We start from the raw sequence: 288,358 nt of genomic DNA, 5'->3' as shown, positions 1-288,358 counted from the left end.
CTTAGAACTTTACGGTCGCGCGCCGTCGACTTAAGAACTTGGGCTTAAAAGCCTGCCAAAGGGTTAACCCTGACCTTCTCTCAATCCCCAGAGCTTTATATATACGAGTATATCTATGTATATACTTGCATGCTCCTTACACAGCAGATCCTAAATATTTTAATAACTATTTCGTCCAATTATATTCCTTTTGTCGTTCCGAGATCCGAGGATAATTAACTTGTGTTATTGAGTAGAAAAATCTTCTCAGCAACTTTCTGTTTGAGAAGTTTTCGCCAGTCCCAAACGGCGTGAAAGTAAGGAGAATTCCAGATAAAATTTAATTAATTCCAAAGCTCAATTGTGTAATTTAGCATCCTTCTACCTATTTTATATTCACCAATTAGTAACCAATTAAGAGGTAACGTTTATTTAAGAAATAACATGGAAATTGTTAATATTTTTATACTACAAACAGATTATTACGTTTACCATGCATTGTATTGGTGACATGAGCGCACTTTTTATTATTATCTGAAAAACTTGATTACAATTCATATATTTAATTCAATATAGAAAATTATATATACAAAATGTACGTTTGTATATAAAATATCAAAATTCGCTTTGCAACTCATTAACGTACTGAATGCTAACTAAATATTTAAGAATTTCCGACTTTAATACTACATAGAAGATTTTGTTACTATTTACTTGCATGTGAAATATTTCTAAAAATATTTAAATAAAAAACAAAAAATACAAAGCACTTGACAGGTATCATGTAGTGAATATCTGATTGTAAGCTTCAAACAAATTTGTGTTTACAAAATAAAATAGTTCTTAATATTGTATTTTATTTGTAAATACGGTCAGATTCATTCACGCCTTTGTTCAATATTTGGTTACATCACTGGTTATATTTAATTATTAATTGGTTTTTAAAAACAAGCAATTTATTTGTTTTTTTTATGGATTTTAATATTACTTCGAGGTCACTTTGCTCATTAATAACATTGTTTGTTTTAATTAATCCAATTTAAACTGGAATATATTATCAAAATGTTATTAATTGAAAGACTATTCATTAACTATCTATAGATTGTATGGTAATTCAATTTGTATTGTTCTACATTTATAAAGCACAATTTTGCTTGAATAATTTATTATATATACAGGTAATTCAAGTGTAAAATTTATTTATATGCATTTCATTTAGAAATTCTTAATTATTGATTTTTTCGATGAAAACATGTCTAATTAGTTCATGCTTTATGAATAATTCATGATTCAGAATTAAAAATAATATAATTCGTTCAAGGTCAAATTGTCCATGTTTACGACTTTTTATAGGAGAAATAATTGGAATACTAATACAGTGGAACCTCGCTTAACGAACACCTCGCATAACGAGCATTCCGCTTAACGAGCAAAATGAATTGTAAGAAAATGACTCGCTAACGAGTGACGTTTCGCATAACAAATGACGATGAGAAGAGAAGGATTGAAGGCGTGCAATCCAAGACTTCTCTTCATTTTTAAAACTTGTGTACACATATTATGTGTATTTTTAAATATGTTTAACTATATTAGTAAAAATCCGGACATTTTGGAACGGATTAAATTCGTTAAGCGAGGTTCCACTGTATTCGGATTCTTTATTTATATGATATTTTTGAAATATAGAATGTACGTTTCTATAAACAATGAGTATGTTCGTACGTTACATATGAAACTATGTAAAATATCGCAATTCGTGCTCATTATGTGCGTTAACTGAATATTTAACAATTTTCAACTCAGAAATATATTTTTTTTTTAGTATTTACTAGCATCTGAAATATTTCCAAAAATATACAAATAAATAAAAAAAAATCGTTACAAGTCAAATTGCACATGTTTACGACTTTTTATAGGAGAAATAATTGGAATAATAATAATATCTTTATTTATATGATATTTTAGAATATTGATTTCTCTGTAGTTTCAAATACTACTTGCTGTTTTCATATGTATAACTTAGCAATACTGACAACGTGGCACATGTCAAGTAATTTATGAGGTATCATCTTGTTTGTATATAATGTTTGTAAAGTTACATGATTAACAAACGAGGAGTACTTGTAACAGTTACTATTGTTAAAACAAGTTACTTGTTAAATATTCCATATTAAATGGACCTTTTATACAACCGAATGTATTATATTCCAGACACTAGAATTATTCGGGCTATCTCAAAGCGAACGTATAAATCTCAAACAAAAGTAAATGAAGAAATGAAACCCGTTCATTATTTTTTTTGTGCGTTCTTGAATGCCAGACTTTTGTGTTATATTCATTGGGAATTTGTTATGGTGGTAAATCTGGGGTGGTAAAATTGGCGTTGCGGTGGTAATGAAATGCAAATTGGAATACATTCTTTATGATTGGTGCGAATGGATGGAGAACGGGTGGCGGCGTTGGATGTGGAGGCGGCGGCGGTGTTTTGCGACGGCGGCCAGTAAATCAGACTGACACTAAACCACATCCACACATGTATCTGAACACGTAAATCCGATATAATATACAATCTCCGGCAGATCTGATATCAATACAGCAAGACGCCGCCAAAATATCGATTCGATGGGCGGCGGCAAGCAGGAGGAAGGTGACGCGTACAATCAGCATCCCCTACGATCTCTTACTCACCCCTCACATATACACACACATACATATATAGATCTATGGATGTGATGGGATGTACACATCCAAACATACGCACCAAAATCCACCCCCATCCTCCATCAAACAGCTCAGCTCGCACGATGGATGCACGTACGCAACCACCAAACATGTCGACTAATATTATTCACACCCTCATAGAAAACCCAATCTCACTAAATTACAATCACTATTCCTGCCTCTCTTGACAAATTAGTTAAATTAGAATATTAGCTTTAGAAATAAAGCAACGTTTTTATCTATGCGTAGCAAATTTTACATTTTTTTGCATTATTCAAATTAATTTACTGGATAATCCTCTTAATTTTTTTCAATGAAATCAATATTCCTTATATTCATGAATTAATTTCCTCTTAAAATTACACTGTTATCAAAACCATAAAATAATTAGTTTCGTACCATAAGACGCACTCCTAATTTATTGGACATTTTTTAGAAAATAAAGTTTTATTACGTTCGTACCATAAGACGCAAAGTTTAAGTAGTCTTTTCTATGTATTATGGTCTGAAAAATACGGTAATTGTGTCAATTTTCATAACAATAATATTTAAACATCATAAGATACGGTGCATATGATTTTGGCAAAATTATTCTGATAGTTTTTGTGATCATCTATTATCTTATTTTTTTTATTTAAAGAACATTTAAAATGGAATTTTTGAACAATTTATTTATCTATCATTGGAATATCCTTTTATCATTTAGACAAACTACTTGGTAATTCACATATAGTAAGTACATAGCTTAATATAAACACAATTATAAAAGTGCTAATCACTTAAATAAGTAAAATTTCATACATTATGTTTAAATGTTTTTATTATAATATATAACAACTATTTAAAATAAGTAATTTACCTTCTATAGTTAAATCTTCAGAAAAGATGTAAAGAGTAATTTAAATGATTGTATATAATATATTTTATGTAATAATTTTTATAAAAATTATGCAATGGATTTTATACTTTAACTAGATACGTATATACTTTTTGAAATTGGTTTCAATAAATTAAATCGGAGAAAAAAATCAATATTAAAGGTCAAACATTATTGATGTTGATTTAGCTCAAGTCAAGTTACATGGAGTTGTTCAGTCCCAAAGACGTAGAAATAAAATGTATTCAATAATGGCTTTAGTAAAAGTTATAACAATTATTTTTTTCTGTCATTGTTTAAAGCAAACGACTGATGCTTTCAAATGCTTTTTTTTAATTAAATTAGAATATTGTATAAATAAGCGTTCGAAAATTAGGAGGAATTAATTTTATTTGCAAAATAAACTTAGTATTTAGTATAAATTATGTAATTAGTTTGACAGTTAATTGGAGAGAGCGAAACGTCCGAAGCTTAAATAGATTCTGCAGCACATCAGGGCCGATTAGGAATGCTCCGTCGACCGAACTGTGACTGAGTTACATGACAAACGACCAATGCTGTTTGATCGGTATCACCAATAATCATCAATTAGCTTCTGATGTAACTGCTAGATTATTTACAATAGGTTTTAGGCAAAAAGTCGAATTACACAACAATTGTGTTAAAACAATCCTGTAATCTATAATTAACGTGTTATGTAAAATTATATTAATTTTTTTATTACATTTGATTAAAATTTTATTGTTGAAAAATGATATTATAGAGAAATTATAATTATAAATACTTTGTGTCAATTCATAATTATTCAGAAACGGCAATGAAAAACGATTATATTTTATGTTAAAAAAATAGATATGAAATAAAAAGTGAATTGAATAAACGATGGATTTCCATTATATGAAGATGCGATTCGATGCAAAGTGTACGTTCGTATGTACGTTTGTGCGAACTTATTACGTGCGGTTATGTAGTTGTACCAAAAAATACTTAAAAACATGCAGTTATATAAGTATTGACGTACATTATCTGAACGTAAGACAAATTAGTGTACGCATAACGTACGTTAACTGAGCGCTGTCTAATTTGAGCTAATAAAATTTTGTATTTTTGCTGTAACATATATGGACAGACTCTTGGAAAGAAATAGAAATAAAGAAACGGAAAAGAAAAATCGGACTTTTCATATAAATTAATCTCCGTAATTTTAATTTAAAATAATGTTCCGCAGCGAAGGAAAACATTTTCTCTTCTGTTTCGTGCTTTCTCCTCGTAACTTTTTTCGCTTCGTAGTTTTTTTTTTGTTCTTCTGCGTTGTGTTTTGCCGTCTCCTTGGTTATTTAATATACCAAACGCGACATCGTTTCTTTATGGTTTTACGTAATTTTTCTTTTCTCGTTCTTGGTGTCTCTGATGCTCTCCCGCTTTAGTTTCTGCCCTAATTCCATGTATAAACGTAGGAACACAAACCACTGAGGCGGATGTATTAATGAATTAGCATAGTCCGAATATTTAATTACTTGCATTAAAAGCCACCAGTGCACGGCTAATGATTGCATTATTAATTATACACGGATGTGTACATGGCCCAAGCATAAGGGTGGAAAAATTTGAACTTTAATTATTCATGGGCGTTGCGTAAATCACGTTTCACATAATTTCTTTTTTCGCACGGTCAGCTCAATTTATTTCGCTGCAGGGCGCTGAAAGAAGGAACCCATTAAATATGCAGAATATCCAAATTTATATATATAACTCGTTTCCGGTTTGCGTGAATATATTTTTTTTGTATTCTGAACTTATAATACGCTATGTTTTCATTAGCCGCGGGTTAATAAAATATGTATGGCTTCACACAGTTCAACTCTTCAGAGATCGATCCATACCTCCCACACCAATTACAATCAACGACAAATTGACTCTGCGTGCATTAAAAAAAGGTTCGGTTTCATTTCGTCAGCATAAAGAAAATACTAATCTATATCGATCACGTATCGGCTGCAACCTTTTGTAGCTTGTATCGAAGGGAATGGAATAATATTGAGGGTGATGTGGAAGGAGAGGATGAAGAAGAAGAAGGTATAAGCGGCCCAGGAATATCTATACCTATATACACAGAAAGTTGCCGATACAAATTGAAACGGTTTATCGCGCTAAAGTTAGCCAAGCGCGAATTTACACAAATATGTTATTCCCTGGCTTCGCGCAGATTTCTTTCAAAAACCCAATATCTGACCACAAATTGGATATTTATGACAAGGCGAAATCCACTTCACCGGCGTTCTTCCAATCATAAGTTTAGCTTATATATAAAAATATACTTTTTTTGGTCTCTTTCACTCTCGTCCGTGTTATACAGATGTAAGTAGCACTTCCTTACCTACGTGAAACTTATTCCAAAACGAAAGCCGACAAAAGATAATTGAGAATATGGGAGCAGCAGAAAAGGAAACATCAATATGGGAAAATACATCCTATACAAATCTTGGTATATGTACATACCGGAACAAATTCCCATTCTATCCGTTTCCCTGATTTCCTTTCGCATTTCTAGTTATCTCCTACCCATCTCCCTAAGGACATCTTTCGCTTCACATTCATCCTTATATTTCTTCCATATTGGTGATTTCGACATCAAAGGTAATTATCACCTACCTTCCTCTATGAATTTCTCATATCACATGTATTTTTGCTTCGTTATAATTATTTTGTAAGTAAAATATGTTTATACTACACTGATCACTTACATTATCTAAGTTTTCTTAGTATTTTGACTATTATTTACAAAAAAAAATATTTTTTTTATCAATACTTTAAAGATAAATTAATTAACACAATATCGGTATATAGAGATCTAACCATTGACATTTTTGTAGGAGAGGAACCCCATCTTTGGAAATATAATAATATATACTAGTACAAAGTTGTTGTTACTTCCTAGAATGTTTAAGAGGAATTAACTAATTATTTTTTTATTAAATTACATTTTAATTAAATTGATGTAATAGAGGTTTAATACTTTTGTTTTATAGTAAGAAGTATGTTAATATTAAATTTTGTACTAAATTGATTAGTTGCAATCTAATTAATTAAGAAATTAATTAATTAAATGAAGTTTGTCTGTAAGCAAGGTGAGGAGACGCAATACAATTTATACAGGAAATATTTCGCACATTTGCTCGCATCCTCCTTACACATTAATAACAAGTTTGTATGACTTCTAAGCTACGACGTGACATAATTCTGTTTTCCTGTGCGCTGCAGGTGGATGAGGTGTTGTTTTGGGTGGTGGTGGTGTGTGTGTATTTTCACGTGCGGCATAATATTATTACGGGCGTCGCTCGACAGAGTTACAAAAATTTCAAAAGTTATATGAGAATAGTTGTGCGCTTCCTCGCAAAATTAAGTTTATTATTTTCCCGAGCGCGTTTAACTGAATTATGATAATACGCCGTCCCATCTTTTTTTTTTTTGGTTGGTATGTTCATCATCCTCGTCCTCTTCTTCCTTCCCTTATTTTATATTTGTCCCCGAAAACGAGCAAAAAAAAAGGATGATGAAGAAGATGAAGTAGAAGAAACAGCAGCACTGGTAAATATACAGAGCGCTGTAGACATTATCGTTGCCATTCCCAATTCCCAGTCCTCTTATCCGGCACTTGGCAAGCAGTCCCAGAGGCCCTTCAATTCAATCCAGAACTGAATTATTCCAAATCAAGGTTTCGGAATAACAAGTCTCCGCCGTGACATAAGGGTAGCAGGGGGGTCGGGGGGAATCCATGATGGGAGTCCGGGTCAAGCGACTCTTTATTTACAGTCGAGTCCATTGTTTTGCACGTCCCTCGATACCAATCTTACATGTATAAATCCCTCCACGAGGAAATTTAATTTGGCCCAATAAAACATGCATAAAGGTTGCGCGTATCACGTGCAGGAATCCTTGTAATAACTGGAGTAATATCTCCTGAAAGAGACAGGTCATACTCCTGCCAAGCTCCATTCCTCCCCCCGAGGCAATGCCATAGCATATTGATTAACCTCCTCCTCCTAGGTCACTGAATCCGATCTAATCATCATCACCTTCGCATTTTCCCCTCCGCCCAAAAGTTTTTTTTTAAATAGAACCGATCGCCCGTCGCTTAACCTCTTTATTTCAAGAACAGAATTGCTACATTAACGCTGCTTTATTAACCGATCGAGCTGACTTGATGAAATCCCGCGTCACTCCAATTTCTCCAATAATACCAAATGACTGCTGCGTTTAACGCTTCTTAATTAAATTGTGGGTCTTACACGTCACGTAGTCTTCATCCGTTTATATCAAATGCCTTCCTAATACTCCACACATATCAACAATTTGCAATTTCACAAATTATATTAAGAACTATGAAATAAGTTACTTTTGGTAATATTCATTTATTTAACAATTTTGTGTAACATAAGATTTGTTAAATTGTATTCGGAATTATCAAAATATACTTTAAATTAAAAGAAATATGAGAAATTATCTATATCGAAATCCCGACAGTACCAAAAAAATCACAACAACCACAATCTCCACTGTATCAAAATCCCGACTGTATAAAAATCCCGACTAGATCAAAATCCGGACTATATCAAAATTCCCACTGTATCAAAATATCTTTTATTATTAAAATTTCTACAATAAAATTTTTAAATTATTCCATAAAATGTTTGGAAACAATTTTGTTTCTTTAATTTTGGTTTCTTTACTACACGCCATCTATTATATATATTTCAAATAAAATTTTAAAAAAAAGTTAATTTATGTTACAAATGAAGATTGCATTGAGCTAATAAATTAGGTTAGGTTAAATTGTACAAAGTTTACATAATTGACGATAAATTTGTTGGGTTAGGTTGCGCTGAATTTACATAATTGACAGGTAATGTGTTAGGTTAGTTGGCGTTGACGTTTCATAATTGATAATGAAGTTGTTAGATTATGTTACCCTACATTTTGATCATTTATAAAGAATTTCTTTGGTTAGATATGTGTGTTTATGTTCTTTTAGTATTAACAAAATAAAACATAAAACGTAACAATAATAACTGAAAATTTCAAATTATACAGAAGAAAAGTGCATAACATAACTACGATTAAATTAAATATAAAAATAAAATTATACAAAAATAATCAAATAAAATTGAAGTAACAAATTCGATACTATTTAAGTAACCAATCAATTTCTACTGTTTTCTCTTTCTATTATAAACCAGTTTACATTTTAAGGATTAAAATTTACATATATTTTTTCATTCTATTGCTCTAGCGATTTACGGTCACTGGGTTTTAATGATTTTATCTGCAGGATATTCGCGATGGTGAGTGTAATCAATCATTTTTCACACCGTAATATTTTATTTAAAAGGCAACCAATGCAATTTCGCTGCATTGACCGAAAGCCCTAAAAAAAATAAATGTTCCATTGACGTGCGCTCACAGGGATTGCCACCCATTCCCCAATTGATCACTTACATTTACACGCGCTCCCGCAATCCAATAAAAAATAGCCTGGACGACGAGGAAGACGAAAAGGAGAGGAGTAATGGATTTCCTTTTATACATCAATTACTTACTTATTGACCTGCTGGCGACGTCCGCATTGTCCCCAACTTCCTTTTAGCCCTCACCCCGACCGTGAATAGTGTCCTGTCTCTTTTTATTTTCGTCTATTTGTGTGACCTTTTTTTCTTTTGTTTATCTCCTAATTACATACCTGAAACAAGAAGAACAAAGTGGTAATTATCATGTGCAGAATTTGCTTTTGCCGGTTTTCACTGGCGTTGACACACATTATGATAATGCTTAAATCTCTTTCATGTTATCGCGATATTATATCACAGTTTCGTTAACAATACGCTCGCGCTTACACGATCTGCGTAATAAATTTCCATCATATCACGCATGGTATCATAACACGGATTAAAACCGGTAAAAATGTCGTTTTATAGTTATAATATATTGGTTACTGGTATTTCAAATACATTGGTAATATGTAATTACATACTAAACACTTTCATAAATCGGAATGGAAACGTCAAATAAATATTGATTCGTATTTATTTCTCACAACACATCAAAATAAAATTGCAAAAAAAAAATATAAACAAACTTCATAAAAACTACTAGTACTACTATTTTGGTAACTCGATTCCATAGGAAATTCCATTAAAATTTGTATTTAAATATTTATAGCATAAAAATAATAGCAAATTCGTTGCAAGAAACCTGAACAATTTTAAATCAAACATTATGTAGTTAAAAACAAAAAAATATTTTGTTCCTTCAAAATATTTTTATTAATAATATTTTTAAATATTGATTTGCAAGGAAGAATCATATTATTTTTTACTTATTTAACTTCAAAGCTGCTGTTGTGTTATTCAGATGGAAATGATGATGAGACTTAATTTGTGAATAGAGTTGTTTCCATATGCAGAGTTGTTTTTTTTTTTTTGTTGTCTGTGTTCTTGTTTTATTATTATTTGGACCTGATCCAAATTAAGTGGTTCCTAGCATGAAACCCCATCTCCCTATGCCCGAGGCTGAAGTCCGCTCCGAAGTGGCGGCTGATTATATAGGTTATACTTTGATCATGAATAAATTGCAACTCTGCTCTGCAGTTCGTTTAGATGCCCGTTAATTGGAACCGCTTTGCTTTTCAATATAAATTAATCGAACATTTCCATTTCACTATACGGTTTCTATATAACAAGAATTAATAACGAAAATGTCGATAAAACCGGACATTTGATCGTAATTCAAATGTAAAGGGAAATAAAAATTCATCATTTTTAACTAATAAAAATTTCATTCAACAAAATTGAAATAAAATTCAAGAAGTTAACAAAAAATACAATAATTAATAATTCAATAGACTATTGACCAAAAGCCTTTCCATTCAAAGTCAAATTTTATCACAATATCAATAAAAAAGTGAATCATATAGATAAGTAATAATTGATATATTTCTTATTTTTAATTGTTAACATTTGTTAATTAATATATTGTAGAAAATAGTTTTAAAGATTTTAATAGCGCAGCAATGACAATAAATGTCATTGCTGCGCCATCTATCGGCCAAAATATATGTCTAGTAAAGTTTTAACTAAATATTATTTTTAAAACATGTAAACTTTAATTTGTATAGTACTAATTTTTATTTTATCTTACATTTTATTTCATAGTATTTATGTTAAGTGAAATTAATATTAACATCTATAATTTATTAACAATTAAAATACAAAATGTATAATTAATATGTAAATTTGATTGAGAATAAAACTACGAATATAAACTGAAAATATATTCTAACTAATTAACATTCCATGTTTGTAAAAGTACTTGATTAATCTAAAAGCAATTATAATTTATGTTTATATGTATTTAGTTTAATAACTTTGTATACCCACAAATTGTAAGTATGCATGGAATATCTTTATTATCAATTCTCTCTTGGCTGGAAAGTTTAGAAAATCTAATTTCGCATTCAATTCGTACCCATCACAACACAGTTTGTTATTATATAATTACAAGATTATAATGAAAAACGAACTTATTTAGTTATAAGATTGTTTTAAATAATTTATTAAAACGGCATTAATATTTATCGCAGAGGAATGGCTGAGCACACACACACGCTACGATAATCGAATTTGCATACGGTGAAAGCCCCATTTTCTGCAATTCCTTTTGTTAAATCCTAGTTCGTTAGTTGCAATTTACTATATAAAGTGAACCCGATAACGGGCTTTGTTTTCCTGTTAGTGCACTCGAAAAGCTCAGCGAAATTAACTTCAAGCTTTGTCAATGTTAAGGAGCCATAACGTCAACGTGATCAAACAAATCCTAGCTTCCAATTTTTTTTTTATTTAAACACGAATTCCATTGTCCCTTTTGGAACTTTTAATGTTTCATCAGTTAGATATTAATTATTTTACAAGATAAAACTTATAATCCTTAAGCTGTCTTATAGTCAGAAGCAAATGTCAATCTAGATAGAAATTTAAATATTTTTAATTATTTATCAAAGTTGTCTAATCTTATTTTTACCGAACCGGAAAAATTGAAGGAAGATCCAAAAGTAAATGTAAAGTAAAAATATAAAAAGTAATATCATAAATTTTTGAAGAAATCATGAAATTTTACTATTTTTTACGAGAAACAAAAACAAATACTATTTGATTTAGTATTACATGTCAAAAACATCTTTTATGATAGGAAAGTACTTTTTCTTAAATTATATTTAACAAAACTAAAAAAAATAAAAATATTGGTCCATTCTACTGAATTAGTTGCTTTGATTGGACCAATTGATGTAAGTTTTATTTCCTAATTCTATCATTCCCAATTGTGAATTTGAAAATATAAATAGAAATATGACTTTTCTTTACTTGATTATTTTTTAATATTCCCTATTTTTTTTTAATGTTCAGGTGGTTCAAATTCGGTTCCCCTGTATACGTTTCGAAGGTAGTTGAATATGATCCTACCCATGGATTCTTAAAGGTGGTAATACGATATATTTTTGGATATTAGGTTGAGCCGAGGTATATGGTTGTGGAGGTTAATGAGGGCTGTCCCATTAAGAAATTGTGAAGATGCGCTGGGCGGACCGCGGAACGGAAATAAATGGGTCACAGAGTTGAGCCGCAAAATGAGATATCTGCATTGGTGTGCGTTCAAATATGTATGTACGTATATGTATATGATGGTGTGTTAGAGTGGATGCCTGTTTGCAAGTTTCCCCTAATTGAACGGTTTTGACTTTAATTATATTTCAGTGATCCGAGCCTCATTTAGGGCTCATAAACTCGAGCATTTATTAAATCTATTGTGATGGTTCTCGGAGTTAATAGCAGGCGGCGTAACAAAACTGGATTCTCACTTGATTAAACGTTTTGTTAGTGAGGAGAAGTTTAATCACCGAAACTTTGATGGTAGGGTTATTGTAGTGCAAACAAATAAAAAAAAGAAGGAATTGTATATCGAGGTGAGTCGGAGAGAAGAATTCCTCGACGTAGCCATGATACGTATATAGATCATGGGAAGTTTACGCTGTAATATGCGCAGGAATCATACGAAATATGATATAAATTCACGGCGATTTATTTGGTTTATGAATAAATGAAATTTCCAGGGGGAGGGTAAGGTATTAAATAAATTGCGAGAGCTCTGCAAGAAGTACTTTTAAGCGGAAAGCTCTAAAGTTTCGATTTATTTAAATGCAGATGTACTTTTCTCGAAAGTGCAAAAGTTCCGGCTGCGAAAGTTCTAAAGCTAAGTGCAATTGTCCTGAAAATACTTGTACATAACGAGGGGATGCACCTGCATATAAAATTTCGTGCACCAGGGGGGATGGTCGGATAACAAAAAGAGTGGAAACCCTCAGAGGCTTACTAACAATTAGAGGACACAACAGATGCGAAAGTTCTTAATTCAATTTTTCTCCGTTTCGACCATTTTTCCACCCCCTTGGATCCCAATCAAAGCAACGAAATGTACTTAAAAAGTTAGCCCAGACGCGAAAGAACTAATCACATATACTTAAATTAACTTTAATCATTAATTGCATCAACTACTATAGATTTTCTACGCCCATCCAACAACTCAACTGCAAATATCATCATACTTGCACAATCCATTCAGAATTTCCATAACTCGAAGATAATTCTATAAAAATAATAATAATTTTAGTTATTTTTTCTTCGAATAAAATATTACATTTTTAAAAGTATGGAAAAATATATTATATAATTTTAAAGAATAGTAAACTTTATGTAAGGTGAATACATTTTTCTAAGTGAAAACGTATATATTAAAATAGTCAAGGTGAAAGCTATTATAATCTATATAGTAGACATTTTGAGAAAACTCTTTATCCAGATTATTTTTTGGACGGGATATTTTATTTACATCACAAATACAAAATCGATAAGTAAATAACATAGATTCCAGCAAAAGTATTAGAACTTATAAAATAATTATGTCAATAGTACGAAATTAACTTCATTTTAACTTCACTTAACTTCATTTTAAATTAGATACTAAAGTATGTAGATTTGTATCACATTTAGTATAATTTTTATATTGCATAATGCATTTACAAAATATATACAATTTAAAAACTTTTATATAATATATTGAATACAAAATTCCAAATATAGTTTGGCTGAAGTATAATTATATAACACAACTCTATTTAAAACAAAACAACTTTTTTTAGAGTCTTTTATTTGGGATAAAAATTAAGTTTTCAACCCAAATAAAAGCCTGTAAATTATATAGACTTGTAGTCTATAATCATTTTCTAAAACATCTGCATATATTATAAGATCAAACCGGTAACTTATTTAAAAATATCTCAATTCCAAGATATATACAAAGTAACTAATTTTATAATTCAAATTAAATTGAAAAAAGTAAAATAAATAGTTTGAAAATGCATATCTTCAGAAACAATTTATCATAAAATTATTAACATTTGATTTAACTTTTTAGTTAAAGTAGTACATAATTTGGAAATAAAGAATAATATATAATAATACGACCTTGTAAACAAATATTCAATTAATCGCGAGTTTTTGCTGTGGTACTGTTTCCTTTGTAGGATAATACTTAATTAAAATGTTGGGTAAATCGGAATTGCGAAAATATGAAAAGCATCGGGTTAATTAAAATCCAATCTAGATAAAGAACAAGGGAAAAAAATGTAAATCGAGGGTTATATACTTTTGGGCTTTCATTAACTCCCTTAATCAGGCTCGATTTTAATTAAATTCTTCAAGAAAGCAAAAACAATGCACCCGCAAAAGATATACAGAATAAGAAAGAAAAAAACATACTTGAACGCACTTTAAAATGGAAATATAATTCCGGCACTTCTGTTTCTGTCCATGAAGTTTTACTCTTGAAAAATAACGCAAAAATTTGGTGACTGTTCCAAAAATACATTTATGCAAATTCGAGTTATTTGTTGAAATGTATGCGTATTTGTATAAATATAAACGTCCTAAGAGCTCCCTCATTGGTATGAAATGAAATACAAGTGCACATAAATCATACGAGAGAAGCGAACACACACAAAAAAAGAGAAAGAAGAGGAGGAAAATAAAATAAAAAAGAAATAGAAGAGAGAAAATTATTCAAACGCGTTCAGTCGGCTTTTATCTCGCGGATGAAACGAAAGCAACTTGCTTATTTTTCATCCCGTTTTTGTACGTTCCTTTCTTTCGTTTCGTTTCCTACTACTACCCAGTTTCATCGGGTCCTCCGTCGCCCTCGCTCTGTTCGTTTCGCCCTTTGTGAACTTTATTACTAAAATGACATGTGAATTTCCGCGTCTACGCATCCCACTGGTGGAGGATGTCAGACTGTCGAGAAGAGATGATGATAAAAGCAGACATAAAGGGGATATAAATAGCTCGATTATGTATGGCAAATCAGATTTGTAGAAGTTGCTTCCATGCACGTAAACATCGAGAATTGAATTGTTATTACCATTAATAACGAGAAGGGCGAACGCGTCTTTTGATGGAGTAGCAATTTATTGCTCTATTGTTGGAGGATCCAATATGTTTTGGTGTATACACTTTAAAATGATGCCCCATCAAAGAAAACTAGATGGATAATGCTGTTATGTAGTTGTAATCTTCAGGAAATCGGTTATTATTATTATATAACGATATTTTACAGCAGTAGTAGTAGTAGAACCTCTTTTATGCGAATTCAAATCCAACCAATTCCAACGGCATTGGTTTTCTATTAGTGTGCATATGTAAAGCCTGCTCAAACGATTCTGTTAGTCGATTTTCAACCAATTCATAACAATAAGATGAATTAACAAGAGTTTGGATGCACTTTCTCATGTATTTCCTAAATCTTTGACTACAGCATAAAAAAGTTTCTGTAATTTATTATACAAAGTTATTTGTTATTTGTAAAAATTTATGAAAATTTCGAATATTTTTTTTGTGTGATTTTTTACACTATATATAAAAATCCATATATTTTATACAATTTTTCACTAATTTTTACCAATTATTTCGATTTATAATTATGACACTATTTATATTTCCAAAATTATGAAATTTTGATTAATCAATATAGTTTATTTCATATTTTTAATATTAAAATCATTAAATGTAATTTTATTCTATTCAAACTTGACTTACTAGTTTTAAACTTTATGCAAATAAAAATATTTTTCAATATCTTATACTGTAAATGGTAAATATACATTCAGAACTGAAAGTAACTTGAAGTAAAAATCCCAAACGTATATATGACCCAGTTTATAGGTCTGGCATATACATTTATCAATTTTCTAACATCGTCTTTTCGCTAGTGCAATAAGCAATTTCAAAATTATTATATTTTAATATATAAAATTATTCATTTCAAAGAAATGTTTTTCTTTAATTTCAAGTTAATTTCAATTATTAATAATTTACATTAAATATAAATACAATATTAATTGTTTACTTATTGATTTAACCATAATGGAATTTGTTGTGTAATAAATATTTTTTATTTGCAGATTTTAAATAAATATAAAATAAGAGTTTTAATATTTTGTTACACACATTTTTACTCTATTATAATGATTGATTGTTTTGTTGTTATTCATTCCTGAAAAACGTATTTTTCACGTAAAATAATTCGGAATATTGGAAAAAAAAGTTTTGTTTGTTGAAGTACATTTAATTAAATTTCAACAATTGTTAATTTTCACAAATTGGAATTTATCATGAACATTTGTGCAAAAATAAATTAAATACTTTATATGGGTTAATCATGTCAAGTTTGCTTTATGTACACCTTTTTTTTAAACTCTTTATGGAGTTGCTCGTTTTTTTTTTGGTATTCCAGATGAAGGATTTTTCATTAATTTCACCACTTTGTTCTGAAGCTCTCGTCCACAAAACATATACTGCATGCTCAAATAAACCGAGCTCGCATTTTTCGTGGATGTAATAATCAAGTTGAGGAAAAACGGGGCGAATGCGGGGAAAGTAATGTTCGTACTTACGTACGAGGAATGTAATAGTATTGTCGGATGGTTTCGAATGAAATTTGCGCTATAATTAGAAGGAAAGTAGAAGTTCGCGCAAAACCGCTGCACTGCACCGCGCAATAATGAAAACCGACTTTGAATCATAATTTTAATAAAAGTAAGGCATCCCGTGCGGTGGGAGGCGGCGACGACAGTCGGAGGCGGCGCCGCTACGTGAGCTTAACACGGACGAAAGGATTCCCCAGAATTAACTTACATACGTGTTCTATTTATTGTTTACTGCAAAGTGACGGAATTCCATGGAAACGAGTCTCTTAACCCCTGGAAACGGTCCAAATGTCTGTCCGACGATATAGAGAAAACTTCGAGGGCAACTATCGAATGATATTAATTCTCCACAGTATCCTGAACTTGCCGCAACTCTCGTTGAAACCTCAATCTCGGAGTGCCATCGAAAATATCTTCATTCCGTTATACTTGAGAGTTCATGTGGCAATTCGATTGTGCCCATACATCACTGGCTCACAAATAGTTGTCATCAAACATTAATATAACTTTAATATTACTAAAATATCTTATGAACAAAATTCTAAAAGCTCTAACTTGTTACAAGGTCATATATAATAATAAAAAAATTAACTATCCAAACAAAAATTGATAATTTCTTTAATAAAACAGAATATTTTTAGAAGATGTACTATCTGTTTTGTTGCATTTGTTTCTTTTGTCATTTTTTATTAAATAATTGTGATATCTACATTGAAAACTTTTAAAATTCCTCGACTTACGAACAACCCTTTGTAACCCCTTTCGTAAGTCAGGGGATGTAAATTGAAAGCTATACTACAGGTTCTTGTAATAAAAATGTAACTTAATACAGAAAATAGCTAATAGATGGCGTACCAATAAATGGATATATATCGTTAACTCAGCAACAAATCGATAATTATTTTTACATATATAGCAATATTTTCCATTGTGCGGTTTTGATCAGTCTGAATTTACTATATTCCGGGTTGAATATAGTATAAACTAACAAAATTTTATTAGTACACTAAATTTATTTCATCAATTTTCCCTATATACATCAACTCTCTTCTTGACATTTCTTTTTGTATGTAATTAGTCCGATTTCAAACATTCCGAGATTTTTGTGGCGATATCTTCATACTTGGAAAAAAAATCATATAAAATGTAATAATATTACTATCATATTCTTCTTTATCTTTACTAAATTACTGAAACATTTAAATACATTACTTTAAATAATTGTTTTTAATATGAGTTTAAGATTTGAACATCTTTAATAAATGATAATTAGAATTAGAACGTCAATGATTTGTTGTTGACAAGCTTATTTCAGTATTTGAATAAGATATGCATCAATAGTAAAATGCAGAATTTAGAACGCAGAAGCGAAAAATATTTTTGCAGCAATTCCGATGGTCGAAAATAACTTTACAAAATATGTTCAAAGGTTAGAAACAACGAGATCGCTGCCAAACACCGTCTTCTTAAATACACCAACGTTAATTACTATGAAACATCCATCAACACGAACAGAAAATAAACATAACAGAGAAACTGTACATTTTATATTTAAATAAAGCTTATAAAATATTTGATGTAAAGTATGTATTTCTTTGAAAATGTGACAATTTACTATATTTTAATATAATTTACAGTCGTAATGTCATATTTTATAGCATTTTTGTAACAATTCTTTATATTTAAAATATATAGTTTTTTGAGATAAAAATAATATTTCATTATTTTAAGAAAGTTTACTTCTGCGACAAAGATGTTTTCAGTATATGTGAATCAGTAAATACTTCTATTTTAACAGCCTTTTTTATTATTTCCCAATTACAGCTTTTTATTTAAGATAACTGTTAAAAATGTAATACACTTTTGTAAAGGTTACATTAATTTAATTTGTAATTAAAAACATTGTAAACTATCGTGTGTGTTAATTAATGTTAATTTTAGCGATAACATTACTGTGACAATACAATATTGAGTTTGCTCTTGGGTAATACATCAAATATAATCTATTTATTGCGAGCAATGATAAGCTGCATTGTGGTAATGTAATTTCTCTTGACTATTGAAATATTGATCCAGCGCTGTTCCTCATCCAGCTAAGGCTTAATTTATCCACGTTAGCATTGTGTAAGATGTTCCCCACATTGTGTGATTGTAGTGCGTGCCAAATTATCCTGCTTGCATGCGATATGATGACAGTTCTAATCACGTTACATAATATAAATTTACTATGTTATTTCAGCAATTTCGCTGATGCGTTTTAACAATATCAAATAGTCTAAAAAGAAGAAGAGTTTAATTAGTTACACCTAGAAAATGCGATGTTGCCTCCTCTCTGTGGTCCTAAGATTATCCTTATTTTGAGATCAAAGCCGTGGCGCCTCCAGTCTTCCTTTTGTTATGTATCTTTACACGCCGTCGAGACCACCGCACGAACGTTTTTCAATTTCAAAAGATGTTTGTTATCCTATTGAGAAAGAAGACTTTCTCTGTAATTATTATAATGATTTGATTATTTGGGATAAAAAAATCTTATAGTGTACATGATTGTTCCTGGTAAAAAGCCAATTATATAATATAGTAGACGACGTTGGGTGCTTTTGTTCCTTAGTTAATTGTTAAACCAGGCGTCTTATTTTGCTTTATACTATAGAAAAGCAATTATGAAGTTGATTAAGGAAATATTGTTTGTACATTAAAGCCGAATAAGAGCTTACTTCTAAGTACCGTATAATAAGTTTACATACAAATTTATTAACTAACATTATGTTCATAAAACCACTATTCGAAATCAAACAATACGTTTATTAATTTATTACTTCATTTATTAAATTAAAGACACATGACAACTGTCAGATGTGTAATGTATATATTTGTTTATAAAAAAATAATATATAGTGTCGGACAAAAAAAAAATAAGATCAGTCTATTACAATTGATTGTCCTATAACAACTTTTAAGTAAAATATATTTATTGGTGAATAATATGACATGGTTAACGCAAAAAAATGTAAATTCAACGCTACAGATAAATACATTTTGGGGATTTCCCTGGTTAATGTTAAAGTGAAGTTTGTGAATAAACTAAGAACAGCGAAAGAAAAATAGTAATTGATATCAAAATTTAAAAAAAAATAAATTGATATCAAATTTATATATTATTTGTACTAGTAAATATTAAAATAATTAAACTAATTAGATAAATTTAATGTAAAAAAATCCACAATTTAGCAATGCAATGTGAAGGAAGAACGTAAATTAGTAATAAAACTACGAAATGAGGGACAAAGTATGTACCAAATAGCAAAAACTATTGGAAGATCTTCTACATTTGTTTATCAAGTCTTATTACCCCTTGGGATTCCAATGTATCTATTTAAGTCAGCTGCCACAATTAGGGACGACACAGGGGTTCAAATATGTGCTGGATAAGTAAGAATATGTTTGGTTGAACATAGGCTTATAGAAGAACATTGCAAAAAGTACAAATCTTGACACAGACACAATGTTGTAAAAACTCATATTGAGTGGAATGGTCCAATAAATATTAAAAAATGGCGTAACGTCCTATGGACAAATGAAAACAAAATGAATTTAATTGGAATATATGGGTTCCGAAAAATGCAGATTTCATCCCTAAATACACTACAAAGACATTTAAACAAGGAAGGGGAAGGACTATGGTATGAGGATGGATTTGGAGAAAAGAAACGATGGATAGATTTATTTACGTCAACATACTTGAAGAGGTTAGGATTCATTTTGCAGAGTAGTAGATGCCTCTAAAATGGCAACTGTCGCAGGACAATGATCCGAAACTTACATCGGTCTTTGCGCAGAGATGGCTTTTAAACAATAATCGACGATCGACGTTTTAGCCTCCCCTTACTTGAATCCAATCGAGAATTGTCAAAGAGAATATTGTAAGCGTTAGATCCAAAAACAAGGAAGAATTATGGCAAAATATTCAGATATTCCATACCGCAGGCTGCATGAGGGTCCCTGGTGAACTCAATGACAAGATGGTGCCAAACTGTGTTAAAAACAATGGATATTCAACCTACTCTTAATAAGTATTTTTATTTTATTATTTTTTTTAATTTTGTTGTTTCAATAAATTAAACCTACTGAATAAACAATTAAACGTATATAACATTTCTATTTTTCGTTAGCTTACTTAAGACAACTTTTCCATGGTTTTGTTTTAACCAATGGCTGTTCTTATTTTTTTGTCAGACATTGTATATATATAAAGTTGCTAGTTATTTCGTTCAATTTTATAGGTCATATTTACATGATCGAAATTGCTCAGTTTAATTTTTCGAATCTCGATATTGGAATTATATTATTCATGTCGCTGATTTCCATGTTCTTAATTTGCTTCAATATAATATAAAATACAGTAAAATTTATTATATATATATAAAAATACATGTACAAATTTCTATTGGCTATAGAAAACTGTTAAATTTCATATCAATGGACTAAAGGATACTTGTTGTAAATTCTGAAATTAATGGATAACTTTTATTGTTAAAAAAATATAACTTTATTCTTACTATAAAATGTATATGTTTTGTTTAGAAATTTCTAATTACCAATATTAAATAGGATCGAATTGCAAATTAAGTTAAACAGCCAAAAGGTATATATAAACTTGAATACCTATTACCACATAACGAGTTGTTTAATATCAATTAAGTGGCATATGCAAATACCTGATTGTCCTTAATTTAAATATTATCAGATTGATCCGAACGGGTTGAACAGTCTTGAGCAACAATGACGAAAGTATGGATGTAATAACTTATTCTCGGTTGTTTTTTTGGTTTTGTAGATGGTATCTGTATATTCCCGTGGGCATTTGATATGCGACATTGTGCGAAGTTATAAAAGGTGATGACTTATTGAGTGATCGTTAGTTTGCAAATCCGCGTATGTGCAACTCCCCGATGAATGTGCAGAGATACATAAATAAATACAATGCGAGTGGCGAACCTTGAACTTGGGCTGGGGGACCCGTTTAAGGTCCGGACATTGCCTGACGCTCGGCAACGACCTCACTTTTCCACTCCCATTTACAAGGACATAGACAAACACACACACATAAATATATATGTATGTGTACACATATATAAATGCAGACCATCAATACAAAGTCAGCTCTGATCGATTGATTTTAATTATATACCTAGTGCTTGAGGACGACACAATCGTAATACCCGCGCACCGCCTCTATTGATTCTTACCGCAGAATTTTTATTCATCGAAATGGGATTCAGGTCGTTGGCGAGAATTCCCAATTAACAGCTGATGTCATTCTCGCTATCATTAGCGAAATGGAAATCCCAGTTTTGTGCTGAAAACAAAGTTAACTTTTCGTTGTTTTACCGATTCCGCTTACTATTTGTTGTTCAGTATTCAACTGAAAGAAAACCTTTTGCATGAAAAATATTTTAGCCTTTGTTACCTTTTTCTTTGGATTTCTTTTAAAACACTTTAAAATTAAGTTGCCTGCAAATTTGTATTAAATTTCAACAATATTTTCAATGAAAAAAATGAAAAATTCAGGAAATTTTAAGCTTAAATCGTATAAGTGAATTATAGATTTAGATTACAAAACGAATCAATTTTCATATTGTAAAAATATTATTTTATAAACTTATTTCATGCTATTCGATTTTTCTTTTCGGTACAACATAAAAAAATAACCTATACGGAAGTGACATGCATTATTTGAAAACAAATCATTTTTATATACAATATAAAGATTATTTCAAAGTACCAAGTATTTATGTCTGTTTCAAGTCTCTTTATAAATTAAATACTAACATAAATGTGCCGGTAGTTAAACGTACATTCAGACGACAAAGGGTTAAAAAAGATGTGACAATCATGGATTTTTGCAAAGAATTATAAAAAATATTATAATATAATGACAAGTGTATAAAAGTAGAGTATTTTTCATAAACATGACCAAATAATGAAATATAATAACTAAAATTTATTTCCTGCAAAAAAAAATAAAAATGGTATAGTAATAAACATTAATGAAAATGTTTAATTTTGTTTTGACTTTTACAATTATTAATTTAAAAAATTGAGCAGTTTTTTTATTCACCTTCGAGCAATATTTTATTTGTAATTATTTTTTCGTAAATGTTAAGATTTTTAAAACTTTTGACATATTTTATAATTAAGAAATTATATTAAACTTCTATTAAGTAATATTAATTAAAGTGTCTATTGTTTTTTTTACTTCTTTACCTTTAATTTAATAGCTCGACACACATAGATGCAAATTCGATCATAAATAAATGTGTAAATTAACGTTTATTGAATATAAATATTTAAATAAATTAATAAATAATTTTGTAGAAAATAATAACTCATTGCATCATTTAACCTAATAATTACAAAAATGTAAATAAAGAGTTGCGAAAATTAGGATTTGAAAGGATTAAAATACCGAAAACTTTTGCATAATCAATGATAATTTATGAAGTAGCTTACAAGAACGCAGCGAACATTAAAATCTTTTAAGTAGTCGTCGGAAATCTCTCCGGAGTTTTTAAAGTTTCTCCTCAGCAAATCTCGATGCGTCAATGTTGTATAACTCACTAACGGTAGTCGAGGGCTTAAGACTTCTTAATAAAAACAGTTTGGTACTTGTATTATTTTCTTAATATATTTTCTTAATATCAAAGAAACTAAAATATAAATGTATATGATCAATATTGGTTTATTTTGATTCCAAAGTTTAATAAATCAATTAATCAATAGTTTTTAGTTTGATACTTGTAACGTTTAGGTTAAATTAATCAAATATTTGAATTGGAATGTATATAATAATTGTAGAGCATTTGTTTAATTGTATTAGTTCATATTTATTAATTTTTTTATAGACATTGTTTATTGCAAATGTGCGACATTTGCAAAAATGTCTAAAATAAGATAGAGAAAAAATGTGTAACATATGTAATGAAAAGAATGTATCTTTTCTTTAATACTTCGTGTGTACATAAATGCACATAAATCCATTTAAGTGCATGTTTTATGTTGAAAGCTATCTCTTTAGCTAGTTTGTAGCTTTCCATGTAACGAAGATTTGCGAGAACTTGTATATGGAGAATGCTATAAAATTTGCTTCTGAAAAATATATGACCGATTCATGAAATATCCTTTACAATTTTATAAAGTGAATTTCTATATTAAAAAGTATATAATTAAATATAATTAATATCAATAAATAACAAATCAAATATGTACCAGACACATAAACAAATAATTGTTAAACATTCCGTTAAACCTTTATTTATTACTTTTAAAATATTTTTTATTACATAATTTGAATGAATAATTTCTTAATTCTTTCATTCATACAAAATTAACCAAAATTTTATAATAAATATATACACATATGCACTTCAAAGACAGTTTGAGATATTGTGTGTATAATTAATTTAACTTATAATCTAATTAATAAATATTATATGTCGAGGTACAAATTTAATATAACATAGAAGATCCAAAGCCAATCACTTGTCCATTAATCAATTGAGGTCGTAGTGTATATTGTGGTTGGTTGACTCCTATAACTTCGAGGGAAGACATCTTATGATCTCTTAGCCTATTAGGGTAGAGTATACTCATTTACTTGGGGATCTTAAGATTATTATAACTTTTATTTATAATAGATACATTAAATGTAATTGTGTAATTTTATTCACAATCTGTTCATCAATGTGAACATTGAATAAATTTAAGATAGCGGTTTACATTATGTAACTAATCTTTCCCGGTGGATTGTTACCATTATGATGATTTTTAATTTTTAATTTGTATATTGTAGTAGTAGTAGTATATTGATGCTCTACGATTCCACTATTTCCTTTCACTGTGAATCTGCTGCTATCCTTAACACTGAACCTCATTCATTTCACTGTCCATCTGTGATGAACGATAACCCTATTGCTGCAAGCACCGAGAGGGCTCACAAAGGGCCTGGCTTGACCAGGATTTGAAGCTGCATCCACTAGCTCGTGCTTTGGGCGACTTAAACATTCGGCTATTAGTTGCCCTATTAAATTATATAAAAATAGAATACATTAAAAACATAGTAACATAGTGAAACATCGGTTCCCGAACAATTATATTCTCTAATTTAAATCAGAAAAGAACTTATTCGGTTACAAAAGAAAACATTTTTCTTATGATATTTTATATCAGGTTAATAATTAAAACATATTTTGTATCGAGATTTTATATCTGATAATATTGTATATGTTAGCCGTTAAAACTTATCTCTCTATTAGATATTTCATGAAATATCTTACATTAACTAATTTACATATTATTTATATTATTGATTGATGAAATACCTACCAATTTTTGGTAGTTAATTTATAAAATTTCTATATTATTTTAGTCTTTAACTAGTTCTAAGTATTACCTACGTATTATATAAAAAAAATATTATTTCACAATCAAAGTATGAAACTAAATACAGTCAAAACATTATAACTTCAGATTAATATAATCCTAACCTGTTATTATATGGAATAACTAGATAAAGTATAGAATAATAACTCATTTTATCCATTAGGTACATTAGTCACAAAACCTATGGTCCATGAAGTTTTTGTCCACAATAAATAGTTGAAATCGGAATTCACCGGTTAGACATTGCAATTTACTTAACTAATGTCTAAAGACCACAACTAGCTTAATGTAGCCCTAATTATAACAAGAGACATAATGTAACGTTGTATATTATGGGAATGCCTAATGAATAAACTTTGTGTTTTTGTAAGTATGATATAATTGTTAAATATACAATTACAATTAATATATTAAATAAATAATCTAAACGACTTTGGATAATTTTTTGTTTAGTATATTTTGTTACATAAATATATCATCTATTAATATTAAATAACTCGTTTTTTAAAATATTAATAATAGCTGTATTAATAATTAATAAACTATTTAGTTACTTTTTTATGATGTCGTATAACATTTATTTCTTTTACAATCTATACCTGTGAGAATTAAATAAATCTTGTAGCAATAAACATTAATTTGTTGGTTGCTATGTAGGTTAACGTCAATATACTACTGAAATAGTTATTTATTATTTACATTAACGGATTTAATGGTAATATTTTTTTTTCTAACATCTATTTTTATTTAAAATCTATCTATAGAAGAAGAAGAATAAAAAAAAATGTTGGTAATGAAAAATGTAATGAAGATATGGAAGTTAACAGTATCTAACTCATGGTAATATATAGACTTTAAAAGAATTTATGAGATTTGTTATGAAAATCAAGAATGGGTTCATTCCACCTAGGTGTAGTTCATTTGAAAACCGCAAAGATGGAGGCAGTGGAAAAGCAAGGGGACGGCACACTGATTAGCATTAGCAACTAAACAAACATTTATTAACTATTTGTAGTATCAGAATAAATGTGAGCAATTTTGCATAATGACTCCGGCAACGTAAACTATGCTAATGAAGACAGGTAACGAACGTGAGGCAACTGGCGTGGAGTGCAGGAGGCATCCTTGTACATATCAGCCCCGCATCGCGCTAATCAGAAGCAAACATTTATAAAGCAGCACTTGCTGCTTGCTGGGAGGCCACGATTATTCCATTTGATAAATGCGATTTGCATTTGCATTCCATGCGCAATTTACGATAATTGAGATATGGCCACTGCTCCCATCCTTCGGATCCTACTCCCAATAATTGCTCGGTATCCATCCGACGGCGGAAAGAAAATTGCGAAGGTGGAGGAATCACGGCAGCAATGACTTAATGGCATTTCCTTTTCTCTCCTTCACGTTATTTCCCTCGCAACTTCCACTTCCTCTTCCGGTTTTAATTAAAAGAAAATTGTGTGTGTATGTGAGTGTGATCGCGTGCTTTTTTTTATTATTATTTTCGTGCCGTTGCTCTCACTCTCTACATCTTCCAGACACTTTTATTATTTTCATTTCTGTTTTTTTTTCTTTTTGTTCGAGGGACAAGGGAGATTTTTATGAAGAGCAATTAAAATAATTTAACGGAACGTTGGGCATTTAACGGGCGGCGATAAAACAAAATGAAATTTGCGAGCGCGTCAAAGGACACGAGATTAAGCGACCCAAGAGTCCCGGGACTCTCGGATCGTGTGCGAAACGGCCAGAATGCAGAATTATTATAATAATCATTATCTGAACTGAAAGGCTGCAAGACTAATTATGGCAGCTTTCGTATAATCCTTTTAAAAGAAAAGGGTAAATTCTTAAGAAGCTTCATCTTTTCCGACAAATCCGTTAGTTTACAATTAAGTGAGAGAGTAGGATTTACTTGGAAACATGAAAACAAAAATAAAATAGCGTTAAAATACCGATAAAATATATACAAGATAGTAGCTTTAGAATAGAAACAAACCATTCTCTAAATCGAAAACAATAAAAAAAACAAATTAGAAAATATTGTTGCTGCATTGTTTCTACTTTGTCCTGATTTCATTTCTGTTTGAAATAAGAACAGAGATAAATAGAAACAAATTGTTAATATTACATAATCAAAATAGCAAAATGGTCTAAGTTAAGTTGCAATTTGTTATTTCTCGTTTTTCAGTGTTTTGTTTCTGACTTATTGCTTTGTTTAATTCATAGTTAGTCGTTATTTTCTTTATCGCTGTTCTGTATCATGTTTGATCATATCTTAAGCAAGTTAGACAAATTATCAAACAAATCTGACTGAACTACCGGGAAAATAGTCAATATTTATTATCTCAAATTAATTAAAGACAATTTGTATAAAGAATGAATATATCTAATATTGATTTATAGATATTTAGTAAGAGCTATATAGAATTTCAAAATATTTACAACAGTAATTGAAATTTTTTGGATCAAACTAAATTATTCGTTATATCGTTAATAATAAAATGGTTAGAACAAAAATCTGTTCTGTTGCTTGAGTTTGTCAAATTTATAACGCATCTAACATGTTTAGGACATGATGAAGATGAAGGTGGCCCATAGTATCCTTCTGAAAACCTAAACGACTTTCGGCACAGGAATAAAGCAAGTTAGGAAGAAATACCCCAGGAGGATACTAATCACCTCGTTAAAAGCATGCCTCGGCCAGTAAATGCCTTTATTAAAGCCCAAGAGTATACCACCACTCATTATTGATTTTCTTTTTGTTCTCAAACTTTAAAAATCAGATCTTTAATACAAAAAAAGAACTGAATTTATGATCTGGTAATGAATAGTACACCTTATTTTATGATATATTCAAATTTGTACATATTTAACATTAAATTTACTTCAAGGATAATATTCAATACACATATAAAATAATAATAATAATATAAAATACATGTTTCAAACAAATGTAATACTAAAATTACGAGGTTAATGGCGTTTCCTCATTTAACGCTGATTCGTTATAACGTCGTCTATTCAAAGCCTAAAATTCTGTAAATGTACTTATTATATGCTAAAGTGACTTCGATTAACGTTGCTTCATTTAGTAGCTCAAAAGCTCTAAACAAGATATTACTGTACATTTGTTATATTTCATTACTTGTTAATACAAATATTTGTGATAGATTTGGTATAAAAATACCATAATAATAAATTTGCTAAATATAAATGCAGTGTTAAATGTGTAAGGTAAAAAAATAAACATTGATTTTTATTTAGGGGTAACTAATAAAATAAATTCCGGAAGGTATGAGAGTAAGTGGCATGAGAAATGGTTGTAAGAGGAGAAAGGACGCGCTATTATGTAGGGAAAATCGAGTGTTTAATTCTTTCTCGTTAAAGTCTAATGGAGCGTGATCAGTTTTGTACTTATATAACACAGATCCTCACACCCCACCCGAGCCGGTAATATAATGGATGCTCCGCGAAACTGCAAAGAAAGAGCGCCGCAGAAAGTTGGATTCCTGTTACGCAACTCATTTTTTTTCTCGGAATACTGGCGGCGTTGCCGGTTTGCTGGCATTTGGCACGATGTGCAGGGATAAATATTTTAGTGCTAATTAACAACTTATCCTATCGGCAACGCAATAACGAATTAACGACGTACCGACGCACCGCGATATTAATAATAAAATGCTTTTACATTTGACCTTACCCGAATATAAAATAGCCTCGTAAACAGAAAGCAATATTCATTCGCATAACCCCGCAGAAAATAAAACAAGTATGCAATGGATGTGAATATACAGGGTGATCAAATTTGTAACATATTTGTTACATGTAAAATATGATTGTAATACTTGACGTTTGGTATATGTTAGTTAAGCAACAAAGAAATGTTTTCTAGATTGAAAAGTATAAACGTTATTAAAAACTATTTCTGACTTGAATCATGAAAAGGTAGTAGGATATCCAGTATATCCTTTGGATTTAAGAAAGCTAAGAATCGTTTTGTGCGTATTAACTCAATTACTTAAAAAACTAATAGTAATTGTGTAGATGAAAAATGATTTTCTTGATGTTATTATGCAAAAATCTTTCAAACGTTAAGCACAGTGTGATTTGGATAAAACTTGAATGGGTGAATAATAAATACGATTGTCTAAAGTGGAAAATCTTAACCCAATTACATAAAAACGTAAAGTGGTTGATGGACAGTTAAATATATTCTAATAAATACAATTACTAAACAAATTAATTAGTCGTTCTCTGTGTTTTATTTCTTTGTTAGGTAATTTGGAATAAAACCTTTGGTAACGTCTTCTTCATAATTGCACCTATTATCTGGTATCTTTACACGAAGAAAATTAAGGATACTTAAAGATGACGGTTTTAGTGTCCGGTTGATTTGTAACGTCGTATTTCCAGTCTATGAAACCGTCGAAGGTAGTGAACGGTTTTTGTTTTCTTAATTAGGCCAAGATCAAATGTCGTCATACTTATCTCTGTACCAAAACTATTTTTTTGTATATTCTTGCAATTAAAACTGTGTACAAATCGATGTAAATAAATTGTTTTTGGGCAATAGTTCGTTGCAGCAGTTAATATTTTTAAGTAAAATCGTTTCAAATCTACTAAATAAATGTGCAGATGAAAGTCATCATATTTTATGATACTATTCGAGCATTAGAATTATGACAATTTATGGGAATGCAAATCAATATACCTATACAATTTACAATAAATAAATGAATAAATAAGGTAAGTAAATGATACATATTACTTCAAGGACAAAAATCAGCGAGTCATAAAATATAATTAAAAAGACCTTTAAAAGTGAAGTATACATAAATAACAATATTTAATTAAATTATTTATATAAATATGTATAAATAAAACTAGTGAAATTTCATTTTTCTATCAACAACTGGACAAAAACCATAATTCAACGCCATATGAAAACATTAAAGATAACTTGAAGGCAAAAGCAAATTAAGAACAACAAAATTTATTTAAAAAATAATTTTCTGGACAACTAGAACCAAAAAGTCATAAAAATGTTGCATAACGTGTAAGTTTCATACAATTGAAAAGAGAGTTGATAACATTAACCTTATTTAAATTTAATATATACAAAATATTTTAAATAAATATTTGAAAAACAGATACATAAATAATTTAATTAATAATACAAATATTGCTTAAAATTTGAAAGAACAACAGCGAAGTTAATTTACATTATTACGAAAGATGCGAAGCAAAATAAAATAAAAAAAATAGGAATCATGTTGAAGAGTTGCTGTTGCTGTATAAACTACAAAACCGCCACTCGCTGTTTTAGTACTTTTTCAAAGAAGTTTGTATGATAGTCTCATGTCGTGTAGTCAAAGTTGTTTTATGACTACCATGTAACACGTCCAAAGTAATTAAAGTCCCCAGCTCGCTTGTTTTCCGCCATTTATTTGTCATTATTCTATTTCAGAAATCATCTGAAAGCGTTTAATTGCAGCGCCGTTGTGCCATTTCGCAAATTGCAAATCCAATGCGCTTTTCCCTGCGTCAATTACGAACTCACAAACAAAAAAATGTACGGTTTGTCGAAGCTTTACAACAATAATGGATAATTAATAAATCAATGTGTGGATATAGTCGGGGCTTTCCCAATTTTTGTCGCTGCAATTATTGCGCGTTCCAACCACCCCATTTTATTTATTTACCACTTTTTTGCGTCGATTATTCGCCGAGGGCAGCGAATAATTTCAATAGTTTTATTTATGGATTTTTGAATGGGAAATATAAATTAACAAATGCGTAAGCTGTCGGAGCCACATGACGCATTGCGGTTAATTTGAAAAAATGTATTAGTGCCGAATGAAAAATATGGCGATGGATGGATGAGGAAGGGATGAGAGAGCACGAGAGAGAGAGAAAGGGTGGAATTGTGCGGGGGAGAGTGAAAAATGAATGCATGTTTGTTGGGGAGTCGAACAGCAACAGCCTAGGCGGCAAGTAATTCCATTAGCGGTGGTGATTCCTATATATACAACTTCTTTTTTTCCTTTTGCTTTCGTTGTCGTTCGCTAATAACTTCGCACGCAAACCAGGAAGGAAAGAGGACGTGGGAATGGGGGAAAAGAGAAAAATGGATCTTTCGGTTGTTGAGCAAAAAAATCTGTGACTCTTGTATTATATTTGAGAAAAAAAATCGAATATTTAATTATTTGACTCCACTTTGGTGATATAATGAGTTTTGTCGTACAAAAAAAAATTCCTTCAAAAAACTGGTTGATTGATTTTGTACCATACAAATAACGTCATGTCAAGGTCATGTTGTAATACGTAAATTTTCCTTAAACTGTGACACAATTTTTCATAAAATTAAAATTCTTATGTAATATGCAGCCATAACTTACTTGAAAATCATGCTTATTTTTTATTTAACTTAATTTAACTTAATTAATATTATGATAGTACTTATGTTGTGCTACATTCTTAATGTTCATAGCAATGTATACCATAAGCGTTCAGTTTACGTATATATTCCGTGAATTCATATACGCATAACATCCTTGATGTTCATACATACGTACAATTTACCGTTGAAATAGATTTTAGAAATTTTTAGTTGTTTATAACTTGGTAGATGAGCTTTATAACTATTGGATTAATTGAACTGTAAAAAAGAACAGAAATTAATGATGAAATTAATTACAAAAGTTTATTTTATATTAAACTGAACAAAAAAAAAAGTAAATCGATGATGTTATTCAAATTCAGTCCCAGATATTAAAAGAAATGTATATGTTATTTTCAAAAAACATGACTTACTACAAAGTCCTGGATAATTAAAAGAAAAATGTTAATGGAGTATACAAAACTGTTTTTATAACACATTTTGTCAATATTTTTTAAAATTTGAATTAGAAGTTTTCCTCAATATACTTTGAACATAAGTCAAGTATAAAATATAAATGATATGTATACTTAAAAATATTTTATTATGAATATGAACCTATGTACGTACGTATTATCGAAAGCCTTTACAAGGTACGCTGACTACTATGAAAATGCCAAGAAGAAACTTGTAATACAACTTGTATAAATTACTATAAGATTTCAATATCCTTATATATAAAAAACTATCTTCCTTTACCATAAAATAATAGACTTTCATTGAGATATAATGTATTTGGCCATCAAAGTATTGAATCATTCCGACTTCATTTAGTATACTCTACAAATAAGTCTTGTTGGCAATGAGTTTCTTCCAAATACGTTTCTCAGCAAACACGCACCGAGCGTAGAACAAAAAATGTACATTCCTTTGCGCACAAAAGATTTCACATTTTATTAATACGATTTAGCAGAGAGAAGGGAAATAAACAATTTATTTCTCTTTTTCATCGAGAATTCGTCTGGACTTTGTAACATCTTAATGAATTACCTTACAATTTTTTGTCATCACAAAAAAAAAACATTTACTTTGATCTTGTGTAATAATATTTATTATGAACGTAAATTAAAAAAAAAACTGAGTTTTATTTAATAAGAATTTATTACTAACAAACATTTAATGAAAAACTCATCTTTACATTGATTTTTTTTTCATAAACTACATGATACATATTATTTAATAAATTGAAGCTTATTAATTTATATACATGATATTAATTAATCTAAAATTTTCGATTAACATCTGAATGGAAATTATGAGATTTATTAAAAATTATTCCTCATACACTTTCAAGACATGTCTTTTTTTGTAGTATAATTACAACGCCGGATTTCCATGTGGCTGGGTATATTCTACAGTGCATACAGATGTTGCACAGTTTAATTATAAAATTGTACAATCTATCTTCTAATTGTTTAATTAACTTATTTTTATTTTTTGAAATAATTATATTTTTCATATATTACTTCAAAACAAAAAACTAATTATAACTACTAAATAATTTAATTAAAAATAAAAAACAAAACATAAAATTTTATTTTTGCTTCAATTATTTGCACTAAATTTGTGCAGTGGTTAAAAATAATTGACTGATTATTATCAAATTACTTTTTAATTGATGTTTCATAAAATTTCATATTATTAAATTATTTTCAACAACATTCAATTTACTTAATCCATGCACATTTTGAGAGCAATATAATTTTAAAATACAAATTTTTAACAATGTTAATTATAATTGCACAACCAAATCCTTGCATTGTACGGTTCCGATAATTCCGGATTCATTATAGTCCGATTTTAATACATACATGATCATTTTCATTCTGTATACACGCATGTCTCTTTATATGCGATTTATTTTTATGTGGTTTTAAAACAGTCTGAGATATTGGCGGAAACGATTTCTTAGACTTTGCAAGGTATTGTTGTATCTATTTGTAAATTCTATACAATTTAATTCAATGATTTGGAAAACCATAGTTGCAAGGGTAAGAAGATATTACTTTTAAAGTAAATATGCATCAACGGAGTGCAAGTTTCAGATAAATTCAAGGTAAGGAAGTATCAATTTCGCAAAGTTTCTTAATGAGAACTGCTTCCTGCTCGTCCAATAATAGTGGCATACGATCCTCAGAAAGACCGATGTAATCTGATGCCAAAGCTACTATGCTACAATGTACGAACAGCACTTACAATTTGAGCTTGAAATACTTCAACTTCAAACAATGTTCATTTGATAATATTTATATTATTTCATGGTTCAATATATTGAATTTAATACAACTGAATAAAACAAGTTAAGTTTCTACATAAATAATCATTTTTCCTATACAGTTAGGTCTCTTTCTATGGAATTTTAAAGTAATCGATTAGTCCAGTTTCAAACAGTCCTGGATATTAGCGAAAGTACAATTCTTTTGAAAATTACAAAAGTAGCGTCACTGATGATATTAATTAATCTAAAACCACTGTAACTTATGAAATAAACGTCAGATTGCCATGAAATTTTGACAAGCGTCGTCTGAAGGTTGGTACTTCCCAAAAATCATATGAATTTGTCGATCTATACGTCATCCTACAAACTTATTGAGTGAGGTGTTAGAATGTTGACAAATTTACTCAATATAAAATTATGGAAAACTTCTTAGTACACCCAAATAGATTAATAGCAAATATTGGAACATGTAACATAAATACTATACACCCTTTCAATATAATTATAATTGAATTATTGAATATGGAAGAGGGGAGTTACTAGTTACTCAAACTAAAACAGTTAGAAGAAAATTAAATTATTTTCTTCTTGGAAATAACATTGTTATAAGTACTTAAACAAAAATGTATTTCCTATTTACTAGCAACATTTTATTTATGAAAATATTCACGTTGAAAGATTTTAATCACTCGAATTTCTATATATTAGTGTAGTGAACACATGTTATATTTTAGAAAATTGTTATAAAATATAATATCATAGGGCAGAAAAACTATGATCAATAGCACTTATTAGTTTCTTTTGAAATTTTAAAACTGGATAGTATATATAGTGAATGCTGTATTTAAAATAGCGATGCGTGAGATGTAAGAAAATATTGACAAAATAAATTAATTACATTAATTTTGTATTAGCTAAAAGCAGTAGAATTATATGAAAGTATTCGACTTGATTATTAAATTCAGCACGTATTAATGTTAAAAGCCCGAACATTTTCATCGGAGCTGTACAAATAGCAACTGCATTTGCTTGCATTTTGGTCCACGATCCTGCTTTTAATTAATTTCATTTAATTTAATTTAACCAATTTCGTGCTCTATTCTGCACATTATGTTCACTATGAGATATATACAGAGATATGCATATACATATTTGGTCGTTCCGGTGCGAGAGTGCAAATGCGTTCCATACATATGATACACACAACGGGCCTTCTTCGTTTATCCTCTCACTCTTTACCAACAAAAAAAATATGTTGTTTTCGTTAGCAAAAAGCCCCTCTCGGTCTGCGGTTTTTCCTCCTTCACCTCGTAATTTGCCATTCCGGCTCCATAAACCGCGCCAAGCCTTGCTTTCTCGGAATAAATTTTGACATAATAATGGGGGCTCTCTTGAGATCATTTCTCCAGATGCCAAGTATACGGAATAAAAGTGTAGAGAGACGGAGGAGCAGGAAAATAAAATGTATTCAAGGAGGCGGAGGATGAAGCGCCTCGAAAATAATAATGATGATAATGATAACAATAATGAATTTACTCTTATTCTCAGAAGCAGACAGAACTCAATTCTTTTATTTTGAAATTATAGCTTTGCGATGATCACAAAACCCAAATTTTCATTTTTTTAAAATAGTTTTATAAAAACCAGTTTTTATTTATAAGTTTGTAAATTTTATAATATATATACTTTTATTTAACTATATTTAAATATAAACCTATTAAAATAAATATACTCTGATTATATTTCTAATGTTTTATAAATAAATCTGATGTTAAATTACTTTTGTAAAAACGTTTATAAATACCGGTTTATAAAATTAAAAAAAAAAATAAATAATAGGATAATGCAGTATGCAAAAATTAATTCAAATTTTAACTTGAAGTTACTCTGAAATATACGTATTTTTTTTTATAAATATTTTATATTATTTTATTTATGTAAAAAATTTAAAATGTTGAAAATTCTAATACAGTACTTCAAAAGTAGTTTTTTCTATAAACTCGTAATCACAAAGCTTTACTTCAGAACGTTTCTTCTAGCTTGAATTAAATCTCCCGCGACAAATCCTCGCGACAGCTTAATTAATACATGTGCTCGTCCTTGGACAGATCCGCTCATTAGGAAATAACGAAATTAATTCCGTAACAATAACAAAGCTTCCTGAAACTTTGTGAAACTTAATTAAGTAACACTGCGAAATATTTCCCCCGAATGGTCTACAGCAAAAAAAAAAAAGGGAGCTACGTGGAACGAAAGAAGCTTTCTTCTGTTTTTTTCGCTTCCCCTGTCGTCCGCCAACTTGGATTTGATAAGGAGAAAGAGCAGCAGGAGGGAGGACCTCATCCAGCCGCAAGGATCGATCTTTGTAGTACAAATATTTAAATTGGAACCTCTTGTACGTGCGCTATCTAAGAAATGTCTCAATTATTTCAAAAGCCATGTGCCTGGAATATGTAGATGTATCTACATATCTAGAACATAAAATGAATTGGAATAACGCTACGCTATTTAATATTAATGCAAGAATTGAAGTGATGAACCTGAATAAAAAAAGGGAAGTATGTGACATGAGCTTGTATCAAACATTCATTACGGCAGTGACTCCGGAGCGGTCGTAAAGACCATCGCGAGGTCGCACGTGGTGCTAAACTATATCGATGCATTTACGATCTGGTACAGCATAAAACATTTTCTTTCAGCCCCTTTCTCTCTTTTTTCTCATCTCAAAAACATGTGTTCTTTGAAAGCAAGGAACGATTACACTTTTCTCTATACTCTCTCTTATACGACTAACGAATTGTTTTTAATAGCCTCGTCCCACTCGAAGAATTATTTTTAAATCACGCATATTTTTGTATTTGTAGCCATACAAATTGCAGCTGATTACTACCATTATTCCTCATCTAGACGTATTCAGTCTTCAATGCAGCAGCAACCGACGAAATTGCATGGTGACTGTGTTTGTATGTATGTGACTCATCGCGATTTTAATCATTTATCGATTCTCTATATCCTCGTCCTCTCGTCCATCTGTGGTGAATGCTAACCATTTTGTTTCACCTGTCCTTCATTTACCTCTCTGTTTTGGGCAAGTTTTTCGATCGGATGAAATAATGCAAAACCACATTTAGCCATGAAAACATATCCAAGTCACCGCTTGTAATTTAAATCCATTACAAGAAGAATATCCTTCATAACTTTGCAACAATAAAATATATTTTTTTATTCTCATTACAATTAATTGAGTAGATGTAATATAATTAACTAGTGAAACTGCGCATAAAATAAATGGATAAATCAGGTAAATTTGTTCTTCAAGTTTAAGTATTTATATTCGATAACTTGTAGATGGGATCATAATAAAACATTCAATATTTTATACTAATTAAACTAAATATAATTAAAGGATGAATAATTTTGAAATGTATTATACATCAAAGGTTTGCATTTCCGTTAGTTCATTAACTGTATTTGTCAATATTTAAAAATTGTTGAAAGTGCGAATTGCAAATTAACAATGTCGCTAACGAATTCATAAATAGAATGCGCAATTTATTTTAATGAATAGTTATAAAGGACAAAAGGCTAATGATGCCATAACTTTTTGTTCTATTTTGTATAAATATTGATGAATTATATGAAAATAACAGACATTAACATTTCCTTGTTACATTTAATTAAATTATTTAAAACAGGGTATGTATCTACTAGAAACCAAATTCTTAATCTAATCTGCAATATTCTGACTTTGCTAAATTAATATTCCCATAGCGGCAGGGCTCTCGTTTTCTCCGAGGAATTTTTACATTTATAGAGCATAAATTCAAGGGCACGGATGTAATTAATTATCCGAACTTTTAGCGGCAATTATCCCACGTAAATTACTTGGAAAGATATCTCAGAATGTGTATATGATGCCATTAAAATATTATTACTACAGACAATTAATTACTGTTGAAAACTCACGAAAATTATTTTTATTTTAAATTTTTTGTTAGAAAACTTTGAAAGAATTATTTACAATGTATCAAAGCATATCGTTTTCGTTGTTTATTATTTCCAGTCCGTTCATTAAAACTTTTATTTGTTCGTTTTTTTATAAGTTAAAAGTCAACTTGTTTTACCCGAAACAGTAAATATTTTCCATGGCTTTGACAACAACACTGTAAATTACATAAAAATAGATGAAATATTGAAAATATTGTTTAAAATAAAAATAGATTTTTTGGCTATTTTTCCAATAATTATGTTTTGACTAGCAAAAAGATCAATATTTACAATCAAGATACTTTTGTGCGGTATATTTTTTTTATATATGTCGTTCGGTTTCAAACAGTACGGGTAATCGATTTTGTCAATATCCCGGATTGCTGCCTAATTTTCTTATGAGCTGAAACCAAGCATGTTTTATTACAGATGACTTACATGTTAAATTAAAACTAAATTGAATTTCAACATGTTTGATATAAAAAAATAAATAAAATATAAAAGAAAATGAAAGCTGTAGGTGAACGTATAGGGTTTCTCCGGTTCAGGAAATTCTACCCTATTTTTAAGTCAAGGCATCACATTTTACGAACCACTCAGATATAGGACATCCGGGATAAATAATATACTCAGGAAGGCTATCTTTCTCATATAAAAGACTTTCATTTCTATATAAATATTTTCATATCCGCAATTGTGAATTACAATAATTTTACATACGTTTTATTTTCTAAATTGGTAGAATTATATTAAATCGTAACTTATTTATTACAGTTCATTTTTTGATAATTTTATATTATAATTACTATTATGTATTATTGTGATTTTAATTACTAAACTTATCAGCTTTTTTATATTAGTTTGTGTATTTATTTGTAGTGCATATTGATTATTGCAATTATATAATAATTGAAATTCATTTACATATTTACAATTGACGTTTATCACTAAATTAGCAGTGAAACTCTATAAGTAATTAATTATTATTGATGAAATTAACGCGCAATAATGATGGATTTATCTCATTTATAACGAACTGTAGATACTAAAGCTATTTAATGTTTATAGGTAATTAGTAATATACAATCAATTAACGTATAATTAATGAAAATAAATGAAATAATTTTATTCGTTTACTTTACGAAATGGTATTTATGCAAATGGGACTTAATTAGTTAATGATGTTTGCGTAAGGAAATAACTCGATTACAACTAGGATTTATACAAAAAACAACTTTTTTAAAACAGGTTTTCCAATTTCAACTTTTTTACAAAACCGGTTTTCGAAGTTTCACAAAAAGCTGGGTTTTGTCGACTTTAAAGCATTAAACAATCAACTAAATTATTCGTTTTTCTCTGTGTACTAAAGGTTCCTGTTTTAGTAGGTTGAGGCAGGACAAAGCCATATATTCAGTTTCTTGAAAATATTTATGAATTGATTTTTTCAAAGCAAAACTATGATTTCTTTTTGTTTTTAACAATCTTGGTAACATTTGTCTAAAAAATTTACTGATCTCACTAGTGAAAGAAATAAGCTAGTCATCTTTGTCTAAACGTTCTGTGGATTTTGTAAATTAACTAAAAACCTTACTAAACTAGAGTACTTAGAACGAATTTCCGTTTACATTTTTTTTAATTAACGTAACAGACATGACTTTGTGTCATCTTTTTTATGTTTTTAAGGTAATAATTCATTAATTTTTATATTTTAAGTCTAGTCTCAAAAAATGAAATTACTTAAATTTTCTCAAAAACCACCAAAACCTAATTACAACTATTCAATGTATATTTTTAAACAATAGGATTTTTATTTATTTACTGTTTTATAATAATTTATTGTCTACACTTGTATAATAAACAAAATAATTAATAACACTTTTATATGATATAATAATTTTGATAAAACATGAATTATAAAATAAATATGTTTTGGGATTATATAAACTAAATGAAATTTTTTTTTTTGTATAATGGAAGATGCTTATGTGTCTTAGTATTATTACTATTATAGTCATTACTTTTAAGATCCACAATATCCCTACTTGAGCTTCTACGGCTTTATTGTTCGTAATTCCTATGGGAATTAATATTTGGATGAAGTCCCTTTTTATAGCTCAAAGTACATATATATCCACGCATTCTCTTGTACATAGCCGAAGTAGCTGTACAATAAAAAAGGAAATACACAAACAAACGGGAAGGAATATGTTAGAGATCGTGAAAAAGTAAAAGGAGAAAATATAAAAAAAAATAAAGTAAAAAAAGGGGGAAAAGGCTCACAAAGCAACTAAACAAAGGAGAGAAGCTGTACCAGTTTCTCACAACATATAACTTGCGTTTCTGGTGCGGACGTGCAGCGAACCTTTGCTCACCTGTAGACTGCTTTTTATTACTACAGAGAAATTTTTATACATGTAAATATATATGTATGTGTGCTCTTTTCGTCTCGCTCTCTGGAATTCCTTTATTTTTTTTTTGTAACGGCATATTTGAATATTGAAGATAATAAAAGGGAAAAAATGAGGGAATTTGTATGCGAGAGGTATCGCAGTCAACTGGGTCGAATCCCGGCCGACTCCAGTTTCATTCCCTCGCGGGATTAAAATGAAGTCATGATTACTGTGTTTAATTCGTTTGCGATTTACGACATTCTTTCAAATGCGATTGCAGACACGCCATTTGCATACTGAAACGTGCAAATAAAACGCACGCAAATAGTTTCTACTTTGCTAATGACTCGCTTAAGTGACTTTCATATGGATCGGAAGAAACTTAATTTATATAAAACGTAATGAACTAAGGCATGCGATATTAGGTGTTTATTCTCATATCATCATTCATTTCTTAAGTTTTAGTTGTAGAACCGTATAAAATAGTAATAGTAATGAGTATTATTATGTAGTGTACGTAGTAGGAATTAATAGTATATTGATATATGTAGTGATTATTAGTACAGATTAGTAAGTGCTAATGTAAATCAGTAATAAATAGTGTACCATTTTATAGAATTGAGTAGAATTAGTAATTATTCGTGAATAGTAGTGAGTAGTAGTGAGAGCAGTATTTTGTAGACGTGAATATCAATAGTATACATTTTTATAATCAACATGTAATACCTTTTTTTACATCGAATCCTAAATCTTAAAATCTATGTCTAACGCAAGTATCAAAATTTGAAATGTAAATGCAAAAATATTATTGATAGAAAAGTATAATAATTTATTTCAATAGTATAATAAAAATAACACATGTTTTATGTTTTGTATGATAAAAGGTAACTAATAAAATCTAATTATATCTGAAATTAACAAAATTCGAAAGGAAATTATTCGCATGCATATTTTGAATATATTTAAATATTTAAAAAAAATTAAATTTATATTGTACAAAGCTGAATTTTCATACAATATACCAATGTATTCCTAATATCAAAAATAGTGAAAGAAATCATCTCAAAAGTATAATTATAAAAAAATAGACACATTAAGTAAAATGATTAATAAATAAAAACAAATGTTTAAAAAATATTGTTACAGTTTCCTATTTGTAAATGAATTAAATTTTCATATATTGTTAAGTATAGCAATATCATATTTATAAAAACATTGAAGAAAATAAATTTTATAGAAGACTATTAGAAAGATTATTACAAAACATTTAATTAACATTAAAGATCATATGTAGTACCTAACTATAATTGAGCGAAAAAAACCTACTAAGTTTGTAATAGTAGATATATTGCATTTTATTATAATAATTTCGTAAATTTGTTTATATGATTGTTATAATGAATATTATTATTTAATTATAATATATTAAAATGATGAAAATCATGATTGATTTATTAATTCAATTGGTGATAATTTCAAATTGCTTTTGTTATTGTTATCATTCAATTTTGAATCAATTATTTTTTACAGTTGACCTATAAAATGTAACAAAATAACAACAGATGGTAGATTTGCATACATATAAATTTATTACATTAGTTATCAATAAATTTAGAGATTTAAAAAAAAATCTAACAGAAGATTTTATTTAACCATGATCACGTATATCCTGCCCTTTACGTCGGTTGGCGATAATAATAAATTCAGACTGCACGTGCCGGTGTTCGTTTAATTAATTCTGGGTTTCCATTAAAATTTCAATATGTACAAAGAAGGGATTACATTCAATTTGCTTTTACTTTTATCGGTAGAGCCCCTATGTTTTAAGCGTATAGGTAAGTTGATAAAATGATAAGATTCGAGGATCCGGCGGATTATCGTGCAGGGTTGTATGTGTTTTTTTTTTGTGTGAGTGAGTTTGTGTGAAAGGGAGGAAGAAGGGTTCCGATATTGATTTTGGTTGACCGGAAACCGGTGGATTCGGTTCCGAATTTCCGGCGGATTGTGTATGTATGTACGAAAAGAGGGGAGGTGTTGGGTCAAATACTCGGAACTTGTTCCTTCTAATTCGGAACACATGTTCCAAGTTTAAGTTTTGATTTTAATTAAGAACTCCCTAATGAAACGCTTCCCCTCAAAACTTGTTTGTTTACTGCGCTTATTATATGCACGCTTCGCGCCGAAGATGATGAGAAAAAAAAATGAAAAATAAAATTTTATTTATAAAACTCGACCTTCCGGAAACAAAATTCGGATTAATAATTCAGTATTCTAAGTAATCAGTGCAAGTGCATGTCCCAACAGTTTGCCGCGCGCCCTTTTAAGTATAAGGAATCCGCAGCTTACGGCTGGCTCTTAGGATTATTAGGGCTTTACTGCGGCTGACCACTCGTCGAGGGTGAAACTTGTCCTAACGCTACTTCCTTCTCCCTTCGACCACTGATTCACTCACATCCCTTTTCCTGGAGAGGACTTGGCCCTACGAGGACTGGTGCGATGTTGAATAAATGATGCATCGCCAAAGGGACCTTACTACCTTACTATGAAATCTCTATAGCGCATATAGGGCATGATATAAAGGACTACAGCTAAACCGGAAACCTTGATTCCTCGCAAATGTTACGTCGTACGTGAGAAAAATCTGATTTCAAATCAGCTGCAGCGTCGTACAGATCACTAACGAAACACCAAATTTAAGATTTAATTTTCTTCTATATTTTGTTTGCAATAATATGCAATTCTGTCCGGAATTTGATGCTGATGGAATAGAGTGTATAAAAGCATAAAATAAATAAAACTTGTTGAGCTCACAATGTCTGGAGTAAAACACTCTCTAGAAAATATGTACTTTTATACGCAACAAAAGCAACTTGAATATTTAATTTTATAAAATATAATTATTTCTCTATTTTTCAAACTAGTTTTATTTAATCAATCATTATTAAAATAAAATTCTATTCATTTATTATAAAGCTATATATAAATATGTATAAGCAACAATAGTCTTCAAAATCCTGACTTTGATATACACAATTAAATCTTAATTATGATTATATTTTTAATATATATTTAAACAGTTTATTAATATTATTCATTATTGTTCATTTCTGGAGTCAGTGCACAATGTGAAATTTTAATTAATAGGATTGAAATAAATGTTTTTTTTTGACTAATTATATGAGTTATTGTATGAATTTTTCAAAAAGTGATTTATATAAATATATAATATAATAATCCACATAATAGCCGAAATTGTAAACGCACATATACTATTTGAAATAGTAAGTGTTTCGAAGGATCAAGGGCCGACAAAGCTTTATAATCGTGCGAGCCCGAAGCAAAGTCGGAGCCTACGCTAAAACCCGTAATTGATTCAAACATAAACCGATATAGTGAAATATGGGTCAACTTCGCAACCCTCACTAATCTTCATAAATCTAACATTAACCAGTAACAACATAATCAAATAGATTCAACTTAAACTAGTTTAAATTAGTTTACGCGATCAGAAATCGGTTATTACAAATTCCGTAAATCACACAGTTTAGTACAACAAACTTTGTTGGAGGCACCAAACATCGTCATAATATTCTTACAACCTTCAAATTTAAAATCAAATAATTAAATTGCAAAAACTATTTATAATCAATATTAAAATTTATAATACATTTTTTTAGTACATTTTTTGGTTACAATCTATTTATTTTTTTTATAAACGACTGAAAGATTCTTAATTTTGTAGCATATGAAAGTATATTTTTTACCAAGTTCATTTAATCATATTGTCCTTTTTATACGTAGTAACTACAGATATCAATTTATCAGACATGTAAGCAATATATATTATATAGCAGAAGATTTAGCACGTACTAAAGACATAAATAAAAAATCCTGAAGACATATGAAAAACTTGAATAAAATTAAGGAAACAGGAACCAGTCCAGACGACTTGTATTAATGCACGAAGATAGTCATAATTAAGTACCCAGACAATAATACAACAACTTACTATCGTCATTGATAACTCATTCATTCGCTGTTATGTTCTTGATTTATAGTCGTATTTACTGTTCATCATCATTTACTTGGACATCATCTAAAGTCCGCACATCCTTTTTTTTGTTTTTGCAAAGATGTTATTTTTTAATGAAACTCAATAGCAAAGTCGCAGAAATCATATGTTTACTTGGAAACATATGTCTCTGCACGAAACGATGACAGAGCATAATCAATACCAATTCCGGAAAGGAAGTAAGTCTTGCATTTAAGTTGGTTAATGTGTTATTAATGTGTTGCTTGGAGATGTTTTTCCCATGTCGTGAAATTATTGACAGTTCAATGTACTCAGTCAGCTCCACACACTCGACGACCGACTGACTGGTTTCCTTGAAAACTTAATTTAGTTAGTACAAGGATACGCATACTTTTATTTGTACGAATAAAGTGAAACTTTTGTTTACCACTTGTGTGTAATATACAAACAAAGACAGAGTTGTATGTATTTGTTAATAATTAAAATATTAAAAAAAACATAATTATATATTTTGAAACAAAAAGACATTACTTCATTTCATAATTAATAATGATTAATTATATATAATGATAATATTGATAAATAAATCAATATGTACAAAAGAGATATTATTAAAAAAAATAGTTCTTACACATTTTCAACAATTTTTATTAATTTATCTCATTCTTAAAAATAAATCTTCTTCAAAAAAGAACAAAAAATATGATATAAATTACTTTTACCAATAGTAATTTGAACACAAATGATTGTTCAAAATAACACAAAATCGAAATAAGTTATAAGAAAGAGTCTATTTTAATTTATAGATCAGTTAAATGCTCTTCTGAGAACACTAGTAAAGTCATACAATTTATATAGTTGAAACATTTTAATTACCTAATTTTATTACTTTCATGGCATGTCTTGTAAACACTTTGATTTTAAGACCACATAAGAAATTTTGCTTATTTACGATATAAACATTTTATAGAACTACACTGTACTTACGTAACTATCCATACATTGTAATACATAAAATATTGATAAAAATGCTGTTCTAAAACTATTTTTTAAGTATTCATCGTATTGCTTTGTAATAGCAGTTATTTTGTAACCTGTAGACGCGCCCACAAAACTAAACCATCTATAACGAAAGTCCAAGGTTTCGTCGAACAGAACAAACAAAAAGAAGGAATAATGTATCCTCAGTTCACAGCTGAGCCTTATCTAGCAATAGCAGACAACAAAATAGTTATAGCCTTGCACTCTTTGACGGCAACACGCAGCAGATAAGCCTTGAATTACCTGATGTAGTATTCAAGCAAAGAACTCAAACATTTTTAGAAAATGAAACTACAATACACGAAATTCGTTTATATAATAATTATGAATATCAAACCATATAACGTAGACCAGATCATCTTATATATAATAGAGGCCACAGTATTTTTTTTTTCATAATGTGGACAGAACCATTTTTTTTAATAAAGTATACCAGACTATTTTTTAACAAAATGTAGACTATCAACACTGGCACATGTAAATGTAATCGTCACAAAATAGTTCATTATTTTATTAAAACGAAGATCAAACCATTTTTTTTAAACTTAGACCATATTATTTTATTTATAACACAGAACAAAATATATTTTTTTTATAATGTGTACTGAACCATTTTTTTTATATAAAATACACCAGACTATTTTTGTAATATAACGTAGACCATCAATACCGGCGCGTGTAAATGTAATCGTCAGGAAGTTGCGTAATTCGAGACCGCTTTAATGGGAGTGTGTATGATGCACTTAAAGCGATTCATGTTCCAATCAAGTGCAGCAAAGTAATTTCCTCGTTTTCTCTATTTTCTTTTGTTGTTGTCGTCTTCGTAGACCATCCGGAATTTGAAACATATTTTCAACTGGAGGGTGGGTGTTACGATAACGAGACTAACAATATTGATGCCCAGCTTTGCGCTGTTTATCTACGTAATACCCATTCGGTCACCCCAAACATGCGTACAGCTGAACAACCCCCAATGTTTACACTGAAAATATACCAAAAAGGAATTCTTTAAAATCTGATCAATACCCACTTCCCCGTCAACCGAACTTGAACTGGCTTTGCCAATGGAATCCAAAACACTGGCTGGGGAAATATATCACAGTTTTTCTTTTTTTCCTTTTTATCTAGAGGAACTTTCTTCGTTTTTTTTTTTGAAAACCCACTGATAATAAATCTCGCGCGTACGTCATTATTATTATCCTGGCCTTTATACTCCTTCCAGTTCAAATCAAAGTCAATACGAATTGAATTTCAAATCAACATTTGATTTATCACAGCAGTATTTCTTCTGGTATTTTCTCAACGATAGCAGAATTTAATTGAGTCAAAATAAAGAGAGGCTAAAATAGATTCGTTCTGCAAATTTTTTTAGTAACTTATTCAGTTCATCCATTCACAATATCATATCATTCACAAAATATCATTATTCAATAAAATTATATAGAATTTTTTTAATTTGTACAAAATACTATATTGTTTCCCTTTGCAGCAAATAAATTTTGTTTCAATTGTATTATTATGTTATTTTGTTGAGTTTGTATTATGATAATTAATGAAATAATTGTTATTATTATTATATATATTTAACGGACGAAATATTTTTAAGTTTCTTAGGCTCAAATGGTAAATAAAACTATAGTAAATAAATTATGATATATCTTTAAAAAAAATTATCGTTAAAAACAATATTTTTCTTAAATATTATCAAAACTGTAATATTATAAACAACTTTAAAAATTGAACGAAAAGAAATAATGTTAGATATGAAAAAATACAGTAGCAAAATCAAACAAAACTTTACTTAAGTTCCAAATATTTAATTGTTTCGTATATTCTCTCTTCTTTATAAATTCGTATTTGTATTTACAATGATAAATATTATCAATTATTTCATTAAATAGTAAATCAATTGAAAATATGAATATTTTGATCAAAATTATACTAATTTGTGATTATTTGAAAATTCCATAGTGGATCAATAAATATTGAATAAACGTTTATTTTAAATAAATAAAATGTAGTGTATCCCGTTGTATGTTTTTATACAATACATTGTATTTAAAATTGTAATAATGGAATCTATTGAAAATATTGCACTCAAATCAATTATATTTTGGGATATGGACACTTTTGACTATGTACTGTACGTTTGACCTTATTCTAAGAAAGAAAACCTATGAAGGATAAGTGAATTTATAAAGGGAACACCGTAATAACACCTCTCAGTCGCAATTCCCAAAGGACCATTTGGACATCGACCGACATCAAAAGACGACATAACAAGTATTGTAGTAATGAAAATTTTAGAAGTCCAAGTAAATAAAGTATATAGACTTATCAAGTAGTCATGATTAAGTAATTTATAAACTTTATCCTATAAGTGTATTCATATAAACACATTTGTATCGTTGAAAATAAATGCCATCACGGTATTAAATCAATATAGTAATATGATTATTTTTTTCGCTCTTTTTTGATAAAACAAACAAAAAAATTGAATTAGCAATAGACATTGTCATTGTCCTGTGTAGAATTGTTACTGTTTGAGCGCAACAGTGGTTGTGAAAGGTGGCAACAATGTTCATCAAGAAGTTGGCGATGAAGCTTGGCTCGAGAGAGTTACACCTATATATCTAATATGTCCCATGTTATATGTAGTGTGTACGCACCGTTAGATATGTAATAAACAATAAAAATATTTAGTTACATGCATATTTACATTGTAGTAAGTAAATATTTAATATATAATAAAATCATATATTTATATTATTTTAATATTTATATTCAATATGATTCCGAGTTGAGGTGGGTATGCGTTACAATTTCAAAACTGATTTATATTAAATTATTATTAAAAACATGTTCTCGTTTTCATTCAAATATGCAATGCAACCAACGAGCATCGAAACACCCCCGTCATATCGAGGCAACGCCATAGGAAAATAACTGAAAGAAAATGTGTATTTCAGACGGGAATGCTTCAGTATTTCGCTCCTCCTGCAAAAGCGGAAACTAGAAAACAATTTGTTTTCGCCGCAGAAAGTCTCCCAGATTTGTAAATAAAATCTAAGCATCTAAAATGAATGGAATCCATTTCGCGATCGGCCCCTCGTTCCTCCGATATTTTATATCGCGTGCTATTTATTTATTTATACCGAGGCAACGATTTCACACTAAATCTATTGAATGTCCGGTTGTCCGTTATAAATGATCGAATCTAGTATAGAATGTGCAGCAATACGTATAGATTTTTATGGATTACGGCCGACCGCAAATTTATTGCTCGGGCTCAGAACTTCTGGCCTGGCGTTATTATTTTGTTTCCGGACTGCAGACGATATTTTCCTTACATTATTTTTCATCACAAAATTCATGGTAACCAATTAAATATCAACAAATACAGCATGAAAATAAATATATACTGCAGGCAAAATACGTTTGTTTTTTTATTATTTTCTCATCGGATTTTACTGGTAAATAAATATATTCTTTTATATAGTCTACAATTTTATTAATTCATTATAAGTATTTCAAACAACAATAAGTCGTTTTGCGCCGGTTCGATTTACGACGATTCACAATTACGCCACCGTGAAATAACGCTTATTAATTACTGATTTTACACTAATATAGAACTAAACCCTATAATTACCTCACTGTAAATATGGGTTCATTTTACGCCGATTCAATTTGCGACGGTTTTATATATATAAATATTTTGGTCAGTTTATAGCTATGTTTATAGCTTTCGTTAAGTTAATTTCGTTTTTTTATTATTTTCATCCCAAATTTTATGATAAATATATAAAAATTCAGCACGGAAAAAGAATATTAGTGGTAAGTATTTTATTAATTAATGATAACTATTTTACAATTATAAACAAGCAGTCTTTATTAATAACTTTGTATAGAAGTTCTCATTATATTTTTTACGTAGTACAAACTACATTCATTTCATAATTACGTGGCACCTGATTGTTTTTAGGTTAAGTTGTTGGGCTCTTGCTTTAGGTTAGGTTGACCTGATCTCGAATTAGGTTATATTCTAACCAATTAAAAGATTTTCGGTTTATGTTTGGTTCGTATAGAACACATTTTCCTTAAATTATTTATATCACAAAATTCGTAGATCTTATTAAAACACTAACAAAATTTTTTATAAAACTTACTACTTACTACAAACATATTGGTTTAGTTTAATATAATTTTAAAAAAATCAAAGACAAATAAAACATTTTCAAATTGCCATAAACATACTAAATACATATGTATATATTTTCTTAAAATAATTTTCACAATAAAACAATCACTATTCGCATGTAGCTACAGGTTTTATCAATACGAAACGTCTCATTTTGCACATCTTTTGTCCGGGCATTCCAAAAAAAGGAAATCTTTGCAACACCCTTTACAAATATTACATCGAGCTCCGATGGTTGGAAGAAAAGAGATACTATTGCTGTTTGTGATTTGGGCCCCTTTTGTTTGTGTGCAAAACAAGGAGAACGAAATTGGTTTTCTTGTTTACACTTTGCTACCGAATTATTAACCTTCCCTAATTTATTGTTTTCTCCCTCCCCTCTTCTCGCAACTATTAATGTTTGTGTTACTGTTCGCAGTTCACTTCTGTTTGCATCCCGGATTCATCTGCAAATTAGTACATTTGAAACGATTACTCTGATATTCAATCTCAATGACCTCTGATGTAGGCGAAAACCCGATGTGTTTACCAGTTTCAACTTTCTCATGCAATCTTATTTTTATTTACTACCTTACTTGACTTGAAAAGTTTAAATTCCTATATTTTTGTACGGAAAATAAATATAATTTCTTCAAAAATTACATTATATAAACTATTACTATTACTGATTTGTAACTTTAAATAACAAAGAATGTAAAATTTATTTCATATTTAAACAAATATGCAGTAATATACAAGAAATAAATCAATTTAAAGTAGTTTTTGGATCTCTCACGAACATTGAAGTACATTTTTCGAATACAAAAACTCTGATGTAATAAATAATACTTTATAAAAATGTACTTTAAACTCTTCAAAAAAAGATAATTTATTGCGATGAAGTACAGAACTGTATCTATTGCGAATTTCGAAATATTAATTTCGCGAATATTTCAAGTCACGTTTTTATGTGAAGTCATCAACAGTTGTACATTTCATATGAAAATGATATATGAAATTTCTGAAGCCTCTGAAAAAACAGGGCTCTGAGAGGAGGGCAGGGTGAAATCGCGCAAACGCGTGTAAAAAAACGGAGGGCTGAAAGTAATGTTTATTGTCATGATGAGAACCGCAATTATTTTTGGAAAAGAGTGAGAGAGATTGCGAAAATAAAAACGTACCACAAACAGGGGAGAACCGGACGGCGCATTTGATATGTAAAAGGTATTTATTTTATTTGCTTTCGCTTTGTGCGTAGAAATGAACCTCGACCCATTGATCATGACTATAATGTTTCAATTTTGCATTTTCAATTTATTCGAACGTATAGTTAGTTATGTTACTGCAAATAATTGTGTCGTTCATATATTCCATTGGGTGCAATATATAGTAATAATATTATGGAAGTTATAATTACTTATAGCATATCGTACAATAATTTCACTGAAAATTGATTGTTTTACAACGTGTTTACTCAATAAAAATATCTAACAGTATCTAAAGAAACAAACAAACATAGTCCCTACAAACAATGTGCATGTACTAAATCTTTACGAATTGACCGGCGGATATATTCGCCCAATCCGAATATGGCGCAATAATATCACTGAAAATTGATTATTTTACAACTTGTTTACTCAATAAATATATTGTTTCTAATTTCTAAACAAAAACATAGTCCCTACAAACAATGTGTATGTCCTAACTCTTTACGAAATGACCGGCGGATATATTCGCCCAATCCTTTACAGAAGAGACTTCGCTTATACAAAATTACATGTAATTTTAGTTCTAAGTTACTACTTTTTTTATAAACGGAACCATAAAAGCTTTGACGTTAATTATGTAGAGGTATTTTATCAAAATACGCCACAGCAATTTTGCAAAATATATGAAAATGTGAACTTGATATTCGCCGCAAAGGGTAAAATATTATTTATGATACAATTATAAAAAAAATAAAATTGTATTTAATAAATTATTATTTTATCACCAGTATTCAGTTATCATATATTTCTTTCTTAAATTGTATACAATGATCTTTAGAAAATGTCTGAAAAATGATTTATTCGGTTGTATATTTGTTTTTTTTTATTTCAAAGCTTCTAATTCATTTTCGTACAAGTTTACAAATGTTTTAGATTTATGCAGAATGCGAATGGAAGTGCGTATACAAAGGATAATGCCTGCAATATATCCAGGGGATTAGCGGAAAATGCGCAACTTAGCTCTGTGTATACTCCCCCCTGAGGGTTTTAAATTGGCCGGGAGGTAAGTAACGAGCAATCTTTCACAAAGTTCGGTGAAACCCGCCAACCTAACGCCCGCAATTCCTTTTAACTAGTTCCACCCTCTTATTAAACTTTATTACTATTTTTCCAATACACCTCCAGTGTGCATCGACATTTCAGCCCCACGAGCGAAACTAATGCCATCAATTTATATTTTTTTTTTCCTACTTGACGAAGAAAACCGATAAGTCATCAAATATTGAACGAAATTTAATTTGAAATCCATCTACATTATTCATCTCATTCGACCAAAATGGTATTTTTTTTTTCGTAATGCGAGTTTATACTTTTGCATTACTCGTCTAATTTTGCAGATTCCATCAGGGTTTCCCCAGGAGACTTCATAAAACGGGGGAAGCCGGTCGCTCGGTCGGATGGAGGGGACTGAGCGTATAGAGAAATGGAAACGTATTGTATTAATATTTTAACGCAGTGGTTCCAAACCATTTGACGTTGGAATCGTCCCCAAGGCTAAAGTTTTGTTCCAAGGTTGCTCATCCCAAAGGCAACCTCAAACTGTACGAATATCATGTGTTTTTTACACCGCATTTCCTGTCCTTAGGCATTAAACCTTTCGTAAAATGAAATTCGTAAAGTGAAAACTTCATACTGTGTATAAAACAAAACACATATTGTTCATAAATTGAAAATTCGTAATGAAAGAACTATCTTAAACAACACATCATATCAAATACTTTTAATCATATTTATCTTCGTATTTAAATAAAATTTCATTACTTAATTAATTCATTAATTTAATTTGAATTCATTATTCAAACGTAAAATATATAATACTCCAAATATATATCTTGCAAAATTCAACTCCGTTCTCAACTTATTCAAGATTGTATCCTCACATATATCAATATTGAAATCGGAAACCTTCTATCCCCCACATGAAAATGTAATTCCAAAATATAAATTCCCTTCCAATACCTTATACTTTCACCAGATCAGTCTCTGTAGTATTATTACCGAAATCATTTTTTTTCTCGTTTCTTCTTTCTATTTTCTATGGCAAAAAATAAATCGATATATTTTGGATTAATGTTGTTATATATTAATTTTATACTAAAAGACATAATATATTTCATGATATTTACTCTTTAATATAATGAATATACAGTGCATAGTGCGGCTTCGATGAGTCCGGAATATTGGCAGAAACAAATACTCGCACTATGCGAGGTGTTGCTACAAAATGATTAATTGGGATTTAATATAAAGTAAGTGTTATTCTCATATGATTTTGATAATCATTTATTATATATGAGTAGTCACTTGTCTGTTCTTGCTTAATGTATATTTATTCCCTAATTATTCTCAAGTAACGGAAGTACGGAATACTCCAAATTTCTTTATATGGTTATCCCGTTGATGATGCTTATTACCATGTTCTTCATTACCACTGAAATCTATTTATTTACTATGATGGTTATCTCTGTTATCACATAGTACGTATTAAATTTATCTAGCTTGACTTGACAACAAGTGTTGTAATTAATTTCTAAATATGAACATGTGAAATGAATAACAAGTATTTTCTTAACTTAAAATTATTATATTTTTCATATTGCATATATGCTTAAAATATTTATAAATTTCTATCTAATATTTTTTTGACTTATACTGAAATTTCATTATTAATAGATAATAAATCATTATATAACTTGGAAAAAATAAAACGTTATTATTTAATTTACATATTTTCTGATTGTATTCTATAATAATAATAATCGTATTAAAATAACATTTATAAATAAGAAATAACAAAAATAAATTAAATATAACTGTATAAATCACAAATTTCACATTAAAGAATGATAGTTCCCTAGTTTTCTTAATTTCTGTTAAAAAAAAACCTGTTTAAGGAAAGAATGTCAGAAATTAATTAATTCTTAAAGGCGGGAAATACCTGAGCATTCTTCGACATTTTTTTAATAACATTTTGAAGCCTACATCTTTTATAATTAATCCTAATCAATAAAAAGAATAATCTTTACTTTAAAATACTTTCAAGTTTCAGAATTTGCAACAATCCAAATTACATGTCATTGATGTCTTTCACGTTAAAAATATTGTTATTTTCTTGTTTTGAATATATTATAACTGAATATAACTCACTTTAAAACATTTAATTGAAGTAACAATTTTGTCAAATGTTATAACGATTCTTCTCGTGTAATTACGTTAAAAGCATATAGCGGTTGTTGTACTAATTAAAAGTGTGTAGCCTGCTTGCAAGAATTCAAAGCAAAGTGAAACGATTCGTTGGTGGAAATGAAATGGTCCATAGTCAATTATCATTTAGACAACTTACGATTCGACAAAGGCTAATTAGATTCTGCAGAATGTTTGTGGAAGTTAGCCGCAAAATTAATCACCCAACATAGTAACGGATAACAAAAAAAGGCTGAAGTTGTATGATTACATTTGATTTTACATGTTGTTATGCAATAGTAAAATAATAATTATATTTATGGATATAAAATACTCTTAGTTGTTTATGAAAAATCTTCGTTATATTGGAAGTTCAATAATGTTAATTATCAGATAGTTTGTAAATTGCAAAGATTGTAAAATTTTGTGGTTTATGCTTTTACTTTGTTGCAGTTTTTATAAAGAAAGTATTTAATAATTAAAGCAATTCTTAATTACGTTCTTCTACTTTATTATCAATTTGCTTGAAAACGAATAAAGGAATTATTACCTAATTATAGGAGTTTATTTTTAAGTATATTCGTTAAATGCGTTAATTGATAATAATAATTATTAATATAGGTAATATATGAAGATATAATAAATTATTCTACAACTTCATTATAACTTTGTTGGAAAATGAATAAATAAGTAAATTAATACTTAATTATAGAAGTTCAATTTAGTTGGAGGATGTTCATTAAGTATGCCAATTAGAAGATAGTTTAAATTGTAAGGATTATAAATCTTGTAGTCTATACTTCTACTTTGTTGGATACATTTAGCGATGAGAAAAAAAGAAAGTATTTTTTTTAATAGAAAGTATTTATTAATTAAAATAATTCGTAATTACAGAAGTTCGATTCAATTGAACGCTATTATAAAAATTGCGAAGATTCGGTAAGTGAGCTAATTAGTAAATAGTTTATACAATGTAAGTTCGTTGTAATGTGGAAACTTTCGGTTGCCGACCTTTAGTTAACCGCCTGATCAACGAGGAAGATAAAGTTGTTATTATCTCGTTGCTTAAAACTGTTATTGTTGTTCTGCAACAAGCACGGCTAATTGTACATAATAACAACAAGCGTTGCCCAAGTAGCAGCAATAATAAGCCGTTTTTTTTGCGCTCTGTTATGGGTTTATTGCATTGGATGGGCGATGGGCGTTGGTCGCTTTGTATGGTGCAACTGGTTGATGGGGTGAGGATGTTTGCTGTATGGTCAGGAGGAGTCGTGACTCACCTGTGTGCGTTCGCAGGTGAGCTTTCAGATGGGAGCTTTTGCCGTACACTTTGTGGCATCCATCGTACTGACACTTGTGAGTCTTCCGGAGTTGCGGACCAAGCCTAGGTTGACCCTTAGCGGGCACCGACTTCTTGGCGGCGGCTACCACCGGCTCCACTTTGCTCGAGGTTGTCGCGGCACTAGTATCCATTAAACTGTTATATCCTTCGTCCTGTTCCTCTTTGATCGTGAGGCTGCCCTCGTCGTCGTCGGAGGGCACTTCCGGTACCGGTTCCTGTTTGATGCGGGTGAGATCTGTAAGGATGCGGGCTACCATGTAGGAGGAGGACTCGGTGTTTGGGCTGGTGGACACTTGTTCTTCTTTGATGAAGCTACCGGCGGCCGGCACCGGCTCAACAATAACAGCAGGACCCATGTTCTGGAAGATGGAATGGGACAGAGGCCTGGAGAGGTCCAATGGTCGGCAATGGTATTTGCTATGGGACATCTCCAGCAGGCACTGGGCCGCGAAGTTAACTTCATCCATCTCTAATTATGGTCGTGGTTACGGAGGGGGTGTAACTGGTGCGGAGAGATAGGTAGCAGTCGTGGTACACTTGCGGATTTTTTTTGTTGGATAAACAACAATGCGATTTAGTACGAACAGCACAGTAAATAACACGAAAACTGTATATTTAAAAAAAAAAGTGGTTCTCAATTTTTATTAAGTGATGATGATGGTGGTATAAGAGGTGGTGGAGATATGCTCATCTCTGTGGGGAAGGCGTGGAGAACACGTCGGTCGATCTATTTGGAGACCAGCCGCGACCATATAGCACCCACTGCGCTGACACACTGCGGGTAGAACTACTGAGGCTACTCACTTCCCCCACCTTTGCTGCTCTTGATGCTATTCCCTTCCATCCTCAATATGCGCAGCCCCAAGACTTCATGCTCATATTTTAAACGAACCCTCATCGCTCTTCTTCCTCTCCCCCAACCACCATTATATTTATTTATCTACACCTGTACAAATCCCAAATTCAACCATCCCAACCCCTGGCACCAACGCAAACAATTAGCGACCTTCAAAGATACAAACCACGTGCAGAATGCAACTCACCTTTTACTAATTGGAATGTTAAAAAGCGAACGTTGTTAGTTTGCATGCGTATCTTGTCCGGAGTGCATCCATCGAGTACATCAAAAAGCGACGTTTAGTTCACACTAAAAATGTAGACATTGCGTTTTATGTCACATGCCACGCAGTTCTTTCCATACGTTAGTCTTATCTAAATTATTTATGGCACTGCGTTCTTCTTATCGCTAAGCTGAATATTCAAATTGCTTTAAAAGCCTTAATCGGCGAAGTGAACTCACGTATTTAATTTTTCTTCAAAACTTGAAAAGAACGCTTCGTGTAGCACCCACTTTAAATTTCATATCTCCAGTATTATTTATTTCAGTTTTATAAATCTAATACATATTTCAATTATATATCATTTTAACTTAATTTATTTAACATCAACAAAAAAAAATGGTATTGTCACTAATATTTATTTGAATATTTCTCAATTTCTCTATTTCAAGTTTAATACAATAATCCATCACTGTAACTTTCATTTTATTCTCTATAAATTCTAAGAAATTATTTAGGAACTATTGGAAATATTTTTAGATTTACGCTGTTTAAAAGTTATATCAATGTATAACTTTAACTCCTGATATAAATAAATGTTATCTTTATTTATTAATTGTTTATCAAATTATTCTATTATTATGATTTTTTTTTCTCTGAATGATATAATCATAAATATGAAAGATTTTTTTTATAGAAAAATTTTAGCTTATTAATAATGAAAATAATCCGATGATTTGTCTGAACATTTTAATTTATTGAATAAAGGGTTTATATATTATTTAAACGGATTTGAAATATTAATAATTTCATAATTACTTATCAGTACCTATAAAGTAGTACCTAGTATTATTTACAGTTATAATTTGTTATCAGACAAAGTGAATAGTGGCATTGTAGAGCATAAAATCTTCAATTGGAGAGTTTACCAAAAATAAAAGTAATAAGATTTACTTAATGTTCACAGGAATAGATTGTAAAATAAATATATTATATGACATAATAAAAACAACTTGTTAACAATTAACTTTATTTCAATTGGAAAAAAAATGATAATTTTACTTACAAATAATTTTCTCAAAACCTAAATTTATTCGAAAACTGTTCAATTAAAATAATTTCTTATAGTATTTCCAAACAGGTAGAACAAAATGCAAAATAAGTAAATCTAACGGCTTATCAACATAATATCCAATAAGTTCTCACTTTTTACATAATAAAAGTTTTACTTTTTAAGCTTTGTCTGTATTCCATTTAAATATAATTTAATTTTTATATCACAACCAAAAATATTTAAACTTCATCCACATTTTTTCGCATTTTAAATTTGATTTATATTTACAATCATTTATGCTGTACATTTGGTAAATAATTTCTGAGAATATTAGTTATCCGATACGCATTTTAAATTGTGGGAAATAGTTTAATTTATGTAAATACACTAATTATTATAATACCATTAAATATTTAAACAAGTTTAAAAAAAATACAATTAAAAATTAAAATGACACATTTAAGTCTGTCGCATTGAGCCCAACTCAAATATCCATAAACTACTTGTTATCATATATATATTTTGTTCTCATGGAAACAGGCTAACAAGTACCGTATTTTTCGGATTATAAGACATACCGGACAATAAGACGCACCTCAAATTAAGAGTCGATTAATTGAAAAAAAATATTTTAAAGTTACCTTCGGACCATAAGACGCACACATAATTTGAGTCCATTTTTATAAGTGCGAACGGAATGTTTTCTTGTCTTTACTTAACAGTTTTAATTGTTCCTCTTGTTTTCTCTATTCTAGAGCCATTTTCTTTATTGGTGGTGTACCAAAATGTCTTTCTGCTTTTCTGTTTACCATAAGTGATCATATTTACGTTATATGAAAGTCTATTTAATTTAATTTTCAAATTTAGAGACGATTTATTGAAAAAAACCATAAGACGCACCCAAAATTTGACTCTATTTTTCTATGTAAAAAGGTGCATCTTATAGTCCGAAAAATACGGTATATTATAATTTATGTATAAACTTTGAATTGTTTAAATTTTTTTATGTAAATTATAGTCAAATGTACTTAATATATTATAATTAAAATTCTATTATTTTATATTATTTAAACATATTTATTGTCCACATTGTGTGTTAATTTTTCTGTAGATAATATTAATATTTCCTAACTAGTCAATCTTGGTAATGCACTAATTATTATAAAATTTATAGAATATTTATAAAATAATATCAGCAAATAAGTATATTATAGTAATTACTTTTGTTATGAATTTATAGATTTATGTTGATATGAAACGAAAATGCTTTTGTTATAATATAAAATCTATTAATTAGTACACTAATTAATATAATATCATATTAATATTAAAATATACAATCATTATACAACAAAATGAACGTTAATAAATTATTACATTTTGTAATGCTGCCAATTTCTCAAGCATAATAAAATGGACATATTCTGAACTCTGAATCGATCGTAATCGTAGAATTTAATCATTCCAAATAATCTATCCACTAAAAGATTCCACTTTTTATAATAATCACATGTATTGAAACCCTATTAATATAAATTTTCAAACATCCTGTTTATTTTACACGCATTACGGCCAAAATTCGCATTACACTATTCGCATGTTTTGTTCCATTATTTTTTCGTTTCCTCTCTCGTTTAATATATCAAATAATGCTGGACTAGCATTTATTCAAATCAAATTTCCGTCCAATTTATTTGATACACATGGAATTTTACAATTTCAACGTAGACACATGTTTATTTTACATTTTTATATTATTTTTAGTTTTATTTATATTTCGGGCGCGCTGTGCACTTTTTTATTAAATTAGGTTTTGTTTACATTCCGTTTGTATTTGATGGACAGTTAAACCCATTACATTTTATTAATTGTATTAAAAATATGTTTATGGCATAATAATTATATTCAAAAGGTTGGCAGATTTGACAAAGTATTCATCATATAAATCTGGTGCATCTGATAAAAAAAAATATTTTAAACATTTGCAGCAGATTTGCGTTTTTATCAAAAAACAATAGATGTGTATGATCCAAATTATTACTTTATAAAATGCAATGTATTTTATACATACAATTGTCTACTGATTGCAGACTTTCCGTCCTTTTTTTAAATTAATTATATTATTATAAATCAATTTTTTAGAAAAAGGTGGAGACAGAAGTGTTAAACTATTGTCTTATAGAAATGAAATACAAATATTTTACTCGAATTTCAAATATTACACTTCTCACGTGAAATATAAAATAAATTAAAATAATAAATTTATAAAAAACGCGTAAACGAGATATAATAGCTCTTTGTCTAATATAACTGTTGTTTGCCGATGCAAAAGACGAAAGAAATCTAATGAAATATATGTTCAAATCATATTTTCTTAGAAAAATTAAAAATAAAATTTTAAAAGTCGGTTTTTGTATAAACACTAGTAATAATATATTGTTTACTAGAAAATCTATTATCTTTTTTTAAATATTTATATAAATTGATGGAAAAGGCCGAATGGTTAAGTCGTCCTACTCACAATTTAGTGGGCGCTGGTTCAAATACTGGTCAAGCCATTCCCTTTGTGAGCCCTTTCGGTGCTTGCAGTAAGGATCATCGTTCATCATAGATGGACAGTCAAATAAATGAGGTTCAGCATATGAACCTTCAACCAAGTCGATGGACAATGACAGTGTTAAGGATAGCATCAGATTCACAGTGAAAGTAAATAGTGGAATCGCAGAGCATCAATGTACTACTGAAGTTAACCTGCAAGACGAGAGCCAACCAACAAATCTTCATAATCCACCGGGAAAGATTATCCAATTAATGTCAACCGCAATCTTAAATTTACTCTATGTTCACTGATGAACAGTTTGTAAATAGGACATAAAAAAAATAATGGAAAAATATGAGTTTGAATTTCCCAACCTATTTTGCAAATTAAAATTAATTCAATTTTATACAAATAATTTATTACACTTTTCTCAATGATGTTCAATAGCTACGATATCCTGTTTATAGTGAGAACCGTCTATTTTGTAGATAATAGCCAGCAACTGCAGACTCTTCATTATTGGCAAACCTTTTACAATCGAGCCATTTTTTTAAGTTTAGAAAGAGTAAATCCGAGCGAGCTAAATCAGGCGATTTGCTTCCTTACGCACCCTGAGCAATTCGAACTTTAACTCATTGATTTTGGCCATCGCGTGTATTGTCTGGATTGTGACCAAACGCTGCTCCCATCTTGCACAGCTTCCTCATGTCAAAATTTACGTTATACAGCACTTTTAGAAATGCCTACCATGTCTGCTAGATTTGAATCGACGGTCATCCAATACTATTTTGTTGATTTTTCTTCACTCGTACGACCTCGTTTAAACTCTGCCAACCAATATTTTTTTATTGTAAACAAAGAAGCAAACTCCCCCAGAGTAGAATCTAGCACGACTTTGATATTGGTTGGACTGAGACCATTTAAATTGCATCGTATAATGATGACCATTTTTTCCAATGTTTACAAATTGACTGACAGCGTTCACTCTCCATGGCTGTCCAACAAATAGTAAACAACGTAGCGTCTTCAAACTAGAAAATAATAGAATGAAACAAATTGATCGATAGTCCGCAATTAAAGTCAATAGCCTTTGTATCTAATTATTTAATACATTCTAAGACTTCACAGAAAAATAATAATTAAGATATATAATTACATACCAAATTTATATTTATATATTAATTATTCTAATTAAAATAACTTCCCAATTAATATTAATTTGTATTTACTGAATAACATGACTATACAAATGGATAGCGGTGATTCAGTCCTAAAAATAATCGTGAATTTCATCATTATTTTTAATTATTTATACTTCTATAAATAATTTACATTCATGTTTTTATCCCATATTTCATATAATTGGGAAAGAAAAAAAATAATTAAAATATATTTAATTCTATATTATTTATGTATAATTGTTTCGTTCTTCAATCTATATACAATTTTGTTTTTCTTATTTTTGTTATATAATATAATTGAAATGTATAAGGTTATAAATAAAAATGTTGATTTCACGGATAACGAGCATTTCGCTTAACGAGCAAAATTAATTGTAAGAAAAATAACTCACTTAACGAGCGACGTTTCGTATAACGAGTGACTATGAGAAGAGAAAACTTATGTGTATTTTTGAAAATGTTTCACTATACGAGTAAAAATCTAGAAATTTTGGAAAGGATTAAACTCGTTAAGCAAGGTTAATCCGGACTGATCGAAGCCGCACAATGCGAGGTATTGTTGTACTTACAAATTAGATAAAACTAAAATAAATTTGAATAAACCTGATTCAATTTGAAGACTTAAAAGCATTAATTCAATTTATTATCTATCCGACGTAAAGATAGCGTTACACTAAATGCATAATCCGTCGCAAATATTTACAACTGCAAAATGAACGAAGTGCACTCGTGTCGCGATTTTTTTCCACTTTAATTATTTGTTAATTTTGCAAAAGCGAGTTTGTGTGTATATGTATGTATATATGTGTGAGTGTTCAAAGTGTCCCCTTAATAAGATTGAGCTTTATACGGCGATAGTTGTAAACGGTTTTTTTAAAAGTGCTGAAATTGCACGTTGTATAAATTGCAGGTTTATAACGGGAAAACGTCGAGCTCTCGGCGAGAAAAACAATTTTTAAGATTAGGACGAAACTTTTTTAAAAGGGCCCCCATTAAATTAGGACTATATGCATTTGCCATTAAGAGAATTAAAAACTTTTTACCCGTCTGATACGGCGCCAAAATTAATTTATTAATTATTCCCGAGTTCCCTCCTTAATTATTGACCTTCCGCTTCACGGATTTCGGGTAGTAAGAAGAAAATTCAAATCTATGAACGATTTTCCGTTTTATTACTTCAAATCATTGTTTTATTGCTTTCCGATTTACGCAAAAGAACAAATGAAGAGATCGTTAAACCACTATCATTTTTTTCGTTGAACTTTAAGTTGCGTGAAAGTTTTTCCAAACTCAGTTCGTGACCGTCAGTGCTTAAAGAACAAGGTTCCAAAAGTATAAGTTACAACTAACTAATTATAAGAAAATTATGCTTTTCAAAATTAATATGTGCTTATTACCTCGTAGATATTTGTGTAAATTTTGTTAGCCACTTTACGGATTCAGCAGTATGAAGAAGATTTACGATGAACGAAAAGTTGGAATCAATAACCAATTTATTGTTGAGTTTTAAATTGTGTGAAAGTTACTTAATCATCAGTGCTTAGAGAACAATGTTCCAAAAGTTATAACTAATTATAATTATAGGGACATTATGTTTTTGAAAATTATCCTGTAATTAGTTTGTGAATACCTGGTGGACATTTGTGAACATTTTCATTACTAGAGAAGTCTCTGGGTATGCAACATGTACTTGCATTTGTTTACTCTTTTATTAGTGAGTAAGTGTTACATCTGTAATGTATTGATATGTAAGAAGACTCCAGATGAGGTGCTCAAACAATCGTTGGATGGCGTTTTCAACGAAAGGTATATGCGAACGGAACTTCCGAATGACACTTTTGCTCTCGACATGGTGGATGGACCAAAAAGAAATGCAGACCCTGCATTATCCTTCTACGTGGATGAAGACTATTCCCGTGAGATCCAAGACGTGAAGCCCGATTCTTTGTTAGGTCGCTTCTTGTACGGAACCAGCAAAAACCTAGTAAAACGTAATGCTAATAGAAAGAAGAAGTGGGAATGCGATAAGGAAATCTCGTGGCTCGACCTAGGACCTGATTATTACCCAAGGTTCTTGAGATCGATGAAGTGCTTCGGAACATGTTGGTTCTCTAACATCTGCAAACCACGCTCGGTCACAGTGAAATTGTTGCGACGAAAGATTGGAGATTGTGTTGTTATCAAACGTGGTAACAAAGTTGGGATGGAAGGATTACCGGTAGAGTTACGTGAAAAATGGGTCTGGGAGGAGAAAAATATTAATTATTGCTGCGATTGCGTGGCACCATCTACCTAAATGTATTTATATTTATATTGTTTGTGTATTTTAAATATAGTTAGCCCAGTTAAGAAAAATAAAAATATAAACTATGAAATACTTGTTTTTATTTACGAAATGCATAAAAATCTTAAAATTTGTTTAGATGTAGAAAAAAATACAGTTTTTCTACAGTTTATCGTTTTCATGTCATTCGATGAATCAAGGTTTCTAGTGGAAACAAAAATAATAATACTCTTTTGAAAATAAAATCGTTGTGATATTTTTTTAATTATTAGTATGATTTGTTCGAATTAATGATGACTTAACATGGAACTTGTAGTATTCTTAGTTGTGTTATTATTATTGTGCGAGAGCGCGTTTGGGAAGCCTCAGGAATGCAGTGAAATACCAGAAGAACTATTGGGCCACATGCTGGGATCTTCCTACAACACGCGTTACATGAGTATAAGAAAGCCTATTAATAGTAGCCAAGTGCAGGTGGGCTGCGGGAAAAGGGAATCACCGTATGCACCGGCTTTTTATGTGAACGAGACTTACGCTGAAGAGTTAAGCAATAAACCAGCTTGGACTGTAGACCACATTGCTGATGGTCATCTGTATTTGAAGAGAGAAAAACGAGCGTTCGTGAGGAGACAACGTCAGTGGACTTGCAAATCAAAAATCGTATGGTTCGATTTAGGAGTCGACTACTTTCCGCGCTTTCTGAGATCAGTGCATTGCATGGGTACGCCCTGCTGGTACGGTCATCGAACCTGTAAACCTAAACCATTTGTCGTAAAACTGTTGAAGAGGAGACGAAATAATTGCAAGTATATTAAACCTGGCGTTAATATAGGCCCCATCCGCGTGACGGGTGGCCTTTTCGATCTGTGGATCTGGGAGGAAAGATACGTGAACTTCTGCTGTTTCTGCAACTAAATCAATCATCACAAGATGCCCGATCCTGTAGCTTTTCTTACGCTAATGGCTATGGCGTCGGTGGTTTCGTCGGTTGAGCAGAATTGCAAGGAAATGCCGAAGGAAATCTTGGGGAAAATATTGGGGCCGGCGTTCAATGCGCGCTACATGAGCATTGAAGCACCAGAAATACTAATCAAAAATAATGAGGGCGACAGGAGGAGAAAAACGGTTTTTGACCCTTCGTTCTACGTGGATAGCGATTTCGAGCAGGAATTGAGCGACGAGCCGGCATGGAATGTCGACCACATCGAAGTCAATCTCCGGCGAGGGCATCTCGCAAAGGGCAGAACGCGGCGCGAAGGACCTGAAGCTTTGGCGTGGCATTGCAAGTCAAAGGTGCACTGGTCTGATTTAGGGATTGATTACTTCCCTCGGTACATGAGATCGGTGGAGTGCTTGAAAGACAAGTGTTGGTACAACAGATTCGAGTGTCAACCGAGATCGTTCACTGTTAAAGTGCTGAGGAGGAAACCGGGAAATTGCACTTTAATTCCGCCCGGCGTCAGAGTTGGAACCATCGGCCTTCCGACGGATCTTCGTGAACTCTGGGTGTGGGAGGAGAGGGCTCTCAACTTCTGTTGCGATTGCATTAGCAATTTTAAACAATTAATTTCGAATGATTGAATAATACACAACAAGTACATAAAACGGTACACACAATTCATATTAATTTATCATAATATGCCTTTTAAATTACCTCTTAATTGTTCTCTTCAAATTGACTAATATATATTTAAAAGCTTTGTAAATAATAATATACGCTTTTACTTTATAATTTTTAGACTTCAATAATATTTATTAATTACTAATTACCTTAATAATTAATACATTATTGATTTTAAATTATCCATTGGATATTGATTATAATTATTTATAATAGATTATTAAATAGAAATATGTATATATTAAATAATTTCACTTATAATTTCTATATTTTAATTCTTGTTAATAAATAAAGATTTATTTCTGGAATATTTGTTGTTTTTTTAAATTTTCCAATCATTTTTGCGGATAATTACAGACCACAAATAATATATTTTTATTTACATTTACTTTATTGGACACTTCATATGGAGTGATTGTGATTATCAGTTCATTATGAATTAATTTAATTAATGTATTAATGTAATTATAACGTTAATTAAGTATTTTGAAGTATTTAAAATTATTTTCTTCTTGTTTTTTTTGGTTGGCTGTCGTCTTGTAGGTTGACGTCAGTAGTATAATGATACTCTGCGATTCCACTATTCCCTTTGTCTGTGTATCTGCTGCTATCCCTAACACTTTCATTGTCCATTGACTTAGCTGGAAATCCATATGCTGAACCTCATTTATGTGACTGTACCTTCATGATGAACTTAACCATTTGTCTATTAGTCGCCCAAAATCGTTTATAAAAACCCTTATTTAAATTATTTTAAATGCTTTTCCACTTGTTGAATGTATGTGCAAATATAATAAAATAAAGAGAACAAAAATCTATTAAAATTTAAATAAACTGATTTGAATCTGTAAACCGCGTAAGAGTTTCCATCATAAGAATTTATACGGACAATTTCGTAATGTAATTTCAGGGAATAATATATTTAATATAGTTAGTGCCCTGGCGTTGCTCTTATTATGAAAATGTATGCTAACGAAATTAAAAATTGTAAACCTTACTTTATGGCCGGCAGGAAGGAGGGGGAAGAGGATCATTCTACACGGCTTAATAAACATTTCCTCGCACTGCAAAAATCGAAACACCGAGCGCCCACAAAAAAAGAAGAGGATGTAAAATAAATCTTGTTTTTAAAATTATTTTTAGCAGGATAACGGAGTTAAAAAAAATGAATAAAGGTGGGAAAGGCGAGGAAGCTTCACCGATAAAATCGGAACTTGACGTTCGTTGCGTTGGGTTTAAACGACTTGCTCCGGAAGGAAAGAACGCATCCCCTCTTTTCAGGTAGACTCTACCTGTGCCTTGCCTCAGGTAATTAATTACGAAGCTCTAGAAATTTCCACAAAAATTCGCACTGATTTAATGAATCCAATCTCGATATATCACTTGTTACTTTATTCTTGTTTGTTTAGTGTTTTTTTTTTGTAGAAAAAAAATCGGTTATTACAATAGAGGAAAGCACTAAATTTACACAGCAATACTAGTTTTAAACATATTCCATTGCAGCTTAAAATTCTAACTATACATTACATAAATATTATATGCAAACATAATGGACTATGATATAGAAAAAAAAAGGAGAAAATAAAAGAAACTCGCTTAGTTCATCAATAAAACAAAATAAAAACAAAAAAAGGTCTTTTCTATATAATACTTTATAGCTAGAACTTTATGATTCGATTAATAAAAAATAAAATTATTAATAAAAAAAATAGTTAACAAGCGGCTGTAAATTATGAACACCGGATATAATAATATAATAAAAATATTTGCAATATTTCTTCTTCTGAAACACATAATTATGGCAGTGTGTCGATTTCTTTATAAATCACAATTAGTAAATAGATCTGTTGGATTAGAAAGCTGTGCGCGTTTTAAAATCTCACAGCCGAATATTTTTTTGCGTATTTTGATTTTTATAATTTTTGTAGCTTAATTATAAGGCACTTTAAAAATTGGGAGGGTACATATACATAAATAGAATATTTTCATTATTTCTTGGTTTCGTTTCGTTTCAATTAAATAATTTAACTAAGATTGGGGGTGGGCTGTGTTACTCGACGACGTTCAACCTGACTCGCAAAGTTAGTGGCTTCTCGTATAGATCGTTCTCAAAGTGTCTCTTGGCTTGGAGATCGGCGGGTCGGCCGTGAATTACGATGTCAAACTTTCCGGGATGTTTCAATCTGCGCCTGAAGTGCAGCCCCCAAACGCCGTTCTTCTTCAGGAGCTCGAACTTCTTCGTGTCGGTTCCTTCGACAATCTTATAATCCATTTCGCGCTGCAAAGCGTACAAGTTATAATTTTAGAGTTTTACTGTGTTTTGGATAATATTAGAGTGGGCACGTACCGTGACTGCGGGTTGTACTTTCACAATTCTCATTCTGTGCTTGGTCTGGCTAAGATTGATGGTGATGTCGATCTCCTGTCCGTGGCCGTGCCTCTTGTTCCTCCTCACGCTCCTTCTCATGGTCCTCAATGATCGAGGAGCCAAGTCGAAGAGTGTAGAATTAGCAACCTGTCGATTCCTGCGCGACTCCCTCCTGTGTCTGCCATTAATCTGTGGGATTAACTCATAAATTACGTGCTCTTGGAAATGTGAGTAATATATTAATAGGATTTGTAAATTTTTAAAACCAGATATACATTTGTAAAAACATAATAATACGTTATGTTCTTTTACTAATTTCAGTTGTTATAGTTTTTTATATGATTTTTTTTTTTTGTATTTGTAGTTTCGAAATTAATGTTCTAGAAATAATTTCGATAAACTTTTTAAATACTAAAAATTAGAAACCAGTTTTTCATTTTATACACTTTATATTTTACCTTGCACGAGAAGCACCCTTCGGTGGAAATCAATTTATCGTCGGCGACTGGGTCACCTATGGGGTAGGTAGGAACGTTGCCGATGTCCTGGCCGTAAGGAGTGATTGTAGCGAGACAATGTCCTTGCCCGATGCGCTGATATCCTTGAGGACATCCGCATGAGAAGCTCTGCGGGCCGAGGGCGGTGCATCCGAATGCGCAAGGGGCGCCCATGCAAGAAGAGCTCATCTGGAAACATAGGTAAGATGATCACCTGTGAAACTCGATGCTACCGAATCCGGCTTACCTGTATGCAATTGTTTAATTTGCTGTCGAATTGGAATCCATCCGGGCAACCGCATCTGTAGCTGCCTGGAGTATTGAAGCAAGTTCCGGTCGCTCCGCAGGGACTGTTGTTACACTCGTTCTTGTCGACGCAATGGTTGTAGTAATGATGCAAGTAGTAGCCCTCGGGGCATCCGCATTTGAAGCCGCCGATCAAGTTCTGGCATCCTGCAGTCAAGAGAAAACTTGCTCGATTAATTTACCCGTGGACGCAGCTTGCTCCAAACTCTTTCGAACCTTCGGAGCACTTGGTGTCATCCAAGCATTCGTCGGCATCCACGCAGTATGTTCCAGTAGAGTCGAGCTTGAAACCACGAGGACAGATGCACTTGAAGCTGCCCAAGATGTTCACGCATTTTCCGGGTCGAGGACAGACGCCCTCCTGCAGACATTCGTTGATATCTATCGAGCGGAAACAAAAACAAAAGCGATGTAATTGAATTGAAACCACAAAAGTGAAGATTGCTTCATTCATCTTATTTCAATCTGTTATCCCATACCGATGCAATCGTCGCCGTCTTGTGTGTATCCGCTATGACAGGAACAAGTGTAGCTTCCCTGCGTGTTGATGCAATTGTGTTGACATAAGTGTTGGCCTGAGGCGCATTCGTCCTGGTCCCTGCAGGACGAGCCGTCGGGATTTAGCAGGAAGCCCGGTGGACATGAGCACGTGTAGCTGCCCTCCGTGTTTTGGCAGTTGTATTGGCACGGGGCCGGATTAAGCTCGCATTCGTTTACGTCTGGAATCAAATCGAAATCGGATGAGGTGCTTTAAATTGTTCGGAGTTAAGGGAATTGCCTTACCGTAGCACTGTAATCCCAGCCCATCTGGTTTAAAACCTTTATCGCAGATGCATCTGTACGAGCCCAAGGTGTTAATGCACTTGCCGTTCCTGCACAAATCCGGAATTGTTGCGCATTCATCTACATCTACAACATTAAAATCTCATTAGACACATAATATTTCGCTTATTTATATTGTGAGTCAACATTATTTTTGTATTCAATAGGGAAAAACATTATCGACTTGATTTAACAGAAAAATATACGCTAATCATCAAAAACAATTACAATATTCAGAAAGATCTACGCTATAACACGTTGCAATGATTCATGTCTTATTTCTATCTATATAATTATTTGTATAATTATTGCAATGATATTTTATGTTGATATTTGACAGTTTAAACTTAGTAAAAATTATTTGATTTTAAACATTATTCAACAGGAGATTGAAAGCTTTCAAATGTAAGAGTTTTTAAATTATTGACTATTGTTTAATAATAAATTTAAAGAAAAAAATATTATTGTGAAAGTGATACTGAAAAACCATTATTATCTATATAGAACGTGTCTATTCGTTCGAACGTACATACATTGTATAACGTAAACATTATTATTCATTTTTTCATACGTTTTTTTCTATTTTAAAAGTAAATTAAGAATGTTGTCAATAGCTAGAAACATTTTCGTAATATATTTTATATTATTTATCGCAAAAAATAGTTTTCTTTCTTTGAATTGTTATTACAGAAACGTTTCCAATTAATCGCAATTTCTTCTTCGCAATGTTTTATGTAACAATTACTTTTATTTAAATTAGGGTATTTAATATACGCATTGCGTGGCATCAAGTCAGTTCGTCCATTTTCTCTCCAACGCTTTACGTACAATTGGAAAGGCCATTAGAATTTTAATTACGCGCCCCACGTACATCGTGGCGAATACCGGATAGCCATTTGAATATTTTAGCAATGAAAAGTTATTTGCACCGACGGCAAATCCATTCCTAATTTTGAGCGATCCGACACGACGTTAGAGGATTTAGCAAAAGTAAACGGCTCCAAAGGTGTTTACCTTGTCCATCAACGGTGAAACCGCTTTCCAGGCACAATTCCTGGTACTGTGGCGAGTATTTGGATGGACAGATTTCGCAATTGGATCCCCAGGCCTCCCCCATAGAGCAACAACAGTCGGCCTTTGTTACCCGTCTCATTTCCCTGTTGTGGGTCGTGCAGCGACCGTGTATAAGTTGCCTGAAGCAGAACCCTTGTCTCCTATCTGTAGAGAAAAAAGTGAGTATAAAAGAAGTTACACAAGAGAAGAAGAAAATAAAAGCGTGTAGTGTGTGCATGACGGTAAATAAGGATGTCTCCGATGTATAAGCATATTCCATCTGTAGGATATTTGAAGAGGTGAGAGTTGGGCTGCGCGCTACAGAGGACGCCACTTACCGACGCAAGACTTCTGGTCTTGACTGGATTCAAAGCCGTCGATGCAATCGCATCTGTACGAGCCTTGAGTATTGATGCAATTGCCGTTTGAGCATAAGCTTGGATTCATGCTGCATTCATTAACGTCCACGCAGTTATCCGTCATTCCAACTTGGGTATATCCTTCGGGACATATGCACATGAAGGAACCGATGAGATTCTTGCATTGGAATTTGCAATTGTTGGCAGGAGTATTGCATTCATCCACATCTACAAGGACGTACAATTAATTTTATATAATTACTTTTTTCAAGTTACTTCTAAATTATTTACCTTGGCAATGTCTGCCATCTGGGGCGAGGGCGTATCCATAAGGGCAAATGCACCTGAATGAACCAGGTACATTGTGGCACCTGAACGCACATTGGTTTCCAATTTCATGGCATTCGTTAACATCCTCGCATACCTAGACAATGAAACAAGGAATTTAATTTTCTCATTTGAGAGCCCCTAAGGGATAATAACCTGAAGAGGACCAGGTGCAAACCCGTCATTGCAGGAGCACTCAAAGCCTCCGACGACGTTGGAGCAAGTTCCATTCCCGCAAATATTTTGACCGATAATACATTCATTATCGTCGATGCACTTCTTTCCGGTATTATCGAGAACGTATCCGGAAGGACAATCGCATCGGAAGGAGCCATCCGTATTGATGCAATCACCACCCTCGCACACGTTCGGCATTAATTCGCATTCGTTAATATCGCTTCCCGTATCCATCCTGCCAGGTCCTTCTGGGCACAATCGAAGATACTCGGCTGAAACAATTATTATTTTTAAGTTCAAATCCTTTTTGTACTTTGCTGCAGCATACGTGATCCTTCGCTCGGACATTCTTCGCAGCTTCTACCCCAAGCAGCACCTCTCGAACAGCAGCATTCGCGCTCCGTCATGCTCATACCCCTAGGTTCAGAACAGAAACGGCTGAAGAAATGATCATAACATTGCTCCTTCCTAACATCGATGCATTTCATCTGGTGACTATTCAATATGAATCCATCTGGACAAGTGCAGTACGCACCTCCTTCGGTATTAACGCATATGCCATTATCGCAAATACCGGGATTGTTACATTCATCGATATCTTCGCACCTGTTTGTTACTGAACTTATTTCATAACCATCTGGACAATTGCATATGTGGGAACCCATAATGTTTTGGCATTTTCCAGGAGGTGGACATGTACCAGCAGACTGAAATGAGAGCATTATATTTAATATAACTTAATCAAATGAATTTTTAATATTTAACCTCGTGACACTCATCAATATCTCTACAGTGAGTTCCATCTACAGAAAGTGTGTATCCATGAGCGCAATCACACACAAATGAGCCAATATTATTCCTACATCTTCCGTTCCTACATAAGTAAGGTTTCATGTGACATTCATCTTCATCCACGCAATCATTGTTAGGACTCAATTTAAAACCAGGGTTGCAATGACATTTATAAGAACCAATAGTATTAACGCAAGTGCCATCATTACATATATTCGGATGTCTGGCACATTCATCAATATCGATGCAATTATCTCGTGCGGTTGTCAGAATGAATCCGGGATTGCATATGCACTGGAAAGATCCTTGCAAGTTCTTGCATTCGCCGTTTGCGCAAATTCTATGTCGATCGGAACATTCGTTAACGTCGACGCAATCCATAAAACTGGTGCCGTGTTTGTATCCTTCGGGACATTTGCATTCGAAACTTCCCGGAAGATTTATACATTGGGCATTGCCTTCGCAAGGATTTGGAACTCTCAGGCATTCGTTCTCATCGATGCAGTAGTGCGAATTAATATCGTAAGTGTAACCTCTATTGCAGTTGCATTCGAAACTTCCAGGTGTATTCATGCAATCGCCGTTCTTGCACAAAGTCGGAATCATTTCACATTCGTCGATCTCTTCTGATCGATTCGTCATCGGATTGATAATCTGTCCGGGAACTGACTTTCCGCACAAACCATTAAATTCATCTACAAATATCAATTATTTTAAAGTAAGAAGACCATTGATTCAATGACAGTAAGTAATTAAAGTAATTAATTTAATTTGAACTAGATAGTTACATATTGTAACTTGTACCTACTGGTGCCTGGTATAGGACATGGTTCGCAAGGTGAACCCCAACCTTCTCCCATAGAGCAACAGCAAATCTTCTTCGTTTGGTTCTGCGACATCGGTAAGCTACACGTCCACCGCTCGTAATTCATATAGCAAAAATCCTTGCGCATATCAACGCATTGTTCTACAACACATCCAATGTTAACACTTAATAAAACAATTAGATAAACTTACTCTTTCCAGGTAGAGACATATAACCTTCCGGACATTGACAGTAATATTTTCCTAATTCGTTTACACATTTACCGATGCTACAAATATCGGGATGTTCTTCGCATTCGTTAATATCATCGCAAACAGCTCCAGTTTCGTCCAGTCTGAATCCTTCATTGCAAGAGCACATAAAGCTGCCAAAGGTGTTGGTGCAGTGTCCGTTCTTACATATATTGTTGTGTTCCTCGCATTCATTTATGTCCTCAAGGACCACCTTAAAAAGACAACGTTAACTAACTTAATTTATGGAAGTGCGAAAGTTTACGGTTATTATGTTCGGTGTGTAACCCATTCCGCCTGGACATAGCTCCTGGTACTCTTTACTGTTTTCGGATGGACATAGTTCGCAATTCGGGCCCCAAGCTTTACCCACGGAACAGCAACAAGTGGGCTTTGATATGTAATCGGCTGTTGGATTTGAGCAATGTCTATTATGATCAGCGTTTAAGTAACACCTGGATACTCTCTTATCTGCAAATAAATTTAATGATTAGCATCTCAATAATTAAAATTAAAAAAGAACGTACCAATACAAGCATTGCCTTCGTCAACTAAATCATAATTTGCTGGACACTGACAATCGAATGAACCATCGGTGTTAGTACATTTGCCATAGAGACAGGATTGTGGACTTTCACATTCATCAATATCCGTGCAATTTCCGCCGGATCCATCTAATTTATAGCCGTCGTTACATTCGCATCGGAACATGCCGAAAGTGTTTTCGCATTTACCGAAAACGCACAGATTGTTAAACATTTTGCACTCGTTTATGTCTGCAAAGAATAAAAAATAACTTCAAATACTATACAAAAAGCTGTATTCAATGGACATACCGATGCAAGCCTGATCGTTCTTCTCGTTGGGATGCATAAATCCCATCTCACACTCGCATCTGAAAGCTCCCGGTGTATTCAAGCATTGTCCATTCTCGCACAAGGATGGATTGTTGGAGCATTCGTCGATGTCGATACAACTGTATCCGTCTCCTTTAAAGCCAGCATCGCAAATACATTTGAATGAACCATCAGAGTTTACGCACTGCGCGTTCTGGTCGCAACCTCCGTTGTTTGTAAGGCACTCGTTTATGTCCCTGCAGCTGACACCATTGCCCGTGAAGCCATCCTGACATCTGCATTGATACGATCCCTGCAATTGTCATTAACGTTTTACTAACCATTGATTGATTGCAAAGGGTCGAGCTTACGGGATTATTGATGCAATCTGCGTTAACATGGCAATTGTAGCTTCCCAAATAACACTCGTCATCATCTGAACAAGAAGCTCCTGCATCTGGTTTTACCGAATAACCATCCTCACATCGGCACTGGAATGATCCAAGAGTGTTCACGCAATCGCCGTTCCCGCATATATTTGGATTCTGCTTACACTCATCGATATCTGCAATGTTTCAAGATATTTATACAAGACTTGAGACAAGATGTTTTTTTATTAATACCTAAGCAAGAAGTGCCCCCAACACCAGGTATCAACCCGTCGGTACAGTGACAGATGTATCCTCCTTCAGTGTTTACGCATTTACCGCCGCTACATATCCTCGTGTTCTCTTTGCATTCATCTATATCTTTACAAGATTTTCCATCAAGTTGTAATGCATAACCATTTCTAAAAATATTTGTAAAAAAATCATTAAAATTTTGGTTTCTAACAAATTAGTAATAAAAAATAGATAAAGCACCAAATTGATGTTCATATGAACGTACACAGTTTAAAGTACGCAAAGATATTGCTATCTATTTTTTTCTAAATCAATAATTAAATTAATGTGTTTTTTACCCGCAAGAACATGAATAACTTCCTAAGGTATTCGTGCAAATGTCATCACATGGTTCATCTTCGCATTCATCAAAGTCTTCGCAATGGGTCTTTTGTCCATTTTGTTCGTAGCCTTCATCGCAAACGCACTGATATGTACCCATCATATTCTCGCAAACACCATTCGAGCAAATCCCACTTGTCCTTGAGCATTCATCGATGTCCTTGCAGTACTGCTTATCCGAAGACAATTCATGTCCAGGAGGACACTCGCACTTGTAAGATCCTTCGGTATTGATGCATCTACCACCCCTGCACAAGCCAATAATCTCCTCGCACTCGTTAATATCCATACAAATCTGCATAGGAGCCATCGTCCTGAAGCCTTCGTTGCACTCGCACACGAAGTCTCCGGGTGTGTTCTTGCACACGCCATTTCCGCAAACGTTATTAGTGGTAATGCTACACTCGTCGATATCTGCAAAACGGCGCTCGTAATAAATTCTCCAACGTAATAAATTATTTAAATACCTATGCATTTGATCCTGTTTTCATCGAAATCATAGCCTTTGTTGCACCTGCAGCTATAGCCACCAATGGTGTTCTTGCAGCGTCCGTTCTGACAGATCCCAGGAAACTCGGTGCACTCATTAATGTCTTTTCGCTCTAAAAATCCTGATCCTCTGGGGCACAATTCTGTGAATGCGGGTGTACCTAGCCTCGGACACAGCTCGCATTTCTCGCCCCACGCCCTTCCAATCGACGAACAGCAGCACAGGTTCTTATTGAAGATGCCGTCTACGAAATGCGTACATTTGCCATGCTTGTAACGTGTGTAGCATTTTTCCTGTCTTATATCCAAACATTGCGTCCCTATAGCAATAATAAACACAAGACAATTAAAACATTACATTGACGTATATTAATAACATTTAGTTTATTTCTTTTGTTCTACTTATTAAATAATTCGTTTTTTTAAATATATTATAATATTATATAACGGTATATTCATTTTATATTTTAAAACAATTAGAGAAATTTGTAAATAATTGTAAATTAACAAATAACGTTTACTTTCAATATAATTGTTTAAGTTTCTTACTATATGTTAAATGAGAAGAATTTAAGTTTGCATTTCTTACTTGTATTGTCTAAAGTTAATCCAGATGGACAAGTACAGGTAAAACTTCCTTCTGTATTTATACAGGTACCACCTCCTCGACAAATGTCAGGATTTAATTCACATTCGTTTATATCGGAGCAAGCTTTTCCATCGACTTTGGCATACCCTCTGGGACACTCGCACTCATTGCGATTACACCTTTCGCAAGGTGATCCCCATGCAAGACCAACAGAGCAACAGCATTCCTGTCTACGGCTTAATAGAGGCAGATTATTTTCGCATTTCCCGTGATTCATACGTGTCCAACATGAACCTTTTCTATTATCTGGAATAGAATATTAATTGAGGAATTTGTTTCCTTTGAAGATATTGCACGTTCGTACCAATGCAAATCCTTCCGGTATTATCCAAGATTGACCCCGGATCGCATTCGCATTTATAAGATCCTGCTGTGTTCACACACTCCCCATTGAAGCAGGCTTCCGGTCCCAGTTCTCTGCACTCGTCGATGTCATCACATGTGAACGAATTGGGATTTAATTGAGTACCTGTTGGGCAAATGCATTGGAAACTGCCAGGGGTATTACGACATTGACCTCCAGAGCACACCTAAAATATCTGATAATTCATAACTACATGACATTGTGCTGATAACTCACCAGTTCCTCTTCTTCACATTCGTTGATGTCTGTACAGAACTTTCCGCCATCGTCCACTTTATATCCGGGATTGCAGATACAGCGATACGTGCCTATCATGTTTTCGCAAGCGCCGTTTAGGCAGATGTTGGGATTTTGCGCGCATTCGTTAATGTCGTTTCCATCAAAGGTTTGACCAGGTCCGTGAGGGCAAAGGGAATCAAATTCTGAAGTTCCAAATGTTGGACAAGCTTGGCATGAAGTACCCCAGCCCATAGGTTGTCCAGTGACTACTGTGCAGCAACAACAACTGGATTTGGTTACTGCTATGCTCGATGGATTCAAACAAACTCCGTCTTTATACTGTTGATAGCATAAATCTCTTCTAGTATCTAGACAAGAACGGCCGTCAGCGCCTAAACTAAAACCTGAATGACATTCGCAACGGAAACTTCCAGGAGAATTGTAGCACGTTCCATGTTTGCAAGGATCCTGAATGCATTCATCGATGTCCATGCAGTGATGTCCATCTGGACCTAATTTATATCCAGAATCACAGACGCACTTGAAAGAACCCTCCATGTTGACACACCTTCCATGGATGCACATCCCAGTATTCGCGCACTCATCCAAATCGCTGCAGAAAGTCCTATCAGATGATACTACAAACCCTGTTAAGCAGACGCAGTTGTAAGATCCTGGAGTATTCTCGCAACGACCGTTCAAACAAATCCTGGGATTCTCGTAACACTCATCAATATCTAAATTGAAAATGAATTAGTTTTTAAATTTCAAATACATTTTCGTACAGATATTACCAATGCAAGCATGTCCTGATGGAGATAGTTTATACCCGCTCTTACACTGGCATTTGAAGCTGCCATCCATATTGATACAAATACCATTGGTGCACATTCCAATTTCGCTGCACTCGTCATGATCAGTGCAAAGAGATCCATCAGGAGAAATGTCGAATCCGGATGGGCAAAGGCAATTGAAACTGCCGGGAGTGTTGGTACAAACTCCGTTTTGACATTTTCCCGAACGACATTCATCAATATCTAACAGAACAAACCAATGTTAAAGCAATCAACAATTATAACAAAAAACAAATAGAACCTTCGCATTTTCCCGACTCTGCCATGTAGAAACCAGGGTAACAATTACACTGGTATCCTTCCCTGGTATCGATGCACTCGCCCTTTCCGCATATGCCCGGTCGAAGTACGCATTCATTCACTGTTAGTAATCCTATGTCCAATGAAGATTTATTGCCGCTACTATGATAGTCTTTTGGCATCGTGTGCATTCCGCCGAAGCATAAAGACCTGTGTTCACCTAAATGTATGAAATTGATTGATATGAATAATATAATACAAAGTTAAAAGAATAAACCTTCTCCATGTTCTGGACACCTATCGCAATTATCGCCCCAGCCTTTTCCCATATTAACACCACAGCAACAGTCTTTTTTTGATAGCTTGTGCGGTAAATGGTAATGGCATTGGTTGTTTTCGCGCATCGTGTAGCAATATCCTTGCCTTCCATCTAAAATAATTCAAATAAATACTTTTCGTTTCGTTATTGCGTTTCAAACAACTATACCAATGCAATAAGTTCTATCTTGGCTTTGGATGAAACCTGGGTTACATAAGCAATAGTAGCCACCAACGGTATTCACACATCTTCCATCTTCGCAGATACCTTCTTCCAAGCATTCATCCCTATCGTCGCACTGATTCGTTTCAACATTTCTAGATTGCCCTACGGGACATTCGCATTCGAAAGAACCAATCGTGTTCACGCATTTACCACCTCTACACAAATGCGGTATAGTGTCGCATTCATTGATATCTAAGAAGTACAGTATAATTATATTTGCTTAATATTATAATTCATTAATACCAATGCATTCTCCAGTTTTTTGCTTCTTGAGGAATCCAGTGTTGCAGTCCAATCTCGAAGGGCAGTGCTGACATGGGTGTCCCCAAGCTTTACCAACGGTGGCGCAACATAAGGTTTTCGTGCATACGACTCCTTCCAATTGATTCAGACAAAGATTTCCTCTGTAACCTGTATAGCAAGGACCAGTTCTAAAGTCGATTTCGCAATGATTCCCAGTGAATCCGTAAATGCAAGCGCATCTATTAGGGCCGACGCAGCGACCTCCGTTTTCACAAGATCTGGTGCAGATGGCTGCAATCAAATAGTTTAAATAATTGTGGATAAGATTAATTAATACTGATATTACGTTCAGTGCAAAATTCGCCGGTGTATCCTGCGTTACATTCGCATTTTCCATCTTTGCAAGTTCCACCATTCATACAGACAGCTCTGCAATTGCCCCCTTCGCTTCCTGAACATAAAAAGATTACGTAAGATCATTGGATTATAGAATTTTATGGATTTCAAACCGTATTTGGCGAGGCAGCTGGTAGCCCTTCGTCCGTCTTCGCACATGCAGAGGTTCGGTTGGTAGCATCTTCCAGGAGAGCAGGGTCTCGTGCATACCGCTGCACATTGAAACAAATCATTTAAATTAGGTACCTTCTGATTTATTCAGGTAGTATTAATTAGACTCACGTATGACGCAGAGGCCTAGGCTGTGGTGCCTTGCCCAACCTGGGCAGCAGTACGTCCTGCTTTTGGATCTGCACACGTTCGGGCTGTAACAAATATGAATAATACATTTTAATAGAGAGTCTCTTTTGGTAGGCGCCCGGGATTTATTAGGTCTGTACACGCGTGGCCCGTCCACGTTTATCAAATTTTAAATTGCTTCCTTTGGTTTGTTGAGATCAAAATTAATCAGTTCGCTCTGGTTAAACAATGTACAAAAGAATGTATCAAAGGCGGCCTTTGATCTTGCGGTATTGGGATTTGGGATGATGCTGTGATGCGGCCGGAGAACGAGTGAAATCTCTTTGCACCAGGAATATAACAGTGCTGAGATTGCGTGTCAACTGAGATGCGTTCCTTTTTGGATGTTAATTAACACTCTTCGACGGTCCGTTTTATATTTCCTCTGCCCTCAAATTGAGATTTAATGTGCAGGTAAATGTTATTTATAATAGCAGACACCTCCCTCAAAGATTTCGTATATGAATTTAAATTGATTGTGCAACGCATTCTTCACGTATAATTTCAACTAATACCATTCCTTATTCGTTGGTCTAAATCTAAATCAATTTAATTCATACCAGACAATAGAGATGAAAGTGTCCCCTTGCAAATCAACGCATTCGAGAAAGCTGCTTACTATTGCGCAACTTTATAAAATTTCTAGGTGTAGTCTTACCTTCAAATTTCTAAGCTTTTGCTAATTTTGTAATCTTTTATCATTGAATAAATGTAGAAAAAAAATGTGAAAATTAAATAAAGTAATTTCTTCGTTTTTAAATTTGCAAAACATTCCACATATTGAAGAAAAATATATAAATATGAATTTAAAAATCATTTTTAGTGAAAAAGTTGTATATTTATTATCTAAAATATGTACAAAGTTATTAATAAACTAACTATTACAATTATTTAAAAAAATAAAATTACTTCGTTCAATAATTATTTTTCTTAAGATATATAATATAAGTTAATGAAGTTTGGTAAGCTTTAATACGTAATTTCCTGAGCTAATGTTCCGGATTAATACAAGATGAAATTATAGTTGTGTCATCTGCAAATTTAGCAACGAAAACAGTAACTTGATGTTTCATTTCTCAGATATAAATTCATTGCCTTAAATAATTTAAAAGATTAAAGCTTTTGTCTTGGAATTCTAAATATATCAAATATTTAAGTAGTTTCAATAAAATTGTAATTATCTAATTGTAATTATTGTATATTTGTTATCTAAACGATATACAAAGTAATTAATAATATAATGGAATAGAATTATTTAAAAAAAAATTACTTTGGTTAATAATATTTATACAAAATTTAAAAAATAAATGTATTTTATATAAAAATATTAAAAGACTTTTTGTCATAATCAAAGAAAAGTATTATTTTTTATTTTAATTTAAAAAAATTGTAAAACTAAAGAAAAATGTAATTAATTATACCTTTTTTAAGGATTAGAATAATTAAGTTAATATCAATACATAAGTTGGCGTTGCTGTTGAAAAAAAATAATTTAAAAAATGAATGATTCTTTTTACAACCTGTATTTTTACAATATGTAATGTCATGTTGTGTCATAATACTTCAAATTATATGCTATTCATTTCAGAGCCTGTAATATAAATATAATAAGGATATGTTTCAAGGAAAATGATGGAAAGAATGGTTGCGTAATATCCAATGAGGTCGAAAAATGAACTTTTGTGGTCTACCGGTATAAGTTACGTCCTCATGCAACTGAATTTGATCTATTGGGGGTACAAACGGTAGAAATGCACGTAGCCTGTTTAAAGTGTACGTTGTATGAAAATTGCTAATAAAAAGGCGGATCGCTTTTTACATTTACGCTGCGCGTATCGAATTTTCGAAAAAAATGAAAGATAATGAGTATATGTTGTAACTCATATGGGCACACCATTTTTTTTATGGCTTTGACCCATATAGAAAAAAAACTCAATTTTCCCACACTTGACACTTGAAAAGCACAGAACTTTAAAAAAAAAGTGCCCACTTGTGCTGATTGTTATTACGCAGAGAGCATTACAATATTTTCTTCATTAAGTTCAATAAACTTTTTGCTTTTTAACTCGGCGCTCCGCTCAGCGCAATATTAGTCATCTATGTGTGAAAGTAATTAATGCGGAAGAGCAAAACGAAGAGAAAGAGAACTTCAGTTGTTTTTCCGCGCAAACACGAAGGAAATCCAAAATAAAAAGAAAGTGAAAAAAAGAGGAGACGAACATTTTGATTGATTGACGGTATTAATAGAGCGATCATATGATATATGTGTGAGAAGCAAATGAGAAGTTGAAAACTTCAAGCGCAGACGAGCAGATATGCATCTTGTTGCGGTCTTTGCCACTTCACATCATCCGCGAAGACAGATTTAAAAAGAACTTCGAGCAAATCAGAACCAGCTAACAAGCATAATGATATGTTCAAGTGATTGCTAAGTGGTTTGTTTACATTTATCCTTAAGGAAAAGAAGAAAATGAGAAGAAGGAAGAAAGAACGAATGGTTTTGATGCGCAACAAATGCCGGTCTCAATTATTTGCCTGCCGCAATTAACTCCCATTCGCACAATTCTGACCTAATAATTAGCTGCAGGACCTTTGGACTAATTCCAGCGCCTCCTATTATGCAATTGACGGCGCGCTCTTCGGGGAAGATTAGTGCGGAACGAACTTTTATCGCATCCTGGCGATGCCTTCGAAGGAAGTACAATTAGATTCTAGGCCATCTAGCACCTACATGGCTTTACGTAATCGCGTGTAAACGGTCCGTAATTAGAGTGCATTTTGCGAAAGTCCATGTGGATTAGGCTCAATTCAAGGTTGACGTACGCCCCCGTTGTTTGTTAAGCTCAATTATATCCAGCACAACAGGAACGATTCCAAATAACGTGATGTAATGTTTGTAGTTTTTTTTGTTTGTTCTTGTTCGTCTTTACTTCTTCGCCATTGATAAGAGAATAAGTAGAATCTAATAAACCCTAAACAGACTGTATTTAATAGATTTGTAAGAAAACGGTTATTTGTTAATATGTAAAATGTATTTATTTATAGAATTATAACTTAAGTTAATATTTTTCTTAAAAAAGTTGCCAATATTTAAACAAAATTGTAAAACTAAATAATAATTAACAAACAAAAACCAAATTAACCAAAAAAAACAAGATTCGGAATTTTACAATATCAGGTTTTAAGAACAAAGAGGCTTCAAAAATTAAATTGCGATTGGGGATTGGATGTGATTGTTTTTGGAGATTACTAAGGACTTCTTCCCCCGAGGAACGTTTTAAGCGATTTTGACAGGTTGAAGGCGGCTCGCCATTGTACGGATCCAACTTACTGAGCACATTAACATATCTAGTGTCATCGATATTCATTGTGCGCACAGAACTGATTCGAGAAGATAAATCACATTGTCGCTTCCAATGGGTTCACCCGAAAACATTCTTCGTATCCTTCGACAACTGACAGGATCAGATCGGAGAAGTGTACGTACAAACGGAGGTTCTTCGCACGATAAGGTCGGCACGCATTTAAATATTCCGCCTTATAATATAGTCATCTTAATACATCTTATACAGTCTCTGGCAACTGGTAGCTAGACATCAAGCTGCGTCTTCCTGGTCTAATATTCTCTCTTTGGTATATACTACATTTCTCTCGTCTCTCTCTCTACACTTCGAGCTTTTCTTCCTTTTATGGAGGTCCGAGCCACTCAAACGCGCATAATTATAACATGCATTCACGTCGCATGTTTTCTTTTTGTCCTTCTTGTTCTTTTTTTATTTCTTAATAATTTTTATTCTAAATAAAGATGCTACAAACATAAACAAATAAAGAGAGAGCGGAGAAAAGAAAAAAGCGCGCGGCTTACATCTTATTTGATGTCAGTTTAACATTACGTACATGATGTAAGAATAATAAAGGGGATTACCGTGACATCCAAATTACGTTTTGAATTTAAACTAATACTTATTAAATGATTACTATAAATTCAAGGATCTCACGAAATTACATGTTGTAAATTATCAAATGATTATAGAAATCCTTCTTTCGAATGCAATACAAAATTTGTAAAGCCAGAATGATGTACATTTAATAACAAACCTTATATTGAATGAATGGAATTTACTACTTGGTTGTAGTTTATAGTTCTCTTTTGAAATTCAATATATTGGATGTTCATCTAGAATTGAAACTTTCTCATAAAATATTTCTAAATGTTCAAACAAACATTTATATCAAACTCATTTTACAGCACATATTTTTACAGTTCTATAATTTAAATCATTAATAATTTTCTAAGTATTATTTTTTAGAGACGTTACAACTTTTTTTTTGTATTAAAATAATAATCATAATAATACATTAAAAGAAATTTACAAAGTATTATCGCTGAATCACGAGTTCAGCCTTTTTTTCTGGTAATCTCTTGACCTTATTGATTCACGCATTAAAGATTTATTTTCACACAAAAACTTTATAATTTAATTAAATTATATAATAAACGAATTAATATTATTACATTTTCTTATTGGGTAAAATTAGCGCAATATTAAAAAATAATTTGTTAATATAATTAACATATAGTGAAAACATCTATACTCTACAAAAAATACTGAAACGCTCTATAAATTTGTATTTCGATTGAAACGTTTAGTTTTAAACTACAAATATTATTGATTCATAAAATTGATCTAAGTTGCTTAACTTTAGTAAGATGTGAATCATCAACTCAATGATTGACGCTTTTTTATGCAAATTTTATGAATGCAATTCACTCTAATAGTTAATAAGTATTTTGATTATTTTTTTATAGAAAAAATGTGGTCCTTTGATGACGAGTAATTTAATTACATTAGAATAGTACTTAGACTATATTTATTGAATAATAGTTATATTATAATTTTGTTTGTGAATTACATAAGAAAATGTGAAATTTATGGTATAATTGCATTAAAATATTTTTGTACTCATTTCATAATGAGCAATTTAATTAATGTTTACTAATAGTTTATGATTATTTTAAATTGTAGCACTAAATGTGAAAAATAGCAAAAAAAAGAAAAATTAGTTTGCAGAACAAATTGTGAAAACCGAAATAAAGAATGTGTATTATTTTAAATTGAATTTAAAATAATGTTTGTTTTGTGTTCGTATGAAAGTGGAACGAACTTGTTAGAACACCAAGATCCGATACGAAACATAATAAATAAATCTATGTTTGACATGAAGACACATAAAGCGTTATCAGTCATTAAGATCATATCAAATTATATCCACGTGACGTGGGGGACTTGAATTATGGCCGGGCCAGTTAAAAGTTTCAAATGCCACAATCAATAATCAGAAAATAATAAATGATTTGAATCGCGTGAACTGCTCTCCCATACTTCGAAGATATTTTAAGTGCGCCCAGTTGGATATCGGGCCCAATCAAAATATATCACGCGTATCGAACGGAAAAGGGAATAAATGCGTGTAAGAATGGAGAAGAAGAAGAAGAAGATGACCACGAGGAAGAACAATGGATTGCATCCACCCATGCAACTAATCACATATGATACTCTTCGGCTTTTGATCGATCGCTGCGAGACATGCTCGACAACATTGTTTCGGGAACCATCCTAATTGAGAAGAAAAATTGCATTTGAAGCCGATAGAAAGCAGCATTACAGACGTATATCAATTACCGGAATGACGTTTAAACTTGTGGCACGCTCGGAGGTTCCGAATATTCCTAATCTATTAATCAAGCAACCCCTCTTTTATTTATATTATAATTCATTCTCTTTCCTTCTCAATGGACATCAATCAAGAGATGTGATTAGAGTGCTTCGAAGCAACATTGTTGGAGCAGACGTTTAACCGTTACGTGACTAGGCGGGGTGATAACTATTAAAAAAAAGGATAATTAAAATTGAGCGTCCCATAAAACTAGGAGGTCCTATAATTCAACGGCACGTCAATAGAGTAATTAACAGAAGAAGAAAAATATCAATGGATTTATTTAAAACGCACACATAAAATAACGAGAGGATGGAAACGCCTGTTAAATAATAACAAACATTTAATACCGCCGATTACTGTTTTATCGGATCTCGAGCTGTCCTCGCTATTAAAGTCAACAGTTAAAACGTACTTAAGCTTAAAGAGGATGAAGGAAGATCCGCCATCCTCTACTTGTAGTGGTTGTGAATATTAACGGTGTTGGCCACGATCTTGATGTACCTCCGAGGTTTCTTTTCGGTCGCTTCGTTCTCCGAGACGTCGTTTTCGTCGGAAGCCCTGAATTCCTCGTACATGAAACGTACGCTTTTCGGAACGTTCCCAGCGACGTTCCCAGCGACGTTCCCCACGTTCAATTCATTCTCGACCGCTTCTGATGCGCTGATATCTGGACTGGGCGGCATCGGCGGTGTTTTATTCTGAGGTAGGTTGATCGGGGATTCCGGAGGTGTATCGGCCACATCTGCAGGTACTGATTCTTCGCGGATTGCATCGATTTCGGTCTTCGAACATTTCGGTCCTGGTTTGTACCTCTTCGTCAGCCTTGTTGATTGATGATTGCCTGGCTTATCGATGCCGTCTTGGAACGTGCTGTAATCCTCCACTTGCTTGTTCATATTTTTGGTTACACGCTTTATAATCGAATTCGTTAATGGCTCGATCAATACTTTGGGGGACCAAGTGTTCTTTCTTACTTTCTCAAAATCGACTATCTCCGTTTGAGTACCGGTCTGGCTGTAACGTGCCTGTCTTGGTCTTCTTTTGGCAACCATCACAATTTTATTGTAAATGTCAACTATCAGACAACTTTGATATATTTTTAATCTAATTTTTGTCATTCTTGTCAAATTTGTATATTTCTCGCTAAATCACGACATCCTCATCACGTGACGTGTGTATACATTTTGTATCATTTTATTAAAAGTTTAGAATACGCGAGTGCGCATTATACAGAAATGTGTATCATGAATAGAAGTTAAGGAATCTGTCAAGAATGGTTACTTTTACAGCTTTATTTTAGACGATACGAGATCGTGCGTTTGGTTTGAATTAAATTGATGGATTTTATACAAATCGTGACAGCCGCTTTTGTGTTTAACTATAATCAACGATTCCCGAACGATTTGTAAAATTAATTGATTAAACGTAATTATCTATCATTACCAGTTACATAATTCACCATCATTATGTAAACAGTTTAATGCACGGGGAGAAATAAAAATAACGGCAACCCTAATAACTAGAGATTTCTGTAATCATACAATCTGATTATCAGTTGCTCACGACCGAATGGCAGCACTAGGCATTGCCTTATTCTTAATATTAACATAGATATATTGGATTATTTTATGTTTACTAATTCAAAAATAATTATAAAATAATAATATTATTTAAAACTGTTAAATAATTATAAATAAAAAGTATAAAACATTTTTATATAGCCAATTGATCTTTTTGCCCGATTTATAACGATTTTGTTAGACTGAAATAATGTTACTATGTTAAATTACTTCAATTACAAAATAGCTATGATTTAAAATTTAAAAAAATAATTATTATTCATTAGCTATTTTATAATTAATCTATATTTCTTTCTATCTACAATTCTTTATACATTAGTTACTTTCAGTCTATATATTCACTAAAACTTCAAACATTTCTGACGTTCGGTAATTCTAAAGATAAGATATATCAATGTACTGTAATAGTCATGTTATTTATTTTACATATTATTTTATGTTCTTCTCTGACTCAATTACATAATAAATATAGAGTGCTGTTTTAAGAAGATCGTATTGAAAATGAAAGAAACAAAAATTGTCTGATCATTATGATCGCCGCTGTTTCAAAGTATGCAACAACGTGGAGGAAGAATAAGAAGAAGAGCAACAACAACAGCAAGATAAAAAGCAAGAGCCTTTCTTGTCGGATAATTGATAATTGTGTATTTTATCTATTATAACCGCAGGAACTTATTGTTTACAAAAGGCCTTTCTGTGTTGCTCATCGCGAACTTCGTGATATTGACATTACCGGCTACAAGCAGCGCAACCATCGAGCAAGGAAAGCGGATGAAGAGCGAAAGAGAAAAAAAAAAGAAAAGGAGAGATAGAGAGAAAGGAGCAAAAAGACACAAGCAAACAAACAGCAATTCGAAAGGTAACGAGCTTTGCTGCACTTAACATTAGGGTCATTAAGTACTAATAGCCTCGCTTAATAGAAAATTAAAGACCGCAATTACCGCTAATTGAAATATTTTATTAATTCGTGACGAAATCACCGCAAAGATAGACCGCATAGATTTCGTCTCATGCGATGCGAGTTAGAGCAATAGATAGACCGAAAGTCGATCCGCAAAATGCTGTCTCGGTGGTCTCGTCTAAATCGAGGATCTCCCATCGTCATCATCAGCACACAGGCCTCCACTACTCTACTCAATCGATTCCATTTAGTGTCACTAAGCCTACTACAATTTAATTGGACGAGCTGCAAGAAATTGGAACACCCATATTATTATTATTAATTAAAAACGCATTTTAATCATAGCTCGGCCATCTGCAGCTGCGGCGATCCTCGTTTTGTTTCTTCTTGTCCTCTTGCATTATTTCACTTAGTCCATTATGCACGTCAGATGCATAGGAGATTATAACAATAACGAACAAAAATATTAATAATAGTTGCTGTACAATCAAGCATGTGATCTATGGTCTCAAGAATACCATTGTACCACCGTTGGATCCGTCAGGTTCCTTCTGTTACACTAACTAGGAGGCACAAACAGAAGGAGCACGCCCGCGGTTCTTTATTGGCACGATGGGAACACAATACCAACGTGGTCGTTTATACATACATATTCTTCTTTTTTATTTTTATTTTTTCGTTCTGTTCTCTTTCTCTCCACCATTTTCAACGTCGTTTTCCGGAAAAAAAGAGCAACAGACGTTTGGTCTACGACAGGAAGAATAATATGATGTCGCCATGCACGAATATTTCTTTTCCCGCTGTCAAGCACGGAAATTTGTTCCTTTTGTATTTAAATCCCGGACGAGGAAAACAATGCGCAAGGGAATACACACAAAAAGCGTCGTATTACGTTTCCACAAATTGATTAATAAACTAGATTTTTGAAAGAGCGAATGCACGTGGCGACGATTGCATCACGTTTTAAGAAGAAAATTACACGTCTGTCTTCGCGCGTCGTGGAATGAGGGAATTAGCTTTTATTGTTTTCGAAATTAATATAAATAGTTAAATTACAGACGTGCATGCCCCAATTTCGAAAACAAACATTTATTACCCATAAAACAATCCGAAATAATTCTTCCTACAATTTAACGTAACAAGATAACGATCCGGGTTAAGCAACGTTTTACTTATTAATATTTCAACATCAATGTTTTCATTTTCAAATATGTTCTTAACAGTTTTACGTAATAAATTGCATAACATTGTCTAACATATTAATTGTTTCAGTTGTTTCAAGTATTATTACGTAGCAAAAAGTGTAGTTATTAGTAATAATAAATAAATTGTTTTAATAAATCAATTTTAATGTATAAACTATTTACACTATTCAAATTAAAAGTTTGTTGAGATAAAGGAGAGAAAGAAATTGATTGTATTTTGCTTCACTAAAAATACATTGTATGTTTATCTTTTTCCCTGAAAACTTCGACCCCAGCTAACTTAATTACTCGTTCATTTCCTGGTCTATTAGCATTTGGGTTCTTTGCTTCGGGTTTATAATTGGTTTCGGGGAGTAATTAAATTTGTTTATTTTCGGGTTTTCAAATAAGCTGAAAAAATTCTGAAAGAGTTTCTCTTAAACACGATCACAATTTACTTAACAACTTCTTACTGTGTATGACAATATTTATTTATTTTTATACTGTGATAGAAGCTAGAACTATCTGAAAGCAAAATTTTCAATATACAAATATAAAAATATGATTATTAAGTTGTAACTATAAATGTATATGCTTATATGAATAATGTAATTAGTACTGTTATTAGTTATCAAATTAACTTATCTAAATATTTTTAGAAAACAAAATATATTATATAAATTTAAACTACAAACTATTCTAAAAATAAATATATCTAAATAATATAATAATAATAATAATAATATATTATACATAAATAAATTCTAACATAAAATTAAAAAAAAATATATTAATAGGCTGGCCAAAGGGCTAACGAGATCTAAAATATATATCAATAAAATAATGAAAATGTTTTGAATTTTTATTGATTAATGCTGAAAATAAATTTAAATATTCGATTTGTATTATTTTTTCTTTTGTGAGTGAATATTTAATATACTATACTTTAAATAATCTCTGTTAGTTTTGCTTTTTTTATTGTCCAAATATAAATTGGTATGTATGAATTTTCAAAGCGTGTTGCACGAAAATCGTGTTCAAAAAGTATGCATTAAGGATGATTACTCCTTATTATATTTAAATGTATTGATGAATAAATATTGTATTGTATTTTCAAACAGTCCGGTATATTTACGGAACCGATTACGCTGACAATGCGGTATATTACTATATAATTATGTTTTATTAACAATTCTATTAAATTATTGAACTATTTGGTTATAATATAAAATATATAATCCAATTATAAAAGTATGAAATATAATCCAGAGACCGTTAACACTTTATTTATTCCTATACAGTTTTGTTCTGCAAATAGCCAACGGCCAAAAATGTCGTACCATTTTATAAAATCTTCGAACAATCGTTTTCAATCGATTCAGTTTTTCTTTGAAGAAAATAACGTTGAAATGCAATATTGTACGATAGTAGCAAGCAATGATTTACGGTGATTTTACACGTAATATGCATCATAAGAGAACCGTGGTTCCAAAGCTAAGCAAAGCAAAGAAGCCTCGAGCGTCCGATAACTCGGAAATGGCAAATGCAGGGGACCATTGTAAAAATTGCAGAATGCAAATATTTAGGCCGTCGGGCGATTTCGTTATTTTAAAGCGAGCTTAAATAGCTGAATAAACTCTTTGAAATCATCGCTTTGTATATATCTCCATTCGCAAACTAGAAAGGAGCCATCGCTATATGCTATGTATATATGAGGCATCAATGCATCCACAATGAGGATTTGTAAATGCACGTACGCACGCACCTTGCGTTGATGGAAAGCTCAGCAACAGTGAAAATTTCAACGGAGACTATTGATGCTTGTCTATCTATTCTTAGTAAAGTAAGGGATTCTCCTAGACACGACTATCTTTCTTTTCCTTCTTCCATTCTTTTTGTTTTTATTTTACTCTTGTTTTGTTTTCTCTTCTCTTCCTTCGTTTTGTTTTTATTTCTTTCTCCTCCGTTCGCGTCCACAATAAATACGTTGCGCTCCGAGCGCGTTACTAAATATAGCTTTTGTAGCTTTTTAATCTACGAGGTGTTAATTACATGTTTACATTTGTTAAGATTTATTATCTTGATCTATTAGGCCTCTCTCGGTTCCGTCCCGTTCTTCAATCATAAATCATGCATCCGCACTCTGTAATTTATTATTGCTTTTTGGTGTCGATCAATTAAACAACTCGGTAATTATTGCTTCTCATGCGATCCCAATATAAATCAATCCATTAACGCTCGATACTAACGATAAATCCGAATCGCCTCAGACTTATGACGTTAAACGCACTTTTAATTAATTCCACCGGTGCCGTTTCGCATTTCTCATCTTTTCCACAGTATTTTGTAAACGATCATCATCTTCATCCTTATTATTATTACGAGAGTTTTGTGGAATTTTAAAATAGATTACAGCGATTGCGGGGTTATCGCCATATTTATAGATTCTTGACACATCCATGTGAACGTACTTTTTTCTTCTTAAGCAAACAGTCGAATCTCTTACATGAACATGACTGTTTGAAACCGGACTAATCGAAGAACTAATTAAAATAGAAATAAATAATAATTTTGTCTACTACTAGTTTTAGTTTGCTTTGAAATCTTTCAAACGGACTATAGTTAATCTCGACTGATCGATGCCGGACTACGCGAGACATTGCATTTATTATAAATAAAATGTACTTGTAAAAGAATATTGATAATATTTAACTTACTTATTTATATGAATTAATTAAATGTAATAAATTATTATAATTTATATAATTAATGTATTACATTGAAATATAATCGTTCCTGCATTAGCTAAACTTATACTAAAGGTAAGTAGAAAATAACAGGAATAGGTACAGTAGAGGCACAAATAATAATCCACTCCGAATGCTCAATTTGAAGCAATAAAGTACTAATCTCATCTTACTCTGCGTAATCTCTCTACAATCTGCCAAGTTAGATGGCAAAAGCCCTTTTTATTTATGTAATTTGAAGGCGCCACTCGATCATTACGCGAATTGCACTTATAGTCCAGCAATTCGCTTAAAACGTACAAAATAGAATTATCTGAAATTTTCTTTAACACGTTTTATGTTCATGTCTTACAAAAAATAATTCTTTAAGAATATTTTGATTTGAATTAAGAATTAATTAGTAAAAAAATGTTTATTTATTAGAAGATTTAATATAACACGAAAAAGTATTAGCAACTATATAAAAATATATATCGCGAAAATTTATACATTCATAAAATTAAAATTTGATAATAATAATTGTCCTTGAAAATAATATAATCAATTTAGATTATTAAAAGTTAGTATACATAAAATTTAATTACCTAGTCTAATGAATCTCCTTTATATATAATATTATGTTTATCTTCAAGGTTTTTTTGTTACCATTCTCAGAAATATCATTTTTATTAAATTATATTTCTAACAAACAACATAACTGCATCTAATAATTAAACTTTTATAGATTATATAGTAATTATAATAGTATTTTACTATTTATTTATTTGCTAATTTTTCTTCGCGTTTTTTCTGAATATTCTATAGAAACTATAAAAATATTAGATGGATTTATTTCCTAGTAAACTATAAACTGTTGAGTAACTTATCAAATAACGTTTACTTAAGTACTTAAGGAAGTTTTAGAGGAAGATTTGTTGCTTCTTGATTTTATAACTACTGTATCTTCGCTAGTACCTATCTTTGTTTACTTTCCAAATCTATTGTCATTTATACCATTTATTATTGATCAATAAACCATTATTATTAAATTACTTGGTTGTGTATAAAATATATATCCTCACACTAATAATAGTAAAATCTTAAACATTGTATAGCCAAAGTATTATGGTAGATAATAAACAACTATGACCATCAAATTAATCATCCATTACAGAAGGATGCAATTGCTATATAACAAACTGCGGAATTTAATTACAGAAAATGATGCGAACAATTAGCGTTCATAGTGCTCGAATGGGGATGGAGGTATATAGCTATGCACTGGTACAGCCATACCATTACTTAGCACCTTTGGTGCAGACCGCGTATCTGCTTAACTCGTTACATTAACTCCGAGAGGCCGTAAATCACGCTCATATCTATTATCGCCGTTGTTTTAACGAGGACAAGATGCGGAGGCCTCGTTTAGCGCCATCCAATTGTTCTCCGGAGCAGATGGAGATGGCGAGTAGAGAGAGGTACAACCACACGGTGCATCCAAGTACCATTCGAGAACAGCAATATCGCGTCCAGTCGTGCATCAATTATTTACTTCCTTAAAGAATATCTCAAATATTGTTCGCAGGTAGAACGGATGGAAAGGACTACCATAAGCATAATACGACCTCGAAATAAACAGACAACAATGATCAGTGCGTAATGAAATTATTTCATTTAATATTTGTATAATCTAACCTCAAAAATAATACTGAAATCTTAACTCGTAGTTAAGTTAGGTTAGTATTATTCTATATAATCATCAAGTTACAATCTACTAGTTATCTATTTATTGCATATTGTACGATATATAATAACTAGATAATGTATAGAATAATTATATAAAGTGTTAAATAATACAAATATACTACAAATTAATTACTAATAATAGTAATATTCCAATATTCCAATGTAGTTTGCAGGACTAACTTAATAATAATCCGACTTGAAAATAATGAAATAATAATCTGCACTCGAGGGAGCCTCATCTGCATTACGATTTTACTCAGTTGGGATCGCTCGTCGCTTTAATGTTGCAATCAATTAGGAACGAACAGTTTTTGATTGAATTCGCTCAGATTGATTTTCTTTGCATCATTATAGATTAACCACAAATAATTCATCAATTTTGGAGCGTCTCGAGAAACGAATGCATTCCATTTCCGATTTATCACTAATTGCAGAGCAAATTTCCTTTTCCTCCGATGCGGTATTTCGTTTTCCTTACTACTTCTATAACATATTTTTTTTGTTACGTTCATCTCGCTCGTATCGCATAAGTTCAAAGCCATTGGGTTGGGTTATCGCATCCATTAATCGCCCGTACATTTTTCAGTACATCCGCAAAATATATTTCATATGTTTTCATTACATTTCATTCATAAGCCCCGTTGATAAATAATTCATGGTGCAGTGCATGGAATCAATTGTGGAAACCTTGAATATTGACCGGCGAATAACTCTTCGATGATTTGCATGCAAGCTCTTTCTCCTACGCAACGACAAAAGAGAACCAAAAAAACAATAATAGAACTAGGAGGAATACATTTATATATTCCAAGCTAAACCAAAGCGTTATATAATTCCAACGAAGGTTGAATTAGGTAGACCGATTCAGAATTCAAAATTCGGCCACGTAGGCAGCTGCGGCCTGTTATCAGGTATGAATGAATGAATGGATCTTGCAGTCCGTTGGATATTCGGGCCTTAAATGAAAGAAATTACAGCCTTGAGTGGCTCCGGCGCCTCATCCCACAACAAACAGAACACAATTTTTCTTTGATGCTTGCGTACAAACATCCTTCAAGTCTCGGTGGTATGGTAATAATGTTATTTAGCATAAATAAACATTGCATACAAATACACATAAAATAGCGAAACTAGTTTTCTTTATTAGCGGGAGACCCTTACATATTTCTCCTCAACTTCTTATTTCTTTCCTTCGGCTTCTTTTCCATCATCCTCATTGTTCGTTCGTTCGCTCGTTCTCGCACTTACTTTGTTTGCCGACTCAAAAGAGAGTAAGTAGCAAGTGCAAGCTGCTTCACTATTTCGTTCAAACACTGCAAGAAAGTCAATATTATTGACTTGATTTATGGCAGTAGAGTCAAATGGTTTTACGCTGTTTGCATTGCGTATTTAAAGTCAATCGAGAGTTGTATACAAAGGAATACAATCATACAACTAATAAAAGAAGTATCTGTCTGGGACAGTTCAAAGCTTTCCTCTACAAACAACGACAAGTCTCAAGAGACATTTTTATAGCAGATTATTAATTTAATTACTTTCTTTTAGAAAAAAATAAGCATTTGAACTTCAAGAAGATTTATAAAAAAATAATTATATCTATTATTTATTAATAAAATATCAACTGTAAATTGAAATAATTATTTAAAAACTATTTTTATATTTCATAATATTTCAATTGCTCACAATTCTCATTGAACTTATTAGGTCTATATATTTTTTTAAATTTATTATATTTAATTGAATAATGTATTGTGTTTGATTTGTACGAAAATATTTTGATATTTGTTAATGAAAATAACTTAATACACATCTAATTTCTAAATACAAAATATTTTACACTTTCTACAATGTTAGAAGAAAAAAGGTAATGTGATTTTGCTTAAAAATTAAATTATATATCTAAATTGACATCAGGTTAATTTCATATCAAAGGTAGTAACTTTTTAATTTTCGTCTTATTTATTTGATTTAATTATCCAAATATTTAATTTTTTCTTCTCGGCAAGCCGTATTTAAAATATTTTGCTTATATATAATTATAACATTTGAATAAAATTACGTTTTATACAATATTACTATTTTTTTATATCACAAATAAAAAATTAATTGAATAATATCGAAGTTTCTATAATTAATTAATTTCTTATTTAATAAATATGATTTTGTATCATTAACAATTGTAATAAATATAATAGAATTTTATGTCAATAAAATTAAGTAAAGTGAAAGGTATGTTTATTTATGTTTCGTGTGAATAATATCAATTTTATTGGAAGTAAAGTAGGATTACAAATAGGATTCCAATACTTTATGTTTATGCTTTAGTGTGGAGACATTGAACGTGAATTTATTGTTAATAAATGTACAAATTGAATAAAAAAAATAGTAGTAGGCTTTTAGTTCCTCTCGATTGTAACGAACATCACGTATCTATTGAAAAGTAAAATACATGCATTCTCAAGATATATTAATTCAACCTTATTTTTCCTCTTTGCATTACTATATATACTCTTTTTTTCTTTTTCTAAAACTGTTATTGTTTGTAAATGGAAATGATATCTTTGTGTGTAATCGTTCGAGGGATTATTTATTCCGGTGTCGATGCATTCGACACACCCACCGGAGGAAACCGAGTTTATAAACATGCTAATAACACCATGGGATATGCTCGATGGAGCATCGTGCACAATGCTCACACAATATTACTACGTTTTCACCACTTCATTTACATTTTCATTCAGTCTTTAGAAACGTCCTCGAAGCCACGACTTCCGGACCCAAAATCAAATCAAATCCTATTCTTCTTTCATTCTTTACTTGATATAGCTTTGACTTACCCTCCTGGTGTGACGGGCTGCAATTGATCATCCCTGGGTGCTGCCGGTGGTTCAGCCGAGCTGATCACAATCAACGCAGAAGCCACGAACCATCGGACTGCCCAGGACATCAGTCCTTTCCGGGCGATGGGCATCATTTCCCGCTGAAAACAAGACAAGATCACCTGTTAATTACAATGATCACTTAATTAATGGAGCGTCCGCTCGTTTATTTTTCAGATTCGATTCAGGTTGAAACTTTGTTATTACAGACTTACATTATTTTACATGAATTAATGATGAAGCTTGTCAAGGCTAGGATGTAAATGGCGTATGAGATGGATGCAAATGAAAAAAAAGCGCTATAAAATACACATACGAAAACAAAACACACTCATGTGCGTGATGTATAATTATGACTTTAAAGTATTAATTCATTCGTATTCGAAATGTTCGATTTGTAGAAGAGGAAACGCATTCGCAGTATACACACGACCGTTTTTGTTTGTTTCTTATTCACTTCATATGCTTCTTACTATATTTCTTTTATCCTTCTGAATGGATTCACTAAATTGACTTGTTTCTGTAGTACGGCAATCAACTGCATGTGCTGTTGATTCCAATGTACCGAGGCTTAATGGATTAATGGACGGACGCTACGGACTCTCGAATTAACCGAAGAATTTATGGCATTTTAATTCACTCAATTAATGAGAAAAATGCTTATTAATAGTACCTCTTTTTACGCACTAATTGCCGCCTCGCGATGCATTGTCTTATTTAGGAATGCTTTTAAACGTTTGTGTACCAATTATTCATCATCTCGTTACTTACTTAATTCTATAAACTACTTTTATTAATTTACCAATAAGCGGATTTTTATCATCAGATACAATTAAAAATGAGAACAATAAAAAATAATTAATGAAAAATTATCCTATAAGTTTCAATTATCCAATCTTTTTACTAACATTTAAGAATAAAAACAAATATTTTAGTGAATATCAACTTTTAAACGTTTTAATAATTTATTTTTAAACGCATTTTTTTGGGTTATCATCATTATTCACATATAACATAATTATCTAATTTGCTTAATTATTATCGATAATTTAATACTTAACATTATTTCTTAGATTTAAATTAATTTAAAATATTGAGAATAACTTGAATAATTTAAGAATTTATTCTCTCGTTAACTTATAAATAAGATTATTAAATAACTAAGAAGTTATTTACTTATAATATTAAAAAAAACTTAAAGTACAAATAATTTGACATTCTTTCTATTAAATTTAATGGAAATAAATAAAGATGTAACAATTTTTTCCTAAAAACAATCAAATTTATTTTAAATAAATAAATACAAACTTTATTATTGCAAATTTTATTAATAATTTGTTGTTTTTACATAAAATGTATGTTTTATAACACGTTAATTTTATTTAATACATTCAGTCATACATTTGTATAAAATAATTTCTCAATTTATGAAATACATTTCTCATCTTTTTAATTTCTTCAATTTTAAGACAAATTCAGATGATAAATAATGTTCTATACACATAATCACGTTTGTTATTAAATTTACTATTAAACGGCATCGATGAGTCCGTTTAGAAATTTTCAAAACAAACAAAATTTTTCGTTTTTCGTTCCTTTTTGTGCAGTATTTACTTCTTCGAATATTTCATATTTAGAATCTAGCAAGAAGTTGTAGCATTTATAAGGTCTCACTTTACTTTTTAATTTCCTTCGTAAATAATCGTAAATAATTAATTCTGAAACAACTAAAATTTTGATATTTTTATATCATATTTATAATACAAACAACTAAATTTATTTTTAATAAGGAAATACGTTTTTTTTTTAATTTCAAATTTTATGAATAATTTATTGTTTTTACATAAAATGTATAAATTCGGTTAAAATAATTTCTCACTTTACGAAATAATTTTCTCATTTTATTAATTTATTCATTTTTAAAACAAATCAAGTTTGTTTTTAAATTTTCTGTTAAACAACCATGATCAATCCATTTAGAAATTGTCAAAACAAATTAAATTTTAAGTCTTTTTCGTAATTTTTTCATTCCTTTTTATGCAGTATTTAGTTCTTCGTTCAATCCGGTTTCAACAGTCCGGGATATTGTATGTTTTCTACATAATCAATAAAAAAACATATAATTTTGTGAATTTTTGAAAATGTTCTTATAATTTTGCTCATGATATGAAATTTCTATTAAATAATCATTCTATCAAGAAAACCTAATTTTAACTAATTAACTCAATTTATTTTTGAAATTTCTAAGATTTCCACTGATTAATTACTACTTAAAACTTGCGATTACTTCTTTTTTTTAAATTTTTTGTGATATTAAAATTAAAAATGTAAGCATCAATTTTACAATATTGTCTCAATATCTTACTTACTTACTTTAATCTTAATATCAAATCTGTTTTGAAAAATCACAAAACAATATGTTTTCTAATTAATTAACATATTTAATTACATCAAGTTTAATCAAATATTCAATATTTCTTAAATAAGATCAGATATTGCCGATTATTAAATATTAACTCTTGCTAATATACACAGTATATAGAATAAATGTTTCCTTAAGATTTATTACACTTGTGGCGTTTTCAATCTCATATAACCACTTCATATTTTCAATTAAAAAAAAAACCGCAACGGACTAATAAATTATATATAATAGCGCTTCTCAATATGAGGTCTGAAAAGCAGCCGGGGGTCCGCAAAATTAATATTTAAAAACAATTATCCACTTTTTGTTACATTAAAAAAAAGATTAATAAACACTATTTATATACGACAAATTGTACATTAATATATTGAACTTACTTGATAAACAATTAATGAAAATAATTTCATTAACATTTCTATTTTTAAGTTGAATATTTGATATATAGTTGTATAATTTAACGAGTAGCATTATTTGAGAATAATTCTTACATAATATTTGTATTAATTCTTTATGACTTAATTAAATTAGCAGCAATAAACATTCTAAGTATAGTTTCATATGTGTGTCAATAATATTTTTTGACACTCAAATATTGACGTAGCGCAGATAAGCACGTGCAAATTGTATTTCCCTGAAATTAGGAATCAAATGTGGCGCATGCAAAGTGCACGTTATGCATAGAAATAATTTTTTTGTCGGTAGCTGAAGCACAAAAGAAGATAGCAAGCTCTAAATTATGTAATTCAGCTTATCGCAGAACTAATATTACGATTCATTTTTTAAAGAGCGAAATGGGTTCATGCGATAATTCCCTTTGTCTGTTTTTCCTTTCTGCTTGCAGATTTATCAACGAGCATTTTAGTTAATTGTGTTATATGTATATGTTTGTTTGCTGCATTTCAAATTTCTATTTAATATAAACCTATTTGTATAAGTTATCATTCCTACATATTTACGGTATTACTGTCTTTAGAATTATACATTTATTTCAATCTAATAATTATGAAATATACAGAAAAAAAATAGTAAAGCAAAAATATGTTTTGTACCAAGAATATATGTCTTACCAAGAAGTAATGTATTTTATAGTAATTACAAGAAATTACGGTATTTACAAATTGATTTATTACAATCATACTTTTGTTATATCAAAATTTGTAAGGTAGAAATTTATGAAAATTTATAAGAGTAATACGCATCTTATTTCAGTAATTGAAATCTGTATTACTTAAAAATATAATAAATATACTTTACATTTATTACAGATTGGAATAAGTTAGTAATTAATTAATTAAAAAAGTTTTTATTCAAAAATTTATTGAATTTTCTTCATTAAGAAAAAAAAGTACAGAAGTCCTAAAAATAATATTATTTACAGTGAATATTTTTGTCTTAATTCATATTTCTTAACAAGAAGTAATGTATTTTATAGTAATTACAAGGAATTACGGCATTAACAAGTTTGTTAATACAAATTATACTTTTGTTATACCAAAATATGTAACGTAGAAATCTTATTACATTAATTGAAACCTGTATTATTTTAAAATTTAAAATATAATAAAAATACTTTACATTTATTACAGATTAGAATAAGTTAGTAATTAATGAATTAAAAAAGTTTTAATTAATTAATTATATCATTGTTTAAATTTTTACTACAAAGTATTTATATATTTTATTTTTCATTAAAATCTTCACCAAATCTCCTACATTTATATAATAAATCATTAAAAAATTAATTATAATAATCTTATAACAAAAATGAGTAACATAAAAGTCCATCAAAGATATTTACGTTAATTAGTAAATATAAAATTGAACCAATTATATAATTAAATTATATATTTATTAATTGAGAGATTAATCAACAAATAATTAGTAAAAAGTTCAATATTACACACATTATATAATTATATAATCAAGAGTTTTTGGGAATATATCGATATAACTCTTAAAATTGGTTGGAAACAAGCGATAAACTCAAAATTAAAATTTTGCAAACTTTTACATACGCATAATATTTTTATTTTTCGATGGATTTTATCAAAATTTTTAAATGCTATCAGATGTTTATTAACAAAGTTCAAGTTTCGTTAAACACCAAAAAACGCGAATCTGAATCCACGCTCTTAATTATTAAATTAATGAAGATGAAGTAATTAAAACGATCGCTTGAAGAGAAATGAATGTGAAACGAAGATAGAGATAGATGAAGAAAGAAAAAACGGAAGTTGATAACAACTGCGAAATATCCGGAAATTATGATTATCTTCACACGAGTCTTCACACGTTCCATAAATATTTTGTTGTAGTATTACATTATTACTCAGTGAATATCATAGAACATCCATAGGTCAAATTCGCTAATTACACAAACAGATCAATTAAAATTTTAAATCGTAGATGAATGAAAAGGAAATAAAATAAAACCGTTGGTTTTATCAATAATTAAAAATTATTTTAATAAATTTGAATAAAATTTTATTTCAAATGTATCACATCTGTTATAATAAATTGCAGAAGATAGAAAAAGAAAACAAATTTAAACCGTTTGTTTTAATATTTTAAGAAATGCTACAAAATTTGGATTCATTTCAATGAAATTACAAAAATATAAAGAAAAATCAAATGTATGTTGTTTTCTTCATAAATATGATTTATTTTAGGTAACAAATGAAGAAAATATGTTTGTTTTAATTAAAATATTAATTTGTTAATTATTTTATATATTTTTGTGTTTACCTTATTCAAGTAGTCCCAATGCTCGGATGTTTTCGCGAGGTATAAAAGTCACTAGAACAAAATAAAATAATAGAAGAACTGAAGGATCACCACATAGTGTCAAGCTATCATCAGTCGCGTGTGTAGTATATATATGTGCGTGTGCGTGTGTATGAGTTCGATGTTTACTAGAACAACGCCGAGATACGACTGAACTTACGCTCTTTGGTACAGAGGCTGCCTCCAGTTAACAAGTGTATGTATGTGGTCGAGTGTGTGTGTATGTGTGTGCATTTAGAACTGCTTTGAGACAACGAAGAAAAGAAGAAGAAGAGGATGAAAAAAAAGAGAAGAAATTTGATAAATGCCCTGTGACATAAGCCCAGTTGGAAAATGGGCGGTGGGATTGTGTAGATTTCGGAAATACCAGCCCGGATGATGATCATACAATTAAGATTAGGTCTGCTACTTGAAGCGTCTGTGCAAAACAGAGTGGTGAATAGAGTACGAATAGACTGAAAAAAAAGAAAACTTAATAAATAAACGCGAAGAAGAAGCACCACTTGAAGGAGAAAAGAATCGTGAAGAAATAAGGCCAAACACTCGTAATTTCGTCCGTTTATCCCATAAAACATAACAATTTAGGTTGTAAAATTAAGATGATGTTGAAGGAGAAAAAATAGTGCACTTAACATTCCTTCAAACTAAATGACTAATAAAGCTAGCAGACCGATTTCATTGACTTATCAGTGTTGGTTTTTACTCTTATTTTGTTAATTATATTTTTCGTTTTCGTGTCCAATCTGAAAACGCTTTTCGGTAGTTTTTGGTAGATTTACATAATCAAATAATCTAGAAATTGAATTTAGGAGAAGCTTCAATTAATGCAAATAGTTTAATGAAAATTTATTTAATTTTTACATTTTTATATACCAAATTATTCATAAATGAATTTGTGATATTCGCAAACAAAATGAACTAATACAAATTCTATTAAAAAGTATTAAAAATAATAATTATATTTATTGTAACAGTATTTTTTTTATTTATTTACAAATTTTCATTATAAATTTAACAAATAAATACTAGGAAAGTTTGAAATAAAAATATAAAGATTTCTGTTTTTAGGAGAAAAAAAGATTAAAAAACGCATCAATATATATATATTTTAGAATAAACTAAGTTACAAAATAATTGTAGCTAAAACTAATAACAAACTAAGCACATAAACATTAATATTTGTAAATAACATTATTGAGTACAAACTTGTAAGGTAATTAGGAAATTTAGAGTAAATTTAATGAGAGTAATATGTTTATAGAAAAATATAAAAGTCATTCATAAATCATTCAATATGGTTTATTCATCGTATGTTATTAAATTAAACTCACTAGGCAATACATTCCAAATAGTTTATGCAAATCCCAGAAAAACTGCTACAAGTATTAATAATACAGGTATCCCCCGACATACGAACTCCCGGACATAAGAACAAAATTCTAAAAGGAGACAAGGTTACAAGGAGATAATCAGAAAGAAAACTATCACAACAAAAATTGATAATTTCTTTAATAAAATATAATATTTTTGAAAGATGTACTATCTGTTGTATTGCATTTGTTTCTTTGATGTTTTTTATTAAATAATTGTATTCGTAAAAGTATTTTGTTTATTTTAATCTATTTTTTCAAATGTATGCAGTCAGTAATACGGAATTTAACATATATAAAAGTAAAAACAATGATAAAGTGGTGAAAGATCAGTATATTTTGATTTTTTTTATTCCCCCGTCTTACGAACAAATTCGACTTACAAACAACCCTTTGGAACAGAACTAGTTTGTAAGTCGGGGGACTAATTAAATCTGCAATAAATATGAAAATGATGTCTAACAAGATAAAAATAATATAAACATTATAATTTTCTAGCGGAATGACCAAAATTGTTCTAATTTTTGTATTATTATTTTAATTTAAAATCTTCATTTTTATTGTAAATCTTATACAATAAAAAGAAACATCATCATTTTAAATAAAAGATTAATTTAATACATGATACAGTTATTAATAATAAATAAGTTAAATGTAATTAATAAATTACTACATTCTTTGAATGGTATAAGCGATATTTCAAACTTATGAATACTTATAAAGAGTTAATCAGATTTGCTTAATTAAAATTGCTATTCATATTGAAATCGACTTGAAATCTCTTTGAAAATTCTTTTTTATTTTTTTTATTTTCAAATAAGGCGTACAAGGTGTTCCAGATAAGTCAGACATCCTGCTTACGGTGAATTCCGAAGTAAATATTAAAAAAATATATATTAGCACCGGAAATGCTTGTTTGCATTAACATTTTTCAGCTTCATTTAATTTTATTTCATATTCTGAATTGTCTACAAAAAAAAATGTTGAAAATATTAGTAAAGTCACAATACAAATAATAATTTTAATATATTTATTAATTTATACAAATACATTTTATTTGACTGATACAATACGTCAATTGCTTGAACAGCTTGAAATAACTATATTTTTCATCAACTTGAAATAATTTTAATTGCTTGTGATTCTAGTAATTATAACAAAAAAGATGTATTTAATTTTTGTATACAATGATTTCATTCATTGAACGAAAACTTCTCTTAGACGAAGAATTCACTTTTATGGTCAAATTTTGTAGAAAAATTAATTTTCCTATCATATTTACACATAAAGTAATAACATCGTATCTACAGCTACATATGCTAAGTTTACATCATTAGAATAAATTTAATTAAAATAAATATAGTACAAAATTCATTTATTTTGATGGACATGACATAAAAAGTATATATTTATAAATTTTAGAATTATTTGAGAACTAATGAGTTCGTATAGGAAACAAAGCAAAGTAAGTTTATAGAAATGTACAATTTTAATTAATGTACGTCCAAAACTTTAAGGGAGCCCCGGGCGAGAATAAATTTCGTTTTGTTCGGGCACAAACTAAAACACCCCAATTAAAAATTATAATAATTTATTCAATTTCCAACTTCATTTTTTACTTTTCATAATACCGAATGTTGTAACTAATCAGTACGTAAATGATACCAATATTTTAACAATTCATAGTGCAAAATTAATGAAATAAAGCCTCAGTTTATTACTATAAAATGTATACACAAAACATTGAAAGTTTTTGTTTTATATTATGAATTTTTACAACATTTCAATTGAATTTAATGAAGTATTTCAATATAAAATTTGGTTGCTTTATTTTATAAATATATTCTATATAACAAGTTCAGTTTCACAAATATGTTATACATTTTTTAAGTTACAAGTTAGAAATAATTATTTAACAACTAATATAGTGTTTAATTTATGTTTTCGTTTTTTTTTTAATTGATAATCACTGCTCACTAATGTAGCATATACAAAAGTATATGGCTTTATATGACTTTGATCGAACTACAAGTGTTCGCATGAGCGTACAATGATGTAAGGCGACTATGAAGTGACTTCTATTTAAGATATAGATATTATTTATTTTTTTATAAAGTTCGATCTTGTAAAAAATAAGTACAGCAATTGATAGTATAGTGCAGTTTCAATCAGTGCGGATTTACTATAGTACGGTTTGAAATATTCAAGGTAAACTAAATTTAAATTGAGCAAAATAAAGTTTCGTATATATAATACACACAAAATGTATACATAAATTTATCGTTTTAAAGACTTCGATTAGTCTGGTTAATATTGTCTGTAAATCCTGTGATATGATTGGACTTTAATAGAATTGATAAGGAAAAAGGTACGTTTGTTTGAAAATTGAGTACGTTCATGCGAAAGAAAAGTTTTTCTTAAATAAGCAGTACAAATTCTTTCTTATAAAAAATGATTGTAGGAATTCATTTTCTTCATAATTTTGATGATAGAACTGATTTATTTTTAATGTTTCTTTGTTCTATAAAAAAGATTGATGCTTTTCAGTTATTTACAGTGATTGTCATCTATTTATAGCCGAGGCCCTACAAGACAGTTTTTTTCTAATATAAAATTACATATATATGTTCAATAAAGGGTGAATAAGGTTTGAGTGTTCATAATGTGGGGAAAAGGTTGGTAAAGATTAATATTTAAAAAAAAACCTCTTCGACAATGATATAATTCCATGCAATTTGATTGGTTGATTCAAGTATATTTTCATGTTTGCGTCATCACTAGATCATGAGGTGAAATAAGAATCACGTCATCTGCAAATTGTCATCTGACTATTTAATGATGTTATTTTTTTTGTTTATTTAGCAGCTTCAATTTATTATTATTAAAATTAATTACATTTTCATATTTTAACTAAAATTAGATTACTTTGTATGGAAAATTTCTCAGAAAATTTGTAAAATAATGGAAAATAAATGGATATGCAATAATGAAATTCCGAGACGCGTAATTATTTCATATGCTTTAAAAGCGTAATATTTCATGCAACGCAGCAGCATTTGTGCGAAAGCATCAATTTGTTAAGCCAATTCATGGGACGTAATTCAGTTCCCTTTGCATCAGACCGATATTAGTAACGCGAATTAAGTACGACTTTTGTGCAAAAATAAACAAAAAAATAAAATGATGCAGACAAAGGATTGACAAATTGCGGTCCGCCAACTGCGTAACTCTGCGATCGTCGCTGTAACAGTTTTGAATTCACCGGGAGACATGTGTCACCACAAATTCAGATCCGATTCGAAAAATTCGCGCCACAATTCTTTTTTTTTTGCTCCCGTTTCCTCTTGTGGTGGACACGAGTTCACCTTTTCTATTTCGCCTAGAAAAGATAAGCTTCGCAATAGCGCAACTAATATTACGGTTGATCCGAGTGTGGAAATCGATTCGAGCTTCCCGCAAAAATCATATTTTACCATAAATGTATATGCCAACGTTGATACTATGAAAAAAAGCAACAACAACAACATCGATTGCAAAATCCACGATAAACCTATGATTGGATTTCATTATTACAATGGACTGTAACATTCGATAACCTCTGTACGATTTACCTTCACATTTTCCACCGACTAAGATGGGACGCATGAATATTCATTAATAACAGCGTTACATGTTTCCACCCCATTCAAAAGCCTTTACCGTTTTAGGTAAGTGAATGAGTTTGAATGATCTTTGGATATGGAAGAATTCACGAGCAGGTAGATAGCGGTACGGCTCATCTTCGTCTGCTCAAAGGGATCCGGTACATCTCAATTCATCCCCAAACAGATAAAACGACAGCATGATAAATATCGATCAAGATATAAAAGCACTGATAAAAGAATTGAGTTATATAAATTAAGACATTTTTTGTAGATTAAATATAGATTAATACTCGATGAAATCATATAAAATATATAAAATAATCAAATTTTATTTTTATATCAACTTTACTTATTTAAAAATAATTAATCCCAGTAAATATTTTTTACAAAAAAATATGTAAATAAAAACATTGACATTTCTATGTATTACTCGCGCGGTGTATTTTATACACCACATGTATTATTGCTAGACGGAGTGCAAAAATGATTGTATTACAACAAGAAAAACGTTTTCATGTTAACTAATGCTTTTTTTATAGAAATTTATTGTAGCTCATGCAAACACGAAATATTTCAGAACCTGTGCTATCGTTTGTCCATAGTTAAAAAAAACGATATGCAGTTAAAATCCCTGCTATAGAATTTTGTACACAATATGATTAAATAATCTAAAAAATGGGGTAATACCAGTAAAATACAGCTTACTGTATTTTTCGGACTGTAAGACACACCGGACGATTAGATACACCTCAAATTTAGAGACGACTTATTGAAAAAAAAAAAGTTACCTTCGGACGCACCCAAATTTGAGTCCATTTTTCTATGTAAAATGGCCCGAAAAATACTAATATATGAAACAAAATATTTAATGATTTTTTAATTGGCATATCTGAAGTATTTTATTTGTGATTTTACTCGTAATTATATTATATGTGTAAGATTTATATAATACCTTTATAATATTCAAATTAGTTAAATAATATTAATTGCTTTGGTGTTTTGATTTTATGATACAACTATCTAAATACTAGCCTACATGTAATGTATTTAATATACATTAACCATTTGTGGTAATTCTGTACAATATGGTAGTTTTCATTTTGCTCATCATATAGACATGTGTTGATTTGGTTTTGTTGGCTCTAATACGTTATTTCCTGAGATACTTTTTTACATGGTTTAAGTAAGTTTGTAGGTTTTACAATGATTAAAAAATGACATAAGTGTTGTGTCATCTACCTTTCAACAAATTATTATCTTGTTGAAACATATTAACAAAAACAGCCCAAAAATTCAAATACAAATGGGTTAAACGAAACTATTTTTCCAATGTAAATTAATGTAAAATACGATAATCGTTTCATGCCAAAGAAAATTCTCAAGAAAAATTATGTATAACGTTAAGGAGCGTGTATCATCTTCATCGTTTCTTCTATCGTGGAATGATTTAACCTAGAATGAGAATTCAATTTGCAAAAACTTAAAGCAATTAAAGAATTACTAAAATTTCTTACATATTAAGAGCATGTTTATCTGTATTTCAAAATATATTTTTTCAGGTTTCTATATTTATTTTTAAAAAGCTGATGTATCTCGAATAGTCCGGATTCACTATAGTCCCACAAAACAAACTAAAGTTTAATTGTGCAAAATAAAAATTAATTAAAATTTTCGTGTAGTTTTGTATACTTAAATTTTCAACAGCTCGATTAGTCCGATTTTAAACAATACATGATATTCGCGGAACCGAATATCCGGATTATACCATCAAAGTTTTGTAACGCAATTTATTTTCTTATTATAATCGTAGAAAATAGTCAATATTATTAAATAAAATTTCAATTGTGTCTAAGTTATTTTTATTATGTTTTAATGTATCAACATTTATGGTCATTAGGCTTAATCTAATAGATATAAGTATAGTAAATAGTCAACGGCTTGTACCTTTATTAATTAAATAAATAATTACATCCAGACTTTAAGAGTTATATTTTAATACATTAATATATATAAAGATTCTTCATTGTAAGAAATGTATCAATATTTCTTTAAAAATCGCACACATCTTCCAGCATTCCATGTTGATTGCTGTTTTCTATGCAAATTACTTGCATCTTAATCTATTCCGTACAAGTCAATTAATAGTTCGTTGATCACTATCAACGCTATAACTAAAGCACTAGCAGCGAAATCCAAAGAATTCCGTCATCATCAGTAAACTGTTTTGAAACATATGTTGTTATCCTCTGATTATTATTATCTACCACTATTTGCATAATGAATTCCAAATGCATTCTTCACATTTGTTCAGATTTTTATCCTACTACTTGTCAAGTATATCATAAACAATCCATATCAATTTCTTAGCTATTTCTCTTGCAAAATAATGAAACCTTTATATATAATAATTTTATTCCATTTTATTTTTATCGCCGAGATCGTAATCCGTTTATTTAACTTCCTTAACCAATCTTCAATTAATTAATTAACTAATTTAATTAATTAAGTAATTATTATGATATTTATTACATTAGCGTATTGTAATGATCAAATTATAGGAAATTAATAAAAAAAACTTGAATTCAGCAAAATAACAATATATTTCAATATTACACAATATTGTTTTTATATATATAAATGGATGATTATCAAGTATCTTTTTGTGCAGTTTATAATCTCTATTAGTCCGGTTTTAAAATATCTGATATATTGGCAAAACTGATTATCAGGACTATGCGAGGTATAAAATTGCAATAGTCGCAATTTAACGAAAATAACCAATTTAATATTAATTACTGTTGTTTCTGTTATTAATGGTCGTTGCACAATAATTAAGGAAATCATATAACATTTGCATTAACTGTAAAAACAATTGTTGGTTTAATGTAGTATTATTTTCTTTTTTCATAATTAAATTATTTTCTAAATTAATAATTATGAATGTGTAATGTATCTTAAAACAAATAAATTATAAATTAAAGCTTGTATTAGGCGTATTAATTAGTTAATTAATAGAAGCAATTATGTTTATATGTATACATGTGCTCTAGGATAGAGGGGTGTATCTAATCTATGTCGGGAAATATGTTTTAATTATCAACCGGAAGAAAGTCGGAATCCATTAGAGTAATTAAATGGTCTTCAGATGCATAAATCACTTTTTTTTTATTATTGTGTTTATGTACGGTCGCCGGTGTGGGGAAAACCAACAAGTGCAACAGTGTGAAGTGTCCCCCCGAAGTTACATTATCTCCACTAACTTTACTATCTCATACAACACAACTTTATAGTTTCAGTTTGTTTACTCTCCAAAGTGCTGTAAACTCGCAACGAGCATCAAGCGAGACGCTTCTTTTTATTCTTATTAAAGAGTATGTGCGTAAGTGACAACGTTAGTCCATAAATCAACCGATAATGCGGACATGCGTTTGCAATTGGTAATCTTTTTCATACGATTATTATCAGCGTGGAACTTCGTAAATATAAAATAATTCTATTTAGAATATTTCAAATTGGCACATCGACGATCATTTATGTAGCCAACTTATAAATTACATTTTCTTATGTAAACTGTACATTTTCTGCGTAATCAAAGTATGTTAAAGGGATAAATAATATGTATATATGGGAAATGTATATAAAATGTAAAATGTTCTTAAAATAAGATTATTTAAATTAACTTTTTGAAGCACATAAAAATTAAGATTATCAGTATATAACATTCCAAAAGGCTATACGTGAAAGTATTGTTAACTTTTTTTCTTTTAACTTTATTGTTAGAAGGTGGAACTGTAGTTGTCTAATTATACAGGAAAGACAGTTAACTGAAATAAAGTAGAAAAAATATTGCCTAATTGTTTATAAATTATATCAGAATTGACTAAACATGCATCCAAAAAATTCACGCGACGATCAAATTTATTATTTTAGTTCTATACTATTTTTTCTTTGAACAGTTGAACATTGATCTGAATCATGAAAATTGGAAAACGCGTTCTCTTCTTCTCTATTTTCAGTCCAATTTGTTACATTGATTCCTGCATTGCTTACAAATCGTGTCCATTCGAAAAAATAGTTATTTCGATCAAAATTACTTTCGAACAAATTATTTTGGAAAATTTTTCTGACCATTCTTTTCTTGTTTTCTTTACTATACTACTGGTATTAAATTCTCTTGTTTATAAATACTAGGTAAGATATAAAGATTTAAAAAACAAATTAAATTCTAAAACTTTTAATAATTTTATTATTTTTTATTAACATTATGTAAATAGAAAGAAATTTCCCTTTTGTTTCCCATTTCATGTTTATTTACCGTTGTTCGATGTTTCAGTAACGTGATTTTAATATTAACGACGTTTTTGTCTATTTTTGAAAATGCAGAAAAGTTTTTGCCTTCACTGCAGTCCCACCATGCAGAAATTGTCAAAATAATAGGTGGGATTTTAGTAATCCCAATGCTTCAAAGAGTTAAAAAATAATAAAACTAAAAATAGATTTAATTATTGTCATTAATCAATAAAATAAATATAATAAACATAATGTATACAAAAAATGCCAATGGGCATTAATTGGATGATGAACTCTTATAAATATTTACAATAAAAATATATTGGTTCTTTTCACTTTCTGTCCATTCTTATATAAATAAAGTTTATCACTGGGTTAAACGTAGTCACATAAGCATATATATAAACATAGATGTAATTTTAGTGTCTTTGTATGTTTCAAGTAGACCACGTTATATCGAACGAGCTTTAATCGAGGAATCGCTAAACCAAGTCTTACTGTATGTGCATTTCGGTATTTTTAGAGACACGATTTTCTTACATACAACGCAAAGTGTGCATACGAATGTACACACGTTGGACCTTGGAATCATATTTCAATTTTATTTAAGTCAAAACACATTATAGATAATGCTTGAAAATAATTAGAACTGAATTGAAATACATAGTAAGCGTTCTCAAATTACAAGTGTTGTAAGTAGTATAAATATTTTTACTTCTGTCAAAAGATTGTAACTAAACATTATTGTAAATTTTAAAATATTGTACATTGCATTAAGTGACCTGTTTACCAGCGTTTTCCATTATTGTGTCGCACATCAAACAATATTATATTTGCTTGTAATTGCAAAAAAATTGAAGCTTTGTCATTACAACCCATAGGCTAAGACCGTTTTTGTGATAATTATAAACAATAGTTGATAACACTAACCAAAATGTATATCTAATGTCACGTATAATCATTTTTATATTAAGATAATCATATTTTTATAATTACTTATGTGAAAAGTTTTATTAGTTAATAATAATCTATTACCTTTTACCTTTACATTCTATTATATATTATTATATGTGGTATATTCACATTGCCATTTAGACTCTTGCAACAGATTCTAGCAACAAATAAAATATCAAAAATAAATCATCGTTGTGTAATTAATTTAAGTTTAAATATATTATGTTTTTTTTATCATCCAAACATGGAATTAAAGCTATTAACAAATTCTCATCTATGAAGATAAAATAAGAGCATAACGTTCACATTATGACTAAATTATGTAAAAGTAAAACCATATTAAGTCATGATACGAAAACAAAAGGAGTTCTTTCGGCACTTCGTGCCATGATTACAGGTCCACTTGTAATCTGTGGCCGGGCAGCAATATATAATCTTTTTCGCCGTAGACTCTTTCGAAAGATGTAGCGATGAAATGGAAGGGGATAACACGAAATGAAGAGAAGAACAAAAAAAAAGTAAACATCGAAAACAGCATCATCGCGTTTACACGAATCGTGGGCGTAAGTATGAGACCTTAAAGAGTTTAGATACATATCATCATTGCACACGTAATTCTGATAATCAGATTACATATGTTTCTCGTGCGTTTTTCAGTACGTCTTTGTATCCTCTACACTCATTCAATTGTTTCTGTGTTTCTTTACATTTTATTTTTTTTTAATATTTTGTATACTACATTAAGTTCGATCAAAATACGTACAATTAAATACTATTAAATATAGTTTTTTTTTTTCAAAAAATAATTTTTCAATCAAAATAAACGTTTGTATGAATAATCATAAAAATCGCACAATAAATAAATGGATAATTTTAATTCCAATTGTTAAAAAAAATCGCTACTAAGAACAATTGAATATACGACTTTTTACCTATTTAATCATATTCAATTAAAATTCACTTAACAATATTCTTTTATTCATTACTTTTTCATTTTAAAAATTAAACAAATAAAAGAAGAATTCTTGTTTCACTTGTAAATAGAATACATAGACATAAATATACGTTCAATTTCGATATTAAAAACTTACTATTAGGAATATTCCTTGCAATTTTCAGTTATTGTGTCTTTTCATAATAACATATTTGATATGCCGCGAAATTTTGTAATTACATTATTTTCCAGGATCGAAGCAATATAAGTGTACCGGTGGCAGTCGAAATGCCGACAACCGAAATCCCGTCAATCAAAAACCCGACGTTCGAAATCCCGACTATCGAAAATGTGTACAATGGGCTTTCGATATAGACCCTAAGTGTACATATCAAATCATGATTTAGGTGTGTCACGGAAGTTTGATTCAAGTCTGAAGTGTGGTTTGCATTGGTTTTTCTGCGAATATAATTATTCGCGATAAAAATAATAATTACAAAATTTTATATATTGTGAATTACATTACATTTCAAAACTTTGTAATTATCATCATAAACATATTGAAAAAAGAAAATTTAAATCAAAATTATGAATAATTTGAACATTTATATTTCTTGTGCCATTAATTTTGTAACAGTCCTTTACATAACGTTTCGTCGTCTATTGAAAACAGTTATAATTAAAGGGTTAAATTACATATCGAATTTATAAAAATGAAGATTTTTTTGAGATCAAAATGAATTTTAGGACATTTTTATTCATTTCAAATAAATGCATTTGCACTATTTTCGAAGCTGTTTCTTTTTTGCTCGGATTTAAACTTGGAAATGACAGTTTCAGAAAAATATGCGCCACCGCACAATTCCGAAGATTAACGACAATGAGATAATGCGCGATATTAAGCAATTGAATTTGCGTTACGCGGAGGCATCTTCACGCACGCAGCACCTTGACGCTGCCGACAGGCGCCCAAGAGGAATTCTAAATGGAAATTATATAATGATTGTCAACATGCATCCTCGGCTAATTGGCGTTATGGCTTTAATACACTTTATTCTTGTTCTTTGCAATTAGCATAACGCGTAGAACACTTAAGACGGAGCTTGTTCGGATTACAAAATGAATCCGCGAAATGCATCCTGCATCGAGATATAACGCGGAGAGTTACTTAATGGACGGTTACATCATCGCCTGCGACGGTCGCGATGCAAGTGGTTGCCTTAAAATTCACTTACATTGATGATTTATTTTCTGTGCTCATTTTCTTTCGCATTTATATTGCGTTGATGTACTGCACAGCCGTCTTTGAATTGTAAGTATAGCTCATTGGAAAGATTCACAACTTCACTTACAAATATTGTATATTATTTGTAAAACCACAAATATTAAGTTATAATTATCTTATAAATTAGTTAATAAGTGAAATTTACTTTTTTTATTTACCTACAATTTTATATTACATTTTTTTATTTTATACTGAAATTATTTGCAAGCTTATGTAATCCTGACCTAATTAATACAATATTTACATAACCTAGTCTATATAGTTAATTAACATTGTTTATAGAAGACAACCAAAAAAAAACCTTCAGCCAAAATATTTCAATTTTAATCACATGAAATATTTTAATAATTCTTTCCAATCCAACTTAAATAATAGTTAATTAGTGTTAATTATAATTATTGATTTATATACTACATAGTTCGAACATTATTTATAATTAATATGAATATTTTTAATTATAATAATGTGAATTGTTACATATGTAAAGTAACTGATTCCCTTTTTCATTAAATATATTTAATTAGTAATAATAAACATAATTTATTACATATATATTTACAATAATTAAATTTTAATCATAAAATTGATGTTTTTAGATTCCAAAATGCTTAAAACTAATTTAACTCATTAATTATTCTATAAATTAAGCACTGATTAATATATAATTTGTTAATGGAATCACGTAATATTTAATATTAATTAATTAATCAATGTAAATATTTGTATACATAGTATTTCATTCTCACAAAATGCGCTATCTCACGATACTTAGTGATTCACGCTTAAGTCTCCTTATTAGTGCATGGGAGTCACACAATAATGCTAAGTAATCGGCGATTTATTAAACATCATCTCTTGTAAAGCACAGTGTTGCAACATAATATTTAAATAGCATTTTCTAATTATGTATTTAAAAAAATAAAACTCTCATTCTGTCACTCACTTTTGAAGTAGATCGTAACTTTATGAACGACCTATTTTTAAAATATAAGAAGATTTTAAAGGGAAATCCAAAATTCAAGTGTCCCACATATAACCTATTCCAATTCCTGATGTCTAGGGTTTGTCGGTTTTTAAAACCGTTTTTTTGGGGAAATTTATGTAATTCGAAAACCGGGTTTTACCATCTAAAATACCGGTTTTGTATAGACATAAAATATAAAAATGAATGAATTATTTTAATTATTTAATTAAAAATATAAAAATGTTAACACATTTGACAAAAATTGTAACTGAATTTAGTACTAAGATTTTAGTCTAGTAAGGTTTTTAGTTATTTTGTAAAATCCACAGAAAGTTTCGACAAAGACTTTCTTTCACTACCTTTAAAAAGTGAGATCGTTAAGTTTTATTACCAAGATTGTAACCAAATTATTAAATAGAAAATGACTACAATGATGAAAAAAGCTGCGAAGATGGAAAAACGAATCATAGCTTGCTTTTAAAAAATCAATTGATAAATATCTTCAAGAATCTGAAGATATGACTTTTTTCTGCCCCAACCTACTAAAAAAGGAACTTTTAGTATTATAGTACAAAGAGAAGATCGAATGATTTAGTTCATTATTTAATAATCTAAACACGATTAAACCCAGCTTGGTGACAAGTGAGAGTTTTTTCTATTTTTGGAAATTTTGTATGCACAATAAATCCGTGTGAGCAATAGAAACTTGTAAAATAGTTGTAAAAGTCTGTATGATTTATGATATTTGTATTATTGCATTGAGTTTTCTATTTTGTAATTTTCTGTTTCAATAAATATTATTTTATTATTATTAAGTTGTAAAAATCCTTTTTTATATTTTTTTTTTGTGAAAATTCGAAAACCGGTTTTGTAGAAATCTTGAGATTAGAAAACCGATTTTTTAAGAAGTCTGAGATATCCATAGACCAGTGATTCTCAACCTTTTTTCTTGTCGCGGATAATTTTACAAGTTGTTTACTTACCTATAATACACTGTACATTATATTGTTTACTATATACATTTCTAAAATTTAACACTTTAAGAATTTACGGCACAGTGGTTGAGAATCACTGCCATAGACAATAAGGTACTATATATAATGTATGTATGTAACTCGACAATAGATGTAATTCAGAAGTAAAAATCGAAGATATTAAGGCTCATCATTAATTTCAACATGGAATTCCACAAACGAAGAAATTCATTTGTTTATCGTTACCAAGCTACAGTGCACAGGCGGTCTCCTTAATCAAGGGGGCCTCAAATCTTAAAATGCGCCCACGACAACCTTAATTCGGTCATTCAGAAATTTGATAATTTCGTCAAAATTTAATTGCACCTGTGGCCTCTCAAGTGCTTAATCCGCTACTGCCAAGATAGTAAAAGAAGTGATCAGAAAAGCCAGCACATCCAACCATCAGCGACTAGACGTCCACCCTAAGCAACTGATTCAATGGGTCTCCGTTAATTTATAGTTCTATAATATTACGTTTATATTTTATTAAATAAAAAAAACTTTTTTTAAATTGCTTGTAATCTAATTTTATATATTTATTAATACTTTTTTTTATATATATATATAACTATATATTAAGCATATTTCTCTCTTCTTCTACTTCCTACAATAATGAGCTTTTATCCGGAAATTCCTCTACAATTAGCTGGGCCCTGTTACATATCGGTAGTATCTCCAACATTAACAAATTGGTGATTATCTCATAATGTGTACATGGAATCATTATATATGCAAACATTGTATTAATATGTACAGCCTTTTGCCTATAGTAATCATGCATTATATCACTTTTTATTCTTCTTTTCTCAGTAACCCTGGCTAGATTCGTGTTACCTCTGTGTTGTAAAACTCTCTAACACTATTATTGAGGTACAAAACCTGAGACTAGATAATGTTTTCGAAAATGAATTAAATAAGTCTCTGACATAGTAAGCGCTTTTGAAATTATAATTCAAAGGTGTATTATAATTTATATGTTTTGAATGTATGTTTTAAATAGTTTATGTGGTCACTGTATTATGAATCATAAAGACATCGTTATCATTTTTTTTAGCTGCTGCTATCTATATATTTAGACCTGTAGACAATACTTCTAAATCTAATTATGTTTACATGACCAAACATATATATTCCATGTAATTTGAAGATATATCTTTCTTCTGCTATTATTTATTTTTCAATAAATTCAAATATAAAGGTGGTTTACAGAATTACTTTCCAAGTAACTTCACAAGTATCATACAGTTTGGCAAATTATTTACTTACGCAAATTATCTTTGTCATTAAAATAATTGTTACAAAAAAATTTAGTTACATAACAAGTTTTGTACAATATACAACTGTATTTACAATAGATTCACTAGAATTAGTTCAACCTTACATGTAAATTTAAAAAATTATTTAATAAATCTTAATTTTCATATTAAAATTATTTACATTTTCAACTACCGCCATCCGTGTAGCTTTGTTATTTGCTTTGCTTTCATTTTATTCCTATTATTTCCTTCTATTCTCATCTTTATATTTTTATGTTCCGCTTCCAAATACATTTAACAATGCTAGTACATAAATTATTTTTGACATGTATATATATACTATTCTATGCAAGCAAATATATTACTTTGTTTTCAATTTGAATAGATTAATTATACAAATAATTTATTTCAATGAGTAAATATTTAATAAAAATATTTTTTATCTAACAAATAAAATCAAATACTTCTGTTATTTTGAACCCCAACGCAAGTTTCATATATCTTACATAAAACATGAAATTTGTATTCAAAAATTGATCATTTTGATGTATTATTATTAGAACAAAACTGTCATTCCATGACCTGAAACTTTATGTTGTTTTTCACCAACTACATTAATTATATTTTTATATAAAAGTTATTTTTAAGCATTCAATATTTTAAGCACACTTTGTTATTTTACTTTACAATAATCGAATTATAAAGTGTTGAATATTATGTAATTTAATGTTTTGTAATATATGCAATGCGGAGCATAGATCATGTAAACGTTTATAATCCAATAAATATTAAGTATTAAATTGATTTATTTATTCAGTCTGTAAAAGCATGTTCGTACAATAGCGATTGATTATAATACGGGTATAACTTGAATTTACCAATCTTTTCACCATTTAAATAATTATAGGACATAAGACAATTTTTGCAGAACAAGTTATATTTGTGCGGAAGCCTATCACAATTGGTAACAACGAATTTTGCAGCAATCTTCTGACAAATGAAACACAACTTTGTGTACTTCTTGTTTTCCGATAAAATATATGGAAAAACGCTCGAAGAAAGCGGATCCTTTCCGTTGATAAGCCGCGCATCGGAAAACACGAAAACGTGTTCGCAATTTCCCTGATGCTGAAATAGGTACGGCGCACCCAAAATAATCTTCAGATCTTTAATAATTGTCTGAAATACAAAAAATAAAAAAATGAAACGTTTTAATTTATTTATAAACGTACCTCTTCCAAAACGGCAGTCGTAAATTGAACCATATTACATTTACTTGCCCAATCGCGGATTATTTCTGAGTAATCGATGGCGTTCGAATGATCAGTGATATTGTAAAAGCAATTTTCGATAAACAGAAAACCCGATGGATATTCTTCCTAAAATAAACAAAAAAATATGTAATACTGAAATTAAAATGAAATTACTTTGTATACTTTAACGTTGCCTGGAATGGTTTCATCTGGATGTTGAATTTCCTTGCAAAAACCAACATCGCTATTGCAAAGCATTTTATTCTTTAAATCAAGTAGACTGTGACAGGAAAGTATTGCAATTTCATATTGACAAGCTTTGACGTTCTTGATTTTCAGAGATTTATAAACTTTCACTGTTAATAACACCTCTTCATAAGGTTTTAAATCTAAAGTTTCGTTGTGCATTAGCTCCTAAAAATAAATTATTAATTCAATTATTATTCTATCTAATACTAAATCAATATTTTTACCTTTTCGTAATAGGGAAAAGGTTGTAAATCAACAGTTTTATTTTCAAATTTCTGCTTGCTCTTGAGGATTTGCAAATCGGTGTAATCACTGTTGTAAGACATGGGAAATGTTGCTGCCATATTCATGTTTACCTTATTACTTTCTACAGGTATTTCATTATCTATCGTCAATGTTTCAGGGCTGAAAATTTTATTACCTTAATTTTATTGATTTAGTGATATTTTTTTTCATTTTTTTGGATAGTACAAATAAATACATTACTTGCAGATTTGAATTAGTCTGGCTGTGGAAGGGCCTTTGATGTCCTGATACTCCTCGAATTCCTTTAAATCGTTTACAACCAAATCCGAGAATTCTTTAAAATGTTCCTGGATATTTAATGGTTCCGTAATCGTAAACAGTTTAGGGTTGTAAACATATTTCGTTTTGCTTTTACTCATGATTACTATTTACTTGCTGCAAATTCGTATATATTTAAATGCGTCCTGGGTAGGAGATGTCAGTGCATACAGAGTTTCGGAACGGAGCGTTTCCAAGTGACCAAGCAGATAATAACTTACTTTGTGTGCAACTCCGACTCGATATCTCACAAAGTTGATAAATTTTACCTACCAAACGGACGATCGTAGAATGCTGCTTGGTTTTCCGTCGTCGTCCACAACATAACCTCAGTTTTGTTTGTCAAGTGAACCAAACCCACATGTCAATATTATTTAATTTTTTTAATAGACTTTCCTCTTAGTTTTCGTGGAAACGCTTGGTAAGTCCTACATTGAAACTCTTTAAGCATCAAGCACAAATCTCCTCTTATTTTAGAGACTGCTATGGACCCAGTTTCCACACAATCAATGGTACTGGAAGTCCTCCAAAGGGCTTCCAGCCAAAATGCAGATATACTGAAACCTGCAGAAGCCAAACTTAGAGAATGGGAAATCCAACCTGGATTTTATTCAATGCTTTATGTAAGTTAACCCTACAACCTCAAAAACAGGATAATTTATCGTGGAATTTACAGAATATATTATCGAACCACTCAATTGACTTGAATGTCCGATGGATAGCTGTATTGTACCTCAAAATTGGAGTGGATAGGTACTGGAGGAAAAGTGCACCTAAGTAAGTGATTCAATATGTTGTGAAGTTTTTGGTTTTTAACTTATATAACTTTTCAGTGCCATAAGTGAAGATGAGAAGAGGACAATACGGCAAGCATTGGGTTCTAATTACCAAGAGCCTGTCAATCAGATTGCTATACAATTGGCTGTGCTTGTTTCTAAAGTTGCTAGAATGGACTGCCCCCGTGATTGGCCTGAGCTCTTTCCTATGCTCCTTCAGGCTGTTGAAAGTTCCGACCCTATTGTTCAACATAGATCTTTACTCACATTGCATCATGTTGTTAAGGCTATTTCTTCAAAAAGGCTACCAGGTTAGAAAACTTAAATTTGCCAATATATTTTAATAGTTGATTATTTAATTAAAAGTTAAACAAACAGTTGCTATTATTTGTATATAATAATAATAATTGAAAAAGTAGCAAATTAAAACTTAATCATTTATTTGATCACATATTGTAGGAGTGCATAGATATTGATTTTGTTTAAGATACATTAATGTTACAGATTACTTATATAATACTCAGTAACTTTCATTATCTTATAGATAATTTCATTATCTAATAGATATTTAGTATGGAATCAATAGCATGTAATTATTTATGTAGTTGCATAATTGTTTAATTTAAATATCGTTATAATTGATTATGAATTATTAAACCATTTTTTTATAATATATTTTAGGTGATCGAAGATTGTTTCAAGAATTTACCTCGAATATTTACTCTTTTATTTTGAACTTATGGAATAACTTCACCGAGTGCTTTATCAATAGCGTTATGCAAAACGCGTCCGTGGATACAATTAATTCTAATCTAGAAAAGGCGTTACTAACATTGAGGATATTAAGGAAGTTAACCGTCCATGGATTCTACAAACCACACTTAAACCAGAATTGTATGTCTTTCATGAAAGTTGTTTTCGATAGGGCGCGCGCTTGTCTCATGTGCAGTAAGTATAGCAAATATTCCAAAATCGTTTCCGTAATACTTACTTAATGTCCTGTATTTTTTAGGAAAGCAGTTATCATCGAAAGCAGCTTATTTAGTTGAGACATGCGAAAAGTTAATTATCCACCTCACTAAAATACTTCTTTCTGTGCTGGACGTGCATCCGCTCAGTTTTGTAGAATTTATTCAACCCACGTTAGACTTTACCTTCTCTTACATCTTCACATCCGAAGGAACCGAGTTCATATTCGAACGACTTACTATTCAATGTTTCAATTTGATCAAAGGGATCTTGCTGTGTCCGCAATACAGACCAGCTAAAATTCTAGAGATGACGAAGGAACAGGATACTTTGAAAGCGTACCAAATCAAGAGTGACTTCTTCCAACCCAACACGCTGACTGTAATGTGCAAAAAGCTGGTTTCCCATTACTTTATTTTAACTCAGGAGGATTTGGAACTTTGGGACGCGGATCCTGAGACCTTTGCCAACGACGAAGGAGGGGAATGCTGGAAATATAGTTTAAGAGTAAGTTAATCTATTCAATTATTAAATATTTTGCATGCTTCAATTAAAAAAAGATGTAATACTTTTTCCGCATGAAATTAATGAAAAGTATTTGCAGAAAATCTAATTATATTAATATATATATATATATTTTTTTTTATTGCAGCCGAGTATGGAAACCGTTTTTGTGACCTTATTCCACGAATTTCGAGACACACTGGCTCCTGTCTTACTGGAAATGATACGTGAAACACATGTAATTGTTTCACCTGAGGATTTGCAGGGAATCCTGAGGAAGGATGCTGTGTATAATGCCGTCGGTTTGGCTGCCTTTGATATGTATGATGAGGTATGTTACTAGTCACTTCAACCTATCACAATGAACTGTAACGAAATTTGATTTTAGGTTGATTTTGATCAATGGTTTACAAACACGTTAACGCAAGAATTAAAAATTAAACACAATAACTATAGGGTAATTAGGAGGAGAGTATCTTGGCTGATTGGTAGCTGGACAGGCATTAAATTATCACCAGAACTGCGCCCGGCCTTGTATTCTTGCGTGGCCAACTTGTTGAACCCTGAAGAGGATATGGCCGTACGGTTGACAGCGTCAACGGCTTTAAGACATGCAATTGATGACTTCGAATTTAATTCGGATCAATTTAAACCTTATTTGGACTCACTTTTTAATTTACTGTTCACGTTGCTGCACGAGGCTCAAGAAGGCGAAACTAAGGTATTATTTACAATTGTATTATTGTAACATGATTTTATTTACTATCGAAATTTTAGATGCACGTACTGAATGTAATGACGTTACTTGTTGAACGTGTCGGTCAAACTGTTTCTCCGCACACTGATGGTCTCATCCATTATTTACCATTGCTGTGGCGCGAATCTGAGGAACACAATATGCTCAGGTGCGCAATTGTAGCTACGCTAGTGCAATTAGTCAAAGCACTGGGTAAGGTCAGCGCCGAATTAAACCCTTTCCTTTTGCCCGTTATCCAATTGGGAACGGATACCACCCAAAGTGCCATAGTATACCTACTCGAAGACTGCTTGGAATTGTGGTTAACCGTGTTAGAAAATTCCACCACGATGACCAATGAATTAGTGCAGCTGTTTAACAATATGCCGACTTTAATAGGTAAGGTCTACTTGCTCATTGCTTAAAACATTCTAACGATTTTTTTTTCTATTGTCTAGAATATAATTCGGAAAATCTCAGATGGTGTTTGTTGGTCACTCTTGCCCATGTTCTCTTATCCCCTGATGTTGTTATGGAAACACAGGGCAGACAAATAGTTACTGTATGTAATTCAATCCTTAGCGATATGAGAACGGAGGGTATCGTTATGGTGGTAGGACTTATGGAAACCTTTATAAGGGCATCTCCAATGAAAGGATGCGAGACGGTCAAATTAATTTTGCCTAAGATTTTCGAGTAAGTTAACTATTAGAAGTTTTCAACCATTTTATCATAAAACCATCTCAAATGTTGGAAAAAATCTATTGATGTTTTCAAATAACTTATTACACAGAGCGCATCTACAATGTGCACATTAAATGTGGTTAAAAATATATTTTTCGAAATGATATAGTTTTCACAGATTTGACCATTTGGAAATATGGGCAAAGTTTGTGTACACATTTTAAATCCACCCTGTGTATCGGAGTATCGAATGTAAGCTTTAAATAGATTTTATTCCTAAGGTACTCTACAACCAGTAACGGGCTTACGATATACGGAACATAACTTGGTTGTATCACGAGGACCGATTGAAAAATTTATAAATTACGTTTGAGTCGGTAATAGAAATTTAAGATTATACTTTTGATTGCATTTAAATAACGATCTGTAAGTGCGAAGCCCGTATATAGGTAGATTTGAACTTCGCAAAGCCGACGCCGCTATTAATATATTGCTTTGTTTTAGAAACATCTATCAAACTGACGAACTGCCGACAGTGCTCTCAATGTATTTGTGTGTAGTAAGTAGGGTTTTACTGGCCACCCACGAAGTCTTCACACAAACCTTAAGGGATTTGGCGCATCGGAACTACGACAACGAGGAGAACATTCTGAGTAAGATACTCGATGTGTGGGTGAAGAAGATGCCGAACGTCTCGCAGATAGAGCACAGGAAACTCCTAGGTTTAGCCTTAACGAATTTGCTGACTACTCAAAGTCAATCGGTTTTGAGACGGTTTCGCGGTATCATGGTGAACATACTGGAGGCTCTCAATGATGTAATGAAGACTGATGAAAGTAGCATTAATATGGACTCTTTGGTGCTGTCCGAAGGTCAGAGTCCCAGCCACTTCCACGAAGATTCTGATAGTTACTATGATACCGAGCACGACCAAAGAAAGAAGCAGCTCATTGTGGTGGATCCCGTTCACACTATAGTTCTTAAGGACTACCTACAATCACAAGTAAGTTTATCTTTAATCCCGTACATAAAACTCATCCCATTAAACTTTTTTTTTTTTAGATTTATATCCTTAGAAATCAATTGGGTCAAGCACACTATGAGCAACTACTGCAGCAAATTGATGCCGATACTGTAACGCAGTTGCGAGAGTACATTGTATTATAAGGAAGTGTACATTTCTATTGCATAAAGAACTTTCCAATTTTTATTTTATTTTTTACTATGCAATTATCTGAAATAGTAAATAGTTAATTAGGAAACTGTTATCCTAAAGAAATATCTTTTTTATATATAATTTAACTGTTTTCATATTTATATATTGTACCTACTGTAATTATATACATTGTAAGAAATATATAATTTTAAGTATTCTGTTTTAAATAAAATTTATCGAGAGTTTGCAAATTTATTACTTATGTATAATGTAATTTCGCCCGGAAAACAGGTTCCGAATCTTTTATGTAAATCGAAATTGTGGGATTTCGAATCATTTACTGTTATAAATAAATTTGTTTTAAAATTACTACGAAAGTTGAAACTATTCAATTCACAAAAATAATAATAATATGTAAATTGTAACTGAATAGTTTTATTCATACTTTCAACTACTATTGGAACCTGCTTTCTAAATACGTCTAATACAATATTATATTATTTTAAAACAGTCTATTCTCTTCGTTATTATTTGTTAAATATTATTTGATGATTTACCACAAGGAAAATAATAAATCTTTTATATAATTCGAAATCAGTTTCTTATTTATTAATTCTTATTTATTTTATATTGATTAACGTATATAATGGATTTTTCATCGAAATACAATAATAATTCAGTTGGTAATTTAAATGTTTTGTAAAGAATGTTATTTTTACAATAAAAAGAAAAATCTAAACTTTTAAATGTTTAATTATAATTAAATTTAATGAATATTTTTGAATAATATCACCATAATAAAAATAAAAAAATGTAAACAAAATATATTAATTTTTTATACGAAATTTGGTTCATTCTAATATAATAATGACAGTTTTAAATCAATTTTACTGTTTATTATAAATAAAATGAGAGGAAAATTTAATTTATCAAAATTGAAAATCTTCATATGGATTAATAAAGTGATGATACTGTGATAGTTAGAAATATAATTTGAAACGTATATTTTACCTTCATAACGCTAATTACGAAATATTAGTTCAAAACTCACTATATTTAGAGCACCATATTCTAGTTTAATTATCAAAAAGTTATAGGTCACACATAATTTTAATGGACTATATAAGAGAGTCATTTTTTTACAATTTATTTTGCTCGTTAAGCGAAATGCTCGTTATGTGAGATGCTCGTTAAGTGAGGTTCCACTGTACAGGTATCCCCTGTACGAACTCTTGGACTTACGAACAAAATTCTAAAAACTCTAACTTGTTACAAGGAGATATATAGTGATAAAAAATTAACTGTCCAAATAAAAATTGATAATTTCTTTAATAAAATATAATGTTTTTGGAAGATGTACTATCTGTTTTATTGCATTTATATCTTTTGTCGTTTTTTATTAAATAATTGTGATGTCTACATTGAATTTGTAAGTAAGTATTTTGTTTATTTTAATCTATTTTTAAAAATGTATTCAGTCAGTAATAAGGAATTTAACATAACATAAAATAGCGACTAATTGTGAGAAGTATTGAGTATGATTGTTTACATATCACATTTTTGTGAGTTTAATAAATATATAAAAAAAATACAAGAACCAAATTGCTTTGTTTTTTCTATTTATTAATTATATTTATTACTTGTGTACGTATATATAAAATATTAAAAAAAAATGCTAATCGTTTAAATTATAATTAACAAAAAAAATTACCTGAGCGATAATTTTTTACCTAGAAATTGAATCTAATACAAATGTATGAAAGGTAATAAATTAAATTATTTTCTATTTCTAAGCACTGAAAAAATAACAGTTTTGAAACAACTATTCATAGAGTAACATCAGGCTACTTCACACTACAAATATTTCTTTTGATTCATCTAATAAAATGGTAATAATAACATGTATTTCTTATCAAATGCTACATAAGTTATTACTACGGATTTGTATAATATTATGTTGTAAGTAAATACTATTATGCATTTTTTTGTTTGTTTATTAGTATCCGAAAGAATGTGAAAGAATTATCCGTTCAGTATTGAACTCTACTTCGGCAGATTTTTCCATAACTGGATTAGTGCAAGACTTTTTGGAATTGGTCGGTGTTGACATACCCTTCAAACAATTCGGATTTTCAACTATGGTGGAATATTTAAATTCAATTCACTGGATTTTACTGGTAAGTCGAATACTTTTAACTATTTTTATACAGCTCTTATGTAAAATGTTTTATTTATAGGTTGACACAAATGAGGATTCTATTGAGATAATGCCTTCCAGAAAGTCAGAACATATTTATCAAATGATACAAGCTGAGTTGGGTCGAGCAAATTGGGACAACGTGAAGAACGAATTCAGTTCACGCTCATTGTAATTTCACAGGCTATAAACAAATCCTATTTAAGTATACATATGGCAAGGAAATCTTGCAAATTATATAATTGGTATCAGAATTATCTAATTTGCGTTTACGAAAAATTAACCGCACAAAAAGAGACTTTATTTTGCGTAATTACACATTCATTTGTTTTTCAACTGTAGCGAATCCGGACTGGTTGAAGCCAGACTAAATTATTTATGTGAAATCTTATAATGTTAATTAATAAATACAAAATAAAGAAATATTTAATATTAATTATTTTATAACAAAAAATATTCCAAGAAAAAAATCATTTATAAAGAAATCTTCTACCGCCAGAATTTACGCTGTAAGTTCATTAGATATAAATAAAATGTGTATGTTTATTGTGGGTTAGAAAATACTGCTGTAAAGTAAATTATTATTTTTATTCAAATTAGTTGGATGATAATTACACAAGACGTAAAACTATAAATAAATTCGGCGTGTTTTAATATGTGTTTTGGCGTGAGTCATCATTTTCATTCGAGTTTGAATGCAAACGTACGTGCTTACGTAAATATTAATACATTTAACGCGTACATCTATTCAGCATTACAAAGGCACAGCAAATTATCCAATTAGAAACTTGACTATATGAATATAATGCACAATAAATCATTTTAATGATTGATCGTTGACAAATTGAATGCTTCATTAATCAGTTGCACAGAAAAGAAAGTCCAATAAATGTTTTTTTTTTTGGTATATTTAACGAAATGAAAAATATTTGTGTGATATAATAAATATAAGTTTTTATAAGTAATAAATGTATTTACCGGTAAGTTCATTAGTTTTCTAATGAAATTCAAAGTCTGTGGATTCTATTAATATACAGGAAGAAATACTGCGTAATTTAAAAGTAAGTTCATTTAATGAAAGCATTTGATTTACAACCTGGTTGAATTTGATTTAAAATAATGTAATATTTTAATTGCATTCGCATCAATTAATTTTAATTGTGCGGAATCAATGAACATATCTCGTTTATTGATGATCGTTCAAATTGAAGTAAATAAGTAGTGGCGATCAGATTTAAGCATCATCGCGTGTTTCGAATAGTATTTGGATAGACGTCCGATTCCCATTTATATTCCACATCTCATAGCAGCACTTCGCTGAAACGGAAGGGATTCGTCACAAGTCTTAAAAGCACACTCAATACACCTGACAAGAGTCTCTCTCTCCAGAGATTGATGCTTCGAATAGTATTATTGATGTACATAAAATGAAATGTATAATTATTAGTAAATTTGCAATTCTTTTAACTGACTACATTTAATCACTAATCACGTAAATGTCTGCAGCAAGAAAAATAATTTAATATTCAATTTTGCTTTATCCGAGATTGTAGAATAAATCAGGACATCGATCGCTTTTGCGCCGAAGGACCTTTTTAATATTTATATGTTGGCGTTGTAGTTTTTAGACATGATAAATCTAATTTAGAACCCTTGCAAGAATGTTCCGACATGAATCTAATAACACAGTCCTTGGGGGAATAACATTTTTTATCATCGAAGAACCCATTTTACCACTACAAAAACAAAATATTAAAACGCGATTGGTTCCAAGATTTATATTAATAATATTTTTAGAGCATTTTGTTTTCTTTGCGTATAACCGCACAACCGTTATTAGTTTAAAGGTGCGTCCACACTAGTTTATTCGCGTAAAGTAAAACACTTTATTTGTCAAATTTGACTAAAATGCTTTATTTTTAGAATAGGGAATAAATTTACCAAAATTTGCCACTAGAATTATAAAATATAATTTATATATCATATTTAAAAAAGTAAAGCATTTTCTCATTATAATATACGAAAAAGTTGAATTATAATGTTTAAAAATTTATTCAACTAAGGAATTAAATTTTTCATTGCTCAAGTTGTTACACGAATATTGATAGTTTATTGCAGTGTTTCCTAAACTTTTGACATATGTGTACTCCTTCTACAATTTTCGTAAGGCTTCGTCAAAAAAATCCATATACTTTAATAAAAATCAAAATATATTTATTTTTAGTACATAAACTAAACAATAATAATCAAGAAATGAAATGTATTAATAAAAAAATATAAATAATACGTAAATTATAAATAATATACATTATAATCAATGATTAGGATGAAGTTGTTTATGTTGAGACGACAGATCATCATAATTAGGCTTTGGTGGTTAATTTTAATCTGAGATGCGGTTCCACATCCAAAAGCTTGTTTCTTTTTTGTGACTTAATATCAAATACTGAAAAAGCAACTTCAGATATGAATTAGGGAAAGGCAAACTGTATTTCAGATCTTTCACTGTTAAAACTGGATACACATGTTGCAGTTGTAACCAGAATTATGTTAAAGTACACTCCTTAAGTTTATTTTTCAAGAATCCGTCTGAAGCTAATTCTATCTAATAAGAGCTTCTTCTGCATGCAAAAAACCTTCTGTAGTATTAATGTCGAATGGATATCTTATCCATTCAATGTTTTTGTTTAAATCAGGAAAATAGTTTTTCAAGTCAACTTGCAAATTCTCTAAATGCTCTGATATTCATTTCAGAGTATCAGGATAAATTTTACCAGCTGAACTTGTCCACTTTTCCATTAGCAACTCTCTTTTGCCACAAATTTTATTTTGACATGGTAACGTTCACTTTATCTTGAAACAATAAAATTTCTTTGCCTTGCAACGATAAATAGATACAATTTCAAGCAGAGAATATATATGCTAAGTATGCCAAATTACAGAACCATTTCCACTCATGTAAATAGTTTCTCAGCTCAAATCTACCTTTAAGAAAAACTTGAAGTTCAAATAATCGGTATAGAATTTACCCTCGAGATAGTCAACGAACATGGCTATGAAAAAATCTCAGTATGACTACTTCCGTTTTCTTCTTACTTACGTGTTGCCAACGCCTCTCTGAATTCTGAATTCTTGCAAAGAGTCCTTTATTAATTAAGACCATACATTTTGCTCCATCTGTTATTCCATTATTCCAACACATATATTCAAATCATTTTTTATGCATAAATTTATTCATAACATTAAAGATATCTTCTCCTGTTATATGACCTGATAAAGGCTGGCAAAATAAAAAGTCGTCAAGAATTTTAATATTTTTCGTATCTAACAAACGCCAGACAATTTACAGAATTCATGCAAAACATCGCTCGTTAAGCGAGTTATTTATGTTACAATTTATTTTGCTCCTTAAGCAAAATGTTCGTTAAGTAGTTCCACTGTACTAGTAATTCGCTAATTGGCAAATCTCTTGACAACTCAGAAGTAGACTACTTGTCAAAACTAATTTTGATTTCGATAGTAGTGAGTAGTGATCTTAGTGATTGTTTATTTACTTTATAAATATAGTCATTCCTTGGTTAACGTTACCTCTGATAACGAAGTTCTCAATTTAAAGCAACATTTTCTACATTCAATAGGTTTTTTAAAATATTGATGAAAGGGATGATAGAATCAAAAAATATAATATTTTTCATATTTTATTGAGCAACGAAGTTCCTAATCCAATTCGTGAAACACATTCTATTCATAAATCAAGATGTGACTGTATACATTTTATCAACAACAAAATCAATAAATATGTACCAGAAACCATTATCTTGAATGTAAAATTAAAACAATTTGGCTTATATCGAAAGTTTTTTTTAAGTATGCCTTCCGTCTTCGCTCAACACCGCTTTAATCCTGACATAAGTGCTAGGAGAAACCTGGAAGTTGCGGAGTTGAAAATCCCGTGCAAAACTTCGTGATCCCGGCAATTCCATTCACTCGTATCTCGCGAAGTCGAGACTTTTTTTTTGTAAATCGCATTATAGATGGAAAAACTTTCGTATAATTTTATTTTTGAATTTCTTTTGAACGAACGAATTCAGCACTATAACTTTTAACAAGCGATATTAATTATTTTTATAAACATTTATGCAACTAACATATATATTATTCGTTTCATGATGTTAATTGCTTACTAACAAGTTCCATCATCACGAAAGCAATCTTGTTATCCAATGTTGTACATATTTAACATTGAATAATCATTATTAATAAATATACAGAAAATTACAATTTATTACTTTTTGAGAAATAATTATATTTATACGCCATTAAACAAAAGTCATTAACCGTAGTCACTCATATTCACTCAACTATTCTTCATACATGTGAAATAAAATTTTTTATTAGCAAATAAACATTTTAATGTTAAATTTTATAAAATTGTAAATATGGTTGAATATATTACACAGATTCTAAGAAATTCCCTCTATTGGCAATTTATCAAATTTACTTAACATCATGCTGCTCCTCTACCGCCTTTTTGAATCATTTGTTTCTATCTATAAAATGTATTTAATGTACATTATTCTACTGTAACTAAAGAATAATAATATCTATCAAACAAAAGTTTTTTTTTTTAAATCACGCGAATCAACTAGTCTTTACGCATCTTTAAACTAACATCGGTTGTGCGTTTTTAAGCAAAGATGAAATAAGTTATTTTTAATGAAAATAATTCAATTATTAATAAATATAATTAAGATGGTCAATTAATAACAAAAAAATAATTATGTTTTGACTTAAAGCCATAATATGTACGGAGTAAAAAGATTTAAATCTGTATACGGTAATGGAACGTTGTACGCATTAGGTAAAAACAAAACGGCACGAGAACGAAATGAGTTTCGTAATTAAAACTTCATTTGCATTTTCCAGCTAACCGCAAAAGACCGCTAGAGGAACTCCTAATTACTGAGTTCATACTTTAAATTGTGAAAACTTTACATTAGAATTTCTTCACACTTATTTTCTTTTTTATTTAAAAATAATATTTATACAATTGAATAGATGATTTTAGTAAATACAAATTATGTGTATAATACATCTCTTTAAAAATTAAATTAATGACGCTTCTTTGTCATTAGTATTATTTTGTAATTATCGATATTTCAGTGTTATGAATGAAAGTTTAGTTTCTATATTAAAAAATATGATTTCATACGTGGTATAAACAATACATTTCTAACAAATACATACATTTATTTTACAATTATATTTATTAATTATGTGTTGTTCTTATTATCCTTGAATTTTAGATAACGAATTCAATGTGGGTGACTATGAATGAAAGGTTAATTTCTATAATAAAAAAACTACATTTTTTTTACAATGCTATATAATTTATTGTCTACAAGACTTATCGTATATTTTGATGGAAACCATGTAGATTTCATGCGGAATAGCAGTTTGAAAGCGGCGATCAAAGTACACCAATAAAGTTATCGATTGCAAGCTGTGCATTAGACATTGATATAGTATTCCCACGCAATTTAGATACTAATAGAAAAGTACTAACATGTGTAGAACATAAAATATACTAATTAACCTAACAGAAACACCTTTGTACCTTGTAGTATGGGATTTGATTACCTTTGAGTAAGTACATTTGTAAATATTTATGAATATAATATTGTATTCACCCTATAGCGCAATGTTTGTTTGTTTTGTCTTCAGTTTGTACTTAGAAGCAGAATAACCTTTTAGTATTACAGATATTATTTGATCAAATAACATTTCCAATTATTGGGTTGGAGCTCAATTATCATGCGTTTTTAAACAATTTTTATTATGAAACAAAAACATAAAAATTCTACAATAACATATTTAAAGCGTAGTTTTCATCTACTTCAATAACTGCTTACCAATTGCAAACAATTTTTTAAAAAAGTAAACAAAACCAATTTTTTATTAACAAAAACACCTGATAATTATATACCAATCCAATATTATATAAATATAACAACTTCCAAATACTTAAAAAACATAAAATAATTCATGTTCTTGTATCACGCTTTTTTGTTATCCTTTTAAAATTAAGTATGTTAATATTTTTGTTGCAATAAATATTGCAATTATTAATATGAAGTATTTTTTGCTGGAATAATACAATAACATTTATTCAAAATATTGATAATTCCAATTAAAAAGCTTCAATAGTAAAATATCAATATTATTTATTAAAATTACCAAACTCCACGTAATTAAAATTTCAAAATATATTATTAATGTATAAAACAAATAACATTACTATACCATACTATAAAACTAACAGTAATTTAACGTTTATTTGTGTTTCCAATTGTGTTCAATCAAAATATGTAATGTTGTATGTTCGGTTTATTATTAAAACCAAATTTATTAGAATAATTGTATGTTCAAAGCATTTAATTGAATGTATGTATGAATGTATGGTATGAAATATTGATTCAAATACATTTTATAAAAATGATTATTTTCTTATCGATTTCTTATATTACATAAAAAATATGTATATTATATCAATCATATATAAACATTAAGTAAAAGAAGATATATAATTAAACTAGTAAAAAAAGTAGTGAATCTACACAGATCGTAGCTGGACTATGATACGTATTGCTTACCAAAAATGGTAACTGATATTCTTACAACTATCAAAATAATTAGGACTACTCGATAAAGTTTTTTAGTTGTCTCCAATTACTAAAACTTATGCAAACTCTCTATTATACTTATTTTAACTCTATATAGACGAGCGGCGGATATATTCGCCTTATCCTTTAAACAATCGTTTATGCGAAATATTATTGTGGTTGCATTTTAGTTCTTAGTTTTGTCTATTCAAAAATCTTCGTTTGCAAAGACTTAATAATTCTTTATAACAAAATGGTCGATAGCCATATTATTATTAAGATTTATAAAGCAAATATAATAAAGTAATTTCAATACCTATTAAGAAATTATTTATATATTTTGTAGGTTTTATTACATAATATTTTTTTGGCTCATACTTACATTTTGTTATGAAGGGTACATTATTATTACACATAAAAAAGTATAATAAAAAATAAAGATGCATTGATATAAATAATGAAATTCTGTTATAGTAGTTATAACGTTATAACGTTGATTTACTGACGCTGGGGCTGATTTCTTATTTAAAGCAAGTTGAAAAAGCACCTGAGAATCAAGACGAAATATATAAATATATATAAATAACAAAGATTGAGATGTGAAACTTTAAAACCAGTCGCATTGTTTAAATACTTGAACTTACTTTCTTTTCATGATTCTATCAACAAAATTTTCTTGTTTTTTATGTATTTAAATAATGATCAATTCTATGATAATTTTCAGTAATATTACAGTCTACTAATATGATTGATTTATATAGTAAAACGTGCTTATATAAGTATATATATATATATATTGTGTTTATGACTTGTGTTTATGTTCACTAATTAACAGTCAAATAGGATCTAATTTAGTGAGTAACATTTAGATAGTATTCCAGTAGGAGAATAATGCAAGGTGATAAATTAGCTCGGCCCAAATTGGGCAATAAATTTGTCGTTTGATGGGTTTAATTTAAATCAGGTAAATAGGTACTGATTAGAACCATAAAACTGTAATCGCGCAGAGCAAATGTGAAATACTTAAGGATCATATGGCCTATATATGCGAGACGTCCAAGGATCGTAATTTCAGCAAGTCATAAAGACTGTGCCCCAGTTGATTAATGATTTTTAGAGGATGCATGAGCGGTAAGTGAGTATTCTAAAGTTTTCGAGGTTGAACTGGATGGATTTCGATCGTGCGGCTCGTCCTTATTGTGGCATCAATCAGCAGAGGCAGAGATGTCCCGTTACGTTTGCGTCTGCGGCGGCCTCTTCGACGAAACCAAGTTGAAACCAAGTCGAAACCATCGGAGGCGATTTGTTTAGTGACGAAAAGAGAAAATTAGAGAGAAAGAGACAGACGGAAACAAGCCCGGCCGTGTGGAATGGTGTATATATTCATCGACCAGTCACTACTACTACTACACTACTGAATGCTTAGAGACATGCCGGATTCAAATTGAAGCCAACATTGCTAACCATCCTAGACATGCACCAATCTATCTTATCTGTTTGAAAAATTAATTGGTATTTTAAAGAGGACTTTAAAATTTAACATTTATTATGTATCAAAGTTACTAAACTATTAAAATGTGTACAGCCGTCACTCTGTTAACATAGATAATCCGTACAAACATTGTCGTACGTTAAGCGAATGTATGTTAATCGACGTGAATTCCCACATACATGTATGAATTAACGATTTTTTTTAAATACGCGTGTATGATGTTCATACGAATGTACACATTGCTGACAACAACGTGCACATCAAATATTATACATTTTGACATATACATATTTCATTTAGAACATGACGTTCTTTCTCTAAAACGAAAATTGCAAAATAAAGATAACTCATCAACCATTTCGTACGTATACATTTATACGTTAGTTCGATCAGGGGCATAAATAATCATGTACGTATTATCAAACATACTTCAAATAAGAATGAAATATTGTAATATTTATTGATATCGAAATCGAACTTAAATTTGTGATCTTATGTTTATTCATTCATTTGAAAATATAAGAAAAATGTTGAAACTACACATTTTTAGTGTTTCTATAATGATATTAATATCGAAAACTAACTAGTATTTTTATTTATTTTTTATTGTTTTTTGGAAGTTTAGAATAAAGTGAAGAAAATCTTAATTTAATATTGGTGAAATTTAAATACAGCATCATTAATACTAGATTATTTTCAACAAAAGTAATGACAATTGTGGAAAAGAAACATAAAACTTTATTTGCTATTAATGATTCTAAGAAAAACATTGAGGTTCTTTGTATACTTTTCATTTCTTAGCATATGGTAATTAACCATGTGAACGCTAGTTACTAGAGTCTAGTAGAACTAGAATAACAAGTAAAATATCACATATTCTAATGTAAAATGTAACTCTTGTCCCAAATTCGTTATTATATAATTAATAATAATATTATCATCTAATTATATAGATTGTACATATAACAATGGTTCAATTTCATATTGGACATAATTTATTTGAAAAAAATAAATTTTAATCTTGATCATTAATTTTATTAAAGACAAACATTTTAAAATATTTATATAGTTTATATTATAATATTAATAAATTAAAGATAAATAACGGTACAACTAAAATATAACTTGATAATTTCACCGGGATCTAAAACTTAAACTGTAATTACACGGTGAAGGCGAGGTAAATTAATTTAAATTACGCAACAAAATTTAACACAAACTCATGGCGATAGAATAAAAATATACACAGGAAAATTAAATCACGGAACTTCGTAATTTGCAGCAAAGTTATACATGCTTCAGGATAAAGTACTATTATAATGAAACAAAAAGGTGAATATAATCGTTGATGTTAAGCATACAAAAGTTAACTGGAATTACAATTTACTGGATATATTTTTTTCAATTACTTCAGTTTAATTATTATTGTTTTACAAGCAAATATGTAAATTTTGTATCAAATTTACTTGATTTCTTCGCAAAACGTAAGATATTTGTATTATTATTTAAAATAATTCTTATGGTCATCAGATTCAGAAAAAAAATAGTCTAAAGTAAATTCTAAGAAATAAATTATTTCAATCTTAAAAACAGGATAATTAATTATAAGAAACATGTGAAAATTATGATATTTTTTGTATTCAGTCATATTATGAGTATATAAGATATATCTTTATTTGAATTTATTTTGATCTAAATTAATACCAAATTTTTCTATTCAGGGTTTCAATAAACGCTTGAATATATTGTAAATAATCATTGAATGAATAAACTATGTAGAAGTTAAGAACAGTAAATATAAAATTAGAAATCCAAAAAACTGTCGACGTAATGATCAAAATATGAAATTACATTTTAATAGTAACAGACGTAAAAAAGTAGAGAAAACTCAATAGCGGATTCTGTCATTTTGTTCCTTTTCTGTATTTTTATGACGTATTTTTTTGTACTTTTTACCATAATCCGCTTTTGCCTGTTGATGTCATGCTGATTTTATTCTGTCACGTTGTATTTCCCATATATTCCGTACATAGTTACATATCTGTCGACGTGGACATCCAGTCATGGGTATTCATTTTATTCTCTGTGAAACATTTTTCACACTGAACACGATTTTTCCGACAACATTATCCATCTCAATCTTTTGTACATAACATAATTTAATGTTTAGTTACTAGTATTATTATTAATATTAATCATTGAACAAAAAGGTATATTTCTTCATATATTTCTAGTTCTTAATTATAGTGGAACCTCGCTTAACGAATATAACCCGTTGCTAAATTTCTGGATTTTTACTTGTATAGTGAAACAATTTTCACATATTATTTCATATAATGTAATATACTATAATGCGTTACATTTTGGGAGTAGTTTTTCTTAAAAAAAAAATTGCTCGTTAAGCAATGTTCCACTGTATTTTATATACCTCGCTTAACGAGCACCTCGCATAACGAGTATTCTGCTTAACAAGCAAAATGAATTATAAAAAAAATGACTCGCTTAACGAGCAACGTTTCGCATAACGAGTGACGATGAAAAGAGAAATCCGGGATTGCGCGCTTGCTATATTATTTTTAAAACATGTGTACACATATTATGTGTATTTTTTAAAATGTTTCACTATACGAGTAAAAATCCGGAAATTTTGGAATGTATTAATCTCGTTATGCAACGTTCCACTGTATTTTACCAAGTTTAAAAAGAAATTTACGCTACAAAAACTGTACATTAAGAATTATATGTACTTTGCATCTTTAAATATTTGCATCATCTGTTTGTGATTATATAATGTGATGAAAAGGAATTTTCTTTATTCTTTTGGTGATGTCGGTTTACCTCCATTGTCCTGTCTCTCCTCATTATTTTCATTTTCCTTGTCAGTCCTCATCAAAGACATTTATTATATAATAATGTGGTAAGAATAATTAATTTAATTATAACAGAAGAAAGGTTCAGTGCAAAGAGTCTTTAATATTTAATGAACAAATATTATTTATGTATTTTCATAATTTAAATTTTACTTCTTTATATTTACTAGACAACGAAAATCACTTAACCATTAAAAATATAAAATTATCTTTCGGTGAACGCATGCATTTATGAATGAACTAGAATATTAACGTGGAAAGTTCACTTGAACGAATAGGAAATTGCTGGAAACAAAGTTTTGGAAACTTTATGGTTTAATATGTAAAAACCAGTAAAGTATCGAATGAAAATAAAATTAAAATGTAATTTTACAATGTATTCAAATTTATTATATTTGCAACTTATAAAATTCGAGGAAATACGAAAATTTCATATATGAAAAATTCATTATATAATATTTATTCTTAAATATATTTGTTTAAGTATTTTTATATATGAGATAAAGTTAAATTATGGAAAGAACAAGAAATTTTGTAATTTCAATGTTAAAATTAAGTTTTTTAATTAATTCAAATTAGTACATTTTTAAATAATTTTGATATAAATCTTAAATTTTGCTGTTATATTAGATAATAAAATTTTTGTGAATTATTGGATAATAATAAAATCTTAAGCTCTATAATTAAGTCATGTATCATATAAAATAATAATGATTAAAGTTAAAGAGCAGTTGAATTTTAGATCATTGATATAAAGATTATAATAAATATAAATTAACTTGTTAATTATTGAATGTAACAAGTTGCTAAATATAAACTTTTTAATTAACTCCAATAGTGTAGAAAAGAACAAATTCGTTTCTTAAATTACATAAGAAATTGAAGAACGACTTGTATTCTAAGAGTGGGGATGGTCGGCTTCAAATTTTCAATATGGTCAGTATAGGCGATGTCATGGTCACCGACGCGAATCCAGACTCCAGCTGCTGTATCCACCGAATGACCGTTAAGCTTTACAATCCAGATGCTCCAGGTCATCCCAAATCCTGCAGAGGCATCGATATCTAATAGTAGTTACGATATCTGTAATTCGGGATTGCGCCATACGACAAGAACACATAGAGAGACAGGCGGTTTTGGTATCGAGCGGCAGCCGAAAGTTTACCTGTAGAGTCTGGTCGCAGGTACAAAACCAGCCTCGTGAATCCCCCACTACCGTTCACCTTCCTGCTGTTCCTGCTGCACGCTCGTTCGCTCCGTTCGTACTCCAGTAGGTTTCCATGAACGACCAGAGGAAGAGGAGAACCGTTCGAAACGCGGAATCCTAGGCGATCCTCTCGCGACAATTCCTGTATTGTGTGATTCAGTGATACCTGTGCTAATTGTGACATGAAGGATTGTGACGAATGAACCGAAACGTTTGAATAGGCGCACACGCATTCCGAGCAGAGCGGTATCTTCGTATCCCAGCTCTAATTGCAAACCTGGGAATTTAAATACCAGCTCAGGATCGAATAGAAAGAAGCAGAACAAATATATATAAAAAATACAACCAACAATCTCGAAAGGTATGTTTTTATTCATTTCTTTAAAACTATACTTTTAAATTGCATTGAAAAATAATGTCATTTACCTACAAATATTACTAAATTGCGAAACAAAAATAACATTAATATATTCTTATACTTATAATAAATCAACAAATGTTTACAAGAAAGTCTATAATTTAAAGTAATTAATTATAGAAAATATTTTATTATTAGGAATACATACTTTGGTCGATAGCCTAAAATGCCAATAAAATATGTAAAATAATCTTATGGTTTTCTTCAAAAAAAGTAAGATGTTTTTCTATAAAATACGCAATAATATAACAAATTTTCTAACTAAAAAACATACATACATATAAACGTTTCTGGCGATAATAAATATATTATTACATATGTGAAACAATTACATATATAAACAATTATATAAACAATTATATAAACAATTTTATTATTTATATAAAATAATTTAGTCAATTTGAATTCTAATTTAACACTTTTATTTATGTAAATATTTGTAAATAGTTGTAAATATTGCAATAAAGATAGATATTCTTCAAATATATAATTAAATTTATTTTCTATTTTTATTATACAACCTGGATGATAAGGGTATTGAACATATTTACTCTTCGAGTTTCCTATACAAACTCCAAACCAGATTGATTGATTCTATTTGGTCTTAAGCTGCGATGACAGCATACCGATCTGATATAGTAGTGGGCAATTTTGGGGATACCGATAGTAATTCGCCATAAATCATTCAATTACGATGATCTAATCTAACGTTAAATAAACATATACACGGATTAGCCTTGATCCTTTTTCGATTCAATTAATTCATTTAACATATTGGTCTGTATTTTATATGTAATTATACATAATCGTTAATGAAAATAACATTATATTTTAATGAGTCGATTGTGTTAATACGTACAATCGTTGTCAATAGATTTAATAATATGGTGTTATTTTTTTCTCTATTGAAAAGAGATATTAACTTATAATTATTAAATTATTCAATCGTTTTGTTCAAGACTGCTTTCGGTTCGACCATGACGCAATCAGGATTCGCTTGATATTTTAACTAATTGAAATTTGATGCATTCGATTTCTGCCAATTTGCTAATGGCTATATTCAATGTGAACCGTTGCCAGTTTCAGCTGGGATATTTACTGAACATAGAAACATAGATTTACTGAATATTGAACATAGATCATGGAAATATTATGGTTCGATAATAAAATGTCTTTCGTCTTATAAATTGTAACTGTTCATTTAATTAATGCGCATACTGTTTTAGAAATAGATTGCAATTAAATTAAAACAGTAGACAGTTTTTTTCTCTACTTGAATACGTTAAATAATCATCGATTCCGAAGTCCTTCAATCTTGATAACTATGTAAATTTGAGTCACATTAAGACTTGTAACTTTAATAAATCCGTTTTTGTAGAATACTAATCGAAAAGTCTATTCCAGTAATAAACTTATATTCTATATCTCTTTCTCTATCCCTTGACAAATGGCAACGATCATCAATCTAAATACTTTGTAAAACTTTAAATCCAAATAACATTTTCATCGAAAACAACGAAAATTGTATTGTTGTGTAATTTAATATTTGTTTTAATCATTTTCTAATCATTTCAAGTTTCGTAAAAATAATATTTCCGTTTCTATTTAAGTACTACGAAAATTATAATATTGTGCAAGTTGTATTTTTGTTTTAATCAAGTTAGAATTATTCCGAGTTTCGTAATAATTGATGTTTGATTTCTTGTTAATTTCATCATTAGGTCAAATGTAAAGTTGATTCATGCTGTTCTTTTATTTTATTGCTTTATTAGTAAAATCAGATCGAATATTTAATGAAAGTCTTATTAATACAAGCTGTTTCAAAAGTTTTCTTTCCATTTATTTAACATTCACTTTTCCTAAGAAAAGTGAATATTCTAAAATAATACAATACTTTCTAATTATTATGTATTATCTTTCAGTAATTTTATGGTCTTTTTTTAAAGAAATATTAATTCGATTAGTCATATATTCTGCATGTTTTGTTGTTTAAAAAATCAATATGTAGGTAAAACTTGTACAATTTTTGATTCAATATAGTTATTGTATTGAAATAAAATAATTGGATTTATAGAATTATTCTTTTTCTACTATTTTATTACAATATTTAAATTGTTTGAATAATTTCATATGGCTCAAATTCATTTTATTCGCGTGATTGTTATGATTCAAACATTATACCTCACTAAATGCGGTTCCGCCAATATCCTGTACTGTTTGAAACCGGACTAATTGAGGACTTTAAAGTCGCACAAAAATTAACAACACTAAAAGAGACTTGATTGTATCAAAAACAAAATACAATCATTTTACAAAATTATTTTGTCCACTAATTTTTGAGAATTTATTTTATTTTGCTCAATTCCAATTTACTTTGTTTTGAAATATTCAAACATTAATGTAGTAAATCCGTACTATGTGAGGTATTACTGTATTTCACTCTTAGCAATGAATTTTCTTACATGCTTTATTTTTATATTGAAACTACTGTAAGTAAATTTGTAAAATTATATTTTATGCTGATATTTGTATAAATATACATTTATCATTTTTCATATACATATTGTAATCCTCTTTGAAAAGAAAACAGTTCATATTTATATTCATTAATATTTAAAAAAAAGTTTTCCTAATTGACTTGACCTCAGTTTTATTAATATTATTTTATAAACCAAGCGTTCCTATTTATATATTTTATAATTAGTGTAATTATCTAATTAATATAAATATAATTAGCTAATTAAATACTTGCACAAATATCAATATATGTTTTACTTATTTTTTGTATAATTTCATTAGCATTTATAATGACATTTCATGTCAACTATTGCAAAACTTTTCTACATCATATTTTCTTAATAATAGTATTTTTTATTAATATTCCTTTTTTAAGAGTAAATATTTAGAAAATATTAAAACGTATTTGTGCCTATACTATAATAACATTGCTTTTTCAGTGAGTCAATTTACTTAATATTAAGCTGAAGAGCATTCTAACGAAAAAAAATCGGGGTAATCTTATATAGACTACAAACAAGAAGATAAGCTAATGCAGACATAAAGATGAATTTACTGCTATTGCCGGGGTTACTGTCTAGCGGATATATCAAGTTATTACCTATTGTGGGGATTTGGCAATTTGCGGGATTTACCCTCAGCTCCTTCTGAATTGAAGTTCATTCCCAAAAGCTTCCCAAAAGCTTCCTGCAGCTTTTTTTGTATTATCCGCCAAATATAGCTGTAATAACGCGAATATTTACCATGCAGTACTGTAATACCTCACATAGTCCGGCTTCGACCATTCCGTATTCACTATAGACAATGCGAGGTATTGCTGTAGTTTGGTTAATAAATATAATATTACCAATTTCATTGTGCATTTACACAATCAATTTAGTTTAACATTGTTGCATGAATTTTTTAGTAATATTTGTGACAGTTCGGCGTATTGAATTCGCTTTGATTTATTAAATTTAACTGTTCCATTGAAATGGAACAATAGGATATGAAAAACCGAATATAATAAAACAAGAATAATTAAAAAAAAACAATTAGTTTTTAATCAACCGTGGTTTCACTAATTGAAAACTTTAGTTAGAGTATAAAATCTTCGTATTCTTTAATGAAAGTCTTCCAGTATAATTGTACATTATGTTAAGAAGATTATCGGTTATTTTTCAAGAAGTATACATATTTTGATGTTGAAAGATATTATATTTTTGTTGATTTTAATCTGGGATTTCTTGTTTCATTAATGTTAACTTGCAATTTATCCAAAATGAATGTGAGTTTAATGAATTTCATTATGTGAAAATATTTGATTAGTCAGAAATGAATTACATTCCTCAGCTTAATTAAATTTAATATTAAATTCCTGTACTCAAATAAACACACGTGATGTTTAATTAGATGTTTTGACCTTTTCGCAAGAAGAAATACTTGGAAATATTCTTAACAAATTGCAAATTACATCTTAGTGCTAAAGAAAGTTTTAAATTAAAGGGAACTCACAACAATGAGTTATTAAGATAAATTTAATATATTAAGATTATATGCAAGTGTATATTTTTATAAAAGAGAAATCCACAAAGTAAAGTAAATCATGACTACCGTTAATTATTTTTGTGCGTTAATTTAATTTGTTTCAAATGGAATACATTTCAGTTGAGAATACACAATGAGGCCAATGAATTAGGTTTCTTTTTCATTTATTTTTGAGTTTTTAAATGGCGCTTGTTTGCAAGAATTAACATTCAATATGTTTTAAGAGATATTGCAGCTCAACGAACAATGACAACTCTCATTCTCCACTTCACAAAGCTCCGCATTGTCCGATACTCTCGTTTTCTTTTTTTTACCTTCAGCTTTACCTTTACCTTCGATCGCTTTTGTTCCTGCAAACAATTCAATTACACACGTAACGTACAAAAATCAAGTCTCTCTTTTCGATTCCAATGCGAGGATGTATCCATTATCCTATATCTCGCACAGTAAACTGAGATCCCGAATGCATGCATGCATTTGTTGCTGACTTTTTTTATCGATTGAACTATCTCACTGTGTTTGCAGTCTGTTCCACGTGTCACCAAAAACTACTAAAAAATCTTTTACATTCAGAGCTCCCCATTTACAAGCAGTAAATGGGCAATAATAACATTCGATAATAAGTACGTCATTAATTATTATAACAATATTCATACATACGTACAATGAAGTCAGTCGGATCAGTCTGCTTGTATATTGGACATATTTTCGTGTAAAATAATATTTAAAAATATAGGGACAATAATCACCATTTACTAGTCAATAATTATAATAAATTATTATGTATATTTAGGGTGACCAGAAAATATTGAGACATGACTAGGATTCTTCACAAAATTTTGTTTTCCTCTATATACTTTGTCCCGAAAATACAATTTGGGACACTGGAACATCTAACAAAAAAACGGAACACATTGGGAAAAATGGAGGTGTCTTGTCCCTATGTATATTAAACTTGACTCCGATGGTAAATTGTACGTTCATATCGAGTACGTCCGAGTGAACATTTATTTATTTTTTGATTAACGTACATTCGTTTATCGTATTTGTGTATTAATTTTGTACGTTAATAATAGAAATTAACCAAATAATAAATCTAATTATTGAACTAAAACAACAGACAAAAGTATATAATTTAAAAAATAAACAACAGCATCACCAGACGATATTTGCATATTGAAATCTTTTCCAATCATTTGCGTAAAATTACAATTCAAAGCTTTCTAAATGACGGAAATGGCAGTCGTATCTTACGGTTGTGTAACTTTAATTCACGAAAAGGAGAGAGAGAGAAAAAAAACACGAACGGAACGTACAAATGTTCGTTTCAGATAATTATTATGGTCAGTGATTGGATTTTTTATTTGTTTCGTTTTTTTATTTTATTTTGCATTGATTACAATGTTTCGTTTTTTGTTCATCTATTAATGCTTTCCATTTTCTTTTTTCTTTCGCTTAGGTGCAGATAATTAAATTAATTTGATACACGCTCGAGGCATTTTGTTCTGTCATTTTATGGACATGATCTGACTTTCCTACTCCTCCTTGGCGATTTGGCCTTTTAGACCTACACATGCCATTCTTCTTTGTATTAATACTTCTATCTATATACAACAATATTTGTTATATTTACGTATTATTGCTTATATAATTGAAATTATTTATGTAATAATTTCGAATCCATCAAAATGAATATATAAATATATAAATTGATAACCGAATATTGTATATTCATATCAAAGCTATTGAATATCAAAGGAAATACAGAATATATTAAAATATATGTGACATTTACGAGTGTCACATAAATCATAGTTAACATATTACAACAACAAAATTATATATAATACAGAAACAAAGATTTCCAAAATGATACCTCGCGTAGTGCGGTTTCGATTAGTCCGGATTCATAGTTTAGTTTAAAAATTTGAATACATTTATTTTTAAATTTTAATGCTGCTAAAATTCTAACATCACAGCCTTTTTAATTTATTACTATTTAAAAAAAAACTGTTGAATTTATATACATATGTTTTTATTTATAGAAATTACTATTACTAGTTTTGTTAGGTAACTGACCCTGAAACCACTTACTTTTTGATTATTGCACCCCTACATATTATCAGTTACAACTATTTCTGATAATGTTTATCAGTTGTGTAACACCATCTAATAGAATCAATAAAAACTACAATTTCATTATAATACATGTACATATTGTAATTATTTTAGTGAAAATATTTAAATTATTTGAATAAACTAAATTGAAAATGTTAATTGAAATCGTTTAATTTTTGCAATTAAAATGAACATGCATGAATTTAATTTCTAATAACATAAAAAAAGGCGAACAACAATGGAACATTATTTAACAGTTATTTCATTGATTACATCGATCCGATGGCGGTATTCGACGCATGTGTCGTAATTGTTACTATTCTTCGCACGGTCGGAAGGCCGAACGAAGTTAAATTGCACACCGACCGTCGCGCAATTAAAACGTGTTGATATATTTAAACGCGCGAAATTTAATCGTCCACCCTTTCGTAATTCCGACGTCCCAAGTTTTCCGCCCTCGCAGAATTATGAGAAATATTCGTCTATGCATATGCAAACACTCGACTGTAATGGAAATATAACAGACGTAGTGAAAGGACGTTTCATTTTATTTGAGACAATGAGAAATTGCTCATTTCTTTTATTTTATAAACTTTACGCTTCCTTAATCAAAATTATTTGATTTAATGCAAAACAGACTGCTCTCACTTAAACATACATACTTTAGATGATACACTAATTTTAGTCTTCCTAACAGTGTCCAAATCATTATCCTATTTTCCTAATATTCATAACAAAAAGTGTATGCTATGATGCAATAGTTCTCTTAAAAAATGTACGTTAATATGAACGATTACATTTTCCTACTAATAATTATTTTTTTTTTGGCAGAAAGACTGGTTTAGTTAAAAGGACCTTTAAATTTGTACAATTATATATAATTTACGACTACTTCAAAACTAACGTACAAATATTCGCATTTACGTACAATATTTTATGTCTTTCTGCATATGTGTAAATCATTATTATTTATTGTTGTCACAAATTAGAAAACTATATATATTACTATGGATATATTTTCTTTTATATGATCACACATATAAAAATATAATACAATAATTCTGTAACAAAATGTATGTTCATATGAATAACGGCTACATTTTTCTACTAATTTTTAGTGTTTGGTAAAAATTCAGGTTGTTTATTTGAAAAAAACATTGAATTTTGTATATATATAATTTACTGATGTACATTTAAATCAGGAAACAATAACTAACAAAAATGTAAATTCAAATGAATAAAGAGTACGTTCATACGAACAATAGTTAAAGTAAAGTTAATAAAAATAACAGAACTAAACTCTTTTGATCCAGCGACTCTCATAAATCCGTACGCGAATATACTCATTTTGTGTTACTTTGAAATTTTTCATTTTTCAATATTGCACCTTTTTCGAAACTCCATCAACCATTAAATATGTACATGATAAACAAAAAACGCGCATTTTTCCCTAATAAATAAACAGTCGATATTGCGTAACAAGTTCACAGGCTATTACTTTTTTTTTATTGAAACCGCCGAAGCTGAAAAAATGTTATTTCCATTTATGAACAAAATTAAATCATAATTAATTATCGTCATGCAGTGCGAATTTATAAATGAATGAAGCAGCAAATCGCATAAAACGTACACAGATTTGCAATATTTAAAAATAATGCGGGCCCGGAATTCACACCAAATTCCATTCGATATTTGTATCGACTGTTTATGCTAATGCGAGTGATGTGGAAATTCCATCTGGATTAACGAGACAAAACATAATAAAAAAAAAGAATTGAAGCGAATTGTGCGAATCGGAATGTCGTTTTCTTTATTCCTTTTAAATATCTTACAATTCATAATCATGTTTTTTTTACAGTTTTATTTATCCCCTCAGAGATCTAAAACACTCCACCTACGCTTTATTTCATATTTCACTGTACTCTGTTACCAATCTTTCTTTGTCAAATCAGGTTATTGTCATTTTTTTTTGCACTTTTGTCTCTTTTTGTTTGTTTGTGTTTTTTTTTTGTAAAACATTAAGTCTCCATATCATACCATAACCCTATATAACTGTAATACATATATGTAAACAAAAGATATTTTAACTTTTAACAGTTTTATTTATTGATGGATTTATGATAAATTAAATTGAAAAATTAGAATCTGAACCTAATTATTACTTATTTACAAATTCATTAAATTTTAAAATATTTTTTAAACTAAATATAACAGAAATTTAATTATGTTTTATTTACTATAAAAGCCTAATTTGTAATATACCTGAAATTAAATTTGATAAATTTATTACATTTTTTTTAATTTAAGACTAATAGTAACTGTTAAACTTAATATTTTGTTTATAAGGCTATTGACCGTATAAGAAATACATATAAAAAAATCTATTTAGACAAAATAAACGTTTGCACTAAGAATAACAATGAGTTTTGAAAGTTTATAGACAATAATAATACATTATTTATAAGAGAATATTTTTGTTTATATACTTTGTATACAGGTTTTTTTTACATAATATTAAATATTAAGGAATCATTATATAATAAATTAAACGGTGAATTATGTTAATGTTTCATATTTTTTATTATTGCTAATTATTATTATAATTTTTATTGACGACCCAATATAAATAATTTTGTTTTTACATCATTCTGGAAATTTCATGATTCCACACTTATAGAAATTCTGGTACTTATCAGTAAAAAAAACTAAGCGATGTACAATTCCATGTTATTATAATTTGTGTAAGTTTTTCCATTCAAAGAGTTTTGAAACTTTGAACTAATGGTAATTTAATGGTGAAATATTATGACTATATGGGGAATATAACATAACTTCCTAACCAAGCTCCAGTAATTTTCTACGAGTTACCAAATATTTGCCAATTCTATCAATTTCCTTTGTTTCCTCCTTTAGTTTCGTCATGATATTTTTCGATGCAATTCAGTATGTGGTTTGTGCTGGTTCATCACGCTTGGATCATGTTTGTGATCGTGTTATTTGCGAATATCGAGATTCTTGAAGAGTTCAGCTTTCTTGCCTTGACTTAATTGTCCATAAACTAAACTTTTCTTTGTTAAATTAGAGACATTTTTATAATTTTCACTGTGTAAACGTGTATCTGTGTATAAATTAGATGACTCTTTTATAATTTTCACTGCACTCAGAATATATTTCAAAATAATCTCATGGTTTTTGTAATTGCTAATGTGCAAAGTATTATGAAGTAAATAAATTATTTTTAAATGCCAAAATAATTATTATGTATTTAATTGATTTTTTCTTTATAGTTTTAATATAAAAAAAACAATAATTGTTTTCAAACATCATCTTGTATTATTTTAAATTAATGAATAATTTACGATTTTTTTCTTAGATATTTATAATACGTGTATAAATTGGATGAATTTAAGTAAAAACATCAAAAATTTCCATCAATAAATTAAGTTCGTAGCTAAATATCAAAACTGTTACTCCATACATTTTAATTAGTTTCTAATAAGTAGAAGGACGAATGTTCATTGCTCGTGCTAAAAGGTCATTCCGAATCCACCGATATAAATTCGCCAGTATTATTTTCCCAACAGGAAACGAGGCTATTAATAAACCTGGATACTCTTTCTTTCTTCCTTTCTCTCCCCTTCCTCCTCACGCATCTGCAATTTTAATGCGGCGGAATTCCCATTTTCCTTTTGTTTCCTACGCCTTGTTTCGTGCGCATATTTCAAAACGGTTTTCCAACCTAACGTTTACTACAAATATGTCACTGCGTTCCATACAATTATAAAGAAAATGTTTATACGTAAGAACGTTGACATTACAACGTATATGCCTTGCGTACAATTACCACAACCAGCTATTTGTGACATACTTACAAGAACTGTATTAATGGGTTATATAGGAGTCGTTATCAATACATTTATACCTATATATTATATAAGTATATAATATACGTGTATGCGCTTCTTTGTTCCCAAGCATTTTCATTTCCTCGGTCATTATTGATTTATTGATTTTACAATTGAAACGCATTCAACGACTTATGCAGCCATTTCATGTGAGGAGATTCCACAAAAACGTTGCATGACCGAGTTTCCTACAATAATTGTTATAGTACGTACTACTAGAGAATACTTTTTTTTATAAATACTGGTATAAATATTATTATATCACTAAAAGAGTTATATAACTCTGAAACATTAATCATAAAGTATTGCCTGTTTTAAGTAGAACATTTTTCGTTTTATAGCTAATTGAATAAAGTTTTGAAAAATATTAATAAGTCTAGGTTTACAAATAAACTGCAACCAAAATACTCAATAATTTTGTTAATTTACAAAAAAAAATGAATGCTACAAATTTTTATTATTAAATCAACTGAAGTTTTCTAAAAATGCATTGAATAATCGAAATAAATTAATTTAAATCATCGAAGAACTTTCATATAGAAAATGTTAACAAAAAGTATTATTTCTAGAAAGTTTCCTAAAATAACAATACATATTTGTTTTATTATTTAAATTTAATTTGGAATTGTTAATATTTATATAATACTAAGAAATTTGCATTATCCTTTTAAGTTATAGCTATTTTGAATATCACCCGAACATCGACTCCCGTTTCGTAATAGTATTTCGTGTGGGAAGTGAGATTTTCGAATCTTAAATTGAAATGTTCTTATTTAATGAAATTGTGATTTATATAATGAATATTTCGATGCATGGAATTCATTGAAACAGGAAGTTACAACTATTTATTAAATACGTACTGATACAATACCAGCAGTTCGAGTTTCGGCTATAGATTGTATACTTTTGAGGTCACCCCGTTTTCGATACATGCCTCAAGAATACGATTGCTTCCATTCAAAAGATCAAATAGAAAATTTTACCAAATGGTTATTACTAAAATAAAATAATGCACATCGAAATTCAATTTAATTTCTGATTGTATTTATGAATGATTATATAATAATATAATATCTTTAGTTTTTGAAGTTTTTGTTAGAAGAAAAAAATACCTATACGAAATTAAGTATATACAATTATAATCATTTTTATTGTAACATATATAATTCAAATCATTACTAACAAAAATTGACCAACATATTTTATATGTTACATACTTTTTGTATTACTTAATTAAGAATATTATGATTACTTCTATGAAAAAGTTTTTTTTATAAAAAAAAAAGAGATTTATATCAATTTATTTATTGATATAAATCTCTTTCGATTCTATTTCTACCCCCTTCGGGTTTAACAGCCTCCACAAATTTTGCTGGTTTTTGGGAATTGAACCAACTACCTTTCGTATGAGATTTACGTATGAAACACGTATGAAAAAGTTATACATTTTGTTTAAGTACAAGAGTGGTTGTGAAAAGAGGCAACAATGTACACCATGAAGTTGTCGAGGAAGCTTCGGAGGAATTGATTAAGCATTGAGAAGATCATTATTAGTTCAATAGTTTAAGTGACAGTATTAGTTTTATAGTTGAATAGAGTGTTAGTTAAGAATTGTATTAAGTATAGATGTGTAAGATGTAGTTAATAAATCGCTATCTTTGAAACCCCAACGATTTCTTCCATTCACCCGCGCAACTTGGTCTTTCGTCCAAAACAAATTTAATTTTCGAAATATTTATTAGCTAAATGAAATAATGCAGATCGAAATTGAATTGAATTTCCAATTATACTTTACACATGTTTCTATTATACTGAGAATCCATTCGGAAACGCGAAAATAGATTGAATTGCGTAGTAATCTGCTTACTGCTACCGGAAGCTACAATGCAATGTAAACGAAAACCAAACAACGCAAATATATATATAGAAAAAAGGTAAATACAAATTTTATGTTAATATTAACCTAGCTATGCATGAGTAACACGAAACATGCACCTGCCTCAGAACCACAACAATTGCTCATTCACTGTGCAAAATTCAAATCGGGCGCATAAATTACGGAGTAAGTTTATCACAAATAACCTTGAATAGGGAGAAAAATATTGTATATTAAAAATAAGCTTTACCTTTAAGTAAGCGAATATAAAGTTAGTTGAAGATGAACAATTTACAATTTGAAATATTAAATTTTAGCACCTATTTAGATAATCTTTTTTTGAAGACTTAAAGCTTTTTGAAAATAATGCTTTTTGTTCAAAATTTATGAAACAAAAACTGAAGATAATTATTTGAGAAACATTTACATATTTTACAGGAAAACGGGAAATTTATTCGTTTACGAATTGGTTTGTTTCCATTTTTGTAATATAAATTGAAAACTAATTATCCATAGATAATTAAAAAATATTATATTAAAAATTTGCTGTTTATTATCTTTAAGTAAGCAAATATAATGTTAGTTTAAGATGAAGAATTTAAAATATAAGTCGTTCTTTGAAGTTTAGCACCAATTTGTACCATATTTTTTGAAGACTTAAAATCAAACTTTTTGTTCAAAATTTATGAAACAAAAACTTAAGACTATTATTTGAGAAACGTGTTTTGAATAATGAATACTAAATTTAAAAAAAGACATTTTACATATTTTATACGGCAACGGGAATTTTGTTCGAAAAGCCAGTCTTTTTTAGATACAGTTAGTGTCACTATTTACGAATTGATTCCTTCCCTTTTTTCTAATATAAATTGAAAAGTAATTATCTAACTATAGATATAATTAAAAAAATATGAAAGAAAAAATACACATTTTTTCGAGAATTCAAATTTTGTTCGAAAACCGAGTCTTATATTTTCCGAAATCTATTTCTTCCCCGATAAAAGTCTACTTAATATCTAAATTTATTATTACATACATATTTTTTCATATATCTTATTGTTATATGCAGATGTTACAGTTAGTACCACTGTTTACGAATTTATTTGTTCCAATTTTTGCAAAGTAAATTAAAAACTAATTGTTCATAGATAATTAATAATTTATGTAAGAAAGAAATAATGTATATTTAGTAGGATATATTTAAAACTTGATCCTCCTCAATGTCTAAATATGTTGTACATATTAAAGGGTGCGGTACTCGTTTTTAGTTCGTTAGAAAATAAAGTAGTCAACAGAATACTGATACAGTAGTTTCTTTATCCATGCCTTATAAAAATTCTAATTGCCAGTAATAATTTAAATTCTAAGAAACTTTAGTTAATGTCTTGAAGTTAGTGGAAACTTTCATTATGTTTTAAAAACTTCAAGTTTCTCTTAATTTTGTATATATCTAACAATTTTTATACATAACTTCTGTAATGCAAGCACTGCACCCAACCGAAGTATCACAACAAGGACTAGAAAAGTGCAGCCAGATTTTTTATTGTCATTTTTGATATATGAAGCACTAGTCTTAATTATAAAATCAATTTTAATATTTTAGCATGAAACTATGTTTCCTATTGACATTTTTTTTTGAGTTGAGTGAGAAAATATAGTCAATGCAGAGACAAATGCTAAATAAAAATAAATAGAAGGAAACTACAAAAGCAGCAACTACCTGCATATAAATAATAACCTCAATTAAATACATTTATGTAGATTACAATAATATTTCCTATAGATAAATAATAATTGGTAGCAGATATTTTGCAATTAACACAAATAACTTACTTTCATATATTTATCTTTGGTATCATTCACTACAAAATTTTCTGAACATTTTTAAAAATGTATCAAAACAATTTCATATATATAATTGTAAAAGCAGGAACTACTTTTATTAAGATGATAACTAAAGTTATTAGATACATTTATTAACATTATAATATATTTATTATAGATAAACAATAATGGGTAGGAGATATTTTATATTCAACACAAATAACTTACTTTTATAGCGTCTTATATTGTATATCTATAACGACTACAATCTATAATTTTATGCTAAGATTAAATATGCATAAAATGTATCAAAATTATTTTGCAATATTTAATGAACTCCTATTATGTACGTCGTAGTTTGTTGCAGAGTAAAGCTAATGAGTATAAAAGGAGAAAGATGCAAATTGTTCACGGTTTGCGCAGAATTAACTCTTTGTGCGAATACTATTACACTTTTTTATTTAATACCGCTAAGCATTTCGATGACTTGCTGAAAATGTCTCAGCGATGCCTGATTTCAGCTCTATTCATAGATGTACAAAGTGTAGATAGATTTTCGCTACGATAAAACGCCTGTATTACCGATAGATAGGAGAATACACTTATGCAATCTAGTTCCTTACAACCGTCCAAGTCTTTATTACTCTTCACTTGAATTTATATACTTGGGTGGTTGATCCGCTCTATTAACTTTTAATTATGAGATTAATGCTATTTAATAATCATGTTCAAACGTTTATTATCTATTAACACTTTAATATTATGGTCGTCTTCAATTGAATCAAATTATAAAAGTATTATTTTAAACTTATTTTTATCTTTAAATCATTATTCAGCTGACGTATTTTATGTCTATTATTTTTATTCGATACTTTCTATACTTTGTAAAACCGGTTTTTTGGATACATTTGTAAAATTTTAAACCCGGTTTTCAAAAACAAAAAACGGTTTTAGATACTAGAAAAAGAATATGTGAATATAATTTACTTACTTAAAATTTTGCTTGTATTTGATCAAAAACAACAAAATAACTAAAGCTAATGTGTTAAAATAATACGCAATACTTGCATAGGAATTTAGCAAGTAAAAATATTATTATATAACTTAGAAAAAATAATTATTGTTATTATTATGTGAATATTAATAATAAAATCTTTCGTTTTTCGAAGTAAATAAAAATCAAGTTTAAATTTATTACTTTTTATAAATAAATGTATGACGATAATTCAAATGACAAAAATAGAAATATTAATGTTTCAATAAAATTTAATGTGATTGAGTTTGATGAAGTTCAAAAAAAAAAATGAAACGTAGAATGCAATATTAAAATTGTAAAGAGCATGTCTGTGAAGGTCGTGTGCGTGGTACCTTATGTTACGTTATAAATCATTATTACCATAAATGTCCCTCGAAATAACTTGTAGCAGTTGGAGCCTTGAAAATCACATCCATGCATTATATTATTTTATAGTGAGCGTCCAGTACATCAGGATCATAACAATGACCGAAATAGAATCGGAATAGCTTTGGTTTCTTGCTTTTGCATTTAAATTCTGATCCCGAAATCCCTGACCTCGCAGAAGGTTACGATTTGGATCAATAGTGTTATGCGAATTGTTCACGAAAATGAACGCATTGTCGACCGGATTTCGGTTGATTTTTTTAAACGATAGATAATCATATTGCATAATATCGATTTAGTAAAAATTCAGATAAAAGTTTCTTGTGTCGGATTTGACCTTTTTCTTCATGGAATGAACTTGACCCTATTCACTTTCAAAAAATATATTTTTATACACTTATTGTGCTTAAATAAAATTGAAACGTTGAGAAAATTTCTAGCAAAACAATTAAATTTTCATTTCTATTGTTATAATTCCCAAGAAATCTTTTGAAGTTTATCATATTGATGATTCAAGTAACTTTAAATTTAACTTAGATAATATTATAAGTCTATTTTGCAAAATTAGGTAACAAACTTTCAAGGTTTACCAAAATAATAAAGATTTAAAATGATCGCATCTCTTTCGGATCGATCAATAAAGTTTTTATTACATTACGTAATAATTCTGCATCCATAATTACCAATGTTAAATCATCACTGTAATTAATGTTAAACATTATTTCTTATGAATATTAATCATTATTGAATATTCGGCGCGTTTTTTATTTATTTACAACGGATTCGACTAATAACTCACTAGTAATTACGTTCGGAATATGCAGAATTAATGGGATTTCATTAAATTTCCATTTTTGTTTATTTATTAACACTGTGCGCCGTTACGCATCCAGCGTATAACAGTTACGTAATTACTTCAGAGTAGTTACAATTAGCAATATAAACCACAATTTATTAAACGCACTAAATTTTCTAAATTCATTAAATTTAATGCGAATTAAATTAACATGAGTTCATTCATACTTATATTATTATTTAATTTTTTGATTCTTGGTAAATTGCTTTCTTGAAGAACGGTTGCGGTGAATTTAGCAGTGAATGAATGAAATAGAAGGAATAACAACTGGCATTAATTAATTCTATATATTTTTAATGGCTTTGGGCTAGTTCCGCTTGCCAGGGTCGCCAAATTACACGCTCGAAAAATAAAATTAAAGCGTGGTCCGAGGTAAAATGCAAAACAAAAGTTTATGTTAAATAATAGTTTAAATTTTATTTTAATTTATATATAATTAAATTTCGAAAGATATACAAAAAAAAATCGCTGTAGAAGTCTGAAATATTTTTTAAGGTATTTTTTTTATATAAATAAATATAAGATATAAAAATAATTCGAATATAACAAATAGAAATATTTAAATTCATATCTCTTCTTATGGGATTTTCAAACAGTAAAATATAAAAACATGGACATTAAAGTTTATGTCAGATAACCGTTACAATTTATTAGTTTTGTAAGTAAATGCAGAAAAATATATAAATATGAAAAACATAATATTTATTCTTATGGGTCTTCGAATAATAAATTCTGCTAGATTTGATCTCATATTAAAATTTGTTGTTATAAATAAATCTAGAATGATATGATAATATTATTTTAAATAAAAATGATAGCTATTCTTATGGGAATTTCAATAATGAAGTTTACAAAATATGATTATTTTAGATGTGCAGCAATAACTCGCATAGTGCGTTTTTTTCCAATTAAAAAGTAATTAGAGAATAAACCTATATGTTGAATATGAAAATATATATAATCATTATTTCTGGACATTAAATTTTATCTGATGTTGACTAATTTCAAGCAAATTTTTATCTTAGTTTTCCTTAAGATAAAATATATATTTTTTTTAAACAATTACAAAGATATTTCTGTCGAATGTCATAATGACAGTTAGGATACTAAATAAACAGTATTTTTTAATTTATTTTGTCATATTAGTTATGTTTCAAAGATAGTTATATCAATATGTTATATGTCAAAATGACAGTTAAGTTAGGTAATAGACAATGATTTTGTTTATTTTGTCCTAGTGATTATGTCTGAATGATATTTCTGTCAAATGTCATAATGACAGTTAAATTAGTTTTATCCTAGTGGTTATGTCAGAAAGATATTACTGTCGAATGTCATAATGACAGTTACATTATTGAATAAACAATATTTTTTGTATTTATTTTGTCATATTAGTTACGTTTTAAAGATAGTTATATCAAATAACATAATGACAGTTAAGTTAGTAAATCGACAGTAATTTTGTTTATTTTATTCTAGTGGTTATGTTTGAAAGATTTCTGTTAAATGTGATAATGACAATTGCATCACTTAAATAATAGAAATAATTTGTGTTTTGTTAAATTTATCCTATTGTTTATGTTTGATGTCACAATGACAGTTACGTTACTGAATCGATAGTAATAATTTGATTAATTGTTTATTTCGTCATATTGGTTATGTTTGAAAGTTATTTGTGTCAAATGTCAGAATGACTACTAAATAAAGTATTCATTTGAGAGATAAGAGAATTTACTAAATGTGACAAACAAAAAATAAAATAGGAAAATTCTAGTAAGTAATATTTGTAGCACACTATACTTATTGACGAATCACAAAACCTAGAGTATAATATCTAAATATTTTTATTTTCACGTAGATTTAATTTAAATTTTTTTGTCCAATAAATTTTTCAATAATTTAAAAAAATATCATACATTTATATGTATTTATCTTAAGTGCATAAGTTTTAGTAAGGCAAGTTTAGAAGGTGAAATATAAACATCTCGAATAAGACGCAATAGAGGAGTATCTTCAACCCAGATGAAATGTTTGCATATTCGACGAAAGGATATCAGAAAGAGATATTCTTCAGAGTGATGTGTTGGATAGAAAACGGAAATGACGTTGTGTGCACATTTTATTTATATTGGTTTAGATTAAATGTAATTTATTCTCAATAAATTATAAATTCACATAATTTTACACATTGAGTATAAATGTGTTAACCATTTTCGCAAGGAAAGATGGAAGACAAAATGTATACATCTTGTATAAGACGAGACAGTGAAGTGTCTGCAATCCACATGAAATGTTTGCATATTCGACGAAAGGATATCAAAAGAGATACTCTTCAGAGTAAGAGTGAGACAATTTGATGTGATGGGTCGAAAACCGAAGAGCCTTTGTGGGTGGTTTACATTCATCATTGTGTAAATACAGCTTTCCTTTATAATTATTCCTATACTTTACCGTTGACCTGTACCAGAGATAGGCCATGATCAATAGGTACAAATCACATACTACGTGCTTTATATTTATATACTCTTTCTGTATACTAGACATTATGCACATGATTTTTATTTAACACTGTCATTATTTTAATAATTGCAATTAATATTTTATTACCATTTTTCAACAATAATTATAACAATATGAATATAAAAAATAAAAAGGTTTATGCATTTTATTATTTTTAAATGTAATCTAATTCACTTGTACAGTTTATAATAATTGTTTAAAAAAACATTACGGCTGAAAGAGTTTGCACTTGCCTTGTCATTAATTCCAAACTGTTAAGCCTTATAATTTAAAATAATGACATGACTACTGTTTCAAACAACAACCAATTTTCGTAATTACGTCTAAATTTGTCGTTTGTAGCACCATTCAACTTTAGACAATGGTTCTGTGTATTATGAACAAGGTTGTTGACGTGCCGCATCTTGATAAAGTGTGCATCGTTGTACAATTTTATACTAAAATTAAGATAGAAGAAAAAGGTTTAAATTATAAAAATAAACATAATTTCCAAGTTTCTATACTTGTTGGCAGAAAGTCGGAGGTCAATAGACTTTAAACTTATTATAATTGTTATGCGTTGTTGTCATCTAATTCTAACAATTTCCAAATAGCATGTACTTTATCTTAATGGCTGTATGCATTATAACAAACTTTCTCGAATAATAATTGTTTACAGGAGGTTGTTGTAATTGGTAAAAGTTGTGGTCATCGGACATTAGATATGCTTTAATCTTGAAAATTTCTTCATCTGTACAAATATTTTGTATTTATTTTTTCATTGTATGTTGTCATTATAAATTAAACTGTAACAGATTAGATTCATTAAAACTGAGAATAATTAATTTTCTAAATAATTACTACTTTCAGTTTAATGCAGTTAATATATTTTGCCAATATGAATGCAACTGGACTAATCAAAAGAGACTTGACTGCATAAAGTAAAAAAAAGATCATTTATCTAAAAAAAAAAATAATTTTATATTGGTTAAATAAAATTTAGTTTGTTTTGAAATTTTATAATTAATCCGGACTGATGGAAGCCGCAGTATACGAGGAACTGCTGTATTTTTTTCATCTAAAATTATACATTTAAACTGAAAGTAATTTCTCTTCACTTTCGTTACTTTTACAATAAAAATTGTTTATAAATGATTTAATCTTTTCATGATGTTCATGACGAGTAAACAATACGTTTTATACTGAATATCTCATCGTATTACAAAGTAAAAACTTTCATAATCTATCAAAACTTGTTTATTTGGACACAATTAAAAGGGGAAACGTGTTATCAACAATGATCCATTCTTCACATTCTAATGGCAAATGCGGACTTTCATAAGAACATTACAAAGTAGTGAAAGCTAAAATTGCAGAAACTTTAAAATTATAGGAAACTATAATTAATCAAACTAAATGTAAAATATATGCACATTACGCAAATATCCATTTATAACAGAATCATAATAATCTTTATTGTAATAGTATTTTTACATAAAAATAAACATTTTCATTCACAACAATAATAATAGTAAAACAAACGATTAAATGTTATAAAGGGCTATTGACCATAGGTCTTTCTGACCGGTTTGTATCACTTTCATTTATTATTTTAAGGTATAAATAAGGTTTAATTCTTTTTTTATATGTGACTGTAATAATATGCTACATTATTATAATTTAAGAATCTTTGTTCTTATTTAGGCCAAAGGGCTTTTTGTCAATATAATTATTTAATTGTTCATAATTATATGTTAAAAGTAAATGAAACAAATTTTCTTAATTTTTAGTATTTACAAAATTAAATTTTGTGAACTAAACTATGTGTTTTCATCTTGTGTACATAAAAGTAAGCGGTATTAAGTTAATCGTTGGTAAATACAAAAGCCTATTTGTATACGCGGTAGTAAACATCTAAAATGGGTTTGGCACTTCAATTATTAGGTGTTAACTGTTAACAATAATGATTTAACTATGAAAAGTGAAAATTTACTTTAATAATAATTTGTTTATAATAAAAATACAGCTAAATTTCATTTTTTTATTAATATAAAATAATATAAAATAATTTGAATATTATATAATTTCTCAAATTGAATGAATGAAACTTATTATATTATATTGAAATTAGCAATTAACATTTTGATTATGATTAATTCAAATTACAAATCAAAATCTGGATTTAATAAGTAATTTGAATTGTATTAGTATTAATTTTTTGATTACATTATAAACTTGATTTAAAAACTTATATAAAAAAAAATATATATAAAATAAAAAACGTAATGAAGCACAATATAAAAATATAGACAATTATATTTTTAACTACTTTCATAAATATATAATGTTATATGTATTTAAAACATATTTTTATAATTTTATTTCATTTTTGTTCCAGGTCCATCTACTTTTCATAAAATAGGTAAGCAGGTTTAATAACATCTCTTTTTATTAAGGCGAATATTATTAAAGCCAATTTATATTGAGTAATTTAAGAGAATTCATAAAGTATTAGATATAAATGTTCTTTTCCACGTAATATAAATACAACTAATGAGAATACGCATTTAAATCTAGGTATCATTAATTTAATAGTAATAATACAAACAGAGAAATGGAAAGGAAACAGTTATATATTTAATCATAATAAGTATATTAGAACGGTACACCTAATTAGGAAGTTTTATATAATAGAATACCGCATGAATTGTTCACAAAGTGGAGTAAAATATATGCATTCGGATTAATCGGAATAATGTAGGCAGTGATATATATTGGGAGGGTGGTTGTTGGAAACATAACGATGATCACTGTTGTTTGTCGTCAGACAAAGCTGGAGGTTTTAGCGCTTTACCGAGCACAAAGCGCAACAGAACCACCCTCCTATACCATACATTCGCCACCTCACGGAACGTACCCTTCCTCCCCGAAAAGTGGCCGTGTTTCCAATGTTGTGCGGCCCGGATTGGATAATGTATTCCCGAAAGCATGCGCCGTAATGATTGTAATCGAGAAAAGCCCCTTTCGGTAATTGTTGTTGATGAAGGGCGCATTAACTTCATTATTAAGCGAACGGAACTTTGCTAATTGGAAAACGCCGGAGGATCTGGTGACCCTGCGAAGAAGCCTCTGCAAATATCTAATCGACTTAAGAAGCTTAACGGCTCACATTCCAACCAATGCACTTTTGTATTTATGTGTATATTTATATTAACGACAAACATTATAATTCAGTATTCAGCAGAATGTCGCTCTGTAAAACATTATACAGAATAATGTTTTACAGAGCGACAAATTTCAATATTTATTAATTATTTCATTCCAGATTTTCTTGAGTAACGTAAAATGACAGCTGTCATCTTATGTCAAAGCAAGCTAAGTTTGGGGGTTCTTAACAAAATAGCGTTAATTGTCTTGGCTGAGATTCTCTGGCCCTCATACTGTTTGAAGGCTCTCGACTAGCATTGTTTGGGGGCCCTCGACCATGACTGTTAGGGGTCTACCCAATTTACCCAAGTTTGTGTTAGTTGTGTTTATTTTTATGTTTTTGATCGCGAAAAGGGCGCTTTGCTTTAGCCCATAAAGATCATGCCTAACTCCGCCCCTGAATGCAAGGATCTGCTGAAATGCTCTTAGTAATTGGGTCGCAGTACAACTACAAATAACTATGTTGGGGTCGCATGGAAAAAATGCCTCGTGAAATTTGGAAAAGTATTATATCTAACAATGAACTTACTTATATATTAGCATATAAAAAGAAAGGCATTTTTCTAAAATGTTAGACTAATTAAAAATATAATAATTTTATGGAAAAACTTATACGTTTTATGATTTCATCAGAACGGGTCTTCTAATGCGCATCTTATAATGTAACCGCTATTACGCAATGTTAATTATGACCTAGATATGGAGATTTTTCGAATTTTCTTCACGTCTGCATGTTTTATTTAATTACTCGATAACCGCGCACGCTAATTAGATCATCAAATATCCATATTAAAGATAAACGTATGACCTCTATGCCTAATAGTTGTAGGTATTCTATTGAATACATTATCTAATTATAATTTATACAAATGACATATAAAAACAATAATATTCAATTCAATTTACTTGACGAAAAATCTTCGGAATTATATAAAATGTTTAGACAATGTACAAAATGTAATGTTTGTTGTATATCTAATAGTTTTAGGATTCTACATAATACCTATTACATATTGACATATAAATATGCTTCAAAGAAGATAAGTTGTGTAGTTTTTTTCCACACGATTTCATTTTGCATTTGTATAAATAAATAACAAGGATTTGGAGCAAATAATGTGTTAATTCAGCAACTCTCTCTTCTTCGCCGTGCAGTATTTATATGCATGTATACAAAACTAGCTCCCATTGAAAACGAAACGTGATGGGAAGAAGAAATTGTTGTTGCCTTTCGAAGCACGCACACTCGGATCGTCTGGATATGCGCAGCCAATTGATGACACCTCTTAGTCCACATTAAGATGAATCTCGTGCTATAATCAAACTTCGAAATTCGCAAACCACTTTAACGAGAACCTACATTTTACTAAATTATTGATGGAAACGACTACTTGTTGCCCGATTAGCTCCAGCCTCGAGATTGTTCGCTGGAAAGTGAAAATGGAAAACTTCGAAATTCGCTTTCTCGAGCTCGCGTCGATCAAGAGGAAAAATGGCTTCAACATAAATTTAAAAAAAAAATGAATAAACTAATGAACCAGGAATCCAGATTGACGGCTTCTTGGTGTTGTCTTCGTCTGCGTGGTTTTTGCACTCGCAGAACACAGTTGACTTTTCCCCTCATTCGAAAACCAGGCACCATCGATCGATTCATTTATCTAATAGACAACTTTCCCTCGCACGTTCTAAAGCACGTTATTATTTATAAAACGTAATCGCATTCCTTATTTTTTTTTCGTTGTTGTTCAAAGAGTCTGCTTCATTTTACTAACAACTCGTACAAAGAACCGGAATGACACGAAAGTGAATTCGTTCCTTGGAGGAGAACCAATATTGGTCTGGAGCATAGACCAATATTTGGACTCACTTAAAGACGATCCGATAATTGCTATTATCCATATGAGTACAATGGTAAATCGTCTACTTTTTTTTGGAGTGTCCGAATGTTTGTGTCCGTTTTTAGCTGCAGACCGGAGCTGACAGCACACGTAATGTATACGGGTCACACCGAATCTTGTGTAAGCACTAACACTCCATATACATATGTGCATTCCAAATTGAAAACAAACCCATGTATATTTCATGATTATATAATAACATACTGCAATGCGGGTAGCCGTTTTTAAATATACAGTCAGCGCTCACTCAACGTACATCCTTTTGTTCCATAATACGTACATGAATATTTACAAACAAGACTTCATTTCAAGTCCGATTGAGGAATTACATTTATTTTTCTAAAATTTGCAGCAGCAAATAAATAAAATTACAATCTGATTGAAATAAAATTGAATTATGTAGTTCATATGAAAAATTGATTAATTTTTCATTTATGAAAATAAGCATAAAAGTAAATTAATATCATCAACAAATAAAAATGTATTTTTGTAATTAAAATTATCACCAATTACATTTTTGGTTTATTTTAAGAGTACCACGTTTACCTTCATCCACAAGGTCATAAAACCATTCATATTATGTGAAATTGCATGGAGTAAATTCGTACTTGTCTTGCTAAATAACTTGTCAAGTATAGTGTTACAAGGTAACTTATAAAACTATATGTATTTACTTAATGTCAAATATGATATGTGTTGGATGAATATTATCGATATTTATACAGCTTAATAAGTAAACTTGATTATTCTGTAGTGTGTAATCTCCTTTAAAATAGTAAATCTAACATATCAAATGAAACTTTATATATAAAATATTTTACTATAAATTTAGTTAATTTTGAGCTGTTATAATGAAACTTACTTCAAGTTAAATTCTTAAGAATTCAAGAAAATACATTATTTGAACTACTTAAGTATTTAATTTAAAGTTTATGTATAAGATAGATAAGTAATGTACCATAAATTGTGATCACTATCATTTTCTTTTGTCACTAAGAATCTCCGCTCTTTTGCCTTCTATAATTGTTTATTCTCATGCATAGAATTCCACCTTTCATATATTCATCAAGTGAATCCGAATAACTGCATCGCTGCAATCAAGAAAAAGTACAGTTTCATCTAAGATTAGATGCGTTTTACTTAACAACAATATTCTGATGTAAAAACATTCCCAACTAAAAAAAATACTACAAAAGTTTTAATGTAAATTAATAATTGTCGTTTCTTTTTAAATAATAACATTTATTTACGCAAAAATTTAAACAAATAATGTTTTTCCACTCGGGGAATAATAATTAATATATTGTACAAAATTGATTTTAATAAACATAAAAACTAGAACGAAATTCATTAAGCTAGAAAAAATCTTGAAATATTGTGAATACGTATTAATACACGAATTTTTCTATTATAGGAAATTATTGTGGTAAATCAAGCAAGCGCATTGTACACGAGTGCGCATTAAATTTAAGATTTCGCGGTACGTATTTATTTATTATTTACAGTAATAGGAATGTAGAAAATAGATTGGAGTCCATAGGAAATAAATATGAGCAGTATTACACTGCGGAATCTGCGCTGAAATAAAGTTTTCTCTCGGTATTAAATGCCGAGAACATAAATTTGGAAAGTAATTGCAACGTCAGACGAACATGCACAGGTTTATTGGCTGGACTTTTCCGCCCACGCTTTGTACGTTTTCTCGAATGGCGCAACGGTCAATCGGATGGACGAAAATGCGTTATTAATTTCAATAAACATTTGCCGGATCGCAACATAAAATGTCGTGATTATGTTATTAGTGGATCGAAGAAATATCCATTCGCACGGTAGAGTTTCTTGATTCCGACCAATCGAGTATTTTAATTGGTGCTGGCCTACTTCGAAAAGCGGTTCCAAAAAAAACCTGTGATTCCAAAGATTTTAGATTTGAGTCTTTTATGCAGACTATTTAAATTTTATTTCATTGCAATATACCATTAATAAATGCTACAAAATACTTAATTTATTAAAAAAAGTTATATTTAAAGAAATAGGGCGACTAATAGCCGAATGGTTAAGTTGGCCTACCCACGATCCCGTGGGCGCCGGTTCATATCCTAGTCAAACCAGATCTGTGAGCCCTCTCGGTGCTTGCAGCAAAAGGGCCATCGTTCATCATGATTGGGCAGTCAAAGGAAAGTGGTTCAGTATATGGACCTTCATCCAAGTCGATGGACAATCATAGTGTTAAAACAAAGGGAATAGTCGAATCGCAGAGCATCAATATACTGAAGTACAATACCTACAAGACGGCAGCCAACCACGAAATTACAGAAGAATATAATGGTAAAAACTTCCATTGCGAAGTTTACTAAAAAAAACAAATGTCTACCGCCATAAGATTTAATAAATGTTCGCAAGAATAAGATTGTAAATTAAGTATACTATGACATAATTAAAAAAAATATATATTTAAAGAAATGTTATATTAGTTATCTAATTATTAAATTAAAGATTAAAAAATAATAGGACCATAAGATGCGTATTTTACGTTAATAAATTGACCTAAAATAGATATTTTATATCATATTTTCTAACAAATTTATTGTAAATTCCTCAAACTTACAAGAATATAATATTATTTCAATAATTAAGATTTCTTTAGATAAATTTAATATATTCCAGGTGCGTCTTATAGTCCGATTCGTCTCATAAGAAAAAACCACGATATTCCACAATATAATATGAATCATAAATGACATTTTGAATACATAATAATAATTTATTTATATAAATATTTGTCTATTTGGCATATGATTATATATTAAAGCAAATATATTGAACGTAAAGACTGAAATTTATAGCTAAACATGTTATATTATACCATAGATAACCCAAACATGAAATTGGTATAATTACAAATGTAAACTATGCACACAGAGAGTCAGGAAACTTTATAACTAATATCATAAACTATACTCCGAAGGCAATAACTTCTTTTTTTACAAATATCCGCCGGACATTAAGCACTGTGTGTTTTTGACAACCTACACTTATTTAAGCACCACGGGTTACCTTTGATCCGGCGCCGACTAGGGAATACAATTTACCTTTCAAAGAGTTTTATGCACTCAGAATAATCGAATTGAATTTCCCGTAACAATTTACATAATAAAATAAATAGGCAATTAATTGTCGCATCAAAAATAGAAATATCATTAACTTAAAAAAAAATAACTTTACCAAAAGCAACAAAAAACAAACATTAATAACATATAAATTGATAAAGTTAAAAAGAACATAATAAAAATTAATTGAATTACTTAAATATTAAATGTTTATTTAAAAAAAATAGGTATATTTTATTGTTTCTTCTTTTTTTTTTACTTTCTTATATACAGATAAAAGTGAAGTTTAAAGTTAAAGTAATAATAAAATATTTTTGGCCCTAATAAAATAAAGAAGGAGAAGCAAGTGAAATGTATGACTCATACATAGTAATCAAGTTTTATGTATTTAACCAAATACGGTTTTATTATATATTTTTTATTTAGTTTATATTACTCCGTTTTATATACTCTCATGTTAAAAGTATTCAATTACTTAAATTATATCAAAATAATTATTAATAATCTTATTTAAAATTTATTACTTAATTTCAAGATAAATAATCCTTATTATATAGTATTAAAACAACATAAATATTTATTTAATTGACACGAATTTAATTGAACCAATTCAAGCTAATTATAATGTTTAATTTATTGCTGAACATTTTTTCATTTATAACATTGAATAGAAACTACTATTATTTTTCATGCTTCAATAATTTCTCTCTTTATATATAATCTATTTTTAATGTATATTTAGTAAATTATGTACTAGATAATAATTATAGAATACAACTCGAAATTTCTGAGTTACATAAGTATATTCCATTAATTCTTTTTTTGAAATGTATCCATTCATTTTAAAATATACACACATTTACAGTTTTAACAATAACACTATACATTTACTAATTTAAAATACTTTCATCGTAGGTCTTTCTAAATTCGATACTGTATTGGGTCCAGAAACAACACATTTTTTTTGGTCGCCAGCTCCGCTTTTCTCCTTGGTCATAATTTTACTGAAGAATATATCGAATTTTCTCTTTTTTTACCTCCATTTTGGAATGCTCTAACACACAACTAGATTCACAATTTTACTTCACCGAATATAATAAAATTAGAGTAATTCTATTTAAATTTCGTTTATACATTTTTAAATACATTCATTTGTAGTTTTGATATTATCACTTTTATTCAGTGATTTAAAATGATTTGGTCGTAGGTTAAATTACATAATAAAATAGATTAATTCTATTTGAAATCCGTTTATTCATTTTTAAATGCATTCATTTGTAGTTTTGATTATATCACTTTTATATGCATAACATAATAAAATATCAAATCTTAAATCAAAGTCAGTGCTTTCAAATGTTTTGATCATAGGTTTTTACAGGAGTATAAAATAAGCTATAAACCTACAATAATATGTGTATGACCTCTACTGTATTAGCTTGTGTTTTACGCGCTTCCTATTTTCCCCAATTCGGAATCAACTTATTGTTTGTAATGTTTAATTTGTTGTCTCTTCTAGAATACAAAAATTAAGTTATACTTAAATTAAGCAACTAATTACATTTTACTTAAGTGAATTAATTAAACATTGATGTACATACAACATCAATGTTAAATATGTGTTTTTGTATACAATATTTATTATTTTTAAATGACTTTTGAATTTAATAAATAATTTTCACTTGAGTTTGTATTTTGGTGATTTATTATTGCAATAAATATTATTATTAATATTCAAGAACTAAGCTAATTAGTATATATCGTAAATCAGTTATTTTTGATTAAGTATAGTTTCAAAATTAGTACGTAAAAAAAATTGAGATAGAGTCTATTAAAACAAGTGTATCGTAATATATTGGGAAAATCCTCCTTTGCAGGCGAATCAACAACAAAAGGATTTCCACGGCGCCGTAACCTCTCGTCCTTTTGTTAGAACACTGTTTTGATATCGCCAGACGAACAAAGGACAAAATAATCATTGGACCAAATCCCATTGAAAATCTGATGTATTCAATCAAAAGCTTGGGCCACGCGAATCCCTCACTCTCTATCACCCTCATTCCATCAAAACCGGAGAAATTTTAATTAAAACTTCAAGCGAATCCATATCAAAACATATTATATTATAGAAATTCCCCGCTCTGAATGTTACATCACGTGCGAATGATTTAACTGTTCGAGGTACGGTAATATCAGTGAATATATAAAATAACAAAACAACAACAATCATATACATAATCTTGGTAAACAATTATTGATTAACTGTAATCATAAAATTACCTCTATAGCAGCGCAAAAAACAATTTCCATATATTCATGAACGGCTTTTAATTAACTCGATCGGATTGCAATGCAATTTTTGTAATTAAAACTGTCACAAGAATTCCAGAGGTATTTTATTTATTCGCTTTTATTTGTTTGTTTTTTGATGAAAATCTAAGCGATCTCGTTTCTGATCCACTTATATTATGACGTTTATATATAAATATGTACAATTTTCCGAAAAATACGAGTTATGTAAGGGTTTCGCGGAAGGAAGTGGATTTTGGGTTTGCGTCGGAGAAAGGAAATTGTTGTTTTCTCCGTGGTCTAATATCGATTCGAGTCGGGGGGTGCGTGTGTTAGGGTTTCAGGTTGAAAATGTAAGGGCACAGTGCACAAATATATATATACACACAAACACACATCGAGACGAGAAATTTCCGGTGGGAGCTAATATAATGCGCTGCGGGAATTCTCAGGGTGAAGTTTTTCCCTTTTGAAGAATGGAAGTCCATACATACCGGGTAATAAACACGTCCGTGCGTTACAGCCAACAATGAACGGTCCGCACTCCAGAACAAATTGCAACTAATCAATTCCTGTATATAATATATATAGATGAAGTTCGTACGTAGCCTAGGTATTCCAGTTGGATTTTAATATAATATTATTTCAATCGCATTCCCAAAGTTCGCAGAGGGTAGTACAAAATAGGCCTTGGCGATGGTCCTTTCCAGTTTAGCTAGGAACGCAATTAAAATTTTGATTGAAAAATTCCGAATGTAATTTCCTACGTTCAAGGGAAAATGAAGCGAATATCGACTGGAATTTGCTCGCTTCGGTGTCGAATTAACATGTGCACTAAAGCAAGCAATATTTTATTTAGTTAGTTTTACACCAAGAATATAAACATATAAAAAACCTATACAATAAATGCACGTAATATTTTTCACAAATAATTAACTATTTTGTATAATATACAGTAATACCTCCATTAACAAATGCGCACCATAAAATTACTTTCTTAAGCGAAACTTTGTTTTTAGGGGTAATTTTTTTTCTAAAATAAATTGTTGTCTTTTGTTGTTGTCATTTTGATACAAAATTGTCTCTGGCATAAAACTAGAATATAGCTAAATGCTAAATTTCATGAATGAAACAGAAAATCGGAAAAGAATTAAGTCTTAATCTTAACAGACAAATGAGATGGAATAGTTTATATAATACTCAAGAATGTATTGTTTTAGTATAATGACGTAGGTACACATGAAATGAAACAAAATATTTCAAAATTGTAGAACTCCTTAAAGTTTGAGGATTTTTTTATGGAAAACCAGGACAAAATAATATTTTTTAAGAAAATAGTCATTTATTGTTATTCTATAATATTATGTAATTTTTGTAGAAAAGCTGATATTCTAAAACAGTTTTTTAAAACGTTTTTTTATAAACCCTGAAAACTAGTGTTTTCAATGGTGTAGTTTTTCCAACAAGTTTTAACTGTTATGTATTCACTTTCCTCTCGTTCAATTAAATTAGGCTTAAAATTTGCGGACTTTGTTATTAGATATAACGTTAACCGAGGTATGACTGTCGTTACTTAATAAACTTCATTTTGGTTTTATTTCCTTGGTTTTGCACAATAATATAAATATATAAGTCAAAACAATTTATAATTATTTTTTTTTATTAATTTTAAATATTTACAATGTTATTTCATATATCTTCATTTTCAGAGTATAATACTGACCTGGATACACATTACATCCAAATAAATATTCGCACGTAAATAAATCAGTTTATAATTGGTTTCTGGTGGACTTTTATCTAATAATATTTAATTTAAAGTCAGAATTTATAATTTATTGAAGTATTTTATTTAAAAATAAAAAAATCAGTTTTAAATTTTACTAAATTTCTTTTCTGGTGTGTATACATGTAAATAGTAATACTACTAAAAGTAATAGTGCGTGCAATATATCCTCATAGTTTATATATAAAAAAATATATATATTTATATTATTCACAACCTAGTTTTTAATTCTATTAAAATTTGTCTAGCCCATACAATTATAGTAACATTGTATATATTAATAAAATTATAATTGTTATTCCAAATATTTTGGTTACCAAATAAACTATTTAGCATACTCCGGTTTCGATCAGTCCTGATTCACTATAGTCCGGTATAAAAATTCCAAAGCAATTTCAATTTTAATTGAGCAAATTAATAATAATTTCTAAAAAAAAATAGTAAACAAAATTATTTTTTTTATACATTAATTATAGTATTTTTTTCCTTTATACAGTCAAATCCCTTTTTGTGCGGTTAATTTTATCTAGTTGTAAAGATCTCTATTCACCCGGTTTCAAACAGAAAAATCGATTACCCAGACTATGCAAGGTATTGCTATAATCAATTCATTGAAATGTATACTATACTTAATTTATAAACTAAGTAATAACAATATACTACATTTAATGCACATATTATGGAGAAAAATTATAATGTTTTTGATGATTTTTTTAAATTCTTTAGATACTTTATTCATTAATCGTTGTAAGAAAGGACAAGCAACAATGCATTACATTGTAAGGCTTCATCCATTGTCCCCTAAATTAAAATATTTTTTGAGAAAATCAATACAACTGTAGCGTGCTGAGGCTTCGCATTTCACAATCTGAATACAACCAATTTAGACGGCGACATAATTGAATTTCGATCGGAAATAATTCTTTTTCGTCTTCTATATCTGAAATATATAATATTGGAAATTTCTAGAAAATATCGTAATAAAACTGCTTTTTCCAGGTTAAATATATATCTGTATATCGAAGGATAAAGGGAATGGAAAAATAAACAACAAATGGATCGGTAAACAAAATTCAAAGGAGTCTTCGTATGTGCATTATGCATGTGATATTCTCTCTATATAAAGGAAGGAAACGCATTTTCCGTACCGAACATCAAATGAATGTAAATGCAAATAAAACTAGAAGTAGGAAGAGAAAACCTCTGCGGTTTATTCAAATCGGTGTGTTACGTACCGAAATAAAAATAAGAGCGAGCGAGAATAATAAAATGTTTCGGATTAACTTCATGCTCGAACTCCTCTGACATTGCCTGTTGTGCTGTTTAAACTACAAATACCACGTATTTGTTTTGAAATTGAAACGCATCGAGAGAGAGAATTGGTTTTGTTTGAATGGTAATCCGGATAATTAACATGTGAGCATTAAATAAACCCATTCAAAAATGATGTGTACCCCTGGAGGATTAGGGTATTATGTCGGCAAGCGCAGCAAGCGGAGCATTAAATGATTACGTAATAAAACCGAGTTATCCCTTAATTTGCAAACATGTCCACGTTTTGGGACTTCACTCGTTGGATTACCGCGTGAAATGTAATTCGGCAATGTCAGTTTCGCCAAGAAATAAATAACCTTTTATTTACAAGTTAAACTAAAGCACAACATTATTTTCTTGTTCTCCTTCGATTTAGTCACAAAATTAACATCATAATAAACATACTATTTTAAATGCTAATACAGCGATGACTTTTTTAACAAACCAATAGATGGCGCTGCTAATATATACCTTTGACAGAAGCGCCTGTCAAAAAATTTTCAACGCATTTATTGAAAATTTAAAGTTTGCGGTCCTATCTTCAAACACACAATCATCCTTTCCGAGACTCAACCCAGTCCAATTATACTGAACCGCGGAGTCCCGGTTTGTACATTGTCTTTCTGTGTTCTGGCCTCCTGTTATAATACATATCTACATATGACCACGGGGCGGTAGCTGGCGAAATTGTGCTTGACACAAGCTAACTGAAGGGAGTGGAGGTTAATAAAAGAAAAGAAGAATAAAATTTAAAGTAAATAGAATATCAAGTCAGTGTTTGGTTTAGTTATTATATAATTTAAAAGATTGAAGATTGGGACTTATTTTATAACTATTTAATAAAATAAATCCCAACATTACAACAAAAGTTGATATTTATGAAAAATAAATTCATAAAATAGTGAAAAATAGTTGCATATTTATATCTGGGCAATTTATAGCCGAATGGTTAAGTCGCCCTACGCAGGAGCTAGTGGGCGCAGTATCAAATCCTGGTCAAGCCATGCCCTTTGTGAGCCCTCTCGGTGCTTGCAGTAATAGGACCATCGTTCATCACAGATGGACAGTGAAATTAATGAGGTTCAGCATATGGACCTTCAGCCAAGTCGATGGACAATGACAGTGTTAAGGATAGCAGCAGATTCACAGTGAAAGGAAATATTGCAATAGTGGAAAAACAAGACGAAATCATCATAATGGCAACTATCCACTGGGAAAGATTACCTACATAATGTCAACCGCGATCTTAAATTTACTTGATGAACAGATTGTGAATAAAATTACAAGACATAAAAATTATAATTATGTATATAACTTTATATTTTCTATTTCGTTTCAATTTGTTTTTATAGACACAAAAAATTACATTTTAATGAAATTTTCTTTTATCATATCTTGAAGTTGGTTCAAACGTATAAGGCCTTAAGACGTAATTCTATTATTGTTATTAAATTTGGTAGACAGTTTAATCTTTCTCGAGGCCTCTTGCAAAATGAATGAGAATTAAGGCACAAGCGTGCGTGCTAAATGATTATATAATAAACGCTTTTATACTTTAATTCACTCCACCTCTGAGCGCCAGTATATCACCGGATTATTAAAAGAGTGATGCTATTACATTACCATGTATTACAAGTACCATTATTATCTAATAAAGCGTCTATTTCTTAAATTGCCCTTATTTACTTAATTCAGCGTTAAATCGAAAAACATTACCTATCAACATCATATTATCATATATACGTACATTTATAAACATTGTAACACTTTATAATATAATCATTATTAATAGAAATTTCTCAGGTATTCAACATGTGAAGTAATTATTTTATTATTTAATAATAAATAATGTGAATGTGCTAAAAGTTTGTTCTTTTTCAGAATGTATGTATGTTAATAATTATTAATAAATGCAAAGTTATGTTAAATATCCAAAAGTAAGAAATGATTTTACAACAACATCCTATCATGTTAGTTATAGTAAGTTTTCAGTATAATTTTCTGTATTACTTCAATACTCTATAATAGTACTTTTTAACCAATTTTAATTCAATAATAACATAAATCATGATATATTACATAATTAATTATTTGAATTATGGCTGTATACATTAATTAATTATAATTTACATAGAACGAACACAAATAATATTTCATAATTGAAAATATATACATATGTTATTATTACTAACAATAACAATATTTGTGCATTACATTTCAATGTTTTATGATAAATTTATAAAAAAAAGGTTAAAATATTGATGATAATTTATTTGTATCAATTTTGTAATAATCTTAATTTGTAATGGACAAAGCTTGTGCTGCGTTAAAACTAAGTTATTTTGAAAAGCTTGATAAATGGTTCATAGCATCATACAAACACTAGGATTTAATTTCACTGTGAATGTATATCAGGATTTTCGAAATGCGTATATCAATTTAAATCGTACAAAATAAATATATTAAATTATTTCTTTATTTTATTTTGTTATCTCTTGTAAATACAGCAATACCTTGAATAGTCCGGATAATCGGACAATTTCAAACCGGATTAATCGAAGAACTATCGAAACGATCAATTATGTATAAAAAATATAATTAAAACTGCTGTAATATAAGTTTAGACATAAAAAAGTGTGATCAATTTAATATGGATTCATATATTACATACATTATTGTTTTTGTAATATAAAATTTTGAATTTGTTTCTAACAGTATAAACGTATAAATATTATGAAAAATGCCCTGAAGTTACAGAATTAATTAATTGAAATTACTTATTGCTGCTATAAAGAGATTCCGTTATTATTATTGACTTGGTTGATGCTGCTTTACATGAAGCGATTTCTCTATGCAATCAACCGGTGTAGGTTGCCACTACTTCTATATTTTCTATTAAGCCCGATCGTTGAATTCAATTTACAAGTCTAAATCAAGTAATACGTGCATTCAATAATTGTCACTATATTTGATTGCTTGAAAAATACTTATTGCTACATAGAAAATGACCTTAAATAATATTTATTTCTTATTACAGTTAAGAATTTATAATTACATAAAAAGTCAACAACAGTTTTTTTTTTCAATTAAACATTTAAATTATAATATTATATACAAAATATCGATATTTTGTATGAACAAATAGAAATAAAATATTTATTAGATAAATATATATATATATTAAGATATAAATCAAATGTACTGATTTTCAAGAGATAAAGTTCTGGTCTCTGAATTTGCAAACATCGTTTTACAGCCTTAATTCTTGGGATTAACATGTAAATTGCTGTTTAGAAATATCAGTGTTGTTAAGGAATAATGTAAGCTGTGTATGTAGATTTAAAATACAAAGGTAATACTCCCATTAGCATTGTAAATTTAAACCCATGAAGAATTAATTAATAAAGACTTTAATGTTTATATTGAGATCTAAAATTTAGATTTTCTTATAAATATTTTAAATGGAATAAAGTTACTATTTAAAGCAAGTGGATTTTCTTATTTTATGTTTAATTACTTTACTTTATATTACCATTTTCTATTATAATACGTAATAATTTTTATTTACAATTTTTTTTTTCAAGTAAATTTAAAAATAAAATAGTAAATAAAATAATAATGATTGAACTAGAAATATTTAACAACCTTGTTTTTCATTTCTTACAATTTGTGATATTTATTACAAAATTGTAATTGACAACATATAAATTCTAAAAAATTAGCCCATCAAATTAATTTATTTTATACATAAATAATCATGTTTTCCGTTATATAATGAAATCAATGTATATGAGTTTTAAAAACTGTGGTATTGTTGTTATAATATAAACTTTTTATAAATGATCTAGTATTAATAAATGTAGTACTTGTACTTTTATTGCTATAATTACTTTAATAAACAGTAATAGGCTAAATAATAATTAACATTATTTTACACTTTATGAAAAAAAAGCTTGAATATTTCTTGAATACACGATTGTATAGAATTCGTGAAACTGGAGTAACAAGGACTTTTATTTCAATAAATGTGGTAAATTTCCATGATTGTTACAAACAAACAAAATTCTTTCTAAAACATTTGAAGAAGTTTTATTTAAAGGTCAACTTAACTTGTATATTGTAATTTCAATTAGTATGATGTTTTGTCATTCCAACTTTCCGGTTTTATAATATTATAAAAAATAACTCATCTAGAATAACAAAGATATTTCGGCTATTTTGTAATAAATATTTTGGACGTCCTTGAATGATTATTTCTCGTAGATGATTGAATTAAGAAGTAAAGAAAATATTGTTATAAATAAACAAAAAAATAAAATATATGCTTGTTACGGTGGTACGATGTTCGTTCATTATGTAGTTATGAGAGATATTCATCATATGAGTAATGCACGGGAGAAAATGAAAATAGAACTAGATGTTGTATATTTGTATCATTTGATAGAAGATAAATCGCATGGGATTCTGTAAATGTCTATTAGTTAAGGACTATCTCATTTGAAATATATTAATGTAATCACGATGTATCCTACATGTAAATTGCAAATTATAGCAGAGATGGATGCAGTTCCTGTTGGGTGCAATTTAATTTAAATAATTTCGATAAGCAAGATAAATGAGTCAAGGATTAGAGAAATATCGAGTTAATTGAATGTAACAGAAAACAATCAATTCCGTTCGTCGTTGGAGTGAAAAAAAGGGCAATTCCGAGAGGAAAAATGAGAATGTGAAACGTAGAAATATGAAAAATCAAATAAAGAAATAGCAAAGAAATTGAAACAAAACAAAAAATGAGTTCTCGAGAGAGAGAGGGAACAGATTTACTTTGGTGAATGTGTTTGAGTGGCGTGCGTCGGAGAGGTTGTCGGAAATTGAGCGAAGTTAAGGGCTCGAAATCCCTTAGGGAAGGTGGACTAAAACTAAAGATAAATTGTTACCTACGTTCATTGTTCCCGACCGCTTCTCGCGACAGTCGTGGTGGAGGCAAGTCGTTACGTAACGGTACCGAAGCAACCAGGTGGCTGAACTAATTGAATGCCTTCCGAAAAATCTTTTTGGGGCCGGGCTAATTATTATATAAACAACAGCGCGCTGTAGAAGTGTGTTTATTGAACTCGTCGGCATCCGAATCGATAAATGGAACGCAAACAGAGTCAGTAGCAGCATTTTCGGGGGCACCAGAAGGAAGTTCAAAGACACGCGTCAAGGTTTTCGCTTCCCCGTAGAAAAATTGCATGCACGAGTTGAAAAATAAATCTTTAGTGGAAAAATGATTGGATTGTCCTTGGGAAATTTTTTTTCGCCTGAGAGAGGAGATTTTTCCTTTGGGGTCAGCGCGAAACTTTGGTTCAGTCACCTTGTGCTCTCATCGCACACAAACGACCCGACCAGCCATCATCAACTTATAGTCCCATCATCGTCACGATTCTCTTCTCACAGCATTTTCCTCGCACATACAAACACACACACACATATACTCGGGCTTGCATAGGACACAATGAACTCTTCGCTTCTCTTCACACGTCTCTGGGAGAATTATTATATCCACACAGCAAGACAGTATCTTTAATTATTTTGTTAAACAAAATTCTCCTAAGATAAACTCCTTGGAAATACACACACACACACTCGTGCATCGCAAATATAAATACAGATACTCGTACACATGAATACACGTACACTCATATAAGCACACAATCAAATCTCGATTCCGACCGCAGACTCTAAGAGAAAGTGTATATAATAGAGTGTGTTATATAACGCCTCGAACGAATGCAAAAATATGATGAAAATAAACGGCGAAATCGCTCCGCTCTCGTGCACAGTGTTGTGCACCGTTTTGTTCCTTTTCACTGTATCATTTTTTTCTCACTCGCTGTTTCCCTTTTCGTTGCTCTCCTATTTTAGTTCTGATTTCGTTTTTTGTTTGTTCTTTTCACCGCGCGGCATATTGATCGATTAATTACCGATTTGCCAATTGCGCAAACCTCCGTTTGCAATGGACCACCAAGTCTAAATTTAGTTACGGACAGAGACAGACATTCACTGTTCCCATCATTCAAAATTACTAATAATCGGAACGCGGTGCACCCAATCCAATCCGATGACTCCAGATGATGGCGGAAGAAAGTTTGCGATAATCCAGCGTGTTCTTTTTTTATTGTTATTAGCTTACGTAAGCTTCTGCAAGAACTGTTATCCAGATTTTCTTTCCGTATTTTAATCCAGTTAATTACGGTTAGCTATTATGCAAATTTGCATGTCGTTGAGTAATGGTGTTATTATCGGCCTTGCTATGCCTCTTTGACATAGTATTAAATAATATGTTATCTTAATGATAATAATTACGTAATATTTAGTTAGTCATTTCTTTTTATTATCAAGAATATAATACATTCAAACCAAGAATATAATACATTCAACCATAAAGCAGAAGGTTGTTAGTTGGTGGATATTCTTGTTTCAAAATTAAGCAGAATATATCATGGGTAGGCGATCCAATAAAACTATATTTATTAATCTTAACACATGTCGTATATATTCGTCATGGTATCTGATATTTGCAAAGCGCTTATGACAAATATATTCGCATCATGGCGAACTAAGGGTGTCGTTCATACAAATCATGTAACCCCTTAAGGGTTAAGTATTTACATTCAACACTAATTAATAAAGTAATGTATAAAGTAAACTGCAATCGTTTTCGGATTACATGAAAAATGGAAATAGTTATTATTTACTTGGTAATTTTTACAAAAACTCTCATCATACTAATGGAATTACTTATATAAACACAACTACAAGTTAAATAATTATATTATGAAAATAATGAAAACATGAAAATTTTAATAGTATTAAGAAAATGAATAAAAGCTCTTTGAAAATATATAATTTATTTATATTTGTTGTTATTAAATCAATGTTATGTTAAATATTAAATCAATATTGTATTTCAAATAAGTTTTAAATTTAAAACTTAATTAATAATACATAGTTATATTGTTATTAGCCAATATAATGTAGTTTATAGTAATGGTTTTATATGTAAAATAGTAATAGTCATGCAAATGTAAGTGTAAAGAATTAAATTTCAAGCCAATAAATATCAAATGATAATAATCATGAAAGATACTTGATTTGAACAATTAAATTTTATCATTTCATTAATTGTCCAGCAGACTTGCAATTAATATGAGTAAACAGATAAAAATATATTTAAAACAATAAATACATATTTAAACAGGAAATACGGTAATACCTTACATAGTGCGGTTTCGATCAGTCCGGAACCTAACGACCCAGACATAGCCACCTTCCTTAATTCCATAAAATCAATGTTCCTCCTTCCCAACCTTAACTATTACCTCAGCTAGTATATGAGTTTTTTTTTATTGTTTTTATTTATATCTACTTACAGATTTATCCCTTTGTTTGCTGGCTAAATGAGCAATAGCTACAAGTAAGCTATCCCTTTAACATAAGTTCTCTTCGCATGTATAATTTAAAATCAATCAATTTTAAATCTGAAACAAACATCAGTCCGGTTTGAAGATTTCAAAACTAAATTTTAAATCAGCAGAAGTATAAATATATTAGTTAATTTCACACTCAAATATGAAGTAACTAAGAAAAATATATTAAAATTTTTGAACGATAAAACTCACCAACTAATAGATAGCCCAAAATTTAGAATATTTTAAAAAAATATTATATAAAAGTTCCGTCGGAAAACTACGATATACTAAATTCAGCGTTGAAATAAAGTTTAATCTTCGGTTTTCAATCTCGATAACAAATTAGCCGGGAGAATTTAATTGGGGTGGTCTTCGCAAGAGCAAAGTCAACAAGAAATTATAATTCGAACGTGATCGGGCGAAACTTGGAAATCAATAACAGTCCATTTCGGTTTAGCCTTTTCGAGCAGACCCAATTATGGGTATAATGGGAACCGTAAACCGCGTTTTATGTTGTTGTGTCCGTGGCAACCGGCGTAATAAATCAAAGCCGGCACAATTTAACTGTGTTTAGCTACGTTCAAGTTCTCTTGCAATCCCTCCTGCATTATATGCAATTTTTCCCAAAGCTCAGCTTTTTAATTTAACTTACTCCGAGCGAGCCAAGTGCTTGAATAAATAATAAAAATTGATGGAGCGTCGGAGAGAGAATAAACACACGAAGAAAGAAAAAGAAATGGGTGGAAAAGAATGGGCCTTGCGTAATTCAGTTTGCCGGGGATTTCAATTGTAATAAATTGGGTTGATTTGTTATTCCTCCGTTTTGTTTTGCGAGCACGAGGAACGTGCTCGTGCTCGTGTCCTTCGAGTGGGAGACGTCGCGACGCCCGTCGCAATACGACGCCGACGTCTGATTGGCCGGCGTCCTTCTGTCTGTCCCAACATATATAATTCAGCGGGAAACCGCCTGACACAGTATTGACTATATGGGGTGCGAAATTGCACACCTAACCCTAATGAAATCCTCTCGTTAAACTTTTAGTTCTTCTATACGAACTGCGAACATACACACATAAACTAAATGCAAAAACCTACCTGTTAAAAAATAATGTTTTAATACATCTGTTTTTGTAATTATTAGAAAACCAAAAGAAAATAAACTGTAACAAGTAACTAATATTATATTACAATACAATAATCGGTATACGATTTCACATTTTTTTGGATAAAATGATTTTTAGAAACGGTCATACACATATCTCGCATATAATGCGCACAATTACTAATTTTAATGCACGAAATTGTAATCATGAAGAGGTGTAAGAAAAAGTTTTAAAATTTACTGGTTCGTATTATATACGAATTTTAACTTTTATCGGAACTTTTAGCGCTAAATCAAGCAAGCGCATTATATAAGAGTGCGCATTACACTAAAGATTTTACGGTGAATAAGAAGACGTACAAAAAAATAAAGTACAAAGCAACAGATTTTCTCTCTAAAAGCATTCGGTCGGTTAATTGGTTGCAACTTTTCAGCAAACATCTTCAGCGTGCAACTTCTGAGAGCCTTCGGAGATGCGATATATGTACATACATACACGTATACCTTCGTCATCTCGACTCTTCAAACAACCTCCTTCACGTCTCGACGAGTATAGAATTACACGTTTCAGAGTTTTCCATACTTCGCAAGGGAAATATCTTATAACTTGGTTTAAAGGAAAGGAGCCGCTTTTAGAAACTCACCTTTCTAATAACGCTATTATCATCAGTCAAACGAAAAGATAAATTCTATTATGCTAATGCAACGACTTATTATATGAAGAAAAAAAATACTATTGTCGCCAGACATTTCTATAAATAGATCTCGTATCGCTTTTTCCAATCCAATTACTGCTACAAAACGCATTCGCTTTTGTTATGTAAGACTGACTTACTCTCAGCTTTATGATTGAAACCATTTCAGTTTTTATTCACGAACCGAGAATAGAAACATAATAAAACGTTTCATATATTGCAAAAAAAAATATTAACGATAAATTATTTTGTATTTATAAGAATAAAATGATATCAATAAACATAATAATTTGTTATTAAATATATTTCTTTATATAATTCTCATTCAATTTAGGTTTTAATGCATGAGATTATAGACATAATTATAATCTCATGTATTTTTTGTCTCCATCCTAAATTTATTTCATATAATTTCTAAATAACAGATATAACGCCATCAGATATATTTTATTATAAATCAAGGGTAACTTTCAAATTATAGAATTGAAAAGGGAGGAAACTTGATATTCAGATTAGACAACTTTAATAATTGTTATGTGAAAACTCACAAGCATCGAAACAAAACAAATTGTTAATGCATCTAAAACTTAAGACATACAATTAAGGAGAGCAAACAACAATTCGAACAAATAATTCATGCAAAAGTACAAACTTTAGATCTAACTTTAATATTTAATTAAAGCCAGTACTTTACTTCACCATCAACGTTTATTTATTTTATATAATTTCAAAGTAATTACTCCATGAGTAATTGAAAAGGGGGAAACTTGATATTCAGTGTACACAACTTTTGTAATTATGTAATTATGTATGTATTTTTTGCCTAAAACTTATGACATAATTATATACAATTAAAGAACTGAAAAATTTTGATCCAGAGTTAAGATTTAATTATTACCAGTACAGGTATCCCCCGACTTACGAATTAGTTCCGTTCCAAAGGGTTGTTCGCAAGACGGGAAAATTTTAAAAATTTCAAAATATACTTATTGTACCACACTTTTTCATGATTTTTACTTATTTATATAAATTCCGTATTACTGACTGCATACATTTAAAAATATAGTTTAAAATAAACAAAATACTTACTTACAAATACTTTTCAATGTAGACATCACTATTATTTAATACAAAACGATAAAAGAAACAAAACAGATAGTATATGTTCCAAAAATATTATATTTGATTACAGAAATTATCAATTTTTGTTTGGACAAGTTAGAGCTTTTAGAATTTTGTTTGTAAGTCCGGGAGTTCGTAAGTCGGGAAATACCTGTACTTATTATAATTTATGATTAACTAAAAACAGAAATAATCTATCGTTAAAAAAAACATGTTCGTAGATAATTAGATCTTTCACATGATACATAAAACCAAACACATTATTTTTATGACTGTCATGAATACAAATGAGTGCGTTTTGCGATTTTGCTTTCGCTATTTTGCGTGTGACAAATTGATGTCCCTTGAGACTATTCCCATAATTAATCACCGCAATATAAAAATCCCTTTATCCTTATTACAACGAAAATATTCATTATTATCATGACAAAAATATGTTTTTATTTATTAATGATTAATTACAGTATCGACATAAAAAATATATCCATCGATTATTCATGATATAATTATCCCATAATTGTAGACTTTTATTTTAGTTATTCTTCCTTTACGTTAAGATGTTTTATGTTAATATTGGTTGTTATCTCCCTAAGTATGGTTTGAGGATTACTGGTGCGTTAACCGAAACGGCTTACGGATAACTAATTGATAATAATTACCAATTAATAAATAATCTTTCGAAGCGAATGATTAAATTATACAATTCATTAAAAAGTTAATATGCGTGCAGCTCTTGTTTATAGTTACGAAAATCCTCCGAACTGGTTATTTACCTCAATGGAGCGATTCGATGGGATTTCACAACAACATTCTGGACAATGTTCGAATTAGTAGTAACGTGAGTGCAATTTCGAGTCGGACTAACTGTAAAACAAATTTAATAATTAAATTATTATGAAAAATAACATAGTCAAAATGTTATATTTGATTAATAAATTAATGTTTTAATATCCAAATCAATTTAAATAATAAATTACATATAAAAACATATTTGAAATAATTAATTTACATTTTTATTTCAAATATATAAATGTGAAGAAAATGTATACATAATCACAAATGAACATAAAATAATCTCAACAAAGTAACAATATTTACTAGTTTCCAATCGATATATTCATAATATTAAAAATAATTGGGCAGAGAGACTGATAATCAGTAGCAAAATATTTGTTTCTTGTATTGTTGCAATAAATGTTATTATTATTTAAAAATAATTTTAATATTTTCTTTTTTTTACATATTTAATATTTAAATTTCTAAATTTAATAGTTAATAAACCATTTAGTGTGTATAAAGCATACACTAATTGGCAAGAAGCTCGAGACTCTTGACGAAAGTTCACAAAATCACAACGTAGACGAAATTACGTAGAGTACAATATACTAACAAGCAACATATTTAATTATATTCCATCTAATTAAACCCCAACTAAAATTAAACTATATATAATTAAATACTAATTTTAATTGATATTATTTTGGAATTATATAAGAAATTTACAACTAAACAAAATGCACTGGATAAACAAATACAGTGAAACCTCGCTTAACGAGTATAGTAAAACATATTCAAAAATGCACATAATATGTGTACAGAAGTTAAAAAAATGACGAGTCACTAATTATGCAAAACGTCGCTCGTTAAGCGAGGTTCCACTGTACATTGATTCAGTATCAAAATCAGTGTATTTATTTTAAAAGAGTGAATTGATCGAGCACTGACGTAATTCTTAAATGTACAAATACGAGACGTGTCGTGACTGATGTGCTCTTTAGGTTTACTATAATCCATCAAATTGTAATTTATATAATAACACTGATCCTTTTTTTTTGAACGACAAAAACTTTAATAAAGGATAAATGTAACAGTATTTTAGAGTCACTAGGTCATTGCTCAAATCTTATCCTCTATTTAGTTTTTCATTTCAACTATAATTGATTATACATCAAATTTCTTATATAAATTAAATAAAAAGTTTTAAAAAGTATAGTACAGTAATTATTGTTCTTTTTATAAACGTTATAGATGTAATAATAACAATATGTATAGAAACAGTTAACATACAAAAATAATTATCTGTTACAAAGGGCTATTGATCATAACTTTTAAATATTAATTATCCACTATTCTTAAGTTTATTCAAATTATATTTCAATATTCGATAATCTTCGATTATCTGGGTCTTAATTTTGCGACCGTCTTAGTGTTTACTTATTTTATAAGGTAAACAATGCAAATGTGCAGTTCATTAAATAATTTTACAAGTAAAACAATCAAAACATCACGAATTTCCTTTTAATATGATTAAAAATGTGTTTTTTGTATATAAAGTAAGTTTGTATAAATCGAGTTTTTCAATTGTACTTTGTACTTTACTGTACTTTTTTTATGAAATAATAGAAAAAAAGTTCTGATATAAGTTTCTAGAACAATTGTAAATTATTTGAGAATTAAACATAGCATCTCTTACTGTCTGTGTAATATTAATGTTTCTGACTAAAAAAGGTGTATGTTTTATATTTTATCAGTTTGTTAAAGTACAAAGTGTATTACAAGAAAAAATCTTAAATTAAGAAATATTTTATACTTTTTACGTTTATTTTCAGAAAAAGGCACGACTAATTAAATTTCACGTGTTTTATTTAAAAAAAAATGTACACATTATGATTAAATGAATAATTTTGAAGTTTTGATATGATAATTAATGGTTGTCACTCATTTTGATATATCAAATATATTTTATGAATGTATGGACTTTCCAATAATTTTGGAATAATTAGAACTAAAGCATAATTGTGGTATTATCAAAACAATTAACGTAAATGGACTATTGTGTATATTTCATAAAAAATCGATTTGTAAATGAAAATTAGTTTATATTGACATAAATATCACATAAAATCATTGCAACTATTTTTAATTTATAAAATAGTAATGCAAAGAATATTAGCTCCGTTTTATCTATAGCAGAAACTTAGTAAGATTTAAATGTAATTCAAATTACTAATTTATATAAAAAAAAACAATATTGTCAAAAATGTAATATACCATGGAACCTCGCTTAACAAGCACCTCGCATAACGAGCATTTCGGTTAACTAGCAAAATGAATTGTAAGTAAAATGATTCGCTTAACGAGCGACGTTTCGCATAACGGATTGCGCGCCTGCTACATCATTTTTAAAATTTATGAACACATATTATGTGTATTTTTCAATATGTTTCACTATACGAATAAAAATCCGGAAATTTTGGAAAGTATTAAACTCGTAAAGCAAGGTTCCACTGTACTAATCATTATAAAATGCATTGATAATACAATAAACATAATAATTGCATTTATTATGTATAACTGAATACCTTGCTCAATAAGTTCGTAGGATGATATATACATGGAGCTTCTATTGAAAAATCCATATGATGTTTAGGAACTACCAACTTTCAGACGACGCCTGAATTTCGTGTGTTGATAAAACAATACTTTTGATGGAAAAAATACCGTTGAGTTGATAATTCCAAACACTGTTTGGAGCTGTTCAAGCGAAATAAAAAGGATTTTTTTCATGCGGTATGTAACAATGGATGAAACCTGGATCCACCACAACACTCAAAAGTCAAATCGGTCGTCAGCTGAGTAGACAGCAAAAGGTTATTTTGAGGCCAAAGATAAATCTGTCTACAAGAAAGGTATCGAAATGTTAGAGCAGCGTTAGTATGAATGTGTCATTCTTGAAAGAGACTTAATCATAAATAAAGTCGAATATTGCCCAAAAGTTGCTGCTTTATTGATCAACCTACGAACTTATTGAGTGAGGTGTTATATAATAAACACATTATAGAATGTCTCACTAAATATATTATAGAAAAAATCATTATAAATGTTAGAATATTGGAATTTATTAAGGTATATTATTTATTGAATTAATATAAAATAAATGTGTTTATTAAAATTAGAAAATATTATGTATGCAAAGGCTCAAGGAAAGAGTGTGGACGAGAAAGGAAGGAGATTAGGTATTCATTTGGCGTTCCCGTTTTTAACAATGTAACCTGCATGTCGAAGCGGATACTGCCTGAATAATTTCAAATTAATTATCTACAATAATTACTATTAAATCAACGAACATAATTAATATTGAATAAATAACGCGAAGTGCGAAGGTATGAATAAAACAAGAGGAAGTGAGAATGATGTATATATGTATATATGAATGATGTCGCATTCGGATTTCGAAATGCGTTCGCAGTGAACCATTTACTAGTGTTTTAACGGTGAAGACACAAGGAGGAAATTCATTCCAAGTTTAAAATTCCGTTAATGAAAACTCGTTTTAATGAGATTTACTGCAATTAAAAAAAATCATAGTTGCGTGAGGAAAAAAATTCGAAAAAATAAAAAAAAATTTACAAAACAAGAAATAAATCAGGCTCCTTTTTTTCTTATTCTTTTTGTTATTCTTTTCAGCCTGAAAGATGTCGCTTTTTTTTTAAATACGTAACCATTTATTAGAGTCTTTAACGGTAAAGACACAAAGAGGAAATTCATTTGAAGTTTAAAATTCCGTTAATGAAAATTCCGTTTAAATGAGAATTAATGCAATAAAAATTCATAGTTGAAATGCGCGTTGCATGAGGAATGAGGCTCGGAGCGGATTTTTTTTTCTCTTTTTTGTTATTGCTGCTGTTAAGTAATTTCTGTGCATGTTGGTCCAGAATGAATGATATTGCATTCAGATTTGGAAGTGCTAGAGATTTAAATGGTGAAGAAACAAAGAGGAAATTCATCTGAAGTTTAAACTCGATTAAATGAGATTTACAGCAATAACAAATAAAAAAAGGAATTTAAATGCGCGTTACGTGAGGAATGAGGTTCGTTGGGAACAGCTTTCCTGAAGGGGGGAATCCCCTCAGCTGCATTTTGTCTCTTTTTTTGTTATTGTCGCTGTTCGGTAATTTCAGTGCATCGGGGTGTCGAGTTCCAGGGTCCGACAGGTGACGCACGTCAACCGGAAACGACTGTGCGCACTCGGCGTGTTTCCTGCTGGGTGCAGGAACTGGCTTTTGTCCATTACCCACCTGCATTGCTTACGTTATTCGTATGCTGTAGCAATTGATCCTAGGAGCTCTTGCATCGTAGAAGGTTGGAAGATCGGATGAATAGCGCGAAGATCTGGTATCAATTGCTGGAATAGCTAGTTCTCTTGGTTTAGAGGTGGATCGTGGGCGGCTGGCGGCAGGGGCGGCGAGAGAGGGGTTCGCTTTAATGTCGAAAGGTCGCGGCTTGTGTATAAATCCTTTAAAGAGCAATTGCCGCGGTGCGCGTTCGGATCAAAAGTTGAGGCGCACAAGAATATTACCACAAGAGTCTGCGTTCGATGCATGTGTAGGAGTAAGAGAAGTAGTGAGTGAGAGAGAATTCGCGTCCCGTTAATTCTTACGCCTCGTGGAAATTACATTTCACCTTTGTTACACTGCCACTTTTTTTATCCGTCCTCTCTCGCTCCTTGCGTTTGGTCTCCCCGCTGTCTCGAAATTCCTTGTCCTTTTTTTTGTATGTACGATTTAACTCTGGAAACCGCTCTCTTATCCTTCAGTTGCCACTTTGATCTCCGCTTCTTAAAAGACTCGCATGCAAAAGAGTTCTTTCGCTACTCGTTACGTTAATTATAGTCCGCACTGCTTTTCATCCAATGTATATTATCAACCTTTGAAAGATCGTTTCTAGAATTTCAATAGACCTTGCAAAAAAATATATTTTTTGAGGTCGCGTTTTGTCCAATTTTCTCCCACATACAATAATATATTACTTTGTATTCAAGGAATTTGACGTTTGATTAAATTACATTTTAATTTACTAAATACATTTTTTGTCAATCTACCTTAATTTAACATTCCTACCTTCTACTACATGCAGCAATTTTTGCTGGTTTCACCACATATACAAAACTTTATTAATTGCAATATTTTATATAAATTAAACATAATTTAATATTTAATTAAATTTCCAGATTTAATTTGCATCTGCCACATACAAAACTTTATTCATTACAATATTTTATGAAATATAAGTTATAAATTGCTTGTAAATTTCATATTTAATTAAATTGATTTTTAATCTACTTCTGACATTTTTTTATCAACTTACATTAATTTCATATAAACTTAATTACTCAATATTGAAATATTAACACACATATTAAATTCAATGCAATTGTTATTAAACTAACCGCATTTAATTTATTTTCTAAATTACAAAGCCTAATTTTCTTAAAAAAATAAAATATTTTTAAAACACCACTAATTAATAATGACTTAATTATGTAGCGCTTAAATTATTGTAATAAGTAGAATTAAAAAAAAACTTACATTTGCTATCAAAAAATACGTATCTAATGTAGTTTCTAATCAATTCTACAGTTCTTGAGATATTAAAGTTAATAATCGATGCTAATCTAAGTAATTATAGACAGATTACGCTTTTATCAAGTTCTTCAGTTTAACAATTTATAATATTTAATCAATGTACCAAACGATTGTTTTGTGAAATTAGATTATCTGACCTAACATCACATTTAAATTTGTAGATAATTATTATATTATTAGAAATATTTGTAAGATTATTTAACTTTTATCTTGATTTTTGAAAATATCAACACCGTTAGTGTTCTCGTATTTCCCAAATTTATGTATTAATCCAAATTGTTAAAAATGCATTAAAATGCAATTCTTTTCTGATCTATTTAGATACATAATCTAAAGAAAATGATAATATTAATAACATTGTTAATATTGTTACCATGTAAAATCCACATAAATAATCAAAATCCTCTTATCGTTAACTTTTATGACCTGCATAAGATTCCCAGTTGTATTTAATGGCCTCGGTCCTAGACCAATTTTTAAAGTTATCTCATGTTTTATTGATGTCCCCTTGTTACGATTTATACCGCATTACATGTTTACGCGAACGCATTTTGTCTTATTACGATTGTATACGACAGTATGTGCCATGTTTGGTTTGAAACTCCCACTTGTTACTGTACATTGGTCTGCTGTTTCGCAAAGCTCATAGTTTGTTCGTGCTTTCCTGTATAAATTGAATTTGTGTGTTTCAATCGCTGATACAAACAATGAACATTTTAACTCGGTGCATCGTCGCCATTTCAAGGATTTTTGCTCTATTGATTTTTTTAAATAAATGCACTTTTTTGTAATTTTTGTTTTACTTGCATATCTCAAGTTTACTTTTATTTGTGTCAGTTTAGTTTTAGTTATTTTTGATCAGGGCCTCATCTTTTGATGGCCAAATTAATTGGACTCGACGTTTCCAAATGATATACGCATTCATTAAAAGTTCAGTTTTGTGCGCTCTCCGTAGCCGAGAAGCTACCGTAACGGCAATTAAATTCATTTATATTCGGACATTAAAACGGTTTTATGAATGCCCATATGCAAATCCGTTCGAAAGTTGTTTACACATTCGACTTTTCCATTTTACTTCGATTTACCACATCCGAATTATATGTAAGCAATATTAAGTAACAGGGTACATACTAGTTTTAAACGTCCACGTAAATATTTTCAGAGATGAAATATTCAATATATGTGTATATAATATTAGTGTACGTTCAAGAAGTAAATTCGTTCAAAGGTACAATCTACTATTTAAAGTGCGGCAATTCATGTTCGTTAATTTATATAAATACAGTCTATTCCGCTTAATCGGGACACATCAGGACGTTCCGATTTAACGACTGGCCCAATTATCCGAAGATCCGTTTGTTTCCGTTCTTTAGGATTTGTCCCTAATAAGTGTTTGTCCCAATTAAGCGAAATCTTCTGTACATATATTTGATAGGATTGATAAACAAATGATCAAATATAAATATAAAAATGTAATTTATTAAAATGATTGATGTTTTGTATACAAAGATTTCCTTACATTCTAACAAACTAATAAATAATACTCTTCCATATATATATATGTATAGAACTTAAAAATTAAATCACATCTTCAAAGCATCTTGCAGCTTCCTTCTTGCATTGGCAACTCTCTCCTCTTGCCGTTTGATATCATCATCAGCTATATTAACAGCCTGCACCAAAGGCTGCTTTGGATCCAAGAACACTCCAGGATTCTTCTCGAGAGCGTTTTTAGATCCAGTTTGACCAGTCACAGGTTGAGCAGAAACATGCAGAGCAGTCGCAACACTTTGTATAATAGTCTCATCAGTGACATTCGGGCCAACAGGTTTCAAACCTTTCGGCAGTTCCATTCCCTCAAATTCCACTCCATCCATATCACAAGCACGTAATCCTTCCAGTCTATTAAATTGAAAGAAACATAATTAAAAATAACGTTTTGAATTAAGGAAATTGCATGTTACCTTTTCTCCCACATCAATTGTTTTGGTTTCTCTTGCACTCCATGCTTAAAGTCTGCTTTAACTTTACTCTCTTGAGTCTTGTACACTGTGACTGGTTGCTTGAAAATTGAGGCTGTTTGTCTGATCGGTGGGACTAGAGAAGCATCATTTCTGACTCCTCGACTGTAGTACATAACATCCACTTTTCCCACCTGAATTCCTGTCTTCTTGAGGACATCGGCGTTGCGATCCTGATGCTGCCATCGCTTAGGTAACGAGGAACACTCGTATTTAGTTTTTTCAATGGTTATTCCACTCATTATCCCGTATAAATTTCTGAAATCTTTATAATTAAAGAATCATAGACAAACAAGAAATAACCAAATACAGACTTGCCTGTCTTAAGTTCTGACGGAACGTTAGTATTTGTCGGTAATACAGGTTCCATTTTTACTAGTGGGCATGCGCCTTACAGCCAAGTAATAATTTTAAAGTTATCGATTAATATTATATAAATGAACATTTAGTACTTAAACTTTGCTTTCAATTCTATTAGATTTACAGTGTTTAAGTTTTTAAAAATATTAAATTTCACAAACAGTACAATACACAGCACTAATACACACATTACAGACAAATTCACATTAAACTTTTTAATGAAAATTTGAAATAATTTACAAAAAGTATTTTATTTTAAAGAAATGTTTATTAAACTTCTTTAACATTTATTTCATTTCATTTCTTTACATTTATATTGCTATTTTTTTATTTTAGTCAACTCAATTTTGTATATAAATTCACAATTCCTACACTTTACCTGTATTTCTCGTATACATGGGCCAACTTCGACTGACTGATGTAAAATACATATAACTTTTGTAATTTTATTTTTTCAGATAAATGTATAGTTAATTAATGAATGACCTCCATTTTCTTGTTAACACGTAATGACTCTTTCTAATGCATTTCTGGCTCCAAATTTGTTATTTCTTTACAAATATTTTGTTTAAGCTAGTTTATTATTTGTGGTTTATTCTGGTAAACCATCCCCACAAAAATAAATCAGGTGCCGTTCATTCGGGAGAACGGGGATGATCTAAGGCATTGTTCTGAATCCCGTGTTAACAATTATTGGGCCAATTAAATTTTCTATGGAAACAACTTCAAATCAAGTTTCAAAATTCGTCTTTAGCGATGTTCTGGAGATGCCAACCTGAGAAGCACGTCGACGAGCAGCCACAAATGGATCATCGTTAACACTGTCATACAGCCACCACAGCTTCTTCAATGCAAATAGTACGATGAACATTTCATCATTGATGATCACATACTGCACCACGTTCCTAAAAACGACAGATTAAGTTTCTAATCATGTTTGCCCTGGGAGCTGTTGGAACATTAAAATGCGTACAGATTTTTTTTTGTTCGTTCTAACAATACATCGTCGGGTAATATAATAAAATTCTACAATTTTGACCAGTTTTTGCACTGAGTATGTAGCCATTATAAAATTTCTAAATATTCTTTATAATCTACAACAAAAATACATTTAAAAAAATTCAAAAGTTATAAAATTTTTAAAACAGTCAGTCCATGTTGACTCACCCTGTACAACCTTCCTTTTTCTACAATTATACATTCCAAACAACTCGTTGAATTTATATTATTTGATATAATTCAGTTGAGAGTTTTCGTTGAGACCTTTATTATCCTGGCATAGATTTGAACAAAAAACTGCACTAAAATTTGTAGTAATTTTTGTTTATATATAAAAACGAACTATAAAATGAACCGTAAACTAATAGCTTTTCATCATAAAACATAAACTTTAATCGCAAAACGTTTGTGTATAACTGAAATTAAATAGATATTTTTGGAATTCCCAATGTAAAGGTTTCAAAATTTATGTTTCATATTCCTGTATAACAGTTCTTTTAATATTGATTTTACTATGAAGTTATTATTTTTTAGAAATACTTTTATTTTATTTTGAACTTTCTTATTTTTTTTAATAATTGTTAATTTCTAATTAAAGTTATGTAATTGATAATTTCCATATTATAATTATTTTAGTTTATAAAAAACAAGGATGAAAAACAATTAACTCTCTTCTATTATATTTTCGAAATGTTATACAATTGAATGTTAAACCGAATGCAGAAAATGCATATTAACATATACTTTTATTTTATTTTTTTAAATCGTGTAAAAGCGAAATCGTACAAGGAAAGTGCCGTGTAAAACATTTATTGAACAAAGTATAGTTGTATATACAATTTGTTTTTTAAGCCATGGAAGCTAATGGATAATGTTATACGTAAATAAGTGAACAATAGCAGAAGATTTATTGAAAATATGAAATAATTATTTACATTTTGAATGAATGATAATATTTATTGAAACAGTAAAATTACAAAATAATAAAATTCAATACAATAATATAAATATAAAACTCAACTGCTTCCAAGCGCTATTGACTATAAGTCTTTCTGCCCTTTACATTTTGATTAATAATTAATTTATATAAACATTTATAAAGAAAGAAGTAAAGTAAGATTGTAGGTGTTAATTAAAATCCTACATTCGCTACATAGTGAATTGAAACTGGTTCTGTTTGAGAACCGTTTACTTGTTTACATGCAAATCTCCAGTCTATTATTAGTAAGTGCTTTCTTCGAATGCAATCAAAATATTGCAACTAATTGCAATTCATTATACGGTTATAACGAGCACGACTGAATTTTTCCATATGCTTTCGGCGCAGCCAGGATAGGCGGAACACAGGTATTAAGTTAACTAGGAAAGAGAATGTGCACTTTCCGATTCCGTGTGCATGGACCCCACTAAAGTGATTGTGAAGTGATTACATCAATAATAATCGAAATCATAATAATCATAATCATAAAACATTTGATTTTCGGTCAGAAATTATGATCCGAGATTGTGTAGGCACGTAGCGTGATCGACGGTCTTCGAGCTGGAAAAAGTATTTGGTCCGTCCTTGGTCACGTTGCATAATGGCAAATTGCATTCTAAGTGAACTCTCTTGAAGATCTGAGTTGAGCTACGTGCACGGTGGACTTCAGTTGGATCACATACCTATGGTACGGCGCGTGATTACACGAACAATAATAATGGTAATAATGATGATAATATTGATATGGTAACGGTCCGTTTTCTTTATGTGCATATGCATGTGTCCATTGTCTGCCAGAGAGCACAAAAGCGAACAAGATAACGCTACCAACGGCATAGCAGATTTCCTTCTATCCGAAACGCTTCCTGGATGAGAAACAAAACGCGCACAACGTGAAGAGTAAAAAAAATATCGAGAGCATCTGGCAGATGGAAGACACATATACACATAAAGAGAGAGGACAACCCTTTCGGCCTTCTCCTTCATACCAGACCGTTGCGTAATTCGAGAGGTGGAAGAGACGTAATTAAAACGAACAGAATGGCAGAAGATCAGCTTTTACGGATTTGGATCGAATCATGTATTACATGTACTACACTATATACTTACTATATATATATGTACAAATAGTATATAGAAATGTACGTATAAAAGGGCGTTTCGAGCGAACGGCCTTGCCTCGCACAATGCAAGGTCGTCCATAGAAAGTATTATGCACCAAGCTACACACTCACCAGGCCGACAAACCGCTCGTACTCGCAGGCAACGCCGAAGAATATAAATATTAATATAATGTACAAGAGCAAAAAAAGGAAAGAAATAAGCCACGAAAGGTGTACTCGATTTAGTCATAAAATTCAGATGGGCCTCCGGACATGGGTGACCGGATCCAATGCGTATCGAAAACTATAGTGACGGTAATTACGTCCACAACCAAGGGTTCGACCAATCATGAATCCTATTTTTTCTTTTCTTTGAGGAATCTCCAATTCCCAGTAGAAATGCGCGTAGAAACTTGAAGACTTATCTTATAATTCCTACGTATCCATGACACGTACCGTAATAAAACATAACTTACCATATTTTCAGATTATTACAGGTCATTTTGTTCAAACTTAAGTTAATTGCATTGCAATTAAAGGTAACTTTGTAATAAAATAACAATCAAAAGCAGTTTATAGTTTAGAGAGTTGTTAAATAAAAACTGTACAAAAAATATTACAAACATTTATTCTATTTCGACTATTAATTGTTTATTACTGATTACTATAATATAACTGAAATGTGGCCTTCGCTTTCTCGTGAATTATAATATTATATTATTGTAGTAAGATAATTAATTATTCCACAAGTTACGAGTTATGTTAATTGTAATTCCTAATGACTATAATTTAATCGATTTTCTAGTAATTCCTACATATTCGTGAAAAACTTTATTAAAATTTTCAATTGTTAAACTTGCATTATGCAGGTGAATTGACTAATTTCTTAGAAAATTTAAAATATTGATACCTCTACTCGTACCCTTAACCGTGTCAAAATATTTTCTTTTCGTTTGAATGTAATGGGATCCATATTATATCCAACTATTTCACTTCAGATTTAACAATTATATCTTACATTCTCTGTGAATTATTCACATATATGATTATTAACAGTAATAACATTTTAATATATAATAAAAATACACCTTCTAACATCTAAGTACAAACATTTCTAAAATATTATTTTGATTATAACATCAAAAATTATAAAATACATGTTTTGAAATTTTAATCGTTAAATGCAATATAATAGGAAGATTAAGGTATTGGTCAAACAACATAATTTCCAAATATCGTAAATAATTCCATTTCGTATTATATAAGTTTAGTCATAAAAATAACCGGAACTGGAATGCGGTCTTTAGTATTTTTGTTTACCCCGGTTACTTTTCGAGAAGAGGATCATCGTCCAGCCTAGATATCGATTCGTACACTTTCATTTTGGCCTACTGAAAGTAAAAAAAAAGTTTCCATCGAGACTATCACCAAGTAAATGCATGCTTGGATTTCCGAGCTCTAAACCCGTTCCTCTCAAAATATCGAAAATATTGTTTAATCTTGTCGTCAACATCGGCTGCGGTTATCGTCTCGAGCACGGATTTGGTTTTCTTCTTTTCTCTCCACAATAACAACCATTATAAAAGTACGTGGGAGTCGAATTAACAGAGCTTGAAAGTGGCCGAGCCCGAGTGAAAGAAAATTAAATCTCCTAGACAGCGCCGTTCAATCGAGACAAACATAACATGGCATTAATGATATCTATTCACGTTGTGTTGTTACTCTTGGTATTGGTTGTCTGCAGAATTCCTTAAGAGACGTCGCGTTCCGTGTCCATTGGAGGGATGAGATGTTCGTAGGTGGACCCTGTTGTTATTAGTACGTTTAAAGGATATGGAAATTACCAACTGAAATTAGATTTGACGATATCTCGCGATTCTACAGATGGATAATGCCATTTGGTCGCTCTTCGAAAACGGCTTCGCTACACGTGACTCCTCGGACCATTTATGGTGCGGCCAGAGAGACGGACACGGCCTGAATAAATCTCCACTGTAATCCAACCAACACCCATGCGGTTTTCCATTGCGATCGTCTCTCTTCGCTTTTTGATAACAATTGAAATGTGACCATATGGTGCATATTTACGGCCCCTCGACTATTTCTCGCCCACGTGAAATGGCTAAAACCGTACCGAACCAAACCGAGGCGAAAAAAAAAAAAAAACGGGAACCGTAATCTTTCGCTCTTTCCTTATGCAACCAGAGACCACTTAGGTCAGGTCAGGTCAGGCTTTACGTAACTCCCCCCAATACAACAGGAACTTTCGCCGTCGCCGCCGACTTTGTTTATAATTGCCAAACCCGTTATTGAATTGCATTCTACTCCGACGCCTATTTTATTTGTCGCCACTACTGCAGTTGTTGCTTTTTTTTATTATTACTTTCCGATTGTTTCGCTCTCTTTGAAGTAAGAAGACAAAGGACTGTTTGTCTGTCATTTGGAAATGGCGCGTTACGCCCGAGGCGCGCGCTTTTCCCTAGTATCGTTAGAATTTTCAATTTAATTGCATTTCGCGAAAAACTTTAATTTGGTAACTGTTTTTCTGACTTAACTTTTTTTGTTGATATTTTGTAAATCAGACTCGTCCCTGACATTTTAATTCAACGGAACGTGGGGAAAGACAGACCGCTTATTATTATTTATACAATAATAATTGTTCACAAGAGCGCGTTCTATTTTCAAGTCCTTCTCGAAACGAAAGTCCTTTAATAATGCTCTTCGAAGACTATATTCTCTTATTTCTATGAAAATAAAAAATATCTTCAAATTTTCAAAAATATTTTAGAAAATATATCTATTTCTATGTAGACAATGAAAATAAATATTTAAAATTTAATTAGAAAATCAACTGAAAGTACATTAATTTATTCTATGTAATGAGTATTAGCAGGTATAGAAATAAAATAAATAATTCTGAATTAACTGTTTTAAATTTTAAACTGTTTAATACCTTCTCCTTAAAGATGACTTTAACTTGCGGTACCCTATAAGAGGTATCGTAGTATAATATAATTTAACTGAATACGGTTTGAATACCACTGGTATAGAATCTATTTTATTGTTTCTATGCAGGCTAGAGGCTGTGAACAAGATTCAAGTATTTGGGGATTCTTGTTAGTGAAGTACATCTAATGTACACAAGGAAGGTACGTGTTCAGATATAATTGGGTGTAATGTGAGTACGTTCGTAGCGGCCGTTTTGATAATAATAATAATCATCGAGTTCCTGTTATGCGGCCTACATTACGACGAAGGGGGGCTCGATGCAAATGCCGTCGAGCCTCGGATTTGCATACGTACATACGAATCAAATTTATAATATGAAAATATAACATTAACGGCGCATTTAACGATCGCTATCGCTGCCGCCAATTGCGACAGGGAAATCTAATTTAATTTATACATTCGAAACTCCCTATGCACGCACACTTCCCATCGACCGTTTTGTCCATGGTATAGTTTTCTAAATTGCATTTCACCATGATGTTACAGATAGGGCAGTATGACTGACTGCGGCGAAGACATTGGCGAGAGTCTGGAAGATGCTCGCAAGCTGATCAAAGATCTGAGGGAGAAGAGCCGAGCCCAGGCCCAGCAGATCCTCGCTTGGAGGCGCGCATACAAAATGCAGGTTTGTATTTGGTATACAAGATGAGATGTGCAATGCCGGATCTAAAAGTGAATGCCGATGTTTTGATCTTTCGAAATTGGAAATGTTTATATACATTTATACTCCCACTGGAATCTTCTACAAAATAGCAGCAGTATTTTTTTTTAATCAAATCAACTTTATTTCTTAATTTTTTAACGTTTCATTGAAAATAATAGTAAATCAAAATATTTAGAGAATATTGTAAATTATATGTTATTTTCATTAATATATAACAATAATATCAGCACTTTGTTAATGTGACTACACATTGCTACATTTTATCTTTATATGATGTTTGTTGCTATTAAAATAGTATATTAAAGGAGAATTAGTTAGTGTTAAATCACAGAAAATAAAATTGACATCAAGCAAAATGTTGTTAACATTTAACATGTTCTAATTTTTCATATTTCAAAAATTTGGCATGAATTTCATAAATTATTTCTGCAACAATATTTTTATAAATCAATCATTTTCTCTTATTTTTTTTAAATGTATACTAGCCAAATATCCGATTTAATAAATTAATTAATAATAGTTATTAATTGTTAATTTATATCAAAGCTAATTATTGATTGAAAATAAATTTAAAATTATCTTAATAATTGCTAATTTTGTAATAATGTGATAAAATTGTAAATGCTTTAAAAATAGTTGAAATTGTGCGTACAATACGTGTTTGAGACTAGTTTTTAATTGTTTTGATTATTCATAAATAGTAGTATACATTTAAATCTGGAAATAGGATAAATTGTAGTAATTTTTGTTTTGTTATTTTTTAGGAAGTTTTGATAACTCGTTTGAACCGCGAGAAGGCTGATCAAATGAAGACTCTGTCATCGAAGCTGCTGCTATTCGAGTCCCGATTGATCAGGAAGCAGAAGGACATTTCCGTGATGTTAAACCACAGAGAGGTGATCATTCATCGGCAGCAGCGGATAATTGAGACCCTGACGAACCGTTTAATTGACAACGGATTGGAACCTCCTGTTTCGGACCTGACTGAGTTGGACACGAACATCCTGGACCTGGAGTCGCTGAACGACTCCGACAGTGCAGTCGTGATGGAGGAGGATGCTGAGGTGCACATTCCGAAATTCAGGAACTCCGATTCGATCACGGTGGTCCGATCCATTTCCGATGCCATCGACCCGAACCTCAAGTACACGATACGCCGTTCCAACGGATTCCTGCGGCGACCCGAGATCCTGGAGACCGTGTACAGCGTCGAAGAAGACGGCGACAACGACAACAGCAATTCCATCGAGGTGCAGACAGAGGTGAACAAGAAGAGAGACGCTTTTGCAAGCGGAAGCGCAAAGGCTATAGTCACAGAGGAACCGGAGAAGACGGCACCACCGGATTGGTCACCCTACGAGAGGTCAGACAAACCGCAGGACGATCCCAAAGTAACTACATACAATAGAGTCATGTCCAATCACAGGTCGGTGACGAAGCCGAAGGACGTTAAATACAAGCGCATCAACAAAGCCAAGTCGAAGAGTCTCGAGGAACTGCGGGGCAGGTTAAAAAATTGGGTCGAACAGGGCAGCAAAATGGCAGGAATCTCGCTTGAGCATAGCCAGAGCTACGCCTGACTCGCCGACTTAAAATCGCCTAAATGATAAATTTAAGCCCTTTTAAAATAATTATAATAACTTTCCTACTGTGTATTTTTACGTTTGTTCTCTTTTAAGTACAATTTTTATGAATATTTACTATAGTGATACTGTGTAATTATTAGCCATTGCCATTACTATTAGATTTTTTTAACGTAATTAATTACATCTATATTGATTAAGCGTGCGTTGTAAATATTCTCTAAGGAACAAAGCAAAACAAAAACTATCTTTCTTCAAAGCGTCCAAAAAAATCTACAAATACGTTTTTTTACGATATATTTAATCTATATCCTTTGAAGCAAAGACCGTTTTTATTTTTTCTACTAATCGAATTGTGATAATTGTGATTTTCTAAAAGAAATAAAGATGAAGATATAGCGTGTATCAATAAATATAACAAAGTTTTATCTATACAATCTATTTAAACAAAACAAAAAAAAAGACATAACTATTATATTCGATAAATCTGTAAACGTGAAACAATTATTAATGCAAAAAATAAAAGCATAAGCAAAAGTATAAACAACATTTATTATATTATTATATAATCTACATATCATTGTAGTCAATATTATGACGACGAATTATTATTAAATATTTTAATGTGTAATTTTAATTTTTATGTTACCAGCATTAAAATTTCAATTATTCGAGACACGAATTTATGTAAATAATTGATGAGAAACAAAATGAACAATCTTAATTGCGTACCTTGTATATTGTAAATATATATTATTTTTGTGTGTGTTGTAAATTTAGTTCCTTAACTGAATCACTATTACTATACTTGGACTCACCAAGTGCATTGTATTTTCTTGCTTCGAATTGAAATGCGGCAAAAAAAAACTTAAAGCATATTTAATTTATATGAAATATATATGTATAAATATATCTAAAATTAAGAAATGTAACATCTTAATAAATGTGTGTTTGTGATTCTATTATTTATATTCTGCTGTTGAATAGTCTATATATATATGATACAATTTAAAATATATATATATATACGTGTATTCTAAAATAAATGACAATCCTATATGTTGCAATTATTATTTGCAGTTTTCCTTTAAAATCTTTCTCTCTTGTACATGCTAAAATCCCTTCTCGAAATGTATGTACGAATAATACGCGTTATTGATTTCTGATTATTGGGAAAACTCGTGCGCGCCTTTTGCAAATACAAAAAAAAGGGTATAAATATTGGATTAGCCTTGTGCGCAATTGCATGCAAATCGGCCAATTTAGCATCCTCTTGTTTACATAACAAATATCGCACATAAGACAAAATATTATATTTTATTTGTAAATTTAAATATTAAAACATTAGCACAACTTGACACAATTCTATAATTTTCTTCTTGAAATAATTTTAAAATTAGGAAATACTGATTAATAACTGTTAAATTACAGCAACCAAAATAAACACAGATTGATCTTATATAATAAGTTTTGAACAAATTAATGCAATTCATGAAAATCTATTGGTAACAAAACATTTTATCCTATTATAATATTATTTAAACGATAAACTCCACGATAGTTTAATTACACTAAATTGAGTCGACAATATATTGTTTGCTAAGATATTTCTTTAACTTATATTAATTTACAGTCTTTCATGCTTTCTTTTATTTAAATTTTATATTTATAATAAATACAGTAAATACTATAAATTAATGATTTGTTTTTATCATAGACGAATCATGATACAAATATACATGTATATATTTATTCGATTTACATAAATGATATTTAGTCTTTAATATAAGATGCTAAATGTCTAGTTAAATAAGAGGAATTACTCTATAAAGTATTATTTTTCTTCCTCCTACTTCTTTCTCTGCCATTTAGCTGCGTCCTGTATAAAGTAATTAAAATGATGTACATTATTCCATAGTGTTTAATATTAGAATATTTCCATAGTTTTATATTAAATATTATTATTTATTATATGCAACCAGTATAATAACCTGGCTATACAAATAGTATATACAGTACAGGCTACTTGTGAGCACTTGTGAGTAGGGAAAGTCTGCTTCAAAGGATAATAGTCTCTGTACATCTTAACATATGGTTGATTTGGTAACTGGTAATCTTTCATGTTTTAGTTGGCAACTAAATGATGAGCTGTTGGTTATTATTTTTATTTTATTGTAGATCAGTGCGACATTCTTACGTTCGCTTAATTATAAGTTAATTTAAACCCATTTAGTACTACATCTATAAACACTATCGAAAAATGGAACAAACAAGCAAAGGTAAATACCTTTATAAATCCTATATTACTATTATGTATATACATTGTTTATATTAGCGTTAAATTCCTGTCTGCTGAATCATAATCAATATTTGGTCCAATTTTCCAGATGTGATGGAACCAAAGGTTGCTCCAGAAATACTCCTGAAACAGTTTCTGTATTTATCAAATACAATAGGCTACAATCTGTTTTTCACTGGAAAACCAGAAACCCATAAGAACTTTGATGCATGGAGTCTTCCATTTATTACTGACCTATTAAAATCTGGCAACCCCCATGTAATATTAAATATAATAGAGAATACCAATGGATTGGATGCAATCCCAAATCGAGAGACATTATTTTATGTGCTGGCACTAATTACATTGGCAGAGACAACACCTGCATTCAAACATCATGTATACAGGACAACCCTTCAAGTAATTAGGAATGATGAGGACTTCTTCAATTATATTAAATTTGTTACAAGACTCAATAAGACCTTCTCCAAGGGAATCAACAAAATTATTGCTAGATACTACTTAAACAAAGAACCTAAACAGCTGTTAAAAGATTTTGGATGTAAAAATGGTTACCATGGATGGACTCACAAGGATCTAATAAAACTGTCACATTTGAAATCCAAAGATTTGTGTATTTATCAAAGTTATTACTTAAGCTTAGCTAGTTCATTTAATACTAACTGTTGCAGTTACAAATGCTATATTGGATTATGTTCTTAGAGGTTCTGCTAGTGGAATCATTAGAGCAAATGGTGATAAAGAAGCATTATCTGCTATTGAGTACTTGGATAAATGTAAAGAGTATAGAAAATGCTTAGATGATGATACTGCTGCTGAGATGTTAAGTGAACTTAACTATGATATTACTTATCCTCCAGATGCAGTAAAGAAACCATTAAAGGTCATATTTTATTTTTTATTTATTCAAAATTCTGTAGCTAATTGTTTTTCAGGTTTGGGAAACACTGATTGAGCATATGGATTTAAAAGATGTGATCAGGAATCTAGTAAAATTTTATAAATTGTATTTATTGAAACTGGAAAGTTCATTCTGCACAAAACTGATTGATATTTTGACCAATGAAGAAAAAATTAAACAGTCTAAATTGCAGCCTTTGGACGTGTTCATTGCATTGAAGCTCTTTGAAAATGGTGGAAAGTGAGTTAATATTTTCAATATTGACTCGTTGAAATAGTAAATAAACGTGTGTTTTTATTCTAGGTCAAGAGATCCCCATCTCGTGAAGTACTTGACAGACTTAAAGGCAGAAAATGACAAAGTCAACAAAAAGCAGAACATTATAACTTCTGCAAATATCTTAATTTCGGACCCGATTTCATGTCCTCATATATCCAATGTTCTCAATCTGACGCTACAAATGTCCACTTGCAATTTTGAAACAACAGGCAAAAGATTTCTGATAAATATCGTTTTGGACAAAACCAAGTGTACTACACTAAATAATATTAATTGCGATGAGGCTGCTGCTATTATAACGGTACCTTACGTAATTGCTGAGAAAGATGTGATCGTGACTAAGCAGCTTCCCAATGAATGCGTAGATTTCGACATAGATTTCAGCAATTTTAAGGATGCAGTAAACGCACTGAAAAAAGCAAATAAACTGGAAACTGATATCCGCTATCAGAAAATGGAATTCGACTATGCAATCGAAAATCAGAAACTCGTTGATGTGTTCATACACATAAGCGGCTCACCTGTACAAAATATCAAATCAACAACTGAATCTTTCAACAAATACAAGGAAATTATGAAGATGCCGTCTGCAAAGTAAGATTTATTATTATTATTATCGTGTACTGTGTTATATAATATATTTTAACTTCTTTTTAGATTGGTGCTATTAAATTTTTACAATACTCGTAAGAAGAGTTATGATGAAAGTATATTGTCTATACAGGGTTTCGACACAAACATCCCGAAAATAATTAACGCTTTCATAAAGAATTTGTTTTAAAATGATTACAATTGTTGGTCTCATAGCACTTTTATTTTTTTAGTTTTGTGATATAATTTTGAATAATTTACTAATAATACTAAGTTGGTAATCGAATTAAGTTAATTTAAATTATTACTATTTTTATAATTTACATAATTCTACAATTGTATTGATTTGCTTACTTTTTGAGATTAATTTAATGAGATTGCCTTTATATATTGAATTGAATTTAATTACAATGTTCTAATTTGTTTATTATCGAAGAAATGCTTATTTTTTTACACGCTTATATTTATTCTACAAGAAGTTACATACTTTGGCTTTATGTATTGATGTTTATGAATAAAAATGTTAAAAAAATATATTTGTGACTAAACACACTAAACCATTACTATTTTAGTTATAAAAACAACATTTATTTTTTTAATTTATCAAAATGTATTATTTATTCTAATAAATTTTTGATTTTTTTCCACATTAAAACCTTTCTTAAATTCGAAGATTTTCATAGCATTTTGTCAATGTAAGTATGTATTTAGTTCCAGTTAATCGTAAATATTTGTACTTATTAAACTAAATAATATTAAATACAAAAAATAAAACAATATCAATCTCTTAAGTAATTAGTACTTCAGAATACGAAATGAACATGAAATTAAAATAGACATTTAAGGAAGAGAACAGCTACGTCCTGTCGACGTATTACGCCAATCGCAAAAAACAAATAGTTAATCTAGTTTTTGCTTTAAAAGGAATCAATCTGTATTTTTTTTAAATGTATTATGATCGGAAGCGCCATCTTTCAGATATAAAATTATATAAAGTTCTATGAAGTTTTTTTTGAGCGCAGTGGAGCGATTCTCTGCGCAGAATTTCATGAATGGAATGAACTGTCACGAACTGTCAAAGTCGACATATACATGTTGAATATATTTTTAATAGTGTTTTTTAATATTGTTTTAATTGTAAATAAAATTTGCAAATGTTTTTGCATTCAATGAGAAAATATTGAAGTCGTATGTGTCGTGTTTATAATTTAGTTGTAATTATCATTTAACTTTAGATTGACATATGTTGGAATGTTCTCAGCTATTAAGAGGTTCACTAGTAAAGGAGATGGGGCCTCTAGTAGTGGAACTGGGGTTGCCTCAAAGCCCCCTGGCCACCAAACAATGTCTTCCTCTTTACAGAGGAAGTTTGCAAAAGGAGTTCAATATAACAGTAAATTTAAATCCATTTTATGTTAAATATATCAAAATTAAGTTAATATCAATGTGTTTTAGTGAAAATAATCATCAAAGGTGATAGGAATGTTGGTAAAACATGTTTGTTTCAAAGGCTGCAGGGAAAGAAATTCATGGAGGAGTATATTCCAACTGATGAGATCCAGGTAACTTCTATTCAGTGGAGTTACAAAGCCACTGATGACATTGTTAAAGTGGAAGTTTGGGATGTGGTTGATAAAGGGAAGAAGAAGAAACGTTTTGAGGGTTTAAAATTGGAAAATGCTGATATGCCAGAGGAGACTGCATTGGATGCTGAATTTCTAGATGTTTATAAAGGAACTAATGGTATCATCTTAGTTATGGACATTACAAAGAGTTGGACCTTTGAATATGTTCAAAGAGAAATGCCTAAAATTCCATCTCATATTCCAGTTATCATTTTGGCTAACCATTGTGATATGTCTCATCATAGAACTGTCACCTCTGATCATATTAGCTACTATATTGAATCAATAGAAGGGTAAGCAAATTGTTGAAGATTTTTATTTTTTAAATAAAGTAATATTATATTTTGCAGAACTCGAACAGCGCAAGTGCGTTATTCTGAGTCTTCGATGCGTAACGGTTTTGGCTTGAAGCTCTTGCACAAATTCTTTAATTTGCCATTTCTGCAATTACAACGGGAAACGCTTTTACGTCAATTAGAGCGTAATGAGAAAGAGACCGATGCAACAATACAAGAGCTCGATTTGTTCGCAGAGTCGGACGACGCTAATTATACTAAATTCCAAGAAAATTTGACGCGTAGACGTAGGGAAATTGCCGATTCCAATGCGAATATACCGCCACCGGCCGTTCTACCTGTGTCTGCAAGTAGCATGCAGTTAGGAAGCGGCGGAATTAGTAATGTTGGCACAGAGGTAAAACGATCTCAGAGTGCTTCGATTATAATCGGAGCGGGTAAACCAATACCATTTGGGAATAACGGTATAATGCAGAAAAATTCAAGCTCGCAGAGCTCCGGTAAAACATCCAGTCAAAGCTCTGGTTTTGTGTCCAAGTTTGGCGTGAGAGAGGACGGTGTAGCGCCGGACCTTCGGAGACTCGAAATAAGTCCAATAACATCCGTTGAGGAATTCTGTCCGGACGGTGGTCAATTGGATAGAAGCTTTTTGGATGATGTGCAAAGTTATGCAAATACTGCCAATAACGAAGTGGACGAATCGGACAGCGACGGTGAAATTGGTAATCCATTGGTATCGGAGTACCAAGATGACTTGGAGATGGAGGAAGTGAAACCAAATGTCTTCCGTAAAGGTGGAGGCAGTAGCGATATAGATTTGGATATGAAGCAGACAAACGATGAGTTCGATTCGACTATTAATTCGGAGATTTCGGAATTAACGTCTGATGCATTTGATACTTGGATGGGGGCTGATTCAAAGTGGAGGAGGTCTCCGGAGGGCGGTGAAGATGTTAGCGCCGTTAGTCAAACATTGGATTACAGTGGAAGTACTGTTTATGATGATAGCACTAGTGTAACATCATCGAACGTTCACATGGAACTCTTAAGCTCGAAGCATAGTCATAGTCCAAGTAGGAGTGACAGCGAACAGACATCTTCCGTGACATCATTAAAAAAAGAGAAGAAAAGGGACAAAGAAAAGGTAAGCTGCATTAAAAATATTTTTCGAACAATTCTCACGTAAATAATTTTTACAGTCTGATAAAAAGCAAAAAAGTAAGAAAAGTAAAGACAAAGAAAAAGTTAAAGAGGCGAAAGGCGAGAAGAGGCATAAAAGGAGATCGCGCGAAGAGAACACTTCGCAACATCGGGATGAATTGGAAGAGTTTCTCAATGGATCAGCAAGTCCTTGTCTGGACGCGGCTTACGAGGCTATTTAATTGTTCGCTTTATTAATAATAATAATAATATATAATGGCATGTCTATGTACATGCTACTCGAATTGTGATGGTGTTTTTGGGGCGCCTCCATTTTCCCAGGAAAATAAAGTTTAAGATATATCTAATTAATATTATTATATTTACGCTGTAGACACATTTATACTTTATCATTTTTTATTGTTATATTAAAGAACTTTACTTAAAATGTTAACAATTTTATATGTACGAAAAAAAGAACATTAATAAATCAAATGTTTCAAGAATTTAAATCCATGGATCCCAGCCATAATACATTCTGCACAACAAGTTGTAATCTGTCGCGTGATCTAAGAGACATTCCACTTGATCTTCGCAAGATAAATTTTTAGAAGCTTTCGTAGCTCTAACATTGTATTCTGCATATCCTTTTACAATTTCCAAATACTTAGATTTAACTGTTTCAGAATCGTTTGGACGTAGAAGTATTTCATCGCAAATTATATCAGAAGGATTATCTCCCGCAAATTTCCGTTCGACGAATGATATCTTTGAGTCGCAATTGGTGGATTTCAACCAATCCGTTGTAGGTTCTTGGATGAATACTTGTACAGCTGACATCAACACTTCGCGTTTTTCTCTAAGAAGCTTTAATGCATGAACCATAGTCGGTTTTAACGCGTTCACTTTATGCGGTTCAAATAATTTGACAAGTTGCGGAGTTAATCTGAAAGGCACTGTTTCTGCTACCTGCAAATGCACAGCTTTACCAAATGCTGTATCAAAATCGATACCTATTGCTTTTCCATTCTTTGTTGAAATCAGAATATTGGATAGATGTCTATCGCCAATTCCTAAAAGCCAATTGCAAAGGCACATCACGGTATAGCTTTTAATAAAACTCTCGCGCAGTGCAAACAGGTTTTCAGCGTCTACGCTCATCGCATCAAAAGAGATTCTGAAAAACGAAAGATTAATATAGTTTAAAAGTGTTATTTGTGACAAACTACTTCAAAGGATTCCCGGGAATTTTTGATGATAAAGTTTGCATTTGAGAAAATGCTTGGATTCGATCATATTTCACTAAAGCATTCTCAAATATATTTCCCTTTTTTCCAGCACTTTCTAACCAGTTTCTATGAGAATTTCGAATATCATCATATCGGAATTTTGATCTTTGTGATTTTATTCCCTCCATGATAATATCTCCCAAGACGCGAGTATCTTCGACCCATTCGATAAGTCCCAAATCCTTTGTTAAAGGAATAACCTGAAATCATACCAATAATTATGTGTATTTTAATAGAGATTTAAAATTCAAATATTTTGTATGAATTCAAATAGATTAATATGAAATGAATTGAAAATGATGAATTATGATTAGTTATAATTCAATATTTAGTGGTTTTATACATATAAATATTTGTATCATGGTAGATTATTACCTCATATGTAACAATGTTCAGATTCTGTTGATTATTATCCTGCCTAAGTACGCTGTTCATCAATTTAAATATCTGTTGAATTCGTTGATCCTTCCTCAAGTCTTCATCATATTTCACCAAGAACTTATATTCTTTAGTATCACTTCCAATAATAGACAATACTACAGGTTTCCGTAATGAATTCATGATTTTTAATTCTCCTGAGAAGGATGCGATTTTAATATGGTACTCGGGTAGTGGTCTTCCCTCTCCTTTATATTGTCCGGGAATTTCAATTTCACCATTCTCTTCCGCTTTGAAATCTTTCAGCCAATAAGAATAGTATCCTAAATCGGTAGAATCATTTTCAGAAATAGTATTCTGCAGTTTAACTATTTTCATATTAATTTTCTCTACGTCAAAGGCACCTTCAAAAACAATATATATATTATATTAAAATAATTACAACCTAATTAAAGAACCTACCATCACGAATTGATTGCATAGATTTCTTATATTTGTTATATTCTTTGAATCGTTTTTCATAAACGTTCGAATTCCCATACAAACTTTGCCATATTTTATCGCCTTCGTTTTTGAAAACATCTGCATTCGGAGCACGTCTTAACTTATCCAAAGCAGTTCTCATTACAACGCTTGTAGGGCACAAAGTCTTCAACGACTCTAGTAGTGTATCGATTAGTGGATTATCCAATAAATTATCTAGGCTAGAAGAAGCAAGATTAAATTGAAATAGCAACAAAATACAAATATTTTAATATATTATACCAATCACATAAGGCTTTGGATTCCGTATTCAGATCATCCATAGACTGCTTGGTTAACCTGTATGAATATTGCAGCGCATTCGGATAAGTTTCCGCTAATTTAACTAAAAGTTTACCAACAGCTTCAGTCTTAGGAGAACCTATGAATGCTAAAAGTTGAGGAATCCATGGAATGAACATCCAGACTGGAACGTTTTTGCACTACAAAATAAATGTAATAAAATCAGAAAAAAGTTTTGACATTTGTATGCAATATACTTCTTTAATAAAATGTTGAGTATCCTTACAATCCATTTTATTCAGAAGGTTTGGAAAAAGCAGTTGACCTTCTTTGGAACCGTAAACCATTGATTTTATGCTAAACGTGATAGCAGTCGCGTTACAAGTTGAATTTAAATTAAAATTGGCTAACTTGTAGAAACCTTCAGCCATTTGACTAGTGTGCAGATTCTTTTCTTCGCATAAAACCAATTTTTCATGAAGCGTACGCAAATTATATTGAATTAAATCACTTTGACTGTTAATTTTATATTTTGCCAATGAAGAATAATCCTTTTTAGATGTCATTTTAACAATTTCATCAGTAAAATTATTCAGTGTTATTGATGCTGAAAGAGCTATATCTAATTGGTCGCTCTGCAAACCAATGTCTACAACAGAAGTTAAATGTAATTTCAAAGTTAACTAAATACGTGTGTATACTTACCAATGTGTCGGAATGCACTAATTAAGGTTTTGAACTCATCTTCGGCAGTTTTAGCCCTTAATAAAATGCATTTACTGAACATCAAATTGGTTAAATGATAATTCTTGTTACTGGGATTTTTCACAGCACTTCCGTGATTCTTTATATGATTTTTTGCAATGGATAGATGAGATTGCTTTAAACAATTATTTATCAAATTTATGTCTAAGTTAAATAGCAAATCGTCAATTCCATCCAAATTGCCAAATTTATTTTTAAACATTTTAATAAATTGATTCCAATATATGTTTCTTGTTTCGGCCTGTACAATAGAACCCATCGATTCCAAAGAGCTCTCCATCCACATTTTACCCAAACTGTTAAATTTAACTTGCGAATTGTCCGTAGTTATTTGATCATACCATTCCAAGAAATGTTGTACATCTATCGCCGTCCTCATTTGCATTATAGTCTTGAGGCGGAGCGTGCTGTACAATGGATTCAAATTCGCCCATTCTTCAAGAAAATTCTGTTGATACGTATCCAAATAGGTCTTGATAAAATTAGGATCGTTTTTCAGTACACCTATGAAGGCCAAATTATCACTGTAATTAGATATCAAGTAACTTCCGTTTGTCTTTATATCTTTCAGACAGAATTCAAGCTCCTGGAAAAAAGATTTCATCAAGTTTCCATCCTTTAAGGAGCATCTAATATTTCCTTTGATATAGTGAGGTAAGAGTTTATCTCTGTTCCACTTATCATTAAACAAATTATTTAAACAGTTTTCTGTGCCTACAACTTCACGAATATTATGAAGCATAGAATCCCAATTTCCAAGTTCAGAACAACAATGGAAGTACGATTGGTAGTAAAAATCTTTGAGATCAGGGTTTGTAGCTTCTGATAAAAGAAGATTATATGACTGTTGAGCTTTGGACCAAAACCCATTATTTTCTGCATTGATTGCTGAAATATTGGTACCGGTACAATCAAGATAGTTTAAGAAAATTGAATGTACCATGTCCCAGTTCTCTAGATCTTTGTATAACCTAAATAAATGGAATGAATGTAAATTTAATGGTATTATAAGTTCATTTATAATTGTTACTTACTCAGCTAATCGAATCCAATGCATTTTCTCGATATTCATGTAACTTTCAGTTCTCATTCTCTTTGCCGAAGGTTCGTCAAATGCTCGACGACGTAAATACTCTTCAAGAATTAAGCATCCCATTGATATTAAACCACTGTTTTGAGCGACAGAAGTTATAATGTTTGGATGAAAGCACATCGATTCATACTTCATGCTTATATCTAATAAAGCACTCATTAAACCAGAATCGTAAATGTCTGAGTCCCCAAAGATTTTATTAATTGCCTCATTCATTTTACTCATAAATTCTCCTGAATCCTTCGTTGCCGTATTCACAGCAAAATCGAAGAAGTTTGTAAATAACAAACGTGAAATTTGCGTATCGTTCTGAAGATAAAAAATAATGATATTTTTGAATAAAATTGAAAACATTATACTTACTTTAGATAATGTTAATAACGGAATTAGCAAATCTTCAAAAGTGATCTCTATATCAGGATAATCTCCGATGCGGTAACTTCTGGTAATCTTAATCTCATCCTCTTTTCGTTTACTCATATCCTTTCTCAGCCACTCTTTGGTCCGAGTCTTTTTCGTTTCCCTCGCAGCATGCATCTTGTTGACTTCCTTTTTATCTTTAATAAATCTTTTATTTTTCTGATAATTTGTTAGGAATTGCGGAACCTTAAAAACGGCTTCCTGTGTTTCAACAGTTTGATCATTATCAGGAATCAACAAATGACTGGATCTTTGAGAAGCCAAAGAAAGTCTTTGTGTAGCTTCAAACTGTGGAGCTGCAGTAGCTACGAAAGATTTTTCACCAACTGCGTACATCGGCGTTAACGAGGAATGACTCCTCCAGTTGCTTGAAAACATCATATCTTTGTAATCGCACTTGTGTAGAGCATAGGAGAATATTTTATTTTTCATCTTTTTATCCATCAATTTCAATAAGATTTCTAAACTGTAGCTCATGAATATATCCTCCGTTGAACATTTATAAAGTTGTTGCAAAATGTGGAGAAATCGCTTGTAAAATTTATTGGGCATGTCCTCGGTACTCAACCAAAAATTCAATATCTGCTCTTGCAATTCAGGTTCTGTTTCATCGAAACCAGAAAGTAACATATCTTTTGCCTTATCTATTAACTCAATACACATATCATCATTAGAATCGCAATATCTCCTATACACTTTGATTAAAATATCGTAAATTATATTCCTGCATTTTGCTTCCTTTTGACTGAAAAACACTACACATTTCTTCAATATATCAGTCAATTCAGTCACGGATAAAACATCCACCGATTTATTGACCATTTCCAATGTCAACATCTGCACGTCGATGTTGGAGTCATCGAACAATTTATTTAAGTTTATATGACATAATTGTTGATCATTCAAAACATGGAAACGTGCGTAAAGAATCTTCATCAAAATAATTTTAATATTACCAAAACTAGCTTCTAAATGACTTATGACGATGCTTAAAAACTCATCGCAAATTGGCGGATAATGTTTAGCCATTGCTTCCAGAGAATGATAGAAGTTATTGATATTATTCTTCAATAAATCATCCATTTTTTTCATCACAAGCTGAACGAACTTAGGTAACTTGTTTTCTTTAAAATCTGCGCTGTAATTTTCAGTAAACTTTAATGCAAGTCCGACAGTTTCAGCAGCTTTTGTACAAGTTTTAATTTTACTGTTACTTAGTAAATCTGTTAGTTTCTTTGCAAAACTTTGTATTGTATTTCCCCATGGTTTAATATTATTTACTAAGAGGATATGTGAAAGCTGGATGCCATGAACTGAATTTGTATTCAACGATTCTAGTAATAATCCATAGTCAACAGCAAACTGACTATTTAACTCAATTAAGTGCTGAATGAACATAAGATTGCGCTTGAAGATTTCGTTGTGTTCGTTGAAAGCACGCTTCATTAGATGATTCATCAAATTAGATAAATCTTCATCTTCAAACTTTGGAGACCAAAACAATATCATAATCAACATATCGTGTGTAAATCCGTTTATCTCATTCTGAGCAATTATTAAGTTTATGATTGGTTTAATCAAATCATCGGAGAAAGGTTTAAGATGATCTCGTACATTAAAAATTGCTTGGGCTAAGAAGAGTTTCGTGTTCAATGGAGTAGATTCTTTAAGTAAAATTGATTTAAATCCAAGTATCCAAGGGGGTTTATTATCTTTTGGGATCAACCCTTGTTGTAATATGTGCATGAGTAATCCGCAAACAGTGGACATGCATTCGTGGTTATTCAAAGGTACGTCGTACAATTCAATTTTCTTCTTGTCTTTAACATTCACCTGAGAGCGTATATCAATATTAGTAAAATCGTATTTTGATATACCTTGGCTCAGACTACTCATAAATAAATTTTGTGATTGAATGTACGTTATTTTCGGTTGCTCTTCAATCAATTTGTTTTGAATATTGACTGCAACGCTTTTAGTTTTGATTTGTTCATCAACCAACAGTTCAAAATTATAATTTAAGTTATTATTTACCAATTTACACCACAGCACATCATTACCATCTTCATTCAATCTGTTCAATAATTTATTATAAAACTCTATGTTAGTTTGGCTATTGCAAATCACAGTAACTGCAACTTTATAGGCATAACATTGATAAAGTCGAAATATTTGCATTTGAGTTTCATCAATTGGCACAGATTCTTTACATACGTTCAATAATATCTCAATAATTTTAAACAAAAACTGTTTCTTATTTCCCAAGGAACAATCTTTGCAAAGTGTATTTATACTTTCTTCATTAGCTTTTCCAAAGAATGCATCAATTAAGATGAAACTAATCGTTTTTTTCTTATAATTTTCGGTAATTCTTAATTCCTTTAAAATATCTTTGATTATATGTGAGAAGAAAATCTGGAAATCTTGGTTATTGCTAACATGAATTAACTCCTTTAAAACGTTACACATTTCTATTGCTTTTGGATGACTCAAAACACATTTGTAGATAGTATTTAGAATTAAAATTTGGCTCATGGTGAATTCTTGAAACATCAAAGAAAGATTCCAAGTAAGATTATAATCGATGTAAAAGTTCAGGGCAATCATAAAAAGATCAACAGAATTACTCATTGTTGCAGCATCGACTATTTGTTTAGTGCATAAAGTAATTTGCATTGAATTTGGATTTGATTCGATAATTTCGCGTTGAATTCTCTGACAAATCTTTGATTTATCATTGGAAATGAATCCAAGTATCTGCAAAATCTGAGTTACAAAACTAAATATTTCTTCAGGTGTATTGGCTATTGATTTAATTATGCCGAATTTATCATCAACCCAGTTTGCTATTGTTGCTGAATTCACTACTCCATAAGAACTTTGATACTGTGACAGTATCATAACCACATTGTCAAGATTTTCACTCAACCAATTCCAATATTCTTCAAAGAATTCTAACAAACAATCAAAATCTTTCGGTCCTTGTTTTAATATCTCAACAAGCAATTTACAAACTTCATCTTGTTTGATGTGTCTTACAACGTTACGCAAGAAATCATTCAGAGTTTCCTTGCTTAACAAATTGATTATAGTTTTCTGAAACTTTTTAAATATGTATAGTCCAAATTCGATTTCTTTATGATCATCAAACACTTTTTCGAAATCTTTCAGACTGTCCAAAATTATGCTGAAATTATTCCTTCCGAGATATTGAAGTTTTAAATCGTAGTACTCCAGCACATACAAATTATCACTTAAATTTGACTTCAGCTCTGCAATATCTTCACTTAAATTATATAATTCCCCCATATCTATTCCAGTTTCGCAATGTAACTTGATTAAACCTCGTAGTACAGTTTTCTGCAAATACGAAGATTGCGTTTTTGAAGAAATTATATAAAGTTTTAACTGTTCAGTAAAGATGACCATTTGAGATGGTTGAAACGAGACAATTAATTTGAATAAATCTTCTGTGGAATTATCCATAATTTCGTGTATCAAGAAATTGCAAAATTCTATATTAAAAATAATATTCAAATCTATTGAGGCAAATTTAATTATTGAATTATGCAATACTTCCAAATTGCTTTGCATATTCTTTAAGGCAATTGGATTTTTCTGGGCTAGAAATTTATCTGAATCCCAACATCGTTCCACAATATAATGATTTAAATATTCAATTAATTTGTTTGTATCATAGCTTATGTGATTTTTCGTGCTAAATATAGAACCTTCGATTAAACATGCAAGACTTGAAATCCAATTGATAATATGTTCATAACTTGTTGTTTGAAATTGAGAATTTTCTATTAAATGATGCTGGAATTCATTTGAATCTAAATGAAATTCCTCACTAGGTGCCAATTTCGTGAACAAATCCATGCACTTTTTCCTGATCCCGGAATTTAGCGATGAACAATGCTTTAAAAGAAAGTGGCTTACGTTAATTGTTGGTAACAAATGTTTCCTTTCTCTCAACACTCGTAATAATCTATCCATAATTATATCAATTTGATCCGAGTCATCTGTATAAAATGAATTAACAAATATTTCTAATATATCTAACCAATACATCTTCAAAAGTATGTCCTTTTCTCTAATGTCCACATAGATATTATTAAAAATCAGTGCCGCTCCTAACTTTTTTGACGAATCCGGATGTTTTGCAAAAAAGCGGATATTCTCAACGATTTTTAAAATATTTTCATTTTTTTCAAGCTTAGAATCTTGGGGATTCTGTTTAATAGTCCAATGCACGAATTCCTTAATGCAAATCCCAGAGAAATCTCTTACGTTTCCATCATTAGGATGTGAAATTCCTTCAAATAAGGTATCAAGTACAACCTGACACTGTGCTTCCAGACAATGCGAGGATGAATACCAATGCATTAATTGTAGACATAATGGTTTAAATAAATTTGTTATATCCTTATCGGCATCGCATCCCAAGCACAAAAGTACTTTGCACATCCTGCTTAATAGTTTGTTCATATTTGTCTCATCAGAAATTTGCTTTGAAATACCAAGGAAAATTAGCACTGCCGTATGTAAAACTTCACAAGCTGTGAACCGTTTCTTCCTGTCACTGCAGTAAATTGCTAAATCCAAGATTCTGGGCATCAGTTTATCCAAGTACAAACTCATTACGTTTTCAGGATATGGCAGATCGACTTTTAAATTCATATTCTTGTTCCAAATAACCTCAGCCAAACCTCCGTGCTGGACAAATTCCAAGCACAAATCACCATCCATCCTTCCTAGAAACGCCAATATTTGTTTCTTCAATTTTAACAGCTCGGGCTCGTCTTCCACTAAAATTCTTCTTTTCTTTAAAACTTTTTTAGTCTTTCTCGTTTCTAAATTTATGTTTTCTGGACCAGAACCTGATTGCGACCGTAAGAACGAGTCCAAATGTGGTAAAATCTTCACTAGCAATGGTCGCATTTGCTCTTTCGAGAGATGATCACACCAACGAGTCAATGTCTTCAATCCAAGTTCCGCAATTGTCAAAATCCTTCTGCCAATCGTGAAGACGGCTATGAACAAATCAATGGATTCTATATTGACGGCTTCGATGATTTCTAATGGTGCAGCGAGGAACATTTGCAAGCATGCAACTTGCAAATCGTCTTTGTAATATTTAATTTTCAAAAATACTCCACGCAAGAATTGCACCATGTATTTCAAAGATTCGTTTTCTGTGGTTTTAACTTCTTTAATATATCCCATTTTATCAGATAGTTTCAATGATGCAGCCAACATCTTGTAAAATCCACTGACAAGTGGATGTTCCAGAGATTTAGTGATTAACTGTTTATTGAACAATGATATGTATTCTCTGAATAATGTTGGATCTACGGATTCTAATAAGTCCACGCAAAAATCAGTGATATTAACAAACATCGCAAAATCAGCCTGTTTAGTGGCTTCAAATGAATTACCAAGATCACTCGTAGCCATTTCATCATCCTTTCTCTGCAAATTTAAATTCAGTTTGTAAATCATCGATATCACTGTAAAAACTAGTTCTTTTAACATGGCTTGAGTTATGTGTTTTCTAATTTTCTTATTCAAACCAATTTTCTCAAACTTCCCAGTATTAGGTAAAAGCATCAGGCTTCTCCACAATGGTAAGAATGATTTGTAAGTTGTTTGTTGTTCATTGATAACCTCGACGGCTAAGGTGTGACTACAGGTCCAAAGTACACTTTGATGTATCACATCCATAAGATAATACTTCAATTTGAAATTTCGACAACAGTAGATGCGATAAAATATGATGATCAATGCATCGGCAGCGATGGTTTGATGTCGTATTAATAATTTAGGAAATAATTTGATCAATAATACGGTGATGCGTTGTAGAGATTTAACATGTTTGAAACTAATTTCATCCATTTGCTCGATGTATTCCGAAATTGTTTTAATATACGTAGGTAAGTTCTGTAAGTATTTCTCGCATAAGTCTGGATCCTGCATATAAAGATATTCCAATTGTTGGATTAAATACAGAAATATGTTGTTCACTTCAGTCATGCCGAAGTGAATCTTGCATGGAACAGCTAAATATCCTAAAGCTGATATAGATAGGTCCATTCTATCACCATTAAATCTTCTGCTAGATATGTCGTCCTTAAAGTTTTTTAACAAATCTTTGGTCATTAAATTATGTTCTTCGTTTACTAAACTTAAAGCAACTTGTAAGTTGTAAGCATCTAAAGCTTTGATTCCAGCTCTGAAATCTTCTGCGTTACTTTCTAACCACGGAAGCAAGGAGGTTTTCCACAACTTATGATTTTCAAAAATCTCTTTTTTAAATTTCGAAGAGTGCTGTGCGAAACATTCCAATGCATTTCTGTATGCGGTTCTGATTTTTTCGGATCCTTTATAATCAGCATATTTTAATAAACACGTATGTAATAATTTTATATTTTCTTCTGATATATCAAAACAACACATGTAATTATTTATGCATGCGAACAAACCAGTAATCGTCGGTTGAGAAACCTTCTTAGAGTAAACTTCTTGGTAGAGGAATTTTACTAAAGTCGTTTGCAACTCATCGCATCCTACGTATGAATAATACCTTGCCAACATTCCAATAGTTTCCGCTGAACAAGCAACAACTATAAATATATTAGCAATTAATATGTTATTATTTGTGATAAAAAATTAATAAAATACCAATACTAGCTGTTTCCTTAAATTTGATGTTAGAAATTGCCTTCTTAAATATTTTATTCTGATCATCTTCCGATAGAGGAATTCTCTTAATCAGAATGTTGTTGATAATCTGTTGAGCTTTCTGTTTTAATTTTGCATCGCCGGCGTTTTGTGCGGCAATGCATGTGGCAATTATTTTTGTAACATAATGGATAACTTTTTTTGGGAATTCCGTAATCAGAACGTATATAATTTCAGTGACTTCTTTCACAGATTGCATAAAGTTTTTTTTTGACGTAGTTAGTATAATGAAATTATGTAAGCTATAAGGGGTGTCTCCAAGCGTTGCAACTATATAAGGCTCTGAAAAAAAAATGTAAATTGGTTAACTGATGATAAAAATAAAAACAAATTATCGTCGTGAGTTAGCGAAAGTACAGAAATATCAAATTATGAAAAGTATATTTTCCGGCATCTACAAACAACGTAACAAAAATACATGTTTAGTAGAAAACTTATTTCAATAAAACCTCATAACTGGATAGGCTTCATGCAGTGGCGGATTGTTTTAATATCATTAATTAGAGGATCCTCAAATACATCTTGTATAGAGGCCCCAAATATCCTTGATCTGCCACTGTGACTATCTTGAAGTAAGATTATTGGTAGTCAAGTTATTAAACAGTAAAAGTTATGATATAAAAAATACATTATTAAGAATATCTCAAAACCTAACTTAATATCAAATTACATTATGATAAACTATCAGAACTTATTCAATAAAAATCGTATTCATAATATTAAATATAAGGTGCATCATATTCATGATACAATATGATGCAAACGCATCCTTATTTTGAATTCTTGGATCATACCAAAGTCATTTAGAGGATTAGTAATGTATGCAACCAATTATACACAATAGTATTTAATGAAAAAAGTATGTTTACTTTCATATATTTATAGTGTTTTTTTACTTACCAGCTGCATTATAATCAATTTCTTTTGAAATGAGTGCATTTATGTTTGTTACAATCAGGAAAGCTTCTGTTGGATTACCATTTTCAACGGCATCAAACAATGATTTTAAGTGCGATTCCATTAATTCCATCGTAATAATCACTTTATTATGAACACTAACACTAATTTAACATAAATTTACAGCATATTATGATGAATATCTACAAGGAAGACATCACTGTTAAGTGCCTTTACAATACGATTCACTGAATTGTGATTACCCATTTGTCACAAACGGTTGATTTCGCGCAAATAAGCAAGCAGCAAACCTTCATACACAATCTTCACTTTGAAAATATGCACGTAACCTAAAAGTGAAGAGATGTTTAAATTTATAAGGAAATTAAGTACGCAAAATCAGAGATCTGTTAAGCTCTCTGAATTCCCAGATTTGAATGTGGAATATTTGTGTAACCCAAAGAACTTGCAGTCAATAGCAGAAAACATTAACCGAAGGAAAGGAATTGGAAATGTGGCTCTGGTCAATGAATTGAAGCAGAAGCTTGAGTCAAGTAAGCCAGACACAGAGGAGTATTTAGAATTAAAGAGATCATTTTATAAGGAATTACTACAAATTCCGAACTTCTCTCATCCTGCTGTTATTAACTATGGGGAAGATCCAGTTGAGGTTAAGCGTACAGGAGAGGAAAGAAAATTTGAATTTAAGCCAAGGCAGTTCCATGAAATTACCAAAAGGTTGAATTTAGCAAGGACAGAACATCTGGGCAATGTTTCTGGCACCAAAAGTTATTACTTTTTGGGAGAGTTAGCTGAGTTGGAGCAGGCCTTAATTCAGTACACATTATGCAATTTAGTTAGGAATCAGTTTAAGTTGATGTCTGTACCAGATCTATTGGATAGAAGAATCATAGAGAGTTGTGGTATGAGTACAACTGGTGAACGTACTCAGGTAAAGCATTGCTAGATTATACACACATTTGGATAGAGAAAGTCTGTTTCAGGTTTACAATCTATCTGAGGAGCATAAATCAGATCTCTGCTTATCAGGAACGTCGGAAATGGCTTTGGCAGGTTTCTTTGCAAATAAAACATTTGATTTGAATGAGTTACCACTTAAAGTGGCCACTGTAAGTAGATGCTTTAGAGCTGAAACATCCAGTTTAGCTGAAGAAAGTGGAATATACAGGTGGATTCCAATTTACTAAATAAATTTTTCCTTTACTGATTGTTTCTGTAAACATTTCAGGGTACATAATTTTACTAAAGTGGAGATGTTTGCTGTTGCAAGTCCTTCCCAGTCAGAGCTTTTGCTGGATGATTTTAAGAGTATTGAAGAGGAACACTTTTCTAGTCTTGGTCTGTGCACTCGAACTCTCGACATGCCACCGCACGAGTTGGGTGCTCCAGCTTTTAGGAAGTATGATGTCGAGGCTTGGATGCCGGGCCGAGGAATGTTTGGGGAAATATCGAGTTGCAGCAATTGCACGGATTTTCAGGCCAGGAGGCTAGGAATTCGTAGCGGCGAAGGGTTCCTGCATACTCTGAATGGCACTGCTTGTGCCATTCCAAGAATGATGATAGCATTAATAGAAACTTATCAGAATGATAACGGCACCGTCAGCGTTCCAGAAAAACTGTGGCCTTTCATGAGAGGGAAAAAGAAAATAGGTCGTCAAAAGCAAATCCCTGAATTGAAACTTATTAAAAATAAGAAGTAATGAGATTTGATTTGTTGAGTAATAATAAAAGGTTGAAATATTGTTGTTTCGTTTTCCTAAAAAATAAATCACTTTTATTAAATACAGTTTGTATTATTAAATAAAGGTAAAAGTATTGCACTATATCGGTTTTAATTAGGGTTTTCGAATTTTTACAAAAAAAAATGAGAAAAACCTATTTTGTATTGCTCACACGGATCAATTTCGTATAAATATATTCAGAAATAGAAAAAAACTCACTTGCTACTAAGCTGGGTTTAATCGTCTTTAGATCATTAAATAATGAACTAAATTATTCGTTCTTCTCTTTGTACTCTCTAATAGTACTTCCTTTTTTAATAGGTTGGGGAGGACAAAGTCTTGAAGACATTTATAAATTGATTTTTCAAAGCAAGCTATGATTCGTGTTTCTTCTTCGCCGCTTTTTTCATCATAGTAGTTATCTTCTATTTAATAATTTGACATAATTTTCATGATATTTGTCCAAAAAACTTAACGATCTCACTTTTTGAAGCTTGTGAAAGAAAGTCTTTGTCGAAACGTTCTGTGAACTTTGTAAACTAACAAAAACCTCACTAAACAAAAATCTTAGAATCAGTATTATTTTTTTTCAATTCACATAATAAATTATTTCCTTTGACTGTGAATCTGCTGCTATCCTTAACACTGTCCTTTTCCATCGACTTGGCTGAAGGTGCATATGCTGAACCTCATTCATTTGACTGTCCATCTGTGATGAACGATGGCCCTATTGCTGCAAGCACCAAGGGGCCTCATAAAGGGTCTGGCTTGACCAGGATTCGAACCAGCGCCGGTTTGAACGTGGGTAGGACGACTTAACCAGTCTGCTATTAGTCGCCTAAATATTGAAATATAAGAATTTAATTCTTGATAGAAGAAAATAACAATTTAGTTAAAAAAAAGAAAATTGTGGAAAGGTATAGCAAAATAATAGCATTGGAATAAATTATAGTCCTTTATTTGTAAAGGTATTTAGATTCTTCATTTAAATTACATTAAAAAAAACACTTGGCATAAAATTTGAATAGTGTAATAAGATACTGATGATAATAATAATAATAGTATTAATTATTTTTCATTAAATTCTTCAGATTTACCTTCAGTTATGTACATAAAAACGAATCGAAACAACATTCCAATTATTTACAAATAATTTCGACCTAAAGTACGTTCTCTTAATAATCTAATTAACCATATATAAATAACTATATCTTAAAGTTAGTATTTTTTTATTTCATATCGCAACTTATAAAATATTGTTATTCGAGTGATTCGAAAATGTTAGCCATCCGCATTTCGCAAATTCCTTCATCGCATCGAACGAAATTCATTTTCGAGCAAATATCAACAGTCGATCGTAGAATTCGAAAATGCAGATGGCCAAGAAATTTCCATACACATCAAGGTTCATTGGAGGGAGGGAACAGTTATACATTTTAAATAACGTACAATTATGTTTCTTTTGGATTACGAGCTGGGATTGTTCAATAAGCTTAACCATCATTCAATACGTAACATCAATGAATATACATATATATTTGTTTGTTAAATTCATTTATACTTTTCGCTATCCCAATTTTCTCCGTCTTTGTCGTCATTTCTTTTTTGTTTTGTTTTGTTTTTGGAAGTTTCTCTAATCCATTTAAAACTTAAGTCTTAGTTAATTAACGCGTTCACAGCCGTTGCACTAATAAAGTAGTAAAATTGTCTGCAAATTGGCTGTAGTCTGACTAGAAAATCCTGGTCATAAATATATATTTAAATTGCCTACAAATCCTCATTTCAGGGGGAATAAGTCTAAAAGTTGAATACAATATTTTTTTAAAAATTTGAGCATTGATGTTCTTGTTGTTGTTATTGTTCTTGTAGTTCTTCTCTCTCTTTCAGTGTGATGTTGTATATACGGGTGAACAAATTTAAATATATAAATATATACACGTGGATGATTTTGTCGCAGATTATTTTGTTCTCCATGTTTTTTAGTGTACTTCCTTAGAAGTTCGTGTCGTAATCAGAGCGTCTGCGGCCGCCGTGACTGCTTCCAGGATGCTGGTTGTTCCCATAATACTCGTTATAATAATAGCCATTCCATTCAGATTTCCAACTGTCGTAGAGATTAGCCATGCTATTATCATGGATCGAACCCGCTGATCTCTGAAACAAATAAGTTAAACATTGACATTATGTTCTTAACGACAACAATAATAATCATACTTTTTTGGGTAATTTCGTATCGTAATGTTTATCATTCCAAACATCTTCCATATTGTAAATATCGTCAGCGCCGAAGTTATCGATTCCAGCCATGTGGTTTTTATTGAGCTCATTAAGCATATCTTCGGTTAATGGGACGGGTTGCTTCTTTTTCGCGTTTTTCTGTCTATTGACTAACTAAAGGGTATAAAATGAAAATACGTTATTTATACACAAAAAAATCGATTCAATCAATAAATTACGTACCACACTTACTCCAAAGATAATGACGAATAGAAGGGATGCCAAACCGATGACAATAACGGCAATGGACCATTGAGGAAGATTGTATTTTTCATCAACCGAACTTACGGTTGGGTAAATCTGTTTTGGAAGAACTGTAAAAATAATTACGTTAATATTACTTCTTTCAGTGAATTTACTGTATACGTACCAATGAAATCTGTATACTTGGGATCAACGATAAAGTTTCCTAAGCTTAGTTTTCCTTCGAGTTTTCCATCGCTGATGTCGCTTGATTTAGGTGCACGGTTGGAAGTTTTAGTTAAGGCCACATCGAGTGTATCGTGGAATAACTTTTTAATTTCCAGAGTGTCTACTTGGCGCCCCAGATCGTTTAATTCGACAAGATAGTCCACTAATACGCTGCCTTCGCTGAAGCCATCAATTCTAATCTTCTTATACCACTTGTTCAGTATGTTAGATTTGCTGTACACATCGTCGAGCTGCGATGATAAAAAGCATTAAGTATATACTTACAAATTAATCATTGTATGCAATAATTACCTGAGATTGAACTTCGTTTGCCAATATTTGCCATTCACGAGTGTTACTATCCAGTAATTCCGGTACCCATTTGGCACCTCCAACCAGTTTAATGGTTCCTGCAAGATCACACTCTTTGTAACATATTCCAGGTGTCGTTGGTTTAGGTGTGGTCGTAGTTGTTGTGGTAGTAGTTGTAGTGGTAGTAGTAGTCGTCGTGGTTGTTGAAGAATTAGCCGCCAATGAAGCATTGTATTTAACATCCTGCAATAGCTTAACAACAGAAATTGGTGTTGTAAGGACCGACGGCCAACCGGTAAATTCAGTTGTTGCCCTAAAAGTAAATACAAATTACAAATTTGCAGTGATTAGAAATATACAAAATTGATTACCTCGAAGGCCATCCTTTGTGTATTGATGGTGCTGTGACTACTGGTACATCGTAGTTAATAGATTTAGGTGTGGTTAATCTACCAGAGCTGGATTTGCGAACGCCTCCTCCAGGTCTACTAGGGAATACAATCTTAAAACCTGCCGCTGTTGTGCTTGCAGCCTTTGCAGTTGTTATTTCAACAGTGCTTGGAGTTTCTGTTGTTGATTTAGGTGTGAATCGCCCTTTGTAACCAGCAGGCAAGAATGCAGAAATATCATCCATCGTTATTCCCTTAACCGGTCCTTCTTCTCCAGGTTTTTCAGTTGTAGACTTTTTGTAACCTGGAGGTAGCAAATCATCCAATTTAACAGAAATAACTTCAGGTTTAGAAGACTTCTTGAATCCAGGTGGTAGTAACGCAGACATATCATCAACAGTAATAGTTTTAGATTGTTCGGTAGTGCTTGGTGCTTTGTACCCTGGTGGTAAAAATGCGGCAATATTATTAATTTTAACAATTTCCTTTGGTTTAGATGACGTTGTTGGTGATTTAAAGCCAGGTGGTAAAAATGCAGCAATATTATCCAACTTGGGTATTTCTTTCGATTTGTTTGTAAGCTTGAACCCAGGCGGCAATAGGCCAGTCGAATTTTCAATTGATTTAGGTTTCTCCAATATTGGTTTGGTTTCATCAGGTTTCTTGTATCCAGGTGGTAGGAATGTCGGAATGTTATCGACCTTTTTAATTTGACCTGCTGTAGTGTTCTTTGCGTCAGAAGGAGGTTTAAAGCCAGGTGGTAAGAAGCTAGAAATATCCACTTGTTGAACAGCAGTTTTATTATTTGCTTTTATTCCGATAAAGTCTTCCAATGTTTTTGGTGCTTCAGCTTGTACTTCTTTGGTTGGCTTATACCCAGGTGGCAAGAATTTCGTAAGGTCGGGTATGTTAATATTATTCTTTGCTGAATCACCAGTCGATCTACCTGCAGGTTCATCGCCTTGAGGTAAGTCCAAGTGCACAGGAGGACGAGTAGTCTTCGGTGGGCGAGTCTGGTATCGCGGCTTAAATGTTGGTCGGGCAACCGCTGAGAATTTCTTAATCACGACTTGAGGTGATGTTGTTCGAATAGTCGTAGTTGTAGTGGTCGGAGTAGTGGTTTCAATATCAATCATAGTCGCATTTTTCTCAATTTGTACTTCTTTGATTACCGTAATATTATTACCGCTATTATTAAATCCACCAGTCAACAAGGAAATTGATAAGTCTGATTGAACCCTATCTAATTTATCGTTCAAACTTTCTGTAGACGTATTTGGTTTTGAAGAGACCGTAGTCACAGGTTCATCGGTAGTTGTAGGATCTTCGTCGGAATGTTCATTAAGCAATTTAGTTCTTATGTCTTGTTCTACGATGGGCGAAGGCAAATATCTTGCGCCTGAAACGCTTCGACTAGTTTGTACTGAAGCGATTACCACCCAGGAATCAGAAGAGTCTTCGGGTGTTGAAGGCGTGGTAGGCGAAGTTATTTGTTCGGTTGGAAGTGGATTCGGAGTAGCGATAATAGTGTTATTTACGACGCTTTTAGTTGTAACGACAGAAACGACAGGCTGAATAATGATCTCTTTGTGAGATTCATTCGCCGTTTTAACATCGTTTTCTTCGCTGGAATCTATTACAGTACTATCAATGAACGTTTTGAAATTGTCATCCTTCACCATTGTTGAAGGTTTCATTGTTAAGACGTCGTAACTTTTCACTTGTGGCGCGACGGTTGTAATTGGTTCACTTTGAATGTTATTACTTATTGTTTCTGATTTCGTACTACTGGTTGTTGTAATTGTAGTTGCAGCTGTAATAGTTGTGGTAGTAGCAGCAGTAGTTGTAGGAGGTGTAGAAGTCGTAGTAGTAGTGGTAGTAGGAAGTGGTGTAGTTGAAGTTGTCGTGGTTGAGGGAATGGTCGATGGAGTGCTTGGTGTACTTCTAGTGGTAGTAGGTGGAGCTTTTGTAGTAGTAGTTGTTGTCGTGGAAGTAGTAAATGGTTCCGTTAATTCTTCAGATTTATTGGAATCAACAGCGTTACTAGAGTTGTCTTCATTGGATTCGCCGTTTCTGAAAACAATTTTGGCACCTTCTTCGTGAGTATCATTAATCTCCTTCGAGGTATCTTCTGTGCTTTTCAAGTAATCGTAGTCGGTCGTAAACTCGTCATCGTCTTCGTACTCTTCACTCTCATGGCTAGGCGGTAAAGTGAAGAACTGCTCAGGTGCTAAAGTGATTGCAGCTTGCTTGATAATTTCCACATCGTTTTTATGATTAGAATTATCAGTTTCCTCTTTGATATCCTCTAAAAGAGAATCGATGTCGAGGGAACTTTTCTCCGTGGTGGTCGTTGTAGAAGTCGGCGCCTCTGTTATTTTGAAGGGGAACCGTCTGTGGAGTGTGGTTGCTGGTATCGGGGTTGTGGTCGCCCGACCAGATTTCGTTCCAAAAACTTCCCCGTTGCTGTTTACAAAGTAATCCTTGACTTGCGGCTTCGTCCTGTATTCTCCTTCCTTTTCCGGAGCGAAAATTCTCGTACGGTGATTCAGAAAACTGTTGCGGCCCTTCAAGAGTATATTATTTTCTTTAGTTTTATCGTTATCTACATTCTGCAACGAGTTTGGTGGTTCCGAGAGACGGAATCTGTTGTTCTGCGATTTGGGCTGCTCGTTCCATTGGTTAGGGAAGTTGATGGAAGGTTTGAAAGGGCTGGCGCGATTGCTGAATTCCGGTGGAAGATCAGCCGGACTTTCGATTGTAATTTCACCTAAAAATGTTTCAGGTTGTGAGGGATTGTGGTTGTGTGATTTGAAAAGATGGGAATAGTTCGGACGATGTGTGGAAGGGACAATATTTTCTGTAAACTGAGGCCGGAAACCGTGTGGTTCATTGTAGAATTGAGGCTGTTGAGTTGATGGGAATCGATACTGTGGCAGAGTTTGCTGCAGATGCAACGGGAGGTCCGAAGTCTGCAAGTCTCTCTGCGGATAATAGCTGTCCAAATCATCTTTGAAGTTGTTGTAGTCGTCCTGTTGGTAGGTCGGTATGAAACGGGGCTGCTGTGCTCCGAAGTAGTAATTTTCATCTGAAACGAGAGTAAGGGGAAAAATGAGAAAAGAAAATGTTAATAGCTCTCCTCCAACACGTTTCGTTCCTATCCTATCTGAAAGCACACGCGCCTTGCATTGCTAATAACTATGGAAACCATAAATTCTAATTACGCAAATTGTTACTGCCCCACGGAAAATTAATATTCATTCGTCGCCACTTAAGCTCGACGCATACATACGGAAAGTTTTGCGGCTCAAAAATGCCTCGTCCAACGAAAATATTATATCTTTGCCGTGATTAATATCCACACATTATACGCGAACTTTGCTGGAAAACTTTCGGAACTCTTAAATTAAACATTTTTTTGCCCACCCCATTCACTTCAAACTCAACCCTCACCCCGAGCTATGAGCTATGCAGATATTAAAAAAGTTTCGCTCTGGTTAAAAATAACACAAAAAAACAACAACAAACAACACACAACCTTTTACGGATATGTAACATTAAATTTAAAAAATATAAATAGAAATTTTACAGTTTGTAATTATGCAAAAATATTTAAAGAAGAATCCTTTTTATCCCAACTAAATATACTATTTGAAATAGAATTATTGTATGTTATGTATGGTGTGGATTTAATATTAATCTCATTTATTCTAAATTTCAATAGTACAGATATAAAAATGTAAAAGATGGATGAGAATAATATATTTTTCTACTAGTTTTATGTCTATGATAAAATTGAAATACAGTTTCTTTTATATATATATCGCAGTGCGTCAATGTCATTGTCGAAGTTGTTGTTGTTGAGAATTCTACCTCCTCTAGAAATAATGAGGATGGCTTGGAAGTCGTATTTTCGCGGCGGGGTTGGAGGGGTCTGTCAAAGACGAATGCGGGTGAGAGATTTATTGCGTTGAAGTGGAAAGACGCGCAGCGACGATTAGATTATCATATTGCCGAATGAGCGTCGCGACGCCGGCAAATTGCAGCATTCCTTCTGCTTCTTTTTTTTTCCTCAACAAATTCCGTTTCCCGGAACCGGTGTGTAGGAGGCAGGGTTCTTCGAACACAAACAACAAGGGAAAACTTTCAATTCCTTCCTGCACTTACAACTTCAGGTGCATGTTCTTTACTACTCAATTTAAGTCTGGAATTGGGTCGTTCACACCTTGTCAAACTTTGAATGTCAGCTCTCATTCACCAAAAAAAAATTACTGCATTTTTGTAATTATTGCTTAACAATTGAAAATAATTATGTGAAATTATAGTATAGGTTTTGAATGATTTTTTCTTATTCCAAGAACATAATTTAAAATATCAAATATCATAAAAATCATAAAATATCAGAAATCTGTTTAAATTAAACATTGAAGAAATATTGTTATTTTTTTTGTCATAATATATTTTGATACAATTTTGAAAATTATTATATAATAAATAGAAAATTTACAATTATTATTGTTTACTTGTACTTCCTACCTCATTATAAGTAAATGCACGTAGGCCTATTGTAAATCTTCATATATTATACAATACTAACATTGGTTAACATTAATTAGAACTTATTCTAGATGGTTTGTCTTTGTTGCGTTATAAAATAAGTAATAGAGAAGCATGGGAGTGATATATTTCGATATTTGTATGGAAAAGAAATAATAAACACTGTAGGAAAACGAAAGTGAAACTTGCGGAGCGAAGAAAACTAGGCCGTACGTTGACAGTTTCGTTGTTCTTGCTGCATGCTTCATGCAACCTAGATGAGGTTCAACAGTAGAAGTGGTATCTATACAGTTGCACCACACACGTGAGATTCATATTTAATTACAAAACATTTACGAGCAAGGTCGAACATAACTCCAAGCTTTCTTCATCCGAAGAGTTGAGTGCACATATTTTGGGCGTATGCGAAATGACCTTACGCTTTGCGTTTAAGGAACGGCGCCGAAGGAGCGACAACCTCCACCATCAGATGATTCATTTCTCTTCGGATAACAGTTAAAATCCGACGATTTATGGTTATTCGGGTATTATGCAAATTCGCATATCTTTTTTTTTTTGGGGAATTTTTTATATTTTGTTTCATTCCCATCCTTATGTTTGCTTTGCGAGGATAACAACAACCTGGAACACATTGATCTGCATGAACCGAACACTTGGTTGGTTTATTAATCCTCGCTGATCTGCGAAATATTGGAATTACCATTGCAATGAGCTATTACCAAATTGGATGGGTTTAGTGTAAAAGTGATTGAGATGGGTGGAGCAATCAACAATAACAACCTCCTCGACTTGAATGCATAATTCGCAAACATAATCCACTCGCACATTACGGCCGTAATTGCTTCGGTAATTAAGGCGTTTGCGGCAAAGGATTAAATACAATTGTGGCTTGAGTGCCATGTCCCTTGCATAAGCATCCTTGATCTTTGCCGGAACGCATTCTTTCAACAAAGTTATATTACTCATTATTATTTATATATGATTAATAAACATAATCTGAATAACTTTAATTTCATCTTGAAAATATTAACTTGATTGACTAAATAACACGGAAATGCATTATAAGTTATGTACTAAATACAACGTAATGATTATGCTATCTATATAAGGTATATTGACTGGAAATACAGAATATGAAAGTTTACACATTTTTAAGAATTTATTAGCAACAAGAAAATATATTACCATTAGTCAATACTTAAAATTATTATTTATAATAATATTAATATAACTCTTAATAATTGTTATAATAGAGTAATTAACTGATTTAGATAAATTGGATTCAAATAGAAAAACTCCAATAATACTAAAAAATACAAATTCAGTTGCTTATAAAATTCAATAATATTTGATAAATAAAAAATATGGATTTTTTTATTTTGTGGCTAATTATATAAACTATGCTGTTTAACTCTATAAAACTTCTATTAAACAAAATTTGTTACAAGCAATACAATTGGTATTTTAATACATTTTAAATAGTTAAAAGTAAAGGTAAAATGTGGATATAGGCGAAGTTATTTTTAGTTTAAATTTAAAAAATCGATATATTAATATATATTTTGTGATGACGATTATTGAATTATTTGTAAGGTTTAAAAAAATGAAATTTGAATAAATTGTAAATTCACAACGTAGGCTTTTCGCAATATAATTATCCTCATATTATGGATATGTGGATTGAAAATTTGTCGGTGTTTCCAATTATATATTTTTGCACTGTATTTAATTGCACGTGGTATTTAGTATAAAGTGACCCATAGGTGGTGCGAATTGAATAAGTTGATAACTTAAGAAAGGAAATGCCATTAAATTTGAATTGCATTATATCTTAAAGATAAATAAGGTTAGGTGGGTGACTAATCACGAAACGCAATTAAAACATAATTAAATGTTAATAAGTAGCTAAAGTAGTCTATATTTGTGGAATACAAATTAATGGGTCGTAACGGCTCTAGTTAAAAAAAAAGCTTGGAAATTTGCTGTCGAATTTGGTAAGTAAAGCGGAATGAAGCATCGACGACCGCATTAAAAAAAGTTTTTAATTATCGGCGGTAGGAAATTAAGTGTGTTGCATAGAGATTTGCCGCAATCCCCGGCGGTTACGATTAAAACCGCGTTAAATCGGATATATTTATTAATTCACTCCCATCAAAAGCGTTACGCGCTCCCTTGCATAATCCGAGCACAGCAGTTGCACAACGCCAAAAATGGATTCGCTTTGCACAGAAATGATGAAAAAATTAGAAGAAATCGTTACGCAACCGCATATTTTTCTTCAATATGGAACGTGATTGATACGGTCCGATGGATGCGTTAGCATTTACAGATTGATTTGTTTCAATGAAAAAGAAAAATATTGAAGAAGAATAATAAAAGAAGACAAGCAGGAATCTAAAGACGAATAAGAACAATGCAAATAACTGCTTAATTCGCTGGGATTTGGAAGTCGGTTTTCAATAGGTGTACAACAAAAGTAAACAAAACAAGAAATACAAGCGCATGCAAAATGAAACAGGGATTTTTAATGGCATGAAATTCCGGTATATGTAATAATTTTTTTTTTCGAAGGTTGTTGTCACGTTGTTGTCAGTCAGAAGAATGTCCGTTCTGTGAAGTAACTCACCTTGAGTTTGCAACCGCACCTTCGATTTGCATTACGGACAATCGACGCGGAGCGAAACCCATTTGCTATTTTGTGTCTTGTCTCCTTTATTGTTAGTTTCCTTGAAGAAATATCGATCTAGATTAAAAAGGATATATAATCTGGCTTCTCGACAACAGGCACATACTCGTATGTCCGATGTTTCCAGGAGAGGAAAATATCGCAATAGCGATAAACAAAGGCCGGGCCCTTCCTTATTCTTTATGGACTTTATGGACTCTGCACAGCGGCTTGTGTCCGCACACTCTAATCGCAGAGGTGGAAAGATACAATTTTGAGTTACGATGTGTAAACCATAATGATACACAAGAAATAAAAACGGGTAGAAAGGTTCATTTGCATACAATCATAGTGAAAGGAGCATAACTAATAATTTCCTTCCATTATTATGTACTTCCAAAACACCTGCTTCTTTCCTTAATTTACAAATTTCTCAGCATTCCTTACTAGTATAAAACGTGTGTAGGATCAATAAATATCCTTGTTCTTCATGTGATTTCCTATATTTAGTTTCAACAGCACATTCACTATTCTTGTTTATTTATAGTAATATATATATTTGTTTATTTTACAACCAACAACATATGATATTACATAGATTAACTAAAAATCAATAAAACCAGAAAACCACAATGTGGGTTTTTGCAATTTTAAATTAAGTTTTAATTTGTAAATAGAAAGTAACAGTTTAAAGTCATCATGGATGCTGCATATAACTTGAATATTGAAATATTTGTATTACTCATTTCATATTATGAAATAATGCTTCGGGTGACTTTTGATATTTGTTCCAAATGACTTCACTTGTTGTCTTTACTCTTTTGTTATAACTCAGCTCAGTTTTCACGTTCCTCATATTACAGTATACTTGATGTGCGCGTACTGCTTGTTAAGTTATATAACAAGACATTCTTAAGAAGAAAATAAAAATTGTTTTTTATAGATACTTCTTTTAAAATATTTTGCTACTTTGCTTTTGAAATTTAAAAATATAATTTATTTACTTTTTTGACTAAGTCTGTAATACTAACTACAAATTTATTTACACTAATCTTCTAGTACGCATCTTTAAATTTATCAACATGTAAAGTAAAAAAATATTCTAAAGTATTTTTTTTATAGTTGCGAGTATATAAGTTAAAAAAATCTAATACCTTCCTATTAGGACTATAGGTGTAGGTGAGTGAACTTATTTTCAAATGCAAGCAATAATCCTATATCATATTTCTAATGAGAAAACCGCAAATCATGAAATGGTTTTGCTTTTCACCATAGATCCTATTAAGTTGACACGTTACTTAATAGGATCTATGGTGAAAAGCAAAACCGAAAGCTTTATGAATCCCAGTGTAGTCCCAGCTTTGCCGCATGCTTTTTTCGCTTCCCTTACCAAAAAATGCGCATTTTACCTGAGCTGAATCCATTAAATTGGAATTAACCGGTGGGACGCTATACAGCTTTGCAGAAACAAGCCGAAACGAAAACAACAACAACAACATCCAAAGTAAAAAACAGTTCACAGTTCAGGTAAGCCTCGGCCACGGGAAATTAGCTAGCAAAAAGCCCGGCCGAAAACAAAAGCGAAGCGTGCGTTGTCACGTGTATCAGAACGGCACGGAATGGATGACCAAACATTATTATCCCTGTTGTTTGCTCTCAGGAATACACGGCTCTAATTTATGTGCAGCGTATACACATTAATCAATTTTACGTACCCCTCCTTCACCCCAACCCCCCAAAACAATGCAATCGATACACTTCCATTAGGTGTATTAAGTGTCGCCGTTTCGGATTTTCGTAGTTCTGATATTTAATTAAAAGTGGGTCAGAGAGCGTCTTGAAATTTTGCCAAAACTCGGAGGACGAAGTTGGTGGAAAAAGAAAAAGCAAACAAACGAATCTGGAATAGCCCGGGCTATGTCTGTGGTATATAGTAGTAGGAAGTGGAAATTATCGATTCAAATGCACCATCGGAGGAGAGGAGACACAATTCGGACTCTCGCATAATTGATTCCCGTTGAACAAGGAACTATTATCGACCTTAGGCTGTATCCTCACTATGCTTGATAAGAGACATTAACGGCTGTCAAGTGTACCAACTATTATTTACTTATTAATAAATAAATGTCATTTTGACATTTCTAATATTCGTGTAAATCCTATTCCATTATTACTTTAAATATGAAATCATACATCATACTGTATAAAATTCATCATGAAATTGTAAAATGTACATAATAGTTGATATACCTGACTTTCAATTTTGTCTGATATCACGCATAGTGCGAGTGCAGCATTATAATCATTAATTGTCATTAGTTGAGCTGCGATTAATCTAATTAATACTCTTGCTCCCGACTGTATCAATCTGCGGAAGGGAAAAACGATCAATCTAGATTAAATCTGTAACATGCTCGGTGCGGGTAGCTAAAAGAATAAGGGTGCTGTTTTCCCATTAATCATCTTCGAAGCGAAGTGGAAAAATACAAATATAGATGGAACGCAGCCGAAACAAAACAAACAAAAAATACGGATTTTGTTTTTTTTTGGTCGGTTTCGGTATTATTTTTGTGAAATGAAATTTAAACTGTTTTACTTTCCAGACAGCGTGCATAGATGGATTACAAAAACGACCATTTCCAACACTTTCTCTGAGCGCAATCCCGCAGAGTGTATCAAAAACTTTGTACGTGACTTTCCAACAGTTTCATTATAAATTCATTACGTATTGATTCTCAATAAATTTAAGTTAGCGAAGCCAGATTTTCTCAATGTGCCTGTCACAAACATTTTGTCCTGTACTTATTTTTTTTTCTTTCTACTCTTGTTTTGTTTTTCATCGAAACCGGGACCACCCCTGTCTACCCAAGGGAAACAATGGATTCCTTTCAGTGTGATTGGTGTGGTGATAATGCGCACGTGGTTCCACGTTTTACATCCGGTCTACGATTATTCGCGACTCCCCCTTCCTTTAACAATCTCGCACATTTATTGAAATCCCGGAATTATTGTCGTAAATCAAGCCAGATAACGATCCACCACGAGACGCATTATTGTAATGAAGAGCAGACAGACGCAGACGATAAATTAGCGATGAATTATCCTTCCCCTTGTCCTTCGTGCTCACGGAAGCGCAACCCCCCGGTGAAAATAAACCACGCCGGAGGGATGATGTCTGACACGAGCGCATGCAATGATAGTCTTCTTCGGTATATCTACCTTCCAGTTAATTCAATTCATCCATAACACTTGCTGCAGCGGTGAACATCAAAGAGGCGCGCACTACTTTATAGCGTCCCAACTGACGTTTCAGACATGTCGTAAAACAGTTCTCAATTCATTGATGCTACATATCAATACCTTAATCAAACAATCTTTTATTTAAAGACAAAAAAAACGTATTTTGCACGAATATTTTTTTTTCACAGCAATATATCTTTCATAAACTTAGGTGTCTTTTTACAATTGGCTTTAATTACTTTCTTCATTATCCTTTAGAAATGTAATTAAAGTTAAAAGTTAAGGGCAAATACATAATATTTTTTGCGTATTAAGTCTAAGTATTCACTGAATACTAAACTTCATATTGTTTTTGTAAGTCTCTATTATGGAAGAAAAAATAATGATACTTATGATCAAATTTGCTCACATATTTTGTAATAAAGTAAATACAGTGGAACCTCGCCTAACGTGTTTAATACGTTCCAAAATTTACTCGTATAGTGAAACATATTAACATCTTTTTCTTACAATTTATTTTACTCGCTAAGCGAAATGCTCGTTATGAGAGGTTCCACTGTATATGAATAAATTGTTAAAATAATGTGTCAGTATATGAAAAACTCTTAAGAACGAAAGGATATGTTCTTAAAGTATAAGAGAGATTAGATTGTTTGGTACATTCATTGATACAGAGGTTATTGCAAACTGCGGTGAACCACAAGTATCAAAGAAAAACGTAATTCTAAAGAGAAATATACTGATCGAGAGAAACTCTTTCAATATACAATGCGATGTTGTCCACTCAATGAGACTTCTCCGAGACGTTGTACAAGAACTGTTGTTTACACTGTTTTCAATCATTGGTATGTACAAACAACATGGATCCTATATTGCTACATGTACAGTGACTCACATACTTGTGTAGATCTAGTATCCGGATACTCGCAATTTGTTGACGCCTTGACACTAAAACAAATCGTTTTGCTGTTTACCATTCATGCTTGAAAAAAGGACATTTTCCTGAGAAAAATACTCTATATTTATCATCTTACATTTGAACATTATATAAGAGCAAAATGTATTATTTACATGAGAGTTTAAATATTAAATATTTATAATGAAGGAAAAGCTTTTACTCATTTATTTCACAGGAACAAAAATAAACAGCACAAAACAACAGCATTCTAATTACCGTTTCCTTCCATATACAAAGTGTTAATGCAGAAAAGCAAATAAGATAACAACGAAGTTCATTAACTTCCCTCGACTGTAAACAACTTAAATAATTTAAAAAAAACTGCGAGAAAATTAAAAAAAAAACGGGTATTAATATATTATGAGATTTCTTGCGTCCGACTGAAAATAAAATAATCCGGAAAATCCTCGTTGCATATAATAAAATTGCGCTCCACTTTTATTTAGTTACAGGGGTGCAGGGAAAAACAGTTCCATGTATTTTATTTGCCAGGCTGCTGCTTTACCAGTATTTTGGATCCATTAGACAGTTTGCATAGTGTCCTTGTTTTTGGGTTTGCAAAGTTTACAACCATTGTTTACCGCAAACATCCTTTACACGCCAACCCATTTTTTTTTCTGTACTTCCCCTGAACCGAAAAATCGCCTTTGTTCCATAAAATACAAACTAAAATATTGTAAAACTTTACTTTAGATGTTTAGTTCAAAATGTATTATAATTTTAAATTTAAAAAAAAATATTTCACCTATTTTCTTTATTAATGTGGGCTTCGTTTCTACTGAAGCTTAAAATTGTTTTAGTTTGAAGTTCATTTAAATTTGTTGAATCAGTTGACCTTTGTAAACTAACATATCCTTGTTATAATAATAGTTTATTCCGTATATCAAAGCCACTCCTTGGATTTATTATACTTCAAATTCTTAGAAATAAAAAGTGTTGCAATTAGAATTTACGTAATAATATATATTATCCCTTAAATTATAAAAAATAAAACGTTTTGTATTTCGTATACGCGCAAAAATAACATCAAAAATCATCCATTAAATTAATAAAAATAAAATTGAGATTTGAATTCACATAATAATATAATCAGAAATTATCCCCAAAAATTATAACAAAAAAATAAAACATCTTGCATTTCGAATAAACGCAAAAATAAGCACTAAACTAATAAAACAATAAAATGTATTGCTATTGAAATTCACGTAATAATAACATTAGAAATTATACCCTCAATTATTGAAATGTACTTGCAAATGCGAATTTACATAATAATCAAATCAGAAATCATCCCCTAAAATTCGTTACGTTCATTGGATTATTTGCAAACAGATATGAATCGTGAGTCGGACTGACCTTTAACTCTATATTTTCCTTTTGACACTAATTGAGACATTTCACGTAGCACTACTCCACATCATGTCTCGCTCTAAGTCAATTTGCATAACAAAATTGGATTTTGTAAAAAAAAAAGAAAGAAGTGAAATAAATCTGTTACGCAATTCGGATCGATTGCAAAGAGTTTCGTGAATCGACCAATTAGAAATTGAAATCGTTAACCACTTATATAACGCATTTCGGGATACGTATATAAATAATTTTTTATTTATATAAGTTCGATTACTTTAATATTTTTGCTCTCATTTTTTATTTTCTTCATTTTCATACGCGTATATTCATGCGGCTCCCGTTTGTTGTTTTATGTTTGCACCATTCAACTGTTCGTTTCATTTGCATACATTCCAATTACTCCTACGCTTTCATTAAACATTTTTTGTTCCATTCATTTTCTTCCTTACACATTTTTTACTACATTAATAAAAATATTCGTTTCAGAAAGAAAAGCCTTTTGAGAATTCGCATTTCAACCGCGTTTTAAACACAATGAGAATAATATTTGTACAAATGTGTATATTTTTTTTAAAATAAAGACAAACATAATCTAATTAATTTAACGCTTTGTTAATTTTAAAAGAATTTACTTTTTTTATCCATAAACGTAATGAATATTATATTTTTTAACATCACCAAATGTAAATAACAATTGTTTGTTGATGTATACGGTGACTCAGCGTTACCGAATTTCGATGTGAATACTTGTTACATCATTTCGCAAGAAAAAATCGTTAAAGTTTAAGACATTTAATACAATAAATCTCTATTCTTAAAGCTTAAAGTGTAATAGCATTACTTATTAAAATATCTTTATTACAGCATTAGTAAAAATGTATTAAACTTTAATGAAGGAATCGATAGTTATTTTTTCATTTTAATAAAATAGAAAATTTTATTACTTTATATAATAAGTAAATGTATATTTTAATGATAAATATAAATAAATCTTAATTGAATCATTTAGAAACATCGTTATTTATTTAATTGCAAAATTTATTCAAATCTTATGAATTTTAAATAAAATTTAATGAATAAAAGTATTTAATTTCACGTAAAATAGAAATAAATGTAATATAAAGTATGGTCATTAATAATAATTATTATGTAGAGTGTAATTATAAAAATAATCATTTAATAAATTCGTAGTTTAGTAAAAAAAATCATTTCCATACACATTTTTTTTTATTTAAATATTAATTTTAATTATATGGTAATTTAGAAATCTGTAGGTTGACATTTAATGAATAAATTCAAAACTTTCAAGATGTTAATCTTATTATTTTCTTATATAATTTATTAATATTTTATAATTTATTAAATTCCATTGAAATAAATAAACTTATATGAGATATTGGAGAGCATAACCATACATATTAAAGAATTCGTTAAATGAATCTCATTCATCATCATATTCGAAAACAATTTCTTCTTCTAATACAACTTCCGGATTTGTTTTGCTTGAAATTGTGGACTTTGTTATATCGAAGCATCGTTATCAGAAGCAACTTTAACCTCTTCATAAAACAGCCTGTCTCATCCACTGCTGAACATAGGACTCTCTTAATTGCTTCAAATTCTCGCGGTCTTGAGCCTCTTGGATCCAGTTTGAGGTGATTCGTTTCATGCACTATTTAACAATAATATTATTGGGTATTCTTCGTAGTGATTAGGTTGAAACTAGTTTAAAGATCATCGGTTATTTACTTCAAACTAATCTGAGATTTAATTTCACAAAGAAAGCTAAAAGCGATATTAATAAATTTAATGGTTATTCTGTGTACAATCATGTATTTAAAATAGGTTTGTGCATATCCAAAGGTTTCAAAATTCGTATGCTACGTTTTATACCTAGTATGGATAAACTTCAGTGAGTCTCACCTAAGATTAATGAGCTCGTTGTTTTGAACATGAGAAATGGAAGATTGTTGCTCTCGACATGTTTTTATATTAAGCTTCGGAAATTCCCAGCATCTTGAAGCTGGTAAAAATAAGCTTTTATGGCTATATAAATAGTATTAAAAGGATGATTATTTTACAGCTATTTTTCTTGATTTCTTTTACATATTTTCTTCAATTAATACGATATAGATACTTTCAACATTAAAAAAATAAATTTTAATAACAAAAATGTATCGAAATGCATTCTCTTTAAGCCGTGTTGCGCAACTGTTGCAAACAATCGACCAGAAAATCCTATTATTTTGTAACACCATAACGTTTTTGTTTCGCTTACTCAATTGCAATTGTAAATATGTCGAATTACAGTATGAAAATATGAATTTGTCCAGTTAATTTATTTAAACGGCGGACACACGAAATGTGCGGTGTTCATGTGCTTCCTAATTGCTACACATTTACTTTCTAAATGCACCAAATCCACGGAAATCGTAACGTTTGTTTTAGAAAGCGTTTTTTTTATAATTTCATTGAAAATTGTACACGGAATTTTTATGTACTGATTACAAGAGATTTTGTGAGCTTGGGGTTAAGGTGACAAATTTAGGGAGAGTATAAAATTTTCGAGGATGATTATTAATTTTGTAAATAGAAAATATTCGTAGTTTTCTGGTTTGGAACGATGTTGCAATCATATTTATGTACACACCTGATGATTTCACTTTCTTTTTTTATGTATAGAATTTCCCCAATAGATTTCGTTTTCTTTATTCGCAATTGAAACATACTAAATTAATACATTTTCATCTATATGTGTTACCTATATGTGTTTTCCTTTTAAATGTTTATCGACCATAAATAACAAATTTCAATATTTAATTTTCATATTCGTAATGATTTTATATTGCTGAACCAATTTTCTTTGTTTATTTATAGACTTAACACCGAACTTACGTACAAATATCCATACGAAAGTACAATTATATAATTCGGCATAGATAACTATGCATATTAGGTATATATTGTGTATGTAAAGTACGTTAATGCGAACACAGAGATATTCACTGCAATTGATGATGGATAGATGCGATGTACGTTACTATGAATATTGGGTATGTTTGTGCAAACCAATTATACTAAAACAAAACTTATATCTAATAATGATGTGAACACACACAAGGCATACGTTATTTGTTCAGTATATAAATGTCAGTAGTATACACAATATATATTACAGCATTCCGTTGATATTTATTGACTCGAGTTGAAGAAAGTATGTTATACTCGGGTCTTCCTTGAACAAGAAAAATTGCTCATTTTCAATGAATTACCGTTTGTTCTCGTGAAATATGCTCACTTTATAAATTCGTTTGAATGGAATTCGGTCGAAAACACCGCTTCATTATTTATACAATGCCAATACGAATTGCTCGCATTTGCACGGGTAAAATATTCCGGGACAGAACGTCATTAAGAAACCTAAAATAATCGAGATTAGAAATTCTAATAAGCCGTCTTTGCATTGTAATTCCGCACGTTGGATAATTAAATTTGGTTACGACATCGGACTACGAATTAATTCGCGTTTGTCTGGTATTCATTTTTTTCTTTCCGCGAACAACTCGAATTTGCATAGCAAACATTTTTTTTGGGACCGGTTTCATGTAGGTGTGTTGATACATATTCTGTGACCACTAATTAGGTGAAAGCATCCCGGAAGTTTCGCAAGTTTTCATACATTTCGCGTAGGTTATAGACAGATCATTCCTAATTAAAATAGAAGACAAAAATCAAATGATTTGCAAAAAATATATTTATATAACGACAACAATATTCGCTTTAGGTCGACAAATATTAGAACATATTCAGAATATTTAGCGTTGAGTTGAATAAAATAATCATAATTGTAGTTGCAACTAAAACAATGATTTAATATAAGAATTGTCATTAAGAAGGTCCTAATTAATCATACGTACATACGTACTTTAAATGAGTGATATTTGATATAAAGAACCATATGTTTATAATGAAATATACATTCTATTAGAGATATAATTCAAACACATGCTTTTTTATAAACAAATTTAATTGAGGTTACTTGAAGGCTATGCTGTCAATTTCATTACAAATCTATTACATAATATCCTCCTAAAAGAGCTTGATCTTCATTACGAACTAATATTTATCGTAATAAATCAAACCACTTTTTTATCTCTTGCATATGTATATTATATAAGTTATCAAAAAGCTAGTTTCGTATGGACAAAAGGTGTGTTATAATACGAATATAATGTTAGTCAATTAAAGAATGTAGTAATATTTCATTGATTGATGTCATTCATTAATTGAAAAATGATTAAATATGAAAGTAAAAATGCTGAACAAAAGGTGCGTTATAATAAGAATATAATGTTTATCAATCCAAATATGTAGTAATAGTCTGTTGATTGATGTTATCTATGCGTTTTAATTGAAGAATAATTGAGAGAAAATGTATTGAACAAAATGTATGTTTGAATACAAATATATTAACTATTTTTCTGGGTGGAGTAAATACTTGTCATATTATAAGAATGAAATAGATTGTTACACTTATTTGTATTAAAAAAAAGCATGCGTTGATGTATGATTTCTTACAAAGTAATTAGTCAGGAGGCAAGGTATGACCTTGTACAAGGAAACTGGAATTACAGTTGTTGACCAATGGCATCAATCAAGCATTAAATTAAAAATATCTAATAACACTTAAAATTATAGTAATCTTTTTGGGAGTTGATTTCCCGTTGAATTAAGAAACTAATTTCATGCAATGATTTGCATTTAGAGCAATCATTTGATGATTGGATGAGATATGATAACAAAACATAATAAAAAAATACTTAAAATTGTTATAAAGATTTTTGGTAGTCGATTACACGATGAATTAAGAAGCTAATCTCAGGCGATGATTTGCATTTAGAGGCGTCTTAATGACCCGTTGATTGGACGAGGGATGACAACAATTCGTAACAATTATAAAACATATTACGGCCGTTCTTAGATTTGTTATGAAATTCATTAAAAGTTCATTTGTGTTTTGTTGTGCGAGTCGAGAGCGAGAGAAATCGTGACCTTTGCTTCGGGCCGCCGAGGCGCGTTCACTTTCAAATTCTCTTAGCATTGCGAAGGTCGTGTTATAAAACGTGCACATACACAAGAAGCGAAAACGTGTAGAAGAAAGGGGGAAAAGTACGTATAGAAATAGCGACAAATCTTTGAACGGTGGTTTGGGAATACAGGAAATGTGTTTCCTTGTTGTTTGATGTCCAGGGGGATTCCCATGGAAATTGGTTGGAGGTGGGGATGGTATGAATGATGTGGGACCGACCCCGATCATTGTTTCCATCCGGCATTAGCATATTTCGCACACCTAGCTCTAATTGCCGAAAATGGCAATTAACAAGGTTCAGTGCAGAGAGTAAACACGATGGTACAGCGCGATAGCCGTTATTTACCTCGTCAACCCCTCTGAAATTGCCGTTTGAAAGAAGGCCATAAATTTTCTCGATGAATGTAGATGTGTGTATCCGTGTGTGCGAGTGTGTAATTATTGATCCGCATCCGCAGACACAAATAAAATTACACCCTCTATCTCCCTATCCCAGCTCTGAACTATTTCTCTTTCTGTGCGACCTTTTTTTTATACTTTCAATGGTTGTCTTCTTGTGTCCCAGGAATAACTTAATGGAATTATCACTGTGGAACACTTTCAGTAGCGAAAGGACCATCGAATCTATATCCAAAAAATAAACAAGTACTATTTAATTCATAAGTTTACTTAAATAGTATAATCACACAATGCCGTACACTAAATGATTGTTCGTTAATTGGACAATTAATTACCAATGTATTTATAATTTTTGTATAAACGTTCGCACAAACGTACACGATGTTCGCATGTACGTACATTTTGCATAATACCACAACAAAAGTGCAATTTCAGCAAGATTCTGTTGTTATTTATTGATTATTATCACAGGAAGATGATCCTACTGACATTATTGTACGTTCGTATGAATATTTGTACATTACATCAAACGAAGTGTAACAAGTAAATATGAATATATTATCAAATATACGATAAGTGAAAACGTCGACTGTAAACGCACTCTTATTCATCAAAGTATAAGTAACATATACAAGTAGACACTGCGATAGAACAGTATCTCTTAACTAGAAGATTTATCTTATACGAAATATATTCTCGCAGAAGCATTTTGATAATATAATTAATGAATCTTGGTAAGGGCGGAAAACCGCGCGCCCTTTAAACCCTCTGAAATATTGAATTGCCACTAAAAAATATACACCCATACATTATGTATGTCGGCGACGTTCAAAAACTAAAGCCCTTCGCAGAACGCAATTACGTGGATCCCCCGAGAGATGGTTAGCTCAAGCCGCTCAAATAAAATTGCGGTTTTAAAAATTAAAAGTAGCATGATTGTATTTTATAACCACGTCCTTTTCAATTCCTTTGTCCTCTGTTTCATCGTTCATTTCGAAATGAAATTTTATATATGCATTTATTATTTAAAAACGATTTAAACTACCTTTAATTTTTTTATATTTTTTTTTAACTGAAACAAATATAATTACTTGGATGTTGCTAAATCAATGGAAATTTGGCTTAATATTTCCTAAATAATTATAAAATTAAGCGAATGTTCATACGAACGTATACTTTACAATCGCACTTAATAACACTAATATTTTAGTATGTCATAATATAATTTAAAGCATTAATAAAAGTATTTCATTTTTAAATATTGTAGACAATAAGTTGTTGTTGAACCTCAACCTATAACAATACTATTTTTTCTTCGATTCAGAAATATAAGTTACTTTGACTTTGTATTCACTGTATAAATATATTTCTATGCCATGTAAAACATGTAGAAATATAAATATTTTTGTCAGCTCTTTTTATTTGTCAAGATAGTTTCTTATTGCATGTATAGATTTCTCAAAGGTCTCCGATTTGATCTGCGTTCAGATATCTCCTACGTCCCGTCCCGCATAACGATCGTAAATAAAATATCAAATCCCTCGCTTATGTTTGTCCCCTTTTATGCATTTCGTCGTTTCCAGATGCATACATTCAACTGGCATCTCAATGATTTCCAGTTTTTTGTTTTTTCCCTCCCCATTTAAAAATAAACGTTCTTTAGAATTCCCTCTTACATTCCACGATCGTTTATTCCTTTGAATCAAACGTCATGCTCCGATTTGATGTTTGCAATAGTTTATTGAATACATCCATATCATTCAGACGAAGCAAAGAAACACATACAAAAAACTACATTGCTCTTTATAATCTATATACAATGTGAATAGATTTATATGAATATATGTATTTACTGATTTAACAATGTGACATTAGCTTACTTTTGTCAGTAGATTATACATATCCGGTATAAAAAAGCTATTTGCAAACACTATGTGATATTTGGCAAGTAATTATGACATTATTTTTCTGGTATATAACGTATATACGATTTGTATTTACTGTTTCATTATGCTGATTGGATGTTAATCAGTAGATGAGATGATAATATCGCAAATATTTTTTTTTTGTTTAAGCTCATCCGATATGTAATATATTTACTTTCTGAAAAACTAATTTTCAGGCTTATAATATACTTGCCACATTGCAAGTATTCTTGAAACTTATTTTCACAATAAATGACTTGAATATAAATGATATTCATCTTTATATTAGTTTAAAATAAATGTTACCTTTATTTGTATTTGATTTTAGTTATTTTTAAATACTTTGATTGAAGTTTAAAGCATAATCCAGCTGTAGTATTATAATGAATGTAAATAATACAGATATTATATATGAAATTTTAATTATAAAGTTTTCATTATTAATTAAGGCGTAAATAATTTATTGAGAGCTGTTGTAACTTCTTGCAAACAAAATCGCACTCCCACTTGTGGGCCATGTATAACAGCATAACCTTCTGACTTCCTTCTAGTATTTCCATGCAATTGCACTTTTATAGTAATTACATTTGCTAATTATACGTGATGACTAATCTTCGGTTGTTTTAATATTGGGAAACGCGTGTAAAAATAGTGTTTCGTTTAATCCTGTTGCCACAGAGCGAATGCCTACGTCCCATGCCATCATGCATGATGGAAATCGAAGAGGAGGAGATGACTTTGATTAGTTTATCCATGTACGGGTTCACGTTATGGATGTCGAAGGATGATTGTTCATCATCTCATTCAACAACAAATATAATAAAAAAAACATCGTCCTGGTAGTAATCCTTTTGATCAATATTCGCGCATTTTACCAATGTGAATAGTTTATTAGGATACAATTTGCAACCAATTTCCGTGTAATGGTTGGTGGTGTAATCCGAACCTGATTACGGCAAGTAATTGGCTCCAGTCAGAGCCTCGTTCGGTGTGTGCAAATTTCTTTTTTTTTGCTCACCGTGCGGAGCCTCGGCTCGGCATTATTCATTGGAGGAATTAAAGTTTTAATGGTCTATTCAAGTGAAACAATACACACAATCAAAGCAGAGGAGGCAGGATAATGAAGAGGAGTCTCCGTATTTTTCCTACAGCTGTCGCCGTGATTAATACCGTCGTCCGTGTATATGGAAATACTGTGGATGCGCGCGGATTGAAATGTTTCCGGTTTTGGAACCGATGTAATTAGTATTACATGATGTTATTAGTAATGTGTATTTGCGTTCCCGGTCGACACAATTAGGGAAGCTTCCCACACGTTTTGAGTGATTAATAGCAACCGCAGAACGCTCGATAAATGCCAAAAGGGCTCCCACTTGAAACATAGGAGCTAATATGAAAGCCATTTTTTCCAACGTTAAACCCTTGTCCCTCAAATTCTGCTACTAATACTACTACTACATTGTTGTTTTTTCTTCATTCTTTCAACACTTCAGACGAGCATTGCAATATCTCCATTAGTTATTGTCAACCGCATGATTTATTAGTTATATAATAACCTTTGAGGTTAAGTACTCAATGCGTACTCGATTAACGGTTTCACTATTTGCATTTTGATTTTAAAATTATCCGGAAATGGGTGATATATAGCGTTGTTAAAGTCAAGAATATCATTTATCATTGCGCAAGAGCATAATCCACTGATAAAGACGCGAGTAGTCCATTAAAACATTACGGCGCTCAAACTTCAGCAAGTATTGTTGACGATCATGAACATACAAGATTTATTTGCTTTTTATTCAACGTTTCATCGCGGTAGGCTGTTGAAGTTATTTGTAAAACGTCCTCCCCAGGAGAATATTATCCAGATGCTACCCTACATTTTTTTTATAATCTACTACAAAATTTATTCTTGAAATTTCTACTTTTATCTTATATTAATAACTAAATATTTATACAGGGGAATCTCGTTTAACGAACATTTCGCTTAAGGAGAAAATTAATTGTAAGAAAAATGACTTGCTTAACGAACGACGTTTCGCATAACGAATGACGATGAGAAGAGAAATCTCGGATTGCGCGCTTGCAACATCATTTTTAAAACTTGTGTACACATATTATGTGTATTTTTGAATATGTTTCACTATGCGAGTAAAAATCCGGAAATTTTGGAATGGATTAAATTCGTTAAGTGAGGTTCCACTGTTAAAGTAATCGCTTTTTGTCACGTAATATTTAAATTCATTTGATTTATAATAATATAAAAAATTAATCCAAATAAAATTATTATTAATTTTATATTTTCATTATTTGATTTACTGAATTACTACTCTATTATCAAATATTTAGAAAAAAATTAAAACTTTATCCTATAATGGTTGAGAAAAATTGGCCGATAATGAATATGTTTTATGAACAAAAGTATAGTAATGTAATATAATATTTATTTTCGTAGTGAATAAATAAAAAATAGAATCTTTTGGTGAAACATATAAATATTTCGAATAAAGTCAGTAAATAAATACTGGAAAAATAATCGTCAAGGAAATAATACTGGTCACGGAAAATAAATATATTTTGAGCCGAGAGGAAAATAAAGGGCACATACAAATAAAACGAGAAATCTCGCTATAAATACATAAAACCCCGCAAAAGTATTATATTTGGAAAAAGCAATCCAACGAAATAAATTCCCATTGTTTCTGATATATGATTTTATTTATTTACTGAAAACCTCGTTTTGCACAGGAAAATGTAAATAAAATCTGTTTGCAAATGAATTATTGCACAATTGGAAGAAACATGACCTCCTGAAACCGTAGTTTGAAGATAAAATAAAAACCAATTTCCAGTGGGACGAAATAACTTACATCAATTTCTTATTGATTTCGAAGCTAATACTGGCCAAAATAGCTTCATAAGACGCAATTTATCGATGCGATGAACTCGAGAACGTCGGAAATGCGAATCAAATCAAATGTTCCACAATAAATCCACTATGGAGTTTCGCTATAAAAGATTTGTAATATTTCTACTTAAGTACATGTGGAAAAAAATGAAATAAAATAAAATCGGTATTGATTGCAAGAAGTTTTGTGAAATGCGACGAGTGAAATTGCTTTTCTATTCTTATGAGAGATAAAAAAATAATAATAAAAAAGAAGTTGGTGTTTTCTTGTAAAAGAAAATTTCTCTTTTTTTGGATAAAGGAATGTTCCCACAAGCCGTTTATAATCGGCGGTTTATATAAACGGAACGCATTTAATAAATTGTGTGAGTCAGTTGACAAATTAGAGAACAAAAATATGTGAGACCTTTCACTTTTAACCTTCCGATGATGAACCTAATGTTTTTTTAGGAAAGAGTATTGATTTTGGAAATTTAGAAAAAGAAATATCATTAAAATTAACTGGATAACGAAAAATTTGAAGAAAATTACAAAAAAATGATAAATTGAACTAGATATCTTAATATGTAGAAAATCTATGCAATTTGTACGTTTATGGAAATAAAGAACAAGAAAGATCATTAAAATAAAGTGGATACGCACTGACTGAACTTGGAATAAGGCCTTATTTATTTTTTTGTGAAGAGCTTGGATTCAGATTGCAGACGCAATTCGTGCTCTTTAAAAAATGTATCGGCAAGGTCGACGTTACCAATTCGGGTCTTCGAGTTTAAAACCGGAATTTACACTTTTGCTTTTCTTTCTGTATGTGTGTTTTTTTGTTGTTGTAAACTCGAGAAGTAAGTACGCAAGATACGAATTAATGTAGATCAACAATCATAAATTGTGTTACTGCAAAGTTGCAAAATATGTATGCGTGTATAATAACCGTTTATATTGTTCTGACGTGATGCAATCATAACTCACGAAAAAGGGATCAGATAAACGGATTGCAACATCCGTGTTCTCGATAATTCAAGAACCAATAGATCGGAGACCGATTAAGCTTCCTAAGACAATGCGACTTCTTATCGGATCCCCGTAAAATCCAATCAGGTCAATTATGCAGCTTCTGTACATAATTTTCTTTTTCTTTCGATAATTTTTTATATTACGAAACGAACGTTATTAGACATTATATACAATGTGGTAATGTGTTACAAATTTTGAATAATACAAGCAATTATTAATAACTAACATTTATTAATTTTAATGACATCACTTATATTTGTGTACATATTTAAATAATATTTCGATCAGACTGTGATGTCATTAACTTTTTCCTTAAACGATTTTTACAAAATGCAAACAGATGAAGCTATAACTTGACATGAATAGAATACTAGAACACAAAATGACGCAAATGCATAATCTCCTAATAACATCATTGTACGTAAATCCAAATATGTGTACGTTAACCGAACCAAAGTATTGTAAATGTACGTATTATCGAACATTCGTTAAGTAGATAATACCTGTACTAATAACTGATTGGTAGATAAATATTAATATAAATAACAGAAAAATATAATAAACATTTCTAAAAATGTACTTTTTTTGAATTTATTTACTTATTTATGTATCGATATAAAACACAATTAATTCATGATAATTTCACAATCTAACCTGGTTGGACACCTGGTTTTGTACCATTATGAAATATGTACCATATAAATATTTCATCCAAACGAGTGCTAAGCTTGTTCGATTTATTGAGTTCTGAAAGGAATTCACATTGCAACATAATTCTATTTCGTAATTTTAAAAATATATTCAGCAAGCGACAATTTTATCCGCAAGTAAAACTTTACGACTTACCCGTCGATTATTTACTCGGAACGTCGTTTCATTTACCGTATTCGATCCACTTTGTTTTCCAACCCCTAAATACGAACGGTGTAAATTTGTTTTGCTCCATTCTCTACAACTTAAATTAATTAATGGTATTAATCATCGGCAATTAAATGCGAATACAGTGAAACGAGCATTTCATTGTTTCGTGTTTTGTAGTTTTTTCATGTGGTAAATCAAGTTTAATTATTATTGCTGTGACATTGGTTTTTAATTAGTTAACTTTTTTCGTAATTTTGTACAAAACTAAATATTACATTACAATTACTTGGCATGTACTGCGTTATGTTTAGAAATACAGTTTTCATGATTTATGAAACGTAATTGTACAAGTCACTTGACATGTATTGGATAAGTTATGAATGTAAACGTAATTCATTTAAAAATTACTTAACTTCTTATTTTGTACATAATATTATAATTAAATTTCTGTAGATACATATTTATAAAGAAATATATATTTTATTCATTAGAAGATAAAATCTAGTTGCATTTAGTATAAGGAATGGTACGTTCAGGGATAAAGTTTCTTTTTCTTTTGGTCTAGTTTTAAATTAAAGTTGCAATTCCGGCAGTGTTCCCAGTTGTATGCTGGGAATGACCAAGATAGAGGAGGTTTCGTAATAGAATGAAAATATGACCAGGAAAACGGATGTTGACAATCCTCGTAGGAGAGAATTGTCCATCGCCGAAAGCAAAACTGGAAGGCATCTGCGACCACAACTTTATTTACTCCAACATCCAGTTTTGATCTAAACTAGAGCTGAATGTAATCATCAAAACGCTTTATTACATATACGAATCTCCTATTCTTGCAATAGGTAAGATAAAGATCAAATTTGCATGGTGGAAAATTTAGAATTTAGCAAAATTTTAATATTATTGTCGTCGTATCTATTTGTTTTCATAATTTCTGAAAACATTTCGCACTTGTGTGAGAATCGAGCGATGTATACCCAAGTGGAAGAAGAGAAATAAGGATAAAGGAGTTGCGAACCGTTTCGCCGCTCTGCAGAAGCTGTAAGTATTTAATCATTTATTTTCGTCCTTGTTCAACGTGAATACTCCCTTCGCATTCGTGAGCACGCCACGTGCGTTTTTTTTCTCTTATAAACACCTTGACTGATGGCTCAAAAGGAATATATTTTATTGAGAAAAGAATCGCGTATATAATTCAGGCTCGCATTGCAGGATAAAGAAAAAAAGAATATGGAGGAACGTGGAAAGAAGGAAAAGGATAAGTAGGAACGAGGAAGATTTAGGTGACAAGGTACGTGTACATTTTGTCCTTTGTTCGCTCGCATAAATTCTCCATTTGGAAAGCTCAGTTAGAGGAGCATCGGGATGAAAGCAATTCGCGTTTGCTAATTGAGACCTTAACTACAATAATTTGGGGCGATGAAAACACAGGCAAATATTGCGCTTGTTATTAATAATTGCTGGTTAAAGACGGAATCGGGGCGCTCCGTGTTGTGAGAAGGAGAAAAGGCTTAGAGGATGGTTAAGCTCCGTAAAGCAGCGGGTTTATAAAGCGTAGTTTAATTGCGTTATTAAATCCCGGTGCTTAAGAGTAAAGAGGGAGTTTTGCAATAGGGCGTTTTATCCTTTTATCGTATTATCATTACGTCATGGGGATTCCGCGAATCTGGTTTTCTCCCCTGATCGAAATGGAATTAAGGCTCGGATCGATGCAGATTTGTTTCCATTCTCATGAACCGGTCATGCCAAATTTTGTTTCCATTGCCTTCCACCACTGAAAGCAGACATCTGAAGCATTTCCGGAAGTATTTCAAGAGCTATGTTAAATAATGGGAAGCCTCGGGACATCCACGAGGGGGCAATTAGTTGTACTGCAAGTGCTTACGAGATAATGCATTGAAACTGCTTGTGATTCCACAAAGGAATTCTGAACTACCTACCGTTATGCCGCTTCCATCATAATCCCATTTTCAGACGGGCTTTTGCTAAAAACTCGAGAACTGTTTAGAATATAATTAGTTGAAGCGTTCTAAAACTGAACCGCAGTTCACCAACTTTGGATCATAGGTTTTATTTACTGCCTCCTCCTACTCATTCTCATCCTCATGCTCAACCTTCCTTTCCCCATGCCGCTTCTCGAAGCCTTATTAAATCATTCGGGATTTAGTTCACATTTAGCAAGATTTATTTCTGAATTGCATATAGCAATTTCATTTGCATATTAAATTACCTGGATTACTTACGGAACTCCACAATGGGCTTCTACAAATTTAATTATTAAATATTAATTGTAAGTTGCTTCCGTATTCAGAGGTAAATTCTATATTCATCTACAAATTAGTTTTAAATATCTCTTAATTAATTAGTTATATTTCTATTTTCTTTATTACCGTTTATAATCTTAGCTGTTTTTAGAAAACAAATATTATTGTCTGACTAAGACACAATTGAAATTTGTATATAAATCAAATTCTATCACAAAGTATATGTTTGTATGAAACTAAAATACATTCATTTGAATGAATACAGATGTTTGCTTAACTTTTTTAATTGATTGTCTTTAGTCTATAATTTGTACATGTTTTCGCATTAATTAATTATAAATTATAACGTTTTCAAATGCAATTATTTATTTCGTAAGAAAATGATGAAAATAAGGATATTAATTTATACATGGTTAAAATGTAAAGTTGCGTGTAAATTTAATAATCATTAAAGCCGTTTGCATTTCAATGGAATGATTTTAATTATGTAGCACTGAAATGTTCAATCCGCTTAACCAGAACATATTAAGGTGTGCATTTTTCATGCTCGTTATAATTGCAAAATATGAGCATGAAAAGAAACTCGCACCACCTAATTTCTTAATACCGCAAACATTCAACCTTCATTTAATCGCTGCAGACGAATGTACGTAGCAAAAACTTGTTCTTCGGAAATTTTACAAAGCATTCGAGGACGATCTACATTATACATGCGTTTCGTCCTTATTTTAATTTTATTTTAATTCCTATCGTATTTATTTCATGTTTTATTCTCTGTTGTAAAAGTCATTTTAAATAAAACTAATAAAAAGTGAAATAAGTTCAGTTCTTGAAAGCAAGTGTTATTAATTTTATAATAAAATAAATAAAAATAACCGTAAATGAAATAGACAATAAATTAAAGCAATAGCATAAATGAATGCAACGTTTCAATATTTTAACAATGGAGTGATGTAAAATCGATATGAAATAATAATAATAATTACAAAAATATTTTATGCAAATCAAAAGGGCGTTGCTTTTGTGCAATAATTCAATTTACGCACGGAATAATGGGAAACAATGTAAAATTAAAATTTATTTTACTGAAACATGCCTTATTTAAATAATCAAAACAACTGCAGATGTTTTCATAATATATTATTATTTGCAGTTAACGTACATAATGTGTATATAATTGCCGTACGTTAAGCAAATTTATGTTGATATATGTATTTATGATTTTTGGTACAAACATGTCACTTTGTTCGCACGTACGTACTTAATGTTAATACAATTATACGTTGAATAGATGATAAATTTATGTAAGTATAATTTTTCGTACCAATGTGTCAATTTGTTCGCACGAACGTACTTCATGTGTACACAAACGTATAGTTTTATATCAAATATTTCCTAAATCGAGTTTTAGAAAAATGCAGATAACGTCTACTTTTGATAATAAGTAAGTGTATTAAAATATTGTAAGTTAAATGAGAATTGGTTTTAATCTATATATTATAGTTAATTAATGAAATATGTTTTTAATAATTGGTATTAAAACAAAAAATCGTAGAATTACGAAGTAGAAACTATTTTTTTTTAGGAAACCAAATGAAAAATGTCTCCTCAAATTTATTACGATTTTAGTGGTGTTTTTCCGCAAGCATAAAGCGTGCCGTGTATATGGAAATTCCGGATGGGATGAAAATTGGTGTTTTTGAGGATTCCCGAGTTCTGAAACTGAATTAATGCAGACCGAGATGAAGTTCGTAATGTTAATGTAATGTTTTGCTGCACAGGGGGTGCGGGTGACCCAGATAATTGTATCCTTGCTCCATCATCATCATCAACATCATCAGCCAACCAGTATTATCCTTTCACTTCGCTCACAACTTAGAAATTGACGCTCAGATTATAAAAGCAAATAGATAAAGAGTACTAATAACGGATTAATAACATATCGATTACTTTATTTCTGGAAAATGTGCGGATAGTTTCGACGCAGAAACGTCAACGAAATAACTCTAATCAATTAGATTTCACTTTTACCAATTAGAAAACTCTCAGGTGTATGCATGTAATAGGCAATGTGGAATAGTGGAACGAACGACCGAGCGAACGCTTTAAGTGATTTAGAGAAGAAAAAGTAAAGAATCACGCACTCATATTTCAAAATTAAACAACTTTTCCGAACGAAATTGAAAATAAATATTTTCTTAACTCGTAACAATGAAGAGCGTTATTAAATAAAATATTTACTTTCGGAATAAGATCGCTACTTCAAATTAACTAGCAGGAATTTAGGGTTTATTCAAGAACCGACAAAAAAAACCTGTTTTTAATTTCAGTATTAAAATAAAATATATATCAATATTTTTCGTATTTTAAAGTTGATTCAAAATATTAAACAATATAAATATTAGAGAAACTATAACGATTAAAAAAGGAAACATGATTTCAATAAATATATTTTAAATATAAAATCAGGTTTTTGCATTTATGAATTTCATCAATCTTTGAATGTTGTCGTACTTTTTCCTTCATTTCAAGCTTTATTAATTCGCTGTTTTATTGAAGGGAACTTTATTATGATGACATTTATTAAGCAGGTTTTCTGGCTATTAAATCCGCCAACGTATCGCTAAAGAAATGAAAAAAATAAACAAACAAACTGAAAAGAAGTTCGAGAAACGAGTCTCAGGGTTGGGATTGTAGCTGTAAATAATTTAATACACATTTGTGTGGAGACCTTTTTGAACCCTGCAGATATCCGAATGTAAATTAAGATTATTACTCTTCTGTCCACAGGTAGACGCAGCTTTATCGATGGCACTCTTTTATTTTTTGGCTCGTATTTTAGCAGGCATCAAAATGTTAACAGACATATCCAGAGATAATGCGGTTGGTAATTACGATCTTCAGGATGTTGCTACACTTGGAACAGAACAAGGTGAACATAATAACATCGCGTTTCGCAAGTTCCCACCGTTTGTGCTACTAACTAACATCTCCTTGTTCATTATTATTCTTTTACCACTTTTCTGTGTACATGTTGCATGGCCTTATTTTTAAACGGATGGACTCTTTATAATCGATTCCGAAACCGACAAAAAAATACAGAATATAAAGACTGTGCTCATCTTTGATATATTACATAACGCCGAGAGAAACCAATAAAATTTCAATTAAGTTTTGTCGCATCAAGCTGTTACTTTTTTCAAGCTTCAACAAATCTTTATTAATATCTGCTACACCCTTTTGTAACATAATCTAATTTCGTAGCGAACCAAGCTTACCAAATTTTAATACTCATATTATATAAAACACCTACATTGCCTACACACTATTAGAAAATATTGCATAAGATTAGTCACGAAACCTTACCAACTTCAACAACAATTTTATAATTACAAACAAAAAAAATCTATAAAACTAAGGAAGTAAATTGTTTCACCATTCAAACTTTGAATATTTAATGAGTTCTCGTTCAAAATATTTTATGTAAAGATTCATAATTTAGCTTACTTTGATATGAATTAATTTGAAAATATAGATTTTTTGTAGAAATATTCAGCAAACATTGTTTTTTATAACTTTTAATATTCACAACCTGCCACATTCTGGCAATAAGCAAAATATTTTTGGGAGAGAAAATAAAAAAGAAAATAAAATAAGTATTGAGCAAACATAATGATTAAATTGTCATAAAGTTTTAAAATACAGTTCCAAGTTGAAATTGAAAAAAAAAATACATTAAGACACAAAGAAGATGAACAGCATTTAAGGTAAGTATACTTCTTCACTCTTACAGGGTGGTATTCCTCTGGGGTGTTGAATGGAACGCTTCCAGATTTGACTTGGATGGATTGTCTACTAGGGTATTGCCACCAAACATGTCTCCAGATATTTTATGGCTCCGAAGAAGATGTGTAAGGTCTCAAGGGAGACACACTGGAACAACCTTCTAACTTAAGGTAAGCTGCCAGAGGTATTTTATAACAATGTATCTCTGAATTAATTACAATACATTATTTGATATTTTTTATAATAATTCAAGTTTTATATTATCAAGTAAATATTTAATTAAAATTATTATAAAATTTAATAGATCTAACATAAAATAAACATTTTTATTACCAAAGAGCATACACACAATTGATCTTTACAGAAAAAAATATTTGTTTGTTTTGAATCAATTTTTCTACATTCAAATTTGAAGATATTAATAAAAGAAAAATAGTTTTTTTTTTCAATATTTACTGCTAATATTCCAAAAATGTATTTCGACATATTAATTAGATTAATTTATGAATACATAACATTAACAGTAAACATTAAGAATTTATATATATTTTTGTTATTAACTAGGAAATTTTTAAATATATTTTATTCTATAATTTTTTTTTAACTTAATAGACCAATTGAAATGCATTAGAAAGTGCACTTTACTTGTATAGAATTATTTAGAACAAAAACATGAAAGAGAATAACAATACTAAACTTTCGATTCAAATGGAAATGTAATTTTTGTTTCTCTTTTATATTAAAAAAAATATGCAGGTTCATAGCATTGTTTCATGAAATTTTACCAAAAAAAAATAATATTTTTATTACATATTTGGTCATTCTATATGTATATCAAGGAATACACGATTTTATAATTATTTGAATTAATAAAGAATAAACTTCAAATGATCACTAGACTAATTAATTAATTAAATTTGATTTATACATTTTTAGAGATGAAAAACTGCAGTTAATAGAATATTTCTTAAGAAATAAATTATATTAAACAAAATTTTTCATTGGTTAAAATAATTTTTGTTATCACATATTTTACTATTTTTGTTGATATATTTATTATATACTAATTTCAACAAGCGCAAACACTCAACGCTGTTAAATTTCGTAATCGCACACGCATGTTTGATCTTATTTATCGTTGCGTAATTGATTTTCTGTGTAAAGGATTATCACCACAACACGAACAGACAGCTCTGCATTAGAATTACAAGCTTACTGGAAGATTTTATCTTTTAATATTCTGTTAATAAAATTCCTATCAATTCTTATAAATCTTTCAGTTTTTTGTATTTTGTTTCCAATTCAAAATTTACTAAATAATCAACAAATTGAAATATAAAATAGTGTAATAAATTTGAATTAAGATTAAACATACAAAATAGTAAATTATTAACAATTCTTATAACAACCATTGAACTACAAGTTTAAGCATAGTATTATTAAATTATGTGGCTTAATAATGGACATCGTAAAGAATAATAGTAAGTAATAATGAATATAAAACTAACATCCTATAAAGGTAAGTTTAATGTCAAGGATTTCGAATGACACAATAAAACGTACTTTTAAGAGCACCGTCGTAGAACCTGGAGTAATACAGAATATTCGTTCCGATTACGTAAAAGGCCGGTGTGTAGGTCATTAATGATTCCGAACGGTTGCTTTGCGGTCATCATAATTCCGTGTGGGTAGGAAATGTTCTTGTATCCAACGCATACGTCTATAATGAATTCCCGCGAACGGGATTCTTTTTTCCTCATTCTTTTAAAAAAAAACTAAACAAAATAATATCTACAACTGTACAAAAAAAATAGACGCGCCTTTGTGATCAAAGCCAGAGAAAAACTGCTCGAAGGTAAAATTGGTTGAACCTTAACCAAAGCTGCCTTTTGCGTTTGATATGTTACTGTTCAATCCGAACATTATTTTCAATTTTGTTTGTAGTCCTCATTATTATTTTACGTTGTTTTATTTATTCACAGCGTATATTGTTTCTTTGTATCTTCACAAAGCCGCGTACGCAAACATAAGCATGAAAGGCGGAGCATGAATGGAAGCATTCATGCGCGATTATTTACTTGCACTATGGAAAATAATTTACGACAGAACGGTTTGAAAAATGTGGCTTAACGCCACAGTCCCTAATCAAAGTGGAGCCCATAAAGGAAAGTGGAAGAAGATACACGTACAGTGTGTGAGAAGAAGAGAAAAAAAAAGGGTCTCAAAAAGAAATTTTGAAACAAAAGAACAGCAAGCGATGGTGTTGAAAGAAAACGTCGATCCAACGGAGCGCCGCTCTTGTAATCGTTATATAAGTTAAATATTTACAGGTAGATTGGAGATAATTGAAGACGCTGATCTCCGTTTGGTATTTGGTGCGTGGGCTTTTGAAAGGCGAAAGTCGTGAGTGGCGGAGATAAGAGCATTAAGACCGAACGGAAAGGCGTTACGAAAAGAAGAAGAAAGGAGACGAGGTTCTTTGAATTTCACACCTTATTCAAATTCGCGCTAACCGAATCCAGTTCATTACAACGTCTACCCAGTTTATAATGAACGAAAAGTGTTTTTGATTAGGATCCTCTTAATTGTAATTTATGTGCGATACCTGGAATTGGCATGAGGTATAATCCTATACCTTCTAAATTATATTTTATAATGGTATAGTGTACTTAATTATATTATTCTTTTAATACATCAAGTATAAAATATATTGATTTGTATAACATGCGAAGGCATTTAAAGTAGATGGAATGTTTCAATGTCGTTAATCAAGGATAACTGCATTATACATTTTTGTTTAATAACTCCTTGGGTATTAATTAATTAGTTTATAAATATGATACAATAAATAAATGTAATTCATTGTATAAAGTATAAAATATGTTAATTTGCACACAATATAATTAAGAAAAAGTTTCTAATTACTTAAATATTTTTTTCTAGAAATTATATATTTTAATATTGAAGGACTTCAAAATTATATACATTAGTTTAGTGGTGTAGCTAGAAATATCATAGCTATAGGGACCAATTTTTCGTGGATAAGTAGATGACAGGGTCCAAAGCGAGGGACCCACGCTTGTGGGCCCTTCCGCATTAAAGATCCTTGCTATTCAATAGCTAAGCTCCTGCATTAATCCTATCCAAACTGAATATGAAGTGAATGTACTAAATTCCGATTAAACAAATATTTGAAGATGAAAGTCATGTGTTACCCTTAATGTAAAATAAAGTCGGGTTGGCTCGTTGTCTTATATAGATAGAATGGTTTCATTCTGTATTTAAAAGGTTTGGTAGACATGTTTATTAATGAAGTTTGCTTTAAACTCGGAGACAATTCCAAATAAAATTCGGCGAAGCAGAGAATGCAAATAAGATAGTTATAAGCAAACATTATGACAAATTCATGGAACGAAATGAGAAACAAGAGTTAATTGACTTACACAAATGTTAAATTATACTATTTACAATTGAAAATTACTCTTAATTAACTTACTTAACATAACAGAAAAAGTATTTGTTTTGCCAATTATCTAGCATTTTTATTCTTATAGTTCAAAAAGTCAAATATGAATAATTATATTTAAGTAATGTTGTACTTGTCAAATAATTTGCACTTTTACATAACTACAGAAAATTTCAAGAGTACTTGTCAAGTATCGTTTGTACAAACGTGAACTTTAAATGATTATTTTTACGTAATGCAGTATTTTCAAAGTAACTTCCATTTGTACATAACGCCCTGTACTTATAAGAGTGCTTGTTTGTACAACCGTATATTTAAATACTTGCCAAGTATCATGTATTGTTTTATAAAAACTTTAATTTTGAGTAATTTAATAAATAAATATTTTTCAGTTTAATAAAAATCAACAAAATAAATTAACTTTTTTTGCAACAAATGTAAAGAGTTACAAGATGAATGTTATTTGAAAAATGTTAATTAGTAATACATATTTCCAGAGTAAACAATGTTTGGAAATATTATTAGTAACTAAAAATAAAGTTTGACTCATTTTATTGATTTTTTATATCTTTTTCTGAAAAAGTAAAAGAAACATATAAAACATATTTCATATTGATTTTAATTAGAAAATTTAACTAAATGATTTTCTCTTAAAATAATTTCTAAAATAAACAAGAATGTCTGAGACAATCCATTTGTATTTTCCACTTTTCGTCATGCTTTGCGAATGTTAACACATAACGGGTTTAAATGTCGTAGGTTATGTGTATATGACACAGAAGTATGTAAAAAAAATCGTTGCGAGAAATATAATTAATGTTTGAAATTTACGAAGTTAAATTTAATTGACATCAGCGTCTATTATAATAACCTATGTTTATTCAAAACAATAAATTAACGACTGTTAAAGGTCATCGGACTACAATCCGGGTTTATATATAAAGACAATAAAACTATTATGAGATATAAATTCCATAAACGTAAGCAATTTAATAAATTTTCATTTTAAAACCAATTACAGCCTAAGATGGTCATCAATAAGTGCATTTACCTTGGAAATTATTTCACAATAGTAAATACCAATTTATTTAGAGAAGAAAAAAGATTATTTTATATTATCTTACAGATTTATAAATCTCGGTTTTAATACCAAAAATATTTAGTTTTTTTTTTTTCAATAAGAACATCAATTATGTAAATATTTTGCATAGTAATTATCGACTTATATAGAAAATAATTGAATAATGACTAAGTTATAATTGTTTGGATATACATCTACAATTTAGTTGGCAAATATATCTTAGTGAATAAGAAAATATTGAAACTAAAAAATATACAGTTAGCTTTTACTTAACGTACATTAAAATCAAATCGACCATTATTATTTATTATTTCGTGACTGAAATAACGTACGAAGATCCGTAAGAACGTACAATTATGTCAATTGGATCAGTTAATTTATAGAGTTTTAAAAATTAATAAAATAAACACTGTAGTATTAAAATTGAAATATGTATGTATGTAATATGTATATATGTAAATATGATATATGCAATGTGTACATTAGTACGAATAAATACTCGAATTAAATGAAATAATAAATGTAACAAGTTATGCTTTATTAAATTAATTTGCATTATGTACGTTCAATTAACTTTTATATTTTTTTTTTATAAAATTTGTATTTCTTGAGATTTATGAAAGAGTATTAATCAGAATATAATCAAAAGACGAGCGTGTAATTTATATATATGAAATTCTGAGTAAATACGAAAGATGTTAATCTTGCTTCTGCACGGCAGATAATGGTACCCAGGAAGATTGCGTAATATTTTAAGCCGGAATGGGCGAGTTTGATGGGTCGGAAGCGATTAAATCCGAGGCTTCCCTTTAAATCCTCAATATGTTTATTATAACGATAATGAAGAAGCGAGACGGGAGTCATTGCAAACATTCTCACCCTCTGGATGCATGATATTAAATAACCCGAAAAGGGTTTGTAGCTGGTAGTTCCAAGACGCCGCTGGCAATCCTAATCATCGTTAAACGTGTGTTTTCGCGGCGATAAGCACCGTCGCTAATCAATTACCACCCACGTGACCAAACCCTTAGCGCCGAGCGCCGAGAACAAACATCCCCTGACATTAATTAGCCCGCCCTCAATATTAAATCACACCGCGTTTTTTTTTCTTTCCTCACTTCCTTTTATTCTCCTCTCGCACAGCACCAACTTAAATCCGCCCTTCCGGATTGTCGATCGAATTGAATTCCAGCACCCTCTCTGCAAACCCTTTTTTATGTTCGGAACGTTATTTCTGCGACTACTGCCCCTTTGTTCCGAAGAGGGTGGATACTTAATTGAGGTTTTGTTTTTGGGTGACGAATCGAGCTGGGGTTTGCCTCTTATCTATTGCACCGAGGGATATAATTCCGCAGTTATCGCGGGACCCCCGCTGTCTAATCAAATCCTAACCAGAGACGCCTGACTCGACCGCCTCCACCTCCTCGCGCCCTTTGTCTTAATCTAATTAATCCGGTGCCGCCGCCCCCGTCGTTCCTCTTCCAGAAAACAAACAATCCCATCCCGAAAACAAACAATCCAGGAACGCGCGGCGCAATTTCAGGTCTGGATTAGAGCGGGCCACGCGATTTAAAGTTGACTTCCATTACGTCGGCTTTGCAGTCTCATCCTCATTCTCATTCCTCGCATCTAACATTTTCCAATTACTTCATGGAATAACATGCTTTTACACTCTGCTGAAGCCTAAAATATTTAACACATCATATACACATCATTCCCTTTACTTGCATGACAAAAAAATGAGTGTTTTATTATAATATAACAATTTCGAACATGGTTTCTAATTATAAACAATAATATGTTTTTTAAATATTTAGTTTAATACATATTTTATCAATAAATCTTAACTTTAAACAATTTTGAAAAAATACCTGTCTTATCCAGATTCTACATTGTTTCTAGATTTTGAATAAAATTTGTTCATTGTAAATAATTATCAATAAAACATAGATACATTTAAATTTGAATGCAGATATCATTGAAAAGTAATAGTTGTTTCTATATCAAAGTGTACGTTTGAATTAATATCTTCTATTTTCGAGCAAGCAAAGAAATGTTAGCACCCTTTGTATAAAATGATATAGTAAATATGAGAATTTATTGTCTGATTAACATATACATCCTTTTAGTTTCCATAATGTACTTTAACTGAACACTGTCTTTAATACTACTAAACTACCACTAAAGTACATGTGTAATTGCTATAATCAGTTTAACTATATATGTTCTAAATAATATAAATAAAAAGAAAATATACTTATTTCCTTCCGTTTTTAATAATATTTTTTGTTTTATATTTTTTTTGTTTGCACGTATGTAAGTAATACAAAATAATGTATATATGTGAGAGCAGCAACATATATCTACTTTTACCGGTAAATTTGTACATTTATCAACGTAAAATATACGTAGGGTATACATGTTGTTATTAAATTATAAGAAAAATATGGTATTGTAGTAAGTTTTTATAAAAAATAAATATAAAATAAATATAATTTAATTCAGTAAATACTTATTTCTGCATTCAACTCAAATAAGCTTATAAGTACAGTATATTATATCTGAGTTGCAGTTATTTTCATATATACAATACTTGTATCTTCTAAAGCTTATCTTCTACTGAGCTTAGTGCAACGAGTGCATACTATTCAAATATAAAGTTACTCAACAACAAAATTAAATGAAATTACCATCTAATATTTCAACATAGTTCAAGCTGTGGTGATTTAAAAATTTGGATTTTGATTTACTGAATAATATTTAGAATTTAGAAGTATTTTTTAGCAAAGAATAATTAATAAAATGTAATAATTTATTTATTTTACATTTAATATGTAATATTTCTTGCTATTTCTGCTATAAAACTTTGTATTAATTAAAATATTTCTTAAAAAAGGACACATTAATTATTTATTTTGTTTATGTTTGTATTTATTCATTTCTGACCAATTTGATTACGAATATATTTTTTAATGGTTAACAAAGTAAAAATAAAATGATTATGAAAGCAAGAAATATTTATTTTGTAATTTTATAACACGCGAAAAATGTCTATATTTTCAGTTTATAACTTGTATCATTTTTTGTTGTTGAAACTATCTATAAATTGTATTGACGTAAAAAGTATTACCAACGAATTTTTATGATAGAAATTCAATTGCTGAAAATAATCTATTCGGAATGGCAGAACGTGAAATATGTTTAAAAAACAAACGAAACAAAACAAAAAAAAAACGCGGTGAAAAAAAAAACAATGACGTATTATTAATAAATGCATTATGACATTTTGGTCAATGCGAATGTGAAGCCATTTGCTGGGGGGATGGAATAAAAGGGAGTTCGATTCCAGTTGATTGGCGGGGGCCACCAATGATATGATCGATAGAATCAATTGCGCAAATATGTTTCCATCCACATGCAAATGCACTCTGTGTCATAGAGGGAGTGAAGAGTGGATGACGGATAGAAGGATATCGGAAACAAGCAATTTATGCAAATAAAAGGATGCGCAATATTTTATTTGCCGTACAGCTTTTAACTCTCTGACAGTTCATATTTGTACGAGATGAATCTTCGCTTTTCATCATAGCACGTACCATTGTAATGCGTATTTTCAACGATAACACAACAATATATTGGATGCAGATACGGTATCCATGGTAACCGTTGTGAAATTACAAAGGTGGGCTCTACAAATATATATATATTCCCATATATTGTATTCCCATTCCGAGAGGAAATTACGCTGCGCTCCATATTTAAATATTATATAATATATTATTTGGCCAATAACATTTATTATTAATAGTTACAAATTACATGGTTTTAAGTCTTTAAACAAATGTATTGAAACTGCATTGCTTTCAGGGAATTCCTATTATTATAATTATTATTACCCAATTTTACTCACAGAACAATTCACAACATTTTTCAATCAAACACAAATAAATGTCGGTGAGTTAATTAATTTTAATAATCAATGTATTCATAGCCCAAATAATAATTAATGTCGATACAATATATTATATATATATTTATTAAAATATTATTGTTTATAAATCGCCTAATAGATGGCGCTTCACAGATGTCAATTAAAAATCAATTGGAACAAACGTCATTTCCGGATTGAATACTTTCGTTTTAATATTTGTATGATATTTTTGTATTTGCAAAAAAATATACGTAATAATAATCAACTTAATTTATTGACCAGAAAATGTTACAAAAAATAAATAAATAATGGAAATATTTTTCTGAAATATATTGAAATTTTATATTCTTGTTTTGAATTTAAATTTCATAATACATTTAAGAGTATAAACAAATCATATTTATTAAAAAACTTTTAATGATTAATTTAGTATCACATATTGTGTACGGAGGTATAAAATAAAATGTCGCTGGATACAAGTTTTCTGAACTTTATCCAATCGATCATGGGATCATTTTATGGTCAACGTATCAACATGAAATATATAGAAATTTTCAATTTTATAGCTTGATCGATCGTCGAACTTAGACTGAACTGAACATCTAGAAAAGGAAAACCGACAAAGAGTTTCCGTCTCGTCACAATGCCATAGGAAAGTAATTGCATTCTCGTTCCCTGTCGAGCGTTATTGTATTTTGCAATCATGTCTTTTATGTTAATGGTAGAAGGAAAATGCATTTGACAGCCAGATAATAACTAAAGAAAAAACAATTTTAATAACAATAGTTTCATAACATATTGCAGAAAAATTTCACATCTTTTCTTTCTTATATATATTTTCGTACATAATTTATTATATTTTATATTTGATTTAATCAAATCATATGATAGAATTATTTCATATATTTACAATTTCGAGACTGTATACTTTTTAATATTCACCTGTCAAAATAATAAGTATTAGGTGAGAATGTAATAGTAATGTTCGAAATAATTTATTCTAATAAGTAATGAAAAAAATATATTTCTACACAAATACGCGCAGATTTAGTTTTGATATTCCAATCTTTTCAATACACATTTGTCAAACCAATAAATAATAGATTAAATCGGAATTAATTCCGTATAACCTATTCTAATCTAAAGTTTTTTTTATAACCAATCAAAAATTGAGTTAATTAGAAACAGTTCTACTAACAAAACTTAACAAAACCTAAGTAAACTTAAATAAATTAACATAAATAATTTGACTTGACCAAACTTTTCATTAATTTTGACTTATTGTTAATCTCAAAATAACATAATACGTCATAACTTAACAACAAATTAAACTGTCCTGATCAGCAAATTTATAATTGATATATAACTATTATTACAAAACAGAGAAATGTGTAAGAAAATAAGATATTTATTGTTATTTCGAATATTTTATGAGCATTAGCCGATTTTGTATATTGAAAACATACATATTATTTTATATAAAATAAATTGTTATTGATATATATATACGTTCCGCATGTTACCAACGTAATTTGATTTCTTAAAAAAATATGGTCTATAAAAAATGGAGCGTTATAGAAACGTCAGATTTGAAGATGCATGGGTGCAGTGCATACACCTGCACGTACATAACAATATTTCCTGCATGAAATATGTCGGGACGCTCAATTGTTTTACGATTTTACGATCGTCAGCGGCGATTCCAGCATCGTTTTTTTCATTGTTTGGGCATACGGTAGACAGGGCAACTTTAAATATTTATTTATGAACATACACACACGCACAATGCGATAGCGCAGTTAAGCAATTCTCTTTACAGATGGAGAAGTTTACTTTGTCGGTCGGCGCGGCGATCTCCACTTTGTGGCCGTTAAAATATGAAAGAAGATACACACGAAGATTTACCGCTGCTGGGCCTTCTCTGACAAAGGCAAGGACGGATTAACAATGGCCTCCTCCTTCTATCCATGTTCACCCGGATTTTCGACCCAAACAAGGGCAAGCAGACTAATTATCCGCTAATTTATTTATAATTTGTAAATGATGGTGGGCATTGTTCTTCGGGTCAGCCAATTTGCCTCGAGAATCCACGGAGCGCAATTAGAACATGCTGGGAATTGGGGGGGTAAGGGTGGTTGCATCCATTTGAAATAAATTCATCTGAGCAGGGCTGATTCTAGTTTGGATTTTAATTTGATTGATTAAATCGCTCGGTCGAGTGCTCGATAGTCATTTAATTAAAAGACGCTCGTCGGAGACTTCGACGATCGATCAAAGCACGAACCCGTAGTTAGTTTTTTTTTTGTAATAACTTCGTTCCTGTTCAATTTCGTTGAGACTACCGCTACTTTAATTGCACTTTATTGTAGGAATTATCAATTTTATAAGTACTAGTCTTAAATGGACTGCGTGGGCTTGATGTTATAACAGTATATGCTTTGTGTGCAGGTCGGCTAATTTGATTTCCTTTTAAGTGAACTTGAATCGCTTGTTTTCCTGTTTCAGCACATTCAATACATTATAATTAAAATTTATAACGTAATAACCTATTTTAAGTACAAAATAAAAATAAACCATTTAGATCATTACGTAAAATATTTCTATGAAATTTTCACATATTTCTAAAATAAATAATAAATTGATATTTTTTAAAATTATATATTTGTATTACATTTTAGTAACAAGTTGTAATAATCTTCATTTTTAACTTTTTACAAGTAATATAAATTGTTTAACAAAGCTAGATAACATTTTATATCTTAAAATAATAATAGGAAGCAAACAATTTCATTGATATTTTGTAAATATAAAGAATAATTATTCAATTTCTTATTTTATACTTTAGATATTTCTGTTTATTTACATTATAATTAAATGAAAAACACTTTAAACAAACTTTCTATTTTCATAAAAAGTAAGAACATTTCAAGACCAATATTCTTTTTACTTTTACGCGTGATTATTCCGCCGATTTCTCTATGCATTTGCACAGAAAATTTAAATTTAATTGATATCTTAATTATTTAAGTTATATCTTATTTATTTTCAATACATTTCTTAGAAATAATAAATTTAATTTCATACGTGATTTCATTTAATTTTCCCTAATTTCATGCGTGATCAAACAACAATTTTATATGAAATAATTAGGTCATTGATTTTTCATTTTTATGAAATATTTGAATTTATTATTAATTACTATTTATTATATAACACATTCAATATTTATTTACTGAAATATGTTTTACTTTCTCATTTGTTTTAATATATAACCTAATTATTTAATTACTTATTAAATGTAGTATTTATTATGTAAAAATTAATCATATTTTTTATTCCATTCAAATCTGTTCAGTTATTTTATCATTTCTGTATATGAACAATTATTAAATAGTTTACTACATTAAAAAATATACTTTTAATAATAGAAAAATAAAAAAAAAATAGTTTATTGGCCAGACATCAATACAAAATAAATACACTTTTAATAATAAATTATCAATAATATTAAACTTTTATAAATAAATATTTAAATATTGTAAATAATTTATACTTCTGAACTTATTTTACTTTTAATCATTTATTTCTATTTTATTGAAACAATTTTTTTATGTTATAAAAAATATAATGAATGCATCAAAATCCAATGATAAAAGCATGAAACATTGTTTATGGTTGAGGCCACGTGGATTTGCATGCACGACTCTTAAAGGATCGATAAATCCTGACTGCAAACTAATTAAAATGTTAAGCTTTATAAGCCTAACTAATGAACACACCGTGTTTCGCAAAAAATAGTAATTAAAAGCGTTTTCAAAACAAAAACCGGAAGTCCACAAAGTCGAGTTGCGACAGCGTTCCTAAATAATGAACGACAAAAAAAAAAGAAAAAAAATAATGAACGTTTCATGAAAACACATCGCTTTTATCAATATTATTGGCAACACGAATTATTGATTCCCTTCGAAAATATTCGTTTAGTATTCATTCCAGCATCCTTTTTTTTGTTCCTTCCGGACCCGGACTCTCTCCCCTTTATCTTTGGAAAACATTCGTCCCTTTTCATTGAAATATGTTTCTCAATACACGTCCTTATTGATTTTATACGATATGTAAAAAGATATTTTGTTTTTTTCTTCCTTTCGGTCAAAGACTGAAAAGCGTGTTTTTAATATGTGTTGTTTACGTTATGTTATGTCTAGCTGTACACGACATTTTGGGATTATGGCCCACTGCTCCCCAAACATGGTCAACATATAACTGTTCTTTACTAAATCCATGTCACAACAAAGTGTTTTTAATTGTAACTGTTATGCAAGTTTTATTACGTACTAATTTCAAATGTTTCTAAACTTTCATCTTATATGTCGAATTAAATTAAATTTATTGTAGAAAAACAAAAAAAATGTTCTATTTTTAAACAATTATATAAATATATCAGAATATTCAAAATAATTATTTAAAAAAAAAACATTTTTTTGACTGATTTTAAATAATTTAAATAATTTTCTTGAATATTAAATAGTATTTATTTTATGCAAAATCAAATAATAAACTGTTTTCAAAGATGATCACTGTAATTATAACTATTCATGAGAAATTAATGTTTCAATTTTGTCAAAATATTTAAATTTGAAAATGTATCGACTACATTAAAATCGTATTCATTGTTGAAATGCAAAATTTGATTAAAAAGTAATTCACTAAGAACATTAATTTTGAAATAACTTTATTAGTTTATTTTCTAGAATAATAAACGACAATGAAATTTTTTTTAATTCAAATTAGGAATAATTAGGAATGTTTACAAGTTTATACACAACTTCCAAATAACATTGTTCTAATTGTAGCTTGTCATCATCTATGGATCCTTTAACAACTACGAACTAAGTAGTGTTAACTCTAATGAAAATTGGCTCCTTCCTTGGTCATTGATTACCATTAAGTGGAGTGTTGTGGAAGCGCAAGCTTCAAGACTATCTAATGGATATTTAATTGAATTTGGATACACTTGCATAAGAAAATAGGAGTTACAGAGGCTGTCTATAATTGGAATAATTCAGTTGGAATTGCATGGTCAGTGTCTATTTAGTTATTGAACCAATTGATCTTCTATATATTCAAATTAAATACAAACATTAACATCTGAATTTACTTTGGTCTATTTTTCAACAACATGATTTTTTTTTAAATTTTTAACCTTTTAGACGACAAAGGTACTTATAAGTACCGACACATTTATGTCACAATTTAAATTATAAAGAGACGTGAAACAGACCTAAATACTTCTTGGTACTTTAATGTAAGCTTTATATTGTATAAAACATGATTTGTTTTACAATTGGAAACAATGAGTATAAACCTACATTCAAGTAATACTTGTCACTTGTTATTTTTTATATGTTATAACGAAAAGAAAAAAAATGTGTAGCAAAATACCATGAAGTAAGTTTGGAAAATAATATAAGTTGCATGTTCCAAAAAGTACCACATATTATTTTCATTGAAAATATTGCTGAAATTTAATAAAAAAAATATGAAAAAAAATGTTTTATATTTTGGTAATCTGTTGCAATAAACACTTTTATTTATTAGAAGACCTTTTTTTAAAAAAAATTTAATTTAAATTTTGTATTTCTGGTTTAAAAATGTATATTTATTTGAGCATCCATAAATATTAATATTTTTTAAAAAATTTCAATTATTTTGTCCATTATAAATATTTTTATTTCATTATTTTATGAAATTGTATATCACAGACTTTATTTGATTATATTTCGAATGCAGTCAGTTCAATAAACTGTGAGCTCTTCAAATACCGCATCCGGTGTACACAATAATGATTTTTTTTAAATGTTATTCAAAGCATTAACTTTTACTTCAAGTTTGGATATGTATAATAATACAATAACTCTAAAAAGAGAATTCTGTGGGGAGTTTACAAGTTTCATAGTAGTATGTTAGATCAGTTTGATGTAAGTTCTGGCAAAAAAATAGAATGTTTCCGCGATTTATAATTTTAGTTTGTTTCGAATGTTCGGATACTTGACGGATCAATTCCGGAATATTTAGAAATATAGCAATATCTCACATAGCCCGGGTAATCGGACTGTTTGAAACCGAGGACTAAAAAAATAATATGTAATATGAAAATATAAATAAATAAATAATAGGATGAAACAAACACTAAAAATACGATAAGTTCTAATATAAATTAAACAAAATAATTTAAAAAAAACTGGCTAATTTTCTCTATTAAAATTTACTGATCGAAACTGGAATATGCGAGGTATTGCTGTAATATAAAAATATATTTCAGGAATGTTATTTTTCAAATATATCAGAATGAAATAACTTTCAAAAAAATTCCAGTGATTGCAATTTAATTTCATGGTATTTAAGTTCGGGTTGGAAAATATATCCAGTGCAGGATGTGAAATCTGTGCAACCCTTTTTCCACGTCCTATAAATATTCGCTCGCCATCGAGTAAAATTTACTCGTCCGTGATTAATAGACGAGTAGATTTCCAGAGCTTTGATAATAATAATCTTTATTACCCATTTCGTTGGGGGTAGAAGCGTATCGGGCAAGTGGTCTTGTTGATTTATATTATTAATAAATTTCTAATTTAGATCTTATGAGAATCTAGCTAAAAGTAGACCAGACGAAGCCTAATAACAATCAATCAGTGTCTTTTCAAGGAGGAAGACTTTCGTTGCCGGAAGTCGCATGTTTTCGGTTCGTTAACCTATCGTTTTTTAAAAACGTTTAAGAATCATAAATTCATATTTATTCAAAAATAACATTTATTTAATTTTTGTTTTCAACAAAATAAGACCAGCATTAATTTTTAAGATTTTTTTTTCGTAATTTTTGATTATTGAACTTATTTTTTTGATCTAAGCAAAATTTCATTTAATCAGTTTTTAATTAATTTTTAGATTAACAATATCCTAGAATCAACTATTTTAGTTAATCACTTGAAAGATGTACTTGTATAATCTATAAGTAATTAAGTATCTTTATTAAGGCTACATACTACTTACATGATCTACTTGATAAAACAAGTTGTAGAAGAGAAAAAACTTGCATAATAACTATGGGTGAAGTTATTGTAACGTGGGGTGTTTGTTCTTAATGCTTGATAACTTGTGCAAGTACTTGTTGCTCGACGATACAGTTTAACTTAAGAAATTACAAGTATGCAAGTACCGTACTTACTACGCAACACTTCACAAAATACATAACATGTAACAAGTATGCAATTTTAAAAATTATGATTAATTTGCTGCAGTGGTTTTTATTATTGTATTCGGTTTTATTTTTGCAATATATATTATTATTAAATTAACAAATAAAAGGGGATTATAACTATATTTCTCTAAATACTTTTGTTACATTTTCATACCTAATTATTATATAATATAACAATAAAAACCATTAAATGAAAAAATATAATGATTTTTCAAGTTAATACACATATTTTGTAGATTTTTTTCCCTTTGAATTTACGTTTACTTTTAATTTCTCGTTTCCACCCTAATTGTATTCTTTCTCTTTTTTTCTTTTGAGGCTATTGTCGTCATTATACTGAAAGATACAGAAAAGCAATTTCCTCCAACAAGGAATCCAAAGAAAAGCTTTTCAAATTACAATTTCATTGGAGTGTATAATAATTGCAAGAAACATTTAATTTTGTGCGACGCTGAAATATTTCAGTTAATTGCAAAGATAAATTATTTTTCACTGAATCTTTTTTTATTCAAATTATTGCGTATTTAAAAAAATGTAAATAACCCAAATTATCATGTCAAAAATCATATATGCAAATAAGAAATTTTAGTTTATTTTTATAAATAATTTATATAATAATAAGTTTTAATTGCTAGAAAAGTTACAGAAATGACAGTTAGTAATCATGGATCATTAAGCATTTATTGCAAATAAACACAGATTTCCACATACATATTACAAATGGCCTGAAAAACATTGATCTTTCCACGCATAGTGTGGATGCAACATATTATTTATATTTATTGTAAGATAAACAATTTATGAAAAAGAAGGACTTATGTGTAGTATGCGGGATTTCCCGGGAATGAAAACTTGATATAAAACAATAGGAAGGAAGACACGTATTTCCAAATGTGCATATAAATCGTTTCTAAAACCAAGATCGAAAGAATGAGAATGTGTTTTTTTCAATTACTAGAACAATTGTTACCAAAAACTCATGTTTTGTGTGTTTATTTTTTATATTTTCTAATAACTTTTATAATATCAAAGAATTAATATAAAAGAAATAAAAAAATGTTGGTTCCCGGGAAATCCCGAGATAGAACTATCAATCTCGGGATTGAAAAAAACTTCAGGGACAGCACCTATGTGTCTTTGAATTGTATTTTTTTCACGAAAAGTATCTAATAATACTAGTTTAAGTGAATGAACTTCATCAAAGTATATACCATTAAGGAGGAAAATATGTGATTGGAAAGTTATGTTCGAAATTGTGTATATATAAACACATACATATATATGCTCAATGTACAAAACAGTAGCTTCAGTTCCGCATGTTTCCAATGGACGACAGCATTGGAATCAATTAATATGCGGCGTGGATAAATAGAACGGAAAGTTTGTTTCATTTAAATTTTGTCCCACAGGCCTGGAGACTGTCGAACCATCGACCTGTACACATCCAAAGCAAACCCAAAACCAAACCAAATATAAAAAATAACACACGACCAAGCACAAACGCAAAACGTCAAATCAATATTTAATAAATGCATTCCATCAATTGAATGATGTGGTATGGATAGAGCGGAGGCATCATTATTTTACAGAAATCACGTAAGCTATTTAGGAATTGGAAATGCACGTATATACGCATATTATAGGTATTTGTATATATTATATTCATGTTTGAACCGCACATTTGGATTACCCGCCCAGGGTTTAGCAAACAATGTAATGCGCTTTATGGCATTACTATTCCGATGATAATTAAATATTGGTAATTCCGGAAGCTACAAATTACACTTCGCACAAGGAATATCCATTTGGTACAAATAAATGATTAAATATACATACACCATTTGCTTTGAGTATAAGTAAAATGACTCAATTAAAGGACTAAAAAATAAACAATTAATTCAAGAAAAAAAAACTTTAATTCTAATTATTTATTATCAATGTTATAAATATCAAATTTTACACCGATTTTAATAGAATTTTATGCACGAAAAGTAATGAATAACTGAATTTGTATTAGGAAACTATTAATAAATATAACAAATAGTTTCAATTCATGCATATAAAATTTGAACATTTCATTCCACAACTATTATTTACAATTGAATGCACAATTATTGCACATTTATTATTTTTTTAAGAAAGTCAATTAAATTACTGAAAAAAAAACAATAAAATAGGTAAATTTTACATAATAATTTAATTAAATATTAATAATAACTAATATTTCATAATTTTATTTCTGAACAATTGTTGTAAAAATAATAATAGTACCTATTTTTCGGACTATAAGACGCACCTCAAATTTAGAGATGATTTATTCGGACCTTATGACGCATCCAAAATTTGAGTCCATTTTTCTATGTAAAAAATGCGACTTATAGTAAATTTAATCTCTACTTTATATTAATAATATTTCATAAGTTGTGTATAGAAGTTGTGAAATAAAATACTTATAGTTTATAACTTAATAAAATAATAATAATACATAACAAATTTTTCAATTTTCAATTTGATGTGTTAAGAAATTAAAAGTAAGTACTGCATCTCTTAGTTATTTAATGAAAATTGTAAAGTATTAAGCAGAAGCGTTTAGGTCTTTTCAAATATTGTAACCAAGTTAATCTGAGAATATCCATGCAAATCTGTGAAGATTTTCAGCAGCCGCATATCTAACTGAAATCTTTACAGTTAATTTAATTAAACCATGTTGGCGCTTCAACTTTTTCAATTTCTTTAAGAAGTACATTTTTCGAATTGAATAATAATTAATGTAAGTGAAGATAGCATATTTTTTTTTATATTATCAAACGTTTATATACTATCATAATTACTATCATAAATATAATAAAGATTTAAAAAAATAACAGAAAACCGACATTCTCTGATTTTCAACTATTTTATTTTTGATATTTATTATATTTGCAAATGAACGAAAGAATAAAATAATAATTCTATTAATAACATATTGTGTAGTGAAATAATCATTTTGATTCATCTACTATGAATCATACAATTTATTTTTGGCACAGGGGATTTACATGAAGATACATTTAATACTTCGATTATTTTTTTAATTAAAATTTAATACGTACAATAGTTATATTTATATGTTAATTAGTATTTACAATTATATTATTTGTACTTTGTGTCCCGAGTTTTCAAAATATTGCCTTTGTAATTTTGTAAATTAAATAGTAATAATAATTTATTGCATAATAACATGCGAATATTTACATATAAAGTGTTATTGAAATTGCATGTTATTAATGAATATAATATAATTATAGTTTTTTTTTGTGAAATACGTAAATATTTTTTTTATTTCTTCCTATACATTTTTTAATTAAAAATATTAACAAATAATATTCGTCGAATCAATAAACTTGGAGGATAATATAAGTAAATGTATTTTGTTTGTGTTTTAAATATCACTTTTAACAGTTAATACTAATTATTGTTAACGCTCGAAGAAAATAATGAGAAGAAATATGTTTGCAAAATTTTCAAAAGTCATAGATTTATCCAATTATTAAATTAATCAATTATTTCTCGTGTTACGAAATTATGGAGATGTAAAAAAAACTTGCATTTTGAACCATATGGATATGCACAAGCGTTACGGCGAAATATCTTCGATTTCACAACGAAACTTCTTATTAACATACACGTTACAAAGAAACAACTTTCGATTTCGCCCGTGCTTCGTACAAACGACCAGCAAACAGCCGAGCGAAAGAAACGAGCAGACGTAACCTCCTTAATAAAATTAGGTAACAATTTCGATACGTTGAAATTTTAATTTATAAAATGTAATTACCTTGCGCTGTGATGTGGAGATGACAAAGCGCGGATACGATCAGGATCGTCCGAAGGAGACGTCCTAGAGCCATCCTGCAGGATGCGTAAAATTTTCCGCCAAATTCACAAACTTGATATAATCCACAATGTCCGTTAATGTTAAAACTGTTTATTTGGATTGCGCGTATTCTGTCACTGTTTCATAATCGTCCTGTGTGTGCGTCTTTCGTCCTTTCACGCGCGTTCCAACCGCACGTAGCCGCCTGCTGAACTGAGACTAGAGAGTCAGCAGGAGTGGACGGATTGCCAGACCCTGCTGCTACCGACTTCGGGTGGGAGAATTCTGCTAGTCGCTGCTGCTACCGGAGGCACGACGCGCGTCCTCTCCCACAGACACCCCCTTACAACGAACGAACAACAACAACAATTTTTCCTTTTTTTTTCATACCCGCTTCTATTGCAGCGCGCAACAACATCATAAAAGGTACACGTCAAATTCGCGGCACGTCGGTTGTTATAATGAATATGGGACCTACAATCAATTCCTAAGAAAAATATCACAAGGAATATCGAGGCGGAATCTACAATTTTCGATTAAAGTACTTGGAATTGGAATCGTATTGCATACATGTTTCATGTATGCAAATATTGCATTGTTTCCAAATATTATTAAAAGTATTTTAAACATTTCTTACATTGATTTTCTCTGAAATATTATTTCAATAACATTCTTAGTAAATTATAAATCATTGAATGAATTTATTATAAAAATTATTATAATCAATTTTTATGTCTAAAATAAATAATATGATGTATACATAATACCATATTGATTTCGTTTTCTTTACAATTTTACAAATGTTATATATAAACAATCTAATAAAAAATAATTATTAAAATAATTTACTTAACAAAATGGACAAAAATATTATGAATATATTTTCAATTAAACTTTAAAGTAATAATTGAATAAATATTTATTATAATAAGTGAAAAGATGTATGCATGTATGGAATTATCAATATGTATTTAACTTAAAATTTTATAAACAAATAACGTTAAAATATCAAAAATAATTATATTTTAATATAAGTGATTCAACGTAATTTCTTAAAAACATTCAAAAATTACTATAAAATTTATAAATATTCGATTATATCGTACTTAAGTGTAGAAGATAAAATAAAAAACAGGTTTACTATACGACGAAACAATTAAAACTTCCTAATTAAAGAATTTTGGAAATAGTGAATGGAGTTTGTGGATAAATTCCACGTAAATATCATGATGAATGTCTATAAAATGTAAATGGACTCAGTTAGTTCGATTTTAAATAATATTATAGTTTAAGCAAATACTAAAAGAACAATTGTTATAAGAATGTTAATTTATAAACAATTGCTATCATCACAAATTTATTTCAATTGCTTATTTTTTTAAAAAAGAATTCAACTTCAGTTATTTTAGAAATGAAATTATGTAATAAAATAATTTTAATAACCAAACTTTAATAAGTTTTTATTATAATTAATAAAGTAAGAAAAAAGGAAATCGTTGTTCGTTTGCTTATAAATGCACAACTGGACTTTAAATTAATAAAATTCTACTCTTTCGCGTTTCCAACAAGCAAAAAATAACATAAAAATTATACGTTACATGTCATAATATTTAAAAACCGTTTAGAAAGTTCACGATATAACAACAAAAAAACTTCTTTTAGTTAACCTTAATTAAAATAATGTAATAATAGATGTATGACGTTTATTAAATTCTATTGTAATAGGAAAAAAGTACAATTCCATTAGTTTTTATAAGTTTATGCTTTTAAAATCTTGTAAAGTGTGTGTAGATATTTTCTACTTATATTTGGTAACTTATGCAATTCCAGTTAGTTTATAACAAACATAACACGGTTTCATACTAAACAAAATCAGTGTAGAAATTCATATGTACTGTCGGTTACCCGACAAAAGCGCGCATTAATAAAACTAATTTTATCTTTGGGCTTTGATGGGGGTTTATTGCGCTTTTTTGTTCTATGCGGTTTAGTCTGTAACGGAGCCATTTGAGACAATGTACAAGTATTAGTATGTATACAAACCAAAGACTGCTCCACTAGTTCAAATTAGTGTTAAAATATATACGATCTGGAACTTATAATTGAATACTTATACAAGTACTATGATTATGTATAATAACTTAAGACGGATTCACACTAACTAAAATTGAATCAAATCAAGAACGTCTTTATACTAACCCAAATTATTATTGAAATACATGCTGTAACTTATAATTGACAACTTGTACAAGTATTATTAATATGTATACAGATCAAAGACGGCTTCACATTAACTAAAAGTATTGTTGAAATGCATATTAACGTAACAAATATTTGAAAAATTGTACAAATATTATTCCAACCTAAAAAGGCTCCATTAGTTTTGAAGTATATACGAACTGTAACTTATATTTGACAAACGCGTGAAAGAATTATCAAAATTGGTGTTGTAATACACACAAACGTAATTTGTATTTGACAATTAGTCCAAGTATTATTAAATGTATACAAACAAAAAATTACAAATCACAAAATTAGTGTTGAATATAAACGAACTGTAACTTATATTTGACAACTTGGACAAGTATTATTAGTTTGGATATCAACCTAAAAAGACTCCACTCTACTCTCTAGAATTAGCTTTGAAATATATATTTGACAAAGGTATGCAAGAATTATTAGTAGCAAAATTAGTGTTGTAATACACACAAATGTAATTTGTATTTGACAACAAGTCCAAGTATCATTAAATGTATACAGATAAAAAATTGATCCACACTAGCTAAAATTAGTGTTGAATATAAACTTATATTTGACAACTTGTACAGGTATTATTAGTTTGAATACCAACCAAATGTGGTTCAACTCTTAGCATGATTAGTGTTCAAATGTATACGAAATATAGCTTGCATTTAACTACTTGTACATACATTATTAGTACGAATATCATTTAATGACAGCTACTAGTTATTTTATTTACTATTTTTTCTTACACAATTTTGTCTACCATTTTATTCAAATATCATAACGGTAAATCTATTTTTTTATTGTACAAATGCAATTCCAAAAGACTGAAATCTTCTTTGAACCGAAGCTGTTGTAGATGTAATGTGTTTGTGACTATCTGAACGTAGGATGTGCAGTCGGAGTATTCCATGCAAGGCCGTAGCTCTAAGAGATGCTCTCACGGGTGACTACCCTCACTATGTACAGGGAGGGTTTATTCACTTGAAGTAGGACTGCTCCCAATGAGGGAGCTTACTCGAAATACCCACGACTGATTTATGTTAGAATTAGTTTTATTTCAGTATTTTCAAAGATACCTCTTTTTTGTAGACCAATTACTAGTATAATAATAACAACAAATAATCAAACTTCATGAAAGAAATGAATAGTTAATATTAGTTTCTATTAATTTTTATTCATAAATTGGAATAAAATTATTTTTTATTTCTACAAAAAAATATAAAAAAACATTATTTGTTGCAATGACTAAAGACGCAATAATTGGTATAAAATTTATTATTTTTCTGCAAAAATATATTTAAGAAAAAATTAATTACAACAAATATTTAAACTTTACAAAAGCATTAAACACTTAACCAAAGTATATATCGTAAACTGAGAATTAATGCAATGAAATTCAATTCATTTTTTTATACAAAAAAAAAAATATATATAAAAATATGCAGCATGAAAATTTCATGTATGGAAATATTTGATTATTTTTGAAAGAATAAAATAAGAAAAACTTTGCACGTCTCCAGCAGATTCACTTTGATTTATATAATTCTTTTCAAGAAGTGTTAGAAAAAATATTCCCTTTAATAAATATGGAAGCTTTATTATAAATTCATTTATACTACAAAAAAAGGAATATTTAATGTTTCATAGCTGAAGAAAGTTAAGAAAAATTATATTGCAAATATTACTGGATCGTAGCTAACAAATATTGTTTTTGAATAATTATATATGAATTACTTCCAATAAAAATAATTACAAATTTATATATAATAAAAAGGAATATTTAAAGTTTCATAGTTTACAAAATGTAAACAAAAAATAATCTAGGATTTATACTAAATATATTTTTTTATATTTATTAATAATGCAATTTATTTGTATGAAAACTTTACAAATGGGTTAATAAAAGAAAATAAAAAGGACAATTAAATGGACATAATGAAAAGATGCACCCCACTTCATATATATAATAAATATTTCGTTGTCTCTAAATCTACTGGGTAAATCATTTGGTTTGAATCTCTCTAGTCTTCGGCGATGATTTGCCGTTTGCTATAGAAAATGTATACTAAATGGGACATTTGCTATATATACAGAGATTTTTTGTATAAAATATTATTTCAAGTAATTTTCTATTGAGTATCTTTCACTCAAAGTAAGTATAGTATAACTAAGATATATTTACAAATGAGCTCTACTTATGCGAAAAATAATGGCCAAACACATCTGCTTTAATGTATATAGCCATTATAATGGATATGAGCACACTTTCAACACACAATAATTGACACAAATTCACAGTAGGATCTGTTTCTAACGAGTGCAGCTGATATAGAGACTAGGTTATATACAACATATGCAGCATGCACACAATGTTATAATTTACATGCATTGAAATACTATAATGTTTATTACAATGAATTTACCGTAAAATATTGTGTATAATAAGCAATTTGTATGCATTTTAGTATACTTTGTAAAAATGAATAGATGTGACAGCTGTGACAGTGATTAAGTGATTTTTTTTATTAAATTTGAAGTTTTCTATTAGAAATATGTTATAAGTTTTAACAAAAGTTTTAAGTAAAATCTTACAAATTCAGAAGGTGTATTATATACGAATTTCAATTAGTTCGAAAATGTATATGATTTAAATTAACAATTCAGCAAATACATAGTTTTAAGTGAAGTTTATATTAATAAATTTTGCGTAATATATTAGAATTTAAATTGTAAATGGAACTTTAACGCAAAAACATATATGATTTAACAATATTAATTCAATTAATTACATAATTATTATTAGTGACGTTCACATTTCTAAGTTGTATTAAATACGAATTTAAATTTTTTCACAAAAATAAATTTGAGTTCATAATACATATGTCTTAAAAGGCACATTTATAATACAATTGATTTCAGAATTATTTTTTTGTTACAATTTGTTATACAATATATTCTTAGCAATTTTTTTCAAGATATAACAAAAGACGAAAACAATCATTAAAACTTTTAATTCCCATCTGATAGAAATTCTCTTTTGATGTCGAACTTAATGAATTGAACGGATTCCAAATAATATAACGATTTAGTTTTCTTTTGTTCAGTTTGTTTTTCGGTGTCAGCTCGAACGGTGATAAATCAATGGTGAGGGCTATCTCAGATTATCTAAACCAATAAAAAAATATCAATTTGGACATAAACTGGACACTGTCGTATCCATAGTTAAGGCTTTGATTTAAGATATTTTTTTCTGCGACAAAAACACTTTGATACAGTTTAAGCTATTATTATTATTATTTTGTTATGTCGTAATAATTTTATTTACAATCTATTCAATGTGAACAATGAGTAAATTAATCGCTTCAACCAATTTATTGTTTCACTGTTGTCGTGTAGGCCAATAGCCAGAACATTAGTATGTGACTCTAGTCTATCTTGGTATCTACTACTAAATGTTGGTATTGTATCCTCAAGCACATCTAATGAAGATCTTCGTGTATCTGTTTATTGACGAATAATAATAATATTTCTTAGGCATTTTGATTGAAACCTTTGTATAATTTGTATGTTCGATTTACTGGTCACATCCCACAATTCGATACCATACGTCCATACTGGTTTCAGTATTACTTTGTATATAACTAAATTATTTTCCAATAATAATTCCTACCTTCTCCCTAGAAGCCAGTAGAGTTTCTAAACTTTATTTCTAAGTGCTCCCTCTTAGCCTGAATATGATCGTTCCAGGTGAGTCTTCCTTCGAGATACATACCTAGATATTATATTTTTGTTTATTTGGGCAGATATTGTCTATTAAGTGTTACAGTTGGGCAAGTGTCCTTCTTTCGTGTGAATGAAATGTGCACGGATTTCATTTCATAAACTGCTATTCTCCATTTTTTGAGCTATTCTTGTAGTTTATCTAAATTTTCCTGTAGATGTTCAGATGCTACTGCTGGATTCTCATGTAATGCCAAGATTGCTGTATCATCAACGAATGCTGCAATTGTAGTTTTGCTAGTTTTATTGTATTCGTCTTCAATTTTGACCTGAAACATTCTATTATCCAGGTATGATTTTATTATTTTAAACTAATTATAAGGCAAGTTCTTCTTTATTTTGTATAGTAATCCGATATGCCAAACTTTGTCAAATTAAATCTATTTTTAAAGTCAAAAATTCTATGTAATGTGGAAACATTTAGTTTAATCTATTTTTTAAAGTAATAATTATAAATAATAATTATTTATGTACAGCGTGCAAACGTTTCCGCCAATATCAAATGCGTTTAAAAAATAATGCAAAAAGAGACTTGTAGACATTTATTTTTATAATTTATTTATATTTAGCTCAATTAATACTTAGAAATTTCCGTTCTATAGTAAATCCGTACAAATCGAAACCGTACTATACGAGGTATTACTGTAATTGACTTATACATATTATAATATTATTGTAATTTATGTAACTATATGTATTAATTTTATTGATAATAAAACTATTTATATTTACGATTAAATCTCATATTGTATTAGCTAAATTAAACTTTAATTATATAAAACTTTTTGTCTAGATTAATTTTGTCTAAATTAATAATGATTGATTCGTTTGAGTTGTAAAACGTACAGTAATTTGAGAAGTTATTAAAAATTATGTATCGATAAAATACGATGCAAACAGTTATGGTAAAACAGGAATGAAGTAAATCATAATGAACCAATATCATAAAATATTTAAACGACATCGTTGTTGCAGACAAATCATGAAAATTGCAGCAGTTTACATAACGATATAAAAAAAAATGTTGTAACGCCCTGAAATATAAAAAAAGGCACGTTTCAGTATGTCATTCATATTTTGAATTAATTAAAAAGGCAACGCATTTCAATATGTATTATGTTTATATTTTTTTATAAATAAAATATGAATTCTGTTCTTTCATAAAAAAAAACAATGCTAATAATCAACGAAAAATAAAAGGATACTCCATTAAATACAAATTAAATGTCAGCCCTATTGTTATAATAATGCATATAAATCGTTCATATTAAATCAACTTTAATGCGAAATAATCTAAATTACTTTGACCTTATTTTCAGTTTGATTGACTTGATGTACAGCTTAAAATTGCATTTACAATCCAAAAGCGAACGCAGATATTTTCATGATAGACGGACGGATAATTTTATCATTGAACCGAATTTGTGGGAACGAATCTGTTATTAATGGATGTACGGAAACTGGATCATTCAAATTATAATCCTAAATTTCTATGAGAATTAATTTCAATTTGAACGACAATTTATTATTAATTGGTGGAAACGTTTAGTAAAAAAAGGTGCGTAATATAATACATTAGCAGATTAAATGGTGAACTAAATATTGAAAGTCATGTAACTACATTCTTTACTTTTTTTCTTCTTCTGGAGGAAGGAGTTAACGCGATACATCTTACTATTATTTCCATCAACTGAGTGGATGATGGATGACTTCGAGGGAAAAAAAATACAACGTTTCATCAATTTTCCTAACATCCCTGTCATTGTCTTTGCTCTCATAATAATCGAATACTGACTGACACATTATTTTTATCTTCTCCTCCTCTGATCGCAAATATAATTGAAATACTATCAGAATCATTAATTATAAAACTGTCACTTGAAAGTATTCATCAACAATATTACAGCGTGTATTTGTGTTATTTTTCCTTTGTTCTTTTAAAATTAGTTGTTGCAAATATTGATTACTTAATAAACAATATTATCTTATATCACACGGTTCTCGAATAAAATTCATAAATTTCAGTTTCTGTCCACATTCCACTTACTTCAACATCACTTTTTCGTATAGATAATGTGAAGTTAAATTTTATATCCATTGTTTTTGTATAAAATTTTATGTATGAAACTAAGCATTCATCCTGGATTCGAATTGGTTTCGATTTTGTAATAATTCGGTTTTCTAACAACTTTTAATAACATTGACATCTTTTACAAAAGAAAATATTGTTTTTACTTATTAGAAAATTATCATTCATATAATTAAAAAATAATATGTTTGGAGTAATTCGGTTTTCGAACAACTTTAAAAAAATATCTTTCACAAAAGAGGTTCCACTGTACTTCTTAATCGATAATTATTATACACAATTTGTAATAATTGTAAAATAATTCGTACAAGTTTTAATAACGAATTATCTGTACTAAATTTCTTAATTCCTAGTTAATACACATTAATTGTTATAAATGCAATATTTTCAGCGGTTTATAAATGGTTTTGATTTACTAATAATTCGGTTTTCGAATAGATTTTAATAAGTAGTAGTTTTTAATCGATAATTATTATACACTACTTATTATAATTATGAAATAAATATGTTTCGAATAATTCGGTTTGCGAACAACTTTTGATTACGCAGTATCTTTGACAAAAAATATACTTCTTAATCGCTAATTGTTATACACTAATAGTTTTAATTTAAAAATTAATAGGTGGTAATAAGTAAAGTATACATTTTCTTCTGGATAAAAAATGATTTGAATAATCCGGTTTTCGAACATTTTTGTTCAATGACAATACAAATAATGTATTGATTCTCGAACTTTTTTCCAATACCAAGCATCTTTGACGGTATTGTACATCTTAAAAGATTATTATTAAAATTGCAATAATTAATAGATTTCCTATAGCTTTTAATAACGAATTATCTGTACTGTATTTCTTAATCCCTAATTATTACACATTAATTATTATAATTAAAAAATTTACAGGTTGTGGTAAATGAAGTATAATAAGTAAATGATATTTGAATCTAGTAATATTTTTTTAATTAATCATTTACATTATGAAATTAATTGATGGAAATAATTATGCTGTTAATGAGAAAATTATAGATGAAAAATAGTTATGGACTGATTCATGCATAGGACGTCCTTCCAAAGCGGATATCCACTATTGCCACGACAAAAGAAACAACTGACGTTGAAGAAGAAATTGGAAATTCCAGACCAGTTTGAACGACCTTGCGGCTAACACTCACTGATACATTAGTTAGCAAACCTATTCTTCGTCTTAAATTCATCAATGATGTATAATATTGCTAATTTTAAAGTTATACTTTAAATAATTAAATGTACAAATTATAATTATGTAATGTCAGGAAATCCTTTTTAGAATATTTGTGTATTTTTTACTTTGCTGCATTCGCACTATGTGGAATATGTAACATAAATGTAGGTGTGAATGCATCATTAAATATATAGAAAATTTTAATATTCAAATAAATGACAATACAAATAATTTATTTTAATGAATAAAGCAAATTATTTTGAATGAAATTGGTCCAAATTAGAGCCAATTTTATTGTTTAAATTAAAACAAATATGTATAATGTAAATAATTGTTAATTAATCTATTGTATTATTTATTTACTAATTATTATTAGCTCGAATTTCAGTTAAAAGTCAAACGACTAAAATCTTTCTGCCTCTATTGTATAACTTGTAGATGATTGAAAATATGCTGAAAATCATACAATATTCTTGTGCGTTTAACACCGTATCTCTTTGTACTGATTTTAAAGGAATCCATATCGAGGGCTTCCCAAACAATGAGGTGTTCCTCAGACACCTTCTCATACAATAACGTAAAAAATTAACAAAGATGAGTGCGCAAAAAAAATGTCTGGCTTCGAGAGAATGGACGAGTGACACTGCACTTTATGTAGAAAAATATCAATGGTAAGCCATCATCCACAGCCTCGAACCTCTCAACATGTTGCTCAACAGATCCATATACTTCACACGTGAATCAATACAATACATCTCATTCATAAACCTAATGAATTTATTATTTATTTTGAAACAAAATAAGTTTAATGCAACAGAATATTATGCTTTACATATAACAAGTCATTAATTTTACAATTATAATAATTAGTGCGTAATAATTGGTAATTCAAAAGTACAACGTAAGCTATATTGTTGAAGATAATTAAAGTTGAAGATAATCGTTATTAAAATTTGTTCGAAAACCGAATTTGGGCCAATAATGAAATAATTGATTCTATTTTTATATTAAATGTATTGAAATTTTACAGTCGTTTTTTACTAATGACATTTCTATTATATAGTTATGTAATTAATTCAAATTTTATTCTTTAATGTCAATTTTGGTATTTGCAATATTTCATATTCCATTTAATTATTTTATATTATAATGTTAGTTGAGTACAACAAACTATTAAATAATACATACTAAATATTTCTTAATATGTATGGTAATTGTTCTCTTTAATGTTTGATGAAATTGTATTAGCTTCGTATTACAACTGTTTTAGTAATAACCTAATGTCTGTCGTGTATCGATATGCAGTACCAAAACGCAAAGCTAATTGAAATGGACACATTGATGTATTACCATGCAACTGGCATAGAGATCAATGGGAAATGTTGAATATCTGCACATACTCAATTTCCCTTGGCAACACAAATGTTACTTGAAAATTCTTTCAATGAACGATTGAAAAAATACATAACAAAATATTTGACAACATAAATTATTAATTAATTATATTACTATAGTTTATTGGCAGTTCTGCAATAATAAATTAACATTTATTTTATAATAATGAGTATGATATTATATAATTGATAATTATGGTATAAAAATGTGTTAACATGTTAAATTTTAATATAGAAAAGCGCTTCAAAGTAAAAAAAAATGAAAGCATAAAATAAAATCAATTACATATTATATAGTTACATAAATAATTTGTAAATAAAAATCTGTGTAATAAAATAAGAAATAAATTAGATTAGATAAAATAGATCTTAAATCGAACAAAAATAACAAAAATATTTTGAAGTGATACAAATATGTAAAAATAATAATAATTAGAACTAAGAAATGATGTACATTTATCCAAAGTTGATAATTATAGGAAAGTTCGTGCTGATTTTCGCTAAATGCCATGCGCATATTCTGATAGGTATAGTTAAAAACAATTGACTTGTGTACATGTTTTGAAAGCCGACATAATAACCGTGTTTAGAAAAAAAGTTTGGTTTGTGTCAATTTAGTAACATCTTGAAGATGAAAGAAACTGAAATACATTCTTGACTTTGATACTTTTCTATTACTGGAAAGCCAAAAATGCTACTAATGCAATAACAAAGATATATGCTATTTATGGAAATGTTGCTTTTGCTGGAAGAACTATGCAAAAGTAATTCTTTAAGTTTGGAGCTTGTGATTTGAGTCTTAAAAGTCTTCTATTAATAATGATAAAATCAATACATTATCTATAATAAACCCTAATCAAAATCAAATTCACGAGCGTTATTTTTAAACTTGGATATATAAACCTTTACGATATATGAGTTCTGCACAATTTAACAAAAAAAAATCGATAACGACCCTTCTTCAGTTTTTTTACTGCACCACAAAAAAATGTTGAAGTTAGACTGAGTTGTAATATTTCACCCGTAGTTTTGACCAGATAATGCACCATCCGATTTTCACTTATTCGGTCTTTGCAAAATTCCATTAACTGCAAGTAGTTTAACTTTTAGTCGACATAAAAAAACACCTGGAACAGTTTTTTTTTCACAAAAAACATTATACATTCTGGAAGTATGTGATGTTTAAGTGGTTCGAAAGATGAATTAAAGTGTATATATAAAAATTGTATTTATCGATATGTAACGATTTAACTCTATTCAGACGAGTGGCGGATATATCCGCACAAACTCATGTTTTTTTAATAAACTTTGGCGTTAGTTCGATAAAAACAGCAATTATTAAATTATGATACAATTAGATAAGTAATGTATTATAATAATAACTCACTTATATTTAAATCTTATACAAATATGTTAAAAACAGTAAGTAGAACAGGTACATTATTCTAACAGTTGTGTAACATATCAAAAGAAAAATCAGCAAATATGAAAATATGCTTGATGATATAACTATGTATTTTTCTAAATTCATCATGAATAAATATCAGTTTAATGTATTGCAATCCGTTAATATTACCGAATTTTGCGAATTCTTTGTAATAATAGTTAATATTAACATATAACGGTAAAAATGTGATTTTTTTGTTTTTATTTAACTACAGTTATTTGAGAATTATAACAATGTAAATATTACCATATTACGAAAAATATTTTTGTTTTTAGTTTTTTTTTTTAATATTATAAACATAAACAAAAAAAAAATATTATTATTTTTAATTGTATAAATAAAATATCACTTGTATTTAGTAATGTTATTTTTTAGGTAAATATTACTTAAATATAAGAAATTATAAAAATTAATCATATATGATTACAATGTATAATACTTCAATGAAACAACAGTTTTAATACTAAATGTAAGACTCCCACGAGTTAAAATATTGATGATCTAAGATTATAAACAGGCAACAGTAAATTCTCATATATGGAAGTAAAAAAAAATCCATTTGTATTCGCATTGAAGTTCACCTACTCAACAGTAAAACGTTCATTGCTTGTAAACAATATATTCATAATAAAACCCATTTATATTATTATTATGCGATCTGTCATTTCTAACATCGGTGTATTACTCATCCGAACGGTGAAGCCAAGTTAACTTGATTCGATAATTGTAAATCTCTGCAGTGCAACTAAATAACACTTTACCAGATTTCACACAATCGCGATGCTACGGAACTTTGTTATAGAGTTTTGGGATCATCTGCGAATATAAGATTAATGGATAATACAATCCACATAATTTATGGAAACGACAGAAAGGAGCTCGGATCAAAACTTTGAACTACTCCAATACATTAAGCTATATTTCATTAGCAATTTATCCTCCGCTTATTAATAACTTCATTCAATACATTTACTATATAATTCAATCAATCTATATGATATAAACAAAAATATTTTTTAATTTGTATTAATTATTTTTTGAAATAATGATGTTTGATTAAATATAATTTTTGTAATCTTTGTGTCTATTTTTATTAGAATAATCTACAAAATATAAACATATCAAATATTCATTTTTATTAACATTTTTTTGACGTCAAATATAATATTTTCATATATAAAAATAATATGCAATTAAATTCTTATTATGTTCATTACATAACTTACATGAATATAAAAAGTCTTTGATATTGAGGTGTTGAATGCGGGTACCATACAAATAACTTAATTATAAATTGGAAGTTTCTTCAGTTAATAAAAAAAATCATAAACAAAATAAATATTTTAGAATATGTAGGAGTACCACAATATTTAAGCAATATCCTCTACAAAGACAATATTATTTTAACAGTTCAATAAAAATATTTAATATCCACAAGAAAAAATGAAGAAATTGTACTTTTATACTTAGTTCATTAATTTAAATTGTTAATAAGAAATTAAACATCCTTATAATTAACTTAAGAAATGTTCGAACGTTAAAATAAATAATTAATTATAAAGTTGCTTACTTGCCAATTTAGCTTTGTATCACATTTTCAACTGTGAATTTTGTTTATGGTAATAAAAAGTTAAAATAGTTTTTTACGTGTAAAGTAGAACACTATTTACGTGGTTTTTTTTTAGATTCAACCAGAAAATATAAATAAATTAATTCATATCAAATTGATTGATGATGAATGTAATAGTTATTACGAAGTATCAGATTAATTCACTGCAGAAAATCGTTGTAAAGCTCTTGAAGTAGCTAAAAACATGGAAATTTGATCAATATCAACAAGACTTAAAGAAATAAAAAAGCATTCGCAAAAATTTACATTAATAATGCAAAGTCAAACTTCCAAATAATCCAAGCGATGAAGGCAGTGCCGGAAACATAATGCCGCTGAACCCCTTAATGAGGTGGGGTGGGGTATTTTTATAAGGCTCTCAAATAGTAAAACTAGTGGCCACGACTTTCTTAATGTGGCGCTCGGAGAACCGACACTCCACCCCGTCATCAATTTTTGTAACTGTTGTTTTGGGCTCTATGATTTTCTCTAATTCAAATCAAGTGGGGGCTCATATAAAAATTTGCCTGTTGCGATCAAATTTGTCTGGGTACTTCGCTGCTTAAGAAAAACCCGACCGATTTATGGGCCCCAATATTATTTTACAGGGGGGATAAAGATTTAATGTTCCGCCACTGGATGAAGATAATGTGAATAATAATTGCAATAGTGTCACAGAATAAAATTTACTTTTGTTTTCTGTAATTTCATAATTATTGTTGTTTCAGTTCCGTATTTCTAAAACATATACTAGTTCCTATTTCCAGTTTTTTTTGTACTTATAGACTCTACTTACGCTATTTTTATTTCAGTAATAATGTTTTTTTATACAAAAGCCACTGGGAAAAGGAAGTTACTTATTATTGTAGCTTCTATTAGTCGGTATTTGCAAGATCGAACAAAAACATTATATATTTAGAAAAACTATAACATTTTCCCCTTAAACGTTAAAAAGTACGAATAATATAAACATATGCTTTATAAATTTAATATACAAAAACACATTTTAATCATTTAAAAAAGTAATATGTAATTTTTAATTGTTTACTTTGTAAAATTAATTACTAAACGACTGATTTGTAGAGACAATTACATTGTTTAGCTTCAAAAACCTAAATAAATAAACACACTTAACAGTCACCACGGTTAATCCAAACCACGGTAAATCGAGACCCGGATAATCGTCGTTATAAGTACGGTATAACGAAGATTATATTATACGATTATAGGTACGGATATAATGACCATTATCCGTCTCCTTTAATTCTATTTATTTCTATTTTATTTAGATTATTCCAGTTTTAACAAACAATTATTTTTTTACGTATTTATTATATAGCATTTTTACAACTTTATGTAAATAAATAGTTTATAAAGATGTAGGTATTTAAAATAAAATGTAACATCGTGTATCTTCTATGTAAATTAAAGAAGTACTATGTTGAGTAGTTCTTATATGGGAGTCAAAGAGATAAATTTAGGAAGACAAGTAAAT

General features: G+C 30.0%; 14 protein-coding genes across 19 annotated transcripts; 8 read left to right on the top strand and 6 right to left on the bottom strand.

Annotated features, from left to right (window-relative positions):
* Positions 1-54,732: 54,732 nt before the first annotated feature.
* LOC108562007 (Krueppel-like factor 13) lies at positions 54,733-56,265 on the bottom strand. The gene is made up of 2 exons (XM_017920177.1): positions 56,225-56,265; positions 54,733-56,160 (listed from the first exon to the last, which is right to left on the bottom strand). Exon 2 carries the CDS (start codon positions 55,646-55,648, stop codon positions 55,010-55,012), a length of 639 nt encoding a protein of 212 aa, XP_017775666.1. The 5' UTR covers positions 55,649-56,160; positions 56,225-56,265; the 3' UTR covers positions 54,733-55,009.
* Positions 56,266-59,778: 3,513 nt separating this feature from the next.
* LOC108562003 (protein trunk-like) lies at positions 59,779-63,309 on the top strand. The gene is made up of 2 exons (XM_017920174.1): positions 59,779-59,881; positions 62,729-63,309. Exons 1-2 carry the CDS (start codon positions 59,779-59,781, stop codon positions 63,307-63,309), a joined length of 684 nt encoding a protein of 227 aa, XP_017775663.1.
* A 291-nt stretch (positions 63,310-63,600) lies between these two features.
* On the top strand, positions 63,601-64,212 carry LOC108562002 (protein trunk-like). The gene has a single exon (XM_017920173.1). The coding sequence runs from the start codon at positions 63,601-63,603 to the stop codon at positions 64,210-64,212; it is 612 nt and encodes a 203-aa protein (XP_017775662.1).
* Positions 64,209-64,971, top strand: LOC108562008 (protein trunk-like). Its single transcript, XM_017920179.1, has one exon. The coding sequence runs from the start codon at positions 64,228-64,230 to the stop codon at positions 64,876-64,878; it is 651 nt and encodes a 216-aa protein (XP_017775668.1). The 5' UTR covers positions 64,209-64,227; the 3' UTR covers positions 64,879-64,971.
* A 1,649-nt stretch (positions 64,972-66,620) lies between these two features.
* On the bottom strand, positions 66,621-101,184 carry LOC108562009 (fibrillin-2-like). The gene is made up of 36 exons (XM_017920180.1): positions 100,959-101,184; positions 100,760-100,810; positions 95,548-95,690; positions 78,796-78,878; positions 78,627-78,725; positions 78,464-78,568; positions 78,118-78,408; positions 77,818-78,066; positions 77,608-77,760; positions 77,332-77,550; positions 77,031-77,273; positions 76,234-76,973; positions 75,958-76,183; positions 75,594-75,899; positions 74,983-75,324; positions 74,473-74,929; positions 74,135-74,301; positions 73,883-74,076; positions 73,512-73,824; positions 73,203-73,451; positions 72,941-73,146; positions 72,637-72,889; positions 72,428-72,586; positions 71,593-72,314; positions 71,156-71,534; positions 70,807-71,099; positions 70,615-70,747; positions 70,303-70,551; positions 69,926-70,129; positions 68,873-68,998; positions 68,569-68,808; positions 68,306-68,470; positions 68,031-68,236; positions 67,745-67,972; positions 67,266-67,475; positions 66,621-67,196 (listed from the first exon to the last, which is right to left on the bottom strand). The coding sequence occupies exons 3-36, from the start codon at positions 95,682-95,684 to the stop codon at positions 66,969-66,971; spliced, it is 8,574 nt and encodes a 2,857-aa protein (XP_017775669.1). The 5' UTR covers positions 95,685-95,690; positions 100,760-100,810; positions 100,959-101,184; the 3' UTR covers positions 66,621-66,968.
* Positions 101,185-117,314: 16,130 nt separating this feature from the next.
* On the bottom strand, positions 117,315-118,929 carry LOC108562015 (snRNA-activating protein complex subunit 3). Of its 3 annotated transcripts, none has more exons than XM_017920188.1 (6): positions 118,851-118,929; positions 118,500-118,694; positions 118,238-118,418; positions 117,948-118,178; positions 117,744-117,890; positions 117,315-117,690 (listed from the first exon to the last, which is right to left on the bottom strand). In XM_017920188.1, the coding sequence occupies exons 2-6, from the start codon at positions 118,676-118,678 to the stop codon at positions 117,325-117,327; spliced, it is 1,104 nt and encodes a 367-aa protein (XP_017775677.1). In that variant the 5' UTR covers positions 118,679-118,694; positions 118,851-118,929; the 3' UTR covers positions 117,315-117,324. The 3 variants fall into 3 exon arrangements, with proteins under 3 accessions (XP_017775677.1, XP_017775675.1, XP_017775674.1); XM_017920186.1 differs by having other exon boundaries at positions 118,799-118,877; XM_017920185.1 differs by lacking the exon at positions 118,851-118,929 and adding an exon at positions 118,749-118,839.
* LOC108562014 (importin-11) lies at positions 118,910-123,553 on the top strand. 2 transcript variants are annotated; one of them, XR_001891040.1, is made up of 12 exons: positions 118,910-118,998; positions 119,055-119,200; positions 119,254-119,354; positions 119,411-119,664; positions 120,035-120,301; positions 120,366-120,829; positions 120,975-121,157; positions 121,215-121,547; positions 121,604-121,961; positions 122,021-122,258; positions 122,528-122,695; positions 122,751-122,805. XR_001891040.1 is itself a non-coding variant. In XM_017920184.1 (12 exons), the coding sequence occupies exons 2-12, from the start codon at positions 119,063-119,065 to the stop codon at positions 123,411-123,413; spliced, it is 2,940 nt and encodes a 979-aa protein (XP_017775673.1). In that variant the 5' UTR covers positions 118,910-118,998; positions 119,055-119,062; the 3' UTR covers positions 123,414-123,553. The 2 variants fall into 2 exon arrangements, 1 of the variants encoding a protein (XP_017775673.1); XM_017920184.1 differs by lacking the exon at positions 122,528-122,695 and adding an exon at positions 123,309-123,553 and having other exon boundaries at positions 122,751-123,249.
* A 14,070-nt stretch (positions 123,554-137,623) lies between these two features.
* LOC108562017 lies at positions 137,624-198,485 on the top strand. 3 transcript variants are annotated; one of them, XM_017920190.1, is made up of 5 exons: positions 137,624-138,191; positions 159,171-159,194; positions 163,292-163,357; positions 196,129-196,267; positions 197,071-198,485. In XM_017920190.1, the coding sequence occupies exons 4-5, from the start codon at positions 196,139-196,141 to the stop codon at positions 197,884-197,886; spliced, it is 945 nt and encodes a 314-aa protein (XP_017775679.1). In that variant the 5' UTR covers positions 137,624-138,191; positions 159,171-159,194; positions 163,292-163,357; positions 196,129-196,138; the 3' UTR covers positions 197,887-198,485. The 3 variants fall into 3 exon arrangements, with proteins under 3 accessions (XP_017775679.1, XP_017775678.1, XP_017775680.1); XM_017920189.1 differs by lacking the exon at positions 163,292-163,357; XM_017920191.1 differs by lacking the exons at positions 137,624-138,191; positions 159,171-159,194; positions 163,292-163,357 and adding an exon at positions 188,062-188,272.
* Positions 188,691-189,651, bottom strand: LOC108562018 (methyl-CpG-binding domain protein 3). Its single transcript, XM_017920192.1, has 3 exons — positions 189,507-189,651; positions 189,136-189,450; positions 188,691-189,073 (listed from the first exon to the last, which is right to left on the bottom strand). The coding sequence occupies exons 1-3, from the start codon at positions 189,560-189,562 to the stop codon at positions 188,755-188,757; spliced, it is 690 nt and encodes a 229-aa protein (XP_017775681.1). The 5' UTR covers positions 189,563-189,651; the 3' UTR covers positions 188,691-188,754.
* Positions 198,486-200,018: 1,533 nt separating the features above from the next.
* LOC108562005 (60 kDa SS-A/Ro ribonucleoprotein-like) lies at positions 200,019-202,195 on the top strand. The gene is made up of 6 exons (XM_017920175.1): positions 200,019-200,168; positions 200,277-200,801; positions 200,860-201,071; positions 201,124-201,329; positions 201,393-201,962; positions 202,026-202,195. The coding sequence occupies exons 1-6, from the start codon at positions 200,150-200,152 to the stop codon at positions 202,147-202,149; spliced, it is 1,656 nt and encodes a 551-aa protein (XP_017775664.1). The 5' UTR covers positions 200,019-200,149; the 3' UTR covers positions 202,150-202,195.
* A 927-nt stretch (positions 202,196-203,122) lies between these two features.
* LOC108562006 (rab-like protein 6) lies at positions 203,123-205,419 on the top strand. The gene is made up of 4 exons (XM_017920176.1): positions 203,123-203,352; positions 203,415-203,877; positions 203,935-205,024; positions 205,080-205,419. Exons 1-4 carry the CDS (start codon positions 203,211-203,213, stop codon positions 205,260-205,262), a joined length of 1,878 nt encoding a protein of 625 aa, XP_017775665.1. The 5' UTR covers positions 203,123-203,210; the 3' UTR covers positions 205,263-205,419.
* A 41-nt stretch (positions 205,420-205,460) lies between these two features.
* Positions 205,461-217,562, bottom strand: LOC108562010 (DNA-dependent protein kinase catalytic subunit-like). Its single transcript, XM_017920181.1, has 11 exons — positions 217,375-217,562; positions 216,415-216,756; positions 209,674-216,356; positions 209,252-209,619; positions 208,158-209,188; positions 207,710-208,101; positions 207,453-207,652; positions 207,150-207,391; positions 206,685-207,091; positions 206,250-206,509; positions 205,461-206,197 (listed from the first exon to the last, which is right to left on the bottom strand). The coding sequence occupies exons 1-11, from the start codon at positions 217,502-217,504 to the stop codon at positions 205,528-205,530; spliced, it is 10,725 nt and encodes a 3,574-aa protein (XP_017775670.1). The 5' UTR covers positions 217,505-217,562; the 3' UTR covers positions 205,461-205,527.
* Positions 217,563-217,717: 155 nt separating this feature from the next.
* Positions 217,718-219,122, top strand: LOC108562011 (serine--tRNA ligase, mitochondrial). The gene is made up of 3 exons (XM_017920182.1): positions 217,718-218,323; positions 218,376-218,560; positions 218,621-219,122. Exons 1-3 carry the CDS (start codon positions 217,736-217,738, stop codon positions 219,090-219,092), a joined length of 1,245 nt encoding a protein of 414 aa, XP_017775671.1. The 5' UTR covers positions 217,718-217,735; the 3' UTR covers positions 219,093-219,122.
* Positions 219,123-220,349: 1,227 nt separating this feature from the next.
* Positions 220,350-273,439, bottom strand: LOC108562012 (mucin-5AC). Its single transcript, XM_017920183.1, has 7 exons — positions 273,060-273,439; positions 222,485-225,590; positions 222,114-222,426; positions 221,761-222,052; positions 221,574-221,704; positions 221,328-221,504; positions 220,350-221,267 (listed from the first exon to the last, which is right to left on the bottom strand). The coding sequence occupies exons 1-7, from the start codon at positions 273,130-273,132 to the stop codon at positions 221,106-221,108; spliced, it is 4,254 nt and encodes a 1,417-aa protein (XP_017775672.1). The 5' UTR covers positions 273,133-273,439; the 3' UTR covers positions 220,350-221,105.
* Positions 273,440-288,358: the final 14,919 nt, after the last annotated feature.

This window comes from Nicrophorus vespilloides, unplaced genomic scaffold (genome assembly GCF_001412225.1).
Source record: "Nicrophorus vespilloides isolate i.1.1-1 unplaced genomic scaffold, Nicve_v1.0, whole genome shotgun sequence".
Taxonomy (NCBI): Eukaryota; Metazoa; Arthropoda; class Insecta; order Coleoptera; family Silphidae; genus Nicrophorus; species Nicrophorus vespilloides.
This window is presented reverse-complemented; position numbering and strand designations above follow the sequence as displayed.

Coding starts and splice junctions, on each gene's coding strand:
- LOC108562005 (XM_017920175.1), top strand. Junction 201,072..201,123: donor CAGTAAAGAAACCATTAAAG/GTCATATTTTAT, acceptor ATTGTTTTTCAG/GTTTGGGAAACACTGATTGA. Junction 201,330..201,392: donor CTCTTTGAAAATGGTGGAAA/GTGAGTTAATAT, acceptor TTTTTATTCTAG/GTCAAGAGATCCCCATCTCG.
- LOC108562007 (XM_017920177.1), bottom strand. CDS start 55,648: ATGGATGAAGTTAACTTCGCGGCCCAGTGCCTGCTGGAGATGTCCCAT.
- LOC108562008 (XM_017920179.1), top strand. CDS start 64,228: ATGCCCGATCCTGTAGCTTTTCTTACGCTAATGGCTATGGCGTCGGTG.
- LOC108562002 (XM_017920173.1), top strand. CDS start 63,601: ATGGAACTTGTAGTATTCTTAGTTGTGTTATTATTATTGTGCGAGAGC.
- LOC108562012 (XM_017920183.1), bottom strand. CDS start 273,132: ATGGCTCTAGGACGTCTCCTTCGGACGATCCTGATCGTATCCGCGCTT. Junction 222,427..222,484: donor CACAAAGGATGGCCTTCGAG/GTAATCAATTTT, acceptor ATTTACTTTTAG/GGCAACAACTGAATTTACCG. Junction 222,053..222,113: donor CAAACGAAGTTCAATCTCAG/GTAATTATTGCA, acceptor TTATCATCGCAG/CTCGACGATGTGTACAGCAA.
- LOC108562003 (XM_017920174.1), top strand. CDS start 59,779: ATGGAAAAGGCCGAATGGTTAAGTCGTCCTACTCACAATTTAGTGGGC. Junction 59,882..62,728: donor GAGCCCTTTCGGTGCTTGCA/GTAAGGATCATC, acceptor CTCTTTTATTAG/TGAGTAAGTGTTACATCTGT.
- LOC108562011 (XM_017920182.1), top strand. CDS start 217,736: ATGTTTAAATTTATAAGGAAATTAAGTACGCAAAATCAGAGATCTGTT. Junction 218,324..218,375: donor CAACTGGTGAACGTACTCAG/GTAAAGCATTGC, acceptor AGTCTGTTTCAG/GTTTACAATCTATCTGAGGA. Junction 218,561..218,620: donor GAAGAAAGTGGAATATACAG/GTGGATTCCAAT, acceptor TAAACATTTCAG/GGTACATAATTTTACTAAAG.
- LOC108562009 (XM_017920180.1), bottom strand. CDS start 95,684: ATGATGCCCATCGCCCGGAAAGGACTGATGTCCTGGGCAGTCCGATGG. Junction 70,748..70,806: donor TTGCACCTGGTCCTCTTCAG/GTTATTATCCCT, acceptor TTCATTGTCTAG/GTATGCGAGGATGTTAACGA. Junction 70,130..70,302: donor AGACCAGAAGTCTTGCGTCG/GTAAGTGGCGTC, acceptor TTTTCTCTACAG/ATAGGAGACAAGGGTTCTGC.
- LOC108562017 (XM_017920189.1), top strand. CDS start 196,139: ATGACTGACTGCGGCGAAGACATTGGCGAGAGTCTGGAAGATGCTCGC. Junction 196,268..197,070: donor GGCGCGCATACAAAATGCAG/GTTTGTATTTGG, acceptor GTTATTTTTTAG/GAAGTTTTGATAACTCGTTT.
- LOC108562018 (XM_017920192.1), bottom strand. CDS start 189,562: ATGGAACCTGTATTACCGACAAATACTAACGTTCCGTCAGAACTTAAG. Junction 189,451..189,506: donor TCAGAACTTAAGACAGGCAA/GTCTGTATTTGG, acceptor TAAAGATTTCAG/AAATTTATACGGGATAATGA. Junction 189,074..189,135: donor CAATTGATGTGGGAGAAAAG/GTAACATGCAAT, acceptor TCAATTTAATAG/ACTGGAAGGATTACGTGCTT.
- LOC108562010 (XM_017920181.1), bottom strand. CDS start 217,504: ATGGAATTAATGGAATCGCACTTAAAATCATTGTTTGATGCCGTTGAA. Junction 216,757..217,374: donor AATTGATTATAATGCAGCTG/GTAAGTAAAAAA, acceptor TTTTTTTTTCAG/AGCCTTATATAGTTGCAACG. Junction 209,189..209,251: donor CATTGGATTCGATTAGCTGA/GTAAGTAACAAT, acceptor CCATTTATTTAG/GTTATACAAAGATCTAGAGA.
- LOC108562006 (XM_017920176.1), top strand. CDS start 203,211: ATGTTCTCAGCTATTAAGAGGTTCACTAGTAAAGGAGATGGGGCCTCT. Junction 203,878..203,934: donor TATATTGAATCAATAGAAGG/GTAAGCAAATTG, acceptor TATATTTTGCAG/AACTCGAACAGCGCAAGTGC. Junction 205,025..205,079: donor AGAAAAGGGACAAAGAAAAG/GTAAGCTGCATT, acceptor TAATTTTTACAG/TCTGATAAAAAGCAAAAAAG.
- LOC108562015 (XM_017920188.1), bottom strand. CDS start 118,678: ATGAGTAAAAGCAAAACGAAATATGTTTACAACCCTAAACTGTTTACG. Junction 117,891..117,947: donor CCATTCCAGGCAACGTTAAA/GTATACAAAGTA, acceptor TGTTTATTTTAG/GAAGAATATCCATCGGGTTT. Junction 117,691..117,743: donor CGACTGCCGTTTTGGAAGAG/GTACGTTTATAA, acceptor TTTGTATTTCAG/ACAATTATTAAAGATCTGAA.
- LOC108562014 (XM_017920184.1), top strand. CDS start 119,063: ATGGACCCAGTTTCCACACAATCAATGGTACTGGAAGTCCTCCAAAGG. Junction 121,548..121,603: donor CTCAAGAAGGCGAAACTAAG/GTATTATTTACA, acceptor TCGAAATTTTAG/ATGCACGTACTGAATGTAAT. Junction 122,259..122,750: donor ATTTTGCCTAAGATTTTCGA/GTAAGTTAACTA, acceptor GCTTTGTTTTAG/AAACATCTATCAAACTGACG.